The sequence below is a fragment of the Narcine bancroftii genome, chromosome 1 (assembly GCF_036971445.1).
Source record: "Narcine bancroftii isolate sNarBan1 chromosome 1, sNarBan1.hap1, whole genome shotgun sequence".
Lineage (NCBI taxonomy): Eukaryota > Metazoa > Chordata > Chondrichthyes > Torpediniformes > Narcinidae > Narcine > Narcine bancroftii.
This window is the reverse complement of record NC_091469.1, coordinates 213,362,513-213,650,870: the sequence shown is the minus strand read 5'-3', so window position 1 is coordinate 213,650,870 and position 288,358 is coordinate 213,362,513. Positions and strand designations below refer to the sequence as shown.

General features: G+C 44.6%; 2 protein-coding genes and 1 long non-coding RNA gene across 5 annotated transcripts in view; 2 read left to right on the top strand and 1 right to left on the bottom strand.

Annotated features, from left to right (window-relative positions):
- Positions 1 to 6,619, top strand: part of LOC138738991 (activin receptor type-1B-like) — a 64,231-nt gene extending 57,612 nt beyond the window's left edge. For both annotated transcript variants that reach the window (XM_069890305.1, XM_069890294.1), the window contains exons 8-9: positions 3,619 to 3,749; positions 6,018 to 6,619. In XM_069890305.1, coding sequence (XP_069746406.1) covers positions 3,619 to 3,749; positions 6,018 to 6,143 — 257 coding nt within the window. In that variant the 3' untranslated portion in view covers positions 6,144 to 6,619. The remainder of the gene's footprint in view (positions 1 to 3,618; positions 3,750 to 6,017) is intronic.
- A 45,774-nt stretch (positions 6,620 to 52,393) lies between these two features.
- On the top strand, positions 52,394 to 77,632 carry LOC138738988 (uncharacterized). 2 transcript variants are annotated; one of them, XR_011341928.1, is made up of 4 exons: positions 52,408 to 52,464; positions 72,420 to 72,467; positions 72,547 to 72,625; positions 77,571 to 77,632. It is a non-coding gene; the product is annotated as an uncharacterized lncRNA (long non-coding RNA). The 2 variants fall into 2 exon arrangements; XR_011341929.1 differs by lacking the exon at positions 72,420 to 72,467 and having other exon boundaries at positions 52,394 to 52,464.
- Positions 69,191 to 246,700, bottom strand: LOC138738980 (protein Niban 2-like). Its single transcript, XM_069890284.1, has 14 exons — positions 246,406 to 246,700; positions 177,640 to 177,770; positions 153,424 to 153,552; positions 142,990 to 143,095; positions 130,706 to 130,873; positions 124,903 to 125,018; positions 122,951 to 123,055; positions 104,150 to 104,312; positions 92,094 to 92,281; positions 87,899 to 88,060; positions 81,858 to 81,974; positions 75,572 to 75,679; positions 74,087 to 74,198; positions 69,191 to 71,588 (listed from the first exon to the last, which is right to left on the bottom strand). Exons 1-14 carry the CDS (start codon positions 246,458 to 246,460, stop codon positions 70,858 to 70,860), a joined length of 2,391 nt encoding a protein of 796 aa, XP_069746385.1. The 5' UTR covers positions 246,461 to 246,700; the 3' UTR covers positions 69,191 to 70,857.
- Between the last annotated feature and the right edge of the window lie 41,658 nt (positions 246,701 to 288,358).

Sequence of the window (288,358 nt, the reverse complement as noted above, 5' to 3'; positions counted from 1 at the left end):
CGGGGGTCTGCAAGTGCGGGGGTCTGCAAGTGCGGGGGTCTGCAAGTGCGGGGGTCTGCAAGTGCGGGGGTCTGCAAGTGCGGGGGTCTGCAAGTGCGGGGGTCTGCAAGTGCGGGGGTCTGCAAGTGCGGGGGTCTGCAAGTGCGGGGGTCTGCAAGTGCGGGGGTCTGCAAGTGCGGGGGTCTGCAAGTGCGGGGGTCTGCAAGTGCGGGGGTCTGCAAGTGCGGGGGTCTGCAAGTGCGGGGGTCTGCAAGTGCGGGGGTCTGCAAGTGCGGGGGTCTGCAAGTGCGGGGGTCTGCAAGTGCGGGGGTCTGCAAGTGCGGGGGTCTGCAAGTGCGGGGGTCTGCAAGTGCGGGGGTCTGCAAGTGCGGGGGTCTGCAAGTGCGGGGGTCTGCAAGTGCGGGGGTCTGCAAGTGCGGGGGTCTGCAAGTGCGGGGGTCTGCAAGTGCGGGGGTCTGCAAGTGCGGGGGTCTGCAAGTGCGGGGGTCTGCAAGTGCGGGGGTCTGCAAGTGCGGGGGTCTGCAAGTGCGGGGGTCTGCAAGTGCGGGGGTCTGCAAGTGCGGGGGTCTGCAAGTGCGGGGGTCTGCAAGTGCGGGGGTCTGCAAGTGCGGGGGTCTGCAAGTGCGGGGGTCTGCAAGTGCGGGGGTCTGCAAGTGCGGGGGTCTGCAAGTGCGGGGGTCTGCAAGTGCGGGGGTCTGCAAGTGCGGGGGTCTGCAAGTGCGGGGGTCTGCAAGTGCGGGGGTCTGCAAGTGCGGGGGTCTGCAAGTGCGGGGGTCTGCAAGTGCGGGGGTCTGCAAGTGCGGGGGTCTGCAAGTGCGGGGGTCTGCAAGTGCGGGGGTCTGCAAGTGCGGGGGTCTGCAAGTGCGGGGGTCTGCAAGTGCGGGGGTCTGCAAGTGCGGGGGTCTGCAAGTGCGGGGGTCTGCAAGTGCGGGGGTCTGCAAGTGCGGGGGTCTGCAAGTGCGGGGGTCTGCAAGTGCGGGGGTCTGCAAGTGCGGGGGTCTGCAAGTGCGGGGGTCTGCAAGTGCGGGGGTCTGCAAGTGCGGGGGTCTGCAAGTGCGGGGGTCTGCAAGTGCGGGGGTCTGCAAGTGCGGGGGTCTGCAAGTGCGGGGGTCTGCAAGTGCGGGGGTCTGCAAGTGCGGGGGTCTGCAAGTGCGGGGGTCTGCAAGTGCGGGGGTCTGCAAGTGCGGGGGTCTGCAAGTGCGGGGGTCTGCAAGTGCGGGGGTCTGCAAGTGCGGGGGTCTGCAAGTGCGGGGGTCTGCAAGTGCGGGGGTCTGCAAGTGCGGGGGTCTGCAAGTGCGGGGGTCTGCAAGTGCGGGGGTCTGCAAGTGCGGGGGTCTGCAAGTGCGGGGGTCTGCAAGTGCGGGGGTCTGCAAGTGCGGGGGTCTGCAAGTGCGGGGGTCTGCAAGTGCGGGGGTCTGCAAGTGCGGGGGTCTGCAAGTGCGGGGGTCTGCAAGTGCGGGGGTCTGCAAGTGCGGGGGTCTGCAAGTGCGGGGGTCTGCAAGTGCGGGGGTCTGCAAGTGCGGGGGTCTGCAAGTGCGGGGGTCTGCAAGTGCGGGGGTCTGCAAGTGCGGGGGTCTGCAAGTGCGGGGGTCTGCAAGTGCGGGGGTCTGCAAGTGCGGGGGTCTGCAAGTGCGGGGGTCTGCAAGTGCGGGGGTCTGCAAGTGCGGGGGTCTGCAAGAATGCCATCGTTACCAAAATATTTTGATTAGAAGTAGCTCCTGTAGCTGTCATCAAGCTGGGTCGGTGAGGGTGGAAGACCCTCAGCTGCATCCATGCCTTTCATCTCTAGGTTGGTCGCTTGAACTGAGGCAGTCTGTCTGCCTCCTGTAGTGCCCAACAGTGATGCTGGAGGGATTCTCTCTCCCTCCCTATCTTTCTGGTCACCCTGCTGGCCTAATTCTCCTAACATTTTCCATTGATGACCCAGGAGAGATGCCATAAACCATAAGCCCCATGACTCCCTTTGGTCTCAGGAAATCCCAACTTCTCAAAAGGACTCCACGTGGTGCCCAATCTCCTCCCCTCACGGGTCCAAACTGTCAGCCCAGTCTTCTGTGGTCCGCCAGTAAACCTAATAAACCCCGCTCTATCATAGGTTTACCCAGGAATTCTACTTTTCTGCCCTGAGGCTGTGAGGCACTTCCTGCTGGTCCGGTTCAGGAGGAATTATGCTCTCACACATGCACACGTATGTTAATATACAGTATGTTCAAACTTCGTGATCGCTTGGGTGTCCAGCTGAGATTCCCTTGAACCCTGCTTGCAGCACCAATTGTGTGGGAATGGAGAAGTTCAGTGAGTTCAAAGAATAACATGTTTGGACACTGGCTGAATACATCAATGATCTTCATTAAAACATGTGTAAGGAGGTTGCAATGGGGAGAATACACACTAGAACTCTCAATCACAAAACACAGTATAATCAATCACATTGGACTTAACATTACCAATACTAGCAACTGTGTACAGACTTGTAACAACCAAGGATTACAATATGCTACCTGCCATTCCTTGTCTTAACGGCTCCAATACAATATAACAGCCCTGATTCCTGTGTAATGTGCACCTTACCAACGTCGTCCACAGTTCGCGATCTTGAGTGGAGCAGGGTTCATCCGGATCGAAGAGCTATTTCACCTGGTGGACTTTATAGTACAGTAATCTGGAAAGTCTGGCCAAGGGTAATCACTAGGTGATTAATCGGGCCAGAGGTCAGGTGTGCACCAATGGGTGGGCAGAGGCCAACCTTGATTGGCAGGGGATGCGACATCCGACTAGGTTCCGGATGGAGAGGTGACATGTCCCTCCACAATTCACACTTCAATGGCCCACATCCCGTGGGCCAAATGCAGGCAGGTGGGACATTTGGATGCATCCATGGATAGGATTGGTATGAGCCAAATGTGAGTAGTTGGGACATTTTGGTTAGCATAAGCAAAGTTGGGTTGAAGGGCCTGTTTCTACACTGGAAGACTGACTTTCCCTATCTATGTACAAGTCTTAATGTCTTTTAAACATCTTAATTGTCCCAACTTCTCCTGCTTGAGGAAGCTCATTTCCTTTATCCCATGCCCTCTGTGTGAAGAACGTATCCTTCAGGACCCTTTTAAATCTTTACCCTCTCACCTTAAATCTATGCCCTCAGATTTTAGACTCCCCCTAGCCTGGAGGAGAAAAAAGTCTGTGCCATCCACCTTATATCCACACCCCTAATGATTTAATAAACTTTTATAACATCCCCCTCCTACAGTCCAGGGAGAAAAGTCCCAGTCTTTTCAACCTCTCATAATTCAAGCCTCCCAATTGCATTCTTATGAATCAGATTTAGTTGGTTTGTATGTGCTTTTTCTAGACTAGTCCACCTCCTTTGGTTCTGTGAACTTCAATCTTTGTGAAAAGAGTTCCAGAAAGTCTGGGTCTCAACGAGCATTGAGCTGACTTGGACCTTTCCTGAGATTCCACTCTGTGTCTGTGCTTTCAACTGCCCTGTTTCATATCGAGTCTCACCTGGTAATGGGGTGGATGGTGTTGGCCGGCTTGTCCTGCAGCGCGTGGTCTTGTTGGATGCCTTGGTTTAGAATTAGCTTTTTGCCTGATACAGTTCACTTTTAAACACAGGAACCCATGAGGATTATCAGCTTCCGTACTTTGACCTTGTACCCTCTGACCCCTCCATCGAGGAAATGAGGAAGGTAGTCTGTGAGCAGAATCGAAGACCAAATGTCCCGAACATTTGGCACAGCAGTGAGGTAAGTGAACTTGGAGGGCACCCTCTGAAAGGTCCTTGCCATCCAAAAGACCTTCATCCTTAGAAAGGCGCTGTTGGCATCTGTGCTTTCAGATTCTTATGGGGTTATTTTGGCAACCATGGCATCTGCTGATTGTTTAAAGGTTCCTTTGATTGCCACGTAATAATAAATTACAATCCATGATATACTTCAACCTTTGCTTGTTATAAGGCAGCAGAATTTCCATGAGCATTGCCTGGCTCCTCTAACAATAGAGGAAAAAGCAAAAGGGAGTCTTTTCAGAGACATTGAATATCCATGGGTTCACCTCCAGCGCTTCTGCTGCCACGTAAAATCCAGTTCAAATCATCGGCAACATGAGCTCCAGATCTAAACCTCCAACGTGGCCAACAAGCTTTCAGTGTCAAATGTCCTTCCGGAACCCTTCCTGCCCTTTGCACCCTCTTGAACCCGCTTCCAATACCTGGTTCCCATGAGCCAGTCTCCAGCAGCCCGCAGCTGTCTGGGTCCCTCAAGCGCAAGTCACCAATTGCTCGCAGCCTCAGCTGTTGAGCCCTCGCTGGTCTGCTGCTGTAGGGTCATCTCCTCTGCTTCTCTTTCTTGGGGGGGGGGGGGAGTGTTCTCACCATTTCTGCTCCCCTGAAGTCTGCAACCCCTTGTGGTCCATTGGTTAGCACAGGTACCACCAATGTCAATCCATTCACAGAATTATTGAATGCAGGTGCGGCATAAAGCCATTCAACCCTTCAAGCCTGCTCCACATTCGATACCCTCATGGCTGATCATCCAACTACAGTCCCCTTTTCCTGCTTTCTCCCCATACCCCTGGTCCCTTTAACCAATAGGGGATACATCCAACTTCCTCGAATACATCTAATGAATCAGTCTCCAGAACTTTCTGTGGGAGGAGTGAAGAAGTTTCTCCTCATCTCAGTCCTGAGTGGCTTCCCACTTTCCTGCATCGAACTGAGAAAGGCTCTTTAAGAATAATTTAACGCTAGATTTTAAACCTACATGTTCTCCAAGTGTGGAGGCAGAGGTGTTTTACCTGTCTACAAGATTGAGAGGCATAGATAAGGTGGACGGCCAGCCCCTTTTTCCTGAGGTGTGAATCGCATCTGTACAAAGTGAGGGGAGGAAAGTTTAGGGGGTATGATTGGTTTTTTTTTACATAGAGATGTAGGTACCTGGAATACCTTGCCAGGGGTGGTGGTGGAGACAGGAACAATAGAAGCATCTTAAGAGACTCTTACTTAGACAAGCACATGAATGAAAGAAAACTCTAGTGTTATGAGATAGGGAGGGTTTACCATAATTTTTTAGGTATGTATAGATCAGAACAACATTGTGGTCTGAATATCCTGTACTGTGCTATAATGTTCAGCATTGGAACAATTCTACACAACTCCATTGGAAATGCTGTTTCTTTGTCGGAATGTTAAATACTTTCATCCTTCATCCTCACTACTTCCTGCAACCTGTCTCCTTAAATGCATCAGCGTCAAGATAAGCATGTGGTGCATGGCAACTTTGTTGTGTGAAAAATCTTTGACTCTCTTGAAGCAGTGACTTTTTTTTAGACATGCAGCACGATAATGGACCCTTTCGGTCCATGAGCCTGTGCTGTCCAATCACACCCAACTGACCTACAACCCCTGGTATGTTGAAACCCCTGGGGAAAACACGCAGACATGGAGAATGCATACAAACTCCTTATAGACAGCGCGGGATTTGAACCTTGGTCCCAATTGCTGACACTGTAACAGCGCTGCACTAACCCTGCTGCCCAACTCTGACCCGCACTTCCACTGTCTGCCCACAACCTCTTGTGGGCCAGGCCAAGAGGAAGAGGATACATTGGCCCCTGTTGGTGGTGGGGGGGGAAGGGAGGCTGGAGAAATCACGCTGGTCACAACCTCTTCTCACTGCTACCTTCAGGCAGAAGGTGCAGGCACCTGAAGACCAGCACCTCTAGGTTCAAGGACAGTTCCTTTCCCACAGCACTCGGGTTCGTGAACCTCCCTGTACCACCTTAAACAACCCCAGCTCCACAAAAGATCTGCTGCACCACTGAAACGTGCTTTTATGATTGTGTTAACTAACCATAAATATTTATCTCTTTCTGCACAAGAATATTTAATACATAGTATTGGAGTTGTTTATTTTATAACTGAAGTGCCTGTTTGGCTTCAGCAAATCAGTTTGTATGCACATTGAGTTCGCTGTCATTCTCAGCTCCTTCTTTTGCTTCCCTGTGTGTGAACCCAGGCTTTAAGAGTCCTGAGCAGGATCATGCGGGAATGCTGGTACCCCAAGGGAGCAGCCAGGCTGACAGCGCTGCGCATCAAGAAAGCGTTGTCGCAGCTGAGTGCACAGGAAGATGTGAAGATGTAGGAGAGGGTGGGAAGCACGGGACTGTGGAACTGAACCAACCGTCTCCTACCTGCCAATGGGGCTGCAGAGCACCATCTACCTCACAACTCGAAGCCAAGCTGCTGATTTTTGGCTGGAAATGTATCCTGTTTTATTTGGGGGAAGGGGATGAGAGCAGGGTGCGCACTAATTCTGCACTGAGTATCACACGCTTGTTGTAGATCACATCGAGTCAGAATCTGGTGGGGGAACAAGTGCTCCCTCGTGATGGGGAATGTACAACTACTCTTGAAACTAAAAGTTGGGATCTGCATGCTTGATTTTGAATGAACAATGAAATTTGGCTTGTTTTTAAATTGCAACTGGCCCTGAAACAGTGGGTGCCCTGAATTGTGTTTTTAAATGTTATTTTAGTAAGATTTTTCAAATGTGTTTAAAGGTTCGTGTAAGAAATTACTTCTCTTTTTTTTTAAAAAAATTGTGGCTATTGAAAATGAGTTACCATGTTGGAGCCATTATTGAAACTGAAGCTCTTGAGTTTCTGGCCTTGCCCAGTTTTTAGGTTGACGTTGGACAAGGAACAGCAAGGAGTACTGCGCTGGCAGTTTCCATAATGGGTTGAAGCTGATGTGTGTGTGTGTGTGTGTGTGTGTGTTTTTTTTTAAATTATTGTTGGATTAACCAGAATGAGCTATGTAAGTCCAGAGATGGCAGCTTGATACCCCGATGTACACAGGGCTTTGATGGTGGGGATAGACTTGCTCTGAATCAGAATTAATCCTGAAGATTTGAAGACTGTGGGGATGCTGACATCGGATCCAATGGCATCGCAGAACATTTTAAAAAGTCTGAATACTGTTGTCCACAACGCAATGCCCAGAACCATTAAGTGTGTACAGTGAGCCATCCCAAAGACTGCCTGGCCGAAGCACCACGCACGTCAGTCACTGAGTGAGTTGGACTAAAGTCCTGGGTGGAGCACCAGGTACAGCTCCAGTAACCGCAGGTTCGGGTTTCTTTTCCTGTCTCTAGCACTGCCTGTGTTGAATCTAAATGTGCCACCTGTGACCCACTGCATTAACATCAACCTCTAGTTTCTGTTGGGTTCCTCCAATCTGAGATGTATCATTTCCCAGCTTTTTTTTTACTCTTCTGCTCTCCCACCCATATCAACCTCTTGCCTGTGTTCTTTCCCCATGCCCCCACCCCCTCCTTATTCAGGTGCCCCCCTGATTTTTGCTCACACTTTAACAAAGGCCTCAGGCCTGAATCTAAATCTTTGCTATATAAAGATTGCTGTATGACCTGCTATTTAACTCCCTGTAACTTCCCCACAGCCCTCCTGTTTCCTCCCATGACTCAAAGGGATGGGGGCGGGTGTGTTGGTGGATTAATTGGCTGCTCTAAATTTCTCCCCAGAGGGTGGGGGAAGGGGGTTTATGAGAATGTAGGGAGAATAACATGGGATTAATATGAATGAGCTCTAGGGGGGGGGAAAGGGTAGTGGAGGAGTGCAAGCTAATAGGTCATAATGAGGGTAGGTAGAAGAGAGAAAATAGCTGGGAAGTGATAGGGGGAGAGGAATAGCTCCCTGAATGGGGGAGGTGGGTAGGGGATAGGGAGCCAGAGGAATAGGGACAGAGAAGGAGACTCATGGACTTTGGATCCATCCAATCAGAGAGAACCAGGAATACATATTGGTCAGGCATGGGTGGGTGGGGGGGGTGGGGAGGAGGGATAGAGAATGCTGGATAAGGGAGAAAGCTTCCCTTGCTCTCTCAAGAAGGCTTTTGTTAAATGCAACTTCATTTACTTGCAAAGGCAGGAGGTGCCTCTGCTTTACCAGAATAAAGTTGTACCCGTGCTGGGAAGTGGGGTGGAGGAAGGAGAGGAGACACAGTTAACATTGCAGCTATTAGAGTGCCAGCAACCCAGCTTTAAATCCAGTGCTGCCTTTAAGGAGTTTGCCTGTTCTCCAGTTTCCTCCCTTGTTCCAGAGGTTGTAGTTTAATTGGGGAATCTGGATGGCACAAGTGTGTGGGCCAGAATGCTGTGCGTCTAAATTTAAAAACATTGCAAGCTGGCAGCATTGACACTTGGTGGTAGTGCCAGCTGTCCAGGTGGGTACTCGAGGCAGACTCCAATTCTCTAGGCCTTGCTTCTGTGCTTGAGCTTCTGCAAACATGAAGTTTGGTGTTTCTTGCTTCTACCCTTCCCAGAGCTCTCTTCTCACTTTTATTCAGCGTAATTGGCCCAACATGTTCTTTGAATAGTTTTAACTGGCTTCTTAAAATACAGAGGTGGCGCTTGGTTGGTGGGGGACGTGGCTTTTATTGCTGGTGTCTAAGTTTATCTTTTGGGACCACTCCAAATGTGAAACCTACGCTGTGGCAAAGTAACGACTGGGCACACCCACAGCAGGATGTTAGTGGAGTGTGGGCACCCCTGGCAACAGACAGTCCTGCAATTGGGACATGCAATTCAACTCAACTTGACCCCTCCTCAACCTATTTCTTATCATTAGGAACAGTTTGATCTTGATTATTCCCCCCACCTCCAAACATGTCTGTCTCAGCTTCATAGTAATAACCCTTTTCCAAATGCCAGCTCATTGCTGCACAGGTGAGTGGGCCAAATGCCATATGTCCCTTTCCGCACCCCCCCCCCCCCCCCCACATTTGTTCTCTTTGTAGCGACCATGCTGTTTTGATGGGGACCGACTCAAATCTGGAGTGTTTCCATCTGGAAAAACCCACCGACTGACTGGGCTACAGTCCAGATTTATTTTTCAATTCCATTCAGTTGGGTTTGGAGAGACTGGTTTTAGAACCAGAGGGTGAAACACAAAAGTCTGCAGACATTGCGAGTGTCGAAAAAGCACACAAAATGCTGGAAGAACTCAGCTGGTCTTGCACATCCATTGGAGATAGATATATTGCCAATGTTTTAGGCCTGAGCCCTTCAAGGAATAAGCACAAAATAGGAAATCTCAGAATGGAGACAGTGCCGGCTCAGGGAGGAGGCCTGACCAACATAGGGGAGAGGTATGAACTGCCTTTGTGTGAAAGGATATGGAGGATAAAGGAGAGAGAGAGAGAGAGAGAGAGCTGGGGGAAGAAGGTGTTTAACAAAAGCCAGAGAAATTGATATTAATGCCATCAGGTTGGAGGGTGACTGGTCAGAAGATGAGGAGGTGTTCCTCCAATTGATGGGTGGTCTCAGTCTGGCAGTGCACAAGACCATGGACAGACATGTCAGCAAGGGAATGGAATGGGGAGTTGAAATGGGTGGCCATTGAGAGATCCACGCTAAAATGCAACACCTCACATTTTTCTGCATTAAGTTCCATAGATCATTTTTCCAGCTGGTCCAGCCCCCTCCGCAAGATTTCAAAGCCTTCCACTACACCTCCAATCTTCATATCATCTTAAATTCTGCTGATCCAAATTACCACACTGTCAGCCAGATCATTTGCCCCTGCACTGATCAGTGAGGCACACCATCAGGCCTCCAGTCTGAGAAGCAACCAACCACTACCACTCTCTGGCTTCTGCAAAACCAACGTTGAATCCAGTTTCCTACCTCACCATGAATACATGAGTACCTTCCTGATTAACCTCCCATGTGGGACGTTCTAACCATATAACAATTACAGTACAGAAACAGGCCATATCGGTCCTTCCAGTTTGCACTGATTTAAGTGAAAGTCCACTAGGCCTACCTACCTGCTCCCTACCCATAACTCTCCAACCCCCTCACATCCATGTACTCATCCAACCTCCTCTTAAATGACAAAAGTGACCCTGTTGCAACCACCTCTTCTGGAAAGTCATTCCACTCAGCCACCATTCTCTGAGTGAAGAAGCTTCCTCTTCTAAAGTTTTTCCCCCTAATCCTTAACTTATGACCCCTTGTTCCAATCTCTCCTACCCTCAAGGGAAGAGCCTATTCATATCTACTCTATCTATTCCCCTCATAATTTTATACATCACTGTCAAATCCCCTCCCCCCTCCCGCCCCCAAAGACCTCCCTAAATTCCATGTAGATCCTTTCCACCATCAACTTTCCTGAGAGACACTGCAGAATTGAAGCAGGTTGGAGTGGTCAGTCTTTTAGTTTTGGTTAAGAGGGTTTAATTTCTGACCACAACAGCTCATGTGTAAGCTTTGGCATATTCTAAAATGTGAGGTTTATGATAGGGGAGGATATTGAACAGTGGTTTGTTTTATCCAAGCATTCTATGCTAATATCAAGGTTCCTTTTATTGTAAGGTAGTAAGATATAAAAATGTAATATCTGTGATATACTTCAAAGCAAACAAAGATTTACCATGACCGGTACCCCAACAATAAGAGAAAGAAACAAAAGGGTGACCCTTCAGAGATACTGTATTCATGGATTCATCTCCACTGTTCCCACAGCCTCTGCAGCTGGACAACCTCCAGTTCAATCCATCAGCAACCTGAGCTCCGGATCCAAACCTCCGATACAATCAGGAAGCCTTCAGCACCTAAGGCTCCTTCAGGAGCCCATCTTGTCCTCAGTAACCCCTCCCTGAGTGTCAGTTCTGATATCTGGTTCCCAAGAGCCGGTCTCCGGCAGCTAAGGTCGGTCTGTCGCCTGCAGCCTGTGTGGCTCCGTCAACCACCAAGTGCTGATCCACTGCAGGGTTGTCTCCCAGACTTCTACCCCACAGAGGGCTCTTTTCCCCCTTTCCAGTGCCCTGCACTGGTCCATTGCTCCCCCAGGGTCTGCAAGTATGCAACCCCACTTGGCTGCTGCCAGCTTGTGTGTACTGATCCCATAAATGCAGGATTTAAAAATTAAAAATAAACACTTGGCCAGATTTTCTATACACACAAACACCCTCAGCAATTTGACCACCTCAATAGTTCCCAACCTCATACAGTAGCTACCAGTTTAACCTAACCTGGCATATCCTGCAAGTGGGAGTCTCTCTTATTTATACCTGGAACCACTGATTTATTTTTTACCTGCCCCACCTGAAATTCCTCTTTTTTTAAAAAAGCTTACCTCATGGGCTGCATAAAATATGTCACAAATGTAAATACAGTGTGTTTTCCCCATATCTGAAATTCAGTTAACCAAAAAGTTCAATGATCCAAAATGTTTTTTTGGTGACGCCATGATGTCACAAATAATTTCACCCAACATGCTCATGTGAGGTGACACCAGTTTGACAACAGTTCATCACCGGCTGAGAAGACAGACGTTGAATTGCTGGATGCCGGCTCAGAGAAGCAGACTGGAATCTCGATCCGTCACTGAGCAAGTGGAGGAAGTCAGTGGGTCAGGCAGTGCATGGGGAGATTGTGCTCATTTCAGGTAACTCTTTCCATTTCTTCTTTACCCTCAACTGTACCTGGTTCTCTCTGGCGTCATCAAGGAGAGCGGCCTCCCAAGCAGGAGCGGGGATCTTGATGAGGTGTCGGGGATTGGCGGCAGCTGATCTTCCATTTTCTTCCACTAACATACAAATATTCTGCTGATGCTACTGGGCTGTTTAAAGCCATATTCATTTATCCAAAAAATCTAGTTAACCAAAAAACGTCTGGTCCCAAGATTTATTTGGATATGGGAAAATGTAATGTACCTATGCTTCAATGTTAAACTTGATATTCTGCAGCCATGAAATATACTTATAACTCCTGCTAGTGTTGAGAAAATGGGTTCATCTTTGGATATTTTTTGGATGGGCCCTTCATCCTGTCGTAACAGTGATGGTATTTGTAAATAGAGTTCTCCACACAGCTGGTACCATTTCAAATGCTGCAGTCTCAAACAAGGAGCCACTGTGGAAACAAAGGGCTGATTTATTTCTGGATGGGGACATTAGTGTCTGGTCCATTTGGCACTCTCCACTCTAGTTTTTACTGATATTCTTTGCCTTTTGTTCATAGCTACAGTATCTAGATGTTTTTTTTTTAAAAAGGAGCTGGTGGTATGGACCTGGGGGAGCAGGGGTACAGTGCTGCTCCGCAGGGTCCTTCTGCCCTCTACAAAGTCCGACGGCTCTGTACAGGAGCACAGTGTCTTTAAACAGCCTGTTAGAGGAGCCTACCTTTTTAATCCTGCAACCACAAGGTCTGTGCTCAAGACGGTGACACCTGTGCTGGGCAGCAGACCATGAGGGGTTGCAAATTCTGGGGGGTGGGGGGGAGCGAGCAGCGGACTGATGCAGGGCACCATAAGTGGAAGAACACCCCACCCCACCTTGTTGAGAAGGAGAAGCATAGGAGATGACCCTGCAGGGAAGGCGACCAGAGCAGCGAGTGGCTCAGTGGCTGAAGAACCCGTGCAAACTACGGCCAGGTGGTGACCTGCTGTTAATGGACTCACACAGCCTGATGACAACTTTCAGTCAAGGGACCCGGGGGCTGCTGGAGACTGGCTCATACGATCCCAGTATGGGAACCAAATTTCGAGAGAATGCTGAGAGCAAGAAGGGCCTTGGTGCACAGAAACCTTCCTGATCATCGTGGAGGTTTGGATCTTGAGCTTGGGTTGAGAAGAGATTGAACAGGAGTCTGTGGCAGCAGAGGGTCTGGGAGAGTAAGAGGCACATCCACAGACACGGTGTCTCGACCCTCTTGTGCTTCTCTTTCTCCTATTTGGGCACAGCTCTTGGTGACTGTTTATCTTTACAACAGACAAAAGTTGATGTATGTGAGAAACAGAAGAACCTTCACAGAATTTGCTCGAGACAAAAATTGAGAACAAAGAACATTTATGATACAACAATGCAAAGTTGGGTGCTTCCCCTTACCCTGGGAATACACACATACACTGGGGCTCACCCAACTTTTATACAGTTTATTTCAGTATAGGAATACCCTCCCCCTTACGTTCTTCTGCCTCCTGGATAGGTTTGGCATTAGGCAATCCTGCCTGCCTACACTGTTTCTGTGAACTTGGAGGAGCAGGGGGTTTCCTGTCGGTGTCCCATCATGTCATTGTCCTTAGAAGACCCTTATCTTATTCAGACTAACTCTACTTCCTATTCATACTGGCTTTATTCATTACACATATATCCATACTAGTTTCCTCATCTTTCATATTAGTTTTACTCATCTCTCACAATCCTCACTTTCTTTTAGCTACGCTTCGTGAATTCTCAACTGGAATGTATTACTTGTTATCTTGGTCTTTTTCCCAGCGGGTCAGTAAACGAACTGCAGTCTCAGCATCATCAGACAGAATTTGGGAAACATACATCCTTTGGGTTATAGTGTTCTGACGAGGGGTCCATTGAATTAAATACTGCACACAAGTCTTTAGGCAGGGGAGCACTATAATGGCCAGAATAGTGAGTCCAGCTGATATAAGGGCTGTGGGTATCAGACTCCAGTTACCAATAAAAAGTCTAGTCCATCCCACTCCAAGGTTGCCAAGTCTGAACCTGGGCATGGAAAGATTTTCGAACTCCTGAAGAAGTGTCTTTAACCGCCTGACCGTTGTGAGCATTGTCATTAACCAGTCTTCACAAACGCTGCCTTCAGCAGCCAACGAGTAATCGGGAGCCAGACGGTTTTGTTGAACTGTGGCTCGTATCTGTCGTCTTTCTTCAGCCCATAAATTCAGGGCCATTGCTGTCTGTTCGGTGATGATTTCCAAGGCTGCCTGGAGTCTGATTAAACGATTTAAATGCCAAGCAGCTGTGGTGTTCTGGAGCAGCTTATGTTGTTTACAGCTGGAACTCCCCTTACCTAGGTGGTGCTTAACATTATATGTGTGACACAAAGGATGATTTACAGGAGACCAAGTTGGGGAGGGGTGTTTCTTGTCACTGGACCTGTGAGTTGCAGCTTGTCTGCGAACATTAGCATAAGTATCACTGAACCTGTGAGTTGCGGCCTGTCTGTGAACATTCTTCACTCTATCTCTGCTACATGTACAATCCTGATTAACATTCTGTCTGTCATTGTCCCACCATCTTTGTGCTATCCCTTTAAAACTCCTCTTTTTAATACCTGTAGAGGCCGAAATACAAATCAAATCTACTCCCCTAGGGCCATTCTGTTCCCCTGGTCCATGTTGGGATCCTATATTAACCCATACTAAATAAGGTACCCCACTATGAATATACTCTATACCTGCGCCCTGTCTGCATTCTAAAGGTAAATAATTGTCTCCTCTGCTGCCCCTATTCCAGGAGGACTTAATACATTTTGAACAATTTGGTGATTTCCCAAAAATTGGGAACCAACAAGTAAATAAAACAGTAAATGGTAAAAACAACATTACAGCACTTTTTCCCAGCGTAGTGTAACTTTCAGATCAGAAGGATGAAGGACTGCACGCCAGGTGGAGGGTAGATTATCAATGTCGTTAGTCTGTGGTTCAGCAGCTCATTTAATTCGTTGGATGTGGCTCCATCCCTTTTCTTTCGTTCGCTTACTTGGTGAAACGCTAATTAAAAGTGAATGGCTGCAATTTAATGCCTTATCTGTTCTTACAATTGTTTCCAAAATCGTTGTGGGGCAAGACACTGTTTACCATAACAATCTGACTTTTCTTTGTGTTAGTGTAAATGTTATATGTAGAATTATTGTAAAAAGAAACACAAACCATATTTTCATGGGTTTTGAATATATTAGACCTTATTAAAACGCAGTTGAAGATGCTTGTCTCTATGGGGCAACCAACCTGCAATTTGTTAGAGTAAGTACATAACAGACATTGCAGCACAAGAGCCCCTGCGAGAGAACTTGAAACATATTCAACCTTTAGTTCTGCCTTAAGCATACAATTAGCCATAATGATTCGGCGAGTGATATTAACTGTATTTAAATGAATTTATTTTAAAAATAGCTGAGTGGGAATAAGACATATTTGTCACTGCAGACGGCAATGAATTTGACGATTATTTAACATCGCTATTGTAATTTAAACATTAAATGCCTTGGGCCACAGCCTACAGGAGCTGGCCTTATTTGAAGCAATCTGTAAAACCGGCACCGAAAAACATTTAAAATATGATCTTATGAAGTTTGCACACACAATCATTTAAGTACAGGCTAGTTTCTTATTATATTCCACTTAAAGTTCTGCTGCATGAATCCTGGAGCTTGTGGAGTCATTATTGAATCAATAAATATTGATTCATGCCAATCTCTCTGTAACATGCCAATTTTTCCAGTCCTTAAGCTGAGACGTACTGAATAGCATATGGTACAAGATCTGTGAGCTATTAATGATATTGTTCTGCCTATGCACCCAATTGTTCTGAACGATGCCACTAATTTAAGTCATATTCCAGCTATTGCAGTACTCACACACCACCATAGACCTGTTCGCAGGTTTATTTCTCCATTAAGCTAAATCCAGTCACGCAGGATTTACTTTCGTGATTATTTATTCCGCACGACCAGATTTAAATATAAACCTGATGAATGGAGGGAAGTTATCATGAACTAAATAACAGCAGCAAAACAGAGAAATTGTGCTGAGGCATGAGTTTCACTCCGGAGGAAAATGCACCAGAGAAATCAATCATTAAACTTATTGGATTCCCCAGAGGTATCTTTATTCTCCAGAGGTGGGCGATCTTTAAGCTCACGAACCTTGACTGCTGAATGTGTAGAACAAATGTACTAAACCTATTGAGAGGGCTCCATACCGCTAACTGCAAGACAGGAGCCTAGAGCCTCAGTTTCAAGTGAACAGAATACAATTCATTAGTGCCACAACGCGCTTAAAGGGGCATGCACACTCTCCCTTCAACTGGCTGATCCAGCCACTTTACACATCAGATCCTTTCTTTATCTTACATACACTTAAAAAAATAAGATGTATAGAACTCACCCTATTTGCGCAAACATTTTTCCCTACAAATGTTATAACATCGCTCAACTCTCACGTACTCCCTGTGTAAAATCACGTTTGAATACAATTTATTTCATAAAATGAAATTAGCTGGTAGTTAAATTCGCTCATTCTACAGTATTGATAAACGATCATTTATGACATTGACATTTTAGCATGAATTTTAATTAATATTAGTCAGTGAATGAAGTGAGAAGTCGTGATTTATGAAATTATCTCTGGTCTCTACTCTCCCACTCCCGGCGCTTCTCTCAACGTCCAGGAGCTGGCACACAGCCCCCAACATTTCCCTGCTGTCCCTCTACAACTTCCTTGACTGCCTGCATCGAAATCTTAGCCTTTCCTTTCTGCTTATCCTCAGACCTCTGGACGTATGCCCTTTGTGCGATCTGTAAAAGCTGTGTTATTCCCTGTTCATGCCAATTCTCAGTCTTCTGCAATTTTCTCCTGATGTCTGGGGCTGAGTTTGTAACGAAGCCCGTTAATACCAATTGTTCACCCACTGGGGATTCTATATCCAGACCCCCATATTGCTGTATGGCCGTACGCAATCTATTCAGAAATGCAGAGGGGGTCTCCTCGGGACCTTGGGGAACCTCAAATGCTTTCTTAAAATTCTGTCCCTTTGGAACAGATTCCTTGATTCCTTTTATCAGATTAACCCTATATTCCTCTATTAATGTGCGACCATCATTATTATTCTTATCCCAATTTGGTTTTGCCAGGGGGAATTTAAGTTCCCCAGGTATCACCTCTGGTCCCCCGTGGTGTTCCCTATCCCAGACTCTAATCCCTGCCTGGCGAATCATTCCACGTTCATCCAAAGTGAACAGAGCCCTAAAGATTGATGTTAACTCATCCCATGTATATATATTTGGTCCCAAAAATTGATCTAATTGTTCGGCACATCCCTGAGGATCCTCTATCAGGGAGGTCATTTTTCTCTTAAAGTTACACACCTCCATACTAGTCAGGGCCACATTTACGAAACCAAGACCCCCTCCCACGGGAACTTCCCGTAGAGGTCTCATCCAGTTAATTTCTGGCTTATAATGTCTGGGTTCCTGCTCTCCGGGAAATGAATCAAAGTCTCCTCCCTCTCTTGTCAATAGAGGTGGTAATCTAGTACTTTGTGAACGGGTCATCATACCACCCCTACTTTCTTCTTTCTTTAGCTGTGGGGGAGGAGGGGAAGGTGCAGAAGGGTAGAGCATAGGAGAGAGGGGAAAGATAGGAGCCGGCATAGGAGGAGCATAAGGTGGAGGAAGGGAATGTAACACATCCCATCCTTGTGTTTCAGGGACAAAAGGTTCCTCATCTTTCTTGTCCTTACATTCCTTTTCATTCAAAACCAGTTGATCAACCAATCCACTGAGCCAGCAGGCTGCATATTCCCTGCTCTCAATATTATCTCTTTGGTTTTGATAGAGCCAGATGTTCAATGCCTGACACATCCAGTCATCCTCGGATCCGAACTTTGGCCAAAATACCGAACTCCCTTTTATCGGACTTTTAACCCATTCCAGGCAGCAATACCTGACCATGGTCAATTTGTCTTTCCCACGGGTTTTCCCCGCACCCCAATCAGATAGCATTAATCCTAACGGACTTTGCTTAGTTATCTGATTGTCCCGTCCTTCCTTAGGACTATTTCCCTTGCTACTCACACCTCCCATACTAACAGGTAAGTAAAATTCCTCTTACCGGGATCCAGTAGCTATTCCTAGCGTGCTTCCTTAACGTCCTCCCGTCGTTTGTTCTCAATGCCTCTTCTCGGATATCACTCGCTTCATCCACTGACAAGTCACCCGCCGTTTATGAGTCCAGCTGAATCAGCCGGGGTGCACCTACCCTCGTCGTCGGGCACTCTGTCAGTGGAGGGAGTGGAATCCCGGACGAGCCCCCATTTGTGACAAACAGAAGTACCTTCACAGAATTTGCTCGAGGCAAAAATTGAGAACAAAGAACATTTATTATACAACAATGCAAAGTTGGGTGCTTCCCCTTACCCTGGGAATACACACATACACTGGGGCTCACCCAACTTTTATACAGTTTATTTCAGTATAGAAGTACCCTCCCCCTTACATTCTTCTGCCTCCTGGATGAGTTTGGCATTAGGCAATCCCATCTGCCTACGTGCTGTTTCTGTGAACTTGGAGGAGCAGGGGGTTTCCTGTCGGTGTCCCATCATGTCATTGTCCTTATTCACAAACCTGCCTTTGTTCTTATTCACACCTTCCAGACTCTCAGGGCTACAAACTTCTTATATGCAGAACTTGCTAATTCTGTCTAAGGCTAGAAGACCCTTATCTTATTCAGACTAACTTTACCTTCCTACATTCTAATATCTATCCTTATCCTATTCATACTGGCTTTATTCATTACACATATATCCATACTAGTTTCCTCATCTTTCATATTTTCATATTAGTTTTACTCATCTCTCACAATGTATATTACATATTTGTATTATTACCTGACAATAAAGGGACCTGGAATACTGTCATAAATCAAATGGCCCCTGCTTGTACAAAGAGAGCACCACGCTCATTGGGCATTGGAATATCTAAATGGCACTCACTTTTACATTGTGCACACCACAGCATTGACTAAGCATTAGAATATCCAAATGGTACTCATTTATACACGTACCCAATTTCTGGTACAATACAATATCAAAATGGTGCTCACTTTTACATGGTAGCTCACTGTGTCCTCACTGGAATATTCAATTGGCACTCACTTCTACATAGTTACACACCAAAGCTCTCACTGGATCATTGAAATGTCAGTAATATGCTGCATATAACTTCAAATCCTGCCCACACATTTATACAAAAACGGGATTGCTTCTGATGCATTGCCCTTCATCTCAATCCCTGCCCATGCATTTCTACTCAATTTCACTTCCAACACTGCCCACACATTTTTTTACCGCTGATGTGCAGGCAGTATTGCCACTTCATTTCAAGCACTGCCTGACAACTTTACCAAACTGGTTCTCCCCTGATGTGCTTGGTTTCCTTTCAAAATCTGCCTGCACATTTTTACAGAAATGTCTTCCCCCCCCCCCCCCACCGCCGGTATAACCATATAACCATTTACGGAGTGGAAACAGGCCATGTTTGCCTTTCGAGTCCACACCGGTTCACTGATTTTGTGCGCCCTCTTCAGGGATTGGTGATTTTAAGTGTAGTGTATCTTTAAGAATTTTAACATCTATCTATTTGTACTTTGGATGTGAAATCTCATATTAAAATATTCAAGAACATTGGCTGTGTGGGAGAAGCCATTGAGTGGCCGTGGACAATAGCTTCTCAGAATGGAGGCCTGTGACTAGTGGTGTGCTGCAGGGATCGGTGCTGGGACCAGCGTAGCTTGTCATCTAGATCCACAATCTAGACAGCAATGTGGTGATTGGATCAGCAAGTTTGCAGACAATACTCAGATCAGAAGCGTTGTGGACAGCAAGGAAGGTTTTCAAAGCTTGCAGAGGGATCTGGACCAGCTGGAATAAACAGCAGATGGAATTTAACATGAACAACTGTGAGGTGTTGCGTTTTGAAGGACAAACCATGAAAAGACGGTGAACGGTCGGGCACTGAGGAGTGCGGTAGAACAGAGGGAACTGGGAAAGTGCTGTCACAGGTGGATAGAGTTGGAAAGAGAGTTTTTGTATGTTGCATTTCATCATCTCAATAGCTGCCTGCACATTGAGACATAACTAGCTTGCCTCTGATGTATGGATTTAAATTCAAAAGATGAGCAAAGATTTTTTTTCTTTAAAACGGGCTGTCCTCTAACGTGCCGGATTTCAATTAAAATGTTGCCCACACATTCTTACAAAATATCCTTGATTGTGATGTGCTGGATTTCATTTCAAACACTTCCTGCACATTTTTACAGAATTGGCTTGCCTCCAATGCACTGGATTTCACTTGCAACTCTGCTCATGAATTTTACAAAACTGGCTTCCTTCAGAAATGCTGGATTTCACTTCACTTACTTTTACACTACACACCACCGCACTGACTGGAACAGTGGCATAATCAAATGGCCCTTGCTTGTACAGGGTACACAGCAAATTTTTAACTTTAGACATACAGCCCAGTAAAGGGCCCTTTTGGCTCAGGAGCCCACGCCACCCAATTCACCAACACCCACGGTACATTTTGAAGGGTCGGAGAAACTCATGCAGCCGCAGAGAATGAATAAATTCATTACAGACAGCGCCAGATTTGAACCCCAGTCGCTTGCGCTGTCACAGTGTTGAGCTAACTGTGCCACTCAGAACTGTCTTGTCTCGATGTACTGGAGTTCACTTCCAACACAGTCTGCATATTGTTACCAAAATGGAATGCCTTTGATGTGCTGAAATTCACACAAACATTTTGCCAAAGCCAGCTTGCCTCTGACGGGCTGGATTTCATTTCTAACCCAGCCCACATATGTTTACAAAATGGGTTTAATTGCTTCTGAGGTGCAGGATTTCACATCATCACTGCCTGCACGTCAAACACAGCCAATGTTACAAAAGTGGATTGCCTCTGTGGTCCTGGAATTCTCTTCAAACACTGCCTGAACATTTTACCTGTTACAGAGTTCTGTGTTGTGTATTGGCCTATGTGTTGTGTGGTTTTATGTTAAAAAGTGACAGTTTGCCTTAGAGAGCCAAGGTGAAGGTGGACTGCTGAGAGAGTGGGAGACAGACTGAGCATGTGCAGAAAATGATCTAAAGATTTCTGGACTTGGACGATAAACCACCACTGGGGGGTGCTGTAGAGTGGAAGAAGGCCCAGAGTATGAGTCATGGTCTGGAGGACAGTTTAGAATGTTGGGCATTTCAAAAAGGATGAACATTCTGAAGGCAGCCAGAAGGATCTAGACCAAGCCAGTTGTTCCTCTCTGCAACCAACACAAGACAACTTCAAATTTTGTGCTCTCACTCTCTCAAAGATCTTTTGGCTTCAGTTTACCAAACAAACTGAATTTTGTTTATGATCTTTGCTTCGATTGAGATCGAAGTTTTGTGAGTCTTGTTTGTTTTGTGTCTTAAGTTTTTTCTGTGGGCTGGTTGGAAATATAACTTAGACTTTAATTACATATGTTATATTCAGGCTGGGGAATTTATTAGTTTTACACTGTTATAGAAATTTGCATTGGGCATTGTTATAAAAGGGGGGTTTTGAATTAAAGTTTGAAGGTGATTTTTTGTTAATAAAGTAATTGTTCATCTTTACCCCTTGATATCCCTTCTTTGTGGTTGCTGGTTTGATCTTGGAACATACCAAAATTGGATTGCCTCTGATGGACACGATTTCACTTCAAATGCTGTCTGCACACTTTGACAAAGCTAGTTTTTCTTTGATGCATTATATTTCACTTCGAATACTGACCACAGATATTTATAAAGCTGGCTTTCCTCTCATTTGCTCAAATTCACTTCAAGCACAGCCCGCACATTGATACTAAAATGGATTGCCTCTGTCAGATTTCTCTTCAAACACTGCCTGATATTGCTGATTTACTGGAATTCACTTCGAACGTTGACTGTGCATTTTTTACAAAACTGGCTTGCCACCACTGAGCTGATTTCACTTCAGAAGCAGCCTGCACATTATTCCCAGAATGGATTGCCTCTGTTGCTCTGGGTGTCACTTCAAACGCCGGCCGAACATTTTTACGAAAGGTGTTTTCTTGTACAAGTGCCGGATTCATTGCAAACACTGCCTGCACATTTTTACACGACAGGCTCGTCTGTGATGTACTGGATTTCACTTCAAACACTGATTTTTAAAAATATTTTCATTAATTTCAAAAAAAGTAAGTATGCATATACAAAACAATTACAGAATACATATTAATGAGAAATGACAAATGTAATGACTCAAGGTATAAAGCATATATTACCATAATTAAAACAAAAAAGATTTTCCACGTACACCATGATTCTAAACCCTATTCCCTAACCTGAGGTGTATGACTAAATAAAATATGTACTTTCTTCATTGAATAAACCAGCAAATATAAAAATTATTTAAAAATAATGTCTAGAGATTATGAAAGTAATTCAAGAATGGTCCCCACAACATTTGAAATTTTATATTTGAATAACATATCTTTTCTAAATTTAAACTGGACGGAATGTCTCAGCCATTAAGCATGGGTAGATGACGCAGCATCCTTCCATCTAAACAATGCCGTATGTCTAGCCAGGAGAGATGCAGACAGAATACAGCATTTAATTGGAGTTAGAGGAATATCGTCTCCAATTGTACCAAAAATAAAATCCAAGGGGTTAGGCTCTAAATTTATGTATAAAGTTAAAGATAGAATTTGATACTAGAGTCCCTCCAGTATTTTTCAAAGCTAGGACATGTCCAAAACACATGAACTAAAGAAGTCTTGTCACTCTTACATTTATCACAGTAAGGGTTTACATCTGAATAGATACGAGATTATTTATCTTTAGACATATGAGCCCTATACACAATTTTAAATTGTAAAAGCAAAGATGAGCACATAAGGATCTAATATTAACCAGCTTAAAAATTAGATCCCAAACTTTATCTGATAATACAAGGTTTAAAGTATGTCTCTGGGATCGGCGCCAGAATGAATGTTAGAGGAGGGCATTAGGATAACCGAGTGGGGCACAGTCTGACAGTCATACACTTGCTCTGGTTCATGCCAGCATGAACAGTGAGGGAGATGGCATCAAGGTCCCTTTGCCAGGAAGATGCAAGTATTTTTTAGCAAAGGAAAGGAGATACTGCAAAATGCTTGTCGTCGGAGGGAGGCTGCTGTGTGGGGAACATGCGAATACTGATTCGAATAGCGATGTACGATTTTGGCTTCTACAGTCAAATGACAGTTTGCCTCATTATTTCTACAGGATGTGTACCTTGAGTTTGGAAGTATAGGAAAGACATAAAAAGTTGATAATAATCTGAACAGGGAAGGGAGAAAAAAAAGCTGTTCAAATAACAAGACTTATCAATGAAAAGATATTTGAAATTCAATATTTAATTTAAACTAATCATGAAAAACAGAATCTTGTAATCAAAGTTGAAAAAGATAATTGGATAGATTTAGGACTAGAAAGAGAAAAATCAGAGAGTCCAAATGTTTTCTAAACTGCACCCAAACTCTAACAGGATGTCTGACAATAGGATTATCAATTGATTTATTCAAAGAGAATGAAAGTGAGGATCCAAGTGTTAGAATGGAAATGTTTTTTTTTGTAGAATTCAACTCCATTGCTACCTATGCTGGACAGTCCAGTTGATTATGAAAATGTAACCAAAACACAAAGTTACAAATGTTGACTGTCCAATAATAAAATCTAAAATTATGCAGGTAGAGCCATGCCTCCATTTCTTTTAGGTTTTTGTAGATGACCCTTGTATAGGTGAGGGTGTTTACCCCTCCATATATAGGACAATATAATCCAGTGGTTCTCAACTTTTTATTTCCACTCGCATACCACTTTAAGTATTCCCTATGCCATAAGTGCTCTATGATCAGTAAGGGATTGTTTAAGGTGGTATGTGAGTGGGAAGGGAAGGTTGAGAATCACTACTCTAGACCCAATTGTTACTAAAATATTTTACTTGAGAAAAATTGACATTGGCCCATTTCCTTTGGAATTATGAAATTGTGCACATAACGAGCCGATTAGGTACAATTAAAATGCTGGTTTTCAATTTTTTTCTCTCCACCCACATACCACCTTAAGCATTTCCTTACTAATCACACATCACCTCTGGCATAGGGAATACTTAATCTGGTATATAAGTGTAAAGAAAAAGGTTGAGAACCAAGTGAATATAATCGAATCAAATGAATCAAAAAATTATTTAGGAACAAGGTATAAAAATGTAAGTAATATATTCATTTTAATAGAATTAATATGACCAACCAGGGATAGAGAGAGGGTGACTATTGTGTTAAAGACTGTTTCAATTGTTTTAATAATGTAAGAATGTTTTCTTTAAAAAGTTATTTATGATTCTTTGTAACTAAAATATTGAGATATTTAAATTGGTTTTCCTCAATCTTAAAGAGGAAGTTGGTATACACTGATGCAGGTGAGTTCAAAGGGTAAAAGTTCACTTCTATGCAGATTTAATCTAGATCCTCAAAACTTACTAAATTGGGAAAGTATTGACAATGTGGATGGTAAAGAAGTGTCAGGGTTTGATAGGTAAAGCAAAACATCATCTGCATAAATAGAAACTTTATGTTCAATCCCTTTTCTACAAATCCCCAAAATGTTGCCACACACTCAAAATGCAACCACTAATGGCTCAGGGACCAAATCAAACAATAATGAACTTAGAGGACACCCTTGATGGGTTCCTTATTGGAGATTGAAAGGATGTGATTATTGGAAATTAGTGAGAATTGAAGCCAAAGGACACAAATACATAAATTTAATCCATGAAATAAAACCTGATCCAAACTTGAATTTTTCTAAAATCATAAATAAATATTTCCATTCTACTCAATTGAACATTTTCTCTACATCAAGAGCGAGAGCACATTCTGGAACCCCACTCGAAGGTAAATACAAAATATTAAATAAATGATATATGTTAAAATAAGAGCAACCATTTTTAATAAAATAATTCTGGACTTCAGCTAGATAGCAAGATATTCTCCAATCTATGGGTCAAAACTTTAGCCAAAATTTTTACATCAACATTTAATAAAGAAATTGGCCTGTAAGAGGAGCACTCAGTTGAATCTTTACCTTTCTTTGCAATAAGAGATATATACGCTTTGTTAAGTGTTGCCAGAAGCTTACCCTGCCTAAATGAGTCCAGTAACACTGAACTAAATTGAGGTGAAAGTAGTGGAGAAAAAGTCTTTTAAAACTCCACAGGAAACCCATTGGGTCTGGGGCTCTTCCTGAATGTAGTGATAAAATAGCAGTAACTATCTCCTTATGCAATTATAGATTCATCTAGTCTCATTTGTTCAACTAAAGAAAGCATGGGAATATTTAAACAATCCAGCAAATTTTCCATAGAATTACTATCAATTGTGAATTCTGAGGTATAAAGTCATTTGTGATATTTCATTAATGTATAATTATCTCAGAATGATCCATAGTAAAGTTACCATCATTCATTTGAATTCTTTTAATTTGTCGCTTGGCTGCAAACCTCTCAGCTCATTAGCTAAGAGCTTGCCTGATTTATCATCATGTATATAAAACTGACTTCTGCTCCTTAATAGTTTTCAATTAAGTATGTAGAAAGAAGGGGGGGTGGAAAAAAAAGTATGTAGAAAGAAGGGGGGTGAAAAAAGTATGTAGAAAGAAGGGGGGTGAAAAAAAAGTAAGTAGAAAGAAGGGGGTGAAAAAAAGTATGTAGAAAGAAGGGGGGTGAAAAAAGTATGTAGAAAGAAGGGGGGGTGAAAAAAAAGTATGTAGAAAGAAGGGGGGGTGAAAAAAAAGTATGTAGAAAGAGGGGGGGTGAAAAAAAAAGTATGTAGAAAGAAGATCAAATTTAGTTTGAAGTTCAACTAGTTTTTATAAAATTTAACTCATGATTTTTGGTTGGACCATATTGTTGGTCAATTTGTTTAATTTGATTAACTAATTCTATTCTCTCTTTACTGGTTTTTCCTTTTTAAATTCACAGTGTAAGAGATAATTAACCCCCTCAGATAAGTTTTCATGGCATCCCAATCGTACTGGACATTTCTAAAGAATTGTTTGCATCAAAGAAAAAGGTCATCTGCTTCTCCATAAATTTCACAGTCATTATCTAATAGTAAATTTAAATCAAAATACCTTCGAGGAAAGTCATAGTCAACACAATGGGGGCACGGTCTGATATTACTATAGTTTGATAACTACAGGATTGAGTCAACGAGATTAATTATCAATAAGAAAAAAAAATCATTTTGTGAATGTTCTATTAGCATATTAGAAGGAATAATCTCTACTATTTGGATGCAAAAAAATGCCAAATATCAGAAATGCCATAATTTGATTTTTTAAAAATGAATTAATGAGGCAGATTTACTCAATATGGTGGGTTTAAGAGAAGAATGATCCGAATCAGGGTCTTCTCAACAATTAAAATAACTAACAAGTACTAGAGAGTATAAACTCAGATCTAGCAAAGAAGAAAAAAAACATTCAAAAATCCCACATCATCTGTATTAGGGACATAACTATTAGCCTTTGATACGCAGCAGTTCACTTCAAACAAAGCCTGCACAATTTACGAAAGCTGACTTACCTCTGACATATTGGATTTCACTCAAAAGGCTGCCTGCGCATTTTGACAAAACCACCTTGCCTCTGATGTTCTGGATTTTGACTTCAAGCACTTCTGGCATATTTTTACAAATCTGTCTTGCCCGTGATATGCTAGATTTCACTTCAAACACAGGCCGCATATTTTTACAAAACCGTCATGCCTCTGATGCGTGGGATTTTACTTGAAACACTGCCCGCTCATTTTGACAAAAATGGATTGCTTCCGTATTGCTGGATTTCACTTCAAATGCTGTCTGCACATTTTACAATACAGGGCTGCATCTGATCAACCGGATTTCACTTTATAACAGCCTGAACATTTTGACAAAACTGGATCACCTCTGATGTACTGCATTTCACTTCAAACATTTCCCGCAATTTAAAAAAAAACATTTATGACAATAAACCAGATTGAGATTCAGACTCAAAATCATGTGGATAGACAACCAGTGTGGGGTGGGATGGTGGTGGGGAAGTTTTTGGAGAACAGGGTCAGGTAAAGGAGACTTGGCAAACAGTGGAATCAACCTCATACTTCATAGAACAGATCCTTCACCCCAACTCGTCCAGGGCACCATTTGCCTTCACTTGGTCTGTATCCCTCAATGCCCCTGCCATTCACAAATCTGCCTAAATATCCATAGAACATTACAGCACTGAAAACAGGTTATTTGGCCCTTCTTTTCAGTGCCAACCTATTATTCTGTCTGATCCCATTAGCCTGCACAGTCATATCCCTCCATACCTCTCCCAGCAATGTTCTTGTCAAAACCGTTCTTAAATGCTAAAATTCAGCCCATATTGACTACTTCAGCTGGCAGCTTATTCCATACTCCCACCACTCTGAGGAAATTGCCCCTAATGTTCCACCTAAACTTCTCCCCTTTCACCCATAAAACATACTCTTTAGTTTGTATCTCACCTACCCTCAGTGGAAATAACCTATTTGAACTTACACCATCTTTACCCATCATTTTGTATACTGCTATCAAATCCCACCGCCCCAACCCCCCATCCTCTACATTCCTAGCAAGCTTTCCCTTTAACTCAGTTCCTCAAGTCTCAGCTACATCCAGTGAACCTTCTTAGCACTCTTTTAATTGTATTGATCTCTTTCTTGAACACAATATTCCCAAATATGGCCTCACTAATGTCTTGTACAACTTTACCCGTACATATAAACTCCTGTACTGAATACTTAGATTTATGAAGGCCAATGTGCCAAAAGCTCTCTTTGCAACTCTATCTACACATGACACCATTTTCAGATTATGGATCTGTATTCCCAAGTCCCTGTTCTACTGCTTTCCTCAGTGCCCTACCATTTACCATGCATGTCCTACCTTAGTATGTCTTTCGAAAATGCAACCCCTTATTTTTCTGCATTAAATTCCATCTGCCATTTTTCAGCCCATTGCTGATCCAATTTTCCACTTATCTTTCAGATCATTGATACAGATGGCAAACAACAATAGACCCAGCACCGATCCTTGAGGCACAACACTAGTCATAGGCCTTCAGACAGAGAGGCAATCATCCACTCCCACTGTCTGGGTTCTCTGACAAATCCAAAAGTGAATCCAGTTTAGTACGTCACCATGAACACCAGTTGACTGAACCTTCCTGACTAACCTCCTAGGTGGAATCTTGTCAAAGGTTCATGTGGACAACATTCTTTGCCTTTCCTTCATCAACTTTCCTGGAAAGAATATAAGATCTGATTTTTTTTTTAATTTTTTATTTTTCACACTATAAACCACATTGATCAAGATACATACATTTTTCTTTTCAAATATATAGTGTTGTTTTCTCCCCCCTCCCTCTTCCCATCCCACCCTCCCTACCTCCCCTCCCATTCATTAAAATTCAGAATCTAAGATACATTAAACCCGTCAAACAATGTTGTCACTCAATAAAAATAAACAAGAAATTCCACTGAGTCAATTCTTTTCATTTCCTTCTCCTTTTGTCATTTTAGGTGGTAGATGTCCCTGGTAGGTTTTCTCTATTAAGTTTCATGTATGGCTCCCATATTTGTTCAAATATTGTAATATTATTTCTTAAATTATATGTTATTTTTTATAATGCAATATATTTATACATTTCTATATACCATTGTTGCATTCTCAAGTTATCTTCTAATTTCAAGGCTAACATAATACATTTTTTTGCTACAGCTAGGGCTATCCTAACAAATCTTTTTTGTGCACCATCCAAATCAAGTCCAAATTCTTTGTTTTTTATGTTACTTAGGAGGAAGATCTCTGGGTTTTTTGGTATATTGCTTTTTGTGATTTTATTTACTATCTGGTTTAGATCTTCCCAAAATATTTTCACTTTCTCACATGTCCAGATTGCATGAATTGTTGTTCCCATTTCCTTTTTACAGCGAAAACATCTGTCAGATACTGTTGGGTCCCATTTATTTAACTTTTGAGGTGTAATGTATAGCCTGTGTATCCAGTTATATTGTATCATATGTAACCTCGTGTTTATTGTATTTCTGATAGTTCCAGAGCATAAGTTCCCCCATGTTTCCTTCTTTATCTTTATATTTAAATCTTGTTCCCATTTTTGTTTAGTTTTACCATTTCTTTCCTCATTCTCCTTTTCTTGCAGTTTAATATACATGTTTGTTATAAATGTTTTGATTATCATTGTGTCTGTAATCACATATTCAAAATTACTTCCCTCTGGTAACCTCAGACTGCTTCCCAATTTGTCCTTCAAGTAGGATTTCAGTTGGTAGTATGCCAACACTGTATCGTGAGTTATATTATATTTATCCTTCATTTGTTCAAAGGATAAAAATTTATTTCCTGAAAAGCAATTTTCTATTCTTTTGATCCCTTTTTTCTCCCATTCTCTAAAGGAAAGGTTATCTATTGTAAAAGGGATTAGCTGATTTTGCATCAGTATTAGTTTTGGTAATTGGTAATTTGTTTTATTCCTTTCTACATGAATCTTCTTCCAAATATTGAGCAGATGATGTAATACTGGAGAATTCCTACGTTGTACCAATTTTTCATCCCATTTATATAATATATGTTCAGGTATCTTCTCCCCTATTTTATCTAGTTCTAATCTAGTCCAATCTGGCTTTTCCCTTGTTTAATAAAAATCTGCTAGGTATCTTAATTGTGTGGCTCTATAATAATTTTTAAAGTTTGGCAGTTGTAAGCCTCCTTGCTTATACCATTCTGTTAATTTATCTAGTGCTTTCCTCAGTTTCCCCCCTTTCTATAAAAACTTCCTTATTATTTTCTTTAACTCCTTGAATAATTTCTCCGTCAAGTGTATTGGCAATGCCTGAAATAGGTATTGTATCCTTGGGAAAATGTTCATTTTAATACAGTTTATCCTTCCTATTAGTGTTAGTGGTAAGTCTTTCCAATGCTCTAAGTCGTCTTGTAATTTTTTCATTAGTGGATAATAATTGAGTTTATATAGATGGCCAAGGTTTTTATTTATTTGTATACCTAGGTATCGTATTGCTTGCATTTGCCATCAGAATGGTGATTCTTTCTTAAATTTTGAGAAATCCGCATTATTCATTGGCATTGCTTCACTTTTATTTGCGTTAATCTTGTATCCCGACACTTCTCCATATTCCTTCAATTTCTTATGTAATTCTTTTATTGATATTTCTGGTTCTGTTAAGTATACTATAACATCATCTGCAAATAAACTGATTTTATATTCCTTGTCTTTTATTTTTATCCATTTTATTTTATTTTCTGTTCTTATCAATTCTGCTAGTGGTTCTATAGCTAACGCGAACAATAAGGGCGATAGTGGGCATCCCTGCCTTGTTGATCTGCTTAAGTTAAATTGCTTTGATATATATCCATTTACTGTCACTTTCGGCAATGGCCCCTTATATAATGCTTTAATCCAATTAATATATTTCTCTGGTAAACTGAATTTTTGTAGTACTTTGAATAAATAATTCCATTCTACTCTGTCAAAGGCCTTCTCTGCGTCTAAAGCCAACTGCTACTGTTGGAGCTTTATTTCCTTCTACTGCATGAATTAAGTTAATAAATTTACAAATATTGTCTGTTGTTCATCTTTTTTTAATAAATCCAGTTTGGTCTAGATTTACTATTTTTGGTATATAGTCGGCTAATCTGTTTGCTAATAATTTAGCTATTATCTTATAATCTGTGTTAAGTAAAGATATTGGTCTATATGACGCTGATGCGAGTGGATCTTTCCCTGTCTTTGGTATTACTGTAATTATTGCTGTTTTGCATGAATCTGGTAAGTTTTGTGTTTTATCAATCTGGTTGATTACTTCCAGGAGGGGAGGAAATAATAAATCTTTCAATGTTTTATAGAATTCTATTGGGAATCCATCCTCTCCTGGTGTTTTATTATTCGGTAGTTTTTTTTATCATCTCTTGTATTTCTACTATTTCAAATGGTTCTGTTAATTTATTTTGTTCCTCTATTTGTAATTTTGGTAGTTCAATTTTAGTTAAAAATTCATCTATTTTGTCTTCTTTCCCTTCGTTTTCAGTTTGGTATAATTGTTCGTAGAATTCTCTGAAGTTTTCATTAATCTCCGTTGGATTATATGTGATTTGTTTATCTTTTTTCCTTGATGCCAATACCATTCTCTTAGTTTGTTCTGTCTTAAGCTGCCATGCTAGAATTTTGTGCATTTTTTCTCCTAGTTCATAATATTTCTGTTTTGTCTTCATTATGTTCTTCTCCACCTTATATGTTTGTAGTGTTTCATATTTTATTTTTTTATCTGCCAATTCTCTTCTTTTAGTTGTGTCTTCCTTCATTGCTAATTCTTTTTCTATATTTGCTATTTCCTTTTCCAACTGCTCTGTTTCCTGATTGTAGTCTTTCTTCATCTTGGTTACATAACTTATTATTTGCCCTCTGATGAACGCCTTCATTGCGTCCCATAGTATAAACTTATCTTTCACTGATTCCGTATTTATTTCAAAGTACATTTTAATTAGTCTTTCAATTAATTCTCTAAAATCCTGCCTTTTAAGTAGCATGGAGTTTAATCTCCATCTATACATTCTTGGAGGGATGTCCTCTAACTCTATTGTCAATATCAGGGGTGAGTGGTCCGATAATATTCTAGCTTTACATTCTGTTTTTTTTTACTCTGTCTTGCATACGAGCTGATAACAGGAATAGGTCTATTCTTAAGTATGTTTTATGTCTACCCGAATAATATGAATATTCCTTTTCCTTTGGGTGTTGTTTCCTCCATATATCCAAAAGTTGCATTTCCTGCATCGATTTAATTATAAATTTGGTTACTTTGTTTTTTCTGTTAATTTTTTTCCCAGTTTTATCCATGTTTGAATCCAAATTAAGGTTGAAATCCCCTCCTATTAGTATGTTCCCTTGCGTGTCTGCTATCTTCAAAAAAATATCTTGCATACATTTTTGATCTTCTTCGTTAGGTGAATATACATTGAGTAAATTCCAAAACTCTGAATATATCTGACATTTTATCATTACATATCTCCCTGCTGGATCTATTATTTCCTCTTCTATTTTAATTGGTACATTTTTACTGATTAATATAGCTACTCCTCTAGCTTTTGAATTATATGACGCTGCTGTTACATGTCCTACCCAATCTCTCTTTAATTTCTTGTGCTCCATTTCAGTTAAATGTGTTTCTTGCACGAATGCTATATCAATTTTTTTCTTTTTTCAGTAAATTTAGCAGTTTCTTCCTTTTGATTTGGTTATGTATTCCGTTAATATTTAAAGTCATATAGTTCAACGTCATATAGTTCAGCTCTTCAGCGCTTGACGTCCTGCTTTGCGGAAACTGCCAAAATGTTTGGCCTGGAAGTCAGCCTGAAGAAAACTGAGGTCCTCCATCAGCCAGCTCCCCACCATGACTACCAGCCCCCCCACATCTCCATCGGGCACACAAAACTCAAAACGGTCAACCAGTTTACCTATCTCGGCTGCACCATTTCATCAGATGCAAGGATCGACAATGAGATAGACAACAGACTCGCCAAGGCAAATAGCGCCTTTGGAAGACTACACAAAAGAGTCTGGAAAAACAACCAACTGAAAAACCTCACAAAGATAAGCGTATACAGAGCCGTTGTCATACCCACACTCCTGTTCGGCTCCGAATCATGGGTCCTCTACCGGCACCACCTACGGCTCCTAGAACGCTTCCACCAGCGTTGTCTCCGCTCCATCCTCAACATCCATTGGAGCGCTTACACCCCTAACGTCGAAGTACTCGAGATGGCAGAGGTCGACAGCATCGAGTCCACGCTGCTGAAGATCCAGCTGCGCTGGATGGGTCACGTCTCCAGAATGGAGGACCATCGCCTTCCCAAGATCGTGTTATATGGCGAGCTCTCCACTGGCCACCGTGACAGAGGTGCACCAAAGAAAAGGTACAAGGACTGCCTAAAGAAATCTCTTGGTGCCTGCCACATTGACCACCGCCAGTGGGCTGATAACGCCTCAAACCGTGCATCTTGGCGCCTCACAGTTTGGCGGGCAGCAACCTCCTTTGAAGAAGACCGCAGAGCCCACCTCACTGACAAAAGGCAAAGGAGGAAAAACCCAACACCCAACCCCAACCAACCAATTTTCCCTTGCAACCGCTGCAATCGTGTCTGCCTGTCCCGCATCGGACTTGTCAGCCACAAACGAGCCTGCAGCTGACGTGGACTTTTTACCCCCTCCATAAATCTTCGTCCGCGAAGCCAAGCCAAAGAAAGATAGTTCAACGTAGCCATTTCATACTTTGTTTATCTTTCCTTTTCGTTTCCTCATCATCACCTTTCCTTCTTATCTATTTCTGCTTTCTTGTTTTGAACACTTTATAAGACAACATTTCTAAAACATCAAACATTTCCCTTATTCTCCTATCTAAAATTTATTTAACCCCACTATCCCCTCCCCTTTCTGAGTTGCCCTTTGTCCCTTGTCGGGCAACCACATCTCCCCTCTCCATTTGGATTTGCGAATTCACTCGCAAGCGTCAACTGATTTCGCAGTGACCGTAACTCCTCCCCACCCAGCCCCCCCAAGAAAAGATTTTAATTTTCATATATAACAAAGGTCACTCTCTTAATTCACTCCTTATTTCCCCTCTTCCTTTTCTTTCCCTTATTAATTCTTATCTATGCTCTATATATTTTCCTTTAAATACGGATACACTCATGTACACATATTTTACATACACACACACACACATATATATATATATATATATATATATATACCCATATACACACTACACACATACATATGGTTTGTGGTAATTTTTACTCTCGTTACATGTCTTCATCTCTCTGTCTGTTTTGTAGTTGTTCTGCAAATTTTCGTGCTTCCTCCGGATCCAAGAATAGTCTGTTTTCCTGCCCTGGAATAACTATTTTAAGTACCGCTGGGTACTTTAGCATAAATTTATATCCTTTTTTCCATAGGATCGCTTTTGCTGTATTAAACTCCTTTCTCTTCTTCAGGAGTTCAAAACTTATGTCTGGATAGAAAAAAAATTTTTGACCTTTGTATTCCAGTGGCTTTTTGTCTTCTCTTATTTTCTTCATTGCTTTCTCCAATATATTTCCTCTTGTTGTATATCTTAGGAATTTTACTAAAATGGATCTTGGTTTTTGTTGTGGCTGTGGTTTTGGGGCTAAAGTTCTATGTGCCCTTTCTATTTCCATTTCTTCCTGTAATTCTGGTCTTCCTAGGACCCTGGGGATCCAATCTTTTATAAATTCTCTCATATTCTTACCTTCTTCATCTTCCTTAAGGCCCACTATCTTTATATTATTTCTTCTATTATAATTTTCCATTATATCTATCTTCTGAGCTAACAGCTCTTGTGTCTCTTTAACTTTTTTATTAGATTCTTCTAATTTCTTTTTTAAGTCCTCTACTTTCATTTCTACGGCTGTTTCTCATTCTTCCACCTTGTCCACTCTTTTTCCTATATCTGCCATGACCATCTCGAATCTATTCATTTTTTCTTCTGTACTTTTAATTCTTCTTTTTATTTCACTAAATTCTTGTGATTGCCATTCTTTTACTGATTCCATATATTATTAAAAAAAAAAATCCATTGTCTTGCCTTTCCCTTCTTCTTCCATTTCTCTATGTTCTTCTTCTTCCTCTGGGTTGGTCATCTGTTGTTTCCTTGTTTTCTTTTTACTCTCTTCTTTCTTGTTCTCGTTGTTTTCTATGTTCTCCTCCTGTAGTTGTGTTGTAGCTGTCATTCTCAGCTGTGGAGATCGACTCCTCAGCTGGTCCCCCCTCCTGTCAGTGTTTTTTTTTGTCATGCGCATCGCGCATGCGCGACTCCTCGCGCATGCACGGTTGCGCACTTTTGCTTGGCTCCGCGAGCCATTTTTGTAGTCCCGAGCTCGGGACTTCGACTGACCTTAGGGAGCGGGCTTCTCTCTCCTCGGCGGATCTCATCGGACAGGTAAGGCCTTCACCTTCTTCTTCCGACGTCCTTTCTTCTTCTCTTCTTCCCGTCGCTTTCGACTTTTCTTTCTTCGCTGCCATTTTCTTCCCACCTTTACTTTCACTTTATTTTAATTTTTATGTTTGTACCTTTGTGTTTTCTGTGTTTTTTTTTAAACTTTTCCGGAGAGGGCTGGACTTCCCCGACCGGCCACTACTCCATCACGTGACTCCTCCAGAATATAAGATTTGTTAAACACGACCTACCATACACAAACCCATGTTGACTATCCCTAATCAGTTGCTGACTATCCAAATACTTGAATATCTGATCTCTTAGAACATCATCCAATAGCTTACCTACGTGGCTACTCAGACAGGACCTGATCTGCTTCAACACTAGCCTTTCAAAACAGTTCCATCACTGTTGATGCAAGTACTACTAGTCGATAGTCATTAAGGCAGGTTACTACACTCTTCTTCGGCACCAGTATGATTGATGCCTGTTTAAAACAAGTGGGTACCACACCCCGTCAGAGTAAGATGTTGAAAATACCCATGAATACATTGGTAAGTTGTTCAGCATAGATTCTTAATACTCAGCCAGGTACTCTACTTGGACTGGATGCTTTCTTCAGATTCACTCTCCAGAAAGCAGCTCGCACGTCATCCTCTGATATGGACAGGATAAGATCATCAGGGGGCATGGGATGCAGAGGGGTGGTTCTTCACTATTACTGTGGTCAAATCGGGCACAGAAGGCATTGAGTTCCTCTGGGAGTGAAGCTTTGCCATCTTCTACTGCACTGGATTTTGTTTTGTAGCAGGTTATGTCATTTAGATCCTGCCGCAGCTGTCGGGTATCCTTTGTTGTTTTTATTTTTAATCCAGAAAATCAAAAGTCCAAATATATTAGCCCAAAAATTGGGATACACTTGGACAAGGGATAGAACCAAATCAGGAAAGGCAATGCCCACTTACCCCTTTCTCTGACTTTACCTCTGAAGGCCATTGCCGAGAACTCCCCTCTTTTACATCTATGAACTCTCATTACATGATCACTAACCACCTTTAATTATCTTCATTGATGCTGTCAGCCAATTGGCCACAACTCTGCCAACAAGTAACTGCATTTGCTTGAATGTCAAGTAATAATTAACTAGGATATCTTACATGTGAAGCCGTATCTGTGAAATCAAAGGGAAGGCCAACATTTCAACTGTGCGAATCACCAAATCTCACACCGTCCTTGTCCAAGGATCTTGAAGTACCTGCTTCGAAGTTACATTTTGACCACAAAAAACCATTACACCACAAAAACAGGCCCCTTTGGCCCTTCTAGTCTGTGCTGAACCATTTTTTTGCCTAGTCCCACTGACCTGCACCCAGTCCATAGCTCTCTATACCTCTCTCACCCATGTATCTGTCCAAATTCTTTTCAAATGTTAAAAGTGAGCCCACATTCACCACTTCAGCTGGCAGCTTGTTCCACACTCCCACCACTCTCTGTGTGAAGAAGTTCCCCCTTTTCCCATTTCACCCTTAAACCATGTCCTCTCATTACCTTCAGTGGAAAAAGCCTATCTACATTTACTCTGTACACCCCCCTCATAGTTTTAAATACCTCTATCAAATCTCCCCTCATTCCTCTACACTCCAGGGAATAAATCCTAATTTGTTTAACCTTTCCCTGTAACTCAGTTCCTGAAGTCTGGGCAACATCCTAGTAAATTTCTCTGCACTCTTTCTATCAAATTGATATTTTTCCTGTAGATAGGTGATGAAAACTCCAAATTTGCCTTCACCAATGTCTTATACATTTTTACCATAATATCCCAACTCCTATACTCAATACTTTAATGAAGGCCAATATGCCAAAAGTTCTCTTTACAACTCTATCTACCTGTGATGCTACTTTCAGGGAATTATGTTTCTGTATTTCCAGATCCCTCTGTTCTTTCTGCCATTTTTCAGCCCATGTTTTCAGCTGTCCAGATCCCTCTGCAAGCTTTGAACACCTTCTTCACTGTCCACAACACCTCCAATCTTAGTGTCATCTGCAAACTTGCTGATCCAATTTATAACATTATCATCCAGATCATTGATATAGATGCCAAACAACATTGGTCCCAGCACCTATCCCTGAAGCACTACAAGTCACAGGCCTCTAGTCTGAGAAACAACATCTACCACTACTCTTTGGCTTCACCTGTCCAGCCAATGTCGAATCCAGTTTACTATTTCACCATGAATACCCAACATCTGGACCTTCCTGACTATCCTCCTATGCGGGACCTTATCAAAGTCAACACTAAGGTCCTTTATCAACTTTCATTGTAACCTCCTCATAAAACTCTACAAGACTGCTTAAACATGACCTTCCATGCACAAAGCCACGTTGATTATCCCTAATCAGTCCCTGGCTATCCAAATAATTGTATATCCGATCTCTTAAAAAACCTTCCAATAATTTACCTACTACTGATGTCAGGCTCACCTGTCTATAATTTCCAGTGTTACTTTTTGGTCCTTTTTTAAACAACGGAACAACTCCAATCCTCTGGCACCACACCCGTGGCTAAGGACATTTTAAATATTTCTGCCAGAGCCCCTGTAATTTCTACATTAGCCTCCCTCAAGACCTGAGGGGATAACTTGTCAGGCCCTGGAGATTTATTCACCCTTATTTGCTTTAAGACAGCAAGCACTTCCTCCTCTTTAATCTGTATAGGTTCCATGACCTCACTGCTTGTTTTCCTTACTTCACACCATTCTGTGTCCATTTCCTGAGTGAATACTGTAGAAGAAAAAATAAGATCTCCCCCTCCTTCTTTGGTTCCATACAAAGCCAACCTCACTGATTTTCAAGAGGACCAATTTGGTCCCTCACTATCCTTTTGTTCTTAATATACCTCACATCTTTTAGCATTCCTGATTTCTTACTTGAGGTTTTTCTTGCATTTTTATACTCATCAAGTACGTCATTTGTTCCATGTTGCTGAAACCTACTACACACCTCACCTTTCTTCCAAACTAGATCCCCAATATCCCTTGAATACTACGGTTCGCTATGCCTCAGAACCTTGCCTTTAATCCTGACAAGAACATACAAACTCTGTACTCTCAAAATTTCACCTTTGAAAGTCCTCCACTTACCTCGCACATCCTTGTCCAAAATCCATGCTAAATAGATAATTTCTCATTTCCTCAAAATTGGCCTTTCTCCAATTAAGAATCTCGACCTGAGGCCCAGATCTAACTTGAAGCTAATGGCATTATGGTCACTGGACCCAACATGTTCTCCAACACATACTTCTGTCACCTGCCCTGTCTCATTTCCTATTAGTTGGTACCTCTATATATGATTTACAAAACATTCCTGATCACATTTGATAAACTCCAAGCCATCCAGCCCTTTTACAGAGTGGGAGTTCCAGTCAATATGTAGAAAGTTAAAATCTCCTACTGTCACAATCTTGTGTTTCCTGCAGCTGTCTGCTACCTCTTTACAGATTTTCTCCTCCAATTCTCATTGACTATTGGGCAGTCTATAATAAAACCCCTTGAGTGTGGTCATACCTTTCCTGTTCCTCAACTCCAACCATCTAGCCTTAGTAGATGAGCCCTCTGGTCATCCTGCCTGAGCACAGCTGTGATATTTTCCCTGATGAGCAATGCCACTTCTCCCCGTTTCATTCCCTCCCACCCCCCCCCACCCCCATTCTATCGCACCTGAAACAACAGAAGCCCAGAACATTGAGCTCCCAGTCCTGCCCCTCCTGCAATCAAGTATCACTAAAGGTTCCCTGCTCTAAGCTCGTCTTTCTATCCTAAATACTCATTGCATTGAAATAGATGCACCTGAGAATATTTCCACCACGTACAAACTGTTGACTTCTAACAGTGCATGCAATTTTAGCATAATCTTTTCCCTCCTCCACTCCTCTCTCTGCTCTGGCACTCTGGTTCCCCTCCCCCTGCAACTCTAGTTTAAACCCACCAGAGCAGCACTCACAAACCTTCCCGCAAGGATATTAGTTAACCTCCAGTTCAGTTGCACTGTCCCACCTTTCCTGGAAGAGAGTCCAATGATCCAGAAACCTGAAGCCTTCTTTCCTACACCCATGTCTTTACCCATATGTAAAGCTGCAATATCCTCCTATTTCTAACCTCACTAGCATGTGGCATGGGTACTCAGTCTGAGATCACTAACCTAAAGGTCATAGAACACTTAATTCCCCGAACTCTCCTTGCAGGACCTCCTCACCCTTCTTACCCATGTCATTGGTCCTTACATGGACCATAACATCTGGTTGCTCACCCTCCCTCCTGAGAATGCCGTGAATCTGATCTGAGATATCTCAGACCCTGGCTCTAGGGAAGCAACATACCATCTGGCATACTTGATCCCTTCCACAGAACCTCTTATCTGGCCCCCTAACTATGGAATCCCCTATCACTACAGCTCACCTCTTCTCCCTTCTCTTCTTAGCCTGAGGACAAGACTCCATGCCAGAGACCTGATCTCTGTGGCTTGTCCCTGATTGGTCACCCCCCCCCCCAACTTGTTATTGAGGAGAACAGCCACAGGAGTGCCTTGCACTGCCTGCCTGGCCTCTTGCCCTCTCCTGACTGTCACCCATCTTCCCTTCTCCTGTCTACTAGGTGTAATAGTGTCCCTGGAACTCCTGTCTATCATCCCCTCTGTCTCCTGAATGAACTGGAGTTCATCCAACTCCAGATCCAATTCTTTAACTCAGGTTGTCAAGAGCTGCAGCTGGATGCACTTCTCATACATAAAGTCGTCGTGGATACTGCTGGCTTCCCTGACAACCCACATTCTGCGAGGAGCGTTACCCTGTCTGGCTGTCATACCCACTGTCTATGACTAGAGGAAAAAATGTGATATATAAAGTCTACCCTTAGCTGTTCCTGCATACTGAGTCCTTTTTGTTCCTTAAATAGGCTGGTCCTTCCTTACTTCAACTCCTGCACAAAAATCTCAGCCTCTTCTTGCCGAACCCTCTTAAGCCAAAGCCTTACCATTATGACTCCTCTGGGAGGGATAATTGCTGGAGCACTGAGGTGGTGTTCCCCCCCCCCACCCCCCCCCCCTCACCCAGCACCTGAATGCAGCTGCCTGGTTAGTGAAACAATGACCACTCCCTTGATAGACTTCATGTAACTACTGTGATTGCAGTAAAAACACACAGAAATGTTGGAGAAACTCAGCCGGTCTCACAGATTTATGAAACTACAAATCTGTTCCACTGATCCCTGAACCTCCAATGGGGTCATTGTTGGGTGTGGACAACCTCGGCCTGTGGATCTGATTCACACAATTTATATCAGACTGACTTACTTCAAGTTCTTGAAATGAGAAGAAAAGCAGGAAGTGGGATACATTTTCCAATCCACCAGAAATATTTTGGAAAACTGTAAAGCATGTCTCAGTGGCTTGCTGTCGATATCAAATTGGGTGAATACCTGATGTCACCATCAGTATCTGTTTCTTGCATTCCTCTGAAGTTTGAGGCTTTTTGATATTTTAAATAAAGCAAAGGGAAAGATAAAGTTCTGATGCAAGGGAAAGAGGAACTGCAACAATACACCCTCTTCAGCGTGTACACCAGAAGAGATGGTGGTAATGATGATGACAGGCGGATTTTCATGCAAATTACATAATGTTCAGAGGCACCAAATTTATTAGTTGAATAGGGACTTGCGTAGAAAATCTATAACAGTAAAGTTACTAATTTAAATTCAAAGAGACAATAAAGACGCAAGATGGAAAATAAATATACGCACTGGTTCAGGCAGTCCTTTGGTGGGGTGGGAGCAGTTTCTGATAATTGGGGTGTGGGGAGGGGCAGAAGCCCGATTGCCGTTGGACAGAAACTATTCCTGAAACAACAGCTGCTGGCCTGCAGGCTCCTGAACTTCTGCTGGTCGATAACGTGTGAGAAGTGGTGATTGTGGGGGGGGGTCCTTTCTAATGTGGGATGAGTGATGTCATGTCCCATTACTCATGGTGGTCCCAGTACTGTCCCTGGCCTCATCCATGTTTGGTAACATGTGTATAGTTTGCTTTGCTTCTGCCTCTCAGCTCACGCCGGCTGCCCCTTCCCTGATGTCCCGTGCTGGGGGCGGGGTGGAGGGGGCTGTCAGGCGCTCACCAGCTGTCATCCCGCTTTCAGGCAGCTGCATTCAGGTGCCTTGGGTGGGAGGGGGGGTGACCTCAGTGCTCCAGCGATTATTCCTCTTGGAGGAGGGTTACAAAGTTCGCCTCGCATGCACCTCCTTCGCTTTCAAGTGGCCTCCCAACAGCCGCATATGGGCATAATATATGGCTTTACATTGGGGGATTTTGGCCACTGAAAGTGCCTTTTGTTACCCTGTGCCTTCTCTTGGACGTGATCTGTGGGCAGCGCTGGAGGAGTTTTGAGGTGGGTGCTGTAAGGGCGGTGGGGGGGGGGGGCTCAATTACGGTCCATCTAGTATAACTTGTACTTATGAATCTGGAACTAGATAATTATTTAATCTGTTTATTGTGTCTGTGTATTGGGGAAGGAAGGGGGCAGGTATTATTCTAACCTTCTGTAGTATAAATACCTCCTCTTGGTATTTGAAGTTCATTTACCTTGCATGTTCGTGAAACCTGCTCATGGGTGAGCTTTTATCTCTGGTTGGAAATTTTGGTTTTTAAAAAAAATGTATTCAGGGTTGTACGTCCTTGAATCTTTCAAATCCGTTACCTCAATCCTCACCACCACTGGAGTTGCCCAGGTCTTTTTGTATACAGAAAGAGATTACTTGCAAAGCAAGATGCCCACATAATCATCAGATACTATTTTCATCTGGTCATTTGTAACCATCATGACTGAACTTTCTCAATAATTTCACAGGGGCCAGTGAGGGTGGGGGGGGGGGGGGGGAGAGGCAGATTACAATTTTTAAATGAGTACTCGCTGTGCACTTTGAAGTACAAGGTTCCCTGAACAGAGAATGTTCATAGAGCTCATCATCTGTGTGATACTGATCAAGCGAGACCTGTTAAGACATTGAAGCCCATTGTTTGGCAGAAGAATTAGAATCAACTTCCTTAAGTGTAGTGAACATTCAGGTTTAATATAGGATGATAGTAAGCGGAGTTAAGGTTTTGGCACAAAACGTCAGCACTTTTTCTTCTATTGGTGTTGCTCAATCTGTGGAGCCCCTCCAGCAGACTGCTTATGGCTCCAGATTCCAGAATCTGCAATGCCTTGCATAAGAATAGTTCCTGCACTGACTGATATTACCTCCCCTTGCCAACCCCCCCCCCCCCATCCCCGCACCATTTTATTCAGGCACCGGTCTGCATTGTGCTCCTACCTTGATGAAGGGCTCAGGCCTGAAACATTGATTCTGTACCTTTTACCTTTGCTATTATGAAGAATGCTCCATGACTTGCTGAGTTTCTCCAGCAATTTTATGAAAACTATAACCGTGTAAATATGTTTACATGTACACAATTCTTTATCCGGAATCCTTGGGGGACAGTGTATTCCAAATTTCTGATTTTTCCGAATTTCAGAAAGCCAGATTTAAGCCCACCTGAACTGTACTGCCGTATCCACCCCCACCCCCTTCCAATCGCCCTGCTGTCTCCACCAACCCCCGCCCGAATTGTGCTGCCAGTCTCCCACCGCCCCCCCCCCCCACCTCGCCTGCCTGACTCGCGCTGCCACCTCTCTCCCCACCTGCTGGATTTTGGAGCTTTCAGATTTTAGATGTCCGGATAAAGGATTGTGTACCTGTACTCACCTTTAAACATTGAACCACCTTAATCTCTCAAGCAGAGGAAGCTTGATACTTGGCAAGCAGTGATAAGACAGGCATACAGAGCGAAAGTTACAAACAAATCAACTATGAATTTCTTTAATGTCCCCATAATGTCAAACATGGGATATCAGTCCCAAAATGGACCTAGGAAATTATAGAACAATGAGTCTCCAGTGGTGAGCAATCTCTTGGAGAAGATCCTGACAGACAGGATTTACAAGCATTTAGAGAGGCATAATATAATCAGGGCATGGCTTCATCAGGGGAAGGTCATGTCTCACAATCAAGATCAGATGACCCAGGTAATGGCAGCAAAGATGTATTAAAAAAAAATAGGGCATTACAAAAATGTGAGGAACTGTGCAGTGGAATGGCCATTCAAGGTGCGGCTCTGGTCAGAATGGTCTGAGTCAGAGTGGTAAGGCTTTGGCTCAAGAAGCTTCGGGGAGTGAAGTCTGAGATGATGGTGCAGGAGTTGAAGTAAGAGCCACCCTATTCAAGGAGCAAAAGGGATTCTACAGGTAGGCACAGGTCAGGGCAGGGTTTATTTATCTGGTATATATTTTTTTCTCCTCTAGTCATAAGCAGTGGGAATGCAACCAAGGCAGGGGAATGCTCCTCTTGCAGAATGTGGGTCACCAGGGAAGCCCTGATCACTTCATCTGCGAGGTGTATCCAGCTGCAGCTCCCGATAAACCAAGTTGGAGAAGTGGTGCTGGAGTTGGATGAACTCCTGATCATTTGGGAGGCTGAGGAGGTAATAGACAGGAGTTACAGGGATGCTATCACACCAAGGAGGTAGGGGGAGGGTAGGTGGGTGAGAGTCAGGAAATGGAAAGGGAACAGGAAAGCAGCACAGGGTGAGGAGGCCTTGCAAGGCGAGTTCAGGTAGTTAGGTGCTAAGTTGAAGCTCAGGACCTCCAGGCTTGTGATCTCAATGGTGAGGGGTTAAATGTAATTTCCAGAGCGAATGGAACCAGAGTGTAAGAGCAGATAGGGGAGTGAAGGTGGAAAAACATGAAGAGAAGATAGCATGTAATGTTAGAAGTTAAAAGGTTGAACATGGTGGAAATTTTCTCAGGTGAAAAGGGCAGGAGTGGCATTGCTCATCAGGGAAAATATCACAGCTGTGCTCAGACAAGACAGACCAGATAGCTGCAGGAAACATAAGGTTGTGGTCGTAGGAGATTTTAACTTTCCACATATTGACTGGGACTCCCATACTGTAAAAGAGCCGGATGGCTTGGAGTTTGTCAAATGTATTCAGGAAAGTTTTCCAAATCAATATATAGAGGTACCAATTAAAAAGAGTGGAATATTGGATCTCCTCTTTGGGAATGAGGCAGGACAGGTGACAGAAGTGAACTAAAAAAGAGAGATAGACTCCTACTGTGGTTTAAAAAAAGCTTCCCATGTTGACTCCAACCACGTGGCTGCCGTCATGGATTCCTACTGGGGTAAAAAACCTGGCCGCCAACTCGCCGAAGCTCCTGACGCTCCAGCTGCAAACACTAACGATGGCCCTGAGCACCTACTCACTGTGGTGCCAAATGGTTCAACTGCTGTCTCCAGCATTGACCTAGTCCACCTACCTGCAGGAGATCCGGGTGCTGATGCGCTAACTCTCACCTGAGCCCCGGCTACCCTCATGTTGGAGATTCCCGAGTTGACTCCAACCACGTGGCTCCTGACGTAGACTCCTATGGTCCAGAACTCACTTCTGGATCCCACTTACTCATCCTCCTTACCCTTCCCTATTCCCTTACACCTCTCCCTACTCCACCTTCACCTCCCCCTCTCTCCCACCCCCATCTCCCCCTTCACCTCAACCCTCTACCCCTCAGACATCATCTCCCCCTCTCTGTTTACCCAATCCTCCCTCACCCCCACCCTCCTGTGACTTCCACCACCAAACCCTCCAACCCTCCACCTTCTCCCTTTAACTACCCCCACCTTCTCTCTGACCTCCCAACCCCCTCCACAACACCTCTGACCCTGCTTGGTTTTTACTATTCCCTCTGACCTTCCCCTCTCTGAGACGGAGCACTCAGTCCTCAGCAGAAGCCTCTCCTTCGTTCCCCCCTCTACCCACACTTTAATATGTTCAGTGCACGCCACAATGCCGAAATCTCCTTCCGTTGCCTCCGGCTTACTTCCATGGCTGTGACTGCATTCTTCCACCCCCTCCCCCGAGACCCCTTTTCCCACTTTAAGCCCTCTTCCTCCTACTGGACACCTCGTCTTAGCCAGCTGCCCACTCTGGACCTTTTTATTCCAAACTGCCGCCGAGACATCAACCATCTCAACTCTACCACCCCCGTCTCGTATTCTAATCTTACTCTCTTCCAAACGCTCTTCCATCCAATCTCTCTGCAATAATCCTAACCTCACCATCAAACCTGCAGATAAGGATGGTGCTGTTGCGGCTGGCACAACACTGACCTCTACCTTTCTGAGGCCAGGCGACAGCTCTCAGACACCCCTCCTATCTATCTATCTCACAGGACTCCACCACGGCACATCTAGCAAATGTCTCCAACACCATGACCTCTAGTCACCTCCCTCCCACAGCCACCAACCTCATCGTCTCCCATCCCTGCACTGCTCGTTTCTACCTTCTACCCAAGATACACAAACCCAATCATCAGGGTAGACCCATTGTTTCTGCCTGATCCTGCCCCACCAAAATAGTTTCATCTTACCTTGACTCTATCTTTTCTCCCCTAGTCCAATCTCTCCCCATCTACATCCATGATACCTCACATGCCCTTCATCTCTTCAATGACTTCAGATTCCCTGAACTGGTCTGCCTCATCTTCAATAGGGATATCAAATCCCTTTATACCTCCATCCCCCATACAGAAGGCCTTAAAGCACTTCGCTTCTTTCTGGACCACACATTTGACCAGCTACCCTCTACCACCACCCTCCTTCGCCTGGCAGAAATTGTCCTCACTCTAAACAATTTCTCCTTTAACTCGTCTGATGAATAGCCATGGATACCCACATGGGTCCCAGCTATGTCTGCCTGCTTGTGAGCTTTGTGGAGCAATCTATGCTGCAAGCCTACACAGGCAAGACCCCCCCCCCCCCCCACCCCCCACCAACTCTTCCTCTGATATATCGATAACTACATCGGGGCTGCCTCATGCACTGCAATGAGCTTGTCAACTTCATCCACTTCGCAGCCAACTTCCACCCGATCTCAAACTCACCTGGTCAATCTCCGACAACACTCCCCCCTTCCTGGATCTCTACATCTTTCCACCAACATATATTACAATCCACTAACTTCCAACAACTACTTTGACTACACTTCATCACTCCCTGTCCCCTGCAAGGATTCCATCCCTTTCTCTTAATCTTCCCAAGATGAGATTTTCCAGTCCAGATCTTCCAAAATGTCTACCACAAACGTAGCTTCCCCTCCACCACCATTGACACAGCCCTCACCCACATATCCTCCATTTCCTGCTCATCTGCCCTGGCCCCCTCTGCCCCCAGACACAACAAACACAGAATCTCCCTTGTTCTCACCTACCACCCCACCAGTCTCTGCATCCAACACATTATCCTCTGGAATCTCTGGTACTTACAACAGGATCCCACTACCAGAAACTTCTTCCCCTCCCTGCCTTCTGCAGGGACCACACCCTCCGTAACTCCCTCGTGCACTCATCTCTCCCTACCAATCACCCCCCTGCACCTTCCCCTGTGGCCGCAGGAGGTGCCACACTTGCGCCCACATCTCCTCCCTCACCACAGTCTGGGATCCAAACAGGTCCTTCTTGTGAAGCAACACTTCACTTGTGTATCCGCAGTATAAATTTACTGCATCTAGTGCTCCCTTTGTGGCTTTCTCTACATCGGAGAGTCTGGGAGCAGACTGGGAGATCACTTTGCTGAGCTCCTTCGCTTTGTCTGCACCAGTGACAGAGACGTCCCATAGCCAAACTTTTCAGTTGTACTCACATGACTGTCCATATTGGATCCAATGATCATAATGCTACTGGTTTCAAGGTAATTATGGAGAAGTTTAGGTCTTGGCCTTGGGTTGAGATTCTAAAAAGGAAAAAGGAAAATTTTGAGAAAATGATCTAGAATGCATGGATTGGGACGTTATTTTCTTGCAAGAATGTGCTAGGCAAGTGGACGACCTTCAAAAGTGAAATTTTGAGACTACAGGGTTTGAGAGAACAGAGTTTGACAGTTCCTGTCAGGATTAAAGTCAAGGTTAACAGGCATAGAGAACCTTGGTATCCGAGGGATATTGGGGATCTGGTTCAAAAGAAGAAAGAGGTGTATAGCAGGTATAGGCACGAAAGAGCAAATGAGGTACTTAAGAAGCATAAAAATGCAAGAGAAAGATCAAGAAATCAAGAAGGATAAAAGACATGAGGTTGGTTTGGCAGAAAATGTGAAGGAAAATCCTAAAGCTATAACCATATAACAATTACAGCACAGAAACAGGCCAGTTTGGCCCTTCTGGTTCATGCCGAACACCTTCTCCCTCCTAGTCCCACTAACCCGCACCCAGCCCATAACCTTCCATACTGCTCTTGTCCATATACCTATCCAATATTCCCTTAAATATTAAAATTGAGCTCACATCTACCACTTTGGCCAGAAGCTCATTCTACACTCCCACCACCCTCTGAGGGAAGAAATTCCCCTCATCCTTCCCCCTTTAATCTCAATCCATGTCCTCTTGTTTAAATCAACCCCATTCCCAATGGAAAAAAGCCTGACCACATTTCCTCTCTGTCCCCTTTATATTTTAAATACCTTTATCAAATCACTCCTCAATCTTCTATGCTCCATGGAATAAAGTCCCTGCCTCTTTAACCTTTCCCTGTAACTCAAACCCTGTAACCCAGGCAATGTTCTTGTAAATCTTCTCTGCTCTCTCTTTATTTTGTTGATATCCTTTCTATAATTCAGCAGCCAAATTGCACACAATATTCAAAATTTGACCTCACCAATGCCTTACACAACTTCAGTATGACATCCCAACTCCTGTACTCAATGCTCTGATTAATGAAGGCCAACATACTAAAAGCTTTCTTCACCATTCTATTCACATGTGACTCCACTTTCAGGGAATTATGTACTAGAATTCCTCAATCCCTTTGTTCTACTGCACTCAATTGCCCTCCATTTAACGTGTACAACCTTTGCTGATCATTCCTACCAAAATGTAGCACCTCACACTACAGGTATTTAAAATTATGAGGGGTAAAGACAGAGTAAATGTAGATAGGCTTTTTCCACTGAGGATAGGTGAGATACAAACCAGAGGGACAAGGGTTAAGGTTGAAAGGAGAAAAGTTTAGGGGGAACTTCCTCACACAGAGTAGTGGGAGTTTGGAACAAGCTGCCAGATGAAATGGTGAATATGTGCTCAATTTTTACATTTATGAAGAATTTAGACTGATACATGGATGGGCAGGTCAGGTCAGTGGGACAAGGCCAAATAATAATTTGGCACAGATTAGAAGGGGTAAAAGGTCTGTTTCTGTGCTGTAGTGTCTTATGGTTATCTGGTTCGAAGCCTGATTGAATTCTTTGAGGATGAAGGTTGAAGGTAGAGCAGTGGACCTTCATCCTCAATTTGCGGATGAGCATGAAAGTGCATGATGTCGTGGATAGTCTAGAGGTTTGCCAGAGATGAGAAAGGGTGCAGAGCTGGGCTGAGGTAGCAGATGGAGGTTAATCCAGAAGTCTGAAGTGGTTAATTTCGATAGATCAAATTAAGGTAGAATGCAATGTTTATGGGAGGACTGTGAGCAGTGTGGATGAACTTGGTGTCTGTGTCCAAAGGATACTCAAAGCTGCTGCACAGGTTGTTGGTGATGTTAAGAAGTCATATGGTGTATTGGCCTTCATTGACCATCAGATCAAGCTCAAGAGGTATGAAGTGATATTACAGCTATTCAAGACCTTGGAAAGACCTCACTTGGAATATTGTATTTGGTTCTGGTCACATAATTACAGGAAAGATGTGAATCCTGCAGAGGAGATTTACAAGGTTCTTGCCTGGATTGGACAGCATGCCTAGAGAGTAAATGTTGAGTGAACTTGGTCTATTCTCCTTGCAGCGACAGAGGACTTGTAGAGATAACAGGCATCGATCGTGTGGATAGCCAGAGAATTTCCCAGGGCTGAAATGGCTAACACCAGGGGACAACGCTGGTTGTAAATACAGGGGGATGCAAGGTGGAAGTTCTTCACACAGTGGTGGGTGCATACAACACACCAACGGTGGTGGAGGCAGGTACAGTAGGATCTTTTGAGAGACTATGAGATAGGTACATGGAACTGAGAATAACAGAGTGTTTTGCAGTAGGGAATTCTAGGCAGTTGTTAGAGTAGGTGACCGAAAGGCCTGCAATGTGCTGCAGATATTTGTTCTCTGTTCTAAACGTTACTGGGATTGAATCATTTGAATTATGAGGAGAATTGGGACTATTTTCCTTGGAGAAAAGAAGCCTGAGTGGGAAAGATAGGGCACATAGCCAGATTCCAATAATAGGAGTGTTGAAAACTAGAAGGCGAAAGTTCAGTTGGGCACAGTTACTAAAGGAATACCACTAGGTTTAGTGCTGGCACCCTGGCTATTCACAATAAATGATGCAAGAATAGTGTGTAATATCTCTACATTTGTGTAGAGCTCGTCGAAAAAATCAAAGACTTGTTGATGCAAACCAAGACTTTTATTAGCAAAAGACAGGAGCTCTTCACAGGTGGCCGACCAGTCTGGAATGATCCGACCTGGCTAGGGACACAACCCTTTAAGGCCCAGACAGTAGGTGTGGCTTAGCTCTCAGCCAATCGCTGTAAGCACAGTCTAGATACTGTAACTATATACACTGGTAATAGATCTGTACTATCACATTCACCCCTTCTTGGAGAACTGACCCTGGAAAAAAACCAAAAAAAAAACAAGGGAGAGAACAAAAAGAAGGGGTAGGTTAAGGACTGTAGCAGTCAGGGGGTCTGACCATCCGGCGTGACCGCCGTGGTGCCGGGATTGGGGTCGCTGGAGTGGTGTCGCCAGCGGGCTCGTCGGGTGTAACCGCTCCTTCGCTCAATTCCCCAGACATGTTGTCGGCAGGGTGGCCCGGGTCATTGGGGAGCTGTTGGTCCTTCTGTTGCGGCACGGGGCCTGGGGAATAAAGAGTTGGGGAAGGTTGGGTTGGGGGGTTTGCTGGGTCTACCGCGTCCTGAGCTAGGTCCCGCACCGAAACAGTGTCCTCCCGCCCGTCTGGGAACTCAACGTAGGTGTAATGTGGGTTCGCGTGGAGTAGAGTCACTCGGTCGACCGAGGGTTCTTTGAGTGCTGGACATGGCGTCGCAAAAGGACGGGGCCAGGGACGGTGAGCCATGCCGGTACAGTGGTTCCTGATTCGGATTTCCTCGGGAAAAGGAACATCCTTTCGTGGGGGGTGCCATTTGTTGTGGTACATAGGAGGGAGCGGATGGAGTGTAAGGCACTAGTGAGAACCTCCTGCCAGTGAGAGGTGGGGAGACCTTTAGACCCGAGAGTCAGTGTAACCGCTCTCCATATGGTGGCATTCTCCCTCTCGACCTGGCCGTTACCGCGTGGGTTATAGCTCGTGGTCCTGCTTGATACCACACTCCAGAAGGTACTGTTGCAGCTCTGCACTCATGAATGAGGACCCCCTATCACTGTGGATGGAATTGGGGTACCCGAAAATGGCGAAAATACTGTGAAGGGCCTGTATCACTGAGGTGGCAGTGGTGTCTGGGCAGGGCACAGCGAACGGGAAGCGGGAGTACTCATCAATGGCCGTAAGGATGTAGTTATTATGGTTGGTCGACAGTAGGGCCCCTTAAAGTCTACACTAAGACGCTCGAAGGGGCGGGTGGCTTTGATAACGTGGGAGTTATCCGGACGGAAGAAGTGGGGCTTGCATTCAGCGCACACCGAACAGGCTCAGGTCATGAAGTGGATCTCCTCAACTGTGTAGGGTAGGTAGCGCGCCTTCACAAAGTGGGAAAACCTAGTGACCCCTGGATGACAGAGTTTTTGTAGTCTTTCCATCTGTATGCTGGTGCACGTCCCCCTGGAGAGCGCGTCAGGCGGGTCATTCAGCTTACCAGGTATAGTTAAAGGTGGAGAGTTCAATTCTCCATCTGGCGATTTTGTCGTTTTTTATCTTACCACGCTGGGTGTTGCTGAACATGAGGAGACCGTGCGTTGATCAGTCATCAGTGTAAAGCGCCTCCCAGCGAGGTAATGTCTCCAACGACGCACCATTTCAACTATGGCCTGGGCCTCCTTCTCGATCGAGGAGTGTCTACTCTCTGGACCCTGGAGGGTTCTGGAGAAGAAGGCTACAGGCCGACTGGCCTGGTTCAAGGTGGCTCTCGACCTGAAACGGGACAGACTCATCGATCGCATGCAGCATGGATTTGATTCAATCGAAAGCCGCTCTGGCTTCGGTTGAGAGGGGAAATGAGGTGGTCTTGATAAGAGGATGCACCTTGTCGGCGTAGTGTGGAACCCATTGGGCGTAATGCGAGAAAAGGCCCAGGATGCGTTTGAGCGCTTTCTGGGTATGGGGGGGGGGGGTGGTAAGTCCATTAGGGGATGCATGCGGTCAGGATCTGGCATGACTATCCCATTCTCCACCACGCAACCTAGAATCGTGAGTTGTGTGGTCCGGAAGACACACTTGTCCAAATTGTAAGTCAGGTTCAGCCGACGGGCAGTTTGAAGAAATTTGTCTAGGTTGGCATTGTGGACCTGCGTGTCATGGCCACAGATGGTGATATTGTCCAGATACGGGAAGGTAGCGGTTAGCCTGTTCTGGTCCACCATCCGGTCCATTTCCCGCTGGAAGACCGTGACACCATTCGTGACCCCAAATGGTACCCTGAGAAATTGATACAGCCGTCCATTCGCTTTGAAGGCCGTGAACGGTCGGTGCTCACAGCGGATCGGGAGCTGGTGGTAGGCCAAACGTAGGTCAATGGTGGAGAATATGCGGTATTGGGCGATATGGTTCACCACATCCGTGATGCGTGGCAGGGGGTACGCATCCAGGAGCATGAAGTGGTTAATGGTCTGGCTATAGTCGACCACCATCCGTAGCTTTTCCCCGTTCTTGACAACCACCACCTGGGCTCTCCAGGGACTTGAACTGGGTTCGATGATGCCCTCATCCAGCAATCTACGCACCTCACTCCTAATGAATTGCCTGTTTTCGTAACTATATTGCCAACTTTAGGTGGCCACAGGCTTCCAGCCAGGGGTGAGGTTTGCGAAGAGTGCTGGCGGGGCAATCCCGAGTGTGGAAAGGCTGCAGGATTGGCCCCGGGGCACGGGGGCAGGTTGCTCGGGTGCTTCGGGGGTGGGGCGATGGCAGACCGAGAGGGGAGCATGGGGTCCCCCAAAGTGTAGGGACACTGTTCGGAACTGACACCGAAAGTCTAATGCCAGCAGCACTGGGGCGCACAATTGGGGAAGGACGAATAATTTGAAGTGGGTGACTGTGGCGCCCTGTACTTCCAGTGTGGCGATGCAATACCCCTTTATCCCGGTCGAGTGCGACCTCATCACTAATGAGATCCTCTGGGTAGTGGGGATAATGTCAAGTCCCCTACGGAGGGCCAGATCTGGCTGGATAAAACTGTCAGTTGACCCAGAGTCAAATAAGCAATTGGTGTAGTGTCCATGCACTTTAATCAGTTCCATTGCTTTAGTGAGGGGATGAGAGCATTGCTGGTTTAGTGTTATAGAAGCAGCCACTGATCCAGTTGACAGGGGAGTTCCGCGTGATGACGTCACGCAATGGGATGACGTCACACAATGGGATGACGCCACACAATGGGATGACGTCACGCAACGGGATGACATCATAGATGTAGTCAATGCTGGAGGATCAGGTTGGAGGACCTCCCGGAAGTGCTGTTGTGGCGACGTCAGCGGATGAAAGGTAAGTAGTGGGGTTTGTAGTTGCTCGCGGTTGGCAGTGGGTAGGTCGTCGGTCGCGGCGGTCGGGCCCCGGCTGTCGTCAGCAATGGATGCTAGGGTGAGTATCTGGTTGGCCGCGGTGGCTGCATCGGCGGCGGCGTGGGAAGCGGCAGGCGGGGAGCGGGCAGCAGTAGCAGTTGTGTCGGCTGTGCCGGCGGCAGCAGCAGCTGTTGCCACAGTCGGGACCGAGGTCAGGTCAAGTGTTCCGCACGGGGGCGAGAGGCGGGCCAACACCATGGTTGCGAGGGTGGGCTGCTCCTTCCTGGTTCGGCGTCTCCGTGACGTCAGGCGTTGCCGTGCAGGGGAGCCCTCGCTCTCATTGGACGAGAGCTCTGGGAAGAAGAGTTTGAATGGGATAGTGGCGATTGGGCTTCGCACGAGGCGCTGTGTTTGCTGGCGGCCATTTTAGACCTACAGACTGCAGCAAAGTGGCCGTTTTTAAGGCACTTCTGGCACCTGGCTTTTCTTGCTGGGCACTGGGACCTGCTGTGCTTGTCCCTCCCGCAGAAATAACATCTTGGGTTCGCAGGGGGCAGTGTAGCAGCAGCCGACAGGCTGTCAGTATCTCGGGGGGTGGTCGGGTAGAAGGGCACTCTACTCACATCAGAACGAGGGGTCCAGACCCTCGAGAACTCGTTGGACTTTAAGGCTGCATCCTCCATTGTGATTGAAATCTGGGCCACGTCCTCTAGTTTTTCTACCCCTGCTCGAGCAAGCGCAGCCTCACTTCGTTCGATTGGAGCCCGGCCACATAGGCATCCCGGACGAGATCGTTTGTGATCTCGGCAGCAGTTTTGTCCACACAGTTACAGTCCTTGCCCAACGCCTTTAATACTTGTAAATATGCCCTGCTGGACTCGCCGGGCTGTTGCTTCCTCGACTCAAGCACGAGCCGGGCATGAACTCTGTTCACCGATTGATCATAAAATTATTTCAGTATCTTTATGGCTGCGGTGTAAGTTGTCTCATCCTGGATGTTCTCGTAGACTCTCAAGGACACCATAGACAGCAATGCTGTTAGACGCTGGTTATCCTCCTCTACCTGAATGAATCTCAGGAAGTTTTCAAAGTTCAGCAGCCAGAACTTAAAGGCTTTGAAGGCTGTAGCTGACTGTGGGTCGATATCAAGTTTTTCTGGCCGAGTCAGACGCTCCATCCCTTTCAAAAAAATTCTTTTTTCTTTTTGCTAATAAAATTGTAGAGCTCATCAAAAGAATCAAAGAATTGTTGATCCAAACCAGGCTTTTATTAGCAAAAGACAGGAGCTCTTCACAGGTGGCCGACCAGTCCGGAATGACCTGGCTAGGGCCCAGACAGTAGGCGTGGCTTAGCTCTCAGCCAATCACTGTAAGCACAGTCTAGATACTGTAACTATATACACTATATACATTGATGATAGATCTGTACTATCACAATTTGAAAATATCACTCCACTTTATTGCAGTGTGAATTGTGAGGAAGATTCCAAGAGGTTGCAGGGTGACTAAGAGACTGCACAAATATGTGGCAGTATAGTATATAATGAAGATGAATGTGAGGTTGTCCATTTTGGTGGCAATAACAGGAAGGCCGATTATTATTTGAATGGTGACGAATTTGAAAAAACAGCTGCAAAGAGACCTGGGTGTCATGGTTCATTCATCATTGAAAGTTTGGAATATATGTGCAGCAGGTGGAGGAGAAAAAACCTTTAATGCAAGACTTTTTTCAAAATTCAAGATTCCTTTATTGTCATGTAATAGTATAGAACATGTGATATTACACAATATTGCTTTCTGCCTGCAAAATCGGCATTAGTGTCACCTGGAGCAGCTTACAGTAAGAGAGAAAGTGAAGCAAGAGAGTCCCTTCAGTGTCATTGAGTGTCCCTGGATTCACCTCCAGCACTCCCACTACCCCTGCAGCCACATAAACGTCTGTTCCATCCATCGGCAACTCGAGCTCCAGGTCCAAACTTCCAACACAATCAGGAAGCCTTCAGATCCCGAGACCATTGGGATCACCCCTGTCTAATCCCAGCTCTGATACCTGGATCCCATGAGCCATCCTACAGCAGCCCCCAGCCTGTGTGAGTCCCCTGACCTCAAGTTGTCTTCAGCCTATATGGGTCCCTCAGTGATTGAATCCCTCGCTGGTCCATTGCTGTGGTCACCATCCTTTTTTTTTTATATCTTTAAAAAAAAACTTTATTTAAAAGATTTTTAAACAACTTACAATCAAACATAACAGAAAAAAACAATTTATATATATATTAAAAAATATATATATTGAAAAAAACCCTCCCACCCCTTCAGCCAGCCCCCTTAAGGGGAGCCAAATATAAAAATAAAATGTAGAATATATACAATATTTCAAAGTATTTCCAAATTCATATACTCCAAATAGGAAGACCACATTTTAACAAAAAAGGAATAATTATGATGCAAGTTACACATAAATTTTTCCATAGTAACACAAGCTCTCAATTCATTATGCCAACGTGCTATATTAATCTCCACATTATCTTTCCAAGTACTAGCTACACATTTTAGTGCTATGGACAAAACTAAGCGTACAAATGCAATTTGAAACTTCCTTCCCAAAATGGTTGTACTTTAACACAAGACCAAATGGCATGTAAAAAAGTTCCAGTACATAATCCATATCTAAAACAAGTGTCAGAATTACTAAACCCATATTTTTTCAGCTTCTCTGGAGTCGAATATAACTGATGTAAAAATTTATAATTAACCATTCCATATCTTACATTCGTCAATTTAGTTACACTTTCATGACACATAACTTCCCAATTCTCTTGAGGGATAATACAAGTTAAATCACTTTCCCATTTAATCCTAGATTTCTCCCATTCCGGTTTATCCAAACTTTCTTGTAACAATTGATACATATCCGAAATGTAGCCTTTCTTTGGTATAGAGGAAATCAAAGATTCAAATCTCATCAACTAAGGTAAATTCATCTCTTTACCATAATTATCTTTTATCAAAGCTCTGAGTTGATAATACACAAATAAATAATTTACATATATATCAAATTTCTCCCTCAATTGATTAAAAGAAAGAAATTGACCTGCTTCAAAACAGTCCTGAACTATCTTTATACCCTGAGAATTCCATCTCTTTAAATGGTTATTGAACATTGAAAAAGAAATAAGCTGATTATGATATAATGGAGTTTGAATTGATAATTTACCCTTTGATCCTAAAATCATATTTCTTTTAACCCGTATCTTTAACAAGTGTTTTAATACCGGCATATTACATTCCCACAATAAGTTCATATTCCACTTAAATATAAACTGGTGTATATCAACTTCAGAAATACAAGCCATTTCCACCTTCGCCCAACTCGGGGGTTGGTCAATGTCCTTTAATCTACTGACAAATTTCAACTGAGCAGCTGCATAATAATTTTGAAACTGAAGTCCACCTAATGCATATTTCCATGTAAGTTTATGCAAAGCTACTTGTGCTAATTTTCCCTTCCATAAAAATTCCCGCACTGCCCTGTTCAAATCCTGAAAAAAGCTCTTTGAAAGTAAGCATGGTAAACTGAAATAGATATTGTATTCAAGGAAAAATATTCATTTTAATACAATTTACTCGACCAATTAACATTAATGGAAGATCTTTCCATTTAATCAAATCCATTTTAACCCTTTTTAATAAAGCAACATAATTTAATTTATATAAAGACTCATAATCTGCATTTACTATTACTCCTAGATATTTAATTCTATCTGGCCATTTTAATTTTATAATATTTTTACATTCTGAATAATCTCCTTCCCCAACTGGCAATATTTCACTCTTATCCCAGTTTACCTTATATCCAGATAGCTCCCCAAATTTCAACAAACAATCTTGTAAATATTTCAAAGACTGCTCAAGGTCTGTCAAATACACCAACACAACATTCGCAAATAAATTAATCTTATAGTCAACACCCGCAATTCTCATCCCTTTAATCTTATAATTCTGTCGTATTGTCTGAGCTAATGGTTCAATAGCCAATGCAAACTAGGTTGGTGATAATGGACAACCTTGCCGAGTCGATCGTGTTAATTTAATGGTAAAGAAGTTTGACCATTTGTCACCATCCTAGCAAATGGATTTTTATATAAAGCCTTAACCCAACCAATAAAATAAGGGCCAAAATTAAACTTCTCTAACACCTTAAATTAAAAATTCCATTCAACCCTATCCAAAGCTTTTTCCACATCCAGTGGTTGGGTTGCTGTCTCGATGCTTTGATCAGTGTTATCAATCTAAGGATATTATCAGACTTATTTCTATTCTTAATAAAACCTGTTTGATCAATATGTATCAACTGAGATAAATATTTAGCAAGTCTATTCGCTAACACTTTTGTTGTAATTTTATAATCTACATTTAATAAAGAAATAGGTCTATATGAAGATACTTTCATCGCATCCCTGTCTTTCTTTGGAATCACAGTAATTATAGCACTCGAGCAAGATTCTGGTAAAAACTGATCCTCAGTTATTTGCTGCAATACCTCTCCAAATACAGAAGATAAATCTTCATAAAATACTTTATAAAATTCAACTGAAAATCCATCATCACTTGGCGACTTTCCATTAGCCATGCTAATACCTTGTGAGCTCTCACCCAATTCATAATAACGTTGCTTAGATCGGTGAATTAAATGTTCATACTGGTAATTTTGTAATATATTATAACATAATTTCAACTGTTAAAGCAGGTTTTTTAAAATCTTCTGTAACATCTTTCTGAAATTCTTTTTCCAACTCAGTAATTTGTTTCTCCAATGTTAAACTTTCCACCATATAGTTTTTTAACTTTCGTTGTATAACTAATAATTTGCCCATGCAAATATGCTTTCAAAGCGTCCTACAGTACAAAATTAATACTTACTGAATTAACATTCTGAGCCAAGAACAAAGCAATCTGTTCCTTAACAAAAGTAATAAACTCTGAATTCCTCAGTAACATTGTGTTAAACCTCCATCTATAAGACGATTGTACCACTTCTGGACTTACACAGGAGAAAAACAACATAGAATGATCCGATATAACCCGACTCTTATATTCAGCCTATAGTATTCTACCTTGCAAATGTGCTGATACCAAAAAAAAATCTATTCTAGAAAATGAATCCTGTCGAGATGCATGAAAAGAAAAATCTTTCTCTGTAGGATTTACTCTCCTCCAAATATCAACCAAATTCAAATCTTTCATCAGAGCTCCTATTTGTATTGCCATCTTTGATTTCCTCATACTTTTCGGAGATCTATCCAATAAAGGATCCAAAACACAGTTAAAATCTCCCCCGATCAAAATATTTTCATTGGCCTGATTTAACAGTAAAAAAGCCTCCGATATTAACCATTCATCATCTACATTAGATGCATAAATATTTAACAAAGTCCATGATTCAGCAAAAATTTTACAATTCACCATCAGAACGCTCCCTGCATTTCCTTCAAATGATTCCAATTCAAACGGTAATTTCTTATGAATTAAAATCACTACACTCCTCGCCTTAGAATTAAAAGAAGAAAACACATGATTTCAAATGTTCTTTTTTGGTCAAATAAGTTTCTTGCAAAAAAGCAATATCAACTTTCATTCTTATTATGTAAGCCAATACTCATTTACCCTTAATTGGATTATTCAATCCCTGGACATTAAAAATTGCAAAGTTCAAATTAGACATTTTTTCAATTTAATAATATGTGACACTACTATAAAATATTGCTCCCCTTTCTAATTCCCTTAATATTCTAAACCCTCCCCTATATAAAAATTCCAAAAAGTCAAAGAGATAGAAAAAAAATACTACTCACAACAAACTACTAAGAAGTAGTAACTCCCTAAAAATCTGGGTGTGGTAAAACCCACTAGTGACAGATGACTATTAAAGGTCATCCACCCCCCAGCCCCAGTCAGACTTTCACAAAGTACTTAGTCAAATATATTCAACCCAATGATTCCAGTCCCAATGATTGTTCCAGGTCCTCAATATAAAGAAGACTTTGGGCCAGTTCAACTTTCTTTCCATTCTTTCCATGTTTCTCATTCTTCCCATTCCCATTTACCCTCCTTTTAGGCAATAATGATGGCGACCGTCCACTTCCTCGCAAATCTAGCAATGAATTAGCAAAAATTAAATCATCATGATCATTTTCAAAAAATTGAGATTGAAAATTCCCATAAAAAACTTTCAATACAGCTGAGTAATGAAAAGCAAATTTATAACCCTTTCACCACAATACTTCTTTAGCTGAATTAAATTCTTTATGCCTCTTAATAATTTCTTGACTCAAATCAACATAATAAACATTCTGTTGCCCTGAACCATCTTTGGAGTCTGATTTTGTCGAGCCTTTTTAACTGCAATCCGCAATATCATTTCTCTATCCTGGTATCTCAAACAACGAATCAAAACTACACGTGGTGGTTGGCCTGGAAATATGTGCCCGGTCCAGTTCCAGACCATCCAGAAAAAATTCATTGCCCAGTACCTCAGGAATCCATATCTTAAAAAACTTTACCGGATCTGAACCTTCCATATCTTCTGGAAGACCTACTATTTTTTACATTATTTCTTCGACCTTGATTCTCTAATGAATCAATCTTCTTCAATAATTCCTTCTTCTGAATCCCCCAATCCACGAAAGAATCCTCCGCTTTTTCCATTTTTTCTCTATTACGATCCACTTGGTTCTTACATTCAAAAAGGCTTCTTCAATTTAAAAAAAATTATCCTGTACAGTGTCCACTGTTTTTATACATCTACTAACATCACTTTTTAATTAGTCATATCTTTCTTCATAGATGTCATCTCTTCACACATACTGTTCATTTTAATTTTCACTTCCATAAACCCTTGATTTATCTGTGTAGACATCTGCATTGACATGTTTTCCATTTGATGAGCAATCCCTTCCAATATTGTAAACACAGAACCCAGTCCAGGTTCCATCACTTCCCCTTGAGGTCTACCTTCTCTGGTCCCAGCCCCCATTTATTCTTCCTGTGTTGGTTCCAATAGCGCTGGGCTCTCTTCTTCTTCTGACACAATGATTCCTCTTCCAGTGCGGCTGCGGGTCTGGATACCCATTGACAGCGTGCCAAACTCACCAGCCCGCCATCTTTCGGGTTCCCCCACAGCCCACACCTTCTCTAACAATTCCTGAATTCGTGATGCACCACACATGCGAAGAGTTGTAGACTGCACAGGTGCATCCTCAGACGCTACACTGCGTGCCGAAAGAGCACCAGGCACTACTGCGGGCTCGGGTGTCTGTCACCGCTTGGTCGATCCGCCCGCGCGCCCAGGTTCATGGGGGTGCAAGTCAGGGCTGGCCGAGACAGAACCGGCGCCATCTTGCGGATACGTGATCGGCACCGGTGTAATACTCAGCTGAGCAAGGGTCCTTTGAAGCTTGGGATCTCCAGTCTGTGACTCCATGGCTTCAACTTGGCCTCAATTCTTCAACACTTTTATAAGGTAGTTTCTTTTGTAACTGAGTTTTTGATTTTTTCACGTTTGTCGCCATTTGAATTCTCCACTATTCCAAAGTATGCAAGTACTATTTTTAACGACTTTTACAATCGGGTATTTATAAGTCTAACTGGGGAAAGGTGGAACTGCACGTCTTCCTTCTATGCCATCTTGCCACGCCCCGCTGTAGTCACCATCCTGTAGGATCCTTCAGCCACTGAGCCCCTCGCTGGTCTGCCAGCATGATCACTGTAGGGTCTTCTGGGTTTCTTCTTCTCAATTGGGGGGGGGGGGGAGGGAGGTATTCTTCCTGCTTCTGGTGCCCCCTGGAGTCTGCAACTGCCCATGGCTGATATCAAGCACGGGTGCCGCCATCTTGGGCATAAACCTGCGCAGTGGCCAGATTTTACTTACAAATACCATTGGCTCCTTTCTTTTCTTTGGCTCGGCTTCGCGGACGAAGATTTATGGAGGGGGTAAATGTCCACGTCAGCTGCAGGCTCGCTGGTGGCTGACAAGTCCGATGCGGGACATTGGTTCCTTTAACATACTATTAAACCCTGTATGGAGCTGCCAGCATCAGGACCAGATGGTTGAACCTTTTAGAGTAACACTGTGTTTCTGCTCTTCTGGGTCTGCAACAGTGGCAGCGCGGCCATTACGGCAGGTGTGGCTGTGTTGCTGTTTGCTTTTGTCAAACACCAATCCCCTTCTGGCAGAATGAACGCAAGATCTTAATGCAGAGTTTCAGACTTTGGTGAGACCACACCTTGAGCACTGTGCGTGGTTTTGACCTCCTAATCTGAGGAAGGATATTCTTGCTATTGAGAGAATGCAGTGCAAGTTCCTGGGTCAGCAGGACTGCTGTATGAAGGAAGACTGCATATACTAGGGTTATACTCAATGGGATTTAGAAGAATGAGAAGGGATCTCATTAGCCGCTTTCAGGTGGCCAGAATACCGACTGTAAAGCCACCTATACTACCTCAATGCAGCTGTCAGGTGGTCACCTGAAAGTGGAGAACATGGCCCCAAGGAGCACTTACCTAACTCTCCTCGGGTAGGTAGATTGCACCTGAACGTGAACACAGCAGTGGCAATAGAAACCTGGGGTCTACGAATGGTGGACGTATGTACAAGACATTTCAACGCAATTAGGAACAGTCAAGAAATTAACTCTCTACAATGTAATTTGATTTACTTACATTAGTGATGGCCATCCATTCATTACCACACTAACAGATGTATGCAATGCAGAGGCTTGAAATTCACGAGCAGCTGTCATAATTTTCCCATCTGCGGCACCAGCCAGCACTTCAAAGTTTGTATTTTCTTTTTTTTATATAAAAGTCCCTTTTGCCATCCTTTGCTTTCTGCAAATGTATTCGTGTATGCTTTCTTAAAGCAGTCTCCCTGTTGGGTGCGTGTCAAGGGTTGAGATCAGTGAAGTGTTTCTTTCTAGGTACAGAAGCGAGTTTCCTAAATATGCACACAGGACACAGACAGTCCACAGGAGCCGCGTTCGCTCGGACGCGGCTCTCCTTTAGCCGGCTCGTTCAGGAGACAGAAAGGCGTCTTCTCCGTGGCCACTTGAACGTCCCAGCCGCATCTGCTGGCACATTATCTGCGTCCAAGCACCTGAAAGCGGCTACTGAGACATTCAAAATTCTGATAGGCCCAGACAGGTTAGATGCAGGAAGAATGTTCCTGATGAAAGGGATCATAGACTAAGGATTAAGGGAGAGTTATTTAGGACTGAGATGAGGAAGAAATTTTTCATTCAGCTGTGAACTTGTGGAACTGCTGACTAGGAGGTGAAATGTGGGCCTTGGGACAGAAGGATCAGGGGTATGGAGAGAGGAAGGCGGTGCTAGTCTTTGTATCAGCCATGAACACATTGAACGGTGAATCACATATGAAGGGGTCTGTTGCCTCCTGTTCCTATTTTCTATGTTTGCTTCAAGGACATAGGAAGAAGGATTAACGAGGATCTGAGTTAAATCCCAGAGTTTCCCAGTGGAGATTGGAGAAGATTCAGTAATGGACGCTGAGTTATTCACTATCTCATTGATAATAAACTGTAAAACTGGCCTTAACACTCCACACTGAGTCTACCCACCCCCCCTCAAAACAGCAGCTGCAGCTGCCAGCCAATAATCTCTTTCCACATTTTTATAAGCATCCCTGTCAGACCAATTAATTTCTCATACAATTCCAATCCCCATTCAATGGCTGACTGTCCTTGAGGGCTAATCCCATGTATCTGGGCCAGAGCTTTATTTTGTATTGAATCAGTGCTGTCCCAGTCTTGCGTGCGTACTACGTTTATACTTGTCTACCAATGATACAAAGCTTGGAGCCAGTGATAGCTTTGGAGGTTCCTAAATCTTCCAAAGATTTTGATAGGTTACATGAAATATTAGCAATGCAGCAGATGGATTACAATTTGGAGACGTTCATTAGAAAAATCAGAATTTTTTTTTAAATTTTTTATTTTTCACACCATAAATCACATTAACCATGGTACACACTTTTTCCTTTTCACACATATACAGTGCCATTTTCTCCCCCCCCCCCCCTCCTCCCATCCCACCCTCCCTACCTCCCCCCTCCTGTCCATTTAAGGTATACAATCTAGGATACATTAAACCAGTCAGACAATGTTGTCATTCAATAAAAATACACCAGAAATTCTACTGAGTCCATTCTTTTCATTTCCTTTTCCTTCCGTTAACTTAGGTAATGATTGTCCGCTATTGTATTTAATGTAAGGCTCCCATATTTGTTCAAATATTTCAATATTATTTCTTAAACTATGTTATTTTTTCTAATGGAATACAGTTATTCATTTCTATATACCATTGTTGTATTTTCAAATTATCTTCCAATTTCCAGGTTGACATAATACATTTTTTTGCTACGGCTAGAGCTATCTTAACAAATCTTTTTTGTGCATCCTCCAAATCAATTCCAAATTCTTTATTTTTTATGTTACTTAGGAGGAAGATCTCTGGATTTTTGGTATATTGTTTTCTGTTATTTTATTTAATATCTGAATTAGATCTTCCCAAATTTTTTTTACTTTCTCACATGTCCAGATTGCATGAATTGTTGTTCCCATTTCTTTTTTTTTTACATCGAAAACATCTATCAGATACTGTTGGGTCCCATTTATTTAACTTTTGAGGTGTAATGTATAGCCTGTGTATCCAGTTATATTGTATCATACGTAACCTCGTATTTATTGTATTTCTCATCGTTCCGGAGCATAGCTTCTCCCATGTTTCCTTTTTTATCTTTATATTTAAATCTTGTTCCCATTTTTGTTTAGTTTTACCATTTGTTTCCTCATTCTCCTTTTCTTGCAGTTTAATATACATATTTGTTATAAATCTTTTGATTAACATTGTATCTGTAATCACATATTCAAGGTTACTTCCCTCTGGCAAACTCAAACTGCTTCCTAATTTATCCTTCAAGTAGGATCTCAATTGGTAATATGCCAGCGCTGTATCTCCAGTTATATTGTACTTATCTTTCATTTGTTCAAAGGATAAGAATCTATTTCCTGAAAAACAATTTTCTATTCTTTTACAATCTCTTTTTAATTTCTTATGCTCCAATTCAGTTAAATGTGTTTCTTGCACAAATGCTATATCAATTTTTTTCTTTTTTCAGTAAATTTAACAGTTTCTTCCTTTTAATTTGGTTATGTATTCCATTAATATTTAAAGTCATATAGTTCAACGTAGCCATTTTATACTTTGTTTATCTTCCTTTTCCGTTTCTCCATCATTACCTTTCCTTCTTATCCATTTCTGTTTTCTTGTTTTGAATCCTTTATAAGACAACATTCCTAAAACATCAAACATTTTCCTTATTCTCCTATTTAAAACTTCTTTAGCCCCAATCCTCCCTTCCCCTCCTGAGTTGTCCTTTATCCCTTGTCGGACAACCACATCTCCCCTCTCCATTTGGATTTGCGAATTCACTCGCAAGCGTCAGCTGATTTTGCAGTGACCGTAACACTCCCCCACCCAGCCCCCCAAGAAAAGATTTCAATTTTCATATGTGACAAAGGTCACTCTTTTAATTCCCTCCTTATTCCCTCTATTCCTTTTCCTTCCCTTATTAATTCTTGTCTATACTATCTATATTTTCCTCTAAATACGGATACATTCATGTATGCACATTATACATATACACACATATACCTCTTTACCCACATACATATAAATCGTGGTCATTTTTACTCTTATTACATATCTTCATCTCTCTGTTTGTTTTGTAGTTGTTCTGCAAATTTCCTTGCTTCCTCTGGATCCGAGAATAGTTTTTTTCCCATAAGATCGTTTTCGATGTTTTGAACTCCTTCCTCCTCTTCAGGAGTTCAAAACTTGTGTCTTTTTAGTTTGCAGTCTTTTGTACTCTCGTTACACGTCTTCATCTCTCAGTCTATTTTGTAATTGTTCTGCAAATTTTCGTGCTTCCTCTGGATCCGAGAATAGTCTGTTTTGTTGTCCTGGAATAAATATTTTCAATACCGCTGGATGCTTTAGTATAAATTTATACCCTTTCTTCCATAAAATCGCCTTTGCTGTATTGAACTCCTTTCTCTTCTTCAGGAGTTCAAAACTTATATCTGGATAAATGAAGATTTTTTGCCCTTTGTACTCCAGTGGCTTATTGTCCTCTCTTACTTTTTCCATTGTTTTCTCCAGTACCTTTTCTCTTGTAGTATATCTTAGGAATTTTACTAAAACAGATCTTGGCTTTTGTTGTGATTGTGGTTTAAAGGCCAATGCTCTATGTGCCCTTTCTATTTGCATTTCTTGCTGTAGTTCTGGACATCCTAGGATCCTAGGGATCCAATCTTTTATAAACTCTCTCATATTCTTGCCTTCTTCATCTTCCTTAAGGCCCACTATCTTTATGTTATTTCTTCTGTTATAATTTTCCATTATATCTATTTTCTGAGCTAACAGTTCTTGTGTCTCTTTAACTTTTTTATTAGATTCCTCTAATTTCTTTTTTAAGTCCTCTACCTCCATTTCTACTGCTGCTTCTCGTTCTTGCACCTTGTCCATTCTTTTTCCCATTTCTGTTAAGGTCATATCTATTTTATTCATTTTCTCTTCTGTGTTGTTTATTCTTCTTCTTAAATCATTAAATTCTTGTGCTTGCCATTCTTTAAATGACTCCATGTATTCTTTAATAAGGGAAAGTAAATCCTTTATCTTGCCTTTCCCTTCTTCTTCTATTTCACTGTACTCTTCCTCTTCCTCCTCTTCTTCCTCTGGGTTGGCCATCTGTTGTTTCTTTGTTGCCCTTTTCTTCTCTTCTTTCTTGTTTTCGTTGTCTTCTATGTTCTCCTCTTGCTGCAGGTGTTCTGGAGCTGTCGTTGCCGGCTGTGGAGATCGACTCCCCAGCTCGTCCCCCCTCCCGTCGGTGTTTTTTTTCATGCGCGATTGCGCACTTTTACTCGGCTCAGCGAGCCATTTTTGTAGTCCATATTCTACCGACCTGAGGGAGCGGGTTTCTCTCTCCACCGCGGGCCTCTTCGAACAGGTAAGGCCTTTTCCTTCATCTTCCGTTGTCTTCTCTTCCTCTCTTCTTACCGTTGGTTTCGACTTTTCTTTTTTCGTCGCCATCTTCTTTCCACCTTTATATTCACTTTACTTTGATTTTTATTTTTGTGCCTTTGTGTTTTGCTTTGTTTTTTCTAACTTTTCTGGAGAGGGCTGGAGTTCACCGTCCGGCCACTACTCCATCACGTGACTCCTCCCGAAAAATCAGAATTTTTGAACTGGTAAGAAACCATTGTTCGACACAGACCCTCAATGTCGACCGAATCAAACACAAACCAAGGAGACGTAACATTAAGTGCAAACTACTAATTAGAAGCCAAATGCTTTGAACACAAGTGCAAAGATACCTGATTCTACTGATGAGCACTGATGATGACAATCTGGATTATTGTATGCATGTCTGTCTCTTCATCTTGGGGGAAGTTACAATTCTGATGAGGGAAGTGGAGCGAAAGTTAACCTGAATGAACCCTGGGACAGCAGGCTAGTTGCACGAGCGATGAAGCAGATGGGCTTTGAGAATGTGATAAGCATCTTGTTAAAACATACACTCTGATAAGTTCTTGTGTTTTTCAAGATGAAAGCAGGAACGATGTTTTCCCCACAAGGTTCTTTTGAAACAAGGATGACAATCTCAAAATAAGGGGTCAGCTATTCAGTGCGATTTATTTTCCACTGAGAGGGTGGTGACTTTTTGCAGTTCTCTTTCCTGGAGGCTGGTGGAGGTTCAATCACTGCACGTATTCAAAACAGATCAATAGTCCCTCAAAAATCAGGGATACATTGAGGAAAGTGGCATTGAGATAACAAAAATCAGCCACAATCTCAATCCTAATGGAGGCACCTTGAGTTGTAATCATACCCACAGAAACTGCCCCATTGGCCCACCACGTCTACTCTTGCTCCCTGTATTCTTGCTTTTCATTCAAGCATTTCCATTCCCCAGCCTAAATTGGACATCATGGATTCAAACTTCAAAACCCATAAACTTTTTTTTGATCACAATTGGGTCTTTCAGCAGATTTCCCCAAAATTCGTGGCCATCTCAAGCTTCTGCCCGTGCACCCTGATGCAACTGGGTCACCCTCACCTGCCATTACCTACCTGGGTGATGTGGACAAACTCGGTCATGACTTCTGCCCTCTGTTGAAGAGTGTGCATGCGGACAACCAACATTTGCACCCACTGAGAGACTAATTACAATATTTAGACAGATACATGGCAAAAAGGAACTATCTCTGGGGCTCAACGTGGAAGTGGAGGCCAATGGACCATGCATGTCTTCATTGACAGGCCAGTGATGAGGAGGGTTAGGTTGCTGGGCATCTACATATCAAAGGACCTTTCGTTAGGGCAGCACATTGATGCAACCATGCAAAAGGTACCCCCTAACCCTTTACTTTCGAAGAAATCTGAGGAGATTTAGCATGTCATAGGATATTCTTTCAAACTTCTACAGGTATACTGTTGAAGTATACTGACTGATTACATCATGATTTCAAACCTCAAGTGCACAAAAACACACAAGGTTAAAGTAAGTAACATACCTAGCAAAGTCCATCACAGGCACGGAGGTCCAGTCCGTCGAAGACATCTACGTGAGATGTTGCCTTGAAGGCAGCCGACATCATAAAGGGTCGCCATCATCCTGGTGTAAATTTCTTCTCGCTGCTCCCTTCAGGCAGAAGTTACAGAAGTCTGGCACCTCTCACTTCAAGGACAGTTTTTCCAACAGCTATCAGGTTTTTTTTAATCTCACTGCACTACCCAGCCATAAACTGTTCCAGGGCCACCAGAATATCTGACTGCACTATTGAAACATCACATTGTTCTTTTGCACTATCTGCAACTGTGCACATTTATCTATCTTCTTCTATTTATTTTTTTGTCTTGTAGTGCTTGCGATAATTTAATACTATTGTTAGTGTACAAAGATGTGTGGCTGCAGCAGTAATTTCAGGGGTCTCACGTTGAACAACGATTTAGGGACAAACTACAGAAAGCTGCAGTATTGGGGGTTCTTGTGGATGAAATACAGAGCAATGACATGGTGGCACAGACCTGAGCAACTGAATGGCCTTCTCCTGATCCTACTCTGTATGGTTTTGTAAGTTCATCTGATAAATACTGGCCTTGCCAGTAATGCAAACATCCTGGAAAGTGGAATGAAATCTAGATTTATTCATTGAATGAGGGGAATCCAATGAAGGAAGCATTGGAGACTGCCTCATTAAATATACTCAAGACAGTGAGCTAGATTTTTGCATAGCAAAAACCCCATGTTTTTCAAAGGGATAAACTCATAAATTCATGAGTCATTTAAGGCCAGATCAGCCGTGATCTCATGGAATGATGGAGCAGGCTCAGTGGGATAGATGACCTACTCCTGCTCCTATTTTGTATGTTGTTATGAGAGTTGAGAAACAAAAGATCAACAGGCAATATTTTTTCCTTTGAGCTGGAGAGTTTAGTGGAATGTCTTGTACTTATGATGGCTCAGTGGGATGCCTATTGCTGTGTTGGGGCCATGTTCTCTAATTCGCTTTACAATTAATCTCCACTAAATGATCATTTACAATTGGGATGAAAAGAAACCCATGCGGTCTTGGGGACAATGTACAAAATCTGTACAAATTAGCAAAGGTCAAGATTTCACGGAGGCCTCTGGAACTTCATTGTAGCACCACTAATGCTGTGCCAGTCCTCAAAAATATGAAACAAAAGCTTTGTTCTACAACTTTTTTCTTCAAAACCAAGACATTACGCGCCTTAGTCAGTCCAAACCTAGAATGTTATTATCACTACATTATTCTTGACCTCTTTCTTTTGGAATCATCAGCTGCTTCCTGCTCCATTCCCCACAATAATCCCTAGTTATTAATTAAACATATGCAAACACTTTTTTTTTTCATCTATATCATACAGATACATCCCTACGTAGCCTGACGTTGTACCTGTATTTCCATTGATCATTTATCTTGGGCACATCAATAGAAGGAACAAAAAAGCATCGAGTCAAAAGCAAAATTTCACTCTTAAGAGCTAAATTATTCTGGGACAATTTCCTATTTTGAGTTGAATTCATGTTCTACAAAAATAAAATTATAGCTAGTGTCAGGAAAGACAGTTTAACCATGCAATATGATGTACCTTTACTCACAGAGATAACAAGGTTAAGTTGAGACAATGGAAACCCTTATTAAGATGAAACAATCCCATTTTATATTTAATTAATTACTTTGGGTATCAAGACAGGAATTATTTTCCAATTATGAGGAATTACTTACATTGCATATAACTTTTTTGGGACACATACTGCTAGGACATTTTCTTCTGCGAAGATTTGACACATACACAATATTTAAAACGTTATGGGGAATAAATACAGTTAACAATGAAGAAAGTAACTTCCAACACCCCATTTTATGCAGGTTCTGACAAAGTACATATCCTAAATTCACTTGGTCATGCATGGATTCCAGCTCCTGGCATAGAAAATGCTGGAACAACTCCATTCTTTAAATTAATTAAAAAGTCTTTAATGCCATTCTGTGTCTGAGCAATGCAGGTGGGCAAACTGCTAATTAATCACATGCACACAATAACAGATTGGTCCTGATGAAAACTTTATTAAATGTATAATGTGTAAAAAGCAACTTAAAATATATTGAGAGCATCTATAGGAAAGAGTAAACAAGGATCATGATTCTCCGTAGTATTTTTAAACCCTCATGAAATTCCTCAATAGTAAGAGCATAATAGGTATTTAAGTAAGAAACTGTCTCTAGGTGAAATTGTTTCGATTTCAGCATTGCCCTTCAATAAAATTAAATGATTATTCATTACATAAATTCATCATCATTATTCTGCCAGCAAAAGTTGATCATAAACTACAATATAATGGAAAAGCCCACTTAATTTCATACAAAAAGGCCTTGCCAAGAAACATTAGCTACTAATCCCAAGCAGACTGCCAATATTTAATAGTTAAATAAGCATTTAAGCTAAATAATATTTAAAAAAATCTTAAATAAAAGTAATTTTCAAATAAGCCTGGCAGCAGATAGGTCATGTTTGGCCTAAAAAATCAAGACACGCAATTGGTAGAATGCATGAGATTCAATCATTTGAGCTGATATCCAGCATTATCCATTACTTTTCCCCTGCTCAATATCAACATATAATTAACAATTCAATTATAGATTTGAGCGCTTAAAAGAGCAACTTTGTTATACTGGTTTTTTTCAACTATGAAGCAATAGATGAAAGTGAATGTTACACTGTCGTCCTGCCTGAAATTTTCTAAACTGTGGAATAAACTTCCAGGACTTTAGAATGATGTTACCAGAGAGATTCTGTCTAAGCTTGCCATGGTTTTCCACAATCACTTGCAATTTAATTAAAAGGTCATTTGACTTGATAAAACTGAGGGCAATTTAGATGGAATTTAAAAAGCTTCCAATCCAGCTGGTCAATCTGCTAACATGGAAACTAATGACTATTTCTTTTTAGGTAATTGCTGAACAATTCTTGAAGGATCTTGTCAAACAAGATTCAGCCAATGGATTATTATTAATTGCCTCTAAGTGCAGTTAGTTTTCAAATCTCGTTCCAAGTAGTTTTGGAACTACTGGTAGCCATCAGCTCATTATACTTCTGTTAAATATTCCCTCTTTTTGATATAAAAAGTGTCATATTTCATAATATTCTCAATAGTATTGACAACTAAAAGTACTTTAAAATAAATTATTTGTGTCATTCATTGTGGAGAAGTGTTATTAAGTGACAATTAGAAATTTCACCCCAATATGAAGCATCTTCCTCAATCTAGGCAAGAGAATTTGTACTAGAAAAGTACAGTGAAATTAATTGCAATTTTGCAAAACAATTGTGTGGATAGCCTGATTGTATTAAAGTGACACCTGGCTATAAATATAGATGAAAACATTCCAATTGGAAAAAGTTGAGAATTTAAAACAAGTCGAATGGGTCGTGAAAGAAAATTGGTGTGACCGAAGATAAAACAATAATGAGAAAATTATAGGAAAGACAATGTGATGAGATGTGTAGCAGAGTCTTCAAATTGACTTAACACAATTGAAATTCCTGTGAGAAAATTCAAACACGCAAGAAAGAGAAATAAAAAGTTACCCCTAAATTCCTGATTGATTATATTCCTAGTGAATTTCAGGTTCTTGCGTTCCAGGATAAAAGCCACACAATTGTTTGAATATTCATTACAGTACTGACTGCAGTCAATTTTTTCCCCACAGCAATTAAGATTCTGATTCTTCTGCTTGACTATGTGCATCAAGAGAACCTTTTGCAATGTCAGCATTCTTTGAAGAAACTTCCTCTCCTGTTTCTTTGTCACTAGGATCTTCTTGTTGGTAGACAGTTGTTTTCTCTTGAGGTGGCTCGTCATGCAAGGCATTTACCGACAAGGTGATTCTATTCTCTATCTGCTCAGCAGCAGAAGGGCTGAGGTCACAATCGCGAGAAGGCTCTCCCAATTCTTGTTGTTTTTGAAGGAGCTTGTTCTCAGTTTCTTCCAGATATCTCTTAGGCACCATTTCACTCTTACAAGCTGTTCCATTGATGAGGGAACTGTCTGATGCTGTATTTGCTTCAGTAATTTCAATTTCACCTATTGTTAATAGATCGCGAATCTCTTTGACACTATCAGGTGATTTGACTGGACTGCATGATTCAGAAGAGCCACTTGTTCCACCTTGCTCTCTCTCTGCCTCTTTTTTGACACCCATTATAACGTCGACTTCTTCAGGACGTGAAATGCCATCATCCTGAATCATAGACACCACTTGCTTCATTCTTTTCCGTTTCTCAGATGCACGTTCCAGATCGCTGCTTTCTTGATTGGCCAATTCACTGTTCCAATTGATATTCTGGCCTTCTCCAAGGAGGAGGAGGTTGGGGTCACTTCCAGACATCACAATGCTGTCTCTGAAGAGGTTGTGCTTTCTTTGCACGGCTGCTTCTTTCACAACTGGGATTTTTGTTTAAAAAAAAATTAAGACATTGGTTACCCTGAGCCTTCAATTAGAGTAATGACCATGAAAGGTACATCAAATTTTAAATTAAATTTAGACATACAGCACAGTAACAAGCCCTTTCAGCCCACGAGCCCATGCTGCCCAATTGATTTACACCCCCAGTACATTATGAAGGATGGGAAGACATTGGAGTCTCCGGTAAAACCCATGCAGACACAGGGAGAATGTACAAACTCCTTACATACAGCGCTGTTACAGTGTGGTGCTAACCTTGCCACCTCTTTGTAAAAGGAGGTTCATTTCAAAGTTCCACTGCAGTAAATGCTATGTGAATTACTTTGTTCTGAAGGTTGTAGATAGCATTGGATAAAAACAGAAGAATGCATACCATAAAGGGATTGGTAATAGCCCTTTCCTTGTGTACATATAATCCAAGAATTATAGCACAAAAAATGGCAATTTTCAGCCCACCTCCTCCATGCCACTGTGATACTGGCCGACATTGACGTGTATCCTTCTACACCTTACTCATGCTGGGAATGCCAGTCTCGATCCCTTGTCATTTTGTAAAATTCTATTGGGTTGCCCCTCATGCTCTGACCACCTCGAGAAAATACATGTTTTACTAACTTCTCCTCGCAGCACGTAGGCTTAGCAAAGACAAGTTGGGCCTGTGGGCCTGCTTCCCTTTTTTAAAACTTTGTTCAACAGCTCAATTCCAAAGTTCTAGTGAGTAGGAGAAGTTTCAAACTCATTAAGGTGGGTTAGCTTGGTATGACATGACCAATAATTCAAAATTAATTATTCCTTCCATCTTTTTTCAGATTGGTGTAAAACAGTATTACAATGTGACTGTATCTCTACATTTTGAGGTCTGTGCAGAACTTTTGAAGATAAATGAATTGTGAAGGGGGGTGATCAAAGAAGTAACAGATGCTGTTTACTTTCCAGAGCATCCAGTGAAACGTAGAACAGTACAGCACAGCCCTTTAGCCCACATGTCTGTGCTGAACATGATGTCCAAGTCAAAGTAAATATCCTTTGCTTACACTTGATAGATATCCTTCCATTCCCTTTATATTCAGTGTCCATCAAATACCTTTTAAATGCTTCTATCGTAACTGCTTCCACCACTATTCATGGTAGCTCATTCTAGGCATCCATCACTCTCTGTGTAAAACATTTGCTCCACACATCTCCCTTAAACTTCCTACCCCTTACCATAATGCATGACCTCTGGTGTGTGACCCTTTTGGTCTGGTAAAAAAAATTTCCCTGTCTAGCCTATCAATTCCTTTCATGATTTTATAAATCTCCATCAGGTCTCCCCTCATTCCAGAGAAATCAAACCAAGTTTGTCCAATCTTACCCCCCCCCCCCCCCCCCCCCATAATTCAGTCCACCTAAACCATGCAACATCTTAGTAAACATCTTCTGTACCCTCGCCAAAGGCTTCACATCCTTCTCATAGTGGAATGACCAGAATTGCACATAGTATTTCAAGTTTGGCCCAACCAAAGTTTTATATAGCTGTAACATGACCTCCTTAATTTTGTACCCGATGCCCTGCCCAATGCAGCCAATCATATCATACAACTTTACCATCCTATCTACTCATGGCCACTTTCAATGAGGTATGGTCATGGATCCCTAGATCTCTCTGCACATCAATACTTTTAAAAGTCCGACCATTTACAGTGATATATTCCCCTTGCATGTGACCTCCAAAGTGCAACACTTTACCCTCTCCTGGATTGAATTCCATCCACCATTTCTCTACCCATATCTGGAACTAATCTCTATCCTGTTGTATTCTTCGATAACCCTCTACACCATCTAAAACTCCAACAATCTGTAAACTTACAAAACCTATCCACCTACTTTTTCATCCAAGTCATTTCTGACACCTATCGCAACAGGGGTCCTAAATGATTCCTGTGGAACACCACCGGTCACAGGCCTCCAACTCCAACAGGCTTCCTCCACTATCTTCTACAAGGATGCCAATTTTGTATCCAAACTATTAACTCACCATGAGTCCTTAACATTTGCTCCTACCCTGAGACTGTCAGATGCCTTACTAAAGTTGTGTGTGCAACATCCTCTGCTGTATCCACATCAAGCTCCTTAAAAAAAACTAATTAAATTGTTAAGACATAATGACTCTCCCTACTTTGACCATGACTTTTCAAATAGATAAATGATTGTGAAATATGCATAAATCCTTCCACTAAGTATCCTTTACAATAGTTTCCCTACCGCTGCTGGGAGGTTTACTGGCCTACAACTTCCCAGATTATCCCTCCCCCCCCCTCCTTTCAACAAAGATACAGTATGTGCCATTATCCATTCCCTGTGACCTCTCCTGTCATGAGTGGGGATGCACAGATCTTTGTCAAGAGCAGTGAAGGCCATTATGATCCCAATGCTCTGTTCATACATAAAGCTAATCAAAAGGATAAATTGTATTTTCACTTCAGTTTAATCTTACCCAGCATTATATCTTTGGAGACAGACTGGAGCACCACCTCTTCAAAAATATTATCAACCAGGATAAACTTGGAAAAATCTTCAAATATGAATTCTTGAAATTTTGGTAGGGTCTGTCGGAAAAAGGGAAATAAACGATGCAAACAGAAACTATGGAGCTCTTGGTACATCTGCCATTTTAGGAAGGATCACTAACTGAACCAGAGCCTGCCAACTATCTGCCTCTGGATCATAAGATTATTTTTTCCCCATTACAACCATCTATAGTGTTTACCACTGGGACACTGGCTGCCAGCGTATTGGCATAACTCAGCACCACTTCATGTCCTGTGGAAGTGATCAGCCTCACTTCTCAAAAGTCCTTGATCGGCAGCAGGATACTGCCTTCTGCCTGTTAAAGATGGCATGGAAATTAAATCTGTAAATCATCAAAATTGTAGCATGAGGAGGCCATTCCGTCCATCACTTTCATTCTGGCTAAATGTGGACTTAATATTAATCCCACTTTCCCACTTCCTAGCTTTTGGTTTATAACCTTGTGGTTTATAATCAGTAAAGGATCCAGAACCAAGAGTCAAGGAGGTGCGATTCTGGATAGATCAAGCCCAGATTCACTGCTGAACAAGATGTCATATGGGTATGGAGGTGATGGGGCATTGAAGTTGATGAGATCTATAGCCATGATGTTCGTGAAGGGTTTCTCTTTAGCTCTTTTTCCTGTTTTAATAACATTGTTGCATTGCTTGCCAACTATTTGTGGCTATGCAAATAAAGGAAAACTTTATGTACAGGAACACAATCCTTTATCTGGAACTCTTGGGGGACAGTGTGCTCCGAATTTCGGATTTTTCAGGATTTCAGAACAAAAGGCAACTGCCCCAGATTGAAGCCCACCCGAATTGTGCTGCCGTTTCCACCCATTTCCAGTCGTGCTGGCATCTCTCTCCTCGTCGCCCACCCAAGTCGCGCTACTGTCACTCTCCCCCTGCCCGCACGAGTCACGCTGCCATCATTCTCTCCTCCCCCCGCCCACCCGAGTCGCACTGCTGCCTCCCTCTCCCCTCGTCGCGCTGCTACCTCTCTCCCCCCCCCACCCGAGTCGCACTGCCATCTCTCTCCCCCCTCACCCACCCGAGTCGTGCTGCCAGCTCTCCCCCCAACCCCGCCCAACCTAGTCGTGCTGCTGTCTCTCTCTCTCCCTCCCTCCACTGTACCAGCACCAGGAAAAAATGCTGGTTTTTGGACCTTTCCGGATTTTAGATGTCCAGATAAAGGATTGTGTACCTGTACTAGCAATAAACTGAATCTTGAATCTAGATGTTCTCTCTGCTATGGGAAATGGGTCTTTACTGTTCATCAGAGCCTAGGCGCCTCTTAGTTTGATGGATGCTAAATTTTCCCTCCTACTGCTTTGTTCTAAATTATACACTTCCTCCCTGGAGAGAGATCATGCACTACTTTAGTTCAGATGTGCTGTAGGTCTCACCGTGTTGACAGATGCAGAGAGATTCTTCAGCAGATATGGAACTGTAATCTGGAGCAAAGCTTCTCGGAAAAACTTCTTCCTGATAGTGCTGCTGTCATAGTCATATTTCTGGAGAAAAAGGACATTTAAAGTTGCAATGCAGATTGTAGTTAGGTGACTAAAACTGTACACAATATTCCAAATTTGGCCTCACCAATGTCTTGTATAACTTTACCATAACATTCCTACTCCAAAACTCAATGTTTTGATTTATGAAGGCCAGTAGGCCTAAAGCTCTCTTTACAACCCTATTTATCCATTTATGTATCTGTATTCCCTGATCCCTCTATTCTACCGCAGTCCTCAGTGTCCTACCATTTCCTGTGATGCCCTTTCTTTGTTTGTCCTTCCAAAATATAACATCTTACACTTGCCTTCATTAAATTCCATCTGCCATTTTTCAGCCCATTTTTCCAGCTGATCTAGATCCCTCTGCAAGCTTTGAAAGAATGGCAGGATTCAGGGTTCTGTGTGTGATCAGCCCACTACTGTTCACTCTGCCGACTCATGACTGCACAGCCAGATTCAGTTCAGACAGAATCATCAAGATTGCAGATTATACAATGCTTGGCCTCATCGGCAATAGAGACGAGTAGGGTTACAAGAGAGGAGATTGGGAAGCTTGTCAAATGGTGTGAGAATAACAACCAAGTTTCAATGTTGGCAAGTCAAAGGAGATGATTGTGGACTTCAGAAAGTTGGAGGTCGACCACTCTCCCCTGCATATCAACGATTCTGTCATGGAGAGAGTTGAGAACAATGTTCTCTGATGTGCATATAATAGATGACCCACAACAGCTTGTCATTGGTCAGGAAGGTACAGCAGCACCTACATTTCCTACAAAGGTTGAGGAGTGCAAGGTCACTGGTCCCATATTGACAACATTTTACAGGAACAGTTGAGTGTGTCCTGTCTGTCCACATCATTGTTTGGTGTGGTAGCTGCAAAGCATTGGACTAGAAGTCAATACAGTGGATTATTAAAATGGCCAAGAAGATCACTGTGGTCTCCATTTCCTCTATTGATGACATTCGCCAGGAGCATTGCTTAAAAAGTGCTCAAAGAATTACTCTGAGGGTCCCTATCATCCATCACACAATATCAGTGACCTCCTACTACCATCAGGTAAGAGGTACAGGAGCATTACAATTAGAACTAATAGCTCCTTTCTGTAGGCTGTGAAATTGATGTATGGTTTCCAGTAAGCTTGGGCGAATAAAACTGAGCAAATTATTCCAGAACATGTATGCTTATTTATTTTACATTATATTTTTAGTATGTATACGATATTGTGTACTATGTGAGAGATGTATTATGTGTGCACCGTGGTCTGAGTAATGCTGTTTTGTCTGGTTGTATTTGCACAGTCAGTTGATAATAAATTTGGATTGCAAAGCATTGGGGTGCAGAGGTTTAGATTCATAACTCAAAGATAGTAAATGGCAGCTTGCCTTCATTGGGCAGGGCAATGTGTCAACTGTGTAAGTAATCTGTGTTGCATCTATGTAAAACATTGCTCAGGCCACACTTGGAATACTATATGCAATTGTGGTCACCCCATTACATGATGTGGAGCTTTTGGAAAGGATATAGAAAAGGCTTACCAGGATGTTGCCCAGTGGGTGCCTGGAACGGGCAGCCAGGAGTGATGGTAGAAACAGATAAAAGAGTAGCATTTAAGAGTGAAGTATAAATGTGAAGAATATCAAGCAGTTTTAGTTGATTTGGACACCACATTTGGCTGTATTGTTCTAAATTTGATAAGCCAATGGGCCAACTTCCCTTAGATCTCTATGGTATAATCTTTTCTTTATATTTTATTTACAAATTTTCAAGTTAAACAGTGCAAAGGACAAAATAAGTTTCTGAAAAGATGGTAATATACATCAATTTTTACCTATTGCATGTCTAATTATAATTATCCGTACCTCCCCTTCCCCCCTACTTTCCCCCTGAGAGAAAATAAAAGTAGAAAAAGAATAGAACAAGAAAACAAGATAGTTCAAGACTCGACTGAAGAGAGAGAAAGAAATAAGAGGTTGCCAGGTATGCACTGTCCACCTTCTGGGCCTTAAATTATCTAGCTTTTCTAGATCCAATGGTATAACCTTCTTGACTAATCTGCCATGCAGGACTTCGTCAAAGGCCATGCTAAAGTATTCTCCACCCTTATCAAATCTTAGTTAAAAAAAAGTTTCAGATTTGTAAGACATGACCTTTCATGCATGAAACCACGCTGAATACATCTAATCAGTATGTGACTAAGCAAATCCAATAGATCCTGCTGCTCCAGCAACTTTCTCTCTACTGACTCACTGGACTGTAATTCCTTGCTGTCCTTTTCAAATCATTGCACAACATTAGCCCTCCTATAGATTTACAGCACTTCACCCACGGCCAAAGATGGTGCCAATCCGCAAGGGCCTCTGCAAATTCTTCCCCATATTTTAAATTCCGTGCCCTGGAGGTTCCGTGACAAAAATTCAAAATATGCAATGATAACATTCTCGATAGTAAAATAATCAAGGATATGGAAATAGGACAGGTAAATAATGTTTAGATAGATCAGCCATGAGTCATTGACTGGTGGGGCAAGAGCGAAGACCAAATTTCTAATGCATCAAGTGCAAAGATTAGTGCAACTTTTATTGAAATGCTCTTCTTTACAGGATTTGAACACAAGTTTAAAAAAAGACAGGGGGAGGATATAAAAAAATCTGTAATATTGGTTACAAAAACCATGACATCGATGAGCAGGAATGGATACATTAGAAGTGTCAACAAGTGCTGTATGGTTGAACCTATGAACAAAAGGGGGAAATCAAATTGTTGGTAATACATTATAGATCTCCAAACTGTCTGGGGAGACAGATCAACAAATCAATAAGCTGGCTTCTAACAAGGGCAGCAGTATGGAACCTGAGCTGCAGTTGGCTGCTCTCAGGATTATCTGAGATGCTGATTGCAGTTATCATGATGTGATCACCCGCATGGTGCAGGTAGTGAGGGGAGTATCTGGAAAGGTAAAGGAAGTAGACAGACACAGAAGGGTTCCCCTGTGATCATTCCTCTCATCAACAGAAACAATCTTTTTGTATACTGTTGCAGCGGGAATAAGGGGTAAGGGTGGGGAGAAAGGCTGACCTTTCAATGGGAAGCAGCAGCGGCCAGGTCAGTAGCACGACAACCAGGTCTGAGGTCCAGGAGGGAAGGATGGAATTCAAACAGAGCAATACGGGGAGGGAGAGTCAATAACTGAGGGGGGGGGGGGGGGTGCGGAAGCAACATTCTGTGACCACAAATGAGACACAATCATAATATGTGGTCTCCCATATGCCAGGGTAAAGGATATCTCTGTGTGGCTTCAGAACATTTTCAAAGAGGCAGTGAGAAGCTATAGGTCACTGTGTGCATTGGTACCAAAGGCTATCAGGAAAGGGAATGAGGTCCTGCAGAGTGAATATAGGGAGTTAGGAAAAAGACAAAGTCGGATCTAAAGTACTGCTCTTTCAATTACTCCCAACGTCATGAGCTAGTGAGAATAGTCATCATTTTACAGCAGCAAAAGAGGTCCTTTGGCCCAACTTCTCCACGGCAACCAACCCATTTATCTGCATACAGCTCCTATCCATTCTAACCTTTATATTCACGTTGCTCTCTAAATGCCTTGAATATTACACCTAAAGGTAAGGATCCCATTGTTGTCACGCAGTACTACATTTTATTAGAATGTAATAGTCATGAATTTCTTTAACTATGGCGACCGTAAGGAAGACAGAAGTTGCCACTTTGTCAAGCGCCCTTCACAGAAATGAGGCCTCAGCAAAGAACGAACTCACGATGCCTGGTTTACAAGAGCAGTGCTCTAACCACTGAATCGGAGCCTTTATTTCCACTTCTACCATCTCTGGTATCTTATTCCATAGGTCCACAACCTTCATGTAAAGAAGATGCTGCTTTGGTCCATTTAAAATCTTTCCCTTCTCGCCTTAAATCTATGCTCTTTAGTTTTAGATTTACCTACTCTGGGATAAAGACTGATAATTTACCTTACCCTTGTGATTTTATAAACCTCTAAGGCAGGGGTTCCCAACCTTTTTGTTCCTCTGTACCCCTTGGGCATTTTTATAGGTTCCCTTGTACCCCTAAAAATTAAGGATTAAAAAACAAAACACGACATTGTGCAATCTGACTGCAGAATACAACACCATGTATTGTACAGTAGTGGTTATTCTCTCAGACCCAATGTACCCCCTGAAAAGTGCAAATGTACCACTGGGGGTACATGTACCCCAGGTTGGGAACCCCTGCACTAAGGTATTCACTGAGTTTCCCCACACTCCAGGAAGAAATGCCTCAGCCTCTCCTTTTAATTCAAGCATATCAGTCCTGGTAACATCCCTGTAATTTTTTTTTTCCCTGCACCTTTTCCAGCTCAATGATATTTGCTGGGTGGCCAAAATGAGACACGATATTTCACCAATGTCTTGTACAGTTCTTACATGATTTAAATGTTATTCATAGCATCCATTTCCGGCCATTTAAACCGTGCTGCCCAATTACACCCAAATTAACCTGAAACCCTGCAAGTTTTGGATGGTGGGAGGAAACTGGAGTAACTTGATTGTCTTTGGTACCAATGCGCACAGTGACCTATGGCTCCTCACCTCCTCTTTGAAAATGTTCTGAAGCCACACAGAGATATCCTTTACCCTGGCATATGGGAGACAACATACTATGATTGTATCTCATTTGTGGTTACAGAATCTTGCATCCGCGCCCCCCCCCCCCCCACCTCAGTTATTGACTCTCCCTCCTCGTATTGCTCTGTTTGACTTCTATCCTTCCCTCCTGGACCTCAGACCTGGTTGTCGTGCTACTGACCTGGCTGCTGCTGCTTCCCATTGAAAGGTCAGCCTTTCTCCCCACCCCCACACCTTATCACCGCAGGAGACTGGCTCATGGGAACCAGGTATCAGAACCAAGATACACGAGTGTGCTGTGGGAAGCGGGGTTCTTAATGGGTCTTGTGTGTTAACAGCTTCAGAATTGTATTGGGGGTTCAGAACCAAGGAGAGTGACTTAGATGAATGAAGCTTGGGTTCAGTGCTGGACCAGGCAATGAGATTGGAGGAACAACACCTCTTCCATCTGGGCAGCCTCTACCTGGATGGCATTAACATCGATTTCTCCAGTTTACCTTAAATGCCCTCCTTCTTCTTCCCTAGCTCTGTCTGTCCCCCTCTCTCTTCACTCTGTCTCCTTTCACAGAGCCAAAATCAATTCTCACCTCTCCTCTTATCATAGCCAATTAAAATCTTTTGCTGGTTTGGACACCTCCCCCAGCCATTCTTCAGTCTTTATTCTGATGAAGCTTGTACCTTGAAGATGCGCTCAAGCCCGAAACTTTCCAATCATATCAAATCCAAATTTACACCTTTTGTTGATTTGGACTCCTCCCCTGCCATTCTTCAGTCTATATTCTGACATCGGGCTCAGGCCCGAAATGTTGGTAATACATCTTTATCCCTCTGGACGTGGCGAGACCGGCCAAGTTCCTCCAGCAATTTTGTGTGTTTTTCTGCAATCACGGCGTCTGCAGATTTTTGTGTTTCACTCCTTCTGCAGAGGAAATGTCCTTTTGATGATCTCTCTTGATACCAGCATTTGGTTGTGATAAAGATTTCTACAGTGCAAAGTAATCGCAACATGATAGAAATTCATCAAGAAACATTGAAGTTCCAGTTGTTGGAACCTTGAGCAAACAAAGCTGAAGGAACTCAGCAGGTCAGATAGCATCCATGGGTAGGTAGAACTGGTCAGTCAATGTTTTGGGTTCGAACCCTTTATCAAGGTTAAGAATAGGTGAAATTACATATATAAAGGGGGAAAAGTAAATGGGGAGGGGCCGCTAAGGTGATAATAGGCTGGAGGGTATAAGCGATGGAGAGACAGGTTGAGGGGGAAAACATGAGGAAGAGGGGCGGAGAAAGGAAAGTTAGAGAGAAAGAAAGTACAGGAGTAGGTAAAGAAGAAATGGGAGCTATGAAATCGGATGAGGGTGGGGGGTCATTAAAAAAATCGACGTTAATGTGATCAGGAGGAATATGATGCACTATTCCTCAAGTAGATGAGACCAAGGACAGATACATCACTCTTGGAATGGTTTGGAGAGTTAAAATGGTTACAGGAAGCTGAAGGACAGAATTTCATGTCCACATCTCTCCCACTGATTTTTATTCTCACCTTCAACACTCTCTCTTGAATACGTTGAATTGTCTGGCACATCTGTTCCTTCTCAGAAGAGTTACTGAGATTTTGGTGTAGAAGTTGTTCAAAGGTATAAACTGCATTATCCAAAATCTAAGGAAGAAATGAGAGGACATTACCAACCAGAAATAAGGCATTTTCCATTACAACCACAGATAAAATCCTAACTGCTCTCCCAAACTTGCCTTCTGAATGTCAGGGAAAAGGGTGGAAAACATTATAGGGGATTTCATATAGAGGCGGGGTAAGGCAAGAAAGATTTAAATGACAACAATCTTTAACATTAGAGCCAACTTAAAGGTGTCTTGCTGGCACTTGGAGAGAATGCACAAAGCTCTTTTACTGGCAGAAAGATGCATCAATGTTGGTGACAAAAGAAATTCAGTACACCCCGGTTATCTGAAATGGTCAGGACTGGATCTGTTTCAGAAAAACAATATTTTCAGATAACTGGTCATTTTTAAAAAATACAGCCTAGTAGCAACAGCAAATCACTGTCACACTGTAAACAAAAAGGGAAGGCTTTTTAAGAATTTTCACAAAAAACAACTAAATCCAACATCAAAAAACTTGAAATTCTACTCAGGTTTCTCGAAAATTTTTTCAACCTGGCTCTGCAAATATTTCAGATAAACTGAGGATTTCTGATCGTTTCGGATAACCTTATCCAACATTTTTCAGAGGCAAAATGACATCACTTCGGCTTCAACATTTTTCGGAAAAATTAGGATTTCGGATTTTTCTGAAATCCTCAATTATCCAAAAAAATTTTCACAGCAGAACAGATGTCACTTCTGGGTCCAAAATTTTTTAAGATAACTGAGGATTTTGGATAATCTGATTTCAGATAATTGGAGTTGTATTGTAATAGCATACAAAATAAACAATTCCCTTATTTCTGTTATACTATGAAAATGGCTGTTATCAGATGCCATGCCTACCAGTCCCCTAACCTGAACTTCAAGTTACCCAGCTCCTTGATTCTCTGCCTGCCTTAACTCTGAACAGTCTGAATTATGACATTGCTCTAACTATGCCCAGTACAATTTCAAAGAACAGCAGCTTTCAAATGGAAGCATTACAGTCATTTAATATTGAGACATGATAAGAGTTTGACATTCTTCTTTCTTTGGCTTGGCTTCGCGGACGAAGATTTATGGAGGGGGTAAAAAGTCCACGTCAGCTGCAGGCTCGTTTGTGGCTGACCAGTCCGATGCAGGACAGGCAGACACGATTGCAGCGGTTGCAAGGGAAAATTGGTTGGTTGGGGTTGGGTGTTGGGTTTTTCCTCCTTTGCCTTTTGTCAGTGAGGTGGGCTCTGCGGTCTTCTTCAAAGGAGGCTGCTGCCCGCCAAACTGTGAGGCGCCAAGATGCACGGTTTGAGGCGTTATCAGCCCACTGGCGGTGGTCAATGTGGCAGGCACCAAGAGATTTCTTTAGGCAGTCCTTGTACCTTTTCTTTGGTGCACCTCTGTCACGGTGGCCAGTGGAGAGCTCGCCATATAATACGATCTTGGGAAGGCGATGGTCCTCCATTCTGGAGACGTGACCCATCCAGCGCAGCTGGATCTTCAGCAGCGTGGACTCGATGCTGTCGACCTCTGCCATCTCGAGTACTTCGACGTTAGGGGTGTGAGCGCTCCAATGGATGTTGAGGATGGAGCGGAGACAACGCTGGTGGAAGCGTTCTAGGAGCCGTAGGTGGTGCCGGTAGAGGACCCATGATTCGGAGCCGAACAGGAGTGTGGGTATGACAACGGCTCTGTATACGCTTATCTTTGTGAGTTTGACATAAACACAAGCAAAATCTCCAGATACACCGACCTTCTTACTTACTGCTGCCAAACAGGTACGCAAGATACTCCAACTACATTATTGGAAATTAAATTACCACCATATGCCAAGACAGAAAAAGAGACAAGTAAATATTCCATTGCAGTTTATGTTAAGAAGAAAACTGACATTTCAATACCATGAACTGATTTTTTGATGGTCTAGGAATAATTTATCATTTGAGACTTTAAATTGACTTAGCACACAATATCTAGTACAAGTGAGATGATTTTTGAGAATTAGGATACAGATTAGAGAATTACAAAAGGAAGATCCATTATCACTAAGCTAGGGCAGCGTGAGAGCATTGCTGTAGGGCTCATTAGTCTGATGGCTGCAGGGGAGAAACTTTTGGTGCATGGCCAAGCTTTCTCCCGGATGGGAGGAGGGAGAAGCCAGCATATCCAGGGTGCAATAGGCTCTTCAGTAAATTGGCTGCTTTTTTTAAGCGGCAAATGTAAGAGTCCATGGAAGAGAGGAAAGTTTCTGCTATGTTTAAAAGACCCTTAGATTGGCACATGGATACAAGAAGAATAGAGGATAATAGATGTAAGGTAGGGATGGTTTAGGTTGTTGTGTAGATTTCTATTGGTGGGCACATCATCATCAGCCGAAAGGCCCCTACTGTGCTGTAATGTTCTGTGATTGTATGTATACAACCTGACAAAACAGTGTCTCTCCAGACCATAGTGCACATATCAAAACACACATAATATACAGTAAATAATAATCAAGTTGTTAATTAAAATAAATAAATATTTTTTTGGGATGATTTTCATGGTTACGGGATACTGGTCATCAGTCTCACAGCCTGTGGGGCCAAACTATTCCCCAGCCTGACAGTCCTAATTTTGATGCTCCTATACCTTCTTCTTGATGGTAGTGGGTTGAAGATAATTATACTCAGGATGGAAAAGGCTGTCTATAATTGCTTGAGCTTTATTTAAGGTTCCTTTCATTGTCATGTAACAACGCACAAGATGTAATATACACAATATACTTCAACTTTTCCTGCCATAAATGCAAACGAAGAGTCGCTATTAGCATTGCCCAGTGCCCTGAAGAATAAGAAAGAGAAGTAAAAGAGCCCCTGCAGAAATAATGAGTGTCCGTAGATTCACCTGCACAGACTCTGGTTCAATTCATTGGCCACCTGAGCTTCAAATCCAAACCCCCAATATAATCAGGAAACTTAGCACCTGAGGCCCTTTGAGAGCCCTTCCTGAACTCAGCACCCGGTTCTGATACCCAATTCCCATGAGTCAGTCTCCAGCATACATGGGTCCTTCAACTGCAAGTCACCAATAGCCTGCAGCCTGTGAGGATCCTGCAGCCCCTCATTGGTCTGCTCCTGTGGTCACCTCCCTGTAAGGCCACCTCATACCTCTTCTCCTCAACTTCATTCCTGGTGCTCTTTGCAGATCTACTGCTTCACCAGTGTTTGTAATTACCCCACCACCCTCCCCCTCAGGTCCTCAGCTCATCATAGGCTCAGCTATCTTGGGCATAAGATACTAAATAAAACATCATCGGCTCCACCAACGGGCTGTTTAAAGCCTGTATGGAGCTGTCGGCATCAGTATCGGGCAATAGGACCCTCCAAAGCAGTACTGTGTCTCTACTCTCTGCTCTCTGCTCTCCCAGGTTCACACCAGCACCGCCTTTACAGTAGCTTCAACAGTGCCACACTCCTAATAAATATTGTCTATAGAGGAAAGGGAGACCCCAGGGATCCACTTGGTTGTTTTAATAATCCTCTGTATAGGCAACTGATTTATGCTTTGCAGCTACCATACCATACAATGATCTCAGCAGACAGTACACTCTCAATTGTGCTCTTGTACCCTTATTTGCCTCAAGACTGCAAGCATCTTCTCCTCTTTAACCTGTGTAGCTTCCATGATCTCACTGCTTGTTGCCTCACTTCTAATTGACTCAGTGTCCATCTTCTGAGTAAATACAGATGCAAAAAAAAAAGTATTTAAGATCTTTCTCAACTCTTTGGCTCCATACAAAGCTGACCTCTCTGATCTTCAAGAGGACCAATTTGATCCCTTACTACCTTTTTGCTCTTAGTATACCTACAGAAACCTTTAGGATTTTCCTTCACGTTGTCTGCCAAAGCAACCTCCTGATTTTCTTCTCATTTTTTCTTGCACTTTTTATACTCAACCAGTATGTCATTTGCTTCTTGTTGCCTATACCCGCTATTCACCTTTCTTAACTAATTTCTCACTCTTACTCGAAAACCCAGGTTCCCAACGTCTGTTAGCTTTGCCCTTAATTCTGACAGAAACATACAAACTCTGTTCTCACAAAATTTCACCTTTGAAGGCTTCTCACTTTGCAAGAAAACACCTGTTACAATCCATGCTTTCCAGATACTTTCTCATTCCCTAAAATTTGTTTATCTCCAATAGGGCCTGAGGACCAGATCCTATCCTTTTCCATAAATATCTTGAAACTAAGGTAATGGCATTATGATCACTGGACTCAAAGTGTTCTACTACACACACTTGCATCACCTGTCCTGTTTTCTTCCCTAATAGAGGATCCAGTATTGCACTCTCTCTAGTTGGGACCTGTATATATTGATATTGGAAACTTACCTGAATGCATCTGATTAACTCTAACCCATCCGGCCCTTTTACAGTAGGGAAGTCAATATTTGAAAAGTTAAAATGACCTACTATTACAAATTTATTTCCTGCATCTGCCTACTAACTCACTGTAGATTTGCCCCTGCATCTCTTGTTGATCAATGGGTGGTCATCCCCTTCCCATTCCTCCGTTCTCACCAATATAGCCTCAGAAGATGAACCTTCTTGTCTGATCTACTTGGCTGCTGTGATATGCCAACCCTTCTCCTTTCATCCCTCATGCTCTATTGCATCTGAAACAACAGAAGCCTGGAATATTGAGTTGCTAGACTTACAGTGCTAGTTTGATGTGATTCATGGCTTGAGTGTAATATCTAAAACATTTTACTCAATAAAAAGATTTTTTTGAGGAGGTGAAGGTATTGATTAATTGAGGGCAGGGCAGTGGATTTTGTCTACATGAACTTTTGACATTTGACAAGGCTTTTTGGAAGGCTGATCCAACTGATTAAAATGCATTGAATCCACAGTGACAATAGAATGGATACAAAACTTGCTTGGTCCCAACCCTTGAACACAGTGCCCTGAATAATTTCCCAGGGAAGGCAATTTTAGAACTAGTGGGCATAAGTTTAAGGTAAGAGTGGAGATATTTAAGTGGGACACGAGGGTAACCTTTTCACTTAGAAGGTGGTCTGCTTCTGGAGCGAGTCCCCAGAGGAAACTAACAGAAATGGGTATAATTACAAAAGACTTGGAAGGATATATTAATGGGAAGGACTTTGGAGGATATGGACCTAAGAGAGGCAGATGGGTCTAGCCCACTTAGTGGCATGGATGAGTTGGGCCAAAGGGCATGATTCGTGCTCTTTGATTCTGTTTACACTTTCTTTGCCACCGTATCTGCCATGCCTTACCATTTATTATGCAACTTCTTCCTTGGTTTAACTTGCCAAAGTGGCAACATCTTGCACCTACCCAAATTAAACTCCATCTGCCTTTGATCAGACCACTGACTCGATTGATCAATACCCCAGTGTAATCTTGGAAATTTTCCTCATTGTCCAAAATATCACCAATTTTTGTGTCATCTGCAAACTTACTAACCATGCCACTACATTCCCACCCATAGCGGAAATATAAATGCCCAACAATAATGCTGGGCACCACACCATTTGTCACATTTTTTCCACGAACTCACCCATGGCTAACAATGATGATAGAAATATCTCTGTCTGGACTTCAGCAATTCCTTGTCTTCCCACAATCCCCTAGGATACACCTATCAGGCACTGGGGATTTATCTACCTTTATGAGTTTTAAGATCTCCAGTATCCATGTCTTTCTCCATGGTATAAACAGATGAGAAATACTCATTTAGGACCTCTTACATCTCTTGTGGCTCCATTCTATGGACGACCTTGTACATCATGAAGGAGCACTATTCTCTCCCTAATACACATAAACTCTCCCCAGGAAGTACGAGCTGAAAAGCAGATGATGATGTGGGTTGGCTTATTGCATTATAGCTTACTACCTATTCAAAATAATAGGAAGTTTTTTGTCCGTGTTATCAATACATACCTCCCTCAATAGAATCTGACCACGCTGGACAAAGACTGCTGGACTGGAGACATCAAAACGTTGTTGAAGTTCTTTGAGCTGTGGCTGAAGCTGTTCAAGCTGCTCATAACAGTTCTGCATCTTCACTGGATGATACGGCAGCAGGCTCAACTTCTCCATATACTAAAAAGCACAAAGTAATAAATCATCAGTCTGACTACTTTGGTTCATTGTCCATTAAATAGTATTTAACTGCATTCCTAAACAATCAAAACTAGTGAAAATATGTCTACAGTGTATTCAGGAACTCAGTAATTTAATGGCCCTGACAAGAAAAAAAAAAAAAAAATCACAATTTCAGTCTGTAATACTGAAACAAGCTATAGAAGCATACAACACTGCTAAACAGAATACAGGCCCCCTTTGGGCCATCTTGTCTAGTGGAACTATTTTCGTCCTGTAGACCTGAATCTGCACCACAGCCCTCCGTATCTATCCAAACTGCTATTAAATATTAAAATTGAACCCATGTTTACCATCCGCTGGCAGCTAACTTACTTTGGAAAACAATGGCTGGAATTCAAGTCGTTTCAATGCAGGGGACAATAAAATTATCAAAATGAAAACAAACTCATGGGACTGAATGGGGGAAAAAATTGTCAAAACAAGCACAAGCACAAAGAAAGAACATGCAATTAAAAGAATTAAATAGAGGCTAGAAGCACACTACACAAATTACAATTAGAATTTTCCAAAGCTTTGCGTCCCACGAGTGGAAGTGTGTAGGTAAATCATTTGCAATGTAAATTACAGCTACAGGGCAAATTTAAAAAAAACAAGAAAAATATATATTTATACATAAAAACTCAGATATGTAAAATCAGATAACAGTTTAAAACTAGCAGGAATGGGTGTTGAGAAATGAAGTGAATAAGCTTGTTGAAGGACAGCGATGATACAAGAATAATTAAGGCAGCAATGGTTTTGCATCTAAGAGCTGAACATTGGGATTGGAGATCACTGGACAGGATGCAAAATTGTCAGCATGGAATTGATATTTAAATAGAAATGTGATCAAAAATTTTGCTCTGTAAAGGGTAAGAACTTCAGCAAAAACTGATAGTTTATGCCTGAATACAGTGGAAGCCATTGGGGAAGAAATTAAAGCCCAGTCTCTTGCTTTTAAATTTAAGAAGAAAAATTGCAAAAGGAATGAATTACAAATGGGAAACTTTCACAAAAAGGAAGTCAGAAAATACTATTTGGCTTTGAGCCTGGCACGTCATTCAATGCGATTGCAGCTAATCATCCAAATTTGGTACCCTGTCCCCTTATTTTTCCTCCTAGCCTTTTATTTCTTCAACCTTATATCAAATTTGCAGCAAAATCCCTGGTACCCGGCACCTATGCCAGATTAATTAATTTTCCGGTTACATGATCAGCAAACTAATGGCAAGTCACGCCAATTTTAAACTTCCATCTTTTTACCTATTTTTTCCCCGCAATATTTTTGTCAGTGGCATGTACATGCGCACACACAACTCCAACCTTTATACAGCATATTTTCCTTAGATTAAAGGTAAAATGGTGGAGGCAGGGAGAAAAAAGAGGTTAGGAAAAAAATTCTAGTTTTAGGCCCTTGGCATCTGAGAACAATTAAATGTGGTGAATGTGAAAAGACCAGAAATCTAAGTGCAGGGAGACTGCAGGAAGATAGTTGTACAGAGATTGGGAACGGTTAGGCCAAAAAGGATGAGAGTAGAGGGATGTTTTTCATACCAGTAATTAAAAGGAACATTGCATTTAGATGCCCATTGAAGTGTTCAAAAAGCAGAGAACAATAAATACTGGATAAGTTAAATTTAAAAAGAACAAAATTTTGGAAATGAGTTGTAGCAGAGACGCCAGACAGACTCGACTCTAGTGCAAAAATCCAACTGCCAAATGAACTCAGCAGATCAAGCAGCATATTTGGAAGCAAAAGGATGGTCAATGCTGAAACCTTGCATCAGGCCTGAGGGAGGACAGTTTAAGGAGATGAGAGAGAGGGAAACCTGGGCTGGGAGATTAGAAGTGGATTGAAGATAGGGTGGGAAGGAAGAGAGTGGAATGATGGACAGATGTACCAAAATGAGGAAAGGAATTGGATGGATAGGGCAGAGGAGAAGAACCCAGGTGGACAGATGAGTGGGAGATGGGCAGATAGAAATAAGAGAAGTGAAGGTAAAAAGAACCCAGGTGGATTGACAGGAAGAAGAAAGAAATACAGGGGGTGTGAAAAAGTCAATGTCCTTTGAGCTGTAAGGATACGAGATGCTGTTCTAAAATTAGACAAAACTGGATGTCTCGTGTAACCAAGATATCAATGGCATATTGCTGTTTAATGCACAAAATTTCAGATTCAGATTTATTATCAGAGTACATACATGACATCACATATAACCCTGAGATTCTTTTTCCTACGGGTGTGGCAGAATTTCCACCAATTGGTAGTGCAAAAAAACTGTACATAGCTAAACATGTAAGCAAAGAACTGTAAACAAAACAAATGTAAATAATCCATGGAATTGAGAGAGAATAAAAAAGAAAATCAATAAAGTACATAAATGAGTCTCTGATTGTTTGTCGTTGTGGAGTCTGATGGTGGAGGAGTAGCAGCTGTTCCTGAACCTGGTCGTGTGAGTCTTGTGGTACCTAGACCTCTTTCCTGGTAGCAGCAGCGAGAACAGAGCATGTGCTGGGTGGTCTGGGTTTTTGATGATTGTTGCTGCTCTTTGACAGCATTGTTCCCTGTAGATGTTATCAATAGTGGGAAGAGTTTTGCCTGTGATGTCCTGGGCTGTGCCCACTACCTCCAGGAGGGCTTTCAGCTCAGGGGCATTGGTGTCCCTATATCAGCCCATGATACAGCCGGTCAGCAGACTTTCCACCACACCTCTGTAGACATTTGCCAGGGTTTCTGGTGTCAGGCCAAACCTCTGCAAACTCCGGAGGAAGTAGAGGCGCTGACAACCTTTCTTCACGATCCCATTAGTCCCATTTCATGGGTCTAGGAAAGATTCTCCGATTGACTAATCTTTCAAATCGAGAATGGTTAGGGTTCAAAGCCATGTATTCCAGAGACTCTTTTGCAACATAATCATCTCATACAACACAACAACACAGTACTGTAACATTACGATATTGTGCCACTCTATGTAAACCTACTCCAAAATCATCTAATCCTCCCCACTTCACACCCTCAACCCTCTACTTCCTGTACAACCAAGTACCTATCAAAGAGTCTTTTAAATGTCCCTATTGTAGCAGCATCCACCACCACCCCCAGCAATGTATTCCAGGCAAAAAAACTTACCTTTAACATTACCCCTAAACTTTCCTCAAACAGATGTCCTCTGGCATTTACTATTGTCGCCCCAGGAAATAGGTGCAGGCTGGCAACCCTATCTATGCCTCTCATAATCTTCTACTCCTCAATTAAGTCACCTCTCAGCCTTTGTTGCTAGAAATAAAACCCAAAGCTCAGTCAACTTTGCTTCATAAGACATGTTCTCTAATCCAGGCAACATTGAAATAAACTCCTCTTTAGCCCCTCTGAAACTTCTACATCCTTCCTGTAATAAGTTAACCAGAAATGAACACAATCATCCATGTGGTCTTACCAGGGGTTTATAGAGCTGCAATATTATCTCACCATTCTTGAATGTTATAGGGTTAGAACCATGGAACACAGAAGCACAGAAACCAGACCCTTTGACCTTTCTAGTCTGTGCCAAACTATTATTCTGCCTGATCTGTATCCATTCCACATCCCTCCAGACCCATGTTCCTCCCTAAATTTTGCTTAAATGTTAAAATGGAGCCCACATCCATCACTTCAGCTTGCTGTGTGGAACAAAAATGCCCCCAATATTCCCATTAAACCTCCCCTTTAAAAGAAGCCCCCTGGCTTGTATCTCACCTAACCTCAGTTGTGTCTGTGTGCTTTGTACAAGGGACCTGAGAACACGGTTTTGCCAGGTTGTACCTTGTGCAATCAGATGATCAAAAACTTGACTTAAATTTTAGAGCTAGGATTCAAACTCACTTGTTTACATAATAATTGATAGCTTTGGAAAGTTCAAGGGTTCAAACGCAGACCACTGCAATCACTCATATTTTACTCTTTCAATTCAACAAATCTGTATCAGCATGTGGTTCAATATCAGTATCTCACCTCCCCAAGCTTTTGCTTCCCTCCTTCATTTAGAATATTCTTATTCATTTCCACGATCTCCTTGAAAAACATGTCTCTGACTTCAGAGAATCCTCTGCTAGTTGGACCCATCAAAGCATCAAGAATTGAAGAAATGCAAGGTTCCACTTTACTCCGAACACAAGCTTCAGCTTTGGGCATGACAAACACTAAATAAAAACGAACAAAGATTGCACTCGGTCAGAATCAAGAATGATGCAAAATATAAACAATAATCAAAGCAATCAATTTACATACTTTAGAGTCAGATGTTAAAATATATCACAATTAAAAGAATGGGTGAATTTGCTTTCATTAAAGACAACAAAATTTGATAGAAGTAAACTTCTTAAAATCTTGAAATAGGGGTACCATGGAGAATGGAGAGGCTGAGTGAATGGAACTCAGGAAAATGGCCCCACTAAGCTTTGAAGGACTTGAAGCTATAATTTGTGAAGGTGAAACATGGTAATGCTATAAAAAGAAACATCTGCACTAAAGGAGGTGAAAGGATAGAGGATGATTAATGATGAAAGGAACAAAGCAATCATAGTGTGATTAAACTGATCAAGAATTGATTCATATGCAGGAGAGTAAATTGGAAACAGATGTTGTGAACACGAGAATCTCCTGACCTTGTGTGATTGTTGTAAAAACACAAAAATGCTGGAGGAGCTCAGCAGGTCTTGCAGTGTCCACAGGAGGTCAAGATACAGACCTGATGTTTTGGGTCTGGCCCCTCTTCAAGGAATGGACAAAAAGCAGATAGGTGCCTTAATAAAAAGATGGGGGAAGAGGAGAAGCAAAGAGACGGAAGACCATAATTGGACATGGAGAGGAGGACAGGAGAAGAAAAGGTAAGAATTGATTGGGGGTGGGGGAAGCTGGCTCTGTAAATGCAGAGCTGGAGGAAGGGAGACAGAAGGATAGGAATAGAGAGAGTGAATGAGTTAGAGGAAAGGAGACATAGAGAGAAGGGAAGAGACAGTAGTTGTGGGGGGGAGCGAATGGAAGACATGTTGGCATGGTAATGGGATGGAGAATGGAAATATGTTGCCACTGGGTGATCACCGATATTGCAGTGGACAGAGTGAAGGGGCTCAATGAAGCAATTTCCCAGTCTATGTCCAGTCTCTCCGATGCAGAGACCACAACAGTGGTGAGGGAAGAGGAGTGGACTCACGTGTAGCATTTCTTCCGGTCACAGGGGTAGGTAATAAGGGACCGTTTGGTGGGAAGGGAGGAATGGACGAGGAGTCTCAGAACGAGCGGTCCCTGCAGAGGGTGGAAGAGAAATGAAGGTGTGTCACATTGTAGGCAGCAGAAAGAGCAGAGGATATGTTGGATGCAGAGACAGGTGGAGAGATAGGTGAGGACAAGGAAAATCCTGTCCTTGTTGCACGTGGGGGCCGAAGAAGCCAGGGCAGATGTATGAAAAATGGAGGATACATGGGTGAGGGACGAGTTGATGGTGGGAGAGGGGAAGACACATATTTTGAAGGAGGAGGATATCTTGGATGATTTCACAAGACCTTGTCCTGGGAGCAGGTGTGGCGGAGATAGAGGAATTGTGAGAAACTAATGGATTCCTTAAAGGGGACTGGGTGTGAAGAAGTGTAATCGAGGTAGCTGTGGGAGTTGGTGGGTGTGGTTGGTAGGTTGGTGGAACAGAGAAATGGACAGCAGAAATGTGGAGGACCTTAAAGGACCACATTTGTGAGGTGCTGGATAAGATGACAAGGTAAAGGAAAAATGGCTGACAAGAGAGGTGGGACCGCAAGTTAAGAGAAAGAAGGAAGGAAAGGTCAGGCTCATTCAGAAAGTCATAAAATATGAGATTCAAGGAAGCTTGGCTGCTTGGATTGAAAATTGGATTGCTTGTAAAAAGCAAAGGGTATAGCAGTAGGTGGAACGTATTCTGCCTAGATGTCAATGACTTGTAGCATTCTGCAGGGATATGTTCTGGGATCCCTGCTCCTTTGATTGTTATAAATGATTTGGATTAAGAAGTGATGGGGTAGGTCAGTAAGTTTGCAGATGATATAAGATTGTCTCGGGTTACAACAGGAAATAGACAGGATGCAGAGTTGGGCAGGGAAGTGGCAGTTGAAGTGTAATCCAGATAAGTGCAAAGTGATCCACTTTGGAAGGGTTAACTGGAAAGCAGAGTACACGATTGATGGCAGGATTCTTAACAGTGAGGTGCAACAGAGAGATCTTGTGGTCTGAGTCTGTCGACCTCTCAAGGCTGCTGTGCAAGTTCATGGGATGGTGAAGAAGGTGCATAGTGTCTGAGTCTTCAATAATTGAGGGATTAAGTTCAAGAGCCTTGAGGTAATGTTACATCTCTATAAAACTCTGGTTAGGCATTCAATTCTGGTCACCTCATTACAGGAAAGATGTGGAAGCTAAAGACAGGGCGCAGAGGAGATCTACCAGGATGTTACATGGATTAGAGAACAGGTCTTGTGAAGCAAGGCTGACAGAGCCATAAGCTTTTCTCTTTGGCACAATGTAAAATGCTTTTATGGAGACTGCTTAGATAGTGTGGGGCGACAATGCATTGTTGGGGATGGTAGTGGTGACTGGTACAATTGGGACATTGAATTGACTCATAGATAGGCACATGGATGCAAGAAAAAGATTTTGGGTGTGAGGTAGAGAAAAATTAGATTGTTGTGGGGTAGGTTTACATTGGGCAACAGACCTCTTGGGCTGAAGTGCCTGGACTGTGCTAGAATGTTCTATGTCATGAGCTGAGATATATTCTACAGGCATGCACTACATGCATAGAAGATACATTTTGTCTGAAGTGTCAAAGTACTTGTGGCCATTGCACATCCCCACCCTTGGCTAGGGGAGACCTGATAGGAGTCCAACATCAGAGGGCATAGCTTTAAGGAGAGAAAGGGAAGGTTTATAGGAGATGTGCAAGTATGTTTTTTTTTAAATAGTGTTGTAGGAGTCTGGAACTCGTTGGCTTGGGAGTGGATGTTGAAAGCAAATAAGACAGTTACATTGAAGAGGCATTAGATTAACACATCAACATGAAGGAGGGATTGGGGCAGGGATTATGGATAACATCTGTGCAAGCAGATGTGAGCAGTTTAAATTCAGCGTCGAGGTTGGCTTAGGCATTGTGGGCTGAAGGGCCTGTTCCTGTGCTATACTGTTTTACGTTGCATGATGGTTGACAGTGATGGGTTTTGTTTTTAGAAACTACTTTTACTAAATATGATTATAACAATTGTGGAAGCACCTGTGGGGGAAAAAAACAATCTGATTACTGGCAGTCAAGAGCCTGGGATTGATTAGTAAATTGATCGCCAAGGCAATAGTCTTTTCAGCTGGGTTAAGTATTGCACAACCTTAGAGGTATGCACTTTGGGAGATCAAATGTATGAGGAACATATACAGTTAATGGCAGAACTCTTCAAAGTGAATTTGCAGAGTGACCTGGGGATTCAGATCACTGATCCTTGACAGTGGTCATGCAAGTAAATAGAGAGATAAAGAAGGCATGTGGTGTGCCTGGCGTCATTGGGCAGGGCACGGAATGTAAAAATAAGGAGGTTCTGTTGCAGCAGTATGAAAGCTTGGTTAGGATGTTGTTGGAATACTATGTACAACTCTGGCAGCACCATTACCAGAAAGGATACAGGAGGTTTACCTGCTTTAGAAGCTATGGGGAGAGAATGGAAAAACTTGGGTTGTTTTCTCTGGAGCGCAGAAGGCTGATGGGAGACCGAAAAGGGGTTTGTGAAATAATGAGAGGTATTGATAAGGTGGACAGTCAGAATCTTTACCCAGGGTGAAAGTGTCACACACTCAAGATCACGGGTTTGAGGAGAGGAAGCAGAAGTTCAAGGGAGATTTACAAGGCAAGCTTTAGTTTACACACACAGTGGGGCGGGGAGGGGGGGGGGGGGGTGATACCTGGAATAAGCTGCCAGGAGTTCAAGCAGCATATTTTTAGCATCATGTTCAACACAGACATGTGCACTGAAGAGTCAATTCCTGCCCTATACTATTCTATTAAATATTAATTTATTCACAACATGGTTAAAAAACTGACTCTGGCCATTGAAACCCATCCTGCCCAATAACAGCCAATTAACCTACCAATGTATGTTTTGGAGAGTGGGAGGTAACTGGAGCACGTGTAGAAACCACACACAGGTGGCATGGAAAAGGTGCAAACTTCTGGATACCGTGGTGGATTCAAACCCAGATCTCTAGTGCTGTAATAGCGTTGCACAAATCTCTACGCTAACCAAAGCAGGGGTGTTGGGAGCCGCACTTGGTTTCAGGGGCATTTAAAATGAAACTGAGCGAGAACCTCAGCAAATGGTTGGAGTCGATGTCCCCGACGACAACACCTGCGAGGGGTGCAAACAACTGCAGCTCTTAATGAACATGTTAGGGAACGGGCTGGATCTGGAAGGGCTCTGGATAACTCAGAAGGCAGAGGAGGTGATAGAGAGAACGTGTAAGAAGACAAGAGGCAGGTAGCAAGGTGAATGTTAGGAGAGGGAAGGGGAAATAGACAGTCAGCACAGAACACCCCTTGTGGCCGTTCCCCTCAACAATAAGTTTTGCCTACTGTTGGGGTGGGGTGGGGGGGGGGGAATGTCCTAGTGCATGGGGGGCGCAACCCTTTACTATGCGTGGGTCAGATGGTTTGTCAGTGGTTGAACGACAGGCCAGTGATGCAACCATAAAGGAAATAAATAGATGGGACCAATGAAATGAAGGCATCTTCAAATGTGGAAATGCACCAAAAATCATGAGTTAGTCATTAAAATGACACCATTTATATTAAAAAAAAATAGAAGTCAAAAAGGAGAAGAATTAGTCATAATGAAGACAAAATAACTATTCCCAAAGCAGACAGCAGTGAGGGGGGGGGAGAAAGTCATAGAGGAGAGTGGATTATCACACAAAGGGGAGTGGGGCTCTCACGCAGAGAGAGGGGTGTGTCACAGAGAGATGATGAATCACATATCCAGAGAGGAAGTGAAAGAGAGGGGGATTTACTCACAGAGAGGGGAAGCCGCCGCACACACAGAGAATGATTCACGTCGACAGGGAATCCAATGCAGCGGAACAGGGTTGGCACCAGAACATGTCATGGGGGGTGGGGGGGGGGTGAAATTAGGACAGGGGGACACATTTAAAGACTTGCTCAGCTGGGGGTGGGGGTGCCGACCTACCTACCATGAAACTCCACCCTGCAGTGGCAATACCATCCCTCCAATGGAGCAGAGAAACGGATAGTGGGAGAGTGACGCTGCTGTGGGTGGGGGCAGAGAGTCACAATACCTGAGGGGGGTGGGGATGTGCAATGGCCACAAGTAGGTGTCGGTCATAGTACCTTATTTGGGGGACAATGCCCACAAATGCCCCCCTTGGCACCGACGCTGCAGAGGCAGATGATTGTAGAGAGATCGAGATATCACACAGAGAAATGGTGTCATACATACACACAGAAAAACTCACACAGGAAGTGTGTATGTGTGTGAGAGAGAGAGGGTTGAAAGAGCATTACAGAAAGAGGTGGTGTTGCAGAGAGAGGTGGATTCTCACAGACACTGGTCTCTCACAGAAGAGATGGGCCTCATGTAAAGGATAAGGCTCTCACAGATAGCGGGATAATGTCACTGTGCGAGGGGAGGGGGGGGGGGGGAAGAGTCCCGGGTAGTGGAAATCACATACAGAGAAAGGGAACTGCGCACCGAGGGTGAGCTATGTACGGGTGGTGGGGGTGGGGGGTGGGGGGTGTGGGGGAGAGCAATTGCGTCCCAGACAGGAAAAATTTGGACTAGCCCACGGGCCGCAGGTTGTCCACCCTTGTCCTAGTGGTCGGGTCTCTGGCACAGAGTCTGGCCTTTCGGCTCAGAAAGGAATGGGGGGAGATGAGGAGGGTGATGGGGTAAAAATCAATAGTTAGGGGAACAACAGAAGGTTCTGCGCACAAGATCAAGGCTTCAGATGTTACATTACCTCCCAGGACCCAGGCTCAGGATGCTCACAGCATTCTCAATCAGCCAGATGTCATGGTCCATGTTGGTACCAATGATATTGAGAGGAAAAGGGGTGTCATTTTTGAGAGAAAAGGCAAGCAATTAGGAAGGAAGCTAAAAAGCAAGACCTTAAGGGTGGCAATTGCTGCAGGTGCCATGTGCCAGTGAGGGGAGGAATAGGAAGATAATGACAGAATGCATGGCAGAAAGGATGGTGTAGAGGCCAGGGACTCAGATTCATGGCTCTTCTGGGTATCTCCTGAACAAAAAGGAAGCATTTCACCTGAACTGGGGCAGGTGTGAGAGTGGGGTAGCAATAATATTCTGGCAGCAGGTCAGACACAGGATTCTGTAGACACTGTGGTTAAGTGAAAAAATGCTCATATGCTGGAGAAACTCAGCAGGTCAAACAGTGCCTTTTTATGTAGCAAAGGTAAAGATCTATCACCAATGTTGCAGGCTTTCAATGGTGATGTTTCTTTACTTTTGCTATATAAAGGCACTGTTTGACCGGCTGAGTTTCTCCAGCATTTGTGTTTTTTTCGCATATCCTGGCAGCAGGTTTCCTGGAGGTGTTGGGGAGGGTTTAAACAAGTTTGGCCAGGGCTGAGAACCAGAATAAGAGGGCAGATAATAGAGCAGATGGCAAAAAGGTTGATGTAATGTGTTGTGAGTTTGTTTGACCTTCTAAGTTTCTCCAACATGGTAATTTTACTTCCATCACAGTGTCTGCAGACTTTGGTATTTGAATCACCAATATAGACAGGATTCAGAGTTGGATGGAGAAGTGACAGATGGAGTTCATTCTGGACAAATGTGAGGTGATGCATTCTGGAAGGTCAAATTTGAAAGCAGAGTGCATAGTTAATGGCAGGATTCTTTACAATATTGAAGAACAGAGGGGCCTTGGGGGTCCAAGTCCATAGATCTCTCAAAGTTACTGCGCGGTTTGATAGGGTAATTAACTAGGCTTATGGTATGCTGGCCTTCATTAGTCAAAGATTGAGTTCAAGAACAATGAAGTAAAATTACAACTCTATAAAATTCTTGTTATTTGACACTTTGAATATTGTGTTCTCTTCTAGTTGCCCCATTGCAGGAAACTTTAGTTGGAAAGGGGTGACCTATACAAGTAGGAATGGTTGCACCTAAACTCAAGGAGAACCAATATCTTGATAGGGAGATTTGCTAATGCTGTTGGGGGGGGGGGGGGGGGGGGGGAACTAGATTCACAGAGGGATGGAAATCAGAATGAAGAGGCAGTTGGTGCATGAGTAGGGCCAGCTTGTTGGGAGTTTGTGTGGAAGGACAGGCAGATGGGGCAAAACTACAGTCAGTGGGATGAGTTGCAATGCAACAGGGCCACAGAGTCAAAACTAATAGATACAGGGCTAAAGGTTTTGAATTTAAATGCACACAGCACAAGAAATAAAGTGGATAACCTTGAAGAACAGCTCCACATTGGCAGGTATGATGTTGTGGCCATCACAGAGTCATGGCTAGAGGATGGATGACATTGGGAGCTTAATGTCCAAGGATACACAGTGTATCGAAAGCATAGGCAGGTAAGCAGTGGGGGTGCCTTGGCTCTGTGGGTAAGGAATAACATTAAATCATTAGAAAGTGGTAACAGAAGGATCAGAAGAAATTTTGTTGAGTTAAGAAATAGCAAGGGTAAAAAGACCCTATTGGCAGTTGTATATAGACCTCCAAACAGTGGATGAAAATTACAACAGCAAATAGAAAAGGCGTGTTAGAAGGGGTATGGGTCTTTTTTTAATGGTGGTCATGAGTTATTTTAACATGCAAGTAAGACTAGGAAAACTAGGTTGGAAATGGATCTCAAGAGAGAGAATATGTAGAATATGTTTTAGAGGGTCTTGTTGATGAGCCCACAAGGAGATCAGCTACACTGGATTTGGTGTTGTGTAATGCATCAGAAGTGATTAGTGAGCTTAGAGTGAAGGAACTATTACAGGGCAGTGATCACCAATATGACTGAGTTCTATTTGAGATTTAACAAGGAGAAACTAATGTCAATGTGTCGGTATTTCAGTGGAAGCAAGGGAAATTACAGTGGCGTGAGCGAGGAATTGGCCAAATTAGATTGGAAGGGAGAACAAGAAGGGAAGGCGGCAGAGCAAACAGTGGATGGAGTTTCTGCAAGGAATGAGGAAAGTGCAAGATAAATACTTACCCAAAAAGAGGAAATATTCAAATGTTGATGGAGGTGCAGGTAGTGTTGAGAAAACATGGAGGCTGCGGGTCTTAAGCAGATTGGGAGAATGGGCAGAGAAATAGCAAACTAAATACAATGTTGGAAAGCGTATGGTCATGCACTTTGATAGACATAGTCTACTTATTTAAATGGGGAGAAAATTGAAAATATCCCAATGCCAAAGGACCTTGAGCAGGATAGCCTAATGGTAAACTTGCATTTGATTCAGTGGTGAAAGGCAAATACAATGCTGGCATTTATTTCAAGAGGAATAGAATACAAGAGCAAGAATGTGATGTTGAGGCTTTATAAAGGACTGGTAAGACCTCACTTGGATACTTTGAGCAGATTTGAGCTCCTCGTTTAATAGCAGATGTGTTGACATTGGAGAAGGTACAGAGGAGGTTCACAAGGATGATCCCAGAAATGAAAGGGTATCATACGAGGTGTTTTAAAAGCTCTTGGCCTGTACTCATTAGAATTTGGGAAAATGAGGACAGATCTCATTGAAACAATTCGAGTGTTGAAAGTCTTGGCCAGAGTAGATGTAGAAAAGTTGTTTCCCATGGTGGAAGAGTCTAGGTCTAAGACAAGAGGGCACAACTACAGGATTGTAGTTATGTCCACTTAGGACAGAGGCGCGGAGGGATTTATTCAGCCAGAGGGTGGTACATCTGTGGAATTTGTTGCCACAGGAGGTTGTGGATGCCAAGTCATTGGGTGTATTTATGATTGATAGGTTATTGATTAGCTAGGGCCTCAAAGGTTATGGGGAGAAGGGAGGAGGAGGGGCAAAATGTATCAGCTCATGATTACATGGCGGACTGAATAACCTATTTCTACTCCTATGTCTCATGGATATGGAAGCTATGGAGAGGATGCAGAAGAGATTTACCAGGATATGTGCTGGATTGGAGAATGTGTCTTATGAGGCAAGGTTAACAGGGTTTCTTTGGAAATGCAAAAGGTGACCTAATAGAGATACACAAGGTTATGAGAGGCATAGACAGGGTGGACAGTCAGCACCTTTTCCCTCTGGCAACAGTAGCAAACACTTGAGGACATCAGTACAAGGTGAGGTGAGGAAAGTTTGGAGGATGTGCCAGGTGTCATTTGCTTTTATGCATTCAGCCCATCAGCTTCTGAACCGTTCCTATCCATGCACTTGTCTAAATGTCTTTTAGATATTACAACTCTACTTTCCCCTTCCAGCTTGCTCTACATACCCTCTGATTCAAAGAGTTGTCCTTTGTGTCCCTTTTGAACTTTATTGCTTTTACTGAATCTCTGCCTTCTAATTTTAAAATCCCCTCAAAAGACACCAAAACACCTCGTCGCTGCTGCTTCTGAGTTTATAAAACATCTATGCTGCAAGACTTGTACGCTGCAGGGAGAAAAGTCTCAGCCTAGCCAGCCTCCCCTTATGATTCAGGTCCTCCAGCCCTAGTAACATTTGAACCAGACACCACATTTCAGAGTCTTCATCCGCAAGGTTGTGCCAACCTATATAAACCTACTTCATGTTCATAACCTTTCGATCCCTAACAACATGCAACCATCCATTTTTCTTACATCTATGTGACAATTGAAGGGATTTTTAAATACTTCGATTGCTCCAATTCCTATTCCTACTGCTCCCCCCACCCCCACCCCCACACACACAGAGCGAGGCATTCCAGATGCTCCCCATCTCCGTTTTAAAAAGAAAAACAACTTCCGATTTCTCAGCTCACCCTTCTCCACTCACCTTAAATGGATGACCTCTCACATTGGTTATTGTCACCCCCAGGAAAAAGGTGCAGGCTGTCCACTCTATCTCTGCCTTTCAAAATTCTATACACTTCTATTAAGTCTCTTTTCATCCTTCTTCACTCGAAAAAAAAAAACATTTCTCTCTCTTTCAAACTTTCTTCATAAGATATGTTCTCCAATCCAGGCAGGATCCTGGTACATCTCTGCTGTGCACGCTCTCTCAAGCTTCCAAATTTTTCCTACAATGAGATGACAAGGACTGAACACAATACTCGTAATGATGGTCTAGCCAGAGTTGCACAGAGCTGCAACTTGACCTCGCAGCTCAATTCCGACTAATGAGTGGCAGCGTACCATATGCCTTCTTAACCACCTTATCAATTTGTGCGGCAACCTTAAAGGATCTATGGATTTAGACTACAAGACATGGAGTGGAAGTAGGCTATTTGGCTCATCAAGTCTTCCCTGCCATTCTATCATGGCTGATATACTATCATTTGCAACTCCATCCTCCAGCCTTTTCCATTTCTGTTCAAATCAAGAACATATCTATCTGTCGTAAATGTTCCCAATGATTTGCCTCCATAGCCAGTGTGGCAGCAAATTCCAGAAATGCACCACCCTCTGGGTAAGGAAATTCCTCCTCATCTCTGTTCTAAAGGGACATTTTTGTGTTTTGAGGCTGTATCCTCTGGTCCCAGACTCCCCCACTCTAGGAAAGGATCAATCTATCCTGTCCTTTCAGTATTCAATTGGTTTCATCTTTCTAATGTCCAGCGAGTACAATCAAACACACCCTAATATGATAACACTTTTTATTCCAGGGATCATTCCAGTGAACCTCCTCTGGACTGTCTCTAATGCCAACATATCGTTCCTTAGATAAGGAGCCCAAAACTACTCACAACTCTCCAGGTTTGGTCTGATCAATGCCTTATAAAGCCTCAACGTTACATATGTGCTTTTATATTCTATCCCTCTCAAAATGAACGCTGGTACTGCATTTCTCTTCCTTACTACCATCTCTACCTAAAGCTTAACCTTAGGGACTTGGACATTAAGATTCCTCTCTTCCTCCAAGCTACTAAGAATCCTGCCATTAACCATGATCTTCAGCTTTAAGTTCAATCTTCTAGAATATATAATTTCACACTTTTCTGGAATGAACTCCATCTGCCACTTCTCTCCCCAACCATGCATCCTGTCCATATCCTGTTTAACTTCTGACAACCTTCAACACTATCCACAGCACATCTAACTTTCATGTAATCTGCAAATTTACGAATCCACCTCTTCCTCATCCAAGCTATTTATGAAAAGAACAGATTTCTGTGGACACCATAAGTCACTGACCTCCAAGCAAAATATGCTCCATCTACTACTGTGGGCAAGCAATTCCCAATCCATGAAGCCAAGTTTCTAACTTTCCTGTGAATATTTTGCACATGCTTTCCGGCTAATAAAATCTTTCCTATGGCAGGGCATTTAAAACTACTCTTAAGTGTGGACTCTTGTAATATGATGTCCCAGGTGCTGTACTCTATACTCTGAGCGATGTCCCAGCTCCTGTACTCAATGCTTGGCATAAACATCACCATTCTATCTACCTGTATCACTACAGGTATACAATCCTTTATCTGGAATCCTTGGGGGACAGTGTGTTCTGAATTTCGGATAGCCAGATTTTAGCCCGCCCGACTCGCGCTGCAGGTATCCCCCTGTTCACCCAACCATTCACTGTTCAAACCCTTCCTTGCTTTAAACTATTAAAATGCAACACCTCGCACTTATCCAAGTTAAAGTCCAGCATTCATTCCTTGTCTAACTTTCCCAGTTCATCTAGATGCTGCTGTAATCTCCGATAACCTGTTTCACTATTGTCTATACCGCCACTTTTGGTGTCACCTTCAAACTTACTATTTATGCCCTACATGGTCAGCCAAATCATTAACATAGAGAACAAACCACAGCACTGTTTACAAGATCTTTTGGAAGTGAGTCCCACTTCTCAGTCACGAATTGCACTGCTCCAGATGTTTTCAAACCTCTTAGCTTGTTTGCCACATGTTCCTTCGAGCTAATAATTTGATCAAGATCTGGACGAATCCTGCTTTCCAATCCAGGACGAGCATCTTCACACTTTTGTAAAACAGCTTTATATCGGGCTTTTGTCTGCTCCAGAACCATCTTTTGCACAGCCTCTGTGATCTTTGGGCACAAGGGAAATAAAAGTCAATAAAAATCATATTGATTAAATCAACTTCATGATTGGATCATTTTCATTTAGAAGTCAACATTCCTCTGTATCAATTGGTTTCAGTTTCATCACAGCTCAATATTCACATTTAGAGCTAAATTGTTTTTAACTGGCACATGGAATAGTTGTTACGGTAACATGACTCAACCTCAGCAGATTATTTTGTCCCTCTCGTTAACAACAAAAAAAACATTCAAAATTTAAAGCAGAAAATACAAGAAATAGTGCCTTGAGTCAGTAGATGAGTCAGTGTTCAAGAATTCAGCTGAGGATCTGAATGATTACACCAGGATCATTACAGACTTTATTAAAACAGCTGTGAGTGAATGTGTCCGCACCAAATAGTTCAGAATTATGCCTAACAATGAAATCTGGAATCCTGAACAATACACAAGGAACAAAGCCATCTCCTAGGCAAAATAGAGATTCCGGATGAAAATGGAAACAACTTAACAGCTGTGGCAGGGCCTAAATGACATAACCTGCTACAAAACCAAATCCAGTGCAGTAGGAGAAAGCAAAGCTTTGGTCCCACATGAACACAATATCCTCTATGCCTGATTTGACCATAAGAACATGGAAGAATCACAGCACACCCTAATGTCCCCGATGATCCTCTACTGTTCATATCTGAGGATGATGAGCAGGCTGTCTTCAGGAGAGCGAATCCAAGGAAAGCATCCAGTCCAGGCAGAGTACCCGGCCAAGTATGGAAAACCTATGCTGACCATCTTACCAAGGTATTCACAAATATCTTCAACAACTCACTCCAGTAGGGTGTGTTACCCACCTGTTTCAAACAGGCCTCAATTGAACCTGTGACCAAGAAGAATGTGATAAATGACTACCAACCAGTGGCACTCACAGCAATGAAGTGCTTTGAGAGGTTGAAAATCAGCTCTTGTATGAGCAGCAACATGAACCTGTTCCAATTTGCCTACCAGAGCAATAGGACAAAGGCAGATGCTATCTCACTGGCTCTACACAAAGCCCTGGAGCACATGAACAGCGAAGATGCTCTTTACTGACTACAGTTTGGCATTCAACACCATCATCCCCTCAAAAATGATCAGCAAACTCCAAGACCTACACCTCAATAACCCCAATCTGTAATTGGATCCTAGATTTCCTCACGACAAGTCCACAATTAGTGAGGATAGGTAAGAGCATCTCTTGAACAATCTCCAGGGCTGTGTCCATTGTCCCCTGCTCTACTGTATATGTCGTATGATAATAACACCATCTACCAATTTTCTGATGATACCATGGTAGTGTGTGGTTATAAAAGGGGGCAAAGAGTCAGCATACAGGAGGGAGATTGAAAACTTGGCTGAACGGTGCACCAATGATAACCTTGCACTCAATGTCTCCAAAACCAAGGATCTGATTGTTAACTTCAGGAGTGGAAACCAGAGGTGTACAATCCAGTGATCATTGGGAGAATAGAGGCAGAGAGAGTGGGCAAGTTTAGAACCTAGAACACGACAGCACAGTACAGGCCCTTGATGTTGAGCTGACTCGTATATTCCTAAAAAAATGGGCTAAATTCTCCCTACCCCGTAACCTTCCATTTTTCTTCCATGCATGTGCCTGTCTTTTTCTTTGGCTTGGTTTCGCAGACGTCAGCTGCAGGCTCGTTTGTGGCTGACAAGTCCGATGCGGGACAGGCAGACACGGTTGCAGGGGAAAATTGGTGGGTTGGGGTTGAGTGTTGGGTTTTTCCTCCTTTGTCTTTTGTCAGTGAGGTGGGCTCTGCGGTCTTCTTCAAAGGAGGTTGCTGCCCGCCGAACTGTGAGGCGCCAAGATGCACGGTTTGATGCCATATCAGCCCACTGGCGGTGGTCAATGTGGCAGGCATCAAGAGATTTCTTTAGGCAGTCCTTGTACCTCTGTCACGGTGGCCAGTGGAGAGCTCGCCATATAACACGATCTTGGGAAGGCGATGGTCCTCCATTCTGGAGACGAGACCTACCCAGCGCAGTTGGATCTTCAGCAGCATGGATTCGATGTCTAAGAGTCTCGTAAATGCCCCTAAAGTTTCACCCTCCAACACCATCCCTGGCAAGGTATTCCAGGGATCCACAACCAATGGTCCCTCTAAGTTGTGTGAGTACGCACAAAGGAGGCATTGCACACTCATTTGCTCACGTGTGCGAGCACACACCTTCCGTTTTGTGAGAGTGTGCTGTGCATGTGTGCACACAGCTTAGAGGGAGCACTGCCCACAACTCAATCTGTAAAAAAAAACTTACCCCTGATGTCTCCCCTAAACTTCCCTCCACTTACTTTGTACACGTCTTCTGGTGTTTGCTATTCCTGCCCTGGGAAACAGGTGCTGGTTGTCCCCCCTATCTATCCCTTTCATAACTTTGTACACCTCTATTAAGTCTCCTCTCATCCTTCTATGCTCTGAAGAGAAAAGTCCCAGCTCTGCTAACCTTGCCTCAGAAGACTTGTATTCCAATCCAGGCAATATCCTGGTGAGTCTCCTCTGCACCTTCTCCATAGCTTCCACATCCTTCCTATAATAAGGTGACCAAAACTGAACATAATAAGTGTGGTTTCACCAGAGATTTGTAGAGTTCCAACATGACCTCTCTAACTCCTGAATTCAATCTCCCTATTAATGAAGCCCAACATCCCATAGGTCTTTTTAACTATCCTATCAACCTTGAGGGCTGTAGGGATTTGGGACCCAAGGTCCCTCTGTTCATCCACTCTTAAATAACAAAACATTAACCCTATACTCAGCCTTCTGGTTTGTCCTTCCAAAATGCATCACCTCACACTTATCTGCCCATCTCTGCATCCAGTCCGTATCCTCTTGTAACCTTTGACAACCTTCAGTCCATCCACAACTCCTCCAACCTTTGTATCATCCACAAACTTACAGACCCATCCTTCCACCTCTTCATCCAGGTCATTTATAAAAAAAAAATCACAAAGAGCAGGGGTTCCAGAACAGATTCTTGTGGCACTCCACTAGTCATTGACTTCCAGGCAGAATACTTTCCTTCCAATATTACTCTCTGCTTTCTTCCTACAAGCCAATTTTTTATCCACACAGCCAAGGTTCCACTGATCCCGCACCTCGGAACTTTCTGGATGAGTCTGTCATGATGGATCGAGTCAAATGCCTTACTAAAATCCAGATAGGCCACATCTACCGGCCTACTCTCATCAATTTCTTTTGTTACCCCCTTAAAAAAAACTCAATTAGGCTTGTGAGGCACGACCTTCCCTTCACAGAGCCATGCTGACTATCCTTGAGTAGTCTGTACTTCTTCAAATGTTCATAGATCCTATCCTTAAGAATCCTCTCCATTAGTTTGCACATCACTGACAAAAAGGATCACCGGTCTATAATTCCCAGGATTCTCCCTGTTAGCTTTTTTAAACCAGGGGACTACATTTGCCATTCTCCAATCCTCTAGCGCCTCCCCTGTGGCCAAAGAGGATTCAAAGATCATAGCTACTGCCCCAGCTCTCTCTTCTCTCCCTTCCCACAGCAACCTGGGATATATTGTATCCGGCCCTGGGGACTTGGATTTTAAAAAAAATTATTTCTTGTTTTAAATATATTTAACAACAACCATGCAAAATACAAAACATCCCTCCATCCCCTCACTAGTATGTCCAATTAAACAGGAAAAAAAGAGAAAACAAAGGGAAAGAAACAGAAAAGTCCCATTGTCAATGTGTACAGTAAAACACACAGATGGTACCACAGTGTTAAAATCTTTAGAGGTCTGGTGGCTAGTCAATAGCAATCATAACCCATATGGTGGTGCCAGTGAGGTACCTACATGCTCTGAATAAGGCTGCCAGAATTTTAGGAACGTATTCTATCCTTTCCTAAGACTGTATGTGACCTTTTCAAATGGAATGTAGCTATTTCTTTCTGAAGGCCACCTATCAAAGAGGAGATGGGAGTCAGATTTCCATGCAACTGCTATTCATTTCTTGGCCTCACATACAAGGTAATTTCTGTGAATTTAATTTAGAACTTAGCAATCTACCAGCACTTGTAAAGTTCCCCAGAAGACAAAGCTCTGGGTCTGCAGGGAAGGTGGCTCCTGTCATCTTAGTCAGGATGTCACAAAGGTCATATGAGAAAGGCCTCACCTTTCTGCAGACCTGGGTAGAATGTAAGAAGGAACTAACATTTATACCACACCTAAAACGCATCTCTGATAACTCGGTGTGTATTGGTGTAATTTCTGTGGGGTGAGGTATAGCTGATGTAGAAAATTATAGTAGATCAATCTTTTTCTGGCATTGATAGTTGCCAACAAACTTCCCTGACAGAGATCTGACCAGAGTTGTTCATCAATGGTTATATGTAAACCTCACACTAGCTTTGGGCCCTTGCTCATCAGTAAAAAGTACATTCTCAAAATAAATATGTATCTAGCTCCTTCATGGAGTAGTTTCTCGATTTCATCAAGCCTGGTAGTCATTTCAGGGCTCAATTTCCCCTTAAGGAAGTATCTTAGCTGTAAGTAACAAAATAAGGACTTGTTGGGCAAGTTATATTTCTTCTTCAACTGTTCAAATGACATGAAAAGTCCTTTTTCATTGCAATCTTGCAGACATTGTATCCCATTATGATATCAGGCTTCCAGAATTTTGTTGTTCCAAGTTATGGGTATAGTTCATTTTGCTTTAAAGGTGTTTTCGGTGACAGTTTTCATTTCAGTCCAGAGTCTTGACAGGTTTCACACCATATTCTAACTAAGTGTTTTAAATTGAGGTTGGCTATGCTGTTGGCTATAATTCTGGAATTCCATTTATAAATAAAATCATTGAGCCCTAATTTAACATGAATTAAAATATATTACGATGAATCATTGGACCCTAATATAAACAAGGTATGCACTCTGTCTAATGTCCCTGTTCTGTTCTTTGAGATAGGACGTTAAGCGAGCCATTTTAAAAGGAGCAGTACCAGGGATGGCCACCCTGTGGCACAGCAGATGTTTAAGAGTGTCTAAAATGATTAACTACAGTATTGTTTATCTTGGCGGGGAATTCATCACATGGATGAAAGGGGGGGGTCCTGTTGCAAACGGGGCAGGGTTGCCACCAAACGGATTGGGGGGGTGAGTACCGCCGAACAGGGTTGGGGGGGCTGAGTACAGCTGAACAGGGGTGGGGGGGGTGAATACTGCCAAACAGGGTGGGGGAGTGAGTACTGCTGAACAGGGGTGGGGTGGGGGGTGAGTACTGCTGAAATAAGTATCATTTGGGCTGCTAAATAATATTTTTTTGAAACTGGCCAACCAGATGTCTCCTCATCTATAATCCCATGTTAACCTTTCCAAGGATACTCTGGGTCCTTTACAGTTCCCTATAAATTGCCCAACATGCTTGTTAAGAGTTTTTAAAATGGTTTGATGTGGTAGAATGGGCAAGGAATGGAAAACATACTCCAATCTCGGCAATATATTCATCTTTACACAGTTGATTCTGCCAATTAGAGTGATGGGCAAGTTCAACCCACCAATTGAAAAGTTCAACCCACCAATTGAAATCTTCTTCAATTTTACTAAGAAACAAGAGGTAATTAAGTTTGTATAAATTCTGAAGATAATTTTCAACCATTATTCCAAGGTATTTAATACCACCCGAGGGCCACTTGAATGGGCTTGTTTGCTGGTGCTCAGTATAATCAAAATTTGTTAGTGGGATAATTTCACTTTTTTGCCAATTTACCTTGTATCCTGAAACTTCGCCGTAAGCTTTTAATAGACTCCATAATTTAGAGAGGGAATTAACTGGATCTGTAAAGTACAGGATTACATTATCTGCCATAAGGTCAATTATGTGATTTGTCTGAGCCATCATGAAACCCTTTATCTCTGGGTCTTGCCTAATTGCCTCTAATAAGGGCTCAAAAGCAAAGACAAAAAGTCCTGGAGATAGGGACAACCCTGTCGACTTGACCTACTCAAAGGGAACGTTGCTGAGATCTCTCCATTAGCGGTGACCCTGGCTTTGGGTCTCTGATAAAGATATTTGACCTAATTAATAAACAATTGCCCAAACCTGAGTTCAGCCAAGACCTTTAAACAAAATTTGGCCATTCCAAGCCTGTTAAATAAAGTTATTCCCTCTGCTTCAAATAATTTTATTTTATGGGACACGTTACATGCCTACCTTAGGGGATAGATAATCTCATATACAAAAGGCATTAACAAGAAATACATGGCAACATAGAAGGGCTGGAAAGAAAAATTCTGAAATTAGAAAAGGAGTTCCAACAGTCTGGCTCCAAGGAAGTATATAAAGTGCTTCTAACAAAAAAAAACCTCAAGTATAATACACCACACACTTTATAAAATTGAAAAAAAACATCCAAAGAACTAAAAGATATGAACAGGGAGAGAAAGCACAAAACCTTGTCCTGGCAACTGAAAACAGATGAAGGTTCGAGAACAATTAACTCAATTCAGACTGAAATGAGCTCAGTCTCATACAATCCAACATAAATTAATGACACACTTAAACAGTTCTATGCAAATTTATAAATAAGAATGATGACTTGTTATCCACTGTTGAACTGCCCAAACTTGACCAAGAAGATCAAGCAAATTTGGACCTCCCTTTACCCAAAAGAAATTGAAAAAGCCTTAGGCTTACTTCAGTCCAATAAATCACCAAGGGAGGATGGTTTTCTACCAGAATTTTACAGAGAATTTAAGGACTTACTTATACCCCTCATCATGGATATAATTAATTTAGTGTCTAAGACCCAAACTCTCCCCGAATCATTTTCTACTGCCATAATTACTGTGATTCATAAAAAATCAGAAACCCATTAAAATGCTATTCATTTACACCCATTTTATTACTAAACTCAGACTATACATTCATTTTTAAGGCCCTAACAGGATTGCCCAATACTTGCCGAAATTAATAAATATGGACCAGAGTGGCTTTATTTTGAAACGCTGATCAGCTAACAACCCACATAGTTTCTTTAATATTATCCACTATGCAAAGTCGAAGGCCAAGCCAAGTGTCACTATAGCTCTGGATGCTGAGAAATTCTTGATATTTTTAGTAAGATCCAACACTTCCTCTTCCTTAATCTCCACATTGTCCAGCACTCAGGCCTGTTCTATTCCAACCTCACCCTGATCAAGGTCTTGTTCACTTGTGAATACTGAAGCAAAGTATTCATTTAGGACCTCCCCAACCTCTTCTGACTCCAGCTACATTGCCTCCTTTAACCTTTAGTGGCCCTATCTTCATTCTTGTCATCTTTCTGTTCTTTACATATGCATAAAACACCTTGGGGTTCTCCTTAATCCGACATGCCAAGGCCTTCTCATGCCCCCTTTCAGCTCTCCTATGTCATTTCTAAGATCCTTCCTTGCTACGATATACTTCTCATCAGCCCTTCCTGTTTCCTATATCTAATGTATACTTTCTTCTTCCTCTTGACTAGTTGCCTGACCTGTTTTATCAGCCATGGTTCCCTTTTCCTACGATTTTTTGCTTGTCCCAGTGGGACAAACCAATCCTGAACCCAGCACAAATGGTCCCTAAACTTCCTCCACATTACTTCTATTGAACAATTATTTCTAATTTATTCTTGCTAGTTCCTGCCTCATCCCTTTCCTAATTATCCATTCCCTAATTTAGCACTTTCCCATTTTATCTGTTTTTATCCTTTGCCATAGCTGTGCTGAAGCTAAGGAAGTTGTGATCACTCTCACCAAAATATTCCCCCACCGAGAGGTCCGCCAGGTTCATTCCCCAGAGCTAGATCCAGTATGGCCTCTCCTCTCGTTGGCCAGTTCGCATACTGTGTCAGGAATCCTTCTTGAACACACCTGACAAATTCAGTCCCATCAATCCCTCTTGCAGTTAGGAGATGCCACTCAAAATTCCTGGGTGTCCCTATTTTGGAAATTTAAATTCCTGGGAATCCCTATTTCAGAGAATCTTTCCAGGACCCAACACATGAATGCCATCATGAAGAAAGCAGAGTAGCACTCCAACTTTCTCAGGAGTGAAAGGTTTGGTCTGACATGGAAAACCTCGGCAAAAGTCTACAGATACGTGGTGGAAAGTGTGTCGACCAGCTGCACCACAGTCTGGTATGGGATCGCCATAGTAGATGTAGCCCAATACATCACAGGTAAAACGCTTCCCAGCATTGAAAGAATCTACATGGAATGCTGTTGTCGGAGACCAGCAGCAATCATCAAGGATCCACTCCACCCAGAACACTCTCTGTTCTCACTGCTGCCATCAGAAAAGAGGTACAGGTGCAACAAGACTCGTACCACCAGGTTCAGGAACATTTGCTACCCATCTACCATCAGACTCCTCAATGACAAATTCAATAGAGACCAACTTAAGGACTCCTACTTTACACAGTTTATTATTGAATATTTGTCTTCTGCATTGCATAGTTTGTTTGTAATTTCTTGTTTAATTTCTCTCCTGCATATGTACCTCCTCTTAAGTATATATTTTTTGCACACTACTGACAAGTAGAAATTCTGCCTGGCCCGCAGAAAAAGAATTTCAGGGCTGTATGTGATGTCATCTATGCATTCTAACAATAAACCGGAACTCTGAACGTTAATTAGTGGGATTTTCTATATCTGTGGTATGTCATGACTTCAAAATCGGTTAAAACTTTGAGGTTGCAATGATGATTGATTTCCAATGAGTGCCGCATACAGGGACTTCAATTAAGCTTTCGACGTGATCCCGAAGATCAAGGCACATGGGATCCACCGATACTTGGTAGATTGGATTCACTGGAGGTGACAGTCAGGGGTCCAAACACGCCAGCATGGGCCAAGGAGGCGAGCACAGGGGCAGCGACACGGTCACATGCAGGAAGCTGAGAATGGGCAGCACAGGGCAGGGTTAGAGGGGAGACTGAGGCTTGACCAGAATTGTGTTGATCAAAGAAGACACAATGCTGTTTGCTTAATTGCACATCTGACCCTTTCATTTTGCAGCGACATTTAGCAGTTTCTACAACTGGTGACCCTGTTATTTCGCAGCATCTTCCTAACAAAGATGAAAGAGCCTGCCGATTAAAAACATCATGGTGGCAATCAAGGAAGTCAAGCCGGATGTCCCCACCCTTCTTGCCATCAACACACGAGTGTGGTTTTTGATGCTAGAAGCACGGTTCCTTTCACTGAATGTCGTGAGTCAGCTTGCTCGTGGCTCGCCTCCCAGAGGTAGAGGACGTGCTGCTTAATCCTTACGAGACGACACCACACGACATGCTTAAAGCAGCCATCTTGGAGCAAACTAGACTGTTGATCAATCCTGCACTTTGGAGCTTCAGGCAGATGGCAATCTTGGTGATAGAAGGCCATCACAAATGTCCTGGAGATGGCGCAAGCTGACCGGAGACAAGAGGATCGATGGTGATATCTGGAAGCAGAAGTTCCTCCCTTGCATGCCTACAAGGTCATTCAGGGGCACTTGATATGCATCGATTAACATGTAAAACAGATTGACATCGTCATGGAGACTACCTATATGGTTCAGCTGGGTACGTTCATGGCAACAACCACGAAACCAGAGAAAACGGAGCTCAAGCCACAAGTTGCAGCACTCACCACACAAGTTGAGGTTTTAGTGACCCAGCTAAATCACCCCAGTTTTTGGTCCCTTCCACAAACTGCATCCAGGAAATGACGAGGCCTGGCAGTAGAGGCGACTGCTGCTCAAGGGCAAACCAGCCATTACTTTCCCCTGAACGACTGGCTCTCTCTCTGGTAAACAACATCTCATCGATGCAGGCGCAGAAAATGTTGGTCATTTCTCCCAATCCCTAAAAGTGCTGTCACCATAACTCGGCATGTGTCCTCTTATGTTACTTCTAAAATTTTGCCCCCTAACCCTTAACTTATGACACCTCATTCCAATCTCTCCTACCTTCAAGGGGAAGAGCCTATTCTGTAGAGAGCTGTTTCCATTATAACCATACATTTGGCCCTGCGGTGGAGCGCTGTGTCTCCACTCCCTGCTCTCTCTGGGTCTGCACCAGTGTTGCCATTACAGAAGCTCCGGCAGCATTCAAGATTACTGAAAGAGGCACAAGAAGAGATTGCACGGGCTTTGATAATTTTTTTATATCCTCACTCACACCAAGTGAAGTTTTGGAGAGTTGCCAATGTATTTTCTTTTTGTTCAACAAGGGAAATAAGGATAATTTTAGAAATGATAGGCGGGTGAGTCTTAAACAAGGGCTAAGGAAGCTATTGGATACTTAGAGAAGAGATGATGTTTATGCATTCTTGAAAAGACATGGTCAGATTTGGGAGAGCCAACATAGCTGCGTGGGGAGGGTTTCCATAATACATGCAACATTAGAGCACAGTACAAGCCCTTCAGCTCATGATAAACCTATTCTACAACAACCTATTTTGCTACCTCACATCTATTACACCTTATTATTCTTACATCTATATCCCCATCAAAGAGTCTTTTGAATGTCCTTATTGTGGCAGCCTCCACCACCAGCTCCGGCAATGCATTCCAGGCACCCGCCACTCTGAGTTTTAAAAAAAACTTACCTCTGATATCTCCACAATATTTTTGCCCACCCACTTTAAACCGATATCCTCTGGAATTTGCTACTCTCGCCCCAGGAAAAAGGCGCTGGTTGTCCACTCTGTCTCTCAGCTCCTATTAATCTTACATATCTCGATTAAGTCATCTCTCCTCTTATATTGCTCCAAAGTGAAAACCCCTACGTCTGCTAACCTTGCTTCATATGACATATTCTCTAATCTAGGCAACATTCTGATAATTCTCCTCTGCACCCTCTCCAAAGAATCTACATCCTTTCTGTATTGAGGCGACCAGAACCGAAAACAATACTCCAAGTGTTGCCACATTACTTCATAGCTCTTGAGCTAAACCCCGCTGAATGAAGAAGACCAACACACCATTCACTTTCTAAATCACCCTGTCAACTTGCACAGCAACCTTGAGGGATCTAAGGACCTGGTCCCCACAATCACTCTGTTCCTCCACAGTGTCATTAAACCATGAACTCTACCTTCAAGTTTGATCTTCCAAAGTGTTATCCCAATTGAACTCCATCTGCCACTTCTCCACTCAACTCTGCATCCTATCTATATCCTGTTGTAACCTATGAAAATGTTCTACACTACCTCCAAAACCTACAACCTTTGAATCATCTCCAAACTTCCACTTATTTCAAGTTATTTATAAAAATCAGAGTAGAGGTCTCAGAACAAATTCCTGCAGAACCCCACTAGTCACTAGAATACACTCCATCTATTACTAACCTCTGCTTTCTACAAACCAATTATGAATCCATGCAGCCAAAGTTCCTTGAATCCTATGCCCCCTAACTTTCTGACTGAGCCTACCATGGAGAGAACCTGTAGAAGTTTGATAAGAGTATTTGATGACATGCCAAATCTCTTCAGAGTTCATAAAAATTAGAGGCATCTGTGTGCCTTCCCATTGTTATACCTAATTGAGGTTCTTAGGTGTCAAATATGGATATTGAAGGATGTTCAGATGAACTTCAGCAAGCCATTTCACAAAGTACCTCATGGTATTCTAATATAGAAAGTAATGAATCCACAGAGTGAATCCTTTTGATGGTTTGAATTCAAAAGTGGATGGCCCATAAAAGAGACGATGAGATGAGTTCATTGTCACGTTCATCAGTACAAAGTGCAAATGCAGTGAAATTCTAACTTGCTGCCATACACAAGAAGCACCAACTACAATGGTGCAAATTAAATTAACTCAATATGCCAAGACAGAAAGAAAGATAATAAATATAAAAGGATAGATAAATAAATATCAGAGTTGCAGTTAACGCAAGAAAAAAAAGTGTTGCAGACAGATATTATGGTGTTGCAGTGATAGTTTACAGTTTGGTTAGGGTAGTACAATAAGGTTTAAGGGGGGGGGGGGGAAATAATCACTCTTGAGCCTTAAGGTGCTTGTCTTCAGGCTTCTTTACCTTTTGTCTGAAAGAAGCAACAAAAAGAGATTGTTACAGGGTGATGGAGATCATTTATGGTATTGGCTCCCTTCTCAAGCTAGCGTCTCATATTGATATCCTCAATGGACAGGAGGTTGATGCCTATGATGCACTTAGCTTGGTTTGCCACTTTCCAAACCAGGCTGAGAATGCAACCAGTCAGTGTTCCTTCCACAGTACACCTGTAGAAGTTTCACAGAGTATTCAACATCATGCCAAGTTTCCTTAGACTTCTTAGAAAAAAGTGTGCCTTCTTCACATTTGCCTCAATGTGCTGGCTCCAGGAGAGGCCCTCAAATGTGTGGTTTCTCAGGAAGGTGAAGGTACGAACCATTGCCATTGGTGTCCTGTTAATGAAGTCAGCTGCATGGTTCCTTCCCCAATAAGCTCCTTGGTCTTGATGACACTGAGAGCAAAGTTGTTGTTCTGGCAAACCTCAATCTGACTCTTGATCTCCATCCTCACCATTCCAGTTATTCGGCCACCAACGATGGTTGCATGAGTGAACTTGTAGATTGTGTTGGAACTGAAGTTGGCAATGCAATTATTAGCAATAGGAAAAGGAAACTAAGCACAGTCTTGAGGTGCCTCAGACAGGATAATGGTGGAAGGGTGTTTTCCGGCGGAAGGCTTGTGACCTATTGCATTCTGCAGGGTCGGGTGTTGAGACCTGTTTGCAATAGTTTCAAAATATTTGACTGTTCAGAAATGGGAAGGAACCAAAGAGGGAGGACAAGATGATGTCAACATATGAGGAGAAAGTTTAGTGGAAAAATAATCAGTCCAAAAGGGCAAAAAGAATCAGGCAGTGGCAGGGTGATCATGTGCAGTGATGGTCTGGAGATGATACCCTGATGACAGCTGGTAGGATTTTCATCTGAGGGTAGATAATAAGGAGGTGTCTAGCCTCAGCAATACAAGTCAGTATGCCAGAGGTGAAGATGGGGTTAGTGAGGAGTGAGTAGAGATTAGGGCATGGGGGTGGGGCGGGGTGCTGAGGCAAGAATGGCATTAAGAAGTCCGGGTGGTTAATGTCCTGTCAGCAATGGGACATGAAAAGGTTGAGAGCATGAAACTCGTTGGAGGATGGTCTCCAAGAGAAGGATAAAAGGATCAATAGTTGGGGGTTGGGATTCCTTTTCAAAGAAATCTCAGAACTAGAAGTTATTATCATGAACGAGTCATGAAATATAGTGTTTTACAGCAGCAATCATAGTGCAAACATTCCTATTACAACCATCTTCCAACATTACTATTAAAGAAAAGTTAAAAAATAGTGCACGAAAAGTAAGGCAGTGTCTTTGGTTCATTGATCATTCAGGAAACTGATGGCAACGGGAAGTGCTCGTCTTTCAGCTCCTGTACCTTTTTCCTGATGGCAGGAGAGTGAAGAGACATGACTTGGGTGGTGGGGTCTTTGAGGATAGAGGCTGCTTTTTTAAGACACCGCCTCACATAGATGTCCTTGATGGAGTGAAGCCTGGTGCCTGTGATGTTGCAGGCAGAGTTTAACAACCCTCTGGAGTTTATTCTCGTCCTGAGAGTTGGTGCCTCCATATCAGACAGTGATGCAAGCAGAATGCTCTCCATGGTATACCTGTAGAAGTTACTAGACTCTTTGGTGACGTACTGAACCTCCTCAGACACCTCACAAAGTATAGCCCAGTGGTTCTCAACCTTTTTCTTTCCACTCACATACCACTTTAAGTAATCCCTATGCCATAAGTGCTCTGTGATTAGTAAGGGATTGCTTAAGGTGGTATGTGGTGGAAAGAAAAAGTTTTAAAACTACTGCTTTAATGGTGTGACAGAGTATATAGGTATGTTTTTGGGAGATAAATTGGGAAAGGTTTGTTAGAGTAGGTCACATACAAACACTTTAAAACTGATCCTATTTGAAATACTGGTGCTCTGCTAATGCTAGACATATTGGCCCCACAGCCTTTGCAAGAGCTTTAGAGAGTGCCCAAGAGACTTCGCTAATGGATTGTTTACAAAAAGGCAACAGTGGAAAGAGCTTGTTGGAGCCGCCTTCTGTCTGGAAGAGAACTTGCTGTTCTAAGAGGGTCATGTGGTTTGGAAAGCAGAGAGAGTTCAACAGGCTTACTTCCTGACACACGTAGAGAGAGAGAGAGAGAGAGAGAGAGAGAGAGAGAGAGATCACTTCGACAGTGTTACAGTCAGTAACAGCAGCTGGGACTAGAACAGACAAGCTGGCAAGCTTGTGGAAAATCTTATTTGGAAGACGGGTTGTGAGTTCTTAATTCAGCCTGGTCAAAGCCCTTGTGGTTCATGCAAGAGGAGAGGAGTGGCTGTCTAAAGTTTCACTTGAAATAAGAAAAACAAGAAGGAACTCTGTGGTGACCTGAAAGAAAGAGGTTATCATCTGGAGAACCCTGAAGGAGCAAGTTTCATCAGCAAGACACTGGAGTGGCTGATTAAAAAGAAACAAACTGACAAGAGTCTTCCTGAGTGGTAACCATTTACCTTTCAAGCACCAAAGCCTGGTGAACTTTATAAATGTTAAATTCTGTGCAAAGTATAAGAATTGCCCGCAACCAGTGAACTTGGAGGAATGAGAAGTGAGATTGGACTGTGAATCAAAGAACTTTTCTGAACTTACACACATACACATGCGCTTAGAATTAGAAGGGGGATAAGTTAGGTTAGTTGTCAATAGTGATAAGTTAAAGTGTGATTCTGTTTTCATATTTAAGGATAATTAAAAGCGATTTTGTTTAAGTAACCATTTGTCTTGGTGAATATCTATTGCTGCTGGGTTTATGGGTTCTCTGGGTTCGTAACAATGATACCCCATTGACTCGCTATGTGCACGGTTTCATAACTCCAAAGGAAATGGGACAATAACAATTTTTCTCAAGCAAAAATATTTCAGTAACAATTGGGTCTATAACAGCGATTCTCAACCTTCCCTCCCCACTCACATACCACCTTAAGCAATCCGTTACTAATCACAGAGCACCGATGACATAGGGATTACTTAAAGCAGTACCTAAGTGGAGAGAAAAAGTTGAGAACCACTGGTATAGCCGCTGGCGAGCCTTTGTGACTGCATCAACATGGAGGCTCCAGAACAGAACCTCGGAGATCCTCACACCCAGGTATTTGAAGTTCTTGACCCTCTCCACTACTGAGCCCTCAATGAGGTCATATTCCCCTAACTTCCTCCAGTGGCAGAAGCATTCAGTATCATGTTGTAATGCGCGTGTAGAGGTACAAAAGTGAGATTTTTAAACAGAATTGATGCATAGAGGGATCTGGGAATCCAAGTCCATAGCTCCCTGAAAGTGTCATCCAAGTAGATAGGGTGATAAAGAAGGGATATAGCATATTTGTCTTCATTAGGTTGGGGCATTGTGTACCAAAGTAATGAGGGCATGTTGCTATACAAGCCTTTGGTTAGTCTGTACTTGGAATACTGTATGCAATTCTGGTCACCCCATTACAGGAAGGAAAAAGTATAGAAGAGATTCACCAGGATGCTGCCTGGATTACAGGGTAAAAGCTACAAGGAGAGCCTGGAGTGTTTGGTGACTGAGAGGAGTCCCGGTAGATGTTCATAAAATTATGAGATGCATAATTAGGAATGACAGTCAAATCATTCCCCCCCCCCTCCCCCAGTAAAAAAAACTATCCAATAATAGAGGACATGCAATTAAAATGAAGAGGGGAAAGTTTAAAGATGATAAGCAAGGCAAGTTTATTTTTGTATTTATTTTTACACAGAGTGGTAGGTGCCTGCAACAGGCTGCCAGGGTTAGTGGTGGAAGAAGATACAATAACAGCATTTAATAGGCTTCTAGTATGAATATGCAGGGAAGAGGTTTAGTTTCATTTGACATCATGTTCCTGTACTGTAACCCTAATACTCCATGTTCTATAACTTTGAGATTCAGCTTCTCCTTGTAACTTGGGCTCTCCACTCCTGGCAACATTCTCAATTGCTCCACAATGATCAGTGCTGGGTCCTCCGTTGTTTGGAATCAATCATTTAGGAAAAAAAGTAATTAAACAAGAAAATCTACTAGGGTCAAATGCAATGCACAAAGGTGCTGGAGAAACTCAGCAGGTCACGTAGCATCGACAGGAAGTAAAGGGTAAGCAATGTTTTGATTCCTGATGAGTGACCCTTTGTTTTTCAAGTTCAAGTTAAAATTTATTGTCAAGTATACACTCTGACATTGAATACATTCAGACATTGATTCATTGTCCTGCTGGCCAGGCACAATTTCTAATTACCAGTAGCAGTAGATGAATGTATGCAAAAGGACGAAAGGTAAAATACAGAAAATAAATATTCAGTAATAAATAATGAACAAACTAAGTGTCCTTAAATGGATCTCTGAATGAGTTTGTTGTTCAGGAGTCTGATGGTTGAGGGGTGACAGCTGTTCCTGAATCTGGAGGTTCGAGACCTGTGGCACTTGTAGCTCTTTACTGATGGCTGCAGAGTGAATAGAGCATGTCCTGGGTGATGTGAATCTTCACAATTGCTGCTGCATGACAGCGTTCCATGTAGATGTTCTTGACGGTGGGGAGAGATTTGCGTCCAAGATGGCAGTGCCCATGACCAGAGGTTGCAAAGGACTGTTGCAGGGTGCCAGATATTGGGGAGAACATGCCCCATTTGAGAAGGAGGAGACTACCCACAGTATGGTGACCAAGGCAGCAAGCCAGTGAGGGGTTCTGCAGCTGAAGAACCCACAGGCGCTGGGCTACAGAGGACTCGAGGCGAGGAAGCTGTGCAGGCTGCAGACTGCTGGCGACTGCGGTCAAGGAATCCACACCAGGCGACAAACTGCTTAGGGAACATGCAATCATTAATTGATTTAGGTTTAGAGGATTATCAGATTTCCTTTATCTATTTAACTTTAGTCGTGGCTAAGAAATGTATAGCACTTACTGGAAAGATAAAAATATATTAACTTTAGATAAGTGGTATTTGGAGATGAAATTTTGTTTGACTATGGAAAGGATATCTTTTTCAATTCAGGATAGGATGTCTTTTTATAAGTTAAAGTGGACTCCGTTTGCTAATTATATGCATTTAGGTTTGATTTAAATATATGTTTAAGCGTGATATTTTAGTATTGATAAAATTTTTTTTTGGTTGTTAGAATTTTTTTTTAGGTTAAGTTTTATCTCCTTTTTGTAAGTGGGTATTTTTTTTCCATATATATTGTTAATTTTATTAACTCTTCACTCTTTCTTTTGGGGGGCGAGGGCTGGACTAATTTTAAGTTAGATTACTAATATTGTGTTACAATTAATGGGGGGGGTTATTTTGTGTAGTTTTCTGATGTAATATTGTAATCATACAATTTAATTTTGTTTTCTTTAAATGTAATTCTCTATTGTATTCATGTTATAAAATTTTAAATAAAGTCTTCAAAAAAAAACTGCTGGAGACTGGCATGAGACGGGCTGAAGGGTTGGCAGGTATTGGAACTGGGAAGCGAGAGAGTGCCGAGGGCGCTGAAGATCTCCTGATCGTGTTAGAGGTTCAGATTTGGAGCTCGGGCTGCCGATGGTTTCGACTGGACTCTGTGTGGGTGGAGGTGAATCCATGGAGATGCGTTGACCTCTCTTTTGCTTCTCTTTCTCCGAATGTACGAAGCGCTTCGGGCAATTTCTGCTGAGGGCGAATCTGTCTGCCATTTGGCAGATGAAAACAAATTCCATGCAATATTGCACTCTCCACTACATGACAATAAAAGAATCTTTTGCAGGGCTTTCTGCTCAAAAGTAGTGGTGCCTCCATTTTCAGCCATGATGCGGCTAGTCAACACATTTTCCACTACGCATCTGAGGAAATTTGCCAAGGTTTCCAATGACACATTGAACATCCGCAAACTTCAAGTCAAGTCACTCACCTTTATTTATCGTTCATACCGTGCTTGTACTGTAAAAACCTAACAAAGTAGTCACTAACGTGTTTTCCTCACAATGACATTATCATGAGGTCTTCTGAGGTCGTGACTCCCAGGAATTTAAATTTGCTCACCCTCTCCATTTCCCCAATGGTCAATTGATCGAACACCTCTGGTTTTCCTTTCCCAAGGTCTACATTCAGCTCCTTGGTCTTGGTGATGTTGAATGCGAAGTTGTTGCTAGTACAGCATTCAGCCAAGTTTTCAATCTCCCTCCTTTATGATGACTCATTGCTCATTTTTATACAGTCTACCATAGTGGTTTAGTCAGCCAATTTGTAAATGGCATGAAATGGCACAGCAAGAACCTGACTGGTTAACCTCAGCAGTGCTCCCTCTACTACGTTTATTCTTTTTGAGGTAAACAGAAGAAAGTCATACACAATATTCCAGCTGTGGTCTCAAGGCCCAGAAATAATTACAGCAAAAGTTTGCTCAAATTCTCTTGCGCTGAAGGCCAACATGCAACTTACCAACTCTCCATGTACCCAATCAGACACCTTCTTTACCGTCACAACATTTTTTTTACAAAAAGATTTAAAGCATCCTTTCACATTTTTGGAAAGACAGTCAATAATTAATCACTTCAAATAAATTATTTTGTTCAATACTAGGTACTCACCAAGATCCAGGTCTTCTGACGTTCGTACAATTTGCCCTTTAATTTTGGATGTATCACTGTTCCCAGCTCTGGAAGAAGCTCCTCCATCACCAAATTAGTTACAATCTGGGGAATAGGTAAGAGAAAGAATTTGAAAATGATTGTTGCCAAAACTTTGCAGAAGCTTTTGAAGCAAATGATTATGATTTCAGCCATTATCACCCACAAAAGCAGCAAGGAGTGTCTGGTCTCTTCATGATTATGAAGAAGTGGAGCAGGCAGTACCCTTCTGTACTATTAGTCTCCTCCTGCCCACCCGGTGACAATTTACTTTGAAGTCGCATCTCAAAGTTGTGATGTAAATGGGTAGAAGAAAGTCATCCATAAACATGACAGAATCCCTTAATGGGGAGAAGTGAAAGCGATTCAGAAATCAATCACTTAAGAAGATTAAGGAAACCAAGTTTGCACAATTGGTTTACGAGGAAGGAGGACACTGTAGTGATAAATTCCTGCTCATCTTATTTTGCGTAGAGAACTGAGGTCAACAATTATTTTATTGAAATGCAAAAACAATATATAGATTATGTCAAAAATTACATATGATATGCATGAGACTGTCTGGTCTTGGAAGCTAAGCAGGCTCAGGCCTGGTCAGTACTTGGAGAGGAGGCCGCCTAGGTTTCTGTAAGGGGCACTGAACAAAGTGGCGACTCTCCGTCTGCCTTACAGTAGGCAAAAGTTGAAAGAATTTCATGGATGCTACATTCTAAATGTAATATTAGATGACAATAATGGAACCTTTACCTTTTACTTTAGCAAGGGTAAGGAGTCTCTCAGCTGCGTCCAACGGTGTGATTTTCCTTAAGTGTAGCTTCACCACCACCAAAATTGTCAGTGCTCTCATTCTACGCATTCTCCACTTCTCACCACCATCAAGGATGGAGATCCTCTTATCCTCACCTTGGAACCCAACAATCTCCACATTCAATGGATCAGCTCTTGAAATTTGTACTGCCTTCAATAAGATTAGTAAATTTGCAAATGTTGCAAAAGTTGGTGGTATTGTGGATAGCAAGGATTTCTAAGGGTCGAAGCAGGATATGGATTGGATCAAAAATTGAGCTGAGTGTTGGCAGATAGAATTTAACCTCAACAAGTTTGAAGTGATGCATTTTGGGAAATTATTTGGGGTTTTTCCAATCAAGGGCGGGGGGGGGTGGTTCCTCAGATTGAGCCAGCATTTAATTGTCCACCCTGAATCAGCCTGACAGACAGCCTGCTTGTCCGAGGTATGAAGATACCAAATCCTGTTCAGGAAGGAGTTCCAGGGTTTAGAATCAGTGGCAGTGAATGGAAAATGACACATTTCCAAGTCAGAACAATATGTGACTTGAGGGACAGCTTCCAGGTGGTGGTATCGTCAAAGCTTTTACTTCCCTTATCTTTCTGGCTAGTTGAATTTGTAGGTTTGCAAAGTCAGTCTATGGAGTTTCATGAGTTGCTGCAGTGAATCCTGCAGAGGGTATAAATTGCTGCTTCTGCATTAATGATTGAGGGAAGGAATGGATGTGGATGGGGTTCCTATCAAGCAGGTGGCTATGTCCAAATATGGTTAGAACTGTATAAGAATGTTGGTGAGATTTCAGAGTATTGTGTGCAAATCTGGCAATCCAGCTAAAGGAAAGATAACTTTACGCTGAAAAAGGTTCATGAGAATATTACCAAGAAAGGAGGGCTCGAGTTATAAGGAAAGGTTGGCTAAGCTAGACCTTTCTCCCTGGAGCATAGGAGATAAGTGGGGACCTGACGGGAATACACAAAATTATAAAGGTAAATAGTCATTGTCTTTTTTCCCCAAGAGTAGGAGAGTCAAAATTTAACTGCATGAAGATGGAAATTAGGCCTCAGCAATCAATGTTGGTCTAGCCACCATACTCAGATTTCAAAAATATGCCAAGAAGGCCATTCACCTGTGATTGATTGCCACACAACATCTCCCAGGTGCCATACTGATCTTTCGACTGACGGTACAGACGGACAGCATTGGTGAATGCTGGAGTCTCCACTTTACAATCTTCAGGTAATCCTAGGATAAGAAGAGAATTCAAGTCCAGTACATGTGAATCATAGCCTAATCACAACATGGAAGGAGACCATTCAGCCCAAGAAATCTGCAGTGTCTACATTATAGCAAAACAACTAGCCCCTCTCATCACAACCTGCAAGTTATTTCTTTTTAGATAATTATATTATAACGCAATGTTTCGGGTCCAAAAAAAAATCAGATTGTGAAAAAAGCAGGATTGCTCTAAACTGGGATCACAAGAAACAAGTGTTTTCAAAAAAATAAAGAACACATACAATATCTGTATTTGCAATCATATTTTTATTTCTTAAAAAAATGACTGAGTCTTTGTTGCCTGAACCTAGCAGGTCAGTGGCGGCGAGTGAAATCCAAAATGCTGCTGAGCTGGGGGATTTTTATATAGTCCACATCCTGGATTTTCAGCCAATGTAGGCTAGCCTCGAGGTACCCAATGGCTTCAGACACTTTTGGGGTGGTGGTGGGGTTCTTCATTGTCATCCTCCTGTCGTTCGGGAACCGGTGTTATAGTAACGTTACGGACGATCTTGCAGTCCGTCAGATGCTCATAAGTCGGACATTGTCATCGGCAGAGTACCACTGGTGTAAATCCTCTTTGCTAATTTCAAAAACCTCTGAGCCTCCCCATCTCTTCATCTGTGAAGCTGTAGAATTTTTGTTCATCATCTTCATCTTCCCTGGTGGATTGTTCTGATGAAAAAGTTGGACCAGACCCTTCTCCCGGCATTTTTCCACACATGTGGAGCTGACTGCTGCCCAGCCCTTCCCAACTTAGTGGCAAACTTCCTTAATGTTCATGCTTTTCAGATAGGCTTCCAAAGTTGTTGAGTCATCTACAATTCTACAAATCAATTTATGCCTGTATAATTCTGCTTGAACACGGAGATGATCCCTGGTCAAGGGGCTGGATTGTAGATGTAGTGTTCTTTGGGAGGTAAGAAACTTGGATCTTACTTTCATGGGTTGGCAGCTGGCAGATGGGCGGGACAATTGTCAAGCAAAAGAAGAGCTTTAGGTTCTAGCTGGTACTTACACGGACAGCAGGGACAAAAGTTATGTAAAACCAATCCTCAAATATGATACTGGTCATCTAAGCATTGCTGCTATGCATGTATTTGAATGGTAACGACTTCATGTTGACATGGTGGAAACAGCAGAGCAAGCGAAATTTGCCAATCATGAGTGGTTTTAACTTGAGTGTTCCGGTCTTGTTAACACAAAACAACAATGTCACACAATCTTTGCACTATTTGAACCCCTAAGCCAAAGGGCGTCATCTTTGCTCCACAGTGTGCGGCCTGGGATCATCTTGTAGAAGAGGCCTGTTTCATCACAATTGTACACTTGTTCTTCGATGTAGCCACCTTCTTCTAAGAGAGTTTTCAGTTCCGCTGGGTATTTGTTGATGGTGATACTGTCAACTGAGCGAATTTCTCCAGACATTGACGCTTGAGAAATCCCGTGACATCGTTGAAATTGGTCTAGCCATCCATTGCTAGCTGTGAACTGTGAGGAATCACTGTTGATCAGCTGGTCAAACCTTGGTTTGAGCTTTGAGAACAGGTCTGGAAATTGGAAGGCCTTCTGAGCGTGCTTGAACAAACCACTCGTACAGGGAGACATCAAAGCTGACATCTTTGGCCGTCTTCATACATTTGGCCTTTAGTTCCGCCTCTTCCTCAACTTTCCAAAGTGACGCGCACAACTTACCTTCCTGAGATTTCCAGCCATCAAGTGTTGATTCTGGTATGCTGAGGTCGCGAGCCACTTGGGTGTGACTTTTATTCTTGATCGTGTCATGTGCGTGAGGCTTATCTTTCACTGAAAAAGATTTGTGTCTTCTAACAGTGCACTCCATTTCAAGCTAAAAACAACTTCAATTCTGGAAAAGGGGTCCGCTGGCTGATCACATTCTATCCGGGTTCATGATAAACCAGGTTGCATTAAATTGGGGTTCCACTGTACCTAACTCTTTTTGACCCCAAGTTATGATCCTTCTACCCTTAGCAGCGCATTCCAGGCCCTGACCAGGTGAAGTGTAAAAATGCTCATCTTCTTGTTCTTTTGGTGAACATATTGTTTCCTGGTTCTTGGCCCTTTCACCACACAGTTTCTCTCCAGTGCCACTGTCCATTCCATTCAGGATTTTAAATCTCTCTATGATTCCCCCACAAAGTTCTGTTTCAAAAATAAGCACAACTTCACCAGCTTATTCACTAATTAAAGTCCCTCATCCCTGGAATCATTCAGTAAATCTCCTCCACAGGATTTCAAAAGTATTTAAATTTTCTCTAATGTGTGGCACAAAAACCAACAAGGTCGGATCAGATACAGCAATGAGCTCTCTGAACCCTTCTCCATTAACAATGGCGTGAAGCAAGGCTGCGTTCTCGCACCAACCCTCTTTTCAATCTTCTTCAGCATGATGCTGAAACAAGCCATGAAAGACCTCAACAATGTTTACATTGCTGTTTACATCCGGTACCGCACGGATGGCAGTCTCTTCAATCTGAGGCGTCTGCAAGCTCACACCAAGATACAAGAGCAACTTGTCCGTGAACTACTCTTTGCAGACGATGCCGCTTTCGTTGCCCATTCAGAGCCAGCTCTTCAGCGCTTGACGTCCTGTTTTGTGGAAACTGCCAAAATGTTTGGCCTGGAAGTCAGCCTGAAGAAAACTGAGATCCTCCATCAGCCAGCTCCCCACCATGACTACCAGCCCCCCCACATCTCCATCGGGCACACAAAACTCAAAACGGTCAACCAGTTTACCTATCTCGGCTGCACCATTTCATCGGATGCAATGATCGACAACGAGATAGACAACAGACTTGCCAAGGCAAATAGCGCCTTTGGAAGACTACACAAAAGAGTCTGGAAAAACAACCAACTGAAAAACCTCACAAAGATTAGCATATACAGAGCCGGTCATACCCACACTCCTGTTCGGCTCCGAATTATGGGTCCTCTACCGGCATCACCTACGGCTCCTAGAACGCTTCCACCAGCGTTGTCTCTGCTCCATCCTCAACATTCATTGGAGCGACTTTATCTCCAACATCGAAGTACTCGAGATGGCAGAGGCCGACAGCATCGAATCCACGCTGCTGAAGATCAAACTGCGCTGGGTAGGTCACGTCTCCAGAATGGAGGACCATCGCCTTCCCAAGATCGTGTTATATGGCGAGCTCTCCACTGGCCACCGTAACAGAGGTGCACCAAAGAAGAGGTACAAGGACTGCCTAAAGAAATCTCTTGGTGCCTGCCACATTGACCACCGCCAGTGGGCTGATATCGCCTCAAACCGTGCATCTTGGCATCTCACAGTTCAGCGGGCAGCAACCTCCTTTGAAGAAGACCGCAGAGCCCACCTCACTGACAAAAGACAAAGGAGGAAAAACCCAACACCCAACCAACCAATTTTCCCTTGCAACCGCTGCAACCGTGTCTGCCTGTCCCGCATCGGACTTGTCAGCCACAAACGAGCCTGCAGCTGACGTGGACATTACTCCTCCATAAATCTTCGTCCGCAAAGCCAAGCCAAAGAAAGAAAGAGAAGTTGATACAAAACTCAAGGAATGGCCAAAATCAGACTTACACTCTGCTTCTATTTATCCATGTTCTGAATGACTAATTCATTATTTTGAGACTGTGATACCATTCAGAAAATACATTTAATTGCCATCTACTCTGTCCAGACTTGTAAGAATGTTGGGCATTTCAAAGAGATCAGTTTATCTGCCTTTCTTAATCACACCAACGAGTGCAATCTCACCAAGGTATTTGTTTCTTTGGGTCTCTATTCAACAACACTCTCCAGGGGCCTGCTATTTACTGTCCTGCCCGATTTAACTTCCCAAAATACTTCACTTCAAATGTCTCCAAGTTAAATTCTATTTGCTATTCCTGCTTTCCTAGTTCACCAAGTCCTGTTTTAACTGAGACAACTTTCCTCCATGTCCACCACACCACTAATTTTGTGCTCGTCTGCAAACTTACTTACCACATCATCCCAAATGAAATGGCAGAAGCTACAGTAGACGTGCCTATGGAAATTTTTCAAAATTTTCTGAACTCTGGGCAAGCCCCAGTGGACTGGAGACAGCAAATGCCACACCACGGTTTATAAAAGGATGTAGACAAAGGGCAGGTAACTAGTTAAGCTTAACATTTGTAGTTATGACAATGTTTGAAGCAATCGTTAAAGAAGAAACAGTAGGGCATCCAGGTTTGCCGATGACATTAAACTGAGCGGAAAAACTAATTGTGCAGAGGGAGCAGATAATCTACGGAGATTTATAAACAAGTCAAGTGAGAGGGCAAGAATTTGGCAGATGGAGTACAATGATGGTAAATACATAATGCTCTACTTTGAAAGAAGAAAAAGGTTATTAAAGTGACGAAAGATTGCTGTAAGCTGTTGTGCAATGGGTCTTGGTAGTGTTTGTGCATGAATTGCAAAGGGGTTTGCAGGTGAAACAGATAACCAAGCAATGAAATGGAATGAAATGAAATCGGTAAGAGGGATTGAATTTAAGAAGAGAGGTTCTGCTGCAACCGTACAGGGAATTGGTAAATCTGCACCTGGAGTACTATGTGTAGTTCTGATCTAATGACTTGAGAAAGGACATTTTTGACCTTGGGGGTGGTGCAGAGAAGGTTCATCAGTTGATTCCAGGGAGGAGGGACTAATCTAGGACTACACAAAAGAAATTCAGAAAAATGAAAGGGGATATTATAGGAATATAAAATTATAACCAGTACCTCTTCCGTGCAAAAAAGTTCAGATGGGGAGAATTTGACATATGTGTCTAAGGACTCTTGACACAAAGCAAGGACAAGCCAACTAAAGGAGAGGCCTTTCTGGACAATAAAGGTAGTCAGGTGACAAATCTCTTGGTGGGTGACCTTCATCATAGTAATGTACAAAGTGAAATCACGTTTTACTAATCTGTCGAGCTCTTTGAAGATGGTTTCAGTGGAGTGGATATGATGGAAACAATGCATTTTCAAAGGGCTTGTAAGGTACTCTAAGGTAAAACATCATGAGATGGGAATGTGTAAGGAGTTACCCTGTACAGGGCTGTAACAAGATGTGAATGCATCCTTGTACTTACAAGATAAGAGAGACATTGATGGATTGAGAGGCAGGAAGCTAGCAGGGAAAGGATAGCAACAGTTTTAGTCATTGGACAAGTAATGATATGATGATGTTCTAAGCATGTATCCAAGGGTATAAAAAATCACCATTTTGCTGATAACGGCAGAATGCATTCTCCGACTAACATTGTTAGTCGCAAGTGTTACAATCCGGTAATAAAGAACAAAGAACCCTGATTTCAACTCAGTCTGGTGTTTGTCTCACTCATTCATGAACAAAGCAGACCTAACAGTACCAAACAGGAGATTACTGAACAGATGAGCACATGGAAATGGGTAGATTGAGAGCTGCTTAAATGGAGGAATTGCTAGAAATCTGGAAAACTAATCTGGATATTGAACTAGATATAATCAACTGGGAAACTATCGAACCAATCATGCTGGAAATTAAAGACCTGGATCACACAGAGTTTAATTATTGAAGCTCACAGGCTAAAAATAGGCAACACTTTGCTTTCCAGAAAGTAAGGTGAATTGAAAAATGAAAATTAGCAACAGAAAACACTCACCATTATTAAGATGACGTACACAATCCTGAAACACAGTGTGCCACTTCCGCTGCTCTTTCTCGGATATAACACAAAAGTAATAATGATGTCCATACGGATGCCATAAAATTGTGCATAACTCTGTCGGCCATCTCAGAAATGGAGAACTGCTGGCCTTCCCCTTGATTCCTGGAAAAAATCAAGAATATTTCTCCCAATTATAACTCTTACTTTGCCATGAATATTTCTATAAGGACAGGAGTAAAGACGCAAGGCCCCTTGGACAAGTTCCGCCGTTCAACGAGATCAATCTATTCTCAGCTGATCTCGAATTCCATTCTTGGTGTTCCAATTGTTGATTAAAAACTGTCTAACTCAACCCAACAATTTTAACACACACTAAAATCCCCGTTATCCAGAATTAAAGCAGCCTTAAGCAACTGACACAAAAAAAATCGCAGAAATTAAATAGGTGAAAAAATGAACGTTTAAAATTTCAAGCAGCTGAAAAATTCACTTATACACCATCTACCAATCCTTATAGGCACTGGTGATGAGGATGCCAGAGGTTTTAGTGTATTACGACCCTCAAAGAAGAAATGGGCAATATCTTCGAGTCAATCGGAGGTCCCTAGATTCTTTGAGGGCAAAAAAAGTTTCAGCTTGACCGTTAAACCTCTCAGAAGCTTTGACAGGTACATTCTAATAAAATCCCATCTCATTCTTCTAAACTCCACACAAATAGGTCTAATTTTCTCAATCATTCTATGCATTATAACTCCAGGGATCAATCCAGTGACCTTCTCTCAATTGCCTCCAATGTAAGTTTCTTGGCCTAAGGTACGATCAAGGTTTCATGGGAAAACCATGCTTCTGGCTCCAATCATTGGGCCACTCTTCTCTTCTCCCCGACTTCCACTGACTCTGCTGAGCTCCTCCAGCAGATTCCATTTAGCTTCTTGTGAACCTTTTCTGCATCCTCTTTAGTTTAATTTATTGAGCATTTTTTTTGCTATTAGTTCAAAACTTCAAAGTTCAGATTTATTGTCAGAGAACATACATGGACATCACATACAACAGTGAGATTCCTTTTCCTGTGGGCCAGGCAGGATTTCTAATTACCAGTAATGTAAACTATACTCGTCCATAATTTTTTGATTTGGTTTTAGAACCATTAGCATTTGCTTTTCATGAGGGCAGGGATTTACAGGAAAGGTAATGAACATAAAGTTTCCCTATACGCAGATAATCTTTTGTTTTTTATATCCAATCCAGATACTTCTTTACCATTCGTACCATCTTTGCTATCTCAATTTAGTCAGTTTTCAGGGTACAAGTTGAATTGGCATAAGAATGAACTTTTACTTTGAGGGGAGTCACATGATGGAGTAGTGGAACTCCAGCCCTCTCCAGAGAAGTAAAAAAAAAGAGAACAAACAAAGGCACAAACATAAAAACCATAACAAAGTGAAAGTAAAAGTGTGGAGAAAATGGCAGCGAAGAAAGAAAAACCAAAAACAACGGGAAGAAAAGAAGAAGGAAGGACGTCGGAGGAGGAAGGTGAAGGCCTTACCGGTACGAGGAGGCCCGCCGTGGAGAGAGAAGACCGCTCCCTGAGGTCAGTGGAAGCCCCGAACTTGGGACTACAAAAATGGCTCACGGAGCCAAACAAAAGTGCGCAACCGTGCAAGACAAAAATAACACTGACGGGAGGGGAGACCAGCTGAGGAGTCGATCTCCACAGCTGAAACAGACAACTACAACACAACAGCAAGAGGAAAACATAGAAAATAACGAGAGCAAGAAAGAAGAGAGTAAAAATAAGAAATCAAAGAAACAACAGATGACCAACCCAGAGGAAGAAGACCAACACCAAGACACTTTTAATAAAAATAAGAAGACCAAACATACCCAACAAAATAAAACAAACAACCCAACAAGAAAACCAGAAGAGACAGAGGTAAAGGACACAGATCCTGGAGTGGACTCAGAAGAAGAGGGGAAGAACACAGAGAAATGGAAGATGAAGGGAAGGGCAAGTACATGGATATATATATTTTTTTAAGAATATATGGAAACAGTAAAAGAATGGCAGTCACAAGAATTCAGTAGAAGAAAAAGTACAGAAGAAAAAGTGAATAGATTAGAGATGATCATGACAGATATAGGAAAAAGAGTAGACAAGGTGAAAGAACGAGAAACAGCCATAGAAATGGAAGTAGATGACTTAAAAAAGAAATTAGAAGAATCTGATAAAAAAAAAGTTAAAGAGACACAGGAGCTGTTAGCTCAGAACATAGATATAATGGAAAATTATAATAGAAGAAACAATATAAAGATAGTGGGTCTTAAGGAAGATGAAGAAGGCAAAAATATGAAAGAATTTATAAAAGAATGGATCCCCAGGGTCCTAGGAAGACCAGAATTATAGGAAGAAATGGAAATAGAAAAGGCACACAGAACATTAGCGCCTAAACCACAACCACAACCACAACAAAAACCAAGATCCATTCAAGTAAAATTCCTAAGATATACCACAAGAGAAAATATATTGGAGAAGGCAATGAAAAAAATAAGAGAAGACAAAAAACCACTGGAATACAAAGGTCAAAATTTTTTTTTTCTATTCAGATATAAGTTTTGAACTCCTGAAGAAGAGGAAAGAGTTCAATGCAGCAAAAACGACCCTATGGAAAAAAGGTTATAAATTTATGTTAAAATACCTAGCGGTACTTAAAATAGTTATTCCTGGGCAGCAAAGCAAACTATTCTCGGATCCGGAAGAAGTATGAAAATTTGCAGAACAACTACAAAACAGACAGAGAGATGAAGAGATGTAACAAGAACAAAAATGACAACAAACTATATGTATGTGTGTGTGTGTGTATATATATATATATATATATATATATGCATATATGTTTATATATAAAAAATAGAGTATAGGTAAGAACTAAGAAGGGGAAGAAAGGAAGCAAGGAGGGAATTAAGAGAGTGACCTTTGTTATATATGAAGATTAAAATCTTTTCTGGGGGGGCTGGGTGGGGAAGAATTACAGTCACTGCAAAATCAGTTGACGCTTGCGAGTGAATTCGCAAATCCAATTGGAGAGGGGAGATGTGGTTGCCCGACAAGGGACAAAGGGCAACTCAGAAAGGGGAGGGACTATTGGGGTTAAAGGAATTTTAGATATGAGAATAGTGGAAATATTTTATGTTTTAGAAATGTTGTCTTATAATGTGTTCAAAAAAAGAAAGCAGAAATGGATAAGAAGGGAAGGTGGTGATGAGGAAATGGAAAGGAAAGATAAACAAAGTATGAAATGACTATGTTAAACTATATGACTTTAAATATTAATGGAATACATAACCAAATCAAAAGGAAGAAACCGTTAAATTTACTGAAAAAAGAAAAAATTGATATAACATTCGTACAAGAAACACATCTAACTGAAGTGGAACACAAGAAATTAAAGAGAGATTGGATAGGACATGTAACAGCAGCATCATATAATTCAAAAGCCAGAGGAGTAGCTATATTAATCAATAAAAATGTACCAATCAAAATAGAAGAGGAAATAATAGATCCAGCAGGGAGATATGTAATGATAAAATGTCAGATATATTCAGAATTTTGGAATTTACTCAATGTATATTCACCTAATGAAGAAGATCAAAAATTTATGCAAGATATCATTTTGAAGATAGCAGACACGTAAGGGAACATACAAATAGGAGGGGATTTCAACCTTAATTTGGATTCAAACATGGATAAAACTGAAAAAAAAACTAACAGAAAGAACAAAGTAACTAAATTTATAATTAAATCGATGCAAGAAATGCAACTTTTGGATATATAGAGAAAACAACACCCAAAGGAAAAGGAATATTCATATTATTTGGGTAGACATAAAACATACTCAAGGATAGACCTATTCCTGTTATCAGCCCACATTCAAGGGAGAGTTTGGAAAACGGAATATAAAGCTAGACTATTATCGGACCACTCACCCCTGTTATTAGCAATAAAGCAAGAGGACATCCGACCAAGAATGTATAGATGGAGATTAAACTCCATGCTATTTAAAAGACAGGATTTTAGAGAATTCATTGAACGACAAATTAATATGTACTTTGAAATAAATACGGAATCAGTGAAAGTTAAGTTTATACTATGGGACACAATGAAAGCGTTCATCAGAGGGCAAATAATAAGTTATGTAACGAAGATGAAGAAGGACTACAATCGGGAAACAGAACAGTTCAAAAGGGAAATAACAAATATAGAAAAAGAATTAGCAATAAAGGAAGATACAACTAAAAGAAGAGAATTGGCAGATAAAAAAATAAAATATGAAACACTACAAACATATAAGGTGGAGAAGAACATAATGAAGACAAAACAGAAATATTATGAGCTAGGAGAAAAAACGCACAAGTTTCTAGCGTGGCAGCTTAAGACAGAACAAACTAAAAGAATGGTGTTGGCATTAAGGAAGAAGGACAAACAAATTACATATAATCCAATGGAGATCAATGAAAACTTCAGGGAATTCTACCAGCAACTATATCAAACTGAAAACGAAGGGAAAGAAGACAAAATAGATGAATTTCTAACTAAAATTGAACTACCGAAATTACAAACAGAGGAGCAAAATAAATTAATAAAACCATTTGAAATAGAAGAATTACAGGAGATATTAAAAAAACTACCAAACAATAAAACACCAGGAGAGGATGGATTCCCAATAGAATTCTATAAAACATTTAAAGACTTATTAATTCCTCCCCTCCTGGAAGTAATCAACCAGATTGATAAAACACAAAGCTTACCAGATTCATGCAAAACAGCAATAATTACAGTAATACCAAAGACAGGGAAAGATCCACTTTCACCAGTGTCATATAGACCAATATCTCTACTTAACACAGATTATAAGATAATAGCTAAACTATTAGCAAACAGATTGGCCGACTATGTACCAAAAATAGTAAATCTAGACCAAACTGGATTTATTAAAAAAAGATGAACAACAGACAATATCTGTAAATTTATTAACTTAATTCATGCAGTAGAAGGAAATAAATCTCCAACAGTAGCAGTTGCTTTAGACGCAGAGAAGGCCTTTGACAGAGTAGAATGGAATTATTTATTCAAAGTACTACAAAAATTCAGCCTACCAGAGAAATATATTAATTGGATTAAAGCATTATATCAGGGGCCACTGCCGAAAGTGACAGTAAATGGATATATATGAAAACAATTTAACTTAAGCAGCTCAACAAGGCAGGGATGTCCACTATCTCCCTCATTGTTCACGTTAGCTATAGAACCACTAGCAGAACTGATACGAACAGAAAATAAAATAAAAGGGATAAAAATAAAAGAGAAGGAATATAAAATCAGTCTATTTGCAGATGACGTTATAATATACTTAACAGAACCAGAAATATCAATAAAAGAATTACATAGGAAATTGAAGGAATATGGAGAAGTATCAGGGTACAAGATCAACGCAAATAAAAGTGAAGCAATGACAATGAATAATGCGGATTTCACAAAGTTTAAGAAAGAATCGCCATTTAGATGGCAAACACAAGCAATGCGATACCTAGGTATACAACTAAATAAAAACCTCGGCCATCTATATAAACTCAATTACCATTCATTCATGAAAAAATTACAAGACGACTTAGAGCATTGGAAAGACTTACCACTAACACTGATAGGAAGGATAAACTGTATTAAAATGAATATTTTCCCAAGGATACAATACCTATTTCAGTCATTACCAATACACCTAACAGAGAAATTCTTTAAGGAGTTAAAGAAAATAATAAGGAAATTCTTATGGAAAGGGGGGAAACCGAGGATAGCACTAGATAAATTAACAGAATGGTACAAACAAGGAGGCTTACAACTACCAAACTTTAAGAATTATTATAGAGCCACACAATTAAAATAACTATCAGATTTTTATCAAACAAGGGAAAAACCAGATTGGACCAGATTAGAACTAGATAAAATAGGGGAGAAGATACCTGAACATATACTATATAAATGGGATGAAAAATTGGTCCAACGTAGGAATTCACAGGTATTGCATCATCTGCTCAACATTTGGAAGAAGATTCATGTAGAAAGGAATAAAACAAATGACCAACTACCAAAACAAATATTGACGCAAAATCAGCAAATCCCTTTCACAATAGATAACCTTTCCTTCAGAGAATGGGAAAGAAAAGGGATCAAAAGAATAGAAAATTGTTTTTCGTGAAATAAATTATTATCCTTTGAACAAATGAAGGATAAATATAATATAACTCACGATACAATGTTTGCATACTACCAACTGAAAACCTACTTGAAGGACAAATTGGGAAACAGTCTGAGGTTACCAGAAGGAAGCAATTTTGAATAATGTGATTACAGACACAATGATAATTAAAAAAATTTGTAACAAACATCTACATCAAATTGCAAGAAAAGGACAACGAGGAAACAAACGGTAAACCTAAACAAAAATGGGAACAAGATCTAAACATAAAGATAAAGAATGAAACATGGGAGAAGTTATGCTCCGGAACTATGAGAAATACAATAAACACGAGGTTATGCATGATACAATATAACTGGATACACAGGCTATACATCACACCTCAAAAGTTAAATAAATGGGACCCAACAGTATCAGACAGATGTTTTCGCTGTAAAAAGGAAATGGGAACAACAATTCATGCAATTTGGACATGTGAGAAAGTGGAAAAATTTTGGGAAGATCTAAACCAGATATTAAATAAAATCACAAAAAGCAATATACCAAAAAACCCAAAGATCTTCCTCCTAAGTAATATAAGAAACAAAGAATTTGGACTCGATTTGGATGGAGCACAAAAAAGATTTGTTACGATAGCCCTAGCTGTAGCAAAAAAAATGTATTATGTCAACCTGGAAATTAGAAGACAACTTGAGAATACAACAATGGTATATAGAAATGAATAAATGTATTCCATTAGAAAAAATAACATAATTTAAGAAATAACATTACAATATTCGAACAAATATGGGAGTCACACATGAAACACAATAGAGAAATCCTACCATGGACTTCAACACCTAAAATGACAGAAGGAGAAGATAATGAAAAGAACTGACTCAGTAAAATTTCTTGTTTATTTTTATTAAGTGACAACATTGTTTAATGGGTTTAATGTATCTTATAGATTGAACTTCAAATAAATGGGGAAGGGGGTGAGGGAGGGAGGGAAGGGAGGGGGGGAAAAGGGGAAAAAAATGACACTATATATTTAAGAAGAAAAATGTCTGTATGTATCTTGGTCAATATGGTTTATAGTGTGAAAAATAAAAAAAATTTAAAAAGAATGAACTTTTACTCTTAATTTTAATTTTCCTTTCAGATTGTGAGGGAACAATTTACTTATCTTGGTATTACAACTGAAGCTATAAACATCTTTTTAATTATTTTTTTTCTATTTTATTTAAACATGTTCAATTATCCTTAACAAGATGGCCACCTTTATCTATTTCTATGATTGGTCTCATTAATTTTATTAAAATTAACATTTTACCTAAATTTTTTATACCTTTTCCAATCTTTACCAATTTTTATTCCTAAATCTTTTTTTTTATTTTCTCGTTCTCCTTCTTACATGTGGCTAGGAAAGTCCACCCCCCCTCCCCCCACCATTCCCCCACTTGAATAAAGTAAATTTTCAAAAATCTAAAAGGAATGGTGGCTCGGCGTTTCCTAACTCTAGATTTTATTACTGGTTAGTCAATATACGCAACTTGATTCTTTTATTACAATTTGATAACCGAATTGACCGTCCCACTTGGGTTGCAACAGATCTAAACTTTACTAAGAATATTTCCATGCTGGCAATTCTTGGGTCTTTATACAAACTAACTGACAACCTAGTCGTTAAACATAATTTGAAAATATGGGCACAATTTAGAGGGTTTTTTTTTAGATTTTAGAGCTTTTCTCTTGCTAGCCCCTGTAGTGGCCGACACAGGAAATGGCCGTTGAACGTGTGATTGAACAGACGACATGCGAGCTGAGTGGCCTGTTACCATAGAATGGATGGATGTTCACGGTGGTGGAGTGCAGCAGCTGTTACTGGACACTAACCTCAGGGTCAACTCCATTTTGGTGGACATTAAGGGGCATCACTGGTACATGTCCGGATTTCCAAACCCTCTCACTCAATGCCACTAAACTTACTGCCCCAGCTGCACTCAGTGAATACTGCTGATAATGAATTTGCTCAAATCCGAGCAAGGTTTCCCTCCATCACTATGTCTCATTTCAACTCAGCAGAGCCGAAACATGGGGTGGGGCATGAGATTGTCACAGAGGGCCTTCCCCTCCACGCTAGAGCATGGTTCCTTCCCCCCGAGAAACTCACCCTGGCTGGAGAGGAGTTTTGGAAGATGGAGGAACTCGGCATTGTGCGGCACTTCGACAGCTCCATATGGTACCAAAGGCAGCTGGGGGTTGAGGGCCTTGCGGAGACTACCGCCGCCTCACCGAAGCCACCACACCCAACAGATATTCCGTGCCCCTAATTTTCAACGCTACCCTGCAAGGGGCACGGATATTCTCTAAGGTGGACCTCATCAGGGGTTATCATCAGATCCTAGTCCACCCTAATGACATTGCAAAGACTACCATTATACTCCCCCTTTGGTTTGTTTGAATTCCTCTGCATGCCCTTTGGGTTAAAAAAACTCAGCTCAAACCTTCTAGAGGTTAATGGACGCAGTGGGCCAGGATCTTCGTTTATTTAGACAACATTTTGATAGCCAGCCGCAACCATACTGAGCACGCCGCTCACGGTAGACTATTGTGTTCAAGACTAAGTGAGTTTGGCTTAATCATTAATTTGGCCAAGTGCCATTTTGTCCGAGAGACAACTGATTTCCTGGGGTACTACATTGACCAACACGTGGTCAGGCCATTGCCTGCAAAAGTGGACGCCATTTGATCCTTACCTAGACCATCATCTGTGAAGGGCCTGCAAGAGTTGCAGGTATGTTCAATTTCTATCACCGCTTTATACCAGTGGTGGCCCACAAAGGTTATTCCCCATCATGACAGGGCCAAGAAGAACAATGAATGGACAAAGGCAGCAACTGAGGCTTTCCAGCCAGCTAAAGATGCCCTGGCCAACAACACATTCCTTGTGCATCCGAGGACAGACACCCCAACTGCCCTCTCTGTGGACACCTCCAGCACAGCGGTCAGGGGTGTACTTGAGCAACTGCTTAATAGACAGTTGCAGCTGTTGGCCTTTTTCAGTAAACATCTCAGGCCACCAGAGCTCAAGTACAGTGCCTTTGATCCAGAGCTGCTAGCCTTATACCTGGCAATTCAGCATTTCCGCTACTTCCTGGAGGGCAGGGAGTTCAAAATTTTTGCAGACCACAAGCCACTCACTTTTGCTTTCAGCAAGGTGTCAGACCTGTGATCAGCCAGGCAACAGCACCACCTGTCCTATATCTCTGGCGTGCTGTTAGTCATCCCAGGCAGATTCATAGTTGGATCCAAGGATATGGGGGACTCTCGGAAGCTACCGTCTCACCTGCGCAAGCGCCTAGGCACAATGGCCCCAATGCAGTCCAGGGCCCACGGCCAAGCCAGAACTTTCATACCACTAAATTTTACTGACTGTAGGCACGTATTTTGTATGACATGGGGCACATCGGCCACCCCTCCAGTGGCCTTATGGAGGGCCATACCGCGTCAACAGACACAACTCCACCGCGTGTTGGACATCGGCAGCAGGGAGGAGACCTTCACGCTGGAACGGCTGAAACCAGCCCACTTGGACTTTAGCCAGCCAGTCACTCATCAAACCCCATGGTGCAGGGGCTGACCTCCAAAAGACACTACTTTCGCAGGTTCTTGCGGGGGGGAGGGGTGGGAGAGGGAATCGTGTAGCGGTCCGTGCCCTACTCCGCAGTCCGACACAGGAAATGGCCGTCGAATATGGCGATAGAATAGATGACATGAGCTGTGTGGCCTGTTGCCATAAGTCGCAACAGCAGTGGCCAAACTAGCCAATCGCCAGTGGCAGATCGCAGGGCGACCAATCTGGACCAGCGGATCACAAGGCAACCAATCTGCGGCCGGCAGATCACAAGCCACGCCTGTGTAGATACAGCAGTCAACCTATAAAAGCCGGAGCAGAGAGCCGAATAAACTCAGTGTCGACCGCACTCTCTCAGTGTGAGCCTCTTTCTTCGAGCAATAACCCTGAGCTATAACCATAGCATGGTGCTACACCCTATTATATCCAATCATCTCTTTCATCCATCTTTGCAACCCTCTGCCTTCAAGGATTGGCCGATTGGGTACGAAATGTTTTAAAGGCCTTTTTATTGACAACAATTTTGCATCATTTGAACAATTGGTGATAAAATTTAACTTATCTGAAGCTCAATTTTTAGCTATTTACAAATTAGACATTTTATTCAATCTCAGATTCCTGATTTTCCTGGGAATCCCGAGGCGAATACTTTTGATACATTCTGTGAACTAACACCTCCTTATAAAGGCTTAATATCTCTTATTTATGACAAATTGGCTGTTTTAAGACCGGTCCTATTAATTAAAATCAAGAACACCTGGGAGCAGGATTTGAACCTGTCATCATCCAATGAGGTTTGAAATTCCACTTTCAAACTGTCCAGCGCGACATCCCTTTGTGCTCGGCATTGCCTGCTGCAATTTAAAGTGGTTCATAGAGCACTTATGTCTAAATTAAAATTGCCTCATTTTTATTTGGACATAAATCTCTGACATGATAAATGTAAAACAGGTGATGCTTCCTCAAATCACAAGTTTTGGACCTGCCCTAGCTTAGAAAAATGTTGGAAAGACGTTTTTCAAACATATCAGCGATTTTAAATTTAAAATTGGAATCTAGCCCTTTAGTTGCTCTTTTTGGAACATTCCAAGATGATGTGTTACTAACTAATTCAATGCCACATTTTATATATTATTAATTGATGGCCAGACTTTGATTAAATGAAAAGATAAATTTCCACCTGCACATGCACAATGGCTAAGGGATGTTATGTTTTGTTTAAACTTGGAAAAAAATTAGATATGCAGTTAATAACGCAAATATTAAATTTCAAATGATATGAGGCTCATTCTTGGACTACTATCACCATCTTAAGACTGTGCCACCTGGATTTATTAAAGTTAACCTTTGCCCCTGCTCAGGGGAAGGGGTTTAGTTAGCCACTACTTTAGTGTTATAATCGTGTTATATGGCGAGCTCTCCACTGGCCACCGTGACAGAGGTGCACCAAAGAAAAGGTACAAGGACTGCCTAAAGAAATCTCTTGGTGCCTGCCACATTGACCACCGCCAGTGGGCTAATAACGCCTCAAACCGTGCATCTTGGCGCCTCACAGTTTGGCGGGCAGCAACCTCCTTTGAAGAAGACCGCAGAGCCCACCTCACTGACAAAAGGCAAAGGAGGAAAAACCCAACACCCAACCCCAACCAACCAATTTTCCCTTGCAACCGCTGCAATCGTGTCTGCCTGTCCCGCATCGGACTTGTCAGCCACAAACGAGCCTGCAGCTGACGTGGACTTTTTACCCCCTCCATAAATCTTCGTCCACGAAGCCAAGCCAAAGACGTTAGTGTATTGAGAGTGCTTTGGAACTTGTATTTAAGATCATTATTGTCATTTTCTTCGTAACACACTTCATAATTGTTTTGTTCAATTTTTTTTACTGTGAAATATCAAAAAATATTTTAAGAAGCAAAAACTATACTTAAGAACAAAGAAATGTGTACAAAAGAAAGGTATGCAAACAAAAATGTAAACAAACTAACTGTATAAATACTGAGCAATGTAAGAGTCCTTAAATGAATCTGCAAATTAGTTTGTTCTTCAGGATTTTGATGGTTGACGGGTAGCAGCTATTTCTGAACCTCGAAGTACAAGTTCTGGCACTTGTACCTCTTTCCAAATGTATGCTGTATCCAATTGATTATTTTTTTTCTGCAATCCTAAACAAAGTTCAATTTTAGTTTCTCACCACCACTTTGAATCTCTCTTCCAATTTCTCCCTGCACCTTTGACCTTCCCAAACCCAATACCTGCATTCCCAGAAATATTCGATAATTTGACTAAAATTTACCTCACAAAAGGCAATAACTTTCTATGGCAAGGTGATTTTTCTTTAATCTAATTTATTTAAATGCATTAACTTCTCCATTGTCTCTCATTGCCATCGAAAGAAATACATTGGAATTTACCTGGCATACTGTTGTTGACCAACTCCAGATACTGATCCATCGACTTCACCACCTTGTAGCCTGCAAAATTAATAATTTCCTTTGGACTAGATCCTCTGTCAAAGGCCTGCAAAGAAAATTTTGATTTAGTTTCAAACACTTTCTTACTAAAATAGTCCTTTAAAAATTATGAGATCACAAAAGTTTGATTTAAAATCACAGAAATTGTGTTTCACTCAGTGATACTGAACACCTATGAGAAGGAAGAGCCTTCACAAATAGCCTTTGCTGGGCTGATATTTTACCTTACTTTCCTGGACTGACTTCATATCCTTGTATTCTTTAATTCCAAAAACAAATTATCTGCCTTAATTATACTCAGCAAAGGAAGCTTCTCAGCCATCTTGAGTCTAGATCTCTAGTCACCAGCATCTGGGTGACAAAATGCATAAATCCTTAATCAGGGATGGTCATCCTGTTCTAGGCATATCAACTAACAGAAGTAATAACATTACATGTTAAGATCATTTTATTATTGGTATCAGAGAGATTGGCAGTACAGAAACAGGTCATTTGACCCACAACGTCAACAATAACCTGTATTGCCCACATTTGGCTTTGACTATTTATGTACCTGTTTAAATGTCTCTTGAATGTATTGATTGAATCCAAGTCCACCACCTTCACTGGTGGCAAGTTCAAGATATCAACCACTGTGCAATAAAAAAAATCTACTCCTCAAATCTCCTTTCCACTCATCTTAAAAGCAGACCTTCTTGATTTTGATCCCTCCTAGTATGGAAAAAAAGATACTGACTATCTACCCCAATCCCATCCTTTCCTCTTACATTCTGATACACGTCTATCAGATCATCCTTCAGCCTCCTTTGTTCTAGTCGATGAGATTACCCAATTTCTCCCCATATCTGATTATTCTCTCAACATTCTCTGGTGCAACCCACAATAATCCAAGTGTGGTCTAACCACCTTTAGTAAAGTTTCAGCATTAACGTCCCAATTGTATACTCTATGCCCTGACCTATAAAGATGAAGATACCATGTTCCTCCTTCGCCATCACATCTACCAGTGTTGCCATTTTCAGGGAAATATGGACCAGAGTCCCAAGGTTCACCAAAAATTCTTCAAACTCTAGCATTTACCATCTATTCTCAAACCCTATTTGATTTTCCAAAATGCTTCACCTTGTACTTGTTAAGATTAAATTCTTCCTGACAATATTGTACCCAACTTTCATTCAGATCTTTGGCTGCTCAAGTTCCCGGGACAGGATGGGATATACCGCAGATGCCTACGGGAAGTGAGGAAAGAGATTGCTGGTGCATTGATGATGATCTTTCCATCCTCTCTGGCCACAAAAGTGGCAAATGCAGTTCCTTTGTTCAAGAACAGTAAGAAGAATAGTGGAAATTGTAGAGCCTTATGTCAGTGGTGGACAGAACACTTTGAACCAGTTGCCACAATTCTATTAGCTTTAAGATAGTCATGGAAAAAAAAGGTCCTAAAATTAGAATCAAAAAGCCAATTTAGCAACAAGATTAGGCAGGAGTTAACAATAATGGACTGGACTCACAATTTCTAATGATATATTTGCTCCTCTAATTCCTGTGATTATTGGGGTAGCCAAATAGAAGTGATCATTTCCTTTATTCCTAAATTCCTCCCATTGCTTCATGGGATAATCCTCCTGGAACAGTCTTTCTTATTAACGCCATGATATCCTCCTTCGTCTTCTCCATCTTCTCTTACCTCTACGACTTATGTAGTAGCATCTATACCCTGGAACAATGATCTGCCAGTTCTGCCCAAATCTCAACCTGTAATAGCAATCATAATCCAGTCCAATGTACCCACCCCTGCTGAGTTAAATCTGCTCTACCTGGCAGGGTTCTTGCATTAAAACAAACGCAAGGTAGTCTATCAAACTTTACTCACTCCCTATTCTGCTCCTGCCAGCCCTGTCTACTGAATTTCCCAGCTTTAACTTCTATATCTATTCAAATGTCATGTTATTATGTTTGGTTACAAACCCCTGGGCACATTGTAATTTAATCACAGTAATATTTACATGATTGATGGTAGCTGAATCTCATTATTACAATTTTGATGTTTCAAATCATTGCTTACATTACAATACTTTTCAAAATAAGATTCTCCGATGCATTTTATTCAGAGCTATGATTTATTAGCTTTGAAAGACCTGCTACACCTTTTGAACAAGATTTGGACTAATCTATAAAACAGCATTTGTTCATCTGTCACACGTGTTATATGGTAACACAGATCAGGATTTAAAGGAAAATCTTTTGCCTAAAAAAACAGCTTTTGGCACTCAGACAATATAGGTTTGTTGTCTTTGTTCCCAAACTATTGCACAATATGACTTCATTGTGTATTTGAACAGATGAGATATCCTTGAAATTTTTATTTTTTCACTTATTTCTGTAGCCAGCATAGATTTAATAAAATTGTTCTCACAGATCTAGATGGTTGCAAAAAGTACCAAATGTCTGAAGTGGATACCTTCTGCATAAAAGCTTCTGCATAAATGGGGCAGGCAAGCTTTGCATCTCTTTTCGGTGACACCACACCATATTTAAAATATTATAGTTAGAAAAACATGACACACAAATTCTTTGTGGTAATCTTTTGGGAGTGTCCATAATTCTGAAAAGGAGCATGAGAAGTTGAATTATTTTAGATGACTAAACTCCACAGTTAAGCCACACCTTGACAAACCAGTTTGTTTCGTTTCTTGTACAACAAGACTCAGGAGTGGAATTGGCCATTCAGCCCATCCAGTCTTCCCATCCATTCCATCATGGCTGATTTACTACCCTGTTCAACCCCATTCTTCTGCTTTCTCCCTATAACTTTCAATTTCCTTACTAATGAAGAATCCATCCACGACCGTCCTAAATATACCTAATGTCAGCTTCCACCACAAGAAATTCCATAGACTGACCATCCCCTGAATAAGGAGATTCCTCCATCTCTCTTCTAACAAACATTTTTGTATTCTGAGGGTTTGTCCTCTGATCCCAGACTCCCACACCATCGGGGTTGGGATGTTATGGTCAAGTTGTACAAGACATTGGTGAGGCCAAATGTGGAGTATTGTGTGCATTTTTGGTCACCTAACTACAGAAAAGATATCAATAAGATAGAAAGAGTGCGGAGAAGATTTACTAGGATATGGCCCGGAATTCAGAAACTGAGTTACAGGGAAAGTTTAAACAGGTTCGGACTTTATTCCCTGGAGTTTAGAAGAATGAGGAGTGATTGAGGTATTTAAAATTATGAGGGGGTTAGACAGAGTAAATGTAGATAAGCTTTTTCCACTGAGTGTAGGTGAGATACAAACCATAGGACATGGGTTGAGAGTGAAAGGGGAAAAGTTTAGGGAGGCTGTGAGGGGAAATTTCTTCAAAAAGAGTGTGGTGGGAGTGTGGAACAAGCTGCCAACTGAGGTGGTGAATGTGGGCTCAGTTTTAACATTTAAGAAGAAATTGGACAGGTATATGGATGGGAGAGGTATGGAGGGCTATGGATTGGATGCAGGTCTGTGGGACTAGGCCAAAAAAAATGGTTCAGCACAGACTAGAAGGGCCGAAGGGGCCTGTTTCTGTGCTGTAGTGCTCTAAGGTTCTATGGAAGTATCCTCCTCATGTCCACTCTATCCAGTTCTTTTAGAATTGAGATCTCCAAATGGGGAATTTTTTCAATATTTTCCTTTATAAGTAGAAGAGATTAGTCCAATTAGATCATCAACATTGAATATCTCGTAATATTAGAATTTGAGGTGAAGTTTTTAAAAGGCAATTTCCATTTTATTCAAGCATTGTGCACAAGACTTATTATTCATATTCTGTATTGCATTATATAAATGTTGTGGAACTAATATGTAGACAATATATAACATGCAATATTTCTCTCTACCATATCAATGAAATATTTTAAAACTTATTGAGATTCTCTCCCCCCCCCCCCCGCCCCCCCCCCCAATCCATCTGTAGGAGCCGGAATATACCTGATCACGTTGATTTTTTTGTTGACTTAATGTAGCGACTAACTATGCATAAAAAAACCGCTAGGAGGCTAAGTGGGCTCTTTACTATGACGCATTCAAGGAAATCAAAAGGACTCGTAACCTCTATAAATTTGGTAAAGATAACGTCTGTGATAATGCCCATCCTAATGTAGTCTTAACACCATTGATAACTGTCAACAAAAATTATCGGAGCCCTACTCACCCACCGTCTATCTCACCATTGCAGTCAACATGGGCTAACTGACTCTCTAAGCCTGCCCAAACCCTAAACCACGTGGCAACAACCCACACGCGCATGGGTTGAAACAGAGCGCACATAGCCTCGGGACCCCGGGATGCCGCCGACACCTGTGACTACTATCAACAACCCGATCAGGTATATTCTGGCTCCTACCTGTCTTAATCCCAGAACCATCAAACGCTCGTCATATAACCCCTTCATTCCAAGGATCATTCTTGTGAACCTGCACTGGACTGTCTCCAATCCTTACTTTGACAAGGAGCCCAAAACTGCTCACATGGTCCTAATGAGGTCTGACCAATGCCTTATAAAGCCTTAATATTAAATCTCTGCTTTTATATTCTATCCCCCTCTAAATGAATGCTATCATTGCATTTGCCTTCCTTTCCATTGACTCTACCTGCAAGTTATCCTTCAGGGAATCTTGCACAAAGACTCCCAAGTCCTTCTGCCCCTCTGATTTTTGAACATGGCCCATTTAGAAAACAGTCTGCACCTTTATTCCTTCCATAATCATACAATTTTCTACACTGTACTCCATCTTCCTTGCCAAATCTCCTAACTTGTAGACTCAGTGCTTTCTCAACATTAGCTTCCCCTCTTCCAGTTTATGTATCATCTACAAATTTGGCCACGAAAGCCATCAATTCTGTCGTCCAAATCATTGATATATAGCATGAAAAGAAGCAGTCCCAGCACCGAGCCCTGTGGAACGGCTCTCATCACTGCCAGCCAACCAGAAAAGGCCCGTTATATTCCCACTCTCTGCCCCTTCTACCCATCCTTGTATCTTTGCTATAATACCATGGGCTCTTACCTTGCTTAACAGCTTTGTCTGGCCCCTTGTCAAAGGCCTTTTGAAGATCCAAATAAGCTACATCCACCAACTCTCCTTTGTCTGTCCTTCCTGTTATTTCCTCAAAGAATTCTAAAGATTTGTCAAGCAAGATTTTCCCTTAGGGAAAGCATGCTGACTTCTGCCTATTTTACCATGTGCCTCCAAGTGCCCTTAAACTTCATCCTTGATAATAGAATTTAACATCTTGCCAACCACTGAAGTCAGATTAACCAACATACAACTTATCATCTTTTGTCTCCCTCCCTTCTCAAAGAGTGGAGTGACATTTGCAACTTCCCAGTCCTCTGGAACCACTCCGGAATCCAGTGATTCTTCAAAGATCATGACCAAAGTCTTCACAATCTCCTCAGCTACCTCGTTAAGGACCCTGAAGTGTAGTCGATCCGGCCCAGCTGATTCACCCACCTTCAAACTTTTTAACTTTTTCAGCACCTTCTCCCTAGTAACAGCAACTACCCCTATTTCTGCCCCTTGACACTCTCAAACTTTTGACATACTGCTGGGTATCTTTCACAGTGAAAACTGACACCAAATACTCAGACTGTGTCGTTTCATTATCCCCCATTACTACCTCCCTCGTGACATTTTACAGTGGTCCTATGACCACTCTCACTTCTCTTTTGCTCTTTATACAACTGAAAAATCTTTTTTAAAATGTAGACATACAGCACAGTAACAGGCCATTCCGGCCTGTGAGCCTGTGCCACCCAATTAACCAACACCCCCGGTATATTTTGAATGGTGGGAGGAAACTAGAGACCCGGGGAAACGCTATGCAGACATGGGGAGAATGTACAAACTCCTTACAAACAGTGAGGGATTCGAACCCCGGTTCCGCTCTCTGGTGCTACCAGTGTTGCACTAACCGCTACACTAACATTCCGTTCTTTTTTATATCGTCTTTTATGTTACTGGCTTGCTTGCCTTCATAGTTCATCTTTTCTCTTTTAATTGTTTTTTTTAGTTCCATTCTGATGCTTTTAAATGTGCCCCAATCTTCTGGCTTCCCACTAACTTTTGCGATATTGTATGTCCTTCCTTTGGCCTTTAAGCTGTCTTTGACTTCCCTTGACATCCACAGTTGCCTCATTCTCACCTTAAAGCACTTCTTCATCCTTGGGATGAATTTGTCCTGTGCCTTCTGTGTTAATCTCAGAAACTCCAACCACTGCTACTCTTCTGTCACCTCTGCTTCTAATCAACTTTGGCCAGTTGCTCTCCCCTTTATTCCACTGGTAGACTGACACATCTGATTTTAGTTTCTCTCTTTCAAACAGCAAAATGGATGAACACATTTTCAGGGCTAGGCAGCAACAAACGACCGCTGGAGGAACTCAGTGGATTATGCAGAATCAGTGAGATAAAAAAGAATGGTCAATGGGCTGGATCTTTTCAAGACTCCTGTGTCATATTTTTTTATCCCACTGATTCTGTTTGACGCAGAGTGGTCTGATCAGAGTTTTATAGAGCAGCAACATTACCTCTCGGCTCTTGAGCTCAATCCCCAAACAATGAAGGTCAACACACCATACCCTATCAACTATGGATTTGGACCCCAAAATCCTTCTTTTCCTCCACATAGCTGGGAATCCTGCCATTGACCATGTTCAACCTTCCAAAGTGCAATCACTTCACACTTTTCAAAATTGAACTCCATCTGCCACTTATCAAACCCACCCTGCTTCCTGCATATATATCCCATTACAACAACCTTCTACTCTATCCGTTAAATGGATGACCTCTGGTCTAGCCCACTGACAGCCTGGGAAAAAGGTGCTGGCCGTCCACTCCATCTCTGCCTCTCATAATCTTATACGTTGCCAGTGTGCCTCTCATCCTCTTTTGCTCCAAAGAGAGAAGCCCTAGCTCTCTCACCCTTTCTTCATAAAGCATGTGTGCTCTGCTCCAGGTAGCATTCAGGTAAATGTCCTCTGCATTCCTTTAACGAAGCAACCACAACTGAACACTACACTCTAAGAGTCGTCTAACCAGAGTTGTATAGAATTACACAATACACAAAAGTGCTGGAAAAAGTCAGCTGATCATGTATCATCGAAAGGAAGTTGGCATCTTTATAGCATTTGACCAATTTAGTTTGCATTGAGACCAAACATGACATCAAGGACATGGAGGATCGTGATCGCAAGCCTAATGTGGAGAATGCTTGACTTAGGGAATCTTGAGAACTAAAAAAAGGTAATGTTGGCTTTTTAGAGGACCATTGGAGTAGGTAAGTCCTTAAGACCTGATGGGATAGATCCCCTGTTATTGAAAGAGGCAAGTGAAGAGATTGCTGGGGCCTCGACAAATATCTTTGTATCTTCGCTCGCGACTGGTGAGGTCACGGAGAACTGGAGTAGCCAATGTTATAGCTTTGTTCAAAAAGGGAAATGGAGATCACAACGTTTATCTGTTGAATGTTGGTGGTTTGTTCTCCACGAACCTCTTCAGCTTCAGTGGACTTGTTTTGCTTTTGCTGTCCCTCTCTCCATTTTAGATCCCAAATCCTGTCAGTGTACTTTAATGCATCTGAGGTGAATCTAGGAAATTTCCCTGTCAGAATATATCAGGCCTCTCTTGCACTGAAACACAATTGTTTATAAATCTGAAACTCGGCTTTCCTCCTGCTCAGACACGGTCTCACAAGCTGCGTCCTCCTGGTCCTACTACCCTCATGAGCACATAACACTCGTGATAAGCTACAGGTTACCACCATGGAGGCCCTACTTTTTAATCTTCATTCTAACTCACTGTATTCTTTTTGCAGGACTTCAACCCAATCCCTGATAACTCTATAGGTACCAATGTGTACCTCAATTTATGGCTGCTTGCTCTCCCTTTTAAGAATGCTGTGGACTTGATCTGAGACATCCTTGAGTTGGGCACTCAGGAGGCAAATGGGATGGCCAAAGAGGGTTCCTGCACCCTCAGGCTAAACCCTCTACATTTCCAGATGGCCAGGCAACAACTCTGCAGGCACATTTAGTGAGACCATCTCATTGAAGCTCTTAGCTATGATCTTATCAGTATACCAAATGATCTGCTGTACATCCCAGCTGCAACTCCAGCCCCTTAAGCCATGATCCTTCCAAGTGGACTTGGATCTTCCAAGGTGTTACAGAAATCCTCAATGCCAAGACTACCATAAACTGCAAAAGGAAACACATCATCTCACCATCAACCCAGATGTCCAACTGTCCCATCAGGCAATCCTGTCCCTCCTGCAATAAAGTCTATTAGTCCTGCATTTTCTTCATCAATGTCCTCAGACCTCAGAGTATCAAGGCAGCCTTAAAGCCAAGGACTGCCTGAGATGATCGCATTCATAACACTGAACATTTAGTACCTTCACCACCACTGTCACAGAATGGTTGCAGTGGATGCACCTGCAAAATGCATTGCAATTATTAACCCAAGCTCCTCTTGCCATCTATAACCACAGAGGATTTGGGAAGCAGGTGCATGGGAACACCAAATCATATGCATCCTCCTTCACTGGTGGCGAACATGCTGTAACAATGTAAGGGTTAGTGTTGGAAGCAAACATAGAACATTACAACACAATATAGGCCCAATCTATGGAACTCTATTCCACACCAATCTATTTTTTCCCCCTACCTGACATCCATGTGCCTCTGTGTCTTTTGAATGTCCCTCTTGTACCAGCCTCCACCACCACCCCTCTTAAACTGTTCTCCTCTAGTATTTGCTATTGTCCACCTGGGAGAAAGGTGGTAGCTGTCCACCTTATCTAAGCCCATCATAATTTTATATACCTCAATCAAGTCACCTCTCATCTTTTGTCATTCCAAATAGAAAAGTTCCAGATCTGTCAATCTTGCTTCATATGACACTTTCCAATTCAGGCAAAATCCTGGTAAATCTCCTCTGTAATCTTTCCTGAACACCTACATCCTTCCTGTAATGAGGTGACCAGAAATGAATGCAATACTCTAGGTGTGGTCTTATAGAGCTGCATCATTACTTTTTGGCACTTGAACTCAATCCCCCGACTAATGAAGCTCAACACACCATACGTCTTCTTAACCACCCTATCAACATACATTGTGGGCTTGGACTTGGACCCCATGATCCTTCTGTTCCTCCACACTGCTGAGAATCCTGCCATCAGTCATATACCCTATCTTCAAGTTCAACCATCCAAAGTACACCATTTCACACTTATCCAGATTGAACTCCTTCTGCCACGTCTCCACTCGGCTCTGCATCTTTTATCGTTTGTAACCTACAACAACCTTCTCCACTATCCACAACACCTCCAACTTCTGTATCATTTGCATATTGATACTCCAGTTCTTCATCTAAGTCATTTACAAAAATCCCATAGAGCAGGGGTCCAAGAACAATTGCCTACGGAACGACGCAAGTCATTGACCTCCAGGCAGAATATGTTCCGTCTACCATTACCCTCTGCTTTCTGTCAGCAACCCAATTCCAAATTCAAGTGGCATTTTAGAGGATTTTAGAGGGAAATTAATACACAGGGAGTAGATGCACAAGTTGAAGAGCTTTAGTTTAATCTGACCATGTTTGGGACATGGGCCAAAGGGCCTCATTTGTACAGTTTTGTATTGTGACAAAACTGTTGGGAATAGCTTCTATATAAGGAAAAAGGGTCGAGAGGATAACTCATCACTGCTTTTCTCAAAGACTGAGAAATTGAAAAATTTGAAGGACTTGAAAAATTCCTTGCCTAGAATGTCCACATAATAAAATTAATTTAAAAAGCCCTTAAATTATAAAGGTCAAAATTTCATTTGTCATTCCAATGTTTGTTTATTATGCCAATTATATTCTGAACACATGCAAATATAAACTTCCAATTTTTAATGGACCCTCTTACCAATCTTTTAAAAAGTTATCTCTATTTATGATCTAAAATAATGATTCAGATTTGCATGATAATGAAAGGAACCTGCCAGAGTTTTGATCATTCATATCGCCCTGTAATTCTGTAGTTCCATCTGAACTGAATAACAAATCTTTGTGCCTTAATTGCCTTGAAAACTGCTCAGAACAGTGATTTGAGAATATAATAAAAATCCATGACATAATAATGAAGTAGAATCAAACTTCATTCATTGGACACCAGAGTGCAGACTTAAATGGCTGAAGTCACTGACATGTGACAAACATGAGCATGGATGGACATTGGGTTAAGAGTTAATATACATTTTTCTCAGAGGAGGAAATAACTTCCCTTTTTTGTGTTAACTGCAATACATCACAACTTAAACGTTTCCACAAGGTAATAAAATTCATACCACTTTGCCGTCATAGCACTCCACACTGTAGTCATCACGTATAACAAAATGTCTATTCTTCCATTTCCTGTTTATTTCCAAATACTGGTAGAGATTGCCAGAAAAGATAATTTTATCCTTTAATGGGGTCTATAAGAAAAAGAAAAATGCACGGATGAATTATTACATGTATTAGCCATTTTGCTCAAAATGACTAACTGCCATAGCCTTGCAATAAATTCTGATCATTGGGCAAAGATAACATTCAGCCAAGTTATGTCCAAGATCTCAGCAACTGTATATCAGAAATTGCTTACTGTTTCTGAGTTGTAGCTTATATTCAGAATAGTACTGCATTGAAAGCCATTTTCTTCCCTCATCTAACACGCTAAGCCAGGTAATTATAGACTAGTGAGTTTAATATCCACATTGATAGGAAAGTTATTGGAGAAATTCTGTATTCAGGAGTATTCATGCTCTTAGAAAGATGTGGATTAAGGATATTCATTTGAATTAAGGGGAGATGTAAATTTAAATGTCGAGATACAGCACGGTAACAGGACCTTCTGGCTGACGACCCGGTGCCGCCCAAATACACCAATTAACATACAATCGTATTATAATGTACTGAAACATACCACGGGGTTGGTGTAGCAGTTAGCACAACGCCTTTACAGCGCCAGTGATCAGGACTTGGGTTCGAATCCCACGCTGTCTGTAAAGAGTTTGTACATTTCCCTGTGTTTGCAAGGGTTTTATCTGGGAGCTCTGGTTTCCAACCACCATTCAAAATGTAGCAGGGGTGCAAGTTAATGGGGTGTAAATGGCCTGTTAAAGAACTGTATGTCTAAATTTTAAAAAAGTTAAAAATGTATCCCTGTGTGTTTTGAAGGTGCACCCAGAGGAAACCCATGTAGACACAGGGAGAACATACAAACTCCTTACAGACAGTGATGGATTTGAACCCGGGTGTCTGGCGCAGTAATAGTGTCGTGCCAATTGTGATGCTAACCATCCAACGTATCTCATTTGACTCCCCCACCCCCCCCAACCCAACCCCACCCCATCCCATCCCCCAGCATGTCCATGAGATAGTGCAGTTGATATAGCCTATATGGATTTCAGTAATGCTTTTAACAAGATCCTATGTGGGAGACTGGTGCAGAAGGTGAGAGACCATGGGATCCAGGACAAACTAGCAGAATGGATTGAAAAGTGGCTCAGTAATAGAAAGCAGAGGGTGATGGTTAAAGTTGTGTAATTGGAAGTTTGTGATCAGTGGTGCATCAATGAGATCAGTACTTGGGAGACATAGTATTTGTCACTGTCCTTAACGATCCAAATGCTAACGTAGCTCGGTTCATGTATATTTGTCACATTATATACCTGGTGCAGTGAGACAGTTCTTCTCCAATCAGTATAACAAATCAACTCTAATATTCACACAGCCATACAATGTAACAGGGTAAGGGCACAACCACAGAACAGAGTTAGAATTAAAATGACTGACTAATATAAAGCAAAGGCAGCATGAGAACACTGTTGTGGGCTTAATTTGGGAGCCTGATGATTGCAGGAAAGAAACCGTCTTTAAAACGGTTGGTGTGATTTCACAATTGAGCCTCCTCCCTGATGGAGAGAAAAGACTGGGTGTTTGCCCAATTTTTTTTGCATTCCCAATGAAGAGCTCGGGCCTGAATTGTCAACTGCCTATTGCTGTCCATAGATGCTGTGTGACCCAAGTTCCGTCAGCGCTTTTGTGTATTATATCTGGGATGTAGTGTGTCGTTCAGTACGTTGGCTGCCTTTCTAAGGCAGCATGAGATGTAGAACTGTAGAGGAATACAGCACAGAAACAGTCTCTTTGGCCCCTCCAGTCCATGCTGGGCTATTATCTTCCCTAATTCCACTAACCTGCACCCCGACTGTAGCCCCTCCATACCCCTCCAATCCATGTACCTGTCCAAATTATTCTTAAATATTAAAAATGAGTCCTCATTCACCACTTCATTCCACACTCCCACCACCTCTGTTTGAAGAAACTCCCCCTCATGTTTCCCCTAAACTTTTTCCCTTTCACCCTCAATCCATGTCATCTGGTTTGTATCTCACCTACTCTCAGAGGGAAAAGCCTATCTACTTTTACTCTGTCTAGACCCCCATAATTTTAAATATCTCTATCAAATCCCCCTTCTTTCTTCTACGTCCAAGGATATAGAGTCCTAACCTGCTTAATCTTACCCTGTAATTTAATTGATGAAGTCTGGGCAACATTCCAGTAAATCTTCTCTGCATTTCTTTCTATCTTATTGATATCTTTCCTGTAGTTAGGTGACCAAAACTGCACACAATACTCCAAATTTGGCCTCACCAATGTCTTGTATAATTTTACCACAACATCCCAACCCCTGTTCTCAATACTTTGATTTATGAAGGCCAAAAGCTCTCTTCACAACCCTTTCCACCTATGATACCACTTTCAGGGAATTATGTCTCTGTGATGTAGATGGAGTTCATGGAGGGAAAAGAAGTTTGCTTTATGTTCTGAGCTGCATTCACCTCCTTCTGCAGTTTCTCCCAGTCGTGGGCAGAGCAGCTCCCACATCATGACGTGGTGCATCCAGCAAATACATTTTTGATGGCGCATTGTCAGAAGCTGTTGAAAAACATGGGGTGCAAAGCCAAACTTTGTCTTCTAGGAATGTAGAGGCATTGGTGTGCTTTCTTGACCATGACATTAACATGGTTAGGTCAGGGCATTTGGAATGATTACCACCATGTGGAAGGTACAATTATTCGTTTCTCAGATTATGCAAAAAATTGGCCATAGTGTTAATGGTGATAGGGGTAGTCCCAAAAGCTGAGAGAAGGATTTTCAGACCACTGAGTCTGTGCCAGCCATTAAGCAGCCATTTACACAAATGCTACCTTAATCTAATTTTACACATTCCACAATCCCATCAATTTCCACAAGCAAACAGAAAAGACTACTGATGATGGAAAAGTAGAATACACAAAATGCTGGATGAACTCAGTGGATCATGCAGTATCCAAGGACGGCAAGACAGAGTCAAAAGTTTGGGCCGTAACCCTTCATCAACTACCCCCCCCCCCACAACTTTCTACCGTTCAACAACATATTAAGGGCAATTTACATTAGCCAAGTAACCTTCCAATCTGCATGTTCTTGGCGCGTGAGAGGAAACCCAAGCCCAGGGGATAACGCATGCAACAAAAGGAATCAATTGTAAACTTCACAAAGGCAGCAGCCAAGATCAGCAACAAACTTGTTCGTGGATCTGTGGGGTAGTAGTTCAACAAGCTGTGCTAGCGTATCACTCTCATTGATTAGTAGGAAAGATGGGCAGTGCCATATAGTATGGAACAGAGTCTCTTTGGTCCAACTTGTCTGTGCTGACCAAATTGACATTCTGTGTTAATCCCACTTGCCTGTATTTGGCCCATGTACTGCATAGCCCTCCTTATCCATACATCAGTCAAAGTATCTTCTGAATGTCACAGTGGGCCCACTTCTACAGCTTCCTTTGTCAGCTCATTTCACAGACTAACCTCTGAGTGAAAAAGATTTCCCTCAGGACCCATTTAAAATGTTCCCTTTTCATATTAAACCTATGCCCTCTATTTAGGGGATGTTTTTATTCTCGGGGGAAATTGATGGTGAGCACTCACTTTATGCCACTTCTGATTCAATATAACTCTTTAAGATCACGCATCTGCTTGCTATGCTCCAGAGAATAAAGACCCATCTTTCCAACCTCTCCCTACAACTCAAGCTCTCCATTCCCAGCAACATCCTTGTGAATCTCCTATGCATACCTTTTTATTTATTGATATGCTTCCCATTGCTAGATGACTGGAACTGCACACAGTACCTCAAGAGTGGTCTCAACAACGCTGTGCGTCAATGGGGCCCCACCGACGCTGTGCGTCAATGCGGCCCCACCGACGCTGTGCGTCAATGCGGCCCCACCGACGCTGTGCGTCAATGCGGCCCCACCGACGCTGTGCGTCAATGCGGCCCCACCGACGCTGTGCGTCAATGCGGCCCCACCGACGCTGTGCGTCATTGCGGCCCCACCGACGCTGTGCGTCAATGCGGCCCCACCGACGCTGTGCGTCAATGCGGCCCCACCGACGCTGTGCGTCAATGCGGCCCCACCGACGCTGTGCGTCAATGCAGCCCCACCGACGCTGTGCGTCAATGCGGCCCCACCGACGCTGTGCGTCAATGCGGCCCCACCGACGCTGTGCGTCAATGCGGCCCCACCGACGCTGTGCGTCAATGCGGCCCCACCGACGCTGTACGTCAATGCGGCCCCACCGACGCTGTGCGTCAGTGTGGTCCCACCGACGCTGTGCGTCAGTGTGGCCCCACCGATGCTGTGTGTCAGTGTGGCCCCACCGATGCTGTGTGTCAGTGTGGCCCCACCGATGCTGTGTGTCATGTGGCCCCACCAATGCTGTGTGTCAATGTGGTCCCACTAATCCTGTGTGTCATGTATCCCAAATTTGGCACTCAATATCACCCTCCATGCAGACAGGCATGCCAAACACCTTTTACACCACCCCCCTGCGACACACCACTAGTCACAAGACTCCAATCAGAAAAGCAATTTTTCTCTGTGATTCCTCCCTCCAAACCAGTTTTCAAATCAATTGGTCAGCTTCTCTTGGAATCCACGGGATCCAACCATCCAGACTAATCTGCCATGTGCAACGTTATCTAAAGTTCACATATATAATGTTCACCGCACTGTCTTCATTGATTCTCGAGGTCATCTCTTCAAAAAACTATCACAATCATGAGACATATACAAAACCCTGCTGACTACCTCTGATCAGCCCCAACTTATCTAGATATTGATGAACTCTGTTCCTCAGAATCCAATCAAACAACTTTCATACCACTGACGTCAGCTTCACTGACCTGTAGTTCCCTGGTTTGTCCTTGCTGCCTTTTTAAAAAAAACAATACAATATTAGCTGCCCTTCAGTCTTTTTACACTTCACCTGATGCCAAAGATAACGTAAATATCTCTGAAAGGGCCTCCACAATTTCTTTCCTAGCTTTCCAAAGTCCAAGGATGCAATTCATCACTTGCCCTATCTCATTCCTTGAGGTCTGTTGCCCCTCTTTAGAATAGGCCTTAATATATTGATTTAGGAAGATTTCTTAAACACATTTAATAATTTCCACCTATCCATATCCTTTGCACTACAAGTAACTCAGTATATACTGAGGAAGTTAAAGTCTCCCAGTAATACCACCTATCCTACTAGTCTGGCAGCTAGTTATCTGTCATCTGTCTGCATTTGTGCTCCTACAACTCCCAGTGACTATTTTTATTGGTGGATGGAGGCTGTAATATAGTCCCATCAATGTGATATTCTTGTTTTTAAAGTTCATCACCTAGCCTTGCTGGATGATTCCGCGCCCCCCCCCCCCCGACAAAAAAAATTCTATCAAAGCAGTGCTGCTCTGTCTTCATTCAACAAAAAGGCAACATACCCTCCTCTCTTACCTGCACCTCTAATTGTCTGTATTCTTTACACTCTCTCCCTCACCTCAAAGCGATGTCCTCTAGCTCTAGATTTCCCCATCCAGGGTAGAGGACCAGCACTATTTACTTTATCCATGTCCTTCATCATACAAGATCACTACTCAGTTTCCACTGCTCCAGAGAAAACCAATCCAACCTACCTAGCCTTCCTTAAAACTCAAGAGCACCAGTCCAGGCAACGTGAGCCTTTTCTGCACCCGAAATGAATACAATGCATTGACGATTGGGGAGGAACCCCGTTGACAACAGGTTGGTACTAAATAGTCCCATTAATTCTCCAAATTCCTCATTGTAAAACCTCAATGAGCCTGTGAACAGTAGTGTTTCCGCTGCTATGGACCCAAGAGAGCAGGGAGTGGAGACATAGCACTGCTTCGCATGGTTCTACTGCCTGGTCACAAAACCGATGGCTCCGCACAGGCGTTAAAACAGACTGTTAAAGGGGCCAATGCTGTTTATTTAAAAACCTGCAACATGGGCTGTGTGCCCAAGATGGCCATGCCTGGGCTGGGCAGCAAACCAGGAGGGGTTGCAGACTCCGGGAATGCAGCCAGGCTGGTGCAGCACACTAGAAACAGAGAAAACACCCCCCCTCCCCACCACTTCCAATTAAGAAGAAGCTTGGGAGACAAACCCTCGAGGCAGTGACTACACCAGCGGACCAGCAAGGGGCTCAGTGGCTGAAGGACCTATACTGGCTGTGGGCCGCTGGTGACTTGCGGTCAAAGTGCCCACACAGGTTTCAGGCTGCTGGAGACTGGCTCATGGGAACCAGGGAATGGAACAAAAGGGTGCCACAAACAGTCTCGGGGACTGAAGGCTTCCTGATGATCATATTGGAGGTTTGGATCTAGAGCTCAGGCTGATGGTTGGAAGTGGACTCTGCACAGCTGCAGAGGCCATAGGAGCGCTGGAGGAAAATCCACGGACACAGTCTCTGAAGGGATTCTCTTTTGCTTTTCTTTCTCTGACTGTTAGGGGCGCTGGACAATCCTCATAGCAGCTCTCTGTTTACGGCAGACAAAAGTTCATGCACCATGTATATTACATTTTTCATTTATTATTACATAATAATTAAAGGACCCATTGAACTTTTGTTGTGTCACTATCTTCCTGTACAGCTTTGACATGAAGTCCCAACTGCTTTACTCAGTACTCCATCCAATGAGGGAAAGTGTGCCTTCTTCACCATTTAGTCCCACTCTGTCACTATTATCAAGGAACTATAGTGTTACACAAGTCACTCTGTTCTGCTGTCAGTTACTGCGTATGCCCTGATTTGGTTTAACTTTCCAAAATACATCCCTTCACACTTCTCGATCGCTTTGCTTACTTTCCCAGATGATCTAGATCCTATGGTAGCCTTCGACAACCTTCTTCCCTTTCCACCACACCATCAATGTTAGCGTTTTCCACAAAACAAACTACGCCACCTACATTCTCACCGAGACCGCTAATTTCCATGACAAACAATAGGGCAACCAACAATGATTCCCGTGACACACCACTGGTCACAGGCCGCTCATCTGGAAAAACAACCTTCCACCACCACTCTCTGATCCCTTCAACCAACAAAAAGTGTGCATCCAATTGGCTCGCTTATTCTAAATGTCATGTGAGCTTTCCTTCCAGACCAGTCTATCAGTCAAGATCTTTATAAAACCCTTCCTAAAATCCATGTAGACAGTATCTATTCCTCTAACCTAGTCAAGCCTCATGGGTACTTCTTTAAAAAAACTCAATTGAATTCCCCATACAGAAAGCAATGCTGACCATTTCTAGTCAGTTCTTGCCTTTCCAAATGCAGATAGATCCTTTCTTTAAAGAATTCCCTTCAGTAACTAACCATTAACTGATGTTAAGCTCACCAGCCTTGTTCAGAGAAGGTGCACAAGACTGATTCCTGGAATGAAGGAATTAGCATCTGAGGAACACTTTTGGATTGTATTCCTTGGAGCTCAGAAGAATGGAGTGGGGGAGCATTTTGAATATTGAATAGCCCAGACAGAGAAGATATGGCAAAGTTGTTTCCTATGGAAGGGGAGTTTAGGACAAGAGGGTATAACTTCAGGATTGAAGGCTGTCCATTTAGAGAAGCAGAGGAATTTCTTTAGTCAAAGAGTGGTGGACCTTTGGCATTTGCTACCATGGTGGCCAAGTCATTGGGTAAAATTTAAGGCAGATTGATAGGTATCTGAATAGTCAAGGCGTCAAAGGTTGCAGGGAGAAGGCAGGGGAATGGGAGAATGGAATGGTGGAGTGGACGATGGATCAAATGGCCACTTCTGCTCTTATATCTTATGGCTCATTTAGTACTTCATCCACGCAAGTTTACACATTGTCAGGAGGTGGAGACTGTGTGAGATAGAAACTTGGCTATGAGAAGACTGAGACTTGATACAAGTATTTTTTTAAATGCAGCAGGTCTCTCAGCATCCATAGGAGATAAAGAGAAATAACCAATGTTTCAGGTCCGAGCCCTTTGTCTTTATCGCCTATGAACCCTGCGAGGCCCACTGAATTCCACCAGCACTTTTGTGTTTTAATACACGATTGCAGCATCTGCAGACTTTCGTGATTCCCTAGATACAAGACAGTGGGTGACTTTCAGCTATCTGCTTCAAGTCTACGGCAAGGTGTGATTACCAGCAAGAAGCAGTCAGTGAAAGCTGTTTGGCATCAAACAGCACTTTGCCAAGCAATGGTAAATTAGCCTTGATGCCATGGTCAGGCAGTGACATCTGCCTGACAAACAGTGTGGAACAAACTCTTTGCTCCAATTTGTCCATGCATACCAAGTTGGCATTCTGGGATAGTCCCATTTGCCTGCGTTTGGTCCATACCCTTTTAAGCCTTTGCTATCCACATACTTGTTCAAATGTAATTTTAAATTCAGGATGGTACACAATTCTATAGTTTTCTCTGCCAGTTCATCCCAGAAACCGTTCATCCTTTGGGTGAAAAATTTGCCCTTCTCACTTTAAACTGTGTCCTCCAGTCGCTCAAGAATAATTTACCCTGTCAGAAAGATTGAGCTTTCACTTTATCTACTCTTCTCATGATTTTGTAAACCTCCTGATCACCTCTCAGTCCCCTACCCCCCCCCCCCAACCTATCAAACCTCTCCCCATAATTCAAGCTCTCTATTGAGATAATCCCTGTAGCTAGGTGACAGAGCTGCACATGGAACTTTAACTATGGTTTCACCCAACATCTTGCACAGCTAAATCATGATGTTCCAATTATTTTACTCACTACTCCGACCAATGAAGGTAAGCATGCTGACCACCACCTTCACCACCCTGTCCACCGGAGCTGCCACTTTCAAGGAACTATGTATCTATAATCCTAACGCTCTATTCTACAAAAATCTCCAGAGCCCTACCACTCAATGTGTACATCCTGTCCTGGTATGAATTACCAAAGTGCAACACCTCACACTGTTAGAGTTAAATTCCACTTGCCATGCCTTGGCCCAGCTTTCCAACTGATCCCGTTGCAAATTAGAATATGCAGCTGACTGTCCACTATACCACCAACGTTGGTTTCATTTGCACTTTTGTCATCCAAATCATTAATATGCAGTTAATAACAGACAACAGTGGATCCAGCAATGACCCCTGCAGTACACCACCATTCACAAACCTCCAACCAGAAAATCATCCCTCCATTAAACCAATTTTTAATCCAATGAGGCAGTTTCCCTTGAATTCCCAGTCACCTAACCTTCCAGATCAACCTGCCATACAGAACCTCAAAGGCCTTGCTAAAGTCCTTATATACAATATCCACTGCCCTGGGCTCGTCAATTCTCTCTGCCATCTCTTCAAAAAATATCAGATTCATAAAAAGCCATGCTGATCACCCAATTAATGCTTGTCTAACAAAATAATGGTAGATTCTGTCCCTTAGAGACCTCTCCAGTAATATTCCAACCACAGACAAGCTCACTAGACATAAATTATGCGGCACTTGTTAATGGTCGAATGTTAATGGGTAAGGTTAGAAAGACTGGGCTTATATGCGATGGAATTTAGAAGGATGAGGGGAGACATGATTGAGGTATAAAAGATTATCAAGGGGCAAGGCAGGGTGAATTCGGATTACATGTTCCCAATGTTGGGAGAGACTAGGACTAGAGGGCATAGTTTAAGAATACAGGGAAGGCCCTTTAGGACGGAGATGATGAGAAATTTTTTTACCCAGAGAAGTGTGGATCTGTGGAATGCTTTGCCGCAGAGAATGGGAGGGAAAGATTCACTGGATACGTTCAAAAGGGAGTTAGATAAGGCTCTTGTGGGCAGAGGAGTTAAGGGTTATGGGGATAAGGCAGAGAATGGATACTGACAGCCATGATCTGAAAAATGGCAGTGCTGGCTCGACGGGCCAGCACCTACTGTCTATGTAACTGCGAGAACCAAGGGAAGTGTATCCTTGTTCTGAGGAAAAGTGGGATGAAAGTGGAAGTACGTGAAATGAAGCAAATACAGGCAAGGACTCTATCAATGACCACAAGAGTTAAGCCACATTTCTTGAAGAAAGATTACATTTTGGATGTCCTATCTAGTCGGCCCCATTACTCTGCTTTTCCTGTAAGTACTTTTACTGAAGCACCAATCTAATTCATTTTTAAAATAAAAATGTAAAAGGCTGGCGGTGGTCAGCAGCTTCTGTGGAGGGAGAAACAGTCAGCTTTTCAGATCAATGGGAACCATAAAACCGAGCAAACAGGCATATTTGAAGTTGCAGAGAAGGGAGGAGAGAGGAGAGAACAGAGGATGTCTGTGTTGGGGTGAAAACCAAATTTGTTTCGGTTTCATGAATACTTTGGTGTCGTCAAAGTGGGGAAATGAATGTTTGTTAAACTGTCTGGAGGAGTGTAAATGGGGGAAGATGAATGAGGAGAGTGGAGAGGTAAAAACATGCTAGAGATGTGACGACAGAGCAGCTACTGGAAATCTAAAATAAAAGTAAACACTGCAAATATTTAGCAGATTAAGTAGCATTTGTGGAGAGAGAAAAATTGAGTTAATGTTCCAGATGCACAGTATTACACGAGAAAGGGGTATTTCGGACACAGATAAAGAATGTTTTTTCTCTTAAAATGTTGAATTTAATATCAAGTGTCTGGATGAAAGATGGGGAACAAAGCCCCAAGCTTACATTGGACTTTTCCCCCCCACAGTGTAGGAGTAGCATGGGAGAGAGCAAATTAGAGCTATAATTAATATTCTTCAAAGCTTTTTATAGAGACATATAGCATGGATAGACCCATCTCCATTAATCTCATCTTCCAATACTTGGCCTATTGCCTCAAGAGAATTCTTAAATTCTGTCAGCATCTACCACACCACTCGCTGAATGAAAAATGTCTCCCTCAGATCCCCTCTAAATCTCGTGCCCTTTTCCCTAAATCTATATCGTCTAATTTTATAGAGTCAGTTATTCAGCAGGAAAACAAGGCCTTCAGCTCTCCGTGCTGACGAGCATGCCTTTCTGAGCTAATCCCATTTGGCAGTTTGGTCCATATCCCTCCAAATCTTTCCTATCCATGTTCCCGTACTTGTGTCTTTTAAACATTGCAATGATACCCGGCCTCGACCATTTCCTCTGGCAGCTATTACCACATATCCACCAATCTGTGTGAATAAACTTGATCTTCACCTTTAAATCTCTCCCCTCTCTCATTAAACCCATGCTCTTTAGTTTTATACTCCCCTATCCTGAACAATGGACTCTACACCTTATCACACCCCTCATGACTTAATATACCTCTATCTTGCAGCCTCCTACACTCCAGAAAACTCACACCAAACCCATCCAATTTCTTCTTACAACACAAGCCTTTCAGTCCTGGTAATATCTTTTTGAATTGTTTCTGCATTCTCTCAACTTATTTACATTCTTTCAATAGTATTGTAATGCAATGGGTTAATTAAATATTGTGATGCAGTGTGTTATTTAAATATATGCTTATAAAGAATTGGGTTAGCTGTCATTTATTTCAGACACAGTCTTGCAATGTCTGAGGGTAGGTGCAAACAGAAGGTTCTGGGCTTCAGCAACATGTGCAAGCACACCCCAGAAACTGAAACATTTGCAGAGAGTTTTTTGCCATGTGTTTTTTGTAAAGCTTGGAAATTGCAACATTTGCAAACTGAAACCATCAGGAGGGGAGGGGCAGAGAAGGAGAAGAAGGGAGTCAGCAGGAGGCAAGCTGAGAAAACTGAAAAGGCTTCCTTTTTCAAGACTGGGCAGAGTTCTTATATGGAAGCCTGAGTGTACTCTCTGTGGAAATCAGGAGTGGTGGCTAGTCATCCTGGTGTGGCGAAGAGGAGAAGAACTCTGTGAGAAGAAGCTGTAAAAGTTTCTTCTGGAAGACACTCCTGTTTAAACCCTCCCCAACAGCTCTAGCAAACCTGCCCCCAGGTTTGCAACACCCTCTGTAATCCTCCACAACTTTCCTGCCTGGTAATTCTAAGTATAGCACTGAAGTTTGCTTGAACGTAATGATTGTTTGATTCTGTGCACAGTATTGAAGATTACTGGAAACTGTGGCCTTGGAAACGTGAAGAGTGGAAGATAGGACAGTAAAAAGGACTTTCTTGAAAACTCATTACACATACTTGCACTTAGATTAGGTTGGGAGGGGTGGGATTGTGTAAATAACTTAAGTGTTGATAAATTAAGTGTTGATCTTGTTCTATTCTCAGAGATTAAACTAATTTTGTTTATGGAACCATTGCTTTGGTGGATTCCTATTGCTGCTCGTTACAATATGGTGCCAAGATCAGCACACAATGTTCCAGAAACACTTTCCCCAATGTTTTATGAAGCAGTAACGTAATGTCCCATCTCTATAATCAGTGTCTCAACTAATGATAAGGAGAAAAAGTTTCTTGCAGTCTACCCTTTTTCTACCCTCATAATTTGAGATACCTCAACCATGTCATTCTCTTGGTCTCCACCTCCCCAGTGGAAGCAGGACCAGTCTCTCTGGTCTCTCCTCATAACTAAAAAACACCACCCTGTTCCTGGTGAATCCTCTCTGTACCTCCTGCAACACTATCATACATGCCTTTCCAACAGTGTGGTGAATAGCACAACATGCAACACTCCACTCAAGGGAAGACCAGATTTTATAAACTTGCAACATAATCTATTCCTGTTTTCAATGATCCAATAGGCATCTTGGGACCATTATTGAAAGAGGAGGAGCGTGGGACTCCAGAGGGATGGGAGTGTCAGGAGCCAGCTTGAGGTGAGTGCCTTTAAAAACTGAGTGGAGGGCAGGGTTAAGGGTTAAATAGAACAGTGTTAAGGGTTAAATAGAACAGTGATTGGTGGGAAGAGTAAGTAAGATAAGGGGCAGTGACAAATAAAAAGAGGGGTAGCTCAAGTGGCATGGCCAGTGTGTGAGTGGCTCAGGGTAGGAGTGAGGCTTAGAGGCTTTGGTTCAAGAGGCTTCGGTGAGCTCAGGATGAGCTTATTTCTGGTGAGTCAAGATCTCTGAACTTAAATTAGGAAGAGTTTCATGGAATGCTCTGATTACAGGATGTAGGAAATCTGGGATGGCACAGTTGTCCTTGATGACTATACCTGCAAGAGGTGCATCCAGCTGCAGCTCCTGGAAACCATTAGGGAGCTGGAGCTGGATGAACTCCAGATCATTCGGGAGGCAGAGGCAGTGATAGAGCATGGGCTCAGGGAGACAGTCACCTTAAAAGTCAGGAGACAAGTAATAAGTGGGTGACTGTTAGGAGAGGGAAGGGGAACAGGCAGACAGAGCAGAGCAGCCCTGTGGTCATTGCCTTCAACAACAAGTATACAAATATTGATACTGTTGGGGGGGGGGGGGGAGAGAAAAAAACGATCTACAAGGGACAAGCCGTGGTGGTCATCTCTCGGGTGCAGAGGCTGGCCCTTCAGCTCAGAAGGGAAGGGGAGAGTAAGAGGAGAGTTATGGTAAATGGGGACTCGTTGGTTAGCAGATCGAGGCTCCCAGGTGGTATTGTCTCCCAGGGACAATTCTGATTGAGTTTACAGCATTCTGGAGAGGGAGGATGAGCAGCTAGATGTAGTGGTCCATGTGGGGGTCAATGACATTAGACAGGGGTAGTGAAGAGATCTTTTAGAGAGAATATAGGGAGTTAGGAAAGTTAAAAAGCAGGACCTCAAGGGTGCTAATCTCAGGATTGCTGCCTGTGCCATGTGCTAGAGAGGGTAGGAACAGTAAGTTGTGGCAGATGAATGTGTGGCTGAAGAGTTGGTGCAGGGGGCAGGGGTTCAGATTTGTGGATCATTGGGTTCTCTTCTGGGGAAGGTCTGACCTGTACAAAAAGGACAAGCTGCACCTGAACTGGAGGAGGACCAAGCCTGGGGGCAGGTTTGCTAGAGCTGTTGGGGAGGGTTTAAACTAGTTTGGGGGGGGTGGGGGTTGTTGGTGAGGGGAACCAGAATGTGAGAGCAGACAATAGGGCAGAAGGTCAAAAGCATGATGCTATGTGTTCTGAGTTTGTGAGGAACATAAATGTAGCCAGTTAGAGGGATTGAAATGTGTCTACTTCAACACAAGGAGTATTAGGAATAAAAGGGATGAACTTAGAGCTTGGATCAGTTCATGGAAATTCAATGTTGTGGCCGTTACAGAGACTTGCCTGGAGGAAGGACAGGATTGGCTGATAGGTAACAGGGTTTAGGTATTTTAAAAGGAATAGGGGAGGTTAGAGAGGGGGGGAGGGGGGGATAGTATCGTGGCTGTAGAAAGGGAGGAGGCTGCAGAGGAAGTGTCCACTGAGTCGGTGAGGGTGGAAGTCAGAAACAGGAAGGGAGCCATCACCATGCTGGGAGTCATCTATAGGCCCCAAATAGCCCTCGGGAGACCAAAGAGCAGATAAGCAGGGAGATTTTGGAATGGTGCAGGAAATACAGGGTTGTAATAATGGGTGATTTCAACTTCCCTAATATTGACTGGCACCTCCTGATTGCAAGAAGGATGGATGAAACTGAATTTGTCAGGTGTGTTCAAGGAGGATTCCTGACACAGTCGACGAGAGGAGAGGCCATCCTGGATCTCGATCTTGGTAATGAACATGGTCAGGTGGCGGACCTCTTGGTGGGGGTCCATTTTGGTTAGAGTGACCACAACTCCTTTAACCAGCATAGCTATGGAAATGGATAAAAACAGACAAAATGGGAAAGTGTTTAAATGGGGAAGGGCGAACTACGATGGGATGAGGCAGGAACTGGTGAGAGTAAATTGGAAATAAGTTCATGGGTGAAAGCAGAGAAGTAATGTGGAGGGAGTTCAGGGACCACTTGTGCTGCCTTCAGGATTGGCTTGTCCCACTGGGTCAAGGAAAGGGTAGGAAAAGGGAACTGTGGCTGACGAAACAAATCAGGCAACTAGTCAAGAGGAAGAAGGAAGCATATATTAGATATAGGAAATAAGAAAAGCTCGTGAGAAGTATATGGTAGCCAGGAAGGAGCTTAAGAATGGACATGGGAGAGCTCAAAGGACACATGAGAAAACCTTGGCATGTAGGATTAAGGAGAACCCCAGGGCGTTCTATGTGTATGTGAAGAACAGAGGATGACGAGAATGAAGGTGGGGCCGCTAAAGGATAAAGGAGGCAACTTGTGCCTGGAGGCAGAGGAGACTGGGGAGGTCTAAATGAATAATTTGTGTCAATATTCACAAGAGAAAAAGACCTTGATCAGGGTGAGATTGAAATGTATGCTGGACAATGTGGAGATTAATGAAATGGAAGTGTTGGATCTTTTTAAAAACATAAAGATTGTTAAGAACCCAGGGCCGGATGTGATGTACCCCAGGCTGCTGTGGGAAGAGAGGCAAGAGAATAGTTGGGGCAATAGCTATGATCTTTGAATCTTCTTTGGCTGCGGGGGAGGTGCTGGAGGATGGGAGAATGGCAAATGTAGTCCCCTTGTTTAAAAAAGGTAATAGGGAGAATCCTGGGTGAGTCTTACATCAGTGGTGTGTAACCTGATGGAGAGAATTCTTGAGCATAAGATCTATGAGAATTTGGAGAGGTACAGTCTACTCAAGGATAGTCAGCATGGGTTTGTGAAGGGAAGGTCATGCCTCACGAGCCTAATTGAGCTTTTTGAGAAGTAACAAAAGAAATTTATGAGGCTAGGGGGGTAGATGTGGTCGACATGGATTTTAGTAACGCATTTGACGAGGTTTCCCATGAGGAATTCTTGAGCATGGGATCAGTGAAACCTTTGCTGTGTGGATAAAAAAAAATTGGCTTGCAGGTAGAAAGCAGAGTAGTGGTGGAAGGAAAGTATTCTGCCTGGAGGTCAGTGATTAGTGGAGTACCACAGAGATCTATTCTGGGACCCCTGCTCTTTGTGATTTTTATGAATGACCTGGATGAAGAGGCGGAAGAATGGGTCAGTAAGTTAGCGAAATGACATGAAGGTTGGAGGAGCTGTGGATGGAGCAAAAGGTTGTCGAAGGTTACACGAGGCTGTAGACATGATGCAGAGATGGGTGGAAAAGTGGCAGATGGATTTCATTCCGGATGAGTGTGAGGTGGTGCATTTTGGAAGGACTAACCGAAGGCTGAGTATAGGGTTAATATCAGCTACTTAAAATGTGGAAGAACAGAGGGTCCTTGGGCTTCAAACCCATGCATCCCTCAAGGTCGCTGCACAGGTTAATAGAATAGTTAAGAAGGCCTAGGGGATGCTGGGCTTCATTAATAGGGGGATTGAGTTAAGGATTAGAGAGGTCATGTTGCATCTCAGAGTACTGTGTTCAATTTTGGTCACCTCATTAGATTCAAGATTCCTTTATTGTCATGTAATAAGGACAGGACATTATTGCATAGAATTTGCCTTTGTCTGTCATAAGGCAGACAGATTTGCCATTGGAAGAAATTGCCTGAAGCGCCTTTTACATTTAGAGAAAGAGAAGCAAGAGAGAGTTGATCCCCCCCCCCACACCTGAATCACTGAATGTCCAGAGTTTCTGCAGCCACAAATCCAGACCAATCATTGGCACCCTAAACCAGATCCGAACCTCCGACACGGTCAGGAACCCTTCGGCACCCCCTCGCATCCCAGTTCCGATACTTTCTGTCCTTTCAGCCAGATTCCAGCCAGTCTTCGCCAACAGCGTGAGTTCCCCAACAGCAGTCTCCAGCAGCCCACAGGTTCCGTGGGTTCCTCGCCTCGAAGTGTCAGCAGCCTGCTGAGTGCATGGGTCTTTCAGCCGCAGAGCCCCCTCACTGGTCCTCCGCCATGGTCACCGTCCTCTGTTTGACAGACGGGGGAGGTGGGGGGGGGGGTGGGGTGATCTCCCGAATTTCTGGTGCCCTGCTCCAGTCTTCCGCTTCCCTGAAGTCTGCAGCCCCTCGTGGCTATTACTGAAATCAGGTGCCGCCAGCTTGGGTGCCATCTCCATGGTTGCTGGATTTTAAATAAACCTACCATTGGCTCCTTTAACTGGCCTTTCAAAGCCTGAGTGGAGCTGACAACAGTTGACTTGGCAGTTGGACCCCGCGGGAGTGCTGTGTCTCCACTCCTTGCTTCCCATAGGTCTGCACTAGCGACAGCACTGCCGTTACAGTGGATCCGGTAGCGCCGCCATTTTCAATATTATAGGAAGGGTGTGGAAGCTACGGAGAGGAAATTTACCAGGATGTTGCCAGGATTGGAGAACAAGTCTTATGAGGCAAGGTTAGCAGAGCTGGGACTTTTTAGAGCGTAGAAGGATAAGAAGAGGTCTACAAGATTATGGACAGCAGGCACCTGTTTCCCAGGGCAGGAATAGGCTGGAATAATATGGGCAATTAAGAGACTCTTAGGCACATGCTTGAGGAAATCTGGAGGGTTATGGGGTAGGGAGGGTTTATTTTGTTTTTTTTTAAGAATAGGGGTTAGGACAATATCGGTAGTTGAAGGGCCTCAACCATATTATCTACCTGGCTGCCACCAGCCTCCTTCAATGGTCTTTGAACTTGAATGCCATGATTCCACTGTTCCTCAATATACTCCAGGACTAAACTATTCATGGCACTTGTCCTAGTCCTATTTCTTTCTTTGGCTTGGCTTCGCGGACGAAGATTTATGGAGGGGGTAAATGTCCACGTCAGCTGCAGACTCGTTTGTGGCTGACAAGTCCAATGCGGGACAGGCAGACACGGTTGCAGCGGCTGCAGGGGAAAATTGGTTGGTTGGGGTTGGGTGTTGGGTTTTTCCTCCTTTGCCTTTTGTCAGTGAGGTGGGCTCTGCAGTCTTCTTCAAAGGAGGTCCTATTATTACACCCAAAATTCACCACCTTCCACTCATCAGGATTAAACTACATTTGCCATTTCTCAATACCTTTCGCCAACAGATCAATATCATTCTGCAGCCCAAGATTGCTGTCCACACTGAAAACAACTCCACCAATCTTCGTGTCAACTGCAAACTTACTGATCATGCCTCCTATATCCATATCCAAATGATTTAAGAATATTAAAAAGACCAAAGGTCCCAGCATTGCCCATCAATGAACACCCCCAGTCACAGGCATTCAATCCTCTACCATCATCCTCTGTCTCCTATGGCCAAGCCAAAGTTATATCCAATTTGCCAACTTGACCTGGAGACCTTGAGCCCTATACTTTTAGAACCAGCTTTGGACCAGTTACCCACATAGGACCTTGTCAAAAGTCTTACTGAAGTCTAGGTAAACCACATCTACTACCTGCCCTCATCAATACACTTAGTTACTTCTTCAAAAAACTCAATCAGATTGATCTGATACGATCTGTCCATGACAAGGCAATGCTGGTCATCTCTGATCAGTTCCTGCTTTTCCATGAATCCAATTACTTCCCTAACATCAAAGGTCTGTGATTTCCAAGATTTTCCATGTTGCCCTCCTTCGAGGTCATATTTGGCATCTTCCAGTCATCTGGCTCCTCATTTGCGACCAGGAACTGTATTTAAAAATCTCAGTTGAAGTTGTAGCAATCTCTTACCTAGCCTCCCACTGCAGCCAAGGATAAATGACATCTGACCACAAGATTTATAGAACATAAAACAGTCCAGCACACTACGGACCCTTTAGACCACAATGTTGTGCTGACAGATATAAACCTACTCCACGATCAATCTAGACCTTCCCTCCTCATGGTCCATAACCTCTATTTGACTTACATCCATGGGCCTATCTAAGAGTCTTTTAAATGTCCCTATTGTATCATCCTTTACCACTACTCCCGGCAATGCATTCCACATACCTACCACCCTGGCTAAAAAAAAACTACTTCTGACATCTTCTCTACACTTTTCCCCACTCACCTTAAACAGAAGGTGAAAACAGATTATCTCCCATTAAGGTGGCTGAGACATCAAGCACCTCTTTATTTGTTGAGTTCAGCATGAGAATTTCACCTTCCCATTTCATTGTGTTCTCCAACAACAAAGTCCTTAATACCAATGAAAATTATCCATTTAGGACATCACCTCAGAAAATAGAAGGAGGAGAAGGCATTCAGCTCTTCAAACTTGATCTACCATTCAATATGATCATGGCTGATCATACGACTTCAGTACCCTCTGATCCCTTTATTTATAAGGGTCAGACACCTAATGTGGCTCTAGTTAATCTTTTGTCATGACTATACAAGAGTTCTAAGCACAGAAACAAACCCTCCAGCTTAACTTGTCTATGCCGACCAATCATGTCCCATTTGCCTGTATTTGGCCTCAAAACCTTCCCAACAAAACAAAAAAAAGGCAGTGTTGTCAGGGCTGCTGCAATGGCAGTGATGCTGCTGGTGTGGACCCACGTGAGTGGTGAGCGGAGACACAGTGCTGCCTAGTCCTGATGCTCCCTACAGGCTGTTAAAGGAATCAACAGCGATTTTTTCATTAAATCCTGCAACCACAGGGTCTGTGCCCAAGAAGGCAGCACCTATGCTGGGCAACATAGGTTGCAGACTCTAGGGGAGCAGCAGAAATGGGGAGAACACCTCCCCCACCCCCAACCCCGTTGAGGAGAAGCATAGGACACAACACTATAGGACGTGGACCAGCAAGAGGCTCAGAGGCTGAAGGTCCCACATAAGCTGCCGAGTACTGGGGACTTGTGCTCGAAGGACACACACACACTACAGGCTGCTGACGACTTGCAGTTGAAGGACCCTCACGCCCACCAGCTACTGGGGACTGGCTCATGGGAACCAGGCATTGAAAATGGGGTTCAAGATTGTTTGACGTAGAATCTGTGCGGCTGCCGAGGCTGCGGGAGCGCTGGAGGGAATCCACACTCAGTGTCTCTGAAGGAGTTGTCTTTTTCTTCTCTTTCTCCTCTTGTTAGGGGCACCAAGAAATGCTCATGGTGACTCTTTGCCTTTTCACAGACAGAAGGTGAAGAATACTATGTATGTAACATTTTTAATGTTTTACTATGTGACAATAAAAAGAACCTTTGAACATTTATTCTCTCTGCCAGTGATATTTCATTACCCCTTTTTCCCTTCCTAATTAATCAACTTCTTTTTTTTATCCACTTAATGAACCTCCCCATCTTTAGGGCCTCTTTTGAGGCTATGGATTTGTTTTCTTTTCCCAACCCATGATATACTTGTATGTTTGGGATTCCCTGTGCTGATTACCCTTAACTTTCATCTTACAGGAACATGTCGGCCCTGAACTTTTACTATTTCTCCTTTAAATCTTCCCACTGTTCAGATGTGGTCTTGCAAGTAAGTAAATGCTCCTAGTTTACCTGTTTTGCCAGGTATGGCTTTATTTTAATTAAATTAGCCAGTCCATATTTAAAACTTAAGTCATGGCCTACCCTCATCTTTTCAGAATCACTTTGAAATGTAGAGAGTTGTAGCCTCCACATTCAAGCTGCTCCAACAGATCTGCTACATTTCTCAACACTGGTCTATCTACATATTATGTCAAAGACCCAACAGACACACTTCAAAAATGTCAGAAATGTCTGAGTCAGAATAGACATTTTCCAAATGAATTGGTGTTTTTAAACTTGAAGGTGAAGTTGATGGTTAATGGCAGGATTCTTAACAGTGTGAAAGAACAGAGGGACCTTGGGGTACAAATCCATAGTTCTCCAAAGTTTGCCATGCAGGTCAATAGGGTAGTTAAAGAGGTTTATGATATGCTAGCCTTCATTAGTCAAGATATTGAGTTCAAGAGGTAATGTTGCAACTCCAAAAAACTGCTTAGATCACACTGGGAATATTGTGTTCAGTACTGATCACCTCATTACAGGAAAGACAGAGAAGCTTTGGAGGAGGAGATTTACCAGGATATTGCCTGGATTGGAGAACATGTCTTGAGCGAAAAATGACGAGATGTGACTTAATGGAGGTCTACAAGATTATGAGAGGCATAGATTGGGTGGACAGACTGCATCTTTTTTCCTGGGACGACTGGACCAAATACCAGAGGACATCTGTTCAAGGGGAGGGCAGGAAAGTTTGGGGAGGTATCAGGGGTACTTTTTTTTTTAACCTGTGTGTAGTGGGTGCCTGGAATGCACTGCCAGGGGTGGGGGCTAACAGAAACTGGTACAATTTGGAAATTTAAAAGACTCTGAAACAGGCATATAAATAATAGAGGGCTATGGATGTGAGGTAGGGAAAGTCTTTGATTGTTGTGAATTAGAACGAATCGAAGCCATGGTACATGAGTATAATAATTTAATCCATCTAATAAAATCTGGACCAAAATGAAATTTCCCTAAAATAGCAAATAAATACCCAAACATTTTCTCAGCATCTAATGAAAGAACAGATAACGCTGCTGGGGTGGAGGGTAAATATAATATATTCAATAATCGATGCATGTTATAATAAAAAATTACTTTTAATAAAATCAACTTGGTCAGAGTCGATAATTATTGGTAGAATATTTTCTGATTTATGCACTAAAACTTTAGATAAAATCTTCATATCAACATTAAGTAATGAAATTTGTCTACAAGATGCACATTTTCTTGATTCCTTTTTTCAGAATAAGAGATATACAGTCTTCATTAAAAGATAAGGGAGGTTTGCTACCTTTAAATGGATCTTCAAGCACAGAACTTAAGTGAGGTGGAAGCCATTTGGAGAAGGAATTTACTTTTATTCCTACATTTTGATAAATTAGTGAATCGCCCTTCTGGGGTAGAAATGGAACTGGTCTTCTAAAAAAACTATTTATGTTGGCAATTTTTGATTCCGTTTTACCCTTTACCTTTTCTAAATTGACACATAATCCAATAATGAGAAATGAGTTGAGAATATGGGCTCAATGTAGGATATTTTTTAAAATTCTAACAGTTTTTCTCTTGCTAGCCCCATTACAGATAACCATCTCTTTCAGCCGTCTGTATTAGATGCAGGCTTTCAGGAATAGTACAGATTAGGCATCAAAAGTTATAAAGATCTTTTATTCCAGATATCTTTCCCTCCTTTGAAAAACTCAGTTAAATTTAATCTTTAGACATTTCTTTAGATATTTATAAGTTAGGCATTTTGTTCAGTTAAAATTACAGGATTTTCCTCGAATCACAAATTCAAGTATTCTGGATACATTTTTTAATTTACAGTTTGCTCTTGGTGGATTAATATCATGTATTTATAATGATTTATTGGATTTAAGATCAGCCTGCGATTAAGAATGATTGGGAGCGTGATTTGAATATAACATTTTCAGATGAAGATTGGTACTCTGCTCTGTACTCTGTTTGATTAATGATTCTTCATTTTGTGCAAGACAGTGTTTATTACTTTTTAAGGTGGTACATTGTCTAAACTTAAATGATCTTGATTTTATGCAGATCTTGATCCATTATGTGAGAAGTGCAAAGTTTTTGAAGCGTCATTGATCTAAATGTTTTTGGAGTGTCCCAATTTAGGAAGATTTTGGGAAAAACATTTTTCAATCTTTATCAACGATTTTTAAGATCAAAATTGAACCATGTCCTTTAATTGCCTTGTTTGTTTATTTTCCATGAACTGGGTATACTTGCGTCTGCAACTCAAGAGAACATTTTTAGCTTTTAGCACATTGATAGCCAGAGAAGCAGTTTTAATGAAATGGAAAGATGATTCTTCACCTACTCATGCACAGTGGTTTATATGATGTAATGTCCTATTTTAGCTTGGAGAAAATTAGATGCAACATTACAAATAGAAGTTTTAAGTACAGTACAACTCCAATTAAATTGTATTCTCTAAAATCCTCATTTCTAAAAATTTTTAAAAAAATTTCACATAAATTAGGATATCCAAAAGAAATCAGAAATCCTCATTTATCTAAAAAAATTTTCAGAGCCAAAACGACCTCACAGGTTGAAAAAAGTTCACCCGACATGAAATTAGAACCACGATTATCTTCGTTTCAGATAACTCCCTCCCCTCTCTCTTTCCATTTCTTCTTTATCTTCCCCCATTGACTTTTTTCTCTGACTCTCCTCCTCAAACTGCATGCCTCTGTCTCCCAGCTGCAAGCAATCAGAAGAATCCCTTGTCCCGGCATCATCAAGGAGAGTGGCCTGCTGGGCAGGAGTGGGCATCTCAGGCTCCCGGCAGGAATGGCTAGCATTATTTTGGTTAGAATTAAAAATTACTTTAATGCTTAAAAAGCCTACCTTTGTGGTTTAAACACTGATTTGCTGTTGCTACTGGGCATTTTTTTTTTAATGACCAGATCCCGACCATTTTGGATAAACAGGGTTGTACTATCATTTGGATGCTCCAGCGATTCTCTGTCTGATTTCTGGTCACTATTTGATTCATATCTGTTTTTTATACAAGTTAACCTTGATCAGAGGGAGGGGCTAGATTAGATTTTTTAGTTTTTATTCCTTTTTCTAGATTAATCGATTATATATAGCCTTAAATATTATCACATTAGACAGATATTACTTCATGTTATGACCAAGGTTTGCTATATTGTAACTCATTTGGTTTCTATCAATAATTTTTTTAAGAAATAATGTTTAATCAACAATTATGCATTGATTTGAATTAAATTATATTAATTTGTAACATGTATATATGTGTTTTTTTGCTATATTAGTAGACTTTGTATGAAGGATGAATATGTTAAACTCAATAAAGATATTTTAAAAAGAAAAAAGAACATCCTTAAACTGCAGGAATCCAATGCAAATTTAAAATCTGAAATTAATTGAATGCAAGGCAGCTAATGAAAAACACTTCTACCTGCAAAGTTAATTTCTATTGTTGTGAAACAACTATTGTACATATTCGTCATATCTAAATTACATGACCTTTCCTGTTTGACCCTGCTCTCACTGGCCAGCTCATGATTCCTCCCCTTTCTCCCCCATAAAGGCTGTCATGCCACAAGTCCGTCCCTAGTTCAAGTTTGGGCCTGTGTGAGCGACCAACACAGGGATGCTGTCCATCTCTTGCAAATAAAAGCCTTCAGTTTCAATTACTTCAATCTTTGCGCATCAATATTAAAAATAGGAAACACTACATAATCTCTTTCCAGACATTACCTGAACACCTAATGTCCTCAGGTTAATTATTCCATTGAATCTTTCAATGCTCATGCCCCTCATTTTCTTTACCAAACAGACATTTCACTAATTCCTTTTATAATTTGGTCCTTATGGGAAACTTGCAACTGCCAGTTCACTTGCCTTTCTTTGAAGAAGCTGAGGCTGAGGTCCATCATTATCTTCAACCTCGTATCGAATCTTATTAAAGAGAGCCAATGGATACTGTTCCTCGTAGAATTGGAAAAACTCATCCAGAATCTTCCCTGTCCTTTCTGCAAAATATAGTCCGACACAAACTTTTTGAGTAAACAAGGTCAAGTATTAATTTAAATTACCCACTCAAAGTATATCATGAATATTACATTTTAATGTATTATTATTCGACAATAAAAGGAACATTTTGAACCTTTTAAAGTATTTTTGGAGCGATGAAAGTGAATCAGCTTTCAATTTTAATTTTAGATATGGTTAAATGACTGAAATATTACAATTCATAAAGTTTTAAGCTAAAATATGAATTGCATCTTTATCTGACTAGAAATGCATGTTCTTTTCAAGAACCAATAATTCTCAACGGCACACTGCCACTTCTGTGTTGAACGTCAATTTTAAAAAAAAGTAAAATGTTAAGTGTATTTATCTTGCAACTGTGAAAGGAAGAATTATTTCAAGAATGTATAACAGAAAATATTTTTTTTAATGCATTGCAGAAATGTTAACAATTCAGAGAAAAACAACCCAATTAAATGATGCCCCTTACACTATTCCAAACATTTTATTCACTGTTGCTCAGTCCAGGCAATGTGCACCATTTAGAAAACATTGGAGAAAATGTAAAGGATATTTACGATGCTACCTGGATTGGAGAAAATGTTTATTGAAGAAAGGTTGAGAGGAAAGGCTTTTCTCTTTGGAGCAACGGAGAAGAGGTGAGGAGGGGCATCAAAAGGGAATCAATCATCCCATTACCCAATAAGAGTAGAGTGAGCTGTCTCAATGACTGTCACCCAGTGGCAATTACTATGATAAAATGCTTTGAGAGGCTGTTCGTGGCCAGAATTAACATGTACTTAAGCAAAGATCTGGACCCATTGCAATTCGCCTTTCGTCACAATCGCTCCACAGCAGATGCCCTATCGCTGGCTCTCCACTCAGCTCTGGATCATCTCAAAAACTGCAATTCACGGCTGCTCTTCATCAACTACAGCTCGGCCTTCAATACCATTATTCCCTCAATGCTGGTCAATAAGCTATAAACTCTAACTCTCTTTACCCCCATCTTCAACTGGATCCTTGACTTCCTCATCGGAAGACCACAGTCAATATGAATGGGAAATAATGTCTCCTCCTCACTGATCATCAACATAGGCGCACCCCAAGGATGCATGCTTAGCCCACTGTTCTACTTGTTATACACCCATGACTGTGGCCAGGCACAGTTTTAATGCCATCTACAAGATTTGCCAACGACACCACAGTTGTTGACTGAATCACAAATGGCAATGAGGAAGCATACAGGAGGGAGATAGATCAGCTCATTGAATGGTGTAATGACAGCAACCTTGTGCTTAATGTCAGCAAAACCAAGGAGATGATTGTGGATTTTAGGAGGAAATCAGGGGAACATGACCCAGTCCTCATCAAGGGCTCAGTAGTGGAGAGGGTCAAGAACTTCAAATTCCTGGGTGGCAACTTCTCCGAGTATCTGGCCTGGAGACTCCATGTTGATGCAATCACAAAGGCGGCTTGCCGGTGGCTATACTTTGTGAGATGTCTGAGGAGATTTGGTACATCAGCAAAAACTCTCAAAAACTTTTAAAGGTGAACCATGGAGAGCATTCTGGCTGGTTACATCACGGTCTAGTATAGAGGAGCAAAATCTCAGGACAATAATAAACTCCAGAGGGTTGTTAATTTGGCCTGTGATATCACAGGCACCAGACTAAACTTCATCAAGGACATCTACATGAGGCGGTATCTTAAAAAAGCAGCCCCTATCCTAAAAGACCCCCACCACCCAGGCCATGCCCTTTTCACTCAGCTACCTGGAAAAGGGTACAGGAAAAGGAAGCCTAAAGACGAGCCCTCAGCGGCACAAGGACAGCTTCTTCCCTGCTGCCCTCAGATTCCTGATCAATGAACCAAAGACACTGCCTTACTTTTTGTCCACTACTACTATTACATTTTTTTAATAGTAATGTCATAAGATGTTTATAATATGAATGTTTGCTCTATGATGTTGCCACAAAAATTTCATAATAATAAACTCTAATTCTGATTCTTAATAGAGGTTTACAAGATTACAAGGTGAACAACCAGCACACTATTCCCAGGCTGCAATGACCAATACCAGATCACATAGAACATATAGTACAGTACAGGCCCTTCAACCCACGATGTTGTGCCAACCTATCTACCAAAAAAAAACTAAACTGTCACTACCTCATAACCCTCTTTTTCTTTCATCCATGTGCCTAAAAGTCTCTTAAATGCCCTATTGTTCCAACCTCCACCACCACCACTGGCATTTCAGGCACCTACAACCTGCTGTGTAAAAAGCATACCCCTGATGTCTACTCTGAACTTTCCTCCCATAGCTTCTGGTCTTTGCTATTCCTGCGCTGGGAAAAGGTTACTGTATGTCTATGGCTCTCATAATCTTGCAGACCTCTATTAAGTCACCATTCATCATTCTTCACTCCATGACAAAAAGGCCTAACTTTGTGAAGATGACTCTCAAGACACAATTTCCAATTCAGACAACCTCCTGGTAAATCTCCTCTGCACCCTCTCCATAGCCTCCATTCCTTCCAATAAAACGGTGACCAGAACTGAACACAATATTCTCAGTGGGGTCTCAACAGAAATTTAGAGAGATGCAACAGGACATCACGACTCTTGGACTCAATTCCCCGACTGATAAAGCCCAACATCTTATAGGCCTAATTAACTATTCTATCAACCTGCACAACAAACTTGAGAGGTATATGGATTCGGACCCCAAGGTCTCTCTGCCTTCCATACTGTTAAGTATCTCACCATTAATCATGTACTCTGCCTTCAGGTTGGACCTTCCAAAATGCACCACCTCACACTTATCCGGATTTAAGTCCATCTGCCACTTTCCGTCAAACTGCAACTTGTCTATATCCTGCTGAAACCTACAACGACCTTCAGCATCATCCACAACTCCTCCAACCTTTGTATCATCTGCAAACTTACTGACCCATCCTTCCACCTCTTTAGGTAATTTTAAAAAATCATAAAGAGCAAGGGGCTGCTGAACAGGTCCCTGTGGAACTCCACTTGTGACAGACCCTCAGGCAGAATACCTTCTGCCCTCTACTAGTCTGCTTTTTACAAGGAAGACAACTGAATCCACACAGCCACGGTTCCAAGGAACTGATGCCTCAAGACTTTCTGAAGGAGTCTTTCATGGGGGACCTTGTCAAATGCCTTACTAAAAGCCATATACATCATATCTACTGCACTACCTTCATGGATTGTTTTTTGTTACCACCTCAAAAAACACAATGAAGCTTTGAGGCATGACCAACCCCCATTTCCTCCCCCCCCCCCCCACCAAAGTCATGCTGACTATCCCTGAGAAGATTGTATTTCTCCAAATGCTCATAAATCCTATCCTTCAGAATTCTCTCCAGTAGTTTGCATATCCCACTAGAGCAGCGTGGTTAGCGCCACGCTGTTACTGCGTCAGTGTTCGGGACTGAGGTTCAAATCCAATTTTGTCTGTATGGAGTTGGTATATTCTCCCTGGTCTGTGGGGGTTTTCCCCAGGGGCTCGTTTCCTCCCACCATTCAAAATGTACCAGGGTTTGTAGGTTAATTTGGCAGCGCAGGTTTGTAGGCCTGTTACCATGTTGTATGTCTAAATTTATTTAAATCACTATTGGAAGACTCACTGGTGTATAATTTCCAGGATACTCCCTATTACCTCCCTTGTTGCCAAGGACGACACAAAAATAATTGCCAATGCTCCAGTTATCTCGTTCCACCCTTCCCATAGCAACATAATATACATCTTGTCCATCCCCAGTGCTTATCAATCCTAATGTTTGTAAGATCCATCACTTCCATTTTCTTAATCTCACACAGTCCATCACACAAGCCTGTTCTATTCTGACCTTACCTTGACCAAGGTCCTTTTCTCTGGTGAACAATGAAGCAAAGTATTCATTTAGGACCTCCCCAACCTCCTCCACCTCCAGAGACATATTGCTTCCTTTATCCTTAAGCAGCCCTATATTCACTCCGTTATCTTTCTATTCTTCATGTACACATAGAATGCCTTGGAGTTCTCCTTAATCCAACTTACCAACGCCTTCTCATGCCCCCTTCTAGCTCTCCCAAGTCCTTTCTTAAGTTTGTTCCTGACTACCATATAATTTTCGTGCACCCTTCCTGTTTTTTGCTTCTTCCTCTTAACCATCTGTTTTGTCAACCATGGTTCCCTTTCCCTACCAGTTTTTCCCTGTCTCAGTGAGACAAACCTATCCAGAACCCCTCGCTAGTGGTCCCTAAGCATTCTCCACATTTGTTCTGTGCTTTTCCCAGAGAGCATGTTCCTGATTTACTCTCCCTAGTTCCTGTCACATCTCATGATAATTAGCCCTTCCCCAATTAAACACTTTCCCATTTTTTCTGCTTTTAACATTATCCATAGCTATGCAAAAGCTCAGGGAGTTGTGGTCATTGTCACCAAAATGCTCCCCCACCGACAGGTCTGTCACCTGACCAGGTTCGTTACCCAGTACTGATCCAATATGGCCTCTCCTCTCATCAGTTGTTCCATATACTGTGTCAGGAATTCTTCTTGGACATAGCTGATAAATTCTGCCCCATCTATCCCTCTTGCAGTCAGGAGGTGCCAGTCAATATTAGGGAAGGTGAAGTCTCCCATAACAATAGCCCTGTAATTTCTGCACCATTCCCATATCTGCCTGATCATCAGTTCCTCAGTATCCCGAGGCTATTTGGGGGGCCTGTAGACTACTGGCAGCACAGTGACAGCTCCTTTCTTATTTCTGACTTCCACCCCCACCGACTCAGCAGACACTCCCACTGCAGCCTCCCGCCTTTCTACAGCCTTTCTTTTTACATCATTTTTATTGTTCTTTTTAATAATAAATACAGTAAAATAAAAAGGGAATAAAACTGAAAATACAATATCACATATCTACATATACCAAGATAAAAATTCAAACAGTATAAACTCAGTCCCCCCCCATTGGATGAAGGCAGAAAAGACATCAAAAACTGTGTGTGTGTGTGTGTGTGTGTGTCTAACCTACTCTACTGAAAAAAAGAAAACTAACCAAAAATCCCCTGAGCAGCGTATCCTGAGGGTTACATACATTTTGTAGCTTTTGATTCATACTGTCAGTCAAAAAACAAAGGTAAGACTATATCTCATCTGGAAGAGTGAGTACATCTATTTTCATTAAAAAGATTTACATCAAACGAAAATAAAACATAAAAGGTCACCATGTATCTTCAAATTTCACCGATGAATCAAATACATGATATCTAATTTTTTTTCTAAACTTAAACAGGGCATAATGTGAGAGAAGCATTGAAACACTGTTGGGGATCTAGAGTCTTTCCATTTGAATAGGATGGCTCTTCCAGCCAACAATGTAGAGGAGGCCACAATAAGTTGCACAGGTACAGAAAAACTCCCTATATCTGGTTCATTAACCCCATAAAGAGCAGTTATTGGATTGGGTCGAAGCTCCACCTGAAAATCAGTTGAAAATATATTTAAAATTTCATTCCTGTAGATTTTTAAGGGTGGACAAGACTAACACATATGTGTCAATGTAGCAATATCAAATTAGCATCTGTCACAAATAGGGTTAATATTAGAAAAGATATAAGACACCTTATCTTTGGACACGTGAACACGATTCACTACTTTGAATTGGATTAATGAATGTTGGGCACATATTGAAGATGTATTCACCAGTTTAAGAATGTTGTCCCATAGATCCTCTGATAAGGGTCTTGCAAGTTCCAATTCCCAAGCTTTTTAATCTATCATGAAGTACTGAACATAATTTCAATAATCTATCATATATAATTCCAATTAACCATTTCTGAGATGGATTCAATTAAAAAATATTATCAACTAGATCTGGTGGTAATGTGGTATTTAAGAAATTTCTAATCTGTAAATATTTTTAAAAATCGTATATTTTTAAAAATCGTATATTTTTAAAAATCGTAAAAGTCGTATTTACTTGCTAGTTGTTCAAATGACATTAAACAAACTTCCTTAAATAAATTTGCAAAAGAAGTAATACCTTTGATTTTCCACATAGAGAAAGATTGATCAATTATTTACAGTCGAGAAAAGTAATCATGAGAGATAGCACTAGATAGAATAAAGTTTTTTTAAATTAAAAAATTCCTAAATTGGAACCAGTTTTGCAATATATGTTTGAGTATTGGATTAGATATATCCTTATTGATCTTGGAAAATCTAAATGGAAGAGAGGTACCCAATAATGATGCCACTAAATATTGCTGTATAGATTTCAATTCGAAATCTGCCCCAAATGGACAATCCACTTTGTCAGAATAAAAAATCCAAAAAGTTAGATAATGAATATTAACAGCCCAGTAATAAAATGAGGTAGGGCCATATCCATCTTTTTTTCAATTTTTGTAAATAAAATTTACTAATTCTAGATTTTGAGTGAGTATTATAAAAAAAAAGACTTTGTAATGAAAAATGGAATTGCTTGAAATACATATAAAAACTTGAAATATTATCATTTTAACTATACGACCTATTAAAGATAATGATAAAGAAAACCATCTTGAAAAAGAATCTATACCAGAGGTTCTCAACCTTTTTCTTTCCACTCACATTCTACTTTAAGTAATCCCTATGCTATAGGTGCTCTGTGATTAGGAAGGGATGTGGGTGGAAAGAAAATGTTTAAAAACCACTGTTTTAATCATACCTAACTGACTCGTTAGATTCACGGTTTCATAACTCCAAAGGAAATGGGCTAATGACAATTTTTCTCAAGCAAAAATAGTTCAGTAACAATTGGGTCTTGAGCAGAGATTCTCAACCTTCCCTTCCCATTCACTGGGTAGATTTGCATAGGTTTCCTCCGGGTGCTCCAGTTTCCTCCTATCCTTCAAAAATATTCGGGGATTGCAACTCAATTGGCCCATTTGGATGGCACAGGATCATGGCCCTGAAGGGCCTGTTACTATGTTGTATCTCTAAATTAAAATCTCCTTCATTGTCCTAGCTTTAAAGTTATCAGAACGAATGCTATCTTTCTTTTAAAATATTTTTATCAACATAATAATCCATATACGTTATATTGATAAAGCAAAGCAATATAACATATACATAGCATATAATTAAAGTAAATGCACAACACAACAAATTTTACATTTCATTCCTAATCGTTAAATGTAATTGTCAAAACGATTATGCATATAGATCAGTTAAATATTATAACAAACCTCATTATACCTTAACATTAATATCTAAAAAAAATCTAGGATAATCATAATTAAACCCTATAAACCATTTATCAAAAAGAAAAAAAACTTTAAAACTAATACTAACCCTCTAATCAAGGTTACAAGAGAATTACAAAGATGGATTAAGTTGTGACTTCCAGAAGACAGACGGATCAGCGCTAGAGCACCCATGTCACCTAAAACTGCCAAGTATTCTATAAATGGGCCCCATACCTTTCCAAACTGTAACTTTATTAAAATTTCATAAATTAGTAAGTCACCCTTCTTGGGCAGAAATGGAACTGATCTTTTCTAAGAAATCGTCTATGTTGGCAATTTTAGTTTCTGCTTTACCCTTTTAATTTTCAAAATTGACCCATAATCTGGTAATGAGAATTAGATTGAGAATATGGGCTCAATTTAGGAATTTTTTTTGGCTATAATAATTTTTCTCTGGCTAATTCCATTATAGATATCCATCCATTTCCACCCTCAATATTATATTATAAGCTCCCATTTTAGTAAAACTGGATTATCGCTGTAAGGGATAGTAAGACTGAATGGTCACAGTTAACATTTCACACAAGCAGAACACAAGTCGCAGCCCAGTGATAATTCGATACATTGGGAGAACTGAGGTTTGTCACAGTCTGTTCCAGAATTCGATACATTTGCAAAAACATTGTGATTTTGCAAAGAGAGAACCATTCTGACTGCAGGAGAGGACATAGCTTTTTAAAAGCAGCTCTTGTGACCAGTCATTCTCTGGAATTCAGAGCAAAGCATTCTCTGTGAATGACTGGGCCTTTTCGGTGGATTGACCTGTGCCAGGAAGGTCTTTTTTGGGAAGCAAAGTGCTTCATTTTGATTGTGACTTACAGTGGAGGTCACTTGGAGAGACAGCTTCATTTTAAGTGTGACGAGCAGCGAAGTTACTTGGAGAGACCAGAGCCAGGGTCTTGGAAGCTTCATGGAAGCCACCCAGTTCAAGTCTTGCCTACAAAAGGACCAGGAGTGTTGTGACCACAGCTCATGTAGATGGGCATTTCTTCAAAGGCAACGCAAGAAGAATTAGTGAGTCTGTAGCAGCTACAACTCCAGTCTTCCCATCAGTTCATCATTAATTCTGGGCATCAAAGTTCAAAGGCCTATACTTCAACACTGAATTTAAAGAAGTAACTTTCTAGATTTTGCTGTGGACTGAAATGGTTTGGGGATAACACACACGTGTGCGCATAGTTGAGGATAGAGTTTGTTAGAAATAAAATTAGTGTTTTAAAATTAAACACTGCCTGGTTCATTGCCTATTGCTCGTTACCCACAGTTCATAACAATTAGATGAAGGCTTTAAGAAATGGTATAGATTTGGTATTAAAATTTTTAAAGATTTATTTATTCAAGTTATACATTTGCAGTGAGAAATTTTGTTCAGTCTAAATTGAACACTTTTCCTTGAATTGCAAACTCAAATATTCTTGATATACTTTTTGATCTACAATTTGTTCACAGTGGACTGATATCATGTATTTATATTGATTTATTGGATTTAAGACTGGCCCCCAATGTCTAAGATTAAAAATGATTGGGAGTGTGATCTTACTATGACTTTTTCAGATGAGGATTGGTATTCCACTCTTAGTTTGATCATTTTGTGCAAGGCATTGTTTATTACAATTTTAGGTGGTACACAGATTCAAATGTCTAAACTCAAATTATCCCATTTCTATGCAGATGTTCGTCCATTTTGTGAAAAGTCTAAAGTTTTTGAAGCCTCACTGATTTATATGTTCGTATGTTCTGGGAATGTCCTAAATTAGGAAGGTATTGGTAGAATATTTTTCCTCCTTTAGCAACAATTTTGAAAATTAAATTAGGTCCGTGAAGATGGTTTCCCACCAGAATTTTATAAAGAAGTTAAGGAATTATTAGTACCTGTATTAACGGGGGTATTTGACCAACGAAGGAGGTACATGACCTACCAGAATCTTTTAAAACAGTGTTAATAACAGTAATTCCGAAGAAAGGGAAAGATTGTCTACAAACTTCTTCATGTAGACCTATATCACTACTGAATATAGACTATAAAATAGTATGAAAATTATTAGCTAATTGGTTAGCTAAATTTTTACCAAAATTAATAAATATGGATCAAATTGGTTTTATTAAAAATAGAACAGCGGCAGATAATATAGTTAAATTTTTAAGTTTGATAGCAAAATAGAAAGATACCAGCAGTAGTGGTTGCGTTAGATGCAGAGAAAGCATTTGATAAGTTGGAGTGGGATTTTTTTTGTTTAAAGTACTGAATATATTTGGGATTCCAAATACTTTTGCAAATTGGATAAAAGTGCTAGATGATCAGCAAAAAGCAAAAGTGGTTACAAATAGACAAATATCAAAACTTTTTTTTGTTAGAAAGATCCTCTAGACAAGGTTGTCCATTGTCACCTTTTTTATTTGCAATAGCAATAGAACCATTGGCAGAAATAATTAGAAATGACAAAGAAATTATGGGATTTGAGATAGGTAATAAAGAACACTAAATTAGTTTGATTGCGGCTGATGTCACAGTGCATTTAACAAGACCAGAAATATCGATGAATAAGTTGAATATGAGATTAATATCGAGTTATTAAGTTAAAGTTGATAAAAGTGAGGTGATGCCTATGGTGGATATGGATTATTCACAATGTAAGAGATTGACAAATTTCAAGTGGCAAAATGAAGCAATTAAATATTTAGGAATAAAAATTGATAGAAATATAAATAATTTATTTAAGTTAAATTAATTACTGCTATTAAAAAAGATGGATCTGAGAAGATGGAAAGATTTACTAATAACGTTAATAAGATGGGTGAATTGTATTAAGATGAATATTGTTCCAAGAATTTCAATCATTACCCATTCATGTGCCAGAAACGTTTTTTCAGAGTTTGAATAAAATTATACGAGAATTTATTTGGAAAGGTAAAATGCCAAGAATTGGTCTTGAAAAATTAACATGGAAATTTGATCAGGGCAGACTAAGATTACTGAATTTTAAAAATGATTATAAAGCAGCTCAATTGAGGTTTTTGTCCTGTTATTGTGGGTGAGAAAACAGGTTGGGTAAAATTGGAGAAACTATCCCCGAACAAATTTGGTATAAATGGAAGAATGAACTGTTTAAATAAAATATGGAAGTGTGGCAGCACACATCCTCATGGCGAACCAGCCCTGCTTGTATTGCCACGTGACGGGGCAGCCATGGGGAAATGGCATCGTCAGAGGTTTCTCTCTGACTCCAGCATCCCTTCCAGCAGGCACCCTGGGCAGCGATTATGATGTCACAATGCACCAGGTGACTGAGCTCATGCTGCCCTTATAGGGACGTGCTGAATTTGAATAAAAACAGTTGTTAACGACCCTCAACGTGATGGCTGTGTTTCTTCCACTGCTCACACCGCCACAGAGTACCATTTCTAAAACATATATTGAAAATATGGAGAGGGGGATTAAAAATGATCAATTACCTAAAATGTTGTTAAAACAAAATCAACATTCCTTTCACTTTGAATAATTCTTTATTTGATGGTTGGTATAGTAAAGGTATACAGAGGATAAAAGATTGTTTTGTAGGATTTTTAAAAAACTTTTTGAGCAATTAAAAGATAAATCTAATATACAAAACAATACAATTTTTGCATATAATCAACTAAAATCACATTTTAAAAAGAAATTAGGAACAGATTTGAGACTCCCAGAACAAAGTCAATTTGAAGGTATAATAACAAATAGAATTAAGAAATTTATTACTAATATGTATATAAAAAAAGATGTATATAAATCAAAATTACGATGGGAGAGAGATTTAAATATACAAATTCAGGAGAAAATTTGGTCAAAGAATGTTACAAATACAGTTAATGCTAGGTATCACATAATTCAATATAATTTTCTTCATCAGTTATATTATAGGCCACATTTACTAAATGGGCTTAATTCTAATTATTTGGATAAGTGTGTTCGATGTAACAGGAAATAGGGACCTTTTTACATTCAGTATGGTTCTATGAGGAAGTGGAATGACTTGAGTGGGCAGTTAGGACAAATTATGAAGATAAAGATACAAAAAGACCCAAGAATATTTTTACTTGGGAATACATATGAAGATCTGAAATTGAAACTGGATAAATATCAAGTAAAGTTTTAAAATATAGCAACAGTGACAGCAAATAAATGTATAGCAGTAACTTGGAAAACAGAGAAATTGGTAAAAATAGGCAGTTGGCAGATTGAAATGGAAAATTGTATACCTTTAGAAAAAAATTACTTATCGTTAAAGGAATCAAATTCAAAACCTTTATAAAAGTTGGGAACCATATATGGATTTTATGAAGAAAAATTCATCCACATCCTCCACCTTGCCCACCCCTCTCAGTTGGTAATTATAAAAAAGTCAATGAATATTATATGTTAATATTATAAATGTAGAAGTAGGTGTTCTTTCTCTTTTTTCTTTCTTTTTTTTCTCTTCTTTTGGAGGGAGGGGGGTTGAGGAAAAAATTTAAAATTTATTATATAATTTTGTATGGTTTGTTAAGTTACTTTATTACTGAATTTGTACTTTGTATTGATACAAATGATTTAAAAAAAATTTTTTAAGCAAATTAGATCCATGCCCTTTAATTGACCTGTTTGGTTTTTCGTATGAACCGGATAAACTTTTATTGGCTCCACAAGAGAAAGTTTTAGTTTTTAGCACATTGATAGCCAGACAAGGAGTTTTAATGAAATGGAAAGATGAACTCTCACCGACTCATGCACAGTGGCCACAGGATGTAATTACATATGTAAGTTAAGATAAAATTAAGTATAATATTAAAGAATTAATATTCTCTAACTTCACCTTCAAAGCTCTCTTTAGTCTTTAGTGGTAGTTTCAAAATATTTCAGCTATTATTAAAATGAACCCACATTTCTGGCAATAAATTGACCAATTTATTTTGAGGATATTGTTAGAAATTAATAGTTAAGTACTTAAGCAACACATCTGACAACAATTTAAGACATTTTATTTTACTTTATTCACGTACAGTTTTCTGTAACCTTAAATGTATCCAATAACCTGCACTATAGGATCATCAGACCATAACTTGGAGCAGAATTAGCATGGATGAAAAACCACAGTGGGGTCCACCACCAACCCCAGCAGCACACCACTATCATTACACTAACAAAACCTGCAGGAAAGCATGAGATTATCACTGGGTTTGGCAGGTTTAAGGCTAGGACTTCTCTCCCTGAAGAACAAGCGACCGCGATGTGACCATAGAGTTTTATAAAATCACAGTGGTCTAGCCAAGGCAAGCAATCATCATTGATTTCCCAGGGTAGGGGAATTAAAATTGGAGGGTATACATTTAAAGAGAGAAAGGAAAGATTTACAAGGGATCTTAAGCATCTTTTGCCACATAGATGGTGGTGGGTTTTGTTACAAGCCCAGAGGACCCCAAAACCCAGCAGCAATAGATATTCACCAAGACAAATGGTTACTTAAACAAAAGTTGCTTTTAATTATCTTTAAACATGAAAATAGAATCAAACTTTAACTTATCACTATTAACTTACTTAACCTAACTTAACCCCTTGGTGATTCTAAGCACACATGTATGTAATGTCTGTGTAAGTTCAGAAAAGTTCTTTGGTTCACAGTCCAATCTCACTTCTCATCCCTCCAAGTTCACTGGTTTTCAGGCAATTCTTATACTGTGCACAGAATTTAAAAATTAATAAAGTTCACCAGGCTTTGATGCTTGAAAGGTAAATGGTTGCCGCTCAGGAAGGTTCTTGTCAGTTTTCAGAGAGAGATTTGTTGTTCCATTTTAATCAGCCACTTCAGTGCCTTACTGATGAAACCTGCCCACTCAGGGTTCTCCAGATGATAACCTCTTTCTTTCAGGTCACCACAGAGTTCCTTTCTTTTTCTCTTATTCCAAGTGAAACATTAGACAGCTAATCCTATCCTCTTGCATGAACCACAAGGGCTTTTACCAGGCTGAATTAAGAACTCACAACCTGTCTTCCAATTGGGGTTTTCCACAAGCTTGCCAGCTTGTCCTGTTCCAGTCCCAGTTGCTATTACTGACTGTAACACTGTAGAAGTGATTTTTCTCTCTCTCTCTGAGAGAAAAACCTCTTTTACTCTCTCTGCTTGCAAAACCACATGACCCTCTTAGAACAGCAAGCTCTCTTCCTGACAGCAGCGGCTCCGACAAGATCTTTTATCTGTTGCCTTTTGTAAACAACGATCCATTAGTGAAGTCTCTTGAGCACTCTTCAAAACTCTTGCAAAAGCTGTGAGGCCTCTATATGTCTAGCAGTATTTCAAATAAGATTTGTTTTCAAGTGTTTGTATGTGACCTACTCTAACAAACCTTTCCCAATTTATCTCCCAAAAACATATGTATATGTATACAGAATGAACAGCCAGGGGAAGATGTAGAGGCAGGTAAAAACATTTAGAAGGCATGTAGACACATGGATAGGAAAGGTTGAGGGATTTGCGCCCAACACAGAGAAATGGGACCAGCTTTGATAACCAACTTGATCACCATGGAGTAACTGGGCCAAAAGGCCTATTTCTGTGTTTGAAAACTATGATTTACAATAAATAGACTTTATACTAAGGTTTCTCTTCAGCTGAACAGAGTACATAATTGTTTTTCTGTTCAATATTATATTTATTCCATTTTATATTCCAAATATTGCAGTGTTTCCTCAGTGGATGACTCATCTATAAAAATTTTACCATGTGTGCTCCAATGATAAAATTCTAAACCACAATGACATCCACATCATATTTTTCCAATATTTTGAGGAACTTTTGAAAAATGTTTGCTCCATTTTAAGATCAGGAAAGCACACTAAAAATAGTCATTGCTCAAAATGACCAGATTGTATTCTCCAGAATCATCATTTTCCAATTTTGCCACCAGAACTCAAGACTGCAGTAATTTTACAATGTACAGATTCAAATCAGTTGTGGTTCCAGGAGAAGTGAATTTCCATGGCACAGCTTTTATTGACAAGCCAATTCTGAATCAAACCTATCAGTTTACTATGATTTCCATGCATCTTTACTGTCTTACTGAAGTTAATATGGGTTTTTATGCACAAAACCCACGTTATCGCCTGATCAGGTTTTTTTTTTAAATAATAGGTGAATTTATCTTATGAAGCCCAGAGCGGGCGCTGACTTCTCAGGGAAAAAGGGGCGGGATGTGTAGCACAGCAGCGGCCGCCCTATAACAGCCCCCCATCCTGCTGGCTAACAGACATCTCGCCCTGCTGCCTGACAGCTCCACCCACCCCGCTGGCTAACAGACCCCCCCTCCCCGCTGGCTGACACCTCCAACCGCCCAACTGGCTGACAGCCCCATCAGGAGCGGGTGGCGCATGGGAACAGGCGGCATGAGGGAGTTGGACGAAGTGAAGGAACACAGCCTGACACCTCCACCAGCCACTCTGTGACAGCGCAGCAGGTCTGTCAGATTGATGTCAATCATCTTACCTTCCTGTTTGTAGCCGCTTTCAATGGCAATCCTCTTATGCAGGAGGTGGAGTGACTTAACCTCTGAGTGTACCTTCTAAATGGATCGGATTTTTCCTACTGAATCTGCCCTCGGAGCTTTTATGAAGATAAGTGAAGCAACATTCGCTTTTTATCTATTTTATAAAGGCCTTATGTGAATAATAAAAATTCCATTCCCCTCATCACCTCCTCAAAAAAAACTGACAAAAACACAGGAGGCCGAAATTTGGCTTTGAAGTGGTTAATAAGATGAGGAGCCTGGATCATTTGGAAAGATATATAGATTGGAAAGGTTTCAAAGGACATGGGCCAAACGCATGCAGATGGCACTAGTGCAGAATGCCAACTTGGTTAATACGGACAAGTTGAGACGAAGCACCTATTCCACGCTGTCTGACTCCATGATTCTATCCAGCCTTTTTTTTCATTTCACAGTTCCATCATTATGGATATCTCAAAACAATTAATACTTCATTCTATTCCCCTTTTTAACTTATCAGTTAATTAACATGATCAAGCAGTGGAACAGGTTTTTCTAGTCGGACTTTTGTTGAGGGAAAAAATTCAACAATTTCCTTCAGTTGTTTTTTTTTATTTAAAGGAACAATAGCTTGTTCCAAAAAATTAAAAGCCAATAAACCATTACAAAACTCAAAACTGGGCACTTTTTTTGCTATAAAGTTCAAAACCCGGTTTAGAGACTTGTTCAGAAATATCTGGATTGATGGTTAGCAGCACAGTATTGTGGCCAGTAGAACTGGTGCCTCAGAGCTTCAATGATATGGGTTCAATCCTAAACTTCAGAGCAGTTTCCACATACTCCACCCCCTCCCTCTCTCACCCATGCAAGTTTCCTCCAAACACTCGTGTTTTCATTCCATAACCAAAAGATGTGCATATTGGTTCATTGCCTCCAGTGTGTTATCAGATAGCCATAAAATTACACAGCATGGAAATAGGCCCTCTAGCCAACTCCATGCTAAAGGTGCCTTTACCTGCATTTGGCCAATATCCCTCAAAACCTTACTAACTTTAGCAAGTCCTTGACAAGGTCCCACATGGTAGAGCAGTCCGGAATGTCAGATCATAGAGTATCAGGTGTCCTGGCTAATTGGATCAGATCGCCTGAGATCCAGGTGAGTTGGCCGCTGGACTTTGAATGATCTTGATGGTTGTTATTCAGATTGGAAACCTGTGACCAGTAATGCACCATCCCCCCCTTGTGATTTTATGAATTTCTATAAGATCTCCCCTCAGTCTCCTTCGCTCTAGGGAATAAAGACTCAGCCGATCCACTACACCGCCAACTTTGGAGAAATTGGCAAATTTACATATCAAGTTAACTTCTTGCTACCTGTGATGCATCACAAAACAATGTGGTTCAAGGATTTGGGAGAGAAAGAGTATTAATGCAGGAAGTGATCTGAGAATAGGAAGGGTGCATTACAGCCTGATGGATGTGCTACTGGCAGAATGCCAAATGGAGAAAACCGAGATAGAGAAGATTCACACACAGTAGCTGTGACCTACTTGAAAAAACTGCAAAGAATTAAGGAGGAGGACCAGCTAAGTTGAAGCTCTAAATAATAAAGCAGCCCCCGGAGGATATTATTAACCAAGACATATCCCATGGTAAGGGGCTGAAGTGGGAAAGGCTTTACCTTTCATGAAACCCTGATGTCCCTCTGAAATAGTTCATGAGTTGTGTTAAACCTGTGGTGAATCTGGGTTAAACTATTCTCAAGAGTACAGATTTTTTAATGAATAAAAGAACAGTGGAGAGGATGTAGAGAATATTTACATGGATAATTCGAGCAATGCCAGGTTACACATATCAAGAAGAAACTGTGTCTCTTTTCATTTGCGGAAAGATAAAAAGACTTGCATAATATGCCACAGATCTTCAAAAGAATCTGAACTTATTGCCATGAACATATCACAAAATTCATTGTTTTACAGCATTACATGTGCAAATATTACTAAAAAGTATTTTAAAAAATAAATTAGTGCAAAAAAAAAAGAGAAAGTGAGGTGGATTGCCATTATCAAATCTGATGGAATTGGGAAATAGCTGTTTTTATACCACTGGGTATTCGTCTTCAGGCTCCTGTAACTCCTTCCTGATGGAGGCAGTGTGAAGAGGGCATGGCCTGGGTGGAGGGGTTCCTCTTGTAGATGTCCTCGACAGAGTGAAGATTGATGCCTATGATGACGCTGGCCAAGTTCACAACTCCTTGTAGTCTTGTCCTGTCCTGTGCATTGGCACCTCCATACCAGACAGCAATACAACCTGTCAGAATGGACTCCACTATACACCAGCAGAAATTTGCAAGAGTTCAGTGACGTACCCAAATCTCCTCAAACTCCTAACGATGTATCACTGCTGACGAGTCTTCTTCGCGATTGCATCTGCATGGAGGCCCGAGGATAGATCTTCAGAGATGCTGACATCAAGGAATTTGAAGTTCTTAAGTCTTTCCACTGCTGATCCCTTGACGAGGACTGGTTCATGTTCTCCCAATTTCCCCCCTCTGAAGTCCATAATCAGTTCCTTAGCTTTGCTAACATTGAATGCAAGGTTGTTGTAATGACACCACTCAACCAGCTGATCTATCTCACTCTTGTACTTCATTGCCTTCTGGTATTTTTCTGACGACTGTGGTGTCATTGGCCATTTGAATTGTGCCCAGCCACACAGTCATGGGTGTAGAGCAGTGGGCTAAATTATGAAAGGTTATAAAAGAGTGGGTACGTTTCCCCTTGTTAGAAACAGCATAATGAAAAGCTATCAATACAAGACCACAAAAAAGCCAACAGAAAATTCAAAGAAATTTCTATAGAACACAAACTACAAAATGGTGGGCAGAACGGTTGGTATCACGGTTTGCGCAACGCCTTTACAGCACCAGCAACTGGGACCAGCGTTCGAATCCCAAGCTGTCTGTAAGGAGTTTGTACGTTCTCCCAGTGTCTGCGTAGGTTTTCCCCGGGGCCTCCAGTTTCCTTCCACTGTTAAAAACGTACTGGGGTGTAGGTTAATCGGGTGTAAATTGGGCGGCATGGACTCGTGGGCCGAAATGGCCTGTTACCGTGCTATAGGCCTAAATTTATTAAAAAATTAAATGCTATTGTTGCATTTGAGGGGAGAAAGACAAAAATAAAACTGCTGATACAAAAATCTTGAGTGAACAAAGAGAAGTTGGAGGGTCTCAGAAAGTCAAGCACCATCCTTTGTCTCAATAAAGGGTCCCAACCCAGACACCTTCCACCATGGACGCTGCCTGGCCCACTGAGACTCTCCAGATTCTCCTTGTTCATTTAAGGGGAGGGGGAACACAGTTTATGGAGGGCAGAATAAAGGATTATTCATAGCTTTAGATCATGGACCATGACATCATGGACTGACTGAGCAAAAGACTTGTTCTGTGTTGTACATCCTCTGTAAAAACCTGGATGCTAGCCATCGTACTGCTGACTTCACCTATATATCAATCAGAAGAGGAACAAGTTGCAGCAGGTAATCTTATTGCATCTAAACTATAACTTCATATGTTGTTCTGTGTGAAAATAAAATTGCATGTTAGAAGTTTTGAACTTTTGTTGTTACAGTATACAAATAGAGAGGCCCCTATGGTATCACAGAACACCAGGACACAATGCAAGGAAGGAAGGTAGTGACATTGAAACCCACCTGGTCCCAAAGTGACTATACCCAATAAAAAGTAGACTTTGGGGTCTCCCCTAAAAAAGATTTTGTGATCTTTGATCTCACTGATTGAGAGATAGATGTATGGGAGAGCCACCACCCACAAATCCCCCTCCAAACCACACACACTATATTATTCCTTGATCAATGTTCCAGATCCTCCACCTAACAATTCCTCAGGAAGATCTTCAAGGAGGTCAGTTTGACTTCTCAAGGCCAATTGACTATTCATAACATTCCAAAGAACAAAAGCAAACCAAAAAGCAATCGACCAGAGAAAATATAACAAAATTCATTTTATTCAGCAATTACATTTTAAGGAAATTAAAAATAAAATTTACATTCCAAAAGATTGATTAAAAAATATTAAGATTACACCTTCTTAAAGCTTTTTTCACATTCATGGTAGGAGGCTTAATTAACCCACAGTCTTTTAATCACCAGGGCTGTCAAACAACAAAGCATATCACCTGCAGTGTGAAATTCAAAAAATATGCAAAGCTGGGTGGAGCTCATGTTTGAAACTCAGATAAAATTTAGTCAAATGCCAGGAAGGATCCAGAGTAGGACTGAAATAAGGCATAACCCACATAAAGGCAGGCTTGTGCTAGTTCACATTAGTGCACCTTTCATCTAGAGAAAATAGTTACAGTTGAAGGAAAAATTGTTTAACGTAAGTGAGCTGTGTTTATAGAGGGGAACTGATTTACTGATTCGATCTCTTTCGAGGAAGAAATAGAAGGGCTCACAGACCATCCTTGTGTGGCTCTTTATTTCATAGTGGTTATTTTCATCTTTTTTTCTCTCAAACTGCTCTCATTAACCTGTCAATAAAATTGCCCATCAATGGATTATTAACATGAAACTGACCTCACCATAATCAGAGGTATTTCTTTTGTCCTAACTCTATCTCCTTGCCCTTCGAACTAACTTCACCTGTTTTCTTCCAGTTTTGACAAACAAGCCCCAACATCTTTTCTCAGATGCTGCATAAATGGATGAGTGATTCCATTCTCTACTTTAATACAACCTTATTTTTTTTGTATTCCAACCTTTTAAACTTCTTTAACACTCCCCTCACCAAAATCTTTCCCTATTCTTCGTCTCCATCAAAGAGAGCATCTCCTCTCAGCACACAGTGCCCAAGATAAGGTATAGATTTCTTTGAATGCACTTGAATTGTTTGAGCAATTTAAATGATTACCACAACCTCATGTGATAAAAATTCAAAAAAAACATAAGGGGTGTATCAACAGAGTTTCAGAAAGCTCACCCAATATAAAGTTTTACAGCGCCAACAGCCTGGGTTCAAATCCCACGCATTCTGGGAGGAGTTTATACGTTCTCCCTGTGTCTGTATGGGTTTATTTCAGGTGCTCCAGTTTCCTCCCACCCTTCAAAATGTAACGGGTTGTAATCCAATTGAGTGTAATTGAGCGGCACGGGCTCATGGGCCAAATGGGGCAGTTACTGTGCTGCATGTCTACATATTTACATTTTAAATTTATAAACAGGATCTTCAGCTCAACTTTCCCATCCTGACCTAAACTAGAATCAGTGCCTGGATTTGGCCCCTGTCCCACCAAATCTTTCCCATCCATCTACCTGTGTAAATGTCTTCTAAATTTTGTATTTGATCCCGCTTCTACCTTTTCCTCTGGCAGTTCATTACTGTCCTCTGTTCATTCCATCACTTACCCCTCACATCTCTTAAATCTTTCCTCTCATCTTAAATCGATGTCCTTGTAGCGGCTCACCCGAGCCTTCATCGAACTCGCTCCGGAGGTTCCAAATGATGCCATGATGTCACAAAGCAAGGACGTCATTTGGAACAGGCAGGGTTTTAAAAAGCTACGTGCGACTGTTTGAGTAAATGACTTTTACTGAACGTCAACTCTACCTCGTCTAATCATTTTCTCGTTCTTAATTTCACACTACGACACAGTTGCTACACTCTATCGTTTTAGACTTCCCTACCTTGGGGGGGGGGGGGGAAACCATGATCATTTAATTTGACTGATGGTCCTCTTGATTTTATGTACCTCTCAAGGTTATCTCTCAGTCTTCTGCACTCCACGGAAAAAAGGCCCAATCCATCCGGTCTATCTTTACACCTGAAGTCCAAGTAACATATTTGTCAACCCTTTCTGTACCTTCCAACACAGTGAATGTTAAGCATCTGCGGAGTGCTCTAGAGCATAGGAATCTAAAAGTAAAGGTACATAGTACTTTGAAAGTGGCACTGTGGATATTGAACAGAGAAGTTGGGAGGTAATGTTGCTGTTGTACAACATATTAGTGAGGCTCTATTTGGAGTATTATTTTCAGTTTTGGTCACTTTACTGCAAGAAGAGAGCGTGCAGATAAAATTTACTAGGACTCGGGGTCCTGAATTATATGGACAAGTTGAGAAGGTTAGGACTTTGTAGAATGAAGGGTAATCTCATAGAGGTTTTCAAAATCATTGAGTGAGTAGAACATTATAGCACAATACAGGCCCTTCAGCCCACAATGTTGTGCTGACCTACATAAACCAATTGGGTGAGCGTAGAGTCTTTTGCCCAGAATAGGGGAAATAGTAACCAGAAGACATGGGTCGACTCTGAGGTGAGTCAGGGAGACATTTAACAGAACCCTGAGTAGTAACTCCCCCACCAAACAGAGGGTGGTGGGTATACTGAATAGACAGCTGGATAAGGTGGTTGAAGCAGAATCAATTGCAACATTTAAGAAAGAATTGGACAGATATGTGGATAGGATAGGTTTAGCAGGATATTGGCCAAATGCAGGCAGGTGGGACTAGTGTAGGCAGGATATTTTGGTCAGTGAAGGTAAGTTAGGCTAAAGGGCTAGTTACCATGACTCAATGACTAAATAGTGGGGCACTGATGAGAATTAAAAATCCATATTTTCACCTTGAAATCGTTACTATTCATAGATTGTCCATACTTAGAAACCTACAGAAACTAGAATTAGACAACCTCACATTGCCTATTATAGTCAGAGGAAAACAGAGGACAGGCATCAAGAGTAATGGCCTTCTGCCGTTCAAATCATGGTTGATGTATTAATCCTCTCAACCCCATTCTCCTGCCTTCTCCCAATAATCATTGACCTATTTACCAATCAAGAACCTCCACTTTAACTATGTCCAATGAATTAGTCTCCACAGCTGCCTGCATCAACAAATGCCACAAATTCATCACCATCAGGGCTGAAGATATTCCTCCTCAATTCTCTTCTAAAGAGCCCATCTTTTATTCTGAGGCTGTGCCTTCTGGTCCTAGACTCTCTTGCTGCTGGAAACATATTTTTTAGTCCTTTCAATATTCGGTGGAGTTCCTTCTTTAGCCTTCTAAACTCCAGCCAGTATAGGCCCAGGGCCATCAAACATGCCTCTTACAGTAAACATCTCAATGTGAAACCATTCTCATAAGCCTCTGGATCCTTTGCAATGCCAGCACATCCTTCTTTAGAGATGGGGCCCAATACTGGTCACAATGCTCCAAATGTGATCTGACCAACACCTTGTAAAGCCTCAGCGTTACATCAAAATAAATATTGCATTTACCTTCCTTACTACTTACTCATCCTGGAAGCTAACCTTTAAGAAATCCTGCACTGGGATTCCCAAGTCCCTTTGGACTTCAGCTTTCTGAATTTTCTCCTCATTTAGAATACATCTTCATTGCTTCGACCAAAGTGCAGGGCCATACACTTCCCTACACTATATTCCAATGACCATTTACACATTCTCCCAACCTGCTCAATTTCAGCCTCTGTGCCCTTTTTTCCCTCGCCTCCTAACCCAACTTTGTATTCAGGAACCCGTATTTTTGCTCAAACCTTGACGAAGGGCTTACTCCCAAAACTTTGGTTATGTCCCTTGTTTCCTGTCGATGCTGCAGGAACTGGTAAGTTTCTTCAGCATGTTTGAGTATTGCACTACAATCAACAGTGTCTGCAGACTTTCCTGTTTAACTCCAGCTGCAAACTCCATGCTTCCTCAACACCACTTCCACCGATCAATGCATCATCCATAAACTCGTGGTTAACAATATAAGCGTAGCAGTTGTCATTACAGTGTGGTCAGCTATGTATAGAGGGGGGATATCTTGAATTTTTTTTTTGCATCAGTATTTACTCAGGAAACTGGGACAGAGTCCAAGGAAGTAAAATGATGCAGGTGCACATTGTCTTAAAGCAAATAAGGGTGTTTAAATCTCCAGGGCCAAACAAGATATTCCCACGGATCTTGAAGGAATTGTAGAAATTGCAGGGGGTTTGGCAGAAATACTTAAAATGTCCTTAGTCATGGTTATGGTACCAGAGGATTGGAGGGTAACTCTCATTGTTCTGTGGTTTTAAAAAAAAGGCTTCAAAAGTAATTCTGGAAATTATAGACCAGTGAAGCTGACGTCAGTAGTAGGCAAGTTATTGGAAGGTATTCTTGGGGATTGGGCACACAAGTATTTGGATAGCTAGGGACTGATTAGGGATAGTCAACATGGCTTTGTGCGTAGTAAGTGGTATTTCACCAATCTTATAATGTTTTTTCGAGGAGGTTACCAGCAAAGTTGATGAAGGAAAGGCTGTGGATGTTATCTACATGGGCCTTTGACAAGGTCCCACATGGGAGGTTAGTCAGGAGGTTCAGACGCTGGGTATTCATGGGAAGGTAGTCAACTGGATTTGACATTGGCTATACAGGAGAAACTAGAGCGAGGTAGTGGATGATTTCTTCTCTGACTGGAGGCCTGTGACTGGTGGTGAGCCTCAGGGATCAGTGCTGGGGCCATTGTTGTTTGTCATCTCTATCAATGATCTGGATGATAATAAAGTAAATTGGATCAGCAAATTTGCAGATGGTACAAAGATTGGAGGTGTTGTGGACAGTGAGGAAGGCTTTCAAAGCTTGCAGAGAGATCTGAATCAGCTTGAAAAATGGGCTGAAAAATGGCAGATGGAATTTAATGCAGACAAGTGTGAGGTGTTGCATTTTGGAAGGACAAATGAAGGTAGGACATACATAGTAACTGGTAGGGCACTGAGGAGTGCAGAGGAACAAAGGGATATAGGAATACAGATACATAATTCCCTGAAACTGGTGTCACAGGTGGATAAGGTTGTACAGAGAGTTTTTGGCATATTGGCCTTCATAAATCAAAGTATTGAGTACAGGAGTTGGGATATTATGGTAAAATTTTAAAAGACATTGGTGAGGCCAAATTTGGAGTATTGTGTCCAGTTTTGGTCACCCTACTACAGGTAAGATATCAATAAGATTGAAAGAGTGCAGAGAAGATTGACCAGGATGTTGCCCAGACTTCAAGAACAAAGTCATAGGGAAAGTTTAAAGGTTAGGAATTTATTCCCTGGAGTGTAAAAGAATGAGGGGAGATTTGATCGAGCTATTTAAAATTATGAGGGGTCCAGACAGATTAAATGTAGGTAAGCTTTTTCCTCTGACATGGGTTAAAAGTGAAAAGGGAAAGGTTTAGAGGGAACATTAGGGGGACCTTCCTCACAAAGAGAGTGGTTGGGGTGTGGAACAAGCTACCAGCTGAAGTGGTGAATGCAGGGTCAATTTTATTTTTTAGGAAGAATTTGAATAGGTACATCGGTTGGAGGGGTATGGAAGGCTATGTTTGGGGTGCAGGTCAGTGGGACTGCAGGGAATAATAGTTTGGCATGGACTAGAACAGTGGTCAGCAAATCTTTTGAACCATTGACCTCTTCATGGATTCCTTGATCTCCCATCGACCCCCAAGCATGTAAAATAAATAAATAAATATTATCAATGATAAATTCTCTATAGCCTAGACATTTATCGAACCTTGGATAGTCCCATTGACCCCCAGCGATCAATATAGAGCACTTTGCTGACCCCTGAACCACAAGGACTAAAGGGCCTGTTTCTGTGCTGTATTGCTTTACAGTCCTGTGGTTCTAAGAGCAACAAAATGAATTTTCACCTTTGCATATGATGATACCAAGGCAAATTAATCAAAGAGATAGGACTTCATCAGCACCATGGAGAAGCAGAGAAGCCCACCAGGGGTTTTGGATTTTGTGCTATCAAATTAACCAGAGGGGATCAGAGAGCTTAAGGTAAAGGAACCTTTAGTGTTGAAGGTCCCTTTATTGAGATAACTGTGAAATTTGAAAAGGAAAGGCTAAAGTCCAATGTGTCGAGATTTCAGTGGAGTAAAGGAAATTCCAGTCGCATGAGAGAGAATCTGGCCAAAGTCGATTGGAAAAGCATATTAATGGGGGAAACAGCAGATCAGCAATGGCTGGTGTTTCTACGTGAAATGAGGACAGTGCAGGGCAGGGAAATACCAAAAGGATAGAAAGTTGTTAAAATGAGACAATTGTGGCTGACAAAGGAAGTTAAAGCCAAAGTAAAAGCAAAAGAGAGGGTGGACAAGAAAGCAGAAATTAGTGGGAAAATAGAGGACTGGGAAATTTTTTTAAACTTAGAGAAGGCAATGAATAAGGAGATTAGGAAGGAAAAGAGAAATTATGAAAGGAGATTAGCAAATAATATCAAAGAGGATTCTAAAAGCATTTTTAATTATATAAAGAGCAAAAGAGAGAAGAGGACATTAGACCATTAGAAAATGATGCTGGAGAGATTATAATGGGAGACAAGGAGGTGGCAGAGGAACTGAATGAATATTTTGGATCTTTCCTCATGGTAGAAGATATCAGAAGTTTATCAGACTTTCAAGGGTCTCTGTGAAGTCAAGTGAGTGCCGTCAAGATCACGAAAGAGAAGATACTTGGGAAGCTAAATGGTCTAAGGGTAGATAAGTTACCCAGACTGGATGGAGTACAGCCTCGAGTTCTCAAGAAGATTGCTGCAGAGATTATTGGTAATGATATTCCAGGAATCAATGGATTCTGACAAGGTTCCAGAGGACTGGAGAATCACAAATGTCACTCCGCTGTTTAAGAAGGGAAGATGGCAACAGAAAGGAAACTATAGACCTATTAGTCTAACTTTGGTGATTGGGAAGATGTTGGAATCAATTATTAAAGATGAGGTTAAAGAGTACCTAGAGGAGCATCATAAAATAGGTCCAAGTCAGCATGGTTTCCTTTAAGGAAAATCGTGCCTGACAAATCAACTACAATTTTTTGAAGAGATAACAAATAGGACAGACAGGGGAGAAGCAGTGGATGTTGTGTATTGGACTTTCAAAAGGTCTTCGACATGGAATTACAGGAAGGATACCAGCGCAGGAAGGATACTAGCAGGGGAAGAGCACTGGCTAATAGGCAAGAAACAGAAAGTGGGAATAAATGGATCCAATTCAAGTTGGTTGCTTGTTAATTGTGGTGTTCCACAGGGCTCAGTGTTGGGCCGCTTCTTTTTACGTTGAATATAAATGATTTGGATAATGGAATAGAGGGCTTCGTGGCTAAATTTGTGGATGACACCAAAATAGGTGGTAGAGCTGGTGGTGCCGAGGACATGGAAAGGCTGCAGCAGAGAGACTTGGAAATATTAGGAGAATGGCCAACAAGATGAACAAAGAAATATAATGTTGGGAAGTGTACACTTTGTTACAAGAAATAGATGGGCAGACTACTATTTAGATGGGGTGAAAATTCAAAATTCAGAGGTGCACAGGGATTCCTCATGCAGGGTGCTGTAAAGGTTAACCTCCTGGTTGAGTCGGCAGTGAAGAAAGCAAATGCAATGTTGGCATTCATTTCTAGTGGAATAACCTACAAGAGCAGGGATGTAATAATGAGACTTCAAAGGGTGCTGGTGATACTTCCGTTGGTGTACTTGTGTACAGTTTTGGGCCCCTTATTTGAGAAAGGCAAAGCTAGCATTGGGGAAGGTTCAGAGAAGATTTACTAGAATGATACCAGGAATGGAAGGGTTAGCATATGAGGAATGTTTGTCGGCTCATGGACTGTATGTTGGAGTACAGAAGGATTGGGGGTGGGGGGGTGGGAGGGGGAACCTCATAAGACATTTCGAATGCTGAAAGACCTAGACAGATGAGATGTGACAAAGTTGTTTCCCATGGTAGGGAGCCTGGGACAAGAGGCCACAGTTTCAGGATAAAAGGGTGTCAATTTAAAACAGAAATGCAGAGAAATTTCTTTAGCCAGAGGATCACAAGTCTGTGCAACCTGCTGCCACAGGCGGAAGCGAGGTCATTGGGTGTATTTAAGACAGAAATTGACAGCTGTTTTATTTGTCAGGCATCAAGGGTTAAGGCGAAAAGGCCGGGGAGTGGAGTTGAGTGATAAGGATCAGCTGATGACTAAATGGCAGAGCAGATCTGATGGGCCAATTGGCCTACTTCTGCTCTTATATCTAGTGAAGGAATTCCAGAACTTAGTCTTTGGCATTTGAAGGCTTGAGTGCCATTTCTTTTCCCTCACCGTCTGTATTGCAAGGATGCAAATTGGGATTATTCAAACCCAGAAGAGTGAAAAGCAGAGATTTCAGAGCATTACTGAGCTAGAAGAGATTAAAGTGGTCAAAGATTATGCTGGGATTTTAAACTAGTGGAAGGATTTTAATTTTGAGTGCTATTTAATCAGAACCAACATTAGCCAATGAGTAAAAGGATTAAGGGTACAAAGAACTCTCTGAGACTAAGAACCTTAGGGTAAGAATTCTATGTGACACAAGCAGGTCGGAGCAGGGAAAGGATGTTAATGAACCAAATTAATGATTAATGATTATATTTCTCTATTAATATTTACGGTCATACATACAAGTACAATGCAGCAAAATTCTTATTTCTAAAAATGAAATAGAAAGAGATAATAAATAAATGATATTCAGTTAGTTAGTAGAAAAAAGTTTGGTAAATAGTGCAATCGTCTTGACAGGTCTTTTTGTGGTCATAAAGTAGGTTATTTTAATTTGGACATACAGCTTGTAAGCCATGCGGCGGGGCAGCCGGCCAAAATGGTGCAGTCGGGGGTTTCCCTTCCTTCCAGCTCGGGGCTCAGAAACTCGCGCTGGGGGACCACGTGACACCCAGGTGACATCAGCGCCCTCCAGCACGGTTCTCAGTCAGGTCTAGGCTGGGAGTACAAGTGCAGCCCAGCAGCCTGCAATAAACTAGTCTGCTCACTGAGTTCAACTCGTCTGGTTGCATGTGTTATTGCAGGAGCAGTGTAGCTGCCGCTACAATTGGTGACCCCAACTGGTTCAAATGTCTTTGAACCCATCATGAGTGAGCCTGGAATCAGCGCTATAGCCGTGAAACTGCCTGAATTCTGGGTTCAGGAGCCGGAGACCTGGTTTGTCCACGTGGAGGCCCAGTTTCACCTCCGCCAGATTTTGTCCAACATGACCAAATTCTACCATGTGGTCACTCCCCTGGACTAGGCCACCCCCAGATGCGTGCTGCCCCTTGTTCAGCACCCACCCGCCAAGGACAAGTACGAGACCATCAAGCAAGTGTTTACCGGATCCCTCAGATTATCCAGACACCAGCATGCCACTTGGGTGCTGCACCTCGACGCCCTGGGGGACAGGTTCCCGATGGAACTGATGGACAAGATCCTCGCGCTCACGGGTGAGCACACCAACTGCCCACTTTTCGAACACATCTTCCTCGAACATATGCCCGGGGACATCCGCCCGCTGCTGGTTCAGGAGAGCTTCTCTGACTTGAGGAAGGTCACCCAGAAGGCTCAAGAGCTATGGCTCGCACAATTCTCGGAAGGCTCAGTGGTCCAGCAGGTCACGAGGCACGGGCACGACCACGCCAAGCCCACCCCTAGCGCTGGGGTAGAGCATCCGGCCCCTGCAGGGGTCCTGAAGAACAGAACCAAGGCCACAGCTTCCACTTCAAGCCTCTGCTTCTACCACCAAAGCTGGGAGCCAAGCCAGGGAAACGACCAGGCTGGCCGCTATTAATAGCTGCGGCGGCTGGCCAAGGACACAGCCTTTTCTACCTACAGGACTCAGTCAGCGGCTGGCGGACCCTCGTTGACACTGGAACCCAGATCAGCGTCATACAGGCCACGGCCATCAAATCCAGGAACCAACCTCATGGACCTCCCCTCCCTGCGGCCAACACAACGGAAATCCAGACGTATGGAGACAAGACAGTCCATTTCCAGATCGGCCAACAGAATTTCACGTGGAGGTTCACCATCTCGTCCCTCCAGACTGCCATCCTGGGTGCAGACTTCCTCCTCGCACACGGGCTTCTGGTGGACATTTGAGGTAGGCGCCTGGTGGATGCCCGTACCTTCCAGGCTGCTTGCCTCGATGCCTCCTACAGATGGCCACGATCAGAACGCCCAGAGACGAGTTCCAGCAGATCCTGGACGACCCACAATTCTCCGCTGCTTCGCCGCGCAATGGGGTGTTCCACCACATCCCCACCCAGGGCCCGCCGGTTCACACCAAGGCACACCGGCTCCTGCCTGACAAGCTCCAGGTAGCGAAGGAGGAGTTTTCACACTTGTTGGAGCTGGGGATTATTCGGCAGTCTGACACCCCGTGGGCCTCGCCATTCCATCTGGTCCCGAAAGCCTCCGGTGGCTGGCGTCCCTGTGGAGACTATCAACAGCTCAACGAGGCAACCATTTCTGACCATTACCCCATCCCTCACATCCAGGACTTTACGACCAACCTGCACAGCCCAAGGGTCTTCTCCAGGTTGACCTGGTGCGCGGATATCACCAGATCCCGGTGCACCCTGAGGACATACCCAAGATGGCCATCATCACTCCCTTTGGACTGTTCGAATTCCTGCGCATGCCATTCAGGCTCAAGAACGCCACTCAGACCTTCCAACGCCTCATGGACTCAGTGGGTAGGAACTTGGATTTCGTCTTTATTTACTTGGATGACATCCTTGTCACCACCAGGACCGGGCACAACACAAGGCCCACCTTGTGGGCCCACAATTGCCCTTTTCTCCCAGCTGGCCGACTTTGGCCTTACCATCAACCCGGCCAAATGCCAGTTCGGGAAAGAGTCCATGCAGTTCCTGGGCCATGAAGGAGCCTCGTCCGCCGATGCGAAGGTTGCCGCCATCAGGGAGTTCCAACGCCCAAACAGCCTCAAGGAGCTGCAGGAGTTCGTGGGCATGGTCAACTTTTACAACCACTTCATCCCGGGAGCTGCGCGCATCATGCAGCTGCTGTTCACCCTCATCGCAGACAAGCACAAGACGCTCGCTTGGAACCCAGAAGCATGCACTGCATTCGAGACCACCGAGGACGCCATCGCGAAGGCAGCCATGCTCGCCCACCCGCACACCGACCTGCATATAGCACTCTCTGTCAATGCTTCTGCCACAGCTGTCGGTGCCATCCCGGAGCAGCAAGTGAATGGTCATTGGAAGCCGCTGGCATTCTTCAGCCGCCTGTTCCGCCGGCCGGAACACAAGTATAGTGCCTTCGACCGCGAGTTACTGGGCATGTACCTGGCGGTGCGGCATTTCCACTATTTTTTGGAGGGGAGGACTTTAACCATCTTCACCGACTACAAACCCCTCACCCAGGCGCTCGCGATGGCAAAGGAGATCCCTGGTCGGCTCGCCAGCAGCGTCACCTCTCATTCGGCACAAGGCGGGGAAGGACAATGTGATTGCCGATGCATTCTCGCGACCAGCCATCTACGTGCTGACGCCCGACTTCGACTTCGACCAGCTCGCCCTGGACCAGGAAGCTGACGAGGAGACGAGGGCCTCCAAGACCGCCATCACAAGCCTGCGGTTCCGAGACCTCCCGACTCCGAGTGACCAAGGCACCATCCTGTGCGATATCTCCTTGGGCACCCCATGGCCAGTGGTTCTGCAGCAGTGGCCCAGGCAGGTCTTCAATCACATCAATGACCTTTCACATCCGTCCATCAGGTCCACTGTCTGGATTGTGGCAGAACGGTTCGTATGGCATGGGCTGCAAAGGTAGATTGTGGGCTGGGCCAAAATATGCACCCATTGTCAGACGTCCAAGGTGCACAGGCACATCAAGGTGCCTGTACATGAGTTCGAGCACGTCCAGGGACGGTTCAGCCACATACACGTGGACATCGTCGGGCCCTTACCCATTTCTCAGGGCAACTGTTACGTGTTTACTGTGGTGGATCGCACCCTTTCACTGGCCCGAGGTGATCCTGATGCCAGACGCCTCCACCGACTCCTGTTCCCGAGCCTTGTTACATGGTTGGGTTGCCTGGTTCGGCGTCCAGGCTCACCTCACCAGCGATCGGTGCACCCAGTTCACATCTGCGCTCTGGGCACAACTCACCAACAGGTTGAGGATCCAGCTACACCGGACAACAGCCTACCACCTGCAGGCCAATAGACTGGCCAAACGTTTGCACTGCCACCTTAAGTCAGCGCTCATGGCCCTCATCGCCGGTCCCGACTGCAGGCATCATCAGCTGAGCTGGTCTACAGTGCGCTGCTGGCACTACCTGGTAAGTTCGTCAACGCACTTCACAATCCCCAGCGGTCGCTGCATGAACTACTTCCTCACCTCAGGGCATGCTTGGACTCCTTCAAACCCCCACCGCTACGCAGGCATGGCACCTGCCCGACTCACGTTCCTGGCGAGCTGCTTTCTGCGGTATTCGTTTTCGTTCGGCGGGGCCTGACCACGGCACATCTGCAGCGACCGTACGAGGGGCCGTACAGGGTTATACAGTGTTCCGGCTCAACGTTCACGCTGGTCTTGGGCGGTAGGCACGAGCTGTTTACCATGGACAGGCTGAAGCCAGCGCACCTCGATCCCATCGAGACCATGGTCATTGCCCAACACAAGAAGCGAGGCCGCCCGGCAAAAAAGGACATTGCGGCTCACCACAAGGCAGGCGAACCAGTCCCACTTGTAAGCCACGCGGCGGGTCAGCCGGCCAAAATGGCTCCGTCGGGGGCTTCCCTTCCTTCCAGCTCAGGGCTCAGAAACCCACACTTGGGGACCACGTGATGCCCGGATGACGTCAGTGCCCTCCAGCGCGGTTCTCAGCCAGGTCCGGGTTGGGAATACAAGTGCAGCCCAGCAATAAACTAGTCTGCTCACTGAGCTCAACCCATCTGGTTACGTTTGTTATTGCAGGAGCAGTGTACCCGCCGCTACAGTTCTATCATTTTATTCCTCATGCACAATAATCTGCAGGGCCGTGGGGAGTGTTACTGAACAGTAAGACCTAAGGCAGAAAGGCATAATTCCCACAAGTGGTGACAAGTGGAGGGGCAAAGAGAAACAAGCTAAGAAGTGATGGGGGGAGAGGGCAAGGAAAAATAGCCATCCACCTCGATCAATCAAACCTCTTACCCGTTCACTTGTCCTTCTCCCCCTCTCCCCCACACCATTTTATTCAGGCATCTTCCTGATTTTCAGCACTCCTGATAAAGGGTTCAAGCACGAAACGTTGGCTGCCTTTTCCTTCCTATGAATGCTGTGTGACCTGCTGAGTTTCTACAGCACACTTGTGTGCTGCAAAGAGGAGATACATTGTTGTTTTGGAAGCAGAGTAAAGAAAAATAAATTTGGTGTATGATCCAAAAGCAAGCACTATGACAAGGTAGAAGGCCCACAGTGCAGCAGTGAAGAGGCAACCAAGATGTTTCCTCAATCCTTGAATGGATTGCAGATGCCAGATTTGCTTTGACACACTGATACCAGAATCAGATTTTAATATCAATTCCAAACTCATCTTTTATGTTTACAAAAATGGTCCATCCGTTCTTGGAATCAGGCAGGATACGTTGAAGCAAATTCGATTTGGTAATTATGCCAATGGCAACTCTACAAAAGAGCATTCCATTGATCATAATCCCTTGATCTTTTCCCCATATCCCAGCCAATTTACCCACTCAACCTGTGAGTTAACCTTTAAAAATCCTGCACTAGGACTAAGTCCCTTCACTTTCTGAACTGAAATCTCCAGTTGAATGTGAAATGTGCTGAGCCCCACATCACAGCATAAGCAATTTCCCCAGGGTCCCAGAATGTGGCACATTAACAGCTGCAAGGCCAACCTTACTAACCTGCAGAATCTCATAGGTACACAACATAATACTTTGAAATGCATAAAAATGCATTTTAAGCATTATCATCTCGACTGCTACCACACCAGATGTTACGATTTAAACCATACAGACAGAATTTAGCCATGCCTAAGATTTTGGCTGTGGATTTTTAAACTTTCCAGGAACAAACGTGAAAATTCAGTCGCACTGCTCAATTTCAAAATTGTCCCTCTCTTCTTGCAGGGTAATGGACTTTTCCCCTTTTGGGTTGCCACAGTGTATTTGTAATGCTTCTATTGTGTGACTTCTGTTTATGGTTCATGGGTGTGTTGATACTTTCCAGTGTCTAGATCTTGGGATACAATAAAATAGAGGAAATCAGTGTTAGTTCAAACATCCTGCTACAAATAAAGTTCACAATTAGGCTTCCGGGGAGGGTGGGGGGGGGGGGGGGGGAACACACACAACTATGGGACAATAGTTGCTTTGTGAACAGATGAGGTAATCGATCCAAAATGCCTCATTCATGATGTTTACTGAGGTCAAAGCTTTAGGAATGATAATTTTATGCAGAATATACACAAGCAATACTGGAGAGAAATACCGTAGTTTTGAAAGAACAGGCTCTACAGTCCACATGCCTGTGCTGAACTCGACGTCCAAATCAAGCTGAAACTCAGCTGCATGCAATTGTTACAGATCATGCCATTCCCTTCATGTTCATGTGTCTATTTGGAAGCCTCTTGTATCTGGTTCCACCATTAATTTCATCACCCTGTTCTAGGTGTCCAATACTCCGTATGAAATATTTACTGCACTCATCCTCATTAAACTTCTCCCACCTTTACCTGACATGCACGTCCTCAATCAAGATCAAGGTTCCTTTTATTCTTAAGTAATAATACATAAAAATGTAATATACATTTGTCAACTGTAAAACAAAGTGCCCAAAGGTAACAGTGCTGCTCCACAGGTTCCTATTGCCCAGGCCTGATCTGTACAGGCGTTTTTTTTTAAATCTTGCAACCACAGATGTCTGTTCCCAAGTTTTGATGGCGCCTGTGCTGGGCAGCATACCACGAGTGGTTGCAGGAAACTAAAAGCAGGAGAATGCCCCCAGTTGACAAGGAGAAATTAGGAGGACACCCAACAGGGAAGGTAACCACTGCAGCGGTCTTGCAAGGGGTCAATGGCTGAAGGACCCACAAAGGCTATGGGCTGCAGGACTGGCTTACAGGAATCAGGCATCAGAACCGGGATTCAAGAAAGTGCTCAGGGAAATAAGGGCCTCGGGCGCTGAAAGCTTCCTGCTTGTATCAGAGGTTCAGACAGAGCTGAAGCTTGGGATACCAATAGTTCCTGTGAGGCTGCAGAATCTGTGGGAGCAGTGGAGGCAAATCCACGGACACCCCGAGCCTCTTCTTGTGTAGTCACTTTCCCAATAGGGTCATTTCCCATGCTTTCCCTTCTCAACAGGGAGTGTTCTCCCCATTTCTGGTGCCCTACACCAGTCCACTGCTCGCCTGGAGTCTGCAACCCCTCATGGTAAGCTGCTAAACATAGGCGTCGTCATCTTGGACGTAGACCGCCATGGTAACAGACCATTTTAAATCTGAAAGGCAGTCGAAACCTGCAAGCAACACTGTGTCTCCGCTTTCCACTGCCCTGGGTCTGCAACAGCACCACCATTTTCTCAGAGTCCTAGTGTTTATGATGTTTTTTACCCTGGGAGAATCCTGATTTTATAAATTTCTATCAATTTGCCATTGGCTTCCTATGCTCCAGCGTTCAATCTTTCATTGTGACTCGTACATTTTAAAGCAGGCAAAATCCTGGTAAACTTCTTCTGGACCCTTTGCAAAGCCTCCACATATATTCTGTAACGGAGGAACCAGAATTGCACGCGGTATTAAGGAATTTGAGAAAGTTTGGTATGGCATTAGAAACATTGGCAGGATGTGTGGTGGAAAGTGTGCAGACTGGTTGTACCTCTGCCTGGTGTGGGGACACCAATACCCCTGTGCGTGAAGCATTACAAAAGGTAGTGGACATCACAGGAAAAACCCTCCCCACCATCGAGAACATCTATAGGGAGCGTTGCTGTCAGAAAGCAACAACAATTATCAAGGATCCACATCACCCTGAACCCGCTCTGTTCTCGCTGCTGCCATCAGCAAAGAGGTGTAGGTGCCATAAGACTCGCACCACCAGGTTCAAGAACAGCTGCAACCCCTTCACCATCAGATTCCTCAATGACAAACTCATTTAAGGACTCTTACTTTTGCACTTCCATGATTTTTTTTCACTCTGTATTGGAGTCAGTTTTTTGGCCTGCAGGATGAAGAATCTCAGGGTTGTATGTGATGTCAGGTATGTACTCGGACAATAAATCTGAATATTCCAAGTGCAGGCTAATAAAAGTTTTATGTAACTGCAACATGACTGTGACTTTTATACTTCAATAACCCACCCAGGGAACCATAAATCACTACAGCTCACAAAATAGGCCCTTCAGCCCTTCTAGTCTGTGCTGAACTATTATTCTGCCTAGTCCCACTGATCTACACCCAATATCCCTCCAATCCATATATGTCCAGTTGTTTCTTAAATGTTAAAATCGAGGCCTCATTCGCCACTTGAGCTGGCAGCACGTTTTATACTCCCACAACTCTCTGTGTGAAGAAGGTTCTGCCTAAACTTCTCCCTTTTCACCCTTAACCCATATCCTCTGGTTTGTATCTGACTAATCTCAGTGGAAAAATTGTAATATTGCATATTTCCATCAGATCTCCCTTTATTCTTCCATTCACCTCACCTGTTTAACCATTCCCTGTAACTCAGTTCCTCAAGTTCTGGTAGCATCCTAGTAAATCTTCTCTCCACTCTTTCAGTTTTATTGATATCTCTCCTGTAGTTAGGAGACTAAGGCCTCACCAATGTCTTGTACAACTTTACTAGAACATCCCAGTGGCGCTACAGCGCAGTGGTCGGGACAAGGGTTCAAATACCATGCCATCTGTATGAAGTTGGTATATTCTCACCGTGTCTGTGTGGGTTTTCCCGGGGGCTCCAGTTTCCTTCCAATGTTTGAAATGAACCTGGCGCGTAGGTTAATTGGGTGTAAGTGTGTTGCATGGGCTTATGGTCTGAAAAGGCCTGTTACTGTGCTGTATGTCTAAATTAATTTAAATTTAAAAATTAAAATGTATACCTGGCAACTGGACTAACCTCCCAAGTGGGACCTTGCCAAAGGCCTTTCTGAAGTCCATATAGACAACATCCACACTTTCCTTCATCAACTTTCCTGGTAACCCCCTCAAAGAAATCTATGAGATAGGTTAAACATGACCTACCATGCACAAGGCCATGTTGACTATCCCTAATCAGTCCCTCACTAACCAAATATTTGTATCTCTGATCTCTTAGAACACCTTCCAATAAGTTACCTACTACTGATGTCAGGCTCACTAGCCTATAATTTCCTGGAGCCTTTTTTATACAACCAATTAATATCAGCTACCCTACAATCCTCTGGCACCTTACCTGCAACTAAGGACATTTTAAACATATATCCCAGGGCCCCTGCAATTTCTGTACTAGCTTCCCTCAAAGTACAAGGAAATACCATGTCAGGCCATGGAGATTTATCCACCTTTATTCCAGTGCCCTGATTTTTTTTTTTAAATTAAGATTGCCTCTTTTTCTTCTGGCTCCATACATAGCTGACCACTCCAATCTTCATGAGGACTAATTTTGTCCCTCACAACCATTTTCTCTTAATATACATGTAAAAGTCCTTAAGATTTTCCTTTGCCTTGTCTGCCAAACCAATCTCATGTCTTCTTTTAGCCCTCCTGATTTCCCTCATGAGTTTTTTTTTCCTGCATTTTTTAATACTCTTCAAGAATATCACCTCTACACTTCTCTCTTCCTCTCTCTTCTTAACCAGATCAAACTGTCCCTTAAAAACCAGGGTTCCTTATTCCTGTTAACTTTGCCTTTAATCCTTACAGGAACATACAAACTCTGCACTCTCAAAATTTCACCTTTAAAGGCCTTCCACTTACCGAGCACCTCCTTGCCTGAAAACAGCCTAGCCCAATCCATGCCTTCAAGATCCTTTCTCATTTCGTCAAAATTGGCCTCCCTCCAATTTAGAATCTCAACCTGAGGCCCAACCCTCTCTTTATCCATAATTAACTTGGAACTAATGTCATTATGACCACTGGATCCAAATGTTCCACAACACGTACTTCCATCACCTCTCCTGTTTTGTTCCTCATTAGGAAATCCATTATTGCACTTTCCACAGTTGGAATCTCAGTACATTGACTTAGAAAACTTTTCTGAACAGGTTTGACAAACTATAAGCCATCCAGTCCTCTTACAGTATGGGATTTCCAGTCAATAATTGTAAAGTTAAAATTAGCTGCTATCGCAACTTTCTGTTCCCTACGGCTGTCTACCGTGTCCCTGCAGATTTGCTCCTCAAATTCTGACTATCGGACTGTCTATAATACAACCCCATGAGTCTGGTTGTACCTTTCCCGTTCCTCAGCTCCACCCACATAGCCTCAGTAAACGAGCCCTCTAGTCTATCCAGTCTGAGCACAGCTGTGGGTATTTTCCTCCTTCTCCTTTCAACCCTCCCACTCTATTGTGTCTGAAACAACAGAACCCCGGAAACATTGAGCTGCCAGTCCTGCTCCTCCTCCAACCAAGTTTCTCTAATGGCCATAATGTCATAATTCCACATGTGAATCCATACTCATAGCTCGTCTGCCTTTCCTACAATACTCCTTGCACTGAAACATATGGAACCTGAGAACATTATTTCCACCCCACATAGCCCTTTGATTTCAGTTTTTGTGCAGCTTCTCTCCTCCAATCCTCATATCTGCTCTGAAACTCTTGTTCCCATCCCCCCTGCAAATTTAGTTCAAACTCCCCCCACCCACAGAGCCACAACAATTAGTCCCCCTCCAGTTCAGATGCAAACCATATTGCTGGGTCAGGTCTCACCTTCCCTGGAAGAGAGTCCAATGATCCAAAATCTAAAACCTTCCCTCCTCTTCAGACATGTGTTAAACTGCATAATCTTCCCATTTATATCCTTACTAGAGCATGGCACAAGTCACAATCTTAGATAAACATAGGAATAGTATATGATGATGTTGTGATAAAACCTGGTGAGAGAAAGCAATAAAGCAACTACATATTGGGTTAAAAGGCTTGTTTCTGTTTTGTGCATTGGATTTTGATTTAACCTCCAGGCCCAAATGAATAATGTCTTTGCGAAAATCTATGCATATACAGTAAAACCCCTAGTGTCTGGAATTCAAGCAACTGGCAATAAAAAGAGGAAAATAAATTTTAAAAATGAAAATAAATAAGAATAAAATAATAGGTAAAAATACGCAAGTTTAAAATTATAATAGTAAACATTCTCTTTGAAGTAGCGCAAACCTTTGGTGAAAATGGGAGCAAATATTCAGCCGGCAGAGGGCCCTGGTCGGGCTTTGCTTGTAGCAGCTGTTTTAGTAAAGTTGCATGAAACAGCAATGGTGTCTCCCAGGATGAAGAGCTGGTTGATGCCGCTTGCCGTTGGATGACTCTCTAAAATTTCTCCTTATCCCCGCTTACTGAGAGCCGCCCCAGTCAGAGGCTTTATCTGTAAACTTGGGGAGCAGGGGAGGGGGGGGGGGTTAATTATCTATAATGTTATTGTTCATCTTTCAGGCGGCTTCGTGGAAGGGAAGGAGGAATCTGCAGATGCAGATGCAGCAATGGATAAATGTTTTCAAAGAATGCGACTGAAAATAAAGTAAAATGCTTTCAGGTTTATATATTGATACAAATGAAGATTGTTCAGTTCAAGTATAGTATTTTTGTCTTTTAAACTGTTTATTTTTAATGCAGGTGTAAGAGTAAGTTTCAAGCAACCAGAAAATTCGCTTATCCGGCATCTACCAATCCCCAAAGGTGCCAGATACCAGGGGTTTTATTGTATTGTCACTGGTAGTTCCGGTCTAACTGGCTGTCATCGTAGATTGCACGATGAATACTGTGTTGCATATAAATAATTTATGTAACTTTAAAACCGGTGCAGACATTAGTGATTATATGTTTGTGCATGCACATTAAAAAGGCAGTTTCAGTGGTGCATGGTGGACGTGTTGGGAGTATTCTGGTCTTAAAGCATTTATAAATTTTACTCTTCTATTCATCACTGGTTAACTTACAAGAAAACAGTTTTGTGGAGTCATAACCCCCAGTATCTGGTGTAAATTTGTTCACCTTGCTCCAGATGTTGCCGATGAGCCTCACTTGCTCTTAAGAGCATAAGATATAGGAGCGGAAGTCAGTCATTTGGCCCATCGAGTCCAATCTGCTATTCCATCATGAGCTGATCTATTCTGCCACTCCCCGACCTTCTCCCCATAACCATTGATACCCTGACTATTCAGATACCTATCAATCTCTGCCTTAAATACACCCGATTCATGCTGCAGACACTCGTGGTAGCATTATTCCAGAGGTTCACCACTCTCTGGCTAAAGAAATCTTCCGCATCTCTGTTTTAAAAGGGCACTTTTCAATCGCAATGTTGAGCCCTTTTGTCCTAGACTCCCCTAGGATGGGAAGAAACGTTGCCACATCTATTCTGTCCAGGCCTTTCGGCATACAAAATGCTTCTACGAGGTTCTCCTCCCCCATTCTTCTGAACTCCAAGGAGTACAGTCCAAGAAGCATCAACATTTCTCATATGCTAATCCTTTTATTCCAGGAATCATTCTTTCGGCTGAATTTTATACAATGAAGCAACAACTAAGTCTTCTCAATGGAGAAATTCCAACATGCAGGAGAAAAGGTGTCAAAATTTCAATTATAGAAGAAACTAAGAAGAACAACAAACCTGAAAATCCACGTTAAATGAAGTAACACTTGATCTATCATTGCTTACAATGCGTTGGCTCTTTTGCCTTGGAAAGGCAGCTGCAAGCTCAACTCCTTAAGCTTTGCTCACTTCATTTGGGTTGAGATATTGACAGGAGGCTAGTTTTTTTTTCCCTTTTCCCAGTTAACCAGTAAATACTTGCACCCAATTAAGATTCTAATTATATTGCTGTTCAACCTTTGTGCTTTCTAAAATGTAAGTGGAAGTTTGTTAAAGTCTGTAGTTTCATCGGAGTACAATGATCACACTGCCTGCCTCTGTGTTTTCTGCTACAATATATTGGCTTGTTTATTATCACATAATACTGTACCAAGGTGCAGGGAGAAAGTTTGCTTTGTGAGTATTCCAGCTGGACATCTCATTCAGAATGCAGCAAGTAAAACAGTGTAGAGGTGCAGTGCTAGAGAGAGAGAGAGATCAGTTAGGATGGTGCTCAGCAACAACTTTACGATTGTGAGGTTCTTTAAGAAATTTGTCCTTCAATAAAGCGATTCTTGACCCACAATCATGAATCCTCTTGCAGATGGGAGGAGGAAGAAGGGCAAGGCCAGGATGGAATGTGCCTTTTAATGTGTTGGCTGCTTTTCAAAGGCAGCGGGAAATACAGATGTGATGTTCTGCGTGGTTTTTTTGTGATCTTGGTCAGAGCAGTTTGTGTACTGCACAATGATACACACCTACAGGATGCTTTCAACAATGCATCCGCAGAAGTTACTAAGGGACGAGGGTGACGCACCAAATTTCCTCAGACTTTTGAAGAAATAGAGCTACTGGTGAGCTTTCTTGGCCATCACGTCCACATGGACAGGTCACTGGAAATGCCGAGAACAAAAGGAATAGGAGCAGGAGTTGGCTACCATTCAACAAGATCATCGCTGATCCGGCCATGGCTTCGGCTCGACTTACCCACCTGTTCCCCATAACCCTCTCAAGTCCCCTGCTATTCACAAAGCTATCTACGTCCAATCTAAATACATTCAATGAGGCAGCCTCTGCTGTTTTCTTCAACAGACTTCCACACATTCACTTCTCTCATGGAGGAGCAGTTTTTCTTCATTTGTCTTAAATCCTGAAGTCTCACCTGTCAGTGGAAACAACCACACTGCTCCTGTCTTGTACATTTCCTTCGTAATTTTACGCAAAATTCTACCAGATTCCACCCTTGTCCTCCTGTACTCCAATGAGCGCAGTCACAGGCTCAATCTCTCTTTACCAGATATCCATTTGATGGATCAACCTGGTGAAATTCCTCTGTACCACCTCTCAAGCAAGGAGACCATGAACTGCACAGAGCGCTCCAAATAAGGCCTCACCAGTATCCTGGGCAGTGGCAGCAGAACCTCCCTGCAATGAGGCCAACATCTCATTTGCCTGTTTGATTACCTGCTGCACCTGCAAACGAACTTTTTGAAATTCATGGACAAGCCCTTGCAGGTGTCCCTGCAGAACAGTGTGCTGCAATTTTTCACCATTTAAATAATAGTCCAATCTACTATTTTCCTTTCCAAAGTGGATGACCTCACACTTGTAGTGTATTTCATGCCCACTCACTTAACCTATCTATATCTCCCTACAGACTCAGAGTCCTTTACACAATCTGCTTTGCCCTTCAATGTTGAATTATCAGCAAATATAGATATGCTAAACTTGGTCCTCTCCTCCAAATCATTTATGTATATCAGAAAAAAATACTACTCAATGGACGTCAAAACTGTCCACCATCTCCACCTCAGCATCATTGAGGTGGACAAGGGAATGAGTTTCACCCCTCTTCTGGAGGCTTACGATCAGCCCCTTAGTTTTGCTGACATAGAATGTTGGCCAACAACTTAACAGTCAATGAAAACTTTTGATTTGCACTGGGATCTGATATACTTGCATTTAGATTGTGCGGAGGCATATGTTAAACGAGTCTATACTATTCCACAGGGTATTTTAGATAAAATTAGCCAACTCCGTTGACTTGCTAAGTCAGAAATGTATGGATTTACCACATATTCTTAGCTAAGAACTGTAATAACAGAGGAATGTTGCATTTCATGATTGTCATTTTAGGTGGGATGTTAAACCCAGACTGCTCACGATGTGTTTGGTATTAGACTAGGGAGATTTCCACTCGTGCACTGTTATCAATCTACTGCTTGGATTTAATATTGAGAACTGTAAAATGCAGATGGTCTCTGACATACATCAGAGTTCCATTCTGACCGACCAGTCAGATCTCAAAATGGATGTGCCGGACATACGTTACTCCAGGCCGACACGTTCTTAAACAGGAGCCACGGCACTGTCCACCTGGCACTGGAAAGACCCATTGTCCACCACCACCTGGCCTGCGCTCACCTCGAACGCCGTGTCCGCCACCACCTAAAAATAGGACACATTCAGCGGCAGCAGAGTCTCGGTGTCCTCCTGGCCCTTGGCCACAGCCAGATTGGTCCATCAAAGTAAACAGCCCCTGGATTCCCGGGACCTGACACATAATTTTTATATTTACATATTTTTGAATGTATTTTTAATAAATTTATACATTATTGTTTTTCATTCGTATGTACGGATGGTCAAAAGTCGCATAGGTCATAAGTAGGGGTCCATCTGTAGTAAATCTTGCCAAGACCCTTTACTGTAGTGTTATTGAACACAAGGAGACAGATAAATAAATTTGATGAAAGTCGTTGACATTATGGAAAATGTTATACTGGGAAATTGAGGTGGAGACTTGCACCTTGTCCCAGTAACTGACAGCCAACCTACTGGTTAAGGGTCCAGTGTGACAGCTCTTTAATCGGCACCTAGGCATCGTCAGACACCAGGGATGATGCTACCTAGGTAGTATCCTCCCCGGCATCTGATGATGGCTGCGTGCCAATTAGTCTGTGTGAAAGGGACATAGGGTATCCTGGGACAAAGTAGTGACACATTGATTATGTTTTTGCATGAGTGCTGGAACGTGAAGGAAACAAAAGATTAAAAAGAAATAAACTTTGCCGACTTATTTAAATGTTTATAAATGTCTAAAGGACCATGGGAAGAGAGAGATGGAGGATCTGCCATTCCAGAATTCCATGTGGTAGAGAAACCAATGAGGGTGCCATGGATACAGCCCTTTTCCTGCTGCATGGAATTCTGGGAGGGCAAGTCTGCCATCACTCTTTCCCACGATCTTTATAAATTGTGCAGCTATACTTTCCCATGGAATTTTATAAATTTATAAAGGTTTAACAAGGGCTGAAGGGCTCATACTGTGCTGTATAAAATGTTTAATTATGCTATAATTAGACATTAATTTTGTTTAAATACAAGGTCATAATACATTGATTGGGATTTAGGGCAGTTATCACTCGATGCCTCTCTTGGCCTTTTCACACTGCCGTGTAAAATGGAGATTCCTCGGAAATTTTCCCAGGAACCCTCCCGTGAGCCTGCAGTGTGAAAAGATCGGCAAGGGAATTTGAAATGGGTCTGTCTTATAGGTAGGGCCATGGCCCTTGGAAATTTTCCTGGACCAAACTCTCCCTGCAATGTGAAGAGCCAAATGGCCAAGCAGGGAAACACTGTAGCATCAGCGTTTGCGTGCTGCATCACGTAGGCGATTGAAATTCAAATGTACTTACCACCTGGAACCGCTCTGGGAAATACAGCTGTGTGAGGGATTATGGGAAATGAAGATGGCCATTCATCCCGCATTGTGCCACCGTTGTGAAGTGCCAAAGCGTTCCTGAAGCGCAGGGGGTGGGTGGGTGGGCGACCAATGGAAGGACGGCCACGGGGGAGGGAAGGAGAGGGAGTAGGCGAGCGAGTGACTGACAGTCAGCCGGGGGAAGGGAGTGAAAGGGAACGGGCAGGTGAGAGACTCACAGTCAGCTAGGGAAGGAGGGATGGGGGAGAGGGAGCGAGCAGGCAAGTGACCAATGGTCAGCTGAGGGGGAGGGAGGGAGAGGGAGCAGGCAGGCGAGTGACTGATCTACCGACATCTGGGGGAGAGGGAGCAGGCGGGCGACCAACTGACCGACAGATGGCTGGGAGGGAGGGAGCAGACGAGCGAAAGACCAACGGGCGGACGATTGATGGATGTGGTCAGCAGGGGTGACTTACTTCTGTGAGTGCGTAACATGTCATCAGTTGGGGGTGGGACTCCCCCTAAATTGCCGAGGATGGATTTGGACCGCGGCATGCAAGGCTCGGGAGGTCCTGAATTCCAGGGAATTTCTCTGGGACAAAGTAGGGTTACTGCTCACCTGCGGTGTGAAAATGCCTACTCAGATATCACTGGTGGAGGTTAGAATCCCTTATCCCCGGGGATGCCTTGACATGAGTGTGAAAGGACACAAAGAATAACAGTAGTCCAGTGTGAAAGGCAAAAATGGCTTCCTTAACCGGTTCATTGAATGGCCAATCTACTGGGTAGCCAGTGTGAAAAGGGCTCTAGTAACTTCTAAAGTTTAGGTTAAAAGCAGCAGAAGGCACAGCCACTTATGACAAACTATTCTAAAGAGTTGCTGGTTTGTACGTTAATTGGTTGCATGACATTGTATAGGTCATGTGTGAGTGTGGTGGGGGGGGGGGGGGGAGGAGAGCTGAAGGGCACGTGAAAAATAAGAGGTTACAAAGAAATAAGTAGGGAATGTTCTGAGAATTGGCATTAAATGGATGGACTCAACAGCTGCCTCCTGTGCCATCATGAAGTAGACTTCTTTCATATTTATTTCTGTGGATCCAGAATGCTACGATTGTAATAGGTGCATTGTATCCTCCTTAACAATCTATACAAGCCTCGCAGGACCCACCAATAGTTATTTGAAATAAAAACTGTGAATTAATGTTTTTGCTAAGATGAAGGGAACCTCTCAGCTACAGAACATGATCAATGTTTAGTTCAGGCAGGGTCAGGCACGTCTACAATTATTCCTTCACCAAAGCCATGCTTTCTACAACACTGGCTCACTGCTAGGCAGAAAGTAAATACTGTATTTCATTTGAAGAACTGCTGTACGTTGTCTTCTGGCTTTCTAGCGAGTTACAATTTGGGAGCTTTCAAATTTTGCCTACTGAATAGGGAAGGATTCTTGGTGGGACAAGCAGTGTAGAGTGGGAGGGGAGACAAACACCAGCCACCTTCAACATCCACTAGTGCATTTATGTACTGAAATAGCATATACATAAACATTAATTATAGACTAAAAATAAGTGGATATTTTCCTAAAGGAGGGAAAATGAACAGCTTTAGTGACATGGCATCTACTTAAATATGATCAAATGGAGAACAAATCTCAAAAGACAGGATACACAGCAGACAACATTTCAAAACCCACAATATAAACTGAAGCTTTGAAGAAGGGCAGAAAACAAGATGAGGTACAAATCATGCCTCCTACTGCTACGTTATGAATCCTATAAGCAAAGAGATAATGAGAATGATGAAGTGGACGGCAAATTCTCATGATGAGATAATGTGAATAACTGAAGAGCAAAATTACTTTGAACAAATATAACTTTGAATTTTGTTTGCCCGATAACAATGGCTTTTCAATCCAATGCAGTCAGGACCGTAACTCAAAGAAAGCCTCATCTCCCCTGAAAAACAGACAGCCCACATAGCCGTGGCTGAGGTGAGGAATGCACCCAAAGCAGGAGGTCAGGCACTGAAGGTCTGCACGGTCCAGCCAATGAAGTTCGGAACGGACATCTACAACATCTCACTGCAACAGTCTGCTGTGACCACAGGTTTCAAGGCAGCCATCATCCCAATCGTCAAGAAAGCCACAGTAACCAAAGCAATGGATTAGCTCCCAGGGGCATTGATGCCCAGATGGTGAAGGAAACCATCAAAGCATACCTTCCAGTGACATTGGACCCATTCCAGTTTGCCTACCATCCAAACTGGTCCACAGATCGTGCAATAGCAATGACCCTCCACTCCATCCTGACCTAGAGAATGTTGCCTCATACTTCAGAAGCTGGTAGATAAACTGACCTCATTGGGACTGAACACTCCTCTCAGTAAGTGAATTCTGGGCCTCTTGATGGAGATATCAGTCCGTCCAGGTTGGCAGCAAAATCGCAAGCTCCATTACACTGAGAAGTGGCATATCTCAAGGCTGTATGTTCAGCCTGCGACTGTTCACGCTGCTGGCACACGACTGGACCGCCAGATTCATTTCCAACAGATTCATCAGATTTGCAGATGATACAATAGAAGTTAACTCATTAGGCAACAAAGATGAGTCGCATTACAGAGAGGAGGTGGAAAGGCAAAAAGAAAAAGGGTGTGAGAACAACCACCCAAGTGTGAAAGTGGACAAGACAAAGATGATGAATGCTATTCTGGACTTGCAACACTTCCTCATTAGCCAGAAAGGTGCAGCAGCGCCTACACATCTTAAGACGACTGAGGAGACCAAGGCTACCGGCCCCCATCGTGACAACCTTTTATAGGAGAGTCCTATCTGGTTGCATCAATGTGTGGTATATTATCTGAAATAACAGACCCGATGTCTATTTGGCGGATCATGAAAACAGCCAAGAGGATCATTGTGGACTCCCTTTTCTCTATAGACAGCATTTACTGAGAGTGTTGTCTGAATAGGGCTCAGGGAATTATAGAAGGCTGTTTCCATCCAGCACACTGTATCTTCAACCCACTACCATTAAGGTGGTGGTACAGAAACATCAAAATCAGGCTGAGGAACAGCTCCTTCCCACAGGCTGTGAGACTGATGAACAGTATCATCTCACTATAAAGACATCCCCAATATTTCTAAACATTTATTTTGATTATTTAGGTGATCATTGTTTGATTTTGTGCATGCACCATGGTCTGGAAAAACTGTTTCGTCGGGTTGTACGTGTACAAGCAGATGATAATAAATTTGAACTTGAATGAAATGATCCAATGTGCAAAAAGACCAGAATCCTAGAATTGTTTTAGTGCAAGAGGCTCTCTGATCCATCAACTCCATTCTGGTTTTCTGTCAGGTAAGTTATTTACTCATTTGTCTGATATTTACATGTGGCCTTTAAATTATTTTCCTAAAGTCCCTGTTCAATCCTCTTTTTAAAGCCTTGATTGATGTTTTACATTTATTCTGCAGATGACAAGGATAAAGTGTGATTACTCTTTAGTGGAAAAACAAATCCTCATCTCTCTCTAAACTTTAGAACAATTGTTTTAAATTATCTCTTTCTAGTTCTGACCCCTTTAATAAAGTAAAATAATTTTCTGTAGAGGCTCCTGCAATACAAACCTACATATGCACATTAGATTCAGATTTATTGTCATGACATCACATACAACCCTGTGCAGAGGGTAGTGGGGGGGGGGGGGGGGGGCAGAATTACCCCTAATTGGTTATGCAAAAAATAAATTGTACACAGAGTAAACATGTAAACAAAAAACTGTACACATTGATAACGAACAGAATCAAGCTGACTGTGCAATACAGAGAGAACAAAAAGAAAATCAATAAAGTGCACAAATGAATCTCTGATGGAGTTGCATGATAAGGAGTCTGGTGGTGGAGGTGAAACAGCTGTTCCTGAACCTGGTGGTGCGAGTCTTGTGGCCCCCTATACCTCTTTCCTGATGGCAGCAGTGAGAACAGAGTATGCACTGCTGCTTTGATAATTGCTGCTGCTCTCCAACAGCAACATTCCCTGTCGATGTACTCAATAGTATGGAGGATTTTGCCTGTTATGTCCTGGGCTGTGTCCACTACCTTTTGGAGGGCTTTACACTTAGATATATTGGTGTTCTGATACCAGACCGTGATGCAGCCAGTCAGCATACTTTCCACTGCACCTCCATAGAAAATTGCCAGGGTTTCTATTGTCATAACAAACCTCTGAGGAAGTAGAGGTGCTGACGAGCTTTCTTCATGATGCCATTAGTGTGTTGGGTCCAGGAAAGGTCCTCCGAGATAGTGACTCCCAAGAACCTAAATTTACTCACCCTCTCTACCTCTGATCCCCCAATGATCACTGGATTGTAAACCTCTGGCTTTCCCTTCCTGAAGTCAACAATCAGCTCCATAGTTTTGGTGACTTTGAGTACAAGGTTGTTGATGGTGCATCATTCAGCCAAGTTTTCAATCTCCCTACTGTATGCAGACTCATCCCATTCATTTCTACAATCCACTATCATGGTATAGTTGGCAAATTTCTAGATGGTGTTATTGTTGTACCGATCCACACAGTCGTAGGTGTAAAGTGAGTAGAGCAGGGGGCTACAAACACAGCCCTGGAGTGCTGCGGTTCTGATGGAGATTATGGAGGAAACCTTAAGGGTTTGTGACTTTACCGATATTTGGATCTTTGTATTTGTTTAATTTAAATAATCTTTTCTTTATTGGGAGGGAGGGGAAAAGGGTAGGGTAAAAAAAAGACTGTATGTTATCTACTATTGTTGAAAGAGATTATGTTGTTTATTTGGATTTGTAGGAGTCTTTGAAAATCAAAAAATATATTATGGAGATGTTCTTACTAATCCTCACTGATTATGGTCTGGAGGTGAGAAAACCATGATCCAATTACACCGTGGGGTTGGGTGTTAGCTCCTAAGTCTTGGAATTTTCTGATCAGTTCTGAGAGGATGATGGTGTTAAATGGCGAACTGTAGTCAATAAAGAGCATCCTGATGTTTGCATCTTTGTTGTACACGGGTTCCAGGGCTTTGTGTGGAGCAAATTATGTAATAGCACATAGTGCTATGGTGGCTACTAAAGTTGGGTTTTTTTGGGCTTTGGTTCTTTGCTTCTTGAATTTAAATATTTTGAGGCATGCCATTAAATGATTTGAATACAAATCTAGAAGGAGCAGCAAAGTCTCAACCTTTAAATTATTTTGTTTATCTTTTTGTCTGCCGGTGACGATAGAATGTAGTGTGCATAATTTAAAATCATTCCCCCCCCCCCCACACACTTTAATTCTAATTTTACAAAGAAATAGAAATTCCATATTCCAGTTGGATATTGCTTATGCATCGAGTTATAAAAGTTACAAAACTTTTGAATAAAATGTTTCATAAATATGTGCTTTTAATTTGCCACAAAAGTGTTTTTGAATAAGTCATTTTCCTGTGAATTTTGATCTGTATTCGTTTTCCCATAGCTTCCTATCGCTGAATGAACATTTGTGTCAAATGCCTAAATATTCTGGGTTATCATATTCAACTTTGGTTTTAAGATGGTTGTCAAACGCTTTTAAAACTTGAAGGGTAATGTTTATTTTTCTTGGGCAACTGGAAAATTGACATACATCACATAAAAATGTGCCTGAGAGACCAGTTCTTTATTTAAAGATTGCCTCCTGCCCCTCCCCCATGTGCTCCTACCAAATAATTTTGAAAAAAAATCACAAAATTCTGAGCAGTCTCCTGGAAGAACTTTTACAGCCAATGCTTTGTTGTCTTTAATGGTTGAACAAATACTCAGCAGAGACTGGAATTTAAGAATGTTTCTTCAAACATTCCAGTACTCAGAAATATATTTCCTGTTGGTATAGCCCTGAAGAAATCGATCATTTGTGTTACTCTACATGCAAATGACAATACATCAGGATTTAATTCATGGCTTTTTTAAAAATGCAATTTGAATTTTCATTTTGCGTACTGTGCATGGATCTAATAGTGCAAAAAAAAACCATTGCACTTGAGAACTATGATTACATATTTTGATCATGTCTAAGTACCAATGTCCAGTGCTGTCGGTGTTGACACAAACTGAGGCCTTCATGAGGGTAAATGATTTCATACTGTTTCATATCAATTACTGTACAAGTTAGAGTCATGTTGCACAGAAACAGCCCCTTCACCCCAACTTATCCATGCCAACCAGTTTCTAACTGAACTGAGTCTCATTTTCCTTCATTTGGCCAAATCCCTCAAAACCAGAAAAAGTTTGAAAACCACTGTTTTAATCGTACCTAATTGACTAGTTATGTGCACGGTTTCACAACTCCAAAGGAAATGCGTCAATGACAATTTTTCTCAAGCAAATATTTCAGTAACTATTGGGTCGAGAGCAGTGATTTTCAACCTTCCCTTCCCACTCACATACCAACTTAAGCAATCCCTTGCTAATAATCACAGAGCACCGATGGCATAGGGATTACTTAAAGTGGTATGTGAGTGGAAAGAAAAAGGTTGAGAACCACTGATCTAAACTTTTGCCATCCAAATGTCTGTAATTGTATCCATTTCTACCACTTCTTCTGGCAACTCATTCCATATATTCACCACCCTCTGTCGAGAAAATGTTGCTCCTGTGGTTTCCTTTACATCTTTCCCTTCTCACCTTTTAATTTTTAATTTAGACATACAGCATGGTAACAGGCTATTTTGGCCCACAAGTACGTATCAGGGGTTGTAGGTTAATTGGGCAGCATGGATCCATGGGCTGAAATGGCCTGTTACCATGACGTCTAAATTAAAAATTAAAAGGTTGGTCACCCCTCCCCTAAAATATTAGATACAACAAATCCAGGGAAGAAAAAACATTAACTGTTTTCCTTATCTGCATTGATCATAATTTATTAACAAAGGTCTGACTCGAAACAATGACTGACCATTTTTGCCCATTTCAGATGCAAACATCAGAATTGAAGTGGTTGACTACTGGAAGGTCACTGTTGCAGCAGCCAGTGTGCAACAAAGCAAACTCCTCTACATTGGGGAGACTGGATACAGTCTGGAAGATGGCTTTGTGGGGACATTTGTTCAGTCTGCTGCAAGAGCAAGGACCTACCAGTGGCCAACCACTGAAATTCCACATCCCATTGCCATACTGACAATTCTGTCCATGGCCTCGTGTTCTGCCAAGGTGAAACCACCCATGAATTGGAGGAACAAGGTCTTATGAGTGAAAACACAGAAACGCTGGAGGAACCCAGTTGTCCCTGCGGCTATAGGAGATAAAAATATAAAGTGGACGTTTCTGACCTGAGCCTTTCTTTAAGGTACAGGTGAAAAGCAGAGACGAGTCTGAATTAAAGGGCGGGGAGAAGGAAAGAAAGGGCAGGGGGAGGAGCACAGACAACAGGTGATAATGGGACACGGATAGGAAGACAGGAGAGGAAAGGTGAGATCTCGGGTAAAGGAGACATTGCAGGCGGCCTCAGACCAGCAGTGCACAAGACCACAGACAAACACATGGGAGAAGTGGGGATTTTAAATGCGTTGCCACTGGGAGATCTTCGCTACCACAGCGGACAAAGGGGAGGTGTTCAATTAAGTGATCCCCTAGACTGCATCCAGTCTCTGTGATGCAGATGAGAACACAATGGGAACACCAGATGTCCTGTGCAAATCCACAAGTGAAGTGTTGCAATTCCAGAAGTCACATGGGCCAGATCTAGTTTTCTGTCTTGGCATCAATATCAACTTCCATGATTTCCATTAATCATCCCCCTCTTGGTCTGTCTCCCTCCAGATCCCAACCCCTTTCCCTTCCTTCTCCTATCAGCTATCTTTCAGCCCCCTCTCCCCATCACTTCTCACCTTTTTCTCCTACCCTCCCACCAGTACCAACTATTAGCAACTCCCACTTTTCCTCCCCCCGACCTTTTAATACTGGTGTCTACCAGTATTAAAACATCGACTAACCCTACGATGCTGTGGGAAGGGAGGGAAGAGATAGCTGGGGCATTGACTATGATCTTTACATCCTCCTTGGCCACAGGGGAGGTGCTGGAGGACTGCAGAATAGCAAATGTGGTCCCCTTGTTTAAAAAAAAGATGATACATCGAATCCGAGGAATTATAGACCAAGGAGTCTTTCGTCAGTGGTGTTGGAGAGGATTCTTTAGGTCAACATTTATGAGCATTTGGAGTACAATCTTCTCAGGAAGAATCAGCATGGCTTCATGAGGGCAAGATCATGCCTCACAAGCCTAAATGAGTTCTTTGAGAAGGTTACAAAAGAAATTGAAAGTATGGCAGTAGATGTGACCTATATTGATTTAAATTAAGCATTTGACAAGGTCCCCCTTGAGAGACTCATTCAGAAAGTCATAAGGCATGTGATCCATGGAACCTTGGCTATCTGGATTCAGAATGGATTTGCCTGCGTAAAGCAGAGTAGCAGTAGTGGAAGGACAATATTTTGCCTGGAGGTCATTGACTTGTGAAGTTGAGCAGGAATCTGCTCTGGGACCCCTGCTCTGTGACTTTTAAAAATAAGCTAGAGGAAGAGGTGAAAGGATGGGTTAGTAAAATTTGCAGAGGATACAAAGTTTGGAGGAAGTGTGGATGGTGCTGAGGGTTGTCGCAGGTTACAAAAGGATACAGTCAGGATGTTGAATTGAGCAGAAAGTGGCAGATAGAGTTCAATCCAAATAAGTGTCAGGTGATGCATTTTGGAAGGTCAAACCCCAAGGCTGAGTACAGGGTTAGTGGTCATATGCTTAAAAATGTGAAAGATCACAGGAATCTTGGGGCCCAAATCCATACATCTCTCAAGGTTGCCATGCAGGTTGATAGGATAGTTAAATAGGCCTATGAGATGCTGGATTTCATTAGATGGAGAATTGAGTTCAGGAATCGAGAGGTCATGTAGCAACTATAAATCTCTGGTGAGACCACACTTAGAATAATATGTTTAGTTCTGGTCACCTCATTATAGGAAGGATGTGAAAGTTATGGAGAGGGTACAGAGGATGTTGCCTGGATTGGGAAACAAGCCTTATGAGGCAAGGTTAGCAGAGCTGGGACCTTTCTCTTTGGAGCATAGAAGGATAAGAGGAGATTTAATAGAGGTCTACAAGATTTTGAGAGGGATAGATAAGGTAGATAGCCAGTGCCTTTTCCCAGGGCGGGAGTAGCAAACACCAGGAGACATCTGTACAAAGTGATGGGAGGAATGTTTTGGGAAGACGTCAGGGACAAGTTTTTTTTTTTAAATTTTACAGAGTTGTTGAGGGAGGTGCCTGGAATGCCTTTCCAATGGTGCTGGTGGAGGATGAAACATTAGGGGCATTTAAGAGACTCAGACAGGAACATGAATGGAAGAAAAAGAGTTATGGGGTAGGAAGGGCTTTGTTGTTTTTTGGTAGGAATAGATTAGGTCGGATCAACATAAAGGGCCTGTAGTGTTCTATGACTTTAAATTTCTATGGATACTGCGTGACTAGTACTTTTGTGTACTGTTTTCAGAATCAGAACTTATTGTCATGAACAAGTCACAAAATTCATTGTTTTGTAGCAGTCTGGCCTGGTCCCGTACACAAGGGGCAGAATTGCCACAGCACACAGCCTACACACAACGGCGCAGAGACTACCTCCTTACAGAGGAGAAGCGACAGGGTTGAAGAGTGGACTGCGGGAGTGAGCGCCACTCCTGAGACTGTGCGCTGACGTCATTCCCGTGAGCCAGCGTGGCAGGTGGGGGGGTTTGCAGCATTGCTTTTGTAGTGTGGTCTCTTTGAATAAACAGTCAGTTACTGGTTCACTCAGCTCAGTGCTGACGCATTCCCTTCTCTTCACAGCGCCACTGTATCGTGCATGCTACAGTTTTGAGGCAGTATCACACAGAAAACATTTATATAAACCACCTTGCAAAAATAAATAAAAAATAATGCACAAAAAGTCAAAGTAAAGCAGTGTTATTGGTTCATTGATCATTCAGGAATCTGATGGCAGCGGGGAGGAAGCTGTCGTTGTGTTGCTGAGTGCTTGTCTTCAGCTCCTATACCTTTTTCCCAATGGTAGCAGAGTGAAGAGGGCCTGGCTTGGGAAGTGGGGGTCCTTGAGGATAGAGGCTGCTTTCTTAAGATACTGCCTCTTGTAGATGTCCTCAATGGAGTGGAGTCTAGTGTCCTTGATGTCGCAGGGTGAGTTAATAACCCTCTGGAGATTTTTCTTGTCCTGAGCGCTGTCAACTCTGTACCAGCCACTGATGCAAACAGCCAGAATGCTCTTCATGGTACACCTGCTGAGGTTTTCAAGGTTCTCAAGTGACATACTGAATCTCCTCAAACACCTCTCAAAGTACAGCCGCTGGCGAGCCTTCTTCATGACTGCATCGACATGGAAGCTCCAGGACAGATCCTCAGAGATGTTGACACCCAGGAATTTGAATTTTTCCCCATGCATGGCTTGCTGGTTATCAAAAGTCATGGTAGAGGCAGATACAATGTTTTAAAGGCAGCTGGTCAGGTGGTTGGAAAGGAATAGATGGGTAGAAGCCTAATGCTGTCAAATGGGATTAGTGTATGATGGTCAGTATAGATGAGGTAGATGGAATGGTTTCAAGTTCCAGACATTGTAACATGCATTCCAACAAAATGACAAACCTTCCCAGGCTGAATTACAACACCATTTTCTTTTGAAATGTATGCACTGAATTAAAATAAATGTTGAATTCTCACGTTAAGCTCAATTGCAATGAACTGCCAAGTTCCTTAAAGCTGGGAACTTGGGTGTTACCATTTTAAACAAGTCTTCTTTTATAGCTAAATGTTCCATGCGGTGGTAATGTTCACACTCATGTTATTCCTGTCTTCATCAGTTTGATTGTTTTGATTCATAATTACTGTATATTTCAGCATAGAGAAGATGACCTTCAGATAAGACAGGTCCCCAATTTCAGCCCAAATTTTATGGTTCTATCTTTCATTGGGTAGAGAAGACGACTCCCAATGACTGAGCAGGTGTCACATTGACTAAGCTGTTGGGCGTGGCCGGAAGATGGGTGTTATCAAGGAGCCTCCAGCAAAACGAAGAAAATATGAAGCAATTTTTAAGTTAAAAGTCATTGAAATGTCCGAGGAATCGACCAACTGTGCTACTGCAAGGCCGTTTGGCATAACTGAGAATATGGTAAGAGAGTGAAGAAAGAAATGAAGATGTGGTAAGAAAAATTTCAAAGAAACATTGTTCGATGAGAAGGAGGAATCACTCATTGGTCAGAGTTGGAAAATCACGTTGCAGAATGGGTACATGAACAGAGGCAAGATCGCTACATGGACCCGAGAAATAAAACCAGAGCATGTGCACTGAAAGTGAGCAAGGTCAAACCCAGAACACAGTGGAGATTTCACAGGTACAGTCGGCTGATGCAGCTGTTGCATGAACAGGGCAAGTCTGGTATTATGACAAAAAACAAAAGTTGCTCAGAAACTACCAAAAGGTCTTGATCACAAAGTTATCAGTTTTCAGCAGTTTATTATACGGAACCGCCGGAAACACCAGTTTCCATTGTCAAGTATTGGAAACGTGGACAAACCTCCCCCCCACCCCCCATGAATTTCAATATGATAGGCAATAGAACGGTAGAATGTAAAGGCGTGAAAACTATGCAAACCAGAAAGGGCCAGGTGGTGTTATCATGAATGTCCAAGGGGACAAAGGTAAGACCCCTGGTCGTATTCATGCGCAAAATTAAAATAATATTCCCACCAGGTGTTTTTGTGCATTTTCATGAAAAAGGATGGATAGATGAAAGTGGTATAAAACTATGGATAAACAATGTATGGAACAGGTGGCCAAATACACAAGGAACAGAGTTTGTTGGTCTGGGTTATGTTTCAATAAAAATAGATTAGCACTAAATAATACTGTGATCGCGGTTATTCCAGGTGATTTGACCTCTCTATTGCAACCACTGCTTGAACAAGCCATTTATAGATCATGAATGAAACAAGTGAATGATGAGTGCTGAAAAATCCTTTACAAAAGGCAGGGCAACATGTGCTGCATCACTTGATCTGCTGTGTGATTTTGTGATCAAAGCATAGGATAAAGTAAAAGTAGAGACTGTAATAAAATCTTTCAAAAAGTGCAGCATCTCTAAAGCAGCGTTTTCAAGCTCGCCCAAAAACTCATATTTTACCTCAAGTATTCCCCATGCCATAAGTGCTCTGTGATTAATAAGGGATTGCTAATGGGTGGAAATAAAAAGTTTGAAAACCACAGTTTTAATTGTACCTTATTGACTCGTTATGTGCACGGTTTCAGAACTCCAAAGGAAATGGGCCAATGACAATTTTTCTCAAGCAAACATTTCAGTAACAATTGTATCTAGAGCAGGGGTTCTCAACCTTTTCTCCTCCACCCACATACCACCTTTAGCAATCCCTTACCAATCATGGAGCACTGATGGCATAGAGATTACTTAATGTAGAATGGGAGTTTAGGGGGCAATTTGAAAACCACTGCTCTAGTACGAAGGATGATTTATTACAGGACGCTGATGACGAACTGGAAGCCGACTCATCAGATTCAGATTGGGACCCATTTGATGACAGTGTAAACAGTAAGTCACTGGATGTGCCAAGTTCAGGATAATGCAGCTGGTGACGTTTGAAGGAATTTTTTTTTAAAAACAATATAAATGTCTTTCTAATATATCGGATAGCTTAAAAATGTTGTAGCGTGGGGTCTGAGTGGGTTATGGAACCAATCGAGTGTGACTTTTAGTAGAATTTTAAGGTCACGATTTTGTATCTGGCCTATAAGGCGATCCCTGTTTTTGGGTGCTTAAAGGATTGTTTTATACGCCAAACTATGTGGTACATAAATATACAAAGGGGAGGGTGGAGATTAAAGTTCACAACAACATTTCTAGTTTAAAAATCATCACCTTACCATAATAAAATGGAAAAATGGTACTGACCAATTTTTTTATTTACACGATTTTAAATTTGCACTACCAAATTCAAAAGTTCACGATTGAAGTGAAGGTCATTGTTTATTTTTAGTCAATTCTGAAGTTCACACAGAATTTAATCCACTAGAAGTAACTTATAGATCTGGCAATTAAACATGTTAAGAGTAGAATATAAAAAAAAACTTTATTCAAATAATTCAACTATGATTTAGATATTTTAAATTAATGCCTATTTTCCCACAAGTGATTAGCATGTTCCAGAGATTTTACCTAGCGAGTGTTTTATGGCTAACTAGTACAGTAGAACTGAGCCTCAACCATCAGAATTAAATATCATGGGTATCAACAAGGTTGTCCTTTCTTATTTGCAATCCAGGAAATGGCTTCAAATTATATATCAAGAATTCAAATTGAGCAGCGAAAGCAAAGCTTTCTTTTCGCTTGCCCAACAGAGCTGCAGTTTAAAAGCACAAAGTTATAAAAAAAATCATTATATTCATTATTGCAATTTACCAGCAACATTGTCAAAATATGGTTGAATAAATACACTAGTTTTAAAATTATTTTCAATTTTAACTCACTATATGCTATGATATACAAAGGCCATAACTTCAAAACTACCAGGTATTTATTTTGAAAGTCAGAGGAAACTCCGAAAACAAGAGTCAGAGGTTTAATTAACCCTCGTGTGACCACATTGCAAAAATTCCAATCTGATTAGTTAAGAACTGAATAAATAAAATGCATACTCTCTCTGTTGGAGTATTTTTTGTGGAGTTGGAAGAGGGGGGCAAGGGTGGGAGGAGGGCATTATTGAAGTTGGGGGAAAGAGTGTAAATCTCATGCAATTCAAGTGTTAGTGGTTCAGCATCAATACCAAAACATCCTAAAACGTTTTGCAGAAGGACCCCTGGGAAGTGAGACCAATCTAAAGTCTATTTATGGCCAGAAAGCCCTCCACTACTGACGCTTCTTTCGATGATTTGGAAAATTTTAAATAGGTTAATCACACCATTTATCAGCAGACTGGATCATCACAGGGCAAAGGTATTTGAGAAACTCAAGGAATTAAAATAAAGACACACATACTCTGCAGGGTATTTGGTAGAGTGTCCAACTGGCAATTTTTCAGCACTAGTATATAATACAACCATTACTGCTCCAGTTCATGTTTAATTCTCCTTTTAAGATGTTATACATTAATCAATTTAATGAGGAATGCATAGCCAATTCAAAATGATTTAAAATATCAACCAACAATTATTCACAGTACCCCTCTATAAAATCTCAAATCATCTCACCCTTAATTTAACACATGCTTAATTCAGATTTAAAAGAGCAATGAACAATTTATCTTCAATAAAACCTCAAATCATCTCAGTTTTAATATAACACAAATATCAGCAATTTGTACTGCTAATCTATTATATTGTTACAACAGTCAACAAGTCCAAGTTTCCCAAAATAAGCTTAAAATTTGGCAGACTTAGTTCACTAAAGATTTCTGAACTCATGAGAGGACCTGAGAGCTTTTCAGTTTAGATTCAATCCTACCACAGTTGATTGGGCAGAAGGGGGAGGGAGTGAGGCTGGCCTTTACTCACTGGTATAAAATGAAGAGGCAATCTTTGAGACCTAGGATTCTGAGAGACTGCTAACCTATTGGGGAAATGAGGGACAGTCTCAGAATAAAGGGGGTCATCTGCATGATTATTGTCATTATACACAAGTATAATGTACCAATACCTGTGCAGCTACACAGGTCTGCAAGATACACCAATTACAATCGTGCCAAAAATTACAATATTCCATGAAAGAAAAGAGATAATAAATAGAAGAGCAATAAATGAATAGACATAGTTGCAGTTGGTGGTCCTGGACTTCAGGATTCTGTACCTTCATTCTGAAGGTATCAGCCAGTAGAGATTGTGACTCAGGGATGGGGGCCCTTTATAATGTTAGTTGACTTTTTGACACAGCTTCTCACGAGCTTCTTTATTCCATAGGGTGAATGAGGCTGAGGGATCAATTTATACAAAATCATGTGGTGGGGGGGGGGGGGGGGGGGGAAGAGAGTGGATAAACTCTTTCTCAGTCCTTTTCCTAGGGTAGATGATTCTAAAATTAGAGCCATAGATTTATGAGAGGGGTTAGATGTAGGAATAACCCAAGAATTTTTTTTTAAACTACTCAAAGGGCAGTGTGCTTTAAACCTTTGCTATCCACATACCTGTCCAAATGCTGCAATTGTACCTAGAAGGGATACAAAGATCTCAAACTGCCCCCCCCCCACCCCAACAAGGTCTTCTCTTGCCTCTCACAATATCTTTACATAGATCCCATCAGTCCCTGTGACCTATCCACCTTATTATTCCAATAGCTGTATGTAATCTCCCTATATATTTCCTCTCTATTTCCTATTGGGGTGGGGGTTGGGAAGTAGTCTAATGCAACTTCATCAAAATTATCAACCCCTTCTTATTTTAAGATTCACCCATATATTCTCCCTAATCAAAAAAAAATATTGAGTACAATACAATCAAATCCCAGCATTAAAAGGGTGCAATGAATGAAGGGTTCAAATAAACAGCAGAATAAGAACCATGTAGTTAAGGCTCCTTAATCTGATCGACAAGTTACTGCTGAAAGCCAGGTTCTGCTATGTTTAGACAGCCAGGCACCATGAACGGAATACAAAAATTGTAATTTGTACCTCTTAAAAGTTAGTCTCTTCAAATATAAACTGAATAATATCCCAATTTAAAAGTGTTTTAAATCTTGATGAACTTAATATGGCAGAGGTGCTTCTGAGCAAAGAAGATCAAGGCTTTATTTAAATTGCTGTGTTATGTAATCCAAATATCAGAAACTTTTAAGCTTGCAATTCAAATCTGCATATCCAATATATCAGCTAAACTATTTTAGCCAAAATAGCTCATGATTGTTTCACTTAATCCACTGGAGTCTTCAGGCATTTAAACTATAATTTATCAGAAGCTATATGAACTGAATAAAAGCACAGCAAGGTTTGATCACTCTGTCCCAGACATTTAGATGATATCCTTAAATCAAGAGCAAAGATGAAGGGGTGATCCATCCATAGTATTAAAAAGAAAACTACTGGGAAGTACATTTGAAATAATCAACTGAAAATAATTGAATTGCCGATGGATCTGAGAGTCTGGGGCCCAAGTGAATTTGCAAGTTTTGGCAACTTTTTTTTTTATATAAAGATTCAGAATTGTGAACCCAGGACATGCAACGGGAAAAGCTGCAAGTTTGGGAAAATACATCTTTGGATTGATAAAGGCCGAAACTAATATACTCCCCGTATCTGTATCACTTGTTCATTTATTGTAAATGTGTAGTGAGAAGAGATTCAGTTTTACTCCACTTCATAGCAACTCTCAGACTTGTCTACTTTCACCTTACATTCAGTTGTCAATCTCGGCTGAAAGGATCAACTAAGTGGCAAAAGAATCAAAGATGAGCTTATGGGCACAAGACGTAGAGTAAGTTGTAAGGCTCCCAGGAAGTAACAAGGGGGAAAATGGGTCTGATGAGGTTGTTCAGTTGATGACCCCTTTCCACTTAGCATGTTTCAACAGCTCAACAGTTTGATAATTTATAGTGCAACACAATCAAAATCTATTCAGATAGTTTTAAATGAAGAAAATGTAAAAAAAAATTAAAGACACTCTGGGACAGAAATGATGAATGCATCAATAAAAAAAAAGCTCTTCATTTTCCTTCTGAACAGGTCACAAATTCCCTTCTATGATTCATGCACAAGTATTCCCAAGCCCTTCTGCACAACGACATGGAGCAATATGTCACCATTTTAATAACCTGATCTACTATTATTTCTTTCAAAGTGGATGACCTCGCTTTTACTAACATTGTACTCCATCTGCCAGACCTTGTCCACTCACTTAACCCATCCATCACTTTCTGCAGTCTCTCCACACCTGAATCAAGGTGAACTTGAATACTGGCTGGAATGACACAGCAAGAGAGAATGAGATGCAGAGAATTATATGTCAGACCCTTTCAGTGATCTCAGCCTGGGCTCAATTTGTTTAATTAACACACAACTTTGGACTAGATACTTTAGAAGTGGTTTATCAGATGAGGCTGATTACTTTAGAATTCTTTAAACTACAATCTAGAGAACAATCTAGAATCATGCTTCAGAATACCATTTTTATACAGATTCTCCACGCAGGATAACTACCAACTGTAGAACACGTCTGCTCTGAAAGCGCACCATTCATTCTTCCTTGATGCACAAGTGTGCTGTAGGACACTCAGCCATAGGAAGAAAAAGGTCAAAGCTTTGGACACCTTCAGGAATCAGGAAAAACAGAGAGAAGAAGTAAGGGGGGGGAGGAGGAGGAAGGAGAAGGAACAGAAATTAACAGCAGACAGGTGGGAAGGCAGAAGAGAAAGGAGTTACAAAGTGATGGGGAAGGGGACAGAGGGCTAAGAAGGATAGATCTCTGACAGGAGGAGTTTGGAGCTGGAAGAAAAAAGTCAATATTAATCCATCTCATTGGAGACTGCCAAGACCGAATACAAGGTATGGCTTCTCTTACTTGCAGGTGGCCTTGACTTGGCAGTATGAGGTCATGGGCAGACATTTCAGTGTGGCAATGGCGAGTGGAATTAAAATGATTGGCCACTGGGAGGTCCATTGCAACAGCAATGCAAAATCCTGATTAGAAGGTGATATTATAGTCTAAGTGTAAATAGCTTGCCATTAAATCTTGGCCTTAAGCATTAAATATTCGAACTTAGTTCTTTTTATCCAAGTTTCCCCACATTATACTGGGGAAAACAAATGCAGATTGGACCACAAGAGAACTAGGTCATTCAGCCCATCAAGTCTGTTCCACCATCCAAATCATGGCTGATGTATTTTTCCTAACAACCCCATTCTCTTGATTTTGCCCCATGAGTTCTGATGGCCTTACTAATCAAGAACCTATCAATTTCTGCTTTAAAATATAGTGAATCCGTTGCCAGCTGTCTCTGGCAACAGAGTCCATGGATTCACCATTCTCTGGCTGAAGAAATGTCCCCCCCCCCCCCATCTGTTGTATAGGGACATCCTTTAATTCTGAGGCTGTGCACCTCTGGTCCGAGACTCTCCCACGACTGGTTACATCTTCTTTATGTCCACTCTATCCAGCCCTTTCATTTGGATAGCCACTTTGAATTCCTCGGGTTCCCAAGGTTAATCAGAACTTTCCAAGTCAATAATTCTCCAACCAACTTTCACATTGGTCTCTAGCGCAAAGTTCCATCAAGGTTCAACAGAAGCTCAAAGAAGTAAAAGCACAGTGCAAATTTCGGAACTCAAAATTCAACATCTGTAGATTATCCTGTACCTCACATTTCCATTTATTTATTTTCAGATCATCTTCTATTCAGTCACATTTTACCACCATCTTTCAACTGACATTCCCACACTTGTGTCATTCAATCTCTCCTCATCTCCAACCTGCTCTCATCAATTTTAAACTTTATTTTTTAAACTTTTTCCAGTTCCAAAAGACCATCAGTTTGAGACTAACTGCTTTTCTCTCTTGAAAGATGCAGACTGACTTAAGATTTAAAACAAAATAATTTATTTAACCTCCCACAAAACAATATGATTAGATTACTAAAACACACCATTCTATCTCAATATTTTGGTGAGGTACATTGTGTATTGATTTAATAATGTGGCTATTGCTAACATCCAAAATTGTGGATTAAGTCTCTACTCTTTTGGTCAATGAAGGACATGAACCTTGAACGGGCACTTCTTCCTTCCTCCCCATAAAATAGGGATAGATAGTATCACGGCTATAGAAAGGGAGGGGGCTGCCGAGGAAGTGTTCACTGAGTCTGTATTGGTGGAAGTTAGAAATAGGAAGGGAACTATCACCGACTTAGGAGAGGTCTACAGGCTCCCAAATATCTCTTGGAACACTAAGGAGCAGATAAGTAGGCAGATTTTGGAATGGTGCGGGAAATACAGGGTGGTAATTATGGGTGATTTCAACTTCCCTAATATTGACTGGTTCCTAATGACTGAAAAAGGGATAGAGGGGGCTGAATTCATCAGGTGTGTTCAAGAAGGATTCCTGACACAGTATGCGGACTGGCCAACGGGAGGAGAGGCCACACTGGATCTAATTCTGGGTAATGAACCTGGTCAGGTGGCAGACCTCTCGGTGGGGGAGCATTTTGGTGAGAGTGACCACAACTATGGAACAACAAAGCTATGGAAAAGGATAAAAACTGTTAAAATTGGAAAGTGCAGAACAGGGGAAGGACTAATTATGAAGGGATGAGGCAGGAACTAGTGAGAATAAATTAGGAAGAGATTTTTAAGGGAGAAAGCATAGAAGTAATGTGGAGGAAGTTTAAGGACCATGTGCAAGGTTCAAGACAGGTTTGTCCCACAGGGACATGGAAAAGATGGTAGGAAAAGGGAACCATGGGTGATGAAACAGGTCAGGCAACTAGTCAAGAGAAGAAGGAAGCATACATTAAATATAGGAACCAGGAAAGGCTCATGATTAAGTATATGGTAGCCAGGAAGGTACTTAAGAAAGGACAGAGAAGGGAACATGAGAAGGTCTTGTCATGTAGGATTAAGGAGAACCCCAAGGTGTTTTATGTGTACATGAAGAACAGAAGGATGACAAGAACGAAGGTGGGGCTGCTAAAGGATAAAGGTGGTGACAAGTGCCCGGAGGCAGAGGAAGTTGGGGAGGTCCTAAATGAATACTTTGCTTCAGTATTCACAAAAGTAAAGGATCTTAATCACTGAGGTTGGAATAGAACAGGCCTGTGTGCTGGACAATGAGGAGATTAAGGAAGAGGAAGTGTTGGATCTTCTTAAAAACATCAAAACTGAAAAGTCCCCAGGGCCAGACACGATATACCCCAGGCTGCTGTGGGAAGGAAGGGAAGAGATAGCAGCTATGATCTTTGAATTCTTTTTGGCCGCAGGGGAGGTGCCAGAGTATATTGGAGAATGGCAAATGTAGTCCCCTTGTTTAAAAAAGGTAATAAGGAGAATTCTGGGAATTATAGACCGGTGAGTCTTACGTCAGTGGTGGGCAAACTAACGGAGAGGATTCTTAAGGATAGGATCTATGAGCATTTGGAGAAGTTTGCACAGGATCATCAGTATGGTTTTGTGAAAGGAAGGTTGAGCCTCACGAGTCTAATTGAGCTTTTTGAGGTAACAAAAGAAATTGATGAGGGTAGGGGGTAGATGTGGTCGACATGGATTTTAATAAGACATTTGACAAGGTCCCGACGAGTGACTCATCCAGAAAGTCATGAGGCATGGGATCAGTGGAACCTTGGCTGTGTGGATAAAAATACTGGCTTACAGGTTTTGAGAGAAGTAGTGGAAGGAAAATATTCTGCCTGGAGGTCAGTGACTAGTGGAGTGCCACAAGGATCTGTTCTGGGACCTCTGCTCTTGTGATTCTTATAAATGAACTGGATGAAGAGGTGGAAGGATGGGTCAGTAAGTTTGTGGATGTCGTGAAGGTTGGAGGAGAGTTGTGGATGAGGCTGAAGGTTGTTGAAGGTTACAAGAGGATTATAGACAGGATGCAGAGTGGAGCAGAAAAGTGGCAGATGCATTTCAATCCAGATAAGTGTGAGGTGAAGCATTTTGGAAGGACAAACCAGAAGGCCCAGTACAGAGTGAATGGTCATTTATTTAATAATGTGGATAAACAGAGGGACCTTGGGGATCAAATCCATACATCCCTCAAGGTCGCTGCACAGGTTAATAAGATAGTTAAGGTGGCCTATGGGATGCTGGGCTTCATTAATAAGGGGATTGAATTCAGGAGTAGAGAGGTCATGTTACAAACTCTATAAATCACTTTGAGCATTGTGTTCATTTCTGGAAGCATGCGGAAGCAATGGAGAGGGTGCAGAGGAGATTTACCAGGATGCTGCCTGGATTGGAAATCAAATCTTATGAGGCAAGGTTAGCAGAGCTGGGACTTTTCTCTTTGGAGCGTAAAAAATGAGAGGAGACTGATCTACAAGATTATGAGAGGAATAGATAAGGTGGACAGTCAGTGCCCGTCTCCCATGGCAGGATCAGCAAACACCAATGAACAAAGATTAGGAAAGGAAGTTTAGGGGAGACATCAGGGAGTTTTTTTTAAAAAAACAGAGAGTTCTGGGTGCCTGGAATGCCTTGCCAGGGATGGTGGTGGAGACTGAAACATTATGGCATTTAAGAGACTCAGACACATAGATGAAAGAAAAATTAAGGGTTACGGGTTAGGGAGGGTTTAGTACTTTTTAAAGAAAGGAATACATGGGTCGGCACAACACTGAGGGATGTAGGGCCTGAAAGGTTCTAAGATGGAATATTTGGGTGCACTCATTTTCCAAAAAAATTGCTTCCTTTCCATCAGGAGGATGATACAGGCAAGACTGACAGATAATGAGTTGGTGCAGACTCAATTGTCTCCTGCAATGTGACTACAATCATAGATAACCATCCACTGTCATCTAAGTTGAGGCCACACAGAAATATTCCTTTCATACCACCTTGTATTCCATCTTGGCAGTCTCCCACCAGACAGCACCAACACTGACCTCCAATTTCCAGCAACTCCCCATTGTGAATTCTTGTGAATTGGGAATAATTCACAGTTGAACTCACTGTTTTGAACATATTCCCTCATGACTCAGTTTGTAACACATACACACAATGCAATTTTGCTTCCTTCCAATGGCCTTAGATGGAAACCATCACGAAACATTAACTGGCATGTTTTAGAACAGGGCTGTTTGAACATCATCTCCTAACTTGTGGCAAGTTAGTCATTCTCAGATGTATATTAATGACTCAGCCTGGTTGGCAGATGGAGCAGTGGTTGGTTGAGATCAGCAGCTTTAACTGCAACATTTCATCAGATCCCAGATAGAACATCAAGGAAAAATATTCCATCTTGAAAAATTGAAGCCCTATTCACAAAAAATCGTATCAAAAAGTGTTCAGCCAATTACAGCACCCACCACCATTTTATTTACTTGGATTGGTAAAAGACCCAGAACTAAGCTATGCTTTCATGACTCCATTCATGCTTTTTCACATTCAAAGTACCACACTCCATTTTAAACTGACCTGAAACATTCCATCAACACATTATTCCGCAAGAACTATTTGTAACATTCCCCTGACCTCACTCCTCCTGTTCCTGTAAGGAAGGATCATGACCAATACCGTTGCAATTAGCACTAACTCCAACTACAACCACTTCAGTACAATCTGTTCCATTACTGCTCAGGAAGCAGCTAAATAAAAGGCAGTGTTGCTCTGCGCTCTTCATGGGTGTGGACTAGGTCCTTTTATTTCCCTGAAGAAACCATCAGCAACACCAGTCTAAACAGCAACTGAGAGAAAGGGAACACAACATGGGCAGCGATTGGGAATTTGGGGGTGTGAGAAATCTGTGGTGGGGCAGTTGAGGGAGTTATGGGGAGGAGAGGGGGGTGAAGGTCGGGGAGGAGAGGGGGGGAGAAGGTCGGGGAGGAGAGGGGGGGCGAAGGTCGGGGAGGAGAGGGGGGGAGAAGGTCGGGGAGGAGAGGGGGGGCGAAGGTCGGGGAGGAGAGGGGGGCGAAGGTCGGGGAGGAGAGGGGGGCGAAGGTCGGGGAGGAGAGGGGGGGCGAAGGTCGGGGAGGAGAGGGGGGGCGAAGGTCGGGGAGGAGGGGGGGGCGAAGGTCGGGGAGGAGAGGGGGGGGCGAAGGTCGGGGAGGAGAGGGGGGCGAAGGTCGGGGAGGAGAGGGGGGGCGAAGGTCGGGGAGGAGAGGGGGGGCGAAGGTCGGGGAGGAGAGGGGGGGCGAAGGTCGGGGAGGAGAGGGGGGGCGAAGGTCGGGGAGGAGAGGGGGGGCGAAGGTCGGGGAGGAGAGGGGGGGCGAAGGTCGGGGAGGAGAGGGGGGGCGAAGGTCGGGGAGGAGCGGGGGGGCGAAGGTCGGGGAGGAGAGGGGGGCGAAGGTCGGGGAGGAGAGGGGGGGCGAAGGTCGGGGAGGAGAGGGGGGGGCGAAGGTCGGGGAGGAGAGGGGGGCGAAGGTCGGGGAGGAGAGGGGGGGCGAAGGTCGGGGAGGAGAGGGGGGCGAAGGTCGGGGAGGAGAGGGGGGCGAAGGTCGGGGAGGAGAGGGGGGCGAAGGTCGGGGAGGAGAGGGGGGGCGAAGGTCGGGGAGGAGAGGGGGGGCGAAGGTCGGGGAGGAGAGGGGGGGCGAAGGTCGGGGAGGAGAGGGGGGGCGAAGGTCGGGGAGGAGGGGGGGCGAAGGTCGGGGAGGAGGGGGGCGAAGGTCGGGGAGGAGGGGGGGCGGTCGGGGAGGAGGGGGGGCGAAGGTCGGGGAGGAGGGGGGGCGAAGGTCGGGGAGGAGGGGGGGTGAAGGTCGGGAAGCAGAGGGGGGTCGAAGGTCGGGGAGGAGAGGGGGCGAAGGTCGGGGAGGAGAGGGGGGGCGAAGGTCGGGGAGGAGAGGGGGGGCGAAGGTCGGGGAGGAGAGGGGGGCAAAGGTCGGGGAGGAGAGGGGGAGCAAAGGTCGGGGAGGAGAGGGGGGGCAAAGGTCGGGGAGGAGGGGGGGCGGTCGGGGAGGAGAGGGGGGGGCGAAGGTCGGGGAGGAGAGGGGGGGCGAAGGTCGGGGAGGAGAGGGGGGCGAAGGTCGGGGAGGAGAGGGGGGGCGAAGGTCGGGGAGGAGAGGGGGGGCGAAGGTCGGGGAGGAGAGGGGGGGCGAAGGTCGGGGAGGAGAGGGGGGGCGAAGGTCGGGGAGGAGAGGGGGGGCGAAGGTCGGGGAGGAGAGGGGGGGCGAAGGTCGGGGAGGAGAGGGGGGGCGAAGGTCGGGGAGGAGAGGGGGGGCGAAGGTCGGGGAGGAGAGGGGGGGCGAAGGTCGGGGAGGAGAGGGGGGGCGAAGGTCGGGGAGGAGAGGGGGGGGCGAAGGTCGGGGAGGAGAGGGGGGGCGAAGGTCGGGGAGGAGAGGGGGGCGAAGGTCGGGGAGGAGAGGGGGGGCGAAGGTCGGGGAGGAGAGGGGGGGCGAAGGTCGGGGAGGAGAGGGGGGCGAAGGTCGGGGAGGAGAGGGGGGGCGAAGGTCGGGGAGGAGAGGGGGGGCGAAGGTCGGGGAGGAGAGGGGGGGCGAAGGTCGGGGAGGAGAGGGGGGGCGAAGGTCGGGGAGGAGAGGGGGGGCGAAGGTCGGGGAGGAGAGGGGGATGAAAGTTTGGGAGGAGGGGGGATGAAAGTTGGGGAGGAGGGGGGGTGAAAGTTGAGGAGGAGAGGGGGTGAAAGTTGGGGAGGAGAGGGGGTGAAAGTTGGGGAGGAGAGGGGGTGAAAGTTGGGGAGGAGAGGGGGTGAAAGTTGGGGAGGAGAGGGGGTGAAAGTTGGGGAGGAGAGGGGGTGAAAGTTGAGGAGGAGAGGGGGTGAAAGTTGAGGAGGAGAGGGGGGTGAAAGTTGAGGAGGAGAGGGGGTGAAAGTTGGGGAGGAGAGGGGGTGAAAGTTGGGGAGGAGAGGGGGGTGAAAGTTGGGGAGGGGAGGGGGTGAAAGTTGGGGAGAGGGGGTGAAAGTTGAGGAGGAGTGGGGGGTGAAAGTTGGGGAGGAGAGGGGGTGAAAGTTGGGGAGGAGAGGGGGGTGAAAGTTGGGGAGGGGAGGGGGGTGAAAGTTGGGGAGGAGAGGGGAGTGAAAGTTGGGGAGGAGAGGGGAGTGAAAGTTGGGGAGGAGAGGGGAGTGAAAGTTGGGGAGGAGAGGGGAGTGAAAGTTGGGGAGGAGAGGGGGGTGAAAGTTGGGGAGGAGAGGGGGGTGAAAGTTGGGGAGGAGAGGGGGGTGAAAGTTGGGGAGGAGAGGGGGGTGAAAGTTGGGGAGGAGAGGGGTGAAAGTTGGGGAGGAGAGAGGAGTGAAAGTTGGGGAGGAGAGGGGGTGAAAGTTGAGGAGGAGAGGGGGGTGAAAGTTGGGGAGGAGAGGGGAGTGAAAGTTGGGGAGGAGAGGGGAGTGAAAGTTGGGGAGGAGAGGGGAGTGAAAGTTGGGGAGGAGAGGGGGGTGAAAGTTGGGGAGGAGAGGGGGGTGAAAGTTGGGGAGGAGAGGGGGGTGAAAGTTGGGGAGGAGAGGGGTGAAAGTTGGGGAGGAGAGAGGAGTGAAAGTTGGGGAGGAGAGGGGGTGAAAGTTGAGGAGGAGAGGGGGGTGAAAGTTGGGGAGGAGAGGGGGTGAAAGTTGGGGAGGAGAGGGGGGTGAAAGTTGGGGAGGAGAGGGGGGTGAAAGTTGGGGAGGAGAGGGGTGAAAGTTGGGTAGGAGAGAGGAGTGAAAGTTGGGGAGGAGAGGGGGTGAAAGTTGAGGAGGAGAGGGGGGTGAAAGTTGGGGAGGAGAGGGGGGTGAAAGTTGGGGAGGAGAGGGGGGTGAAAGTTGGGGAGGAGAGGGGGGTGAAAGTTGGGGAAGAGAGGGGGGTGAAAGTTGGGGAGGAGAGGAGGGTGAAAGTTGGGAAGGAGAGGGTGGTGAAAGTTGGGAAGGAGAGGGGGAAGTTACGCAAGGGGAATTTGCTGGTCGGAGCCATTGGTTACCTGCGATGAAAAGCCGTCGGTTTTCGTCTAGGTGAGTGGAGAGCACATCGCCCATGGCGAAAGTCGCGCAGCCGTCCGCTCCAGTAGACGAGTGGTTAGCGCTCCTGTCTGCGCTCACTCCGCTCTCTCGCTCCCACACATTCCGCGCTCGGGGGGCGGGGGTAGAGCTGGGTCTAGGCCGCACATGCGCTCTCTCGCTCCCTCTCCTTCTCCCCCTTCCTCCCTTCAATCCACTCCTCTCTGTGCTGGGAATTGGGACGTTGAAACTGCGTCTCAGTCTTCACTGCACGGGGTTGGGATCCCCGCACTGGGAGAGGCAGAGCCAATACACCTTGGCACTGCGACTGCAAACTTCTACACTTTAGGGCTGGCCCTTCGGCCCATCTAATGGATGCCTACCAGAATGGCCTAATCCCGTCTCCTTGTCCATCCATAAATCCATTTACATGCATTGTGAACCTTGATATTTCTGCCTCGATACATTCCCCTGCTGTTCATTCCTGATACCTTTACAAAAGATCCCATCAGGTCCCTCCTAAATCTTGACTCTCTCACCTTAAACCGGTGCCCCCAGTTCTGGTCGCCTCATTCCAGGGAGGATATGGATGATATTGAAAGATTTGCCAGGATTCGAGAACGGATGAGGCAAGGCGAGGTTTTATCTTTTGAGCAAAGAAGGATGAGAGGTGACTTCATTGAGATTATAGGAGGCAGAGATAACTAGCTCTTTTCCCCGCCAAGAGTAGCAAACACTTCCCCATCCCCCAGAGCAGCAAACACTTCCCCACCCCCCAGAGCAGCAAATACTTCCCACCCCCCCAGAGCAAGAGTAGCAAACACCACAGGACTTCTGAACAAGGAGGAAAGCCTAGGGGAGATGTCAGGGGTATGTTTTTCTTTTTTTAAGAAAACACTGAGTAGTTGGTGCCTGGAATGCACTTTTTAGTATAAAATGGATATTTAAAAGACTCTTCGACAGGCACTTGGATGGAAGAAAAAGAGAAGGTGATAGGTTTTGAATAGGTTCAGATAGGTTGGTACAACATCATAGACCGAAGGGCCCATATTGTGCTAGAATGTTCTATTTTCCTGTATTATTAATCTATCCCATGGAAAAAGGACTTCTAGAACATCGAAATCTAAAGCACAGTAACAGGGCCTACACCCTCAGCATTGAGCAGACCTGATAATCTAACAATTGTCTAGAATTTCCCCACTGCATAACCCTCTAATAGTCTTTTAAAACATTTCCTTATACATCCCTCTACTGCTGTTGTTGGCAGCATGTTCCTTGAACCCACCACTTTCTGTTTGGCAAAACGTACCTCTTGCATCTCCCCTGAACTTACTTGAAAATGCCTCCTTGTGACAGCCATTTTAGCCCTGGGGAAAAGCCTCTGCCCATCTGCTTGATCAATGCCTCTGATCATCTTGTGCACCTCCATCAGGTCACCCTTTATCCTCAACTACTCCTTTCACTCAACCTCAGGCACGCTCTCCGATCCAGGCAGCAGCCTTGAAAATCTCTGTCACCCTATAGCCTCCACACCCTGTAGTGAGGTGACCCAAGTAGAGTACAATTAAGGTCTTGTGCATCTGCAAAATGTCCTCATGATTCTTGAACTCAATTCCACAGTTAATGAAGGCCATATGCCTCCTTAACAACATTTATCAACCAGTGTCACAGCCTTGAGTGTCCTGTGGACATGGATCCATACTGCAGTGTCCTCCCATTAACATATTCTGCCTTCAAATTTGACCAAGCAAAATGAGCCACTTCACACTTTTATATGTTAAACTCCATCTCCTCTTCTCATTCCAGCCCTGCATTATATCAATGTCCCTCTATAACCCTTAGCAACCCTCCAGATGATCCACAACATCATCCCTCGACAACACTTCTGCAATTTTTTTTCAAGCTTCCCACAACATGTGAGGATGCACTTCATCAGGTCTGGGAATTTGTCCCCTTAAATACACTCCACAGCCTTCTCCTTGGTAGTTCTAATATGGTTCAGCACCTCCCCATTTCTTTCCTCCAATCTCTGGGTTCCATGATCTCTTCCATTGTCAAGACTGAAGAGAAGTATTTATTCAAAATCACATCTCTCTCCTGATCCTTCACATGGTATGTTGAACTTTAATGGGTGAAATTCTCAGCCAAGACACCCATTTACCCTAATTTACCTGTGGAACATCTTGAGATTCTCCTTTATCCTGCTGCCAGCTCCATCTCATGTCCATTAGACCAGAAGATGTAGGAGCAGAATGAGGCCCCTCTCTGCATCTGATCAGGGTTGATTTATGTTCCTTTCTTCTCCTGCCTTTTCCCTGTGATCATTGGCATCTTTACTAATCAAGAACCTACCAACCTCTTATAACCTCCAGAAACAATGATGGATACCCAACAGCTGTGACAGGGCTTAAATGATATCACCTGCTGCAAAACCAAATCCAGTCCAGTAGGAGTCAGCAAAGCTTTACTCCCAGATGATCTCAATGCCTTCTAGGCCCGATTTGATCACAAGATCAAGAAAGAACCACCACTGCGCACCCCATGTCCCCGATGATCCTCTCCTGTCTATATCCGATGATGATGTGTGAGTTTCCTTCAGGAGAGTGAATCCAAGGAAAGCATCTAGTCAAGATGGTGGACTTGACCAAGTATTGAAAACCTGTGCTTACCAACGCCAATAAATTCATGGATATTTTCAACATCTCACTCTAGCCAGGGAAGACACCCACCTGTTTCAAATAGGCCTCAATCATACCGGTGTCCAAGAAGGGTGCGATAACCTGCCCAAATGACTATCAACCTGTGGCACTCACATCCACAGTGATGAAGTAATGAATGGCGGCATTGATTTGTTCCAGTTCGCCTATCGTAGCAACAGGTATATGGCAGATGTTATCTCACTGGCTCTACAGCAAAGATGCATACATCAGGATGCTCTTTATCGACTACAGTTCAGCACTTCAAAATTGATCAGCAAACTCCAAGCCATGGGCCTCAAAAGCCCACTGTGCAATTGGATCGTGTATTTCCTAACTTTCAGACCACAATCAGTGAGAAGATCTCCTCTTTGGAGAGCAGCAGCAATCATCAAAGATCCACACCACCAGCACACGCTCTGCTTTCACTGCTGCCATCAGGAAAGACTCGCATCACCAGGTTCGGGAACAGCTGCTACCCCTCCACCATCAGACTCCTCCACAACAAACTCAATCAGGGACTCATTTGAGGACTCTTACTTTTGCACTTTGAGGACTCTTACTTTTGCACTTTATTGATTTTTTTCTCTCTCTGTATTGTACAGTTTGTTTAGATTTATTTATTTGTTTACATATATCTTCTTGAGTACAGTTTTATCACTACCGATAAGTGGTAATTCTGCCTCGCCCACAGGTAAAAGAATCTCAGGGTTGTATGTGATGTCATGTATGTATTCTGACAATAAATCTGAACTTTCAAATTTATTCAAACTTGGATTTACTTAACCATACTCCTACACTTGTACTCATCATGGGATTTGCTTGATTCAGACATTGGTATTAACCCTCCTTCATTATTCCTTGAAAACCTGGATTCTTTAAACTTAACATGAAAATGCACTGTCTGAACTCTTGCCAATTTGCCTTATCCCATGGTGAAGCAGATTAAAGATTAAACCCAATTAACCACTTTCTGATTTTGTCTACTCCTGTCCTTGACAATAGCTATGCTAGAGGTCAGGGAGTTGTGGTCACTGTCTCTGAAATGCTCACCCACCAAGAGGTCCATCACCTGACCAGATTCATTACTGTACTAGATCATTCAGGTTGCTGAAGACATCAGAGTGTGCTTTAGCGAGGTGGTCTTGTCGAAGGTTCAGACAGAGAGCAGCTGCGTGACCATCAGAAAAGATAGATGGTATAGCCTGAGAGTGCAGGAATTACCTGTGGTCATCCCCCTCAGTAACAAGTATACCATTTTATATATTGTTGGGGGGGGGGGGGTGGGGCAGAGTCTCAGCACCAAGTCTGCCTGTGAGACTCAGAATGGAATGGAGGAGAAAAGTAAAGTGATTGTGATACAGGACTCAACAGTCAAAGGGAGATTCTGTGACCAAGATCGACACTATTAGATGATATGTTGTAACTCAGGTGCTTATGTCAGGGATCTCTCAGATTGAATACATAGCATTCTTAAAATGGAAGGCGAACAGCTGGAAGTCTTGGTACCAATGACTTCGGTTGGGTATGAGGTCCTGCAAAAAGAATATTGGGAGTTAGAATGTAGATGAAACAGTAGGACCTCCAGCATGGTCATCTGGTTATACTACCAGTGCCATGTGCCAGAGGACAGACACCATGAACACATGACTTACCAGTTGGTACAGGAGGGAGGGTTTTAGATTTATAAACAATGGGTATCTCTCTTGCAACAGGAGTGACCTGAACAACAGAGATGGGGAACAACATTCTGGCTTGCTTCACCCAGGAGGCTTTAAATTAGTGTGGCAGGTCAGGAGAATTGGGATCTGAGATGGAGAGAGAAGTAGTGAAAAAAGGTAGTGTGCAAGGGAAAGGAAATGAAGCAGGACAGGATGGTCAAGGACAAGTATCGAGGTAAGGCAGGTAAACATTGTTGTGTTTATTTTATCTCAAGAAGTCTGACTGGAAAAGCGGATGATCTTAGGGCGTGGTTAGGTAAAGAACAATTAGATATTGTTGCCATAATGGAGACATGGTTAAAGGTGGATTAAGGCTGACAGCTGAAAGTTCCACAGAGACAGGTACAATAGGGATAATGAGAAAAGTGCTGGGGCTGCAGTATTAGTCAAAGAAGATATCACAGTAGCTGCTAGAGTCCTATCGTGTGGGAAAGTGTGGGTGGAAATCAGGGATGAAAAAGGAGTAGTCACATTGATGGACGTATGCTCTCGGCCAGTGGTCTTCAAACATTTACTTTACACTCACATACCACCCAAGTAATCCGTATGCCACAGCACTGGACAGGCCCCTCAATCCATGGTGCTATGTCAACCTAATAACCTACTCAGGAGCTGGACAGGCCCCTCAACCCATGGTGCTATGTCAACCTAATAACCTACTCAGGAGCTGGACAGGCCCCTCAACCCATGGTGCTATGTCAACCTAATAAACTACTCAGGAGCTGGACAGGCCCCTCAACCCATGGTGCTATGTCAACCTAATAACATACTGAGGAGCTGGACAGGCCCCTCAACCCATCGTGCTATGTCAACCTAATAACCTACTCAGGAGCTGGACAGGCCCATCAACCCATGGTGCTATGTCAACCTAATAACCTACTCAGGAGCTGGACAGACCCCTCAACCCATGGTGCTATGTCAACCTAATAACCTACTCAGGAGCTGGACAGGCCCCTCAACCCATGGTGCTATGTCAACCTAATAACCTACTCAGGAGCTGGACAGGCCCCTCAACCCATGGTGCTATTTCAACCTAATAACCTACTCAGGAGCTGGACAGGCCCATCAACCCATGGTGCTATGTCAACCTAATAACCTACTCAGGAGCTCCTGCTCCTGCTCCTGCTCCTGCTCCTGCTCCTGCACCTGCTCCTGCTCCTGCTCCTCACCCAAGCCCATCCAAGCTCCCGATCGTGGATCCTCAACCCAACTTCCTGCCTATCTGAACTCTTTGCGCTCTTTGCGCTGCTTGCTCCTGCTCCTGCTCCTGCTCCTGCTCCTCACCCCAGCCCATCCAAGTTCCCGATCGTGGATCCACAACCCAACTTCCTGCCTATCTGAAGTCTTTGCGCTCCTGCTCCTGCTCCTGCCCCTGCTCCTGCTTCTGCTCCTCACCCCAGCCCATCCAAGCTCCCGATCGTGGATCCACAACCCAACTTCCTGCCTATCTGAAGTCTTTGCGATCCTGCTCCTGCTCCTGCTCCTGCTCCTGCTCCTCACCCCAGCCCATCCAAGCTCCCGATCGTGGATCCACAACCCAACTTCCTGCCTATCTGAAGTCATTGCGCTCCAGCTCCTGCTCCTGCTCCTCACCCCAGCCCATCCAAGCTCCCGATCGTGGATCCACAACCCAACTTCCTGCCTATCTGAAGTCTTTGCGCTCCTGCTCCTGCTGCTGCTCCTGCTCCTGCTCCTGCTCCTGCTCCTGCTCCTCACCCCAGCCCATCCAAGCTCCCGATCGTGGATCCACAACCCAACTTCCTGCCTATCTGAAGTCTTTGCGCTCCTGCTCCTGCTCCTGCTCCTGCTCCTGTTCCTCACCCCAGCCCATCCAAGCTCCCGATCGTGGATCCACAACCCAACTTCCTGCCTATCTGAAGTCTTTGCGCTCCTGCTCCTGCTCCTGCTCCTGCTCCTGCTCCTGCTCCTGCTCCTGCTCCTGCTCCTCACCCCAGCCCATCCAAGCTCCCGATCGTGGATCCACAACCCAACTTCCTGCCAATCTGAAGTCTTTGCGCTCCTGCTCCTGCTCGTGCTCCTGCTCCTGCTCCTGCTCCTCACCCCAGCCCATCCAAGCTCCCGATCGTGGATCCACAACCCAACTTCCTGCCTATCTGAAGTCTTTGCGCTCCTGCACCTGCTGCTGCTCCTGCTCCTGCTCCTCACCCCAGCCCATCCAAGCTCCCGATCGTGGATCCACAACCCAACTTCCAGCCTATCTGAAGTATTTGCGCTCCTGCTCCTGCTCCTGCTCCTCACCCCAGCCCATCCAAGCTCCCGATCGTGGATCCACAACCCAACTTCTTGCCTATCTGAAGTCTTTGCGCTCCTGCTCCTGCTGCTGCTCCTGCTCCTGCTCCTGCTCCTGCTCCTGCTCCTGCTCCTCACCCCAGCCCATCCAAGCTCCCGATCGTGGATCCACAACCCAACTTCCTGCCTATCTGAAGTCTTTGCGCTCCTGCTCCTGCTCCTGTTCCTCACCCCAGCCCATCCAAGCTCCCGATCGTGGATCCACAACCCAACTTCCTGCCTATCTGAAGTCTTTGCGCTCCTGCTCCTGCTCCTGCTCCTGCTCCTGCTCCTGCTCCTGCTCCTGCTACTGCTCCTCACCCCAGCCCATCCAAGCTCCCGATCGTGGATCCACAACCCAACTTCCTGCCTATCTGAAGTCTTTGCGCTCCTGCTCCTGCTCCTGCTCCTGCTCCTGCTCCACACCCCAGCCCATCCAAGCTCCCGATCGTGGATCCACAACCCAACTTCCTGCCTATCTGAAGTCTTTGCGTTCCTGCTCCTGCTCCTGCTCCTGCTCCTGCTCCTGCTCCTCACCCCAGCCCATCCAAGCTCCCGATCGTGGATCTACAACCCAACTTCCTGCCTATCTTAAGACTTTTCGCTCCTGCTCCTGCTCCTGCTCCTGCTCCTCACCACAGCCCATCCAAGCTCCCGATCGTGGATCCACAACCCAACTTCCTGCCTATCTGAAGTCTTTGCGCTGCTGCTCCTGCTCCTGATCCTGCTCCTGCTCCTGCTCCTGCTCCTCACCCCAACCATCCAAGCTCCCGATCGTGGATCCACAACCCAACTTCCTGCCTATATGAAGTCTTTGCGCTCCTGCTCCTGCTCCTCACCCCAGCCCATCCAAGCTCCCGATCGAGGATCCACAACCCAACCTCCTGCCTATCTGAAGTCTTTGCGCTCCTGCTCCTGCTCCTGCTCCACAGCCCAGCCCATCCAAGCTCCCGATCGTGGATCCACAACCCAACTTCCTGCCTATCTGAAGTCTTTGCGCTCCTGCTCCTGCTCCTGCTCCTGCTCCTGCTCCTGCTCCTGCTCCACAGCCCAGCCCATCCAAGCTCCCGATCGTGGATCCACAACCCAACTTCCTGCCTATCTGAAGTCTTTGCGCTCCTGCTCCTGCTCCTGCTCCTGCTCCACAGCCCAGCCCATCCAAGCTCCCGATCGTGGATCCACAACCCAACTTCCTGCCTATCTGAAGTCTTTGCCCTCCTGCTACTGCTCCACAGCCCAGCCCAACCAAGCTCCCGATCGTGGATCCACAACCCAACTTCCTGCCTATCTGAAGTCTTAGCGCTCCTGCTCCTGCTCCTGCTCCTGCTCCACAGCCCAGCCCATCCAAGCTCCCGATCGTGGATCCACAACCCAACTTCCTGCCTATCTGAAGTCTTTGCGCTCCTGCTCCTGCTCCTGCTCCTGCTCCTGCTCCTGCTCCTGCTCCACAGCCCAGCCCATCCAAGCTCCCGATCGTGGATCCACACCCCAACTTCCTGCCTATCTGAAGTCTTTGCGCTCCTGCTCCTGCTCCTGCTCCACAGCCCAGCCCATCCAAGCTCCCGATCGTGGATCCACAACCCAACTTCCTGCCTATCTGAAGTCTTTGCGCTCCTGCTCCTGCTCCTGCTCCACAGCCCAGCCCATCCAAGCTCCCGATCGTGGATCCACAACCCAACTTCCTGCCTATCTGAAGTCTTTGCGCTCCTGCTCCTGCTCCTGCTCCACAGCCCAGCCCATCCAAGCTCCCGATCGTGGATCCACAACCCAACTTCCTGCCTATCTGAAGTCTTTGCGCTCCTGCTCCTGCTCCTGCTCCACAGCCCAGCCCATCCAAGCTCCCGATCGTGGATCCACAACCCAACTTCCTGCCTATCTGAAGTCTTTGAGCTCCTGCTCCTGCTCCTGCTCCACAGCCCAGCCCATCCAAGCTCCCGATCGTGGATCCACAACCCAACTTCCTGCCTATCTGAAGTCTTTGCGCTCCTGCTCCAGCTCCTGCTCCTGCTCCTGCTCCACAGCCCAGCCCATCCAAGCTCCCGATCGTGGATCCACAACCCAACTTCCTGCCTATCTGAAGTCTTTGCACTCCTGCTCCTGCTCCACAGCCCAGCCCATCCAAGTTCCCGATCGTGGATCCACAACCCAACTTCCTGCCTATCTGAAGTCTTTGCGCTCCTGCTCCTGCTCCACAGCCCAGCCCATCCAAGCTCCCGATCGTGGATCCACAACCCAACTTCCTGCCTATCTGAAGTCTTTGCGCTCCTGCTCCTGCTCCTGCTCCTGCTCCACAGCCCAGCCCATCCAAGCTCCCGATCGTGGATCCACAACCCAACTTCCTGCCTATCTGAAGTCTTTGCGCTCCTGCTCCTGCTCCTGCTCCTGCTCCTGCTCCTGATCCTGCTCCTGCTCCTGCTCCTGATCCTGCTCCTGCTCCTGCTCCACAGCCCAGCCCATCCAAGCTCCCGATCGTGGATCCACAACCCAACTTCCTGCCTATCTGAAGTCTTTGCGCTCCTGCTCCTGCTCCTGCTCCTGCTCCTGCTCCTGCTCCTGCTCCTGCTCCTGCTCCACAGCCCAGCCCATCCAAGCTCCCGATCGTGGATCCACAACCCAACTTCCTGCCTATCTGAAGTCTTTGCGCTCCTGATCCTGCTCCACAGCCCAGCCCATCCAAGCTCCCGATCGTGGATCCACAACCCAACTTCATGCCTATCTGAAGTCTTAGCGCTCCTGCTCCTGCTCCTGCTCCTGCTCCACAGCCCAGCCCATCCAAGCTCCCGATCGTGGATCCACAACCCAACTTCCTGCCTATCTGAAGTCTTTGCGCTCCTGCTCCTGCTCCTGCTCCTGCTCCTGCTCCTGCTCCTGCTCCACAGCCCAGCCCATCCAAGCTCCCGATCGTGGATCCACACCCCAACTTCCTGCCTATCTGAAGTCTTTGCGCTCCTGCTCCTGCTCCTGCTCCACAACCCAGCCCATCGAAGCTCCTGATCGTGGATCCACAACCCAACTTCCTGCCTATCTGAAGTCTTTGCGCTCCTGCTCCTGCTCCTGCTCCTGCTCCACAGCCCAGCCCATCCAAGCTCCCGATCGTGGATCCACAACCCAACTTCCTGCCTATCTGAAGTCTTTGCGCTCCTGCTCCTGCTCCTTCTCCTGCTCCACAGCCCAGCACATCCAAGCTCCCGATCGTGGATCCACAACCCAACTTCCTGCCTATCTGAAGTCTTTGCGCTCCTGCTCCTGCTCCTGCTCCACAGCCTAGCCCATCCAAGCTCCCAATCGTAGATCCACAACCCAACTTCCTGCCTATCTGAAGTCTTTGCGCTCCTGCTCCTGCTCCTGCTCCTGCTCCTGCTCCTGCTCCTGCTCCACAGCCCAGCCCATCCAAGCTCCCGATCGTGGATCCACAACCCAACTTCCTGCCTATCTGAAGTCTTTGCGCTCCTGCTCCTGCTCCTGCTCCACAGCCCAGCCCATCCAAGCTCCCGATCGTGGATCCACAACCCAACTTCCTGCCTATCTGAAGTCTTTGCGCTCCTGCTCCTGCTCCTGCTCCACAGCCCAGCCCATCCAAGCTCCCGATCGTGGATCCACAACCCAACTTCCTGCCTATCTGAAGTCTTTGCGCTCCTGCTCCTGCTCCTGCTCCACAGCCCAGCCCATCCAAGCTCCCGATCGTGGATCCACAACCCAACTTCCTGCCTATCTGAAGTCTTTGCGCTCCTGCTCCTGCTCCTGCTCCACAGCCCAGCCCATCCAAGCTCCCGATCGTGGATCCACAACCCAACTTCCTGCCTATCTGAAGTCTTTGCGCTCCTGCTCCTGCTCCTGCTCCACAGCCCAGCCCATCCAAGCTCCCGATCGTGGATCCACAACCCAACTTCCTGCCTATCTGAAGTCTTTGCGCTCCTGCTCCTGCTCCTGCTCCACAGCCCAGCCCATCCAAGCTCCCGATCGTGGATCCACAACCCAACTTCCTGCCTATCTGAAGTCTTTGCGCTCCTGCTCCTGCTCCTGCTCCACAGCCCAGCCCATCCAAGCTCCCGATCGTGGATCCACAACCCAACTTCCTGCCTATCTGAAGTCTTTGCGCTCCTGCTCCTGCTCCTGCTCCCCACTCCTGCTCCTGCTCCTGCTCCACAGCCCAGCCCATCCAAGCTCCCAATCGTGGATCCACAACCCAACTTCCTGCCTATCTGAAGTCTTTGCGCTCCTGCTCCTGCTCCTGCTCCTGCTCCTGCTCCTGCTCCTGCTCCACAGCCCAGCCCATCCAAGCTCCCGATCGTGGATCCACAACCCAACTTCCTGCCTATCTGAAGTCTTTGCGCTCCTGCTCCTGCTCCTGCTCCACAGCCCAGCCCATCCAAGCTCCCGATCGTGGATCCACAACCCAACTTCCTGCCTATCTGAAGTCTTTGAGCTCCTGCTCCTCCTCCTGCTCCACAGCCCAGCCCATCCAAGCTCCCGATCGTGGATCCACAACCCAACTTCCTGCCTATGTGAAGTCTTTGCGCTCCTGCTCCTGCTCCTGCTCCTGCTCCACAGCCCAGCCCATCCAAGCTCCCGATCGTGGATCCATAACCCAACTTCCTGCCTATCTGAAGTCTTTGCGCTCCTGCTCCTGCTCCTGCTCCTGCTCCTGCTCCACAGCCCAGCCCATCCAAGCTCCCGATCGTGGATCCACAACCCAACTTCCTGCCTATCTGAAGTCTTTGCGCTCCTGCTCCTGCTCCTGCTCCTGCTCCTGCTCCTGCTCCTGCTCCACAGCCCAGCCCATCCAAGCTCCCGATCGTGGATCCACAACCCAACTTCCTGCCTATCTGAAGTCTTTGCGCCCTTGCTCCTGCTCCTGCTCCTGCTCCTGCTCCTGCTCCACAGCCCAGCCCATCCAAGCTCCCGATCGTGGATCCACAACCCAACATCCTGCCGATCTGAAGTCTTTGCGCTCCTGCTCCTGCTCCTGCTCCTGCTCCTGCTCCTGCTCCACAGCCCAGCCCATCCAAGCTCCCGATCGTGGATCCACAACCCAACTTCCTGCCTATCTGAAGTCTTTGCGCTCCTGCTCCTGCTCCTGCTCCACAGCCCAGCCCATCCAAGCTCCCGATCGTGGATCCACAACCCAACTTCCTGCCTATCTGAAGTCTTTGAGCTCCTGCTCCTGCTCCTGCTCCACAGCCCAGCCCATCCAAGCTCCCGATCGTGGATCCACAACCCAACTTCCTGCCTATCTGAAGTCTTTGCGCTCCTGCTCCTGCTCCTGCTCCTGCTCGTGCTCCTGCTCCACAGCCCAGCCCATCCAAGCTCCCGATCGTGGATCCACAACCCAACTTCCTGCCTATCTGAAGTCTTTGCACTCCTGCTCCTGCTCCTGCTCCTGCTCCTGCTCCTGCTCCTGCTCCTGCTCCACAGCCCAGCCCATCCAAGCTCCCGATCGTGGTTCCACAACCCAACTTCCTGCCTATCAAATGTCTTTGCGCTCCTGCTCCTGCTCCTGCTCCTGCTCCTGCTCCACAGCCCAGCCCATCCAAGCTCCCGATCGTGGATCCACAACCCAACTTCCTGCCTATCTGAAGTCTTTGCGCTCCTGCTCCTGCTCCTGCTCCACAGCCCAGCCCATCCAAGCTCCCGATCGTGGATCCACAACCCAACTTCCTGCCTATCTGAAGTCTTTGCGCTCCTGCTCCTGCTCCTGCTCCACAGCCCAGCCCATCCAAGCTCCCGATCGTGGATCCACAACCCAACTTCCTGCCTATCTGAAGTCTTTGCGCTCCTGCTCCTGCTCCTGCTCCACAGCCCAGCCCATCCAAGCTCCCGATCGTGGATCCACAACCCAACTTCCTGCCTATCTGAAGTCTTTGCGCTCCTGCTCCTGCTCCTGCTCCACAGCCCAGCCCATCCAAGCTCCCGATCGTGGATCCACAACCCAACTTCCTGCCTATCTGAAGTCTTTGCGCTCCTGCTCCTGCTCCTGCTCCACAGCCCAGCCCATCCAAGCTCCCGATCGTGGATCCACAACCCAACTTCCTGCCTATCTGAAGTCTTTGCGCTCCTGCTCCTGCTCCTGCTCCACAGCCCAGCCCATCCAAGCTCCCGATCGTGGATCCACAACCCAACTTCCTGCCTATCTGAAGTCTTTGCGCTCCTGCTCCTGCTCCTGCTCCACAGCCCAGCCCATCCAAGCTCCCGATCGTGCATCCACAACCCAACTTCCTGCCTATCTGAAGTCTTTGCGCTCCTGCTCCTGCTCCTGCTCCACAGCCCAGCCCATCCAAGCTCCCGATCGTGGATCCACAACCCAACTTCCTGCCTATCTGAAGTCTTTGCGCTCCTGCTCCTGCTCCTGCTCCACAGCCCAGCCCATCCAAGCTCCCGATCGTGGATCCACAACCCAACTTCCTGCCTATCTGAAGTCTTTGCGCTCCTGCTCCTGCTCCTGCTCCACAGCCCAGCCCATCCAAGCTCCCGATCGTGGATCCACAACCCAACTTCCTGCCTATCTGAAGTCTTTGCGCTCCTGCTCCTGCTCCTGCTCCCCACTCCTGCTCCTGCTCCTGCTCCACAGCCCAGCCCATCCAAGCTCCCAATCGTGGATCCACAACCCAACTTCCTGCCTATCTGAAGTCGTTGCGATCCTGCTCCTGCTCCTGCTCCTGCTCCTGCTCCTGCACCACAGCCCAGCCCATCCAAGCTCCCGATCGTGGATCCACAACCCAACTTCCTGCCTATCTGAAGTCTTTGCGCTCCTGCTCCTGCTCCTGCTCCTGCTCCACAGCCCAGCCCATCCAAGCTCCCGATCATGGATCCACAACCCAACTTCCTGCCTATCTGAAGTCTTTGCGCTCCTGCTCCTGCTCCTGCTCCTGCTCCTGCTCCTGCTCCACAGCCCAGCCCATCCAAGCTCCCGATCGTGGATCCACAACCCAACTTCCTGCCTATCTGAAGTCTTTGCGCTCCTGCTCCTGCTCCTGCTCCACAGCCCAGCCCATCCAAGCTCCCGATCGTGGATCCACAACCCAACTTCCTGCCTATCTGAAGTCTTTGCGCTCCTGCTCCTGCTCCTGCTCCACAGCCCAGCCCATCCAAGCTCCCGATCGTGGATCCACAACCCAACTGCCTGCCTATCTGAAGTCTTTGCGCTCCTGCTCCTGCTCCTGCTCCACAGCCCAGCCCATCCAAGCTCCCGATCGTGGATCCACAACCCAACTTCCTGCCTATCTGAAGTCTTTGCGCTCCTGCTCCTGCTCCTGCTCCACAGCCCAGCCCATCCAAGCTCCCGATCGTGGATCCACAACCCAACTTCCTGCCTATCTGAAGTCTTTGCGCTCCTGCTCCTGCTCCTGCTCCACAGCCCAGCCCATCCAAGCTCCCGATCGTGGATCCACAACCCAACTTCCTGCCTATCTGAAGTCTTTGAGCTCCTGCTCCTGCTCCTGCTCCACAGCCCAGCCCATCCAAGCTCCCGATCGTGGATCCACAACCCAACTTCCTGCCTATCTGAAGTCTTTGCGCTCCTGCTCCTGCTCCTGCTCCTGCTCCTGCTCCTGCTCCACAGCCCAGCCCATCCAAGCTCCCGATCGTGGATCCACAACCCAACTTCCTGCCTATCTGAAGTCTTTGCACTCCTGCTCCTGCTCCACAGCCCAGCCCATCCAAGTTCCCGATCGTGGATCCACAACCCAACTTCCTGCCTATCTGAAGTCTTTGCGCTCCTGCTCCTGCTCCACAGCCCAGCCCATCCAAGCTCCCGATCGTGGATCCACAACCCAACTTCCTGCCTATCTGAAGTCTTTGCGCTCCTGCTCCTGCTCCTGCTCCTGCTCCACAGCCCAGCCCATCCAAGCTCCCGATCGTGGATCCACAACCCAACTTCCTGCCTATCTGAAGTCTTTGCGCTCCTGCTCCTGCTCCTGCTCCTGCTCCTGATCCTGCTCCTGCTCCTGCTCCTGATCCTGCTCCTGCTCCTGCTCCACAGCCCAGCCCATCCAAGCTCCCGATCGTGGATCCACAACCCAACTTCCTGCCTATCTGAAGTCTTTGCGCTCCTGCTCCTGCTCCTGCTCCTGCTCCTGCTCCTGCTCCTGCTCCTGCTCCTGCTCCTGCTCCTGCTCCACAGCCCAGCCCATCCAAGCTCCCGATCGTGGATCCACAACCCAACTTCCTGCCTATCTGAAGTCTTTGCGCTCCTGATCCTGCTCCACAGCCCAGCCCATCCAAGCACCCGATCGTGGATCCACAACCCAACTTCCTGCCTATCTGAAGTCTTAGCGCTCCTGCTCCTGCTCCTGCTCCTGCTCCACAGCCCAGCCCATCCAAGCTCCCGATCGTGGATCCACAACCCAACTTCCTGCCTATCTGAAGTCTTTGCGCTCCTGCTCCTGCTCCTGCTCCTGCTCCTGCTCCTGCTCCTGCTCCACAGCCCAGCCCATCCAAGCTCCCGATCGTGGATCCACACCCCAACTTCCTGCCTATCTGAAGTCTTTGCGCTCCTGCTCCTGCTCCTGCTCCACAACCCAGCCCATCGAAGCTCCTGATCGTGGATCCACAACCCAACTTCCTGCCTATCTGAAGTCTTTGCGCTCCTGCTCCTGCTCCTGCTCCTGCTCCACAGCCCAGCCCATCCAAGCTCCCGATCGTGGATCCACAACCCAACTTCCTGCCTATCTGAAGTCTTTGCGCTCCTGCTCCTGCTCCTTCTCCTGCTCCACAGCCCAGCACATCCAAGCTCCCGATCGTGGATCCACAACCCAACTTCCTGCCTATCTGAAGTCTTTGCGCTCCTGCTCCTGCTCCTGCACCACAGCCTAGCCCATCCAAGCTCCCAATCGTAGATCCACAACCCAACTTCCTGCCTATCTGAAGTCTTTGCGCTCCTGCTCCTGCTCCTGCTCCTGCTCCTGCTCCTGCTCCTGCTCCACAGCCCAGCCCATCCAAGCTCCCGATCGTGGATCCACAACCCAACTTCCTGCCTATCTGAAGTCTTTGCGCTCCTGCTCCTGCTCCTGCTCCACAGTCCAGCCCATCCAAGCTCCCGATCATGGATCCACAACCCAACTTCCTGCCTATCTGAAGTCTTTGAGCTCCTGCTCCTCCTCCTGCTCCACAGCCCAGCCCATCCAAGCTCCCGATCGTGGATCCACAACCCAACTTCCTGCCTATGTGAAGTCTTTGCGCTCCTGCTCCTGCTCCTGCTCCTGCTCCACAGCCCAGCCCATCCAAGCTCCCGATCGTGGATCCATAACCCAACTTCCTGCCTATCTGAAGTCTTTGCGCTCCTGCTCCTGCTCCTGCTCCTGCTCCTGCTCCACAGCCCAGCCCATCCAAGCTCCCGATCGTGGATCCACAACCCAACTTCCTGCCTATCTGAAGTCTTTGCGCTCCTGCTCCTGCTCCTGCTCCTGCTCCTGCTCCTGCTCCACAGCCCAGCCCATCCAAGCTCCCGATCGTGGATCCACAACCCAACTTCCTGCCTATCTGAAGTCTTTGCGCTCCTGCTCCTGCTCCTGCTCCTGCTCCTGCTCCTGCTCCTGCTCCTGCTGCTGCTCCACAGCCCAGCCCATCCAAGCTCCCGATCGTGGATCCACAACCCATCATCCTGCCGATCTGAAGTCTTTGCGCTCCTGCTCCTGCTCCTGCTCCTGCTCCTGCTCCTGCTCCTGCTCCACAGCCCAGCCCATCCAAGCTCCCGATCGTGGATCCACAACCCAACTTCCTGCCTATCTGAAGTCTTTGCGCTCCTGCTCCTGCTCCTGCTCCACAGCCCAGCCCATCCAAGCTCCCGATCGTGGATCCACAACCCAACTTCCTGCCTATCTGAAGTCTTTGAGCTCCTGCTCCTGCTCCTGCTCCACAGCCCAGCCCATCCAAGCTCCCGATCGTGGATCCACAACCCAACTTCCTGCCTATCTGAAGTCTTTGCGCTCCTGCTCCTGCTCCTGCTCCTGCTCGTGCTCCTGCTCCACAGCCCAGCCCATCCAAGCTCCCGATCGTGGATCCACAACCCAACTTCCTGCCTATCTGAAGTCTTTGCGCTCCTGCTCCTGCTCCTGCTCCTGCTCCTGCTCCTGCTCCTGCTCCTGCTCCACAGCCCAGCCCATCCAAGCTCCCGATCGTGGTTCCACAACCCAACTTCCTGCCTATCAAATGTCTTTGCGCTCCTGCTCCTGCTCCTGCTCCTGCTCCTGCTCCACAGCCCAGCCCATCCAAGCTCCCGATCGTGGATCCACAACCCAACTTCCTGCCTATCTGAAGTCTTTGCGCTCCTGCTCCTGCTCCTGCTCCACAGCCCAGCCCATCCAAGCTCCCGATCGTGGATCCACAACCCAACTTCCTGCCTATCTGAAGTCTTTGCGCTCCTGCTCCTGCTCCTGCTCCACAGCCCAGCCCATCCAAGCTCCCGATCGTGGATCCACAACCCAACTTCCTGCCTATCTGAAGTCTTTGCGCTCCTGCTCCTGCTCCTGCTCCACAGCCCAGCCCATCCAAGCTCCCGATCGTGGATCCACAACCCAACTTCCTGCCTATCTGAAGTCTTTGCGCTCCTGCTCCTGCTCCTGCTCCACAGCCCAGCCCATCCAAGCTCCCGATCGTGGATCCACAACCCAACTTCCTGCCTATCTGAAGTCTTTGCGCTCCTGCTCCTGCTCCTGCTCCACAGCCCAGCCCATCCAAGCTCCCGATCGTGGATCCACAACCCAACTTCCTGCCTATCTGAAGTCTTTGCGCTCCTGCTCCTGCTCCTGCTCCACAGCCCAGCCCATCCAAGCTCCCGATCGTGGATCCACAACCCAACTTCCTGCCTATCTGAAGTCTTTGCGCTCCTGCTCCTGCTCCTGCTCCACAGCCCAGCCCATCCAAGCTCCCGATCGTGGATCCACAACCCAACTTCCTGCCTATCTGAAGTCTTTGCGCTCCTGCTCCTGCTCCTGCTCCACAGCCCAGCCCATCCAAGCTCCCGATCGTGGATCCACAACCCAACTTCCTGCCTATCTGAAGTCTTTGCGCTCCTGCTCCTGCTCCTGCTCCACAGCCCAGCCCATCCAAGCTCCCGATCGTGGATCCACAACCCAACTTCCTGCCTATCTGAAGTCTTTGCGCTCCTGCTCCTGCTCCTGCTCCACAGCCCAGCCCATCCAAGCTCCCGATCGTGGATCCACAACCCAACTTCCTGCCTATCTGAAGTCTTTGCGCTCCTGCTCCTGCTCCTGCTCCCCACTCCTGCTCCTGCTCCTGCTCCACAGCCCAGCCCATCCAAGCTCCCAATCGTGGATCCACAACCCAACTTCCTGCCTATCTGAAGTCGTTGCGATCCTGCTCCTGCTCCTGCTCCTGCTCCTGCTCCTGCACCACAGCCCAGCCCATCCAAGCTCCCGATCGTGGATCCACAACCCAACTTCCTGCCTATCTGAAGTCTTTGCGCTCCTGCTCCTGCTCCTGCTCCTGCTCCACAGCCCAGCCCATCCAAGCTCCCGATCATGGATCCACAACCCAACTTCCTGCCTATCTGAAGTCTTTGCGCTCCTGCTCCTGCTCCTGCTCCTGCTCCTGCTCCTGCTCCACAGCCCAGCCCATCCAAGCTCCCGATCGTGGATCCACAACCCAACTTCCTGCCTATCTGAAGTCTTTGCGCTCCTGCTCCTGCTCCTGCTCCACAGCCCAGCCCATCCAAGCTCCCGATCGTGGATCCACAACCCAACTTCCTGCCTATCTGAAGTCTTTGCGCTCCTGCTCCTGCTCCTGCTCCACAGCCCAGCCCATCCAAGCTCCCGATCGTGGATCCACAACCCAACTGCCTGCCTATCTGAAGTCTTTGCGCTCCTGCTCCTGCTCCTGCTCCACAGCCCAGCCCATCCAAGCTCCCGATCGTGGATCCACAACCCAACTTCCTGCCTATCTGAAGTCTTTGCGCTCCTGCTCCTGCTCCTGCTCCACAGCCCAGCCCATCCAAGCTCCCGATCGTGGATCCACAACCCAACTTCCTGCCTATCTGAAGTCTTTGCGCTCCTGCTCCTGCTCCTGCTCCACAGCCCAGCCCATCCAAGCTCCCGATCGTGGATCCACAACCCAACTTCCTGCCTATCTGAAGTCTTTGAGCTCCTGCTCCTGCTCCTGCTCCACAGCCCAGCCCATCCAAGCTCCCGATCGTGGATCCACAACCCAACTTCCTGCCTATCTGAAGTCTTTGCGCTCCTGCTCCTGCTCCTGCTCCTGCTCCTGCTCCTGCTCCACAGCCCAGCCCATCCAAGCTCCCGATCGTGGATCCACAACCCAACTTCCTGCCTATCTGAAGTCTTTGCACTCCTGCTCCTGCTCCACAGCCCAGCCCATCCAAGTTCCCGATCGTGGATCCACAACCCAACTTCCTGCCTATCTGAAGTCTTTGCGCTCCTGCTCCTGCTCCACAGCCCAGCCCATCCAAGCTCCCGATCGTGGATCCACAACCCAACTTCCTGCCTATCTGAAGTCTTTGCGCTCCTGCTCCTGCTCCTGCTCCTGCTCCACAGCCCAGCCCATCCAAGCTCCCGATCGTGGATCCACAACCCAACTTCCTGCCTATCTGAAGTCTTTGCGCTCCTGCTCCTGCTCCTGCTCCTGCTCCTGCTCCTGATCCTGCTCCTGCTCCTGCTCCTGATCCTGCTCCTGCTCCTGCTCCACAGCCCAGCCCATCCAAGCTCCCGATCGTGGATCCACAACCCAACTTCCTGCCTATCTGAAGTCTTTGCGCTCCTGCTCCTGCTCCTGCTCCTGCTCCTGCTCCTGCTCCTGCTCCTGCTCCTGCTCCTGCTCCTGCTCCTGCTCCACAGCCCAGCCCATCCAAGCTCCCGATCGTGGATCCACAACCCAACTTCCTGCCTATCTGAAGTCTTTGCGCTCCTGATCTTGCTCCACAGCCCAGCCCATCCAAGCTCCCGATCGTGGATCCACAACCCAACTTCCTGCCTATCTGAAGTCTTAGCGCTCCTGCTCCTGCTCCTGCTCCTGCTCCACAGCCCAGCCCATCCAAGCTCCCGATCGTGGATCCACAACCCAACTTCCTGCCTATCTGAAGTCTTTGCGCTCCTGCTCCTGCTCCTGCTCCTGCTCCTGCTCCTGCTCCTGCTCCACAGCCCAGCCCATCCAAGCTCCCGATCGTGGATCCACACCCCAACTTCCTGCCTATCTGAAGTCTTTGCGCTCCTGCTCCTGCTCCTGCTCCACAACCCAGCCCATCGAAGCTCCTGATCGTGGATCCACAACCCAACTTCCTGCCTATCTGAAGTCTTTGCGCTCCTGCTCCTGCTCCTGCTCCTGCTCCACAGCCCAGCCCATCCAAGCTCCCGATCGTGGATCCACAACCCAACTTCCTGCCTATCTGAAGTCTTTGCGCTCCTGCTCCTGCTCCTTCTCCTGCTCCACAGCCCAGCACATCCAAGCTCCCGATCGTGGATCCACAACCCAACTTCCTGCCTATCTGAAGTCTTTGCGCTCCTGCTCCTGCTCCTGCACCACAGCCTAGCCCATCCAAGCTCCCAATCGTAGATCCACAACCCAACTTCCTGCCTATCTGAAGTCTTTGCGCTCCTGCTCCTGCTCCTGCTCCTGCTCCTGCTCCTGCTCCTGCTCCACAGCCCAGCCCATCCAAGCTCCCGATCGTGGATCCACAACCCAACTTCCTGCCTATCTGAAGTCTTTGCGCTCCTGCTCCTGCTCCTGCTCCACAGTCCAGCCCATCCAAGCTCCCGATCATGGATCCACAACCCAACTTCCTGCCTATCTGAAGTCTTTGAGCTCCTGCTCCTCCTCCTGCTCCACAGCCCAGCCCATCCAAGCTCCCGATCGTGGATCCACAACCCAACTTCCTGCCTATGTGAAGTCTTTGCGCTCCTGCTCCTGCTCCTGCTCCTGCTCCACAGCCCAGCCCATCCAAGCTCCCGATCGTGGATCCATAACCCAACTTCCTGCCTATCTGAAGTCTTTGCGCTCCTGCTCCTGCTCCTGCTCCTGCTCCTGCTCCACAGCCCAGCCCATCCAAGCTCCCGATCGTGGATCCACAACCCAACTTCCTGCCTATCTGAAGTCTTTGCGCTCCTGCTCCTGCTCCTGCTCCTGCTCCTGCTCCTGCTCCACAGCCCAGCCCATCCAAGCTCCCGATCGTGGATCCACAACCCAACTTCCTGCCTATCTGAAGTCTTTGCGCTCCTGCTCCTGCTCCTGCTCCTGCTCCTGCTCCTGCTCCTGCTCCTGCTGCTGCTCCACAGCCCAGCCCATCCAAGCTCCCGATCGTGGATCCACAACCCATCATCCTGCCGATCTGAAGTCTTTGCGCTCCTGCTCCTGCTCCTGCTCCTGCTCCTGCTCCTGCTCCTGCTCCACAGCCCAGCCCATCCAAGCTCCCGATCGTGGATCCACAACCCAACTTCCTGCCTATCTGAAGTCTTTGCGCTCCTGCTCCTGCTCCTGCTCCACAGCCCAGCCCATCCAAGCTCCCGATCGTGGATCCACAACCCAACTTCCTGCCTATCTGAAGTCTTTGAGCTCCTGCTCCTGCTCCTGCTCCACAGCCCAGCCCATCCAAGCTCCCGATCGTGGATCCACAACCCAACTTCCTGCCTATCTGAAGTCTTTGCGCTCCTGCTCCTGCTCCTGCTCCTGCTCGTGCTCCTGCTCCACAGCCCAGCCCATCCAAGCTCCCGATCGTGGATCCACAACCCAACTTCCTGCCTATCTGAAGTCTTTGCGCTCCTGCTCCTGCTCCTGCTCCTGCTCCTGCTCCTGCTCCTGCTCCTGCTCCACAGCCCAGCCCATCCAAGCTCCCGATCGTGGTTCCACAACCCAACTTCCTGCCTATCAAATGTCTTTGCGCTCCTGCTCCTGCTCCTGCTCCTGCTCCTGCTCCACAGCCCAGCCCATCCAAGCTCCCGATCGTGGATCCACAACCCAACTTCCTGCCTATCTGAAGTCTTTGCGCTCCTGCTCCTGCTCCTGCTCCACAGCCCAGCCCATCCAAGCTCCCGATCGTGGATCCACAACCCAACTTCCTGCCTATCTGAAGTCTTTGCGCTCCTGCTCCTGCTCCTGCTCCACAGCCCAGCCCATCCAAGCTCCCGATCGTGGATCCACAACCCAACTTCCTGCCTATCTGAAGTCTTTGCGCTCCTGCTCCTGCTCCTGCTCCACAGCCCAGCCCATCCAAGCTCCCGATCGTGGATCCACAACCCAACTTCCTGCCTATCTGAAGTCTTTGCGCTCCTGCTCCTGCTCCTGCTCCACAGCCCAGCCCATCCAAGCTCCCGATCGTGGATCCACAACCCAACTTCCTGCCTATCTGAAGTCTTTGCGCTCCTGCTCCTGCTCCTGCTCCACAGCCCAGCCCATCCAAGCTCCCGATCGTGGATCCACAACCCAACTTCCTGCCTATCTGAAGTCTTTGCGCTCCTGCTCCTGCTCCTGCTCCCCACTCCTGCTCCTGCTCCTGCTCCACAGCCCAGCCCATCCAAGCTCCCAATCGTGGATCCACAACCCAACTTCCTGCCTATCTGAAGTCGTTGCGATCCTGCTCCTGCTCCTGCTCCTGCTCCTGCTCCTGCACCACAGCCCAGCCCATCCAAGCTCCCGATCGTGGATCCACAACCCAACTTCCTGCCTATCTGAAGTCTTTGCGCTCCTGCTCCTGCTCCTGCTCCTGCTCCACAGCCCAGCCCATCCAAGCTCCCGATCATGGATCCACAACCCAACTTCCTGCCTATCTGAAGTCTTTGCGCTCCTGCTCCTGCTCCTGCTCCTGCTCCTGCTCCTGCTCCACAGCCCAGCCCATCCAAGCTCCCGATCGTGGATCCACAACCCAACTTCCTGCCTATCTGAAGTCTTTGCGCTCCTGCTCCTGCTCCTGCTCCACAGCCCAGCCCATCCAAGCTCCCGATCGTGGATCCACAACCCAACTTCCTGCCTATCTGAAGTCTTTGCGCTCCTGCTCCTGCTCCTGCTCCACAGCCCAGCCCATCCAAGCTCCCGATCGTGGATCCACAACCCAACTTCCTGCCTATCTGAAGTCTTTGCGCTCCTGCTCCTGCTCCTGCTCCACAGCCCAGCCCATCCAAGCTCCCGATCGTGGATCCACAACCCAACTTCCTGCCTATCTGAAGTCTTTGCGCTCCTGCTCCTGCTCCTGCTCCACAGCCCAGCCCATCCAAGCTCCCGATCGTGGATCCACAACCCAACTTCCTGCCTATCTGAAGTCTTTGCGCTCCTGCTCCTGCTCCTGCTCCACAGCCCAGCCCATCCAAGATCCCGATCGTGGATCCACAACCCATCTTCCTGCCTATCTGAAGTCTTTGAGCTCCTGCTCCTGCTCCTGCTCCACAGCCCAGCCCATCCAAGCTCCCGATCGTGGATCCACAACCCAACTTCCTGCCTATCTGAAGTCTTTGCGCTCCTGCTCCTGCTCCTGCTCCTGCTCCTGCTCCTGCTCCACAGCCCAGCCCATCCAAGCTCCCGATCGTGGATCCACAACCCAACTTCCTGCCTATCTGAAGTCTTTGCGCTCCTGCTCCTGCTCCTCCTCCTGCTCCTGCTCCTGCTCCTGCTCCACAGCCCAGCCCATCCAAGCTCCCGATCATGGATCCACAACCCAACTTCCTGCCTATCTGAAGTCTTTGCGCTCCTGCTCCTGCTCCACAGCCCAGCCCATCCAAGCTCCCGATCGTGGATCCACAACCCAACTTCCTGCCTATCTGAAGTCTTTGCGCTCCTGCTCCTGCTCCACAGCCCAGCCCATCCAAGCTCCCGATCGTGGATCCACAACCCAACTTCCTGCCTATCTGAAGTCTTTGCGCTCCTGCTCCTGCTCCTGCTCCTGCTCCACAGTCCAGCCCATCGAAGCTCCCGATCGTGGATCCACAACCCAACTTCCTGCCTATCTGAAGTCTTTGCGCTCCTGCTCCTGCTCCTGCTCCTGCTCCTGCTCCTGCTCCTGCTCCTGCTCCACAGCCCAGCCCATCCAAGCTCCCGATCGTGGATCCACAACCCAACTTCCTGCCTATCTGAAGTCTTTGCGCTCCTGCTCCTGCTCCTGCTCCTGCTCCTGCTCCTGCTCCTGCTCCACAGCCCAGCCCATCCAAGCTCCCGATCGTGGATCCACAACCCAACTTCCTGCCTATCTGAAGTCTTTGCGCTCCTGCTCCTGCTCCTGCTCCTGCTCCTGCTCCTGCTCCTGCTCCACAGCCCAGCCCATCCAAGCTCCCGATCGTGGATCCACAACCCAACTTCCTGCCTATCTGAAGTCTTTGCACTCCTGCTCCTGCTCCACAGCCCAGCCCATCCAAGTTCCCGATCGTGGATCCACAACCCAACTTCCTGCCTATCTGAAGTCTTTGCGCTCCTGCTCCTGCTCCACAGCCCAGCCCATCCAAGCTCCCGATCGTGGATCCACAACCCAACTTCCTGCCTATCTGAAGTCTTTGCGCTCCTGCTCCTGCTCCTGCTCCTGCTCCACAGCCCAGCCCATCCAAGCTCCCGATCGTGGATCCACAACCCAACTTCCTGCCTATCTGAAGTCTTTGCGCTCCTGCTCCTGCTCCTGCTCCTGCTCCTGCTCCTGATCCTGCTCCTGCTCCTGCTCCTGATCCTGCTCCTGCTCCTGCTCCACAGCCCAGCCCATCCAAGCTCCCGATCGTGGATCCACAACCCAACTTCCTGCCTATCTGAAGTCTTTGCGCTCCTGCTCCTGCTCCTGCTCCTGCTCCTGCTCCTGCTCCTGCTCCTGCTCCACAGCCCAGCCCATCCAAGCTCCCGATCGTGGATCCACAACCCAACTTCCTGCCTATCTGAAGTCTTTGCGCTCCTGCTCCTGCTCCACAGCCCAGCCCATCCAAGCTCCCGATCGTGGATCCACAACCCAACTTCCTGCCTATCTGAAGTCTTTGCGCTCCTGCTCCTGCTCCTGCTCCTGCTCCTGCTCCTGCTCCTGCTCCTGCTCCACAGCCCAGCCCAACCAAGCTCCCGATCGTGGATCCACAACCCAACTTCCTGCCTATCTGAAGTCTTTGCGCTCCTGCTCCTGCTCCTGCTCCTGCTCCTGCTCCTGCTCCACAGCCCAGCCCATCCAAGCTCCCGATCGTGGATCCACAACCCAACTTCCTGCCTATCTGAAGTCTTTGCGCTCCTGCTCCTGCTCCTGCTCCTGCTCCTGCTCCTGCTCCACAGCCCAGCCCATCCAAGCTCCCGATTGTGGATCCACAACCCAACTTCCTGCCTATCTGAAGTCTTTGCGCTCCTGCTCCTGCTCCTGCTCCTGCTCATGCTCCACAGCCCAGCCCATCCAAGCTCCCGATCGTGGATCCACAACCCAACTTCCTGCCTATCTGAAGTCTTTGCGCTCCTGCTCCTGCTCCTGCTCCTGCTCCACAGCCCAGCCCATCCAAGCTCCCGATCGTGGATCCACAACCCAACTTCCTGCCTAACTGAAGTCTTTGCGCTCCTGCTCCTGCTCCTGCTCCACAGCCCAGCCCATCCAAGCTCCCGATTGTGGATCCACAACCCAACTTCCTGCCTATCTGAAGTCTTTGCGCTCCTGCTCCTGCTCCTGCTCCTGCTCCACAGCCCAGCCCATCCAAGCTCCCGATCGTGGATCCACAACCCAACTTCCTGCCTATCTGAAGTGTTTGCGCTCCTGCTCCTGCTCCTGCTCCTGCTCCACAGCCCAGCCCATCCAAGATCCCGATCGTGGATCCACAACCCAACTTCCTGCCTATCTGAAGTCTTTGCGCTCCTGCTCCTGCTCCTGCTCCACAGCCCAGCCCATCCAAGCTCCCGATCGTGGATCCACAACCCAACTTCCTGCCTATCTGAAGTCTTTGCGCTCCTGCTCCTGCTCCTGCTCCTGCTCCTGCTCCTGCTCCTTCTCCTGCTCCTGCTCCTGCTCCACAGCCCAGCCCATCCAAGCTCCCGATCGTGGATCCACAACCCAACTTCCTGCCTATCTGAAGTCTTTGCGCTCCTGCTCCTGCTCCTGCTCCTGCTCCTGCTCCTGCTCCTGCTCCTGCTGCTGCTCCACAGCCCAGCCCATCCAAGCTCCCGATCGTGGATCCACAACCCAACTTCCTGCCTATCTGAAGTCTTTGCGCTCCTGCTCCTGCTCCTGCTCCACAGCCCAGCCCATCCAAGCTCTCGATCGTGGATCCACAACCCAACTTCCTGCCTATCTGAAGTCTTTGAGCTCCTGCTCCTGCTCCTGCTCCACAGCCCAGCCCATCCAAGCTCCCGATCGTGATCCACAACCCAACTTCCTGCCTATCTGAAGTCTTTGCGCTCCTGCTCCTGCTCCTGCTCCTGCTCGTGCTCCTGCTCCACAGCCCAGCCCATCCAAGCTCCCGATCGTGGATCCACAACCCAACTTCCTGCCTATCTGAAGTCTTTGCGCTCCTGCTCCTGCTCCTGCTCCTGCTCCTGCTCCTGCTCCTGCTCCTGCTCCTGCTCCTGCTCCACAGCCCAGCCCATCCAAGCTCCCGATCGTGGTTCCACAACCCAACTTCCTGCCTATCAAATGTCCTTGCGCTCCTGCTCCTGCTCCTGCTCCTGCTCCTGCTCCACAGCCCAGCCCATCCAAGCTCCCGATCGTGGATCCACAACCCAACTTCCTGCCTATCTGAAGTCTTTGCGCTCCTGCTCCTGCTCCTGCTCCACAGCCCAGCCCATCCAAGCTCCCGATCGTGGATCCACAACCCAACTTCCTGCCTATCTGAAGTCTTTGCGCTCCTGCTCCTGCTCCTGCTCCACAGCCCAGCCCATCCAAGCTCCCGATCGTGGATCCACAACCCAACTTCCTGCCTATCTGAAGTCTTTGCGCTCCTGCTCCTGCTCCTGCTCCACAGCCCAGCCCATCCAAGCTCCCGATCGTGGATCCACAACCCAACTTCCTGCCTATCTGAAGTCTTTGCGCTCCTGCTCCTGCTCCTGCTCCACAGCCCAGCCCATCCAAGCTCCCGATCGTGGATCCACAACCCAAATTCCTGCCTATCTGAAGTCTTTGCGCTCCTGCTCCTGCTCCTGCTCCACAGCCCAGCCCATCCAAGCTCCCGATCGTGGATCCACAACCCAACTTCCTGCCTATCTGAAGTCTTTGCGCTCCTGCTCCTGCTCCTGCTCCCCACTCCTGCTCCTGCTCCTGCTCCACAGCCCAGCCCATCCAAGCTCCCAATCGTGGATCCACAACCCAACTTCCTGCCTATCTGAAGTCGTTGCGATCCTGCTCCTGCTCCTGCTCCTGCTCCTGCTCCTGCACCACAGCCCAGCCCATCCAAGCTCCCGATCGTGGATCCACAACCCAACTTCCTGCCTATCTGAAGTCTTTGCGCTCCTGCTCCTGCTCCTGCTCCTGCTCCACAGCCCAGCCCATCCAAGCTCCCGATCATGGATCCACAACCCAACTTCCTGCCTATCTGAAGTCTTTGCGCTCCTGCTCCTGCTCCTGCTCCTGCTCCTGCACCTGCTCCACAGCCCAGCCCATCCAAGCTCCCGATCGTGGATCCACAACCCAACTTCCTGCCTATCTGAAGTCTTTGCGCTCCTGCTCCTGCTCCTGCTCCACAGCCCAGCCCATCCAAGCTCCCGATCGTGGATCCACAACCCAACTTCCTGCCTATCTGAAGTCTTTGCGCTCCTGCTCCTGCTCCTGCTCCACAGCCCAGCCCATCCAAGCTCCCGATCGTGGATCCACAACCCAACTTCCTGCCTATCTGAAGTATTTGCGCTCCTGCTCCTGCTCCTGCTCCACAGCCCAGCCCATCCAAGCTCCCGATCGTGGATCCACAACCCAACTTCCTGCCTATCTGAAGTCTTTGCGCTCCTGCTCCTGCTCCTGCTCCACAGCCCAGCCCATCCAAGCTCCCGATCGTGGATCCACAACCCAACTTCCTGCCTATCTGAAGTCTTTGCGCTCCTGCTCCTGCTCCTGCTCCACAGCCCAGCCCATCCAAGCTCCCGATCGTGGATCCACAACCCAACTTCCTGCCTATCTGAAGTCTTTGAGCTCCTGCTCCTGCTCCTGCTCCACAGCCCAGCCCATCCAAGCTCCCGATCGTGGATCCACAACCCAACTTCCTGCCTATCTGAAGTCTTTGCGCTCCTGCTCCTGCTCCTGCTCCTGCTCCTGCTCCTGCTCCACAGCCCAGCCCATCCAAGCTCCCGATCGTGGATCCACAACCCAACTTCCTGCCTATCTGAAGTCTTTGCACTCCTGCTCCTGCTCCACAGCCCAGCCCATCCAAGTTCCCGATTGTGGATCCACAACCCAACTTCCTGCCTATCTGAAGTCTTTGCGCTCCTGCTCCTGCTCCTGCTCCTGCTCCACAGCCCAGCCCATCCAAGCTCCCGATCGTGGATCCACAACCCAACTTCCTGCCTATCTGAAGTGTTTGCGCTCCTGCTCCTGCTCCTGCTCCTGCTCCACAGCCCAGCCCATCCAAGATCCCGATCGTGGATCCACAACCCAACTTCCTGCCTATCTGAAGTCTTTGCGCTCCTGCTCCTGCTCCTGCTCCACAGCCCAGCCCATCCAAGCTCCCGATCGTGGATCCACAACCCAACTTCCTGCCTATCTGAAGTCTTTGCGCTCCTGCTCCTGCTCCTGCTCCTGCTCCTGCTCCTGCTCCTTCTCCTGCTCCTGCTCCTGCTCCACAGCCCAGCCCATCCAAGCTCCCGATCGTGGATCCACAACCCAACTTCCTGCCTATCTGAAGTCTTTGCGCTCCTGCTCCTGCTCCTGCTCCTGCTCCTGCTCCTGCTCCTGCTCCTGCTCCTGCACCTGCTCCACAGCCCAGCCCATCCAAGCTCCCGATCGTGGATCCACAACCCAACTTCCTGCCTATCTGAAGTCTTTGCGCTCCTGCTCCTGCTCCTGCTCCACAGCCCAGCCCATCCAAGCTCTCGATCGTGTATCCACAACCCAACTTCCTGCCTATCTGAAGTCTTTGAGCTCCTGCTCGTGCTCCTGCTCCACAGCCCAGCCCATCCAAGCTCCCGATCGTGGATCCACAACCCAACTTCCTGCCTATCTGAAGTCTTTGCGCTCCTGCTCCTGCTCCTGCTCCTGCTCCTGCTCCTGCTCCTGCTCCTGCTCCTGCTCCTGCTCCTGCTCCACAGCCCAGCCCATCCAAGCTCCCGATCGTGGTTCCACAACCCAACTTCCTGCCTATCAAATGTCTTTGCGCTCCTGCTCCTGCTCCTGCTCCTGCTCCTGCTCCACAGCCCAGCCCATCCAAGCTCCCGATCGTGGATCCACAACCCAACTTCCTGCCTATCTGAAGTCTTTGCGCTCCTGCTCCTGCTCCTGCTCCACAGCCCAGCCCATCCAAGCTCCCGATCGTGGATCCACAACCCAACTCCCTGCCTATCTGAAGTCTTTGCGCTCCTGCTCCTGCTCCTGCTCCACAGCCCAGCCCATCCAAGCTCCCGATCGTGGATCCACAACCCAACTTCCTGCCTATCTGAAGTCTTTGCGCTCCTGCTCCTGCTCCTGCTCCACAGCCCAGCCCATCCAAGCTCCCGATCGTGGATCCACAACCCAACTTCCTGCCTATCTGAAGTCTTTGCGCTCCTGCTCCTGCTCCTGCTCCACAGCCCAGCCCATCCAAGCTCCCGATCGTGGATCCACAACCCAACTTCCTGCCTATCTGAAGTCTTTGCGCTCCTGCTCCTGCTCCTGCTCCACAGCCCAGCCCATCCAAGCTCCCGATCGTGGATCCACAACCCAACTTCCTGCCTATCTGAAGTCTTTGCGCTCCTGCTCCTGCTCCTGCTCCCCACTCCTGCTCCTGCTCCTGCTCCACAGCCCAGCCCATCCAAGCTCCCAATCGTGGATCCACAACCCAACTTCCTGCCTATCTGAAGTCGTTGCGATCCTGCTCCTGCTCCTGCTCCTGCTCCTGCTCCTGCACCACAGCCCAGCCCATCCAAGCTCCCGATCGTGGATCCACAACCCAACTTCCTGCCTATCTGAAGTCTTTGCGCTCCTGCTCCTGCTCCTGCTCCTGCTCCACAGCCCAGCCCATCCAAGCTCCCGATCATGGATCCACAACCCAACTTCCTGCCTATCTGAAGTCTTTGCGCTCCTGCTCCTGCTCCTGCTCCTGCTCCTGCTCCTGCTCCACAGCCCAGCCCATCCAAGCTCCCGATCGTGGATCCACAACCCAACTTCCTGCCTATCTGAAGTCTTTGCGCTCCTGCTCCTGCTCCTGCTCCACAGCCCAGCCCATCCAAGCTCCCGATCGTGGATCCACAACCCAACTTCCTGCCTATCTGAAGTCTTTGCGCTCCTGCTCCTGCTCCTGCTCCACAGCCCAGCCCATCCAAGCTCCCGATCGTGGATCCACAACCCAACTTCCTGCCTATCTGAAGTCTTTGCGCTCCTGCTCCTGCTCCTGCTCCACAGCCCAGCCCATCCAAGCTCCCGATCGTGGATCCACAACCCAACTTCCTGCCTATCTGAAGTCTTTGCGCTCCTGCTCCTGCTCCTGCTCCACAGCCCAGCCCATCCAAGCTCCCGATCGTGGATCCACAACCCAACTTCCTGCCTATCTGAAGTCTTTGCGCTCCTGCTCCTGCTCCTGCTCCACAGCCCAGCCCATCCAAGCTCCCGATCGTGGATCCACAACCCAACATCCTGCCGATCTGAAGTCTTTGCGCTCCTGCTCCTGCTCCTGCTCCACAGCCCAGCCCATCCAAGCTCCCGATCGTGGATCCACAACCCAACTTCCTGCCTATCTGAAGTCTTTGCTCTCCTGCTCCTGCTCCTGCTCCTGCACCTGCTCCTGCTCCACAGCCCAGCCCATCCAAGCTCCCGATCGTGGATCCACAACCCAACTTCCTGCCTATCTGAAGTCTTTGCACTCCTGCTCCTGCTCCACAGCCCAGCCCATCCAAGTTCCCGATCGTGGATCCACAACCCAACTTCCTGCCTATCTGAAGTCTTTGCGCTCCTGCTCCTGCTCCACAGCCCAGCCCATCCAAGCTCCCGATCGTGGATCCACAACCCAACTTCCTGCCTATCTGAAGTCTTTGCGCTCCTGCTCCTGCTCCTGCTCCTGCTCCACAGCCCAGCCCATCCAAGCTCCCGATCGTGGATCCACAAACCAACTTCCTGCCTATCTGAAGTCTTTGCGCTCCTGCTCCTGCTCCTGCTCCTGCTCCTGCTCCTGATCCTGCTCCTGCTCCTGCTCCTGATCCTGCTCCTGCTCCTGCTCCACAGCCCAGCCCATCCAAGCTCCCGATCGTGGATCCACAACCCAACTTCCTGCCTATCTGAAGTCTTTGCGCTCCTGCTCCTGCTCCTGCTCCTGCTCCTGCTCCTGCTCCTGCTCCTGCTCCACAGCCCAGCCCATCCAAGCTCCCGATCGTGGATCCACAACCCAACTTCCTGCCTATCTGAAGTCTTTGCGCTCCTGATCCTGCTCCACAGCCCAGCCCATCCAAGCTCCCGATCGTGGATCCACAACCCAACTTCCTGCCTATCTGAAGTCTTTGCGCTCCTGCTCCTGCTCCTGCTCCTGCTCCTGCTCCTGCTCCTGCTCCACAGCCCAGCCCATCCAAGCTCCCGATCGTGGATCCACACCCCAACTTCCTGCCTATCTGAAGTCTTTGCGCTCCTGCTCCTGCTCCTGCTCCACAACCCAGCCCATCGAAGCTCCTGATCGTGGATCCACAACCCAACTTCCTGCCTATCTGAAGTCTTTGCGCTCCTGCTCCTGCTCCTGCTCCTGCTCCACAGCCCAGCCCATCCAAGCTCCCGATCGTGGATCCACAACCCAACTTCCTGCCTATCTGAAGTCTTTGCGCTCCTGCTCCTGCTCCTGCTCCTGCTCCACAGCCCAGCACATCCAAGCTCCCGATCGTGGATCCACAACCCAACTTCCTGCCTATCTGAAGTCTTTGCGCTCCTGCTCCTGCTCCTGCTCCACAGCCTAGCCCATCCAAGCTCCCAATCGTAGATCCACAACCCAACTTCCTGCCTATCTGAAGTCTTTGCGCTCCTGCTCCTGCTCCTGCTCCTGCTCCTGCTCCTGCTCCTGCTCCACAGCCCAGCCCATCCAAGCTCCCGATCGTGGATCCACAACCCAACTTCCTGCCTATCTGAAGTCTTTGCGCTCCTGCTCCTGCTCCTGCTCCACAGCCCAGCCCATCCAAGCTCCCGATCGTGGATCCACAACCCAACTTCCTGCCTATCTGAAGTCTTTGAGCTCCTGCTCCTCCTCCTGCTCCACAGCCCAGCCCATCCAAGCTCCCGATCGTGGATCCACAACCCAACTTCCTGCCTATGTGAAGTCTTTGCGCTCCTGCTCCTGCTCCTGCTCCTGCTCCACAGCCCAGCCCATCCAAGCTCCCGATCGTGGATCCATAACCCAACTTCCTGCCTATCTGAAGTCTTTGCGCTCCTGCTCCTGCTCCTGCTCCTGCTCCTGCTCCACAGCCCAGCCCATCCAAGCTCCCGATCGTGGATCCACAACCCAACTTCCTGCCTATCTGAAGTCTTTGCGCTCCTGCTCCTGCTCCTGCTCCTGCTCCTGCTCCTGCTCCACAGCCCAGCCCATCCAAGCTCCCGATCGTGGATCCACAACCCAACTTCCTGCCTATCTGAAGTCTTTGCGCTCCTGCTCCTGCTCCTGCTCCTGCTCCTGCTCCTGCTCCTGCTCCTGCTGCTGCTCCACAGCCCAGCCCATCCAAGCTCCCGATCGTGGATCCACAACCCAACATCCTGCCGATCTGAAGTCTTTGCGCTCCTGCTCCTGCTCCTGCTCCTGCTCCTGCTCCTGCTCCTGCTCCACAGCCCAGCCCATCCAAGCTCCCGATCGTGGATCCACAACCCAACTTCCTGCCTATCTGAAGTCTTTGAGCTCCTGCTCCTGCTCCTGCTCCACAGCCCAGCCCATCCAAGCTCCCGATCGTGGATCCACAACCCAACTTCCTGCCTATCTGAAGTCTTTGCGCTCCTGCTCCTGCTCCTGCTCCTGCTCGTGCTCCTGCTCCACAGCCCAGCCCATCCAAGCTCCCGATCGTGGATCCACAACCCAACTTCCTGCCTATCTGAAGTCTTTGCGCTCCTGCTCCTGCTCCTGCTCCTGCTCCTGCTCCTGCTCCTGCTCCTGCTCCACAGCCCAGCCCATCCAAGCTCCCGATCGTGGTTCCACAACCCAACTTCCTGCCTATCAAATGTCTTTGCGCTCCTGTTCCTGCTCCTGCTCCTGCTCCTGCTCCACAGCCCAGCCCATCCAAGCTCCCGATCGTGGATCCACAACCCAACTTCCTGCCTAACTGAAGTCTTTGCGCTCCTGCTCCTGCTCCTGCTCCACAGCCCAGCCCATCCAAGCTCCCGATCGTGGATCCACAACCCAACTTCCTGCCTATCTGAAGTCTTTGCGCTCCTGCTCCTGCTCCTGCTCCACAGCCCAGCCCATCCAAGCTCCCGATCGTGGATCCACAACCCAACTTCCTGCCTATCTGAAGTCTTTGCGCTCCTGCTCCTGCTCCTGCTCCACAGCCCAGCCCATTCAAGCTCCCGATCGTGGATCCACAACCCAACTTCCTGCCTATCTGAAGTCTTTGCGCTCCTGCTCCTGCTCCTGCTCCACAGCCCAGCCCATCCAAGCTCCCGATCGTGGATCCACAACCCAACTTCCTGCCTATCTGAAGTCTTTGCGCTCCTGCTCCTGCTCCTGCTCCACAGCCCAGCCCATCCAAGCTCCCGATCGTGGATCCACAACCCAACTTCCTGCCTATCTGAAGTCTTTGCGCTCCTGCTCCTGCTCCTGCTCCCCACTCCTGCTCCCCACTCCTGCTCCTGCTCCTGCTCCACAGCCCATCCCATCCAAGCTCCCAATCGTGGATCCACAACCCAACTTCCTGCCTATCTGAAGTCGTTGCGATCCTGCTCCTGCTCCTGCTCCTGCTCCTGCTCCTGCACCACAGCCCAGCCCATCCAAGCTCCCGATCGTGGATCCACAACCCAACTTCCTGCCTATCTGAAGTCTTTGCGCTCCTGCTCCTGCTCCTGCTCCTGCTCAACAGCCCAGCCCATCCAAGCTCCCGATCATGGATCCACAACCCAACTTCCTGCCTATCTGAAGTCTTTGCGCTCCTGCTCCTGCTCCTGCTCCTGCTCCTGCTCCTGCTCCTGCTCCACAGCCCAGCCCATCCAAGCTCCCGATCGTGGATCCACAACCCAACTTCCTGCCTATCTGAAGTCTTTGCGCTCCTGCTCCTGCTCCTGCTCCACAGCCCAGCCCATCCAAGCTCCCGATCGTGGATCCACAACCCAACTTCCTGCCTATCTGAAGTCTTTGCGCTCCTGCTCCTGCTCCTGCTCCACAGCCCAGCCCATCCAAGCTCCCGATCGTGGATCCACAACCCAACTTCCTGCCTATCTGAAGTCTTTGCGCTCCTGCTCCTGCTCCTGCTCCACAGCGCAGCCCATCCAAGCTCCCGATCGTGGATCCACAACCCAACTTCCTGCCTATCTGAAGTCTTTGCGCTCCTGCTCCTGCTCCTGCTCCACAGCCCAGCCCATCCAAGCTCCCGATCGTGGATCCACAACCCAACTTCCTGCCTATCTGAAGTCTTTGCGCTCCTGCTCCTGCTCCTGCTCCACAGCCCAGCCCATCCAAGATCCCGATCGTGGATCCACAACCCAACTTCCTGCCTATCTGAAGTCTTTGAGCTCCTGCTCCTGCTCCTGCTCCACAGCCCAGCCCATCCAAGCTCCCGATCGTGGATCCACAACCCAACTTCCTGCCTATCTGAAGTCTTTGCGCTCCTGCTCCTGCTCCTGCTCCTGCTCCTGCTCCTGCTCCACAGCCCAGCCCATCCAAGCTCCCGATCGTGGATCCACAACCCAACTTCCTGCCTATCTGAAGTCTTTGCGCTCCTGCTCCTGCTCCTCCTCCTGCTCCTGCTCCTGCTCCTGCTCCACAGCCCAGCCCATCCAAGCTCCCGATCATGGATCCACAACCCAACTTCCTGCCTATCTGAAGTCTTTGCGCTCCTGCTCCTGCTCCACAGCCCAGCCCATCCAAGCTCCCGATCGTGGATCCACAACCCAACTTCCTGCCTATCTGAAGTCTTTGCGCTCCTGCTCCTGCTCCACAGCCCAGCCCATCCAAGCTCCCGATCGTGGATCCACAACCCAACTTCCTGCCTATCTGAAGTCTTTGCGCTCCTGCTCCTGCTCCTGCTCCTGCTCCACAGTCCAGCCCATCCAAGCTCCCGATCGTGGATCCACAACCCAACTTCCTGCCTATCTGAAGTCTTTGCGCTCCTGCTCCTGCTCCTGCTCCTGCTCCTGCTCCTGCTCCTGCTCCAGCTCCACAGCCCAGCCCATCCAAGCTCCCGATCGTGGATCCACAACCCAACTTCCTGCCTATCTGAAGTCTTTGCGCTCCTGCTCCTGCTCCTGCTCCTGCTCCTGCTCCTGCTCCTGCTCCACAGCCCAGCCCATCCAAGCTCCCGATCGTGGATCCACAACCCAACTTCCTGCCTATCTGAAGTCTTTGCGCTCCTGCTCCTGCTCCTGCTCCTGCTCCTGCTCCTGCTCCACAGCCCAGCCCATCCAAGCTCCCGATCGTGGATCCACAACCCAACTTCCTGCCTATCTGAAGTCTTTGCACTCCTGCTCCTGCTCCACAGCCCAGCCCATCCAAGTTCCCGATCGTGGATCCACAACCCAACTTCCTGCCTATCTGAAGTCTTTGCGCTCCTGCTCCTGCTCCACAGCCCAGCCCATCCAAGCTCCCGATCGTGGATCCACAACCCAACTTCCTGCCTATCTGAAGTCTTTGCGCTCCTGCTCCTGCTCCTGCTCCTGCTCCACAGCCCAGCCCATCCAAGCTCCCGATCGTGGATCCACAACCCAACTTCCTGCCTATCTGAAGTCTTTGCGCTCCTGCTCCTGCTCCTGCTCCTGCTCCTGCTCCTGATCCTGCTCCTGCTCCTGCTCCTGATCCTGCTCCTGCTCCTGCTCCACAGCCCAGCCCATCCAAGCTCCCGATCGTGGATCCACAACCCAACTTCCTGCCTATCTGAAGTCTTTGCGCTCCTGCTCCTGCTCCTGCTCCTGCTCCTGCTCCTGCTCCTGCTCCTGCTCCTGCTCCACAGCCCAGCCCATCCAAGCTCCCGATCGTGGATCCACAACCCAACTTCCTGCCTATCTGAAGTCTTTGCGCTCCTGCTCCTGCTCCACAGCCCAGCCCATCCAAGCTCCCGATCGTGGATCCACAACCCAACTTCCTGCCTATCTGAAGTCTTTGCGCTCCTGCTCCTGCTCCTGCTCCTGCTCCTGCTCCTGCTCCTGCTCCTGCTCCACAGCCCAGCCCAACCAAGCTCCCGATCGTGGATCCACAACCCAACTTCCTGCCTATCTGAAGTCTTTGCGCTCCTGCTCCTGCTCCTGCTCCTGCTCCTGCTCCTGCTCCACAGCCCAGCCCATCCAAGCTCCCGATCGTGGATCCACAACCCAACTTCCTGCCTATCTGAAGTCTTTGCGCTCCTGCTCCTGCTCCTGCTCCTGCTCCACAGCCCAGCCCATCCAAGCTCCCGATTGTGGATCCACAACCCAACTTCCTGCCTATCTGAAGTCTTTGCGCTCCTGCTCCTGCTCCTGCTCCTGCTCATGCTCCACAGCCCAGCCCATCCAAGCTCCCGATCGTGGATCCACAACCCAACTTCCTGCCTATCTGAAGTCTTTGCGCTCCTGCTCCTGCTCCTGCTCCTGCTCCACAGCCCAGCCCATCCAAGCTCCCGATCGTGGATCCACAACCCAACTTCCTGCCTAACTGAAGTCTTTGCGCTCCTGCTCCTGCTCCTGCTCCACAGCCCAGCCCATCCAAGCTCCCGATTGTGGATCCACAACCCAACTTCCTGCCTATCTGAAGTCTTTGCGCTCCTGCTCCTGCTCCTGCTCCTGCTCCACAGCCCAGCCCATCCAAGCTCCCGATCGTGGATCCACAACCCAACTTCCTGCCTATCTGAAGTGTTTGCGCTCCTGCTCCTGCTCCTGCTCCTGCTCCACAGCCCAGCCCATCCAAGATCCCGATCGTGGATCCACAACCCAACTTCCTGCCTATCTGAAGTCTTTGCGCTCCTGCTCCTGCTCCTGCTCCACAGCCCAGCCCATCCAAGCTCCCGATCGTGGATCCACAACCCAACTTCCTGCCTATCTGAAGTCTTTGCGCTCCTGCTCCTGCTCCTGCTCCTGCTCCTGCTCCTGCTCCTTCTCCTGCTCCTGCTCCTGCTCCACAGCCCAGCCCATCCAAGCTCCCGATCGTGGATCCACAACCCAACTTCCTGCCTATCTTTTTTTTTTTAATTTTTTTATTTTTCACACCATAAATCACAATAGCCATGATATACACTTTTTCTTTTCCACACATTTACAGTGACTTTTTCTCCCTCCCCCCTCCCTCCTCCCAAGCCATCCCCCCACCCCCCCCCCCCTCTCATCCATTTTAGGTATACAATCTAGGTTGCATTAATTCAGCCTATCTGAAGTCTTTGCGCTCCTGCTCCTGCTCCTGCTCCTGCTCCTGCTCCACAGCCCAGCCCATCCAAACTCCCGATCGTGGATCCACAACCCAACTTCCTGCCTATCTGAAGTCTTTGCGCTCCTGCTCCTGCTCCTGCTCCTGCTCCTGCTCCTGCTCCTGCTCCTGCTCCTGCTCCTGCTCCTGCTCCTGCTCCTGCTCCTGCTGCACAGCCCAGCCCATCCAAGCTCCCGATCGTGGATCCACAACCCAACTTCCTGCCTATCTGAAGTCTTTGCGCTCCTGCTCCTGCTCCTGCTCCTGCTCCTGCTCCACAGCCCAGCCCATCCAAGCTCCCGATCGTGGATCCACAACCCAACTTCCTGCCTATCTGAAGTCTTTGCGCTCCTGCTCCTGCTCCTGCTCCTGCTCCTGCTCCACAGCCCAGCCCATCCAAGCTCCCGATCGTGGATCCACAACCCAACTTCCTGCCTATCTGAAGTCTTTGCGCTCCTGCTCCTGCTCCTGCTCCTGCTCCTGCTCCTGCTCCTGCTCCTGCTCCACAGCCCAGCCCATCCAAGCTCCCGATCATGGTTCCACAACCCAACTTCCTGCCTATCAAAAGTCTTTGCGCTCCTGCTCCTGCTCCTGCTCCTGCTCCTGCTCCACAGCCCAGCCCATCCAAGCTCCCGATCGTGGATCCACAACCCAACTTCCTGCCTATCTGAAGTCTTTGCGCTCCTGCTCCTGCTCCTGCTCCACAGCCCAGCCCATCCAAGCTCCCGATCATGGATCCACAACCCAACTTCCTGCCTATCTGAAGTCTTTGCGCTCCTGCTCCTGCTCCTGCTCCACAGCCCAGCCCATCCAAGCTCCCGATCATGGATCCACAACCCAACTTCCTGCCTATCTGAAGTCTTTGCGCTCCTGCTCCTGCTCCTGCTCCTGCTCCTGCTCCTGCTCCACAGCCCAGCCCATCCAAGCTCCCGATCGTGGATCCACAACCCAACTTCCTGCCTATCTGAAGTCTTTGCGCTCCTGCTCCTGCTCCTGCTCCACAGCCCAGCCCATCCAAGCTCCCGATCGTGGATCCACAACCCAACTTCCTGCCTATCTGAAGTCTTTGCGCTCCTGCTCCTCCTCCTGCTCCACAGCCCAGCCCATCCAAGCTCCCGATCGTGGATCCACAACCCAACTTCCTGCCTATCTGAAGTCTTTGCGCTCCTGCTCCTGCTCCTGCTCCACAGCCCAGCCCATCCAAGCTCCCGATCGTGGATCCACAACCCAACTTCCTGCCTATCTGAAGTCTTTGCGCTCCTGCTCCTGCTCCTGCTCCACAGCCCAGCCCATCCAAGCTCCCGATCGTGGATCCACAACCCAACTTCCTGCCTATCTGAAGTCTTTGCGCTCCTGCTCCTGCTCCTGCTCCACAGCCCAGCCCATCCAAGCTCCCGATCGTGGATCCACAACCCAACTTCCTGCCTATCTGAAGTCTTTGCGCTCCTGCTCCTGCTCCTCCTCCTGCTCCTGCTCCTGCTCCTGCTCCACAGCCCAGCCCATCCAAGCTCCCGATCATGGATCCACAACCCAACTTCCTGCCTATCTGAAGTCTTTGCGCTCCTGCTCCTGCTCCACAGCCCAGCCCATCCAAGCTCCCGATCGTGGATCCACAACCCAACTTCCTGCCTATCTGAAGTCTTTGCGCTCCTGCTCCTGCTCCACAGCCCAGCCCATCCAAGCTCCCGATCGTGGATCCACAACCCAACTTCCTGCCTATCTGAAGTCTTTGCGCTCCTGCTCCTGCTCCTGCTCCTGCTCCACAGCCCAGCCCATCCAAGCTCCCGATCGTGGATCCACAACCCAACTTCCTGCCTATCTGAAGTCTTTGCGGTCCTGCTCCTGCTCCTGCTCCTGCTCCTGCTCCTGCTCCTGCTCCTGCTCCACAGCCCAGCCCATCCAAGCTCCCGATCGTGGATCCACAACCCAACTTCCTGCCTATCTGAAGTCTTTGCGCTCCTGCTCCTGCTCCTGCTCCTGCTCCTGCTCCTGCTCCACAGCCCAGCCCATCCAAGCTCCCGATCGTGGATCCACAACCCAACTTCCTGCCTATCTGAAGTCTTTGCGCTCCTGCTCCTGCTCCTGCTCCTGCTCCTGCTCCTGCTCCACAGCCCAGCCCATCCAAGCTCCCGATCGTGGATCCACAACCCAACTTCCTGCCTATCTGAAGTCTTTGCACTCCTGCTCCTGCTCCACAGCCCAGCCCATCCAAGTTCCCGATCGTGGATCCACAACCCAACTTCCTGCCTATCTGAAGTCTTTGCGCTCCTGCTCCTGCTCCACAGCCCAGCCCATCCAAGCTCCCGATCGTGGATCCACAACCCAACTTCCTGCCTATCTGAAGTCTTTGCGCTCCTGCTCCTGCTCCTGCTCCTGCTCCACAGCCCAGCCCATCCAAGCTCCCGATCGTGGATCCACAACCCAACTTCCTGCCTATCTGAAGTCTTTGCGCTCCTGCTCCTGCTCCTGCTCCTGCTCCTGCTCCTGCTCCTGCTCCTGCTCCTGCTCCACAGCCCAGCCCATCCAAGCTCCCGATCGTGGATCCACAACCCAACTTCCTGCCTATCTGAAGTCTTTGCGCTCCTGCTCCTGCTCCTGCTCCTGCTCCTGCTCCTGCTCCTGCTCCTGCTCCACAGCCCAGCCCATCCAAGCTCCCGATCGTGGATCCACAACCCAACTTCCTGCCTATCTGAAGTCTTTGGCTCCTGCTCCTGCTCCTGTTCCTGCTCCTGCTCCACAGCCCAGCCCATCCAAGCTCCCGATCGTGGATCCACAACCCAACTTCCTGCTTATCTGAAGTCTTTGCGCTCCTGCTCCTGCTCCTGCTCCTGCTCCTGCTCCTGCTCCTGCTCCTGCTCCACAGCCCAGCCCATCCAAGCTCCCGATCGTGGATCCACAACCCAACTTCCTGCCTATCTGAAGTCTTTGCGCTCCTGCTCCCGCTCCTGCTCCTGCTCCTGCTCCTGCTCCACAGCCCAGCCCATCCAAGCTCCCGATCGTCGATCCACAACCCAACTTCCTGCCTATCTGAAGTCTTTGCGCTCCTGCTCCTGCTCCTGCTCCTGCTCCTGCTCCTGCTCCACAGCCCAGCCCATCCAAGCTCCCTATTGTGGATCCACAACCCAACTTCCTGCCTATCTGAAGTCTTTGCGCTCCTGCTCCTGCTCCTGCTCCTGCTCATGCTCCACAGCCCAGCCCATCCAAGCTCCCGATCGTGGATCCACAACCCAACTTCCTGCCTATCTGAAGTCTTTGCGCTCCTGCTCCTGCTCCTGCTCCTGCTCCACAGCCCAGCCCATCCAAGCTCCCGATCGTGGATCCACAACCCAACTTCCTGCCTAACTGAAGTCTTTGCGCTCCTGCTCCTGCTCCTGCTCCATAGCCCAGCCCATCCAAGCTCCCGATTGTGGATCCACAACCCAACTTCCTGCCTATCTGAAGTCTTTGCGCTCCTGCTCCTGCTCCTGCTCCTGCTCCACAGCCCAGCCCATTCAAGCTCCCGATCGTGGATCCACAACCCAACTTCCTGCCTATCTGAAGTGTTTGCGCTCCTGCTCCTGCTCCTGCTCCTGCTCCACAGCCCAGCCCATCCAAGATCCCGATCGTGGATCCACAACCCAACTTCCTGCCTATCTGAAGTCTTTGCGCTCCTGCTCCTGCTCCTGCTCCACAGCCCAGCCCATCCAAGCTCCCGATCGTGGATCCACAACCCAACTTCCTGCCTATCTGAAGTCTTTGCGCTCCTGATCCTGCTCCTGCTCCTGCTCCTGCTCCTTCTCCTGCTCCTGCTCCTGCTCCACAGCCCAGCCCATCCAAGCTCCCGATCGTGGATCCACAACCCAACTTCCTGCCTATCTGAAGTGTTTGCGCTCCTGCTCCTGCTCCTGCTCCACAGCCCAGCCCATCCAAGCTCCCGATCGTGGATCCACAACCCAACTTCCTGCCTATCTGAAGTCTTTGCGCTCCTGCTCCTGCTCCTGCTCCACAGCCCAGCCCATCCAAGCTCCCGATCGTGGATCCACAACCCAACTTCCTGCCTATCTGAAGTCTTTGCGCTCCTGCTCCTGCTCCTGCTCCACAGCCCAGCCCATCCAAGCTCCCGATCGTGGATCCACAACCCAACTTCCTGCCTATCTGAAGTCTTTGCGCTCCTGCTCCTGCTCCTGCTCCACAGCCCAGCCCATCCAAGCTCCCGATCGTGGATCCACAACCCAACTTCCTGCCTATCTGAAGTCTTTGCGCTCCTGCTCCTGCTCCTGCTCCTGCTCCTGCTCCTGCTCCACAGCCCAGCCCATCCAAGCTCCCAATCGTGGATCCACAACCCAACTTCCTGCCTATCTGAAGTCGTTGCGATCCTGCTCCTGCTCCTGCTCCTGCTCCTGCTCCTGCACCACAGCCAAGCCCATCCAAGCTCCCGATCGTGGATCCACAACCCAACTTCCTGCCTATCTGAAGTCTTTGCGCTCCTGCTCCTGCTCCTGCTCCTGCTCCACAGCCCAGCCCATCCAAGCTCCCGATCATGGATCCACAACCCAACTTCCTGCCTATCTGAAGTCTTTGCGCTCCTGCTCCTGCTCCTGCTCCTGCTCCTGCTCCTGCTCCTGCTCCACAGCCCAGCCCATCCAAGCTCCCGATCGTGGATCCACAACCCAACTTCCTGCCTATCTGAAGTCTTTGCGCTCCTGCTCCTGC

Coding starts and splice junctions, on each gene's coding strand:
- LOC138738980 (XM_069890284.1), bottom strand. CDS start 246,460: ATGGGCGATGTGCTCTCCACTCACCTAGACGAAAACCGACGGCTTTTC. Junction 123,056..124,902: donor TGTGTGGCAATCAATCACAG/GTGAATGGCCTT, acceptor CCTATTCCCCAG/ATTGTAACTAATTTGGTGAT. Junction 88,061..92,093: donor GGAAGCAAAAGCTTGGGGAG/GTGAGATACTGA, acceptor TGTGCTTTTTAG/TATATGGAGAAGTTGAGCCT.